This window comes from Rhododendron vialii, chromosome 8a (assembly GCF_030253575.1).
Source record: "Rhododendron vialii isolate Sample 1 chromosome 8a, ASM3025357v1".
NCBI lineage: Eukaryota > Viridiplantae > Streptophyta > Magnoliopsida > Ericales > Ericaceae > Rhododendron > Rhododendron vialii.
The window spans coordinates 6,584,037-6,803,109 of record NC_080564.1 but is presented as its reverse complement, the minus strand read 5'-3'; the positions used below and the strand labels follow the sequence as shown (position 1 = coordinate 6,803,109).

Genomic DNA, 219,073 nt, shown 5'->3' with positions numbered 1-219,073 from the left:
GACACCGGGTATTGATACCCCTAAAAGAGGTATCGATACCTCTGTCCTCTCTGGACAGCATGCTTCCTGGTATTGATACCCAGTGTTGGGGGTATTGATACCCCATGTTTCTCTGGCTGGTTTTTGCTGTTTTCTTCTTTCTTTCGGTCTTTGAGAGCCACGAACCTTCCTTTCATGCTTTGATCACTTCGTTTGAGACTCGGGGAGCAATTCCTAATGTGCCACATGTACTCGAATGCTTCTGGATTCCTCCGAGGATTATTGGGAGCCTTGGAAACGTCCTTTTCGCTCCGATTACCTACTTTTTAACAAAAACACAACTTACGCGCAAAATCAAATAGAAACAAGTATAAACCGCTTGCAAGTGCAGTAAAACGGGATAGATAAGCCCCATTATTTACACTATTTAGGGCTTATCACACCCCCCAACTTGGACTTTACTCGACCCGAGTAAACGACAAAAGAAACTATCTAAAATCCTATACAATCTTCCCAACTAAGATAAGGTACAAAACATATGCTCAATGCTTTCCGAAAAGGCAAAAGTCTAAAAATTTTCTCCCAAAAAGGGGTCACAACTCACTCTGCAAACATGCCATGCACCATGATTCTCAAACTTTATTAAAGACAGCATGTGAGTAAGTTAAACACAACGAGCCTCGGTCCCAATGCTCACGAGGGTAACGCTCAACAAAGAAATCACTAGAACGAAGTAGAATGTATCCCATGATCAAGCACAAAGGGTTTATGCAATAACCGAACAAAAAGTTACGCATATCATTCAATGGATTCGCTTGCTACGAAGTAAGAGCTTATTATGCACAGAATTCTGAAAAAGAAAAAAAACACAACGAAACATAGCTAAGTACCACAAGCTTTCGGGAATGCATAGCATGGAAAACATAGGCGTACTCGAAATCAACTAAGGACTTTAATTAGCTTTTAATGAGTGACGGGTCAAAAAGAATAGGTTAGACAAAATGGTTGCCGATCTATGCTAGCTTGGGAACAACTACCCCATGACCGGGAACCATAACCTACGTCTACCCTGCTCATCATGCTATCAACCAACATAAACAGAACTACCAAAAGAAAAACATAAAATTTGAAAAATAAAGACACTACTGAATCAACCACCGACTCGATAAATAAAAGTGAACATATTACAACTACTAGTACCACCCTCTAATACTAACTACTACTCACCACCTTGTCCACCACTTGCACCTGAACCAAAAACCATCTCCGTATCCTCCCCTCGGAACATGCCAGTTCCAATTCTTCGTCCTCCTCAACCTCGTCACTGTCCTCAGATTCCACCTCCGGTAGGGCGACATACTGTTCCCCCGTTGGGCATCGTTGAGTCAACCACTCCACTTGGTGTGCTTGTCGAGCCAGCATTTTCCGATCCACTTTCTTATCCCTTTTCATTTTCCTGTTTTCCTTCACCAACCAAACAGCCATTCAAAAGATTTTCTTGAAGTTTGGTGGAAGAAATTTGGGTTTTGGTGGAGATTTGGGTGTAAGAGTGAGAAAGGGAGTTATGGAGTTAGAGTTCTTTACTTGGAGAAAACGTGGATGAGAAAGAGAGAGTGGATGAGAGGTTTAAATAGGGGGAGCCAAAAATTTGCAGAATTTCGTGCACTGTAGCAGGGTATTGATACCCCAAATCTCGGTATTGATACCGGCTGTTTCTCTGGATTTCTGCTTCACAGGGTATTGATACCCAAATTTGAGGTATCAATCCCTCATGGTCCACTGGCCTCAGAATCTGCTTTTCCTTGTAACCTTGTTCCAACAGCTATTCCACTTAAATATTCTTCCCGAGCATGTTCCAAACTCCTCAAAATATACCCATAACCGAAAGTAAACTTCACCCCCACTCCGCACAAGCCTCCAAGCATCCGGTTTCTTAGGTTTAACAAAAAGAAAGGACTCGGACTTGGTTCAAAAATGGTGCAACGGTGACAATATGTGGTTTAATCATAAAAAGAATGTCTTGTATCATATTCCAAGCACGCCTAGGACTCCATTCAAATGCATAACCGAAATCAAAGGTACTCAAGTATGTACAAGAGAAGATATTCAACTAACTACGGGTACGATGTCCAAAAAGCTTGGGATACAACAAAAATTGAACCTCCACTCTAAGCGATTAACCGACTCAAATGCACTTAGCACAATTCAATCCTCATACTACAAGAACATGCTAATGGAATGAGTTGGTTATTTACAAAAAAATTGGTTCATACAAACCGGTGCTTTTGCCACTTACGAATACAAAACGAGCATATGCAACGTATCTTAACAGCAAATTTACTACAACATGGGAAGATTGCACAAATTTTTTTTACGCAAAATCAAAAACGCAAAGTAACTATAATTCCCTCCCCCCAACTTAAAATGAGCAGCGCCCTCGACGCAAAAAGACGGAAAATAAGAAGAGGGAGAACAAAAATGTACCGACAGGGTAGAATGTCAACCACCCGATACCTCGACCAAGTTGGAGGATTTTGCGTCATTGCCGCCGTTCGTCATCGGAACCGCTTCCACGGCCCACTCCTTTGGCCCCGCCTTCGGAACCGCAGCTAGTCGCACGAGGCCATTGCCGGAGCTTTCTTGGTCTTACAACCGCGACACTTAGTCGCACCCAAGCTTAAGGCTCCTGAATGCCTCATTCACTCCGGCTTTAGACCCAAACTACCAAGGCTGGTGCGGTAACTTGTTGCCCTGTAAAAGACTTAAGAACCAACTACCTACTAGGAGACAAATGACATTAGTACCGCCGGCTCGTGATAGCCCGGCACCAAAAATTATTATTAACAAGTATTTAAACCACCGAATCGTCACGTGATTAAACGGGTACTACTTTTCTCCCCATCTCTCACTCAAAGTGCCGTAGAACAAGTCATACAACAACTTCAAGCTCGAAACAGGTGGCTATACCAAACCATCAAGAGTGAAATAGAAGAGGAAAAAAAAATGGAAAGCCAAGTTCAAACGTCTTCAGCCAAACGTGGATTTCGAACATTGATTGTGCCATTAAGAGCTATTACCATGAGCACATCACTCCACTTTAAAATCTTGATCAAAAATTGAATTCGGCCATACCACAAAATAAGATACTTTGAGTAGCGCAATTGCCGAATTCGTTTAAGACATTTATGTTCAACCAAGTGCGCATTCCAAACTAGATTGATTTTCAGACTGTTGACAAAATCGACAATGTAAGGATGGTAAACTAAATTAAAATCATCAACACCAAGAAAATCAACTAGTTCAACTTCAACAAAATCGTGCCATGGTGTAGACTTAATGGGAGTTCGGGCAACATCTACAAGATTCTCTAGAGTAGGAGACCGACTCTTGATCTCATATGCATTGTCTGGCTCTTCTAACAAAGAGTACAAGTAATCCACCTCTATGTCCATCTCTTCAGCAGTGAAAAGTTTCTCCCCCAGATTGTCACATAGAGGGGGATTCACAGGGGGGAAACACTGGACGTCAGGCTCATCATTAGGCACATCACTCCATTCAGACTCTGATGAGCTATCAGAATCTAAACTAACTTCTTCAATAAAGTTATGTGGCTCAATTTCCTCTTCCATGGCATTTGAGTTAGGACCTTGAAAATGTTTAACATAAACCCGAGATTGTAAAATTTCAGCCAATTTATCAAAGAAATCTAAAGCTTCAGCGGGTTCTTTGTCCAAAAATTCCCCATTGCACATCATGTCTAAAAATCGTTGACTCTTTTGAGAAAGTCCTTTATAAAAATAGCCAACTATTTCGAAAATGTCATCACCATGATGCGGGATCGCTTTGAAGAAGTCCTGATATCTTTTCCAACATACATAAAACGGCTCATTCTCTCTCTCGGCAAAAGTTTGAATTTGTTGGTGGAAAGCCCTTATATAATAGATGGGAAGGAACATTTTGTAAAATTCTTTTTGCAAATCATCCCAAGTCCGCACAGATTGAGGATTCAAGGAATCGAGCCAAGTTAGGGCACTATCCCTTAAAGAGAGAGAAAAGAAATTCATTCGCGCGGTCTCTGACATCACAAGGGTACCAATTTTGGCCTCAAAAGCCCTAATATGAGAGAGAGGGTTTTCGTGATCCATGCCATAGAAGTGGGGCAGCCAATTGGAAATGCTCATTTGAATCCTAAAAATATTGGCGTCATGAGTGGCTATACTAGGAGGTGTAAACGTGTGTGCAAGATAACGTAACTCCTGCATAGTCCTAGATTCTATCTCCTCATGTGCCGAAAACATTCTATTTTAAAGCTAAAAACATGAAGTAAAAAGAAAAGATGGAATACTTACAGTGCGGTGTAAAGCAATACCTCCAAGTTAGCTACCAATTGAGTCCCCGGCAACGGCGCCAAAAATGCTTGCGACCTTAAAGTGTGTTCCAATAAAGAGCACCCCAAGCGTAGGGCTAGGTCGGTTGCAGCATAATAAACTCGGAAGTCCGAGGTCGAATCCACAGGGAGCCAATGGAGCTAGGCCGGAGGTTTGATTTACGAAGGGTTTTTAGCGTTAGGACCGCCAACCTTTAGGTTCGGCTTTGAGACGGCCAACTTTTGAGTGATTGAAATTCTCTCTACCTCCTAATTTGATTGAAAATGAAGTTTGACTAGAAATTAAAAGTGGCAAGGTCTAGGGGTTTATTCCGCCCATAACTTAGGTCGTTCAATGCTTTTCTTCGATAACTCAAGTGAGAGTCATTGTCATTTGATCTCACTCGGAAGTTTTAACCATGAAAATCAAGTTTAACTCATACAACAAGGTTTGGAGATGGACAGGAACTTATTTAGGCATTTTATCAAACACCTAGAGTGACAGAGTTCCAAGCATGCCGTGTGCCAAGGAGACTTGTCGACACGGCATCAAAGAAGTTAACAACCCTAAGTTTAGACCAAAAATTAGAGTTCAACAAGTTCTTTGAGGCATTTTGGCAAACACTTAGAGTGACATAGCTCCAAGCATTGTATGTGGCAAGAAATCAAGTCCTTGCCTACATATAATCAAAGAGGTTAACAACCCTAGGTTTTGTTACGTAAAAATGAACTTAATCCATTCACAAACCTCATTAAGTACAAGAAATGAAAGAAGCCATTAAACTACCCAAGTCACGAGATAGAAATCACCCCATGACCAAGCCTTTATCACTACTCATCCATAAAACAAGAATGAAGAACAAGCATAAAAAGATAAATACGATTCATGGATACAAACGAAAATAAACTTAAGATTACGAAAGATCTCAACTGTACCTACAACATTAATGAAGACGAAATACCTCAAAACCCAGCTCTTCAATCTCCTTTGAAGAGAGATGAAGAGTTTGAGAGGAGAGGGAGGTAGAGAGAGAAGATGCAGGTCTTCCATGCCCTGAAATCGGGCTTAAGTTGATATATATACCCCCTTTACAAAATAATTACAAAAATGCCATTAAAAAGTTCGCGCGCAGACACCGGGTATTGATACCCCTAAAAGAGGTATCGATACCTCTGTCCTCTCTGGACAGCATGCTTCCTGGTATTGATACCCAGTGTTGGGGGTATTGATACCCCATGTTTCTCTGGCTGGTTTTTGCTGTTTTCTTCTTTCTTTCGGTCTTTGAGAGCCCCGAACCTTCCTTTCATGCTTTGATCACTTCGTTTGAGACTCGGGGAGCGATTCCTAATGTGCCACATGTACTCGAATGCTTCTGGATTCCTCCGAGGATTATTGGGAGCCTTGGAAACGTCTTTTTCGCTCCGATTACCTACTTTTTAACAAAAACACAACTTGCGCGCAAAATCAAATAGAAACAAGTATAAACCGCTTGCAAGTGCAGTAAAACGGGATAGATAAGCCCCATTATTTACACTATTTAGGGCTTATCACGATCCTTCAACGATGCAAAAATGTTATTGATCTGTAAGTTTTAGTTATATCATATATAAAGTGAAGTATCTAGATGAGATTTAAAGTAGATATATATGTCATGGACCAGACTAGAATGGAGGATGTGGTTCTTACACCTAACTTTGCAAGTGTTTTTAATTTCATGGGAACGAATTTATGGGGCCATAGGACAACATGTTTCGAATTTGTCTAGGACCTAGCTAACTTTTTCTTTTCCTTCTAGCTCCCCTTTGAAATGAGAGTATCTAAACATCCACCGATGTGAAAGGAATAAAAAGGGCTAATAAATATAACCCGAACGAGTTGAGAAATAGATTACGAGCTTAGTTAAGTTAGAACTCTTAACGAGTTCAGAAGTTTTATCAAACGAGTCTACCGATCTTTAGCGGAGTCGGTCTCGAACAGCTTAAGAGTGTACACATTCAAACCAAAAAAGCAAATTCTTTTTTTTTAAAATCCCCCACATGAAACAAATGGAAGAATTTTACTATGTTCTCAAAGTCAATGCGTGGAAATTAAAGCCATATCCTTGAAGGTCAATATAATATGTACCAGAAATGAAGAAGGATAATACATTATAGTAATTGCGTCTGAGAATTAATCATGTTTTGCAGATCCCAAGTTCAATTAATTAGTGGTACTAATCTCGTTTTTTAATACTTCATTATTCGGTTGATGAGAACTATGGCAGCTGAGAAGTACTACTTCCAACCACTTGCTTTCTAACATATGAGTGAGATCTGAGGGAGGTGGTAGATTTGTTAATTAGGTTGGTTAATTTCTATACTTATTACTATGGATCAAATTAATGATTCCCAATTATCTCTTTAGAATATTCCTAATAATGATACCTTCCCTATATTTAATTTTAATTTAAGGTGGTTAGCATGAATAAGTCTTGCTAATTGAATTGTTAGTCGTCTATGATCTGCAGGATCTTCAGATTAACATTTTCTGAATCATCTAATTGATGGGGATCCGGGGGGCCCTGTAGCAAGTTCGCTCGCTACAAGGTGGTGCAGTGAGTAATCTCAGCTGTCCGAAAATGTTTTCCCTGAAAAGAGTTTATTTTAAATTCGGACTATTGAATTCTGAGTCGGACGACTGTGATTACTCACTACACCTTATAGCGAGTTTGCTCGCTACGGGGGCCCGCTTACGTTTGACGGAGTATGAAATTTATCTAATTTGGAAAGTTTGCTGTTGCAGTGTTGCTATTTGAATGATTTTGATCATTCATGACCTTATCCTCCAAATACAAAACCGCGAACAGCACCAAAATAGTACTTCAATGTTGGTATCCATAATTAAGTAGATAGATCAGATACCGAAAAGAGAGAAACTCATTCACAGAGGTTCCGTGAACAAGCTTTTCACTGAAAAATGGAGAAATCCAAAATCGAAATTGAAAGACCCCTCAATCTAAGCCTTCCGTTCAGCTAAGAAAAATTTCTTAATTTTTGAATCTTAAAGTAATATATTGTGAGAGAACGACCTGTCTCGTAAAACGGAAAATAAGTAGTTAAAAAATTAAAAAAATTACCGAAACGGGGCCTGAATCAAAAAAATACTGCTTTACTTTTCTTGCTTCGTATTGGTAATAAGATAAGAAACGACCTGCGAAAAAAAATAGGTAAGCAGTGACCTATTTGATTTCTCCCCTAGCTACCTTTTCAAAGTGATGAAATCGTCAAATGAAAATTTGTCAAAGTTCACACGTTGTATTCGGATACTGAAGTGCTGCATATTTCTCCATGTTCGGCCACCGCCTTTTTTGCTCGGTTTTCACTTTATTCTCTCTCATTATTTTCCCCAAGAAAGTTTGGAAAAGGTGAAAGTCAGTATGCGATGGACTTGAGAACCATTAGACCAGAGGGGAAGAAAACCTGGAAAAAAAAAAATGAAAAGAAAAGGGAAGAACTAAAATGCAGTGAATCAAAAAAAAAAAAAAAAGACGTCCAATTAATAACGAGAAGATAAAATGTTTAAACATTCTTCGTTAAGCGAAAAAATTCAAATTTAAAACATTGTGAATTTTGAAGCATAACTTTCAATTTTTTATTTAGAATTTAAGACCCTAAGCACTGCATGAATTTTAAAGAAAAGTTTAATAATTGTGTGCCCGGTAATGGTATCCTCGTGATTACCTATTTAGTTTTTTTTTGTATTCATATTAAGCTGAACTCTAGATATTTCTAGAGCTTATTGAGAAGAGTATTTATACAATGAAATACCTAGCAATTAATACTTCTATTTAAAATAGAGCACTGGACAAATATTTTTGATTGAGGAAGTTAAGCGCATTGATTTTTTATTTTTTATTTTTTGAACAGATAAGCGCATTGATTAAGGGGTTATATTTCATACTTTTTGAGACTTATAAGGTGACAAATTTTGTAAATGTCAGTGGGGTTCTAGTACAATTTTTGAGGGGCAAAATGAACTATATCTTAGACTAATAGGAGTAAAATTGCAAGAGTAGAAAAGTCAAGGGGGTCACGTGACCCTTGTGGGAACAACGTGGATCCGCCCCGAAACTCCTGACTGTCCAGACGAAATTCACAACAACAAAAACTTTTTCACTTTTCATTTCCAGTAACCTCCAAGGCCTCGCCGTCTTTCGGCAATCATCCAATGGCCTCTTGTAAGCTGCATTTCGATCACATCCAACGATTCACGGAACCTATAAACACATGAAGCGTTTCAACGCTCTCCAAATAATTAACAAGATGTCTCGTGCTAAACAAATGTAACTTAATGACCCGATTGGATGCATCCATAGGGAGGGGGATTATTTGTGCGCCTGGATGAGGGGGCTTAAATGGATACATATAAGGACCTATCAGCTGCTTTGGGTTCAAAGCGAAATACTACTACTTGAGAATGAAGATTTCCTCCAACGTTAACCTGCTAGCAGAAAGCTGTAGATGCAACTTTGATAAAAAAAAAAAAATTTGAATACTAGTAAAAGGTATAAATTGACAAAGTTTATATCGGAATTGATTTCGCCACACTTCTTTTATTCAGATGATTTTTTCTCATTTTCTTTACGTTTGTCTCTATCCATGTGTGAATGGGCAAAACCCATCCTTAATTCATACATATATTAACTCTCGAGTAAAATTAAAGATATCAGGGTGAGTTCACGCTATATTTTTTGTCTTCAGTATTTTAACTAAAACTTATTTTTCATAATTTTTGTTTAGCTTTTTATCATAATTTCGGGGATTAATCGTTCATCTCAACGAGAGAATTCGGAAAAGTATGAAAATGTGGACCAAAGTTTATAAAAGTACACAAAAGACAACATTGTAAACAAAAAATACTAGCTGTTTGGTATTTTTCGTTTTTAGTTAACTTTTTGGGCTTATGTTCATTTTTATTTTTATTTTTACAAAAAATGAAACATGGATTAAAAAAAAACAGAGAAGAAGAACTAAAATACCGAAATGAAAAATTATAAAAATATAGCGTGAACCCACCGTGATTAATGCAGCTAATGCGTTACGGGTACAGATTCGAATATGGGCTTCCTGACCTCGGCCTAAAGCCCAAAACAATCCTTTAAATGGGCTAATAACCACGGCCCCTTTTAGCGTGGCCTGATTGACGATGGGGATTGGCTTTACCGTCACAGTTCCCGGGCTTTCTCTCTTCTCAACCATACGGCGGAGGTATTAATTCAGAATTATTTCGGCTAAATAAGCCAAGATGACTTTTTTTTTTCTTATTCAATTTTTTTTCGCATTTGTTAGTTTTTCGTCTATTTTTTTGAAGATTATACTTTGTCATGACTAGAGGAATTTAAAAAAATTATGATCGAAATTCATTTTTTTTAATAAAGACGAAAAAATTGGTTTATTGACTTATTTTAGTCTTTATTAAAAAAAAATTAGATTTTGATCATAATTTTTTACTTTTTAGATTCCTCTCGTTATGAAAAAGCAATAATCTTCAAAAAAATGACGAAAACCTAACAAATGTGAAAAAAAATTTGAATAAAAAAAAATAAGCCACCTTGACTTATTTAGCCGAAATAAGCCTCAATTTAGGCGGGATTGACTTAACCATGTATTCTCCTGGTTGTATCGGAGGCCAAAATTGGCAAAGTTGATCATTCAGCAGTGGGGTGTTGAAGAAAATGGCTATTAGCCCCTTTCAGGCTTCAGCGTGGCCTGATTGACGATGGGGATTGGACTTACGATCCTAAACGTCGCCGTATAGTTCCCGGAGTTTCTCCCTTCTCAACCATACAAAGGAAATCTATCTCTCTCTAAAAAAAACAAACTCTCTCAACAAAGAAGCCCTAGCCGCCGCCGCTGGGAGGCCTCCGCCTCTCTCTCCCTCCTCCCCCCTTCCTGTTCGTTTTCCCCCGTTCTCCTCGCCTCGTGGTCTCCCACCGCTGGCTTTCCGTGCGCACAGTTTGGGGTTCGTTCGTTGCTTGGCCAAGCGTGGCTCCCCCGTTCGACGGCTTCGTCCGGCGTGTGGTGGTGGTCCACAGTCCGTTGTTCCACACGGCGACTCCAGATCTATCTTGCTCGGAGTCATCGGCGAGATAATAAGGTGTGCGGTTGGGTTGGGGTTTTCCCTCTTTTGGTTTCTTTTCTGTTTATCGGTTGTTTCTATCCGGGTGTTCTCCAATCTGGGTCCCCCCAAATTTGGCCTGTGCTGGTATGGGTTTCTCCTAGGTCCGGCGGTTTGGGTGGTGGGCGAAATAAATTTAGTTTGGTTTTGATGGGTGGTAGGCGGTTAGTTCAGTGGTGTTGGGGGTTCTCGTAACAGCTGTGGTTTGGTTGCTCTGGGCCGTCAACGGCAAATCGGGTGTGATGGAGGGTCTGGTCTTCGGCCGCCGTGGTCGCTTGGGCTTGTCGGGGTAGCTTTCCGACATTTGCTCGGCTCTCGCGTCCGGAGCTTCGCGTGACAACGGAGGTTTGCCATGGAGTCTCCACGGAGTTTCTCTTCTGCTAGAATGGTCTATGTTCCAGTCGGCCGGTGTGGTCTGGCCATGAGGGCTGTTTCTTCCTTTACACTTGTTTTCTTTTTGTTGTTTTTGATTACATCTGCTCCTTGTTGTGTAATAGTTTGTGCTGAGATTTCATTTGAGATCTTTCTGTCTTGTCCCGGACGGGATTCTCATATTAGCACCTAGTATTGATTTATTTTTGCAAGGTGTTCTAGATCCCAGATTAGATAGTTTGGTGCACTTCTGTATTTTGCAATGTAATCATCGCCTTCGGGTGTAATGAAATTGGACTGATTAAAAAAAAAAAAAAAACCATACAAAGGAAATATTAATTCAATTCAGGCGGCGGGCCTGGCTTACCCGTGTATTCTTTCCTGGTCGCATCAGAGGCAAAACTTGGCAAAGCTCATCATTGAGCGGTGGGGAGCTCAAAGAAAATGGTCAGGGTAAACTATAGTTAACCCCCTCTAAGGCTCTAACTAAGCCTCGCGTGCACTTTGTTCCCTCTAACTTTTTTTTTTGGTACTCAAGCCCCTCTAACTAACTGAAATTCAAACGGTCATAACTTCTTCGTCCGAAATCGAAAACATGCAAATTATATATCAATTTCGAGGTCTTGAAGTCAGCTTTTTAATGACACCAAAATCACATCACGATTCAAAGCACACAGAAAGTTATGATCAAAAGAGTAAGGGCTGGTAGACAGAAAGACCGTTTTGATCATAACTTTCTGTGTGCTTTGAATCGTGATATGATTTTGGTGTCATTAGAAAGCTGACTTCAAGAACTCGAAATCGATATACAATTTGCATGTTTTCGATTTCAGACAAAGAAGTTATGACCGTTTGAATTTCAGTTAGTTAGAGGGGGTTGAGTGTCAAAACAAAAAGTTAGAGGGGGCAAAGTGCACGTGAAGCTTAGTTAGAGGGGGTTAACTGTAGTTTACCCAAATGGTTATTAGCCCCTTTCAGCATTGACGATTTTGGGGATTGGCCTTACGGTCCTAATTAAACGTCACAGTATAGTTCCCGGTCTTTCTCCCTTCTCAACTGTACAAAAGGAGATACTAATTCAGTTCAGGCGGGCTTTGCTTGGCTTGATCATGTATTCTCTCCTGGTCGCATACTCGCATTGGAGGCGAAAATTGCAAAAGTTGATCATTCAGCGGTGGGGTGTTAGCCCAACGAGTTGCAAATTTGGATGGAGTTAATAATCCATTACACAAACCATTGTAAGAGAAATGGATTGTAGATAGAATTCATTAAACTGAAAGAAAGAAAGCAAATCCATTACACAAACCAATGACAGAAAAGAACCATAAGAACACGAACATGACACTCACAATCGGTATACCACTCAGTGATTGAATTAATACACAAGAAAACGCGACCCTTTACTCATATCACACATGCTTCATCAAATCTCAGAAGACTCGGTAAATATTCGACCATCGGCAAACCGAATCAACGTCGAGAAAGTGCAACAGCAGACATCAGGATCAACAGGATGAGAATCAGGATTCCTCCGAAGGAACCGATCAAGGAGCCTGAGATTCGCTGGCAGAAGGAGTTGAACTGCTGGCAGATTGCAAACCAGTTTGCCCTTGTGTTCCCCTTGTGGGCTAGGTACACGATGGCAGCCGCCGCGGAAGCTGCCGATGTCAAAAGCCCCAGCATTGCCTATCACCATTGTGTAAAAATTCATTTTAGTTCAATTTCCTGGAAGAGTAAATGCTATGGAGACATGCGGGAAAAAAACCGATTAGCACGATAAAGATTTGGAAGAAAATACCGTGTCGAAAAAGATCAAGATAATCCTTGAGAAATGTGCATGACTCCTCAAGATGTGGAAGATGGATAGTGCTAGGGAGAGAACCAGATAAACGCTCACAACCGAATTCGCAACCACGAAAAACCTGTTTCGACACACACACACACAAGTAACGGTTTCAGTATATTTCGAAAGAACGCGAAACATGTCATAACACAGATATTTGAGGATCGGAAGTGCACGCGAGCAAAGCGACCAGGGAGTACTACTCACGTAAACGTTGGGAAGTCCTCGTACTGAGCCCTGAACCGAATGAACTGAGTGAAGAAAGGAAGCGTCTCGTTAGTCGTTCCCATGGCGACTGCACTAGCTAAGGTGGCTACAATCGCGACGAGCCTCAGAATGAAGTCTAGTATCGCCACACCTCTGTTCACCCCACTTTTCACAGCGACAGCGGCAGCGCCGAGCTCCATACCTGCCTTCATCTTCTTGGGAAAGCAAGGAAAAAAAAAACCCAGCTAGGAAATTTTTAGGGTTTGTAAAAGTATGTGTTTCGGATTATGCTAGAGCTGATGAGTAGTGTGCTTGGTAAGAGGGGAGTGGTCTGGGGATTTATAGGCATGTGAAAGCAGAGCAAATTAATTAAGCAGGATAAGTGCTGCTACACTTGTAAAAGCACTCAAAAGTAGCATATTAGGTTTGACAATCTGATCTTGTGGCCTGGGGCCAAGGACTCTCAGGTATTATAATCTTTGTTTCCATATCTAATACACTCTCAATTGCATGATATAATGAAAAATCTCAATATATATATATAGATTATTTATATATATATATATATATATATATATATATATATATATATATATTGTAAGTACGTAGAAATCTTGTGTACGTAACCAATCATGCAGTACCATTGATCTCCCATTCGATTGTGTGATCAATTCTTTATGTGCTACTCGTCTGTTACCACCCTTTCCTAGTCATCAAACAGGTTCGATGTTTTTCATTTGGTTTCGTCCATGAGAGTCGCAACTACTCATTCAAGAAACATTTCGAGAGCATTTTCACAGTCCAATGAGTTCATGGGAAATCACTACGAAAAACAGGCATTCGCGTGGACTTAAATTTTGAGAACAGAGGATACCGCGCCCGGCGTGGGAGCCTACTCATCGGATCAAGACATGAATCCTAGCTCATGTCACGTGGGCTTAGTATATCCTGACTAAAGCCTAGCATTAAGGCTTGTTTGTTTGTTTAAGTATTATTACTACCTGCCCTTACTTGCTCATTTTAAGATTATCTACAAGTTCCCACTCCACCTGATCTATCAAAAGAAAAAAACATTCCAGTTTAGTTCATAATAATTAAGTCATATGACCCAAATAGGCAGAGCATTATTTGCATAGCTTTTGAGGGAGGTTTCTTCCATGGGAGAATGGGAGTAGTGGTCTTGTTGATATTGGGGCAGCTAAGAACAGTATGAAAATTGAGTTGGTATGATATGATTGGTTAATGGTTAATATCATTAACCGAACCACTTTGTTCCTTCATCCTCTTGAATAATAGGAAATTTGAATTTAGAACCCTTTATTGGCCCATACACATATACTCCTCTCTCTTTTTTTGGTCTTTATTCGCGTAAAATTACAAAATTCCCTTTATACATTCCTTTTTTTTCCCCACATAAAAAGGATAATCTCGTAATTTTTTCGTGAATAAAAATACCAAAGAGTGCATGTGGATAGAATTGGAGAGTGAACATAACATGGGAATTTAGAACCCTTTATTGGGACTAGTATGATACTGCAGGTGGTGACATCAGACTCCTAAATTGCTGCCAAATTTTGCATCTAGAACTTCACGGAGGAAAAATTGCGAGCACAAACAATTCAGCAGAGTTACAGATATCCATATCGATGTCTGAATTTGTATTCGGACATCAGTATCCCTACCATTACACGAAACAAATTGATTGATCACTCCTTCGTTTAAGTCTCACCGTAGGTACCCTTGGATTAGGATAGAGTAGGTTTCTTGCACGTACCCAAAAAAAAAAAAAAATAATGCTGAAGACTAGAAAAAGATTGAAGTACAAACTTTACCTGCATCACAATTCACAAAGCAAAGGCACCATAATCACTTGCCAAATTGTTTCATCACATCAACTTCACAAATGTAAATAATCATCCACACACAGATTGTGTTCTATTTATTCCTACCAAAAACTACAAAACAATTCCCATTACGTGTCTTACCTCTATCTTCCTCCTTTTCCATCATAGCAAGCAGACACCCATACAGCTTTCAGAGCAACCCAGTTGCTTCTTGCTAGCAGCATTCTTCCACCCGCTTGGAAGCTCCAGGGGCCTACTTTATCCCCCAAATTCTTCCCTCGCCAACAATTTGCCCATTCCAGGAGTCCACATCAAGGCAAAACTTCTCTTTTGTTGTGTTGTTTAGTGTACAATGTTCTGCTTAAATGCTTTCGATAATAGAAAAGTAACGCAATCAGAATTTCAAATAAAAACTTACAGGGATTAACTTGCAGCAATATCTTGAAAACAAGAGGATGCAGCACTCTTACACAGAAGCATTCAAAACAATTGATATTGTTTATCCATTTTTGAAAAATCGTGCTTTTAATCAGACAAGCAAACAGTGAGTTTACAAGCAAGATTTTTTGAAATATTTTCCAATGATCAAAAGAACCAACAGAGATCTTCCGATTGGTGGAAGAAAATTTGAAAATTCATTCACTAAAATATACTACTACTTGTTGATTCAATTAAAGACATGTCTACCTGAAAACGTACAAACAAATGGGACGGGCAGAGTATATTGTTTGTTAAAAGAGACCAAAATCATGTTACGATAATCTTGGTTTATTGCAAGGACATATCCTTTGAATGACACGACACCCAGAGAGGGACAATGTGGTAGAAGAACAAACCACCAAAAGACAGAAAACGAGTCAGTGTAAGTTTAACGCCAATCAATACCAAGAGCTAAGCTAGGCAGCTAGCACACACAAATATGCTGCAATGAAATTGGAGAGAAAATAGACATCCCTAAGTATAAGCTACTCCAATGTGTATAGAACTACAAAACTTAACATTGTAGAACAATAACACATACATATGTTAGTGAACTTTTTCAGCTTTGCTCATTATAGGTGAACTAACCTGTTTCAAATGTGGTTAGCCCCACAGAGGTTACCTGTCTCATGCACCATGGAACAAATATTCACTGAACCTGCCGGCAATGGCAAGAAAGAGCAAACTGAATGGCATCAAATGATAATACATGTCTTCCTAGCATGTAACATAAACCCACGAAGTATCAGGATTTTTGTGAACTTTCCGACAAATCTTCGATTTTACTCCAAGTAGCCTAGTAAGTAGACTAGAATCAATCAGCATAGGTCCACAACAGGGAAACTTTCAATCAGGATAAAAATACCAAACCAAACCGAGCCTTGTGTCCCAAGGCAAAACAGCATCAAAAGCAAGATTAATGCCCACTATACCTGTCCAACAACAATTATCTCTGCAGCCGATATTGACAGAACCTAGTAATCTAGCACAGGAAATAGATGGCAACAAAAAGGCCCAGTGCGAAACATACAGCAACAGGTCAGAAAGTAAGAGGCTGCAAAAATCAAAATAAACCATCACACAATATAAATGAGTAACATCTAAGAAAGACCAATTACCATGTAAGTGTGCCATTAAGATTGATGTTATGAAGGCAAACGATTCAGCTGCTCAGATGTTCACTCACCAGTTTATCCCCTGGTTTGAAAATTGAGTGCCAAATGTCTAGTGTCATAAATGGTGAACACTTCAAGGGTATTTCAGGGTGAAAGAATAGAAAAAGGTAATCCATCTCACCTTGTCTGTTCAAATTTGTTATTGAGGGGTTTGCATCCTTGCATCAAAAGAAAAATGTTCTGGGGGGAATTCTCTTACCATCCACAGTTCAGGACCTGCAACTAGGCCAACTGGTTTTTGCTCATAATTTCTTTCTTTTGCATGGAACTGAATGCAAATTCTTCAGTTGATTAATTCGACGGACCTCGCAAGAGTTTTACAAGTTCTCCTGACGGAAGAACAATTTGAACAAAAGTGCCATCTTTAACGCAGGAGTTGATGCTCAATCCAAAGTAGTATATGGTCATATCTAAATCCTCAAAGGCTCTGCTAGTAAAGTATCTAGGAGTCCCTAAATTTCTACTACACTAGGAGCTGAGGACTCCAATGACCAATCAATTGAAGGCCAAGATGTTGCAGAGGATTCAGAACAGTACAAACAAATTACTATCTTATGGGGGAAGAGTACAATTTATAATGTGGTGTCTACCTCTTCATTCTACCTTATTATGTATCCTGTGATGAGTTGCAGATTTGAAGCATTCTAATGCTATGGTGAGATAGGACCATGTCAACTCCAGAGGACTAATGAAGGACTGGAATAAGGCAATGATTATGAGGCACTTGTGGCAGTATGCAAGAAGGCTGATATTTAGGGGCTTTAATTGTTTACACATGATTAATCACCATTATATTTTGAAACATTGGGATACCTCATTACTACTTGGACTACGAGAAAAATTCTAAGCTGAAAGTGCTGGGTCACACCGCCCATGATTAAAAATTTAAGTGGGAATGGGATGTCCAAATATTTGTGGCTGCACAATTAGCATCCTTGATTCAAAAGATTTGGGGAACGTGCGGTCTTTAATCTGGGCAGGTCACTTGAGGCTAAGTTGTTGATATCATCCACGAGAATTCATGGAAATGGCCTAGAAGAGGGAAGAGGGATCATCACCCTATCACTTCTTGCCTTATGATTCAAACGGCTAATGCGACTCCACTTAATTCTGCTTGGAAGGCTGTAAGGAATGAATCTGAGAAAGTTGCTTTGTGGAATTTGCTTTGGTTTAGCCATAATGACTTGGATGCTCATTTATGTGATGGTTATACTTCAAGAACTGGAAGGCAAATACTGATGCAATATGTGTTGAGAAATTAAGGTAAGAATCTCATAGGCATCTGCTTTTCTGATGCAGTTACACTAGTTTATCTGGAGGAATGTGGAGATGAGAAACCGGAACCCTAGACGACCTCTTCTTCTGGATGGAGAAACAGAAGTCAATAAGGTCTCATGGGCTGCTCCCATTTATCACGTGTGGAATGCGACAGTTCCAGAGGGTTTAAGAACTACGGTGCGACTACTTGGAAAAAAGTAGACAATACACCAACTAACCAGCAAAGTTGTTTTTCATGGAACGTACCTACCAGAGTTCTAATTATCCATTGACTGGGTTTATTAATGGATCTGCAGTTGTTGCCTGGTCGTTGGGATATGGCTGCCATGCTTCCCTCGGATTTTGGAGTTATGTTATCTTGTGGCTAATATCATTAAGCATTACCTAGAGTGCTTATTGTGGTTTACTAGGTTCTTGCTTGTATTTTTGGGCATCCCACTGGGAACTTGAAGCTGCTTGCTTTCGGTTGAATGAAATTTTATTCAGAGGAAAAAAATAAGCAACAATATTCAGACAATTGATGTTCTGCAAATACTCACCGTAGTCGACAAGATTTCTTAAGACACCATTAATTGAACATCATAACACACAACTGAGAACAGAAAATGTCAAAGCCATTGCTCAAAATACATTTCCAAAGGAAAGAAACATCCGGGGATAAGGCAAGTTGACTGCAAAGGTTAAAAATATAGCTTGGTATAATATGGTGTTAGGACATGGCAAGTCTAAGTAGTTGAAGATCTTCAGATAATGGTCCTCCTAAACAAAGCATCAGGGTTTGGCCATCAGTTTTCCATGTTTCATCTGGTCTTCTGGTTTAGGCAGGAGGCTTCGCTAAAAGGCAGTAGGCTGGCTTCAGGCTTCAAGGATCTCAGCTGTTTTGATGGGAAGGGAAAGGAAACAAGGTTAAAACACGACCATCAGAATGTTATGTAGGGGTTAAGGCTAGGTTAGGAGACCAAACTGTCATAAACAAATACCCAGGATATTACTAAGAGCAATTGCAACTGAATCAAGTGAATGGGAAAAAAAATACCTGCAAGTCCCATCATCCAACTTTAGTAATCATAGTTTTTCCTCCGAGAAACAGGGTTCTTACCGGAAAACCTAGCAAATGTAGCCAGAAGTTAGGGAGGATAGGAGCTTTAAAACAGCAATAATGACGGAAGACAATGGATTTTTACTAGGTCTGATAGGCGCTTTGCCCACATAATAGGAATAGGCCAAAAATAAGTGACTTTCCAACTGGAATCGAATTCGAACGCTGTAATGTTCTGACTGGATAAAAGATGGATTCTGAAGTCTGAACCACGTAAAGCAAAAAACTGGAAGATCATATGATCATCACAAGAAAAATTATTGCTTCCTATGTAGTGTCAATTCAATCCCTTTCAAGAAACAAACATGTTTAACACATGGTAAGCTCGACTTTTCAGACATTGAATGAGATTTTATGTCCTGAGAGGGAGGCCTGTAAATCCAACAAAAAAAGGGCATGATTTTGAGTGTGTCCAGAATGTACAATTGACTCAAATCATTTACTATACCCACAAAAGTCCAGTATGTTGACCAAAATCTTGGTTCATTAGCATTCAATTTAAGATTTAAAACAGGTAGGCTCAAACAAATAAGATTATACCACAGTCCAGTATGTTGACCAAAATCTTGGTTCATTAGCATTCAATTTAAGATTGAAAACAGGTAGGCTCAAACAAATAAGATTATACCACTAGTATTTGTGAAACTAAACCCAAGAAACTAAAGAAGAAAAGGAATTCTTACATAGAACTATCAGTCCGGCCCGAAGAATAGCCACCATATGCTCCATAACCACCACCATTACCGCCACTCTGCAAAATCACAAGAAATATATAATCCATTTACTAGAAGTAAGCCCTTTAACCTGAATTGACTGAACAAAAACAGAACTGCAGCACTGAAATGCATGAAAAGAGCTGAACAAACACAAAACAAAATCTAATGACACTGCAACAACTTCCCAACAATCTGCGATTGTAGAAACCAAGACCCTCATTATTTCAACTTTCAAGACTTGCAAGAAGGAAAAACATTAATAACTACCTGTGAACCACCATAACTTCCATAGCCATCAACAGAAGGCAAATCACTAGCGTCACCATATCCACTGGAATAAGGTCCACGTCCATGCCTTCTACTATCTCTACTGTCATATTTCAAACCATCTGAACCATCTGCTGACATGGGAAGGTATGGAAGGACCGGGAGCATCGCAGATACAGCACCCTCTCTATCAAACAGATTTGCCCTTAACCGTGAAGTTACTTGCACAAGAGCATCTTTAGCAAGATCAGGGTCTCCAGAAATCTGATAAATACAAAACGGCAAAAATATATAAACTGTACACAAGCAATATATCAACAATAAGGAAAGCATGAAACAATACAAATGTATGAAGAATTGCATAGCTAATTGTTGTCAAATCGCAAATCAGGTACTGAATTGTTTTGACGAAACAATGAATTCATGAATTGTATCAAATCATGACTCTACCGAATCGACAATCAGAAGATTATGAGTCACTTAATTGGATATAAATCAGAGCTTTATATCGATACGATCTTTTTTTACATGCATATCCTTCTTAGAATAACATAAATACCAACATAACTAAATTGTATATCTGACAATACACAACACCATAGAAATCAGAAGAACTAATTGGTTTCTGGATTTCTCTTTGATAGAGAGGTGAAAACAATATTATTTATATGCATTATGCAAATAAACAAAAAAGAGAAACACAACTGAATCCTAGTGGATCGAAGTGCATCACAAATATTCACATCATCCATTTAATTTAGGATTCAGCAGCAAGATTTGAGTAGAATTGGTTGAAACATGTACGCAATCGTAGAATCGCATGTGAACCACACGATTTCAATAATTTAATTTGCTACGTTGAATAACACCACGTTTACCTGCACCATTTCATCATCTTCAGCTGCGACTTTCGGGAGACTTCCCTTGGAAAGTACGCGAATATTAGCTTGGGTGATTCTCCTCATCTCATTAATGATAGATCCTCCTTTGCCAATAAGGCAGCCAACCCTAGAGGTTGGGACAAGAAGACGAGTTGTAAATGAAATAAGACCCGAATCTCTTTCAACCTTTTCACTGCACCTCGATTGCAAGCGCAATGCTGCTTCAATTGTTGGAGAGAATGCGTCTTCAAAGTTCTGATAACAAAGATGGGAACACAACTAAATCATGAGATGGTATCCACATTTTAGTGCTCACAAGGAAATCCACATAAAACAACTAAATGCTTACCTCTTTCGCAGAAATAGATATCAAGCAATCATCTCCCTCTGCAGCTGAACTATCGACTTTGATAGCAGCCCCAGTCTCTTGTCTGATTTGATTGATTATGGTGCCACCCTTCCCAATTACACCACCGAGATTTACAGTAGGACAAACCAAACAAAGAGAAAACTCCTTTGAAGATGCCCCATCCCTCGAAGCTGAGTAATAAGGGCGCGACCAGTCTCCCCTGTCACCTTTATACCCTCCATAAGGACCAAGTGGAGCTAACCCTATTATTGGGCCACCTGGGCCCAGGACTGTACCACTAGAAGGATATACATTGGCCGTGGCAGAAGCAAGCAGGTGCTGGGACCGAGATGGATTGTCGTGAAGACGAGATGCAATTTGATAAAGAGCCTTCCTCACAACACGGGGTTCACCAGATATCTGAAGCAAACCAAAAGCAATAAGCTCCAAAACTGATACTACTAAACAGAACCACTCCTCGTGTGAAAGTTCAAAGCTATCACAAGCATCTAGTATGGAGGCAATGGTGACTCTAGATAATCCAGTACCCAACAGTTTTGAGGCAAGACTATTCAAACTACAACAATTGCATAATATTCATTGCAATTAAAAAAAAATTGTTAAAACATACAAGAGAGATGAATGACTTAATAATTCATCTCGGTTAACAGTAGAGTATAGTCATTACCATTTAACACAAACCCAATCAAATAACTGCAAGTCTGCTACCACTGTTACCTATCTTCAACAGATTTCCTATCAAACATTAACTGCTATGTTTTGTCATTACTCATTAAGATTCTTTAGCAGGCCTTCAGCAATGACAAAAGATTAGCAAATGTGATCGTACAACATGAAGCTGGTAACGTCCAACTTCGTATAGACAAGAAGGAATTCAAATGGGGTTCAATTCAGTACCGTCAGACAACAGTCAGCCAAACAAATGAATGCAAGTGAAAAAATAAAATAAAATAAGTCAAGTGGAACTTATCCTGTCACCTGCACAAGTTCATCGGAGCCCAATGCACAAGCAGGCAAATGGTCATCTTTCAAAATGCGAATTTGGGCACCAGTTTCACTGCGTATATTCTGAACTATCTGTCCTCCTTTCCCGATAACACCACCAATCTGATCAGACGGCACAAGAAGTTTAACAGTAACTTGTGGGGTTTCTTCCATGTTCTCATCAGCCCCCAACTCCTCAGCAACAACTCTGTCATGCACCCTGAACAGGGCATCCTGGGCTGGACAAACCATATCGTCAGAGTCATCAAACCTATTTGTTTCTTCACTTGAGCTGTAGATAGTGACAACGCGCTCCTCGCATCCTCTTACCGTCTCACCAATCCTAATTTTTGATTTACTGTCTGCCCTTAATTGCTTAACGATTTCGCCACCCCTTCCTATAATACTCCCAATCTTCTTTCCAGGACACAGGAATCGGTATACAGTATCTTCCTTCCCAATAGAAAAGGAGTCTCTATCATCACTGTGATTTCTCCTTTTATTTCCCCCATCATCCGCATAATCAGAGTGAGAATGGGTACGTTTTCCATAACTTCTCTGGCCAGCCATAGAAGAAAAACGAGCTGAGATCTGTTTCACATGTGAATGTATGACATTTAATCATCCACTATGACACTTCAAGAAGCATCAAGAGAAAGAGGAATTTCCTATCAAATAGATCAGTATGATAATCCCGCACACGCTATATTCAAAATTACCACTCTAAAAAAAGTGGCATCATTTGCATAAATTATGACTGATGACGTAATAGCCTCAAAAGCAGTTGAAGACAACACAAAATGTATAAAAAATAAACACAAGAATGAAAGGGGAAAAAAAGGAAAGGAAATCACTCACACGCTGTTTAAACTTCAAAGAGGATAAGAACAAAGAGAGTAGATATTTTCTCCTTAATATGTCTATTAGAACAATCCTCTTCATTTTGTATTTTGCGCACATTTCAAACAAAAGACTAAGGATCCTCTCTATTCTGTATTTTCCTCCATAAACTCATTTCAGGACACATCCAAAAATAACAACTGTAGCACATCATAAACTCCTCACATTTAGACATACAGAAGGATGCACTACAGACATCGTCCAAGGCCATTTATCCCAAGTAAATAAAGAGCATTCCAAAATTTGAAGGTAGTTGAAACTAAACATCGGCAAACAAAGACAACAGGGCATCGTTGCGCCAGCAATATTTGACAATGCCTTAAAACTGTGCTATAACTATTCGCAAGGATTCAAGTTTGATCTGGAGTTTAAGCACATAAAAGTGAAATAAACTCTCCAATTTCCTTGGAGAAACAAGAATCTGAAACTGATAAGAGACTATATGGCACATAAGAAGTTGGATTTTAGGGAACAGGGCCTATTACCCAAGTGGGAAGACATGGGAGTAAACAGGGGAAGAGAAGTGCTTAAAAAAAAAAAAAAGTGTCCTTGATCATCTTACTTATCAACTTAGGGCACGTTTGGCCGCCCGATCGCTTGGTTATACAATTCTCTACTTTTGGCTTCTGGGTGTTTGGAAGCTCGTTTGGTATTGATTAAAACAAATAAATTGGAAAATCCATATGAGCTTTTTCGATTCTCCTTGATTTTTTAACACTAAAAACCCTATTTTGCACATATTATCCAAATGCTTCCTTCCCTTTCTCCATTTTCTTGGACCGTGAATGAACAGGGCGAGCGAATAGGCATACCTTTTCCAATTAAGCTTTCGCGATTTTTTAAGAATTATTCTCAACTGTCTCTGCACGAGATTCAATGTCATAAACCTGACGTTACTGACCTAAGTGAAAGGGGGGCGAACACTCACCATTTGCCATACTTTTTGGGTGAAAAAATCCAAGGATTTGAATTATAATCAAAACACTTATACAGTTATACTTCACAATTCATAAACCAAAATCTACAAAATAACTGGAAGGATAATTCCCCTCACAGCTAATGCTTCCTTTACTCCGAATTTCCTCAATCCAGACGAACTGCACGAGAACTACAAATCCACGGGTACAACAGATAAACTTATCGACGAATTTACCATCTCGAATGGTTTGCTTTCTACGGAGAAACTTTTTTCGCACGAAAACAAACAGAAAAGCTGAATAGTAACATATAAGCACTAAAACGTACTATAACAAGATCTCGGCAAAACCACGTGAGGTTAAACTTACGTTTGATTGGGACGGTGAACAGAAGCAAGATAGCTGAATGTGGCCGAACGTACCTCTGATGGTTAAGGGCAGATCTTCAGAGCCGAATCGAGGGGAGAGAGAGAGAGAGAGAGAGAGAGAGATTGGAATTGCTATTTTTCCTTGTGTAGGGTTTTGACCGGACATGTACCGCTTTCTAAAATAGGCACTGCGTGCTGTGGTCACCGAAGATATTTGAGGGGGTGGAGTCGGCCCACTTGTGTAGGTATTGGTCCGAGCCGTTTTCCTCGCTGCTTATTGGGCCACTTGTGAGAATTGAGAGGAGCTACTGTGAACTCGTCGTACTATACTGTGTAGTGGAAGCCGATCCGATCGTCTATTTCGGTGCAGACGGCTTGGAGTTAATTCGAGCTCCTACAAATTCTAGTCGTTCATTATTCGGATGAAAATTCGAGTCATCCATTGTCGAGATGGATAACCGGATTAAGCGCACGTAGTGTAGGGTGCAGCTCCCCGGGTCCCACTTGTGATGCGTCTTTTCGTCGAGTGATTGACCATTTTGTACAACTACCTACTATTATTCACACCGTCCTCCAAAATGTTATATGCAAGCTCTCAATCTTCACGCTGTACTTGCACTTTTAATTATTACGCTTGCGAATTTTTTTGAAAATTATTGTACTATAATGTGTGTTAAATATGGTTTCATGTTCACGCTGGCGTTTTGACACCCACACCCGCACGTAAGTTATGTGACTATGTTGTGACTACTACTGGCTGTTTTTTTTTTCTCACTAAAATAGTAGTTGGGACGACCAGTTGACTTCCGAACGTGATCATGAGAGACCCACCTATCCTAAAAAGTTTGAATTTGAGCCATAATTAACTCGGTCGGAGGAAAATTATTTGTTTATCACCACATCGCAGACCCGTAACCTTCTACCTACCGAAATGCAAATTAGACTTGAGGCAGCCTCCGAACCATCTGGTCCCAAGTCATCAACCCGAGAGGCCGAGACCGGTGGGAGAGGGAAAGGTTCTTAGCCCGCTGCCTCATACTACCACCTCGGTTGATACTACTTCATTTGAGCTACTTGAATGCTAGTAATACATACTGTATATCGGTCTAATTTCAATTTATGGAGAACAAAAGTAATTCAGTTTATTTTATTTTTTATCGACTGTTAGAATAATCAAACTAATAGAATAGAGGAGTTCAACCCCCTTTTTATTTAATCTTCCTTACACTGGAAGTGCACTTCTAATTAGGAGTGAAAATTTCTGACATGGCACGAGAACACGATACGAAGTTAGCGGGTTAGAGTCGTTTATTTCTGATACAGAACACGAATATTATACAACACGATAACATGAAAAGTTAAACAGATCGGGTAAAGACTGAGAGAATTCTGACACAACCACGACACAACATGATATGAGAATTATGAAAGGACTTGAGAACACGAGACGACACGAAATTAACGGGTTAGAGTCGGTTTTTTCTGACACGAAACACGAATATGACACAACACGATAACACAAAAATTTAAATAGGTTGGGTTATGGTTGCGAGAATTCTGACACGAACACGAGATGACACGACATAAAACATAACACAATGCCCACCCCTACTTCTAATTTTGTTGGGCCAAGCTTAGCAACTAACTCAATGTCTTTGATGAGAGATTTTTCAGTCCCTTCCTCGTGGTGTCCGCTCGGCACTCCTGAGCCGTCCGATACACTTTTAAACGGTTCAGATTGAAACTTTCTCTCTCCTCTCACCCCTCCTCTTTCTCTGTCATTTTTATCTCTCCAAATTTAAACCATCCAAAATCGCATTGGACGGCTCGAATGTGCCAAGCGGGTACCACGTGATACCCAACGAGCAGTGAAAAATTTCTCTGTCTTTGATAAATAAAGTGTTTAACAAGTTGCGGAAAACGGCAAAGATGTTCTTATGGCGATGTTTGCATGATATTGTCCCAGTTAATATGGTCTTAACACAACGTCATTTGCCAATAGATCCGATTTGTTCTCTTTGTGGATTGGCAGAGGAAACACCTTCTCATATGTTACTTAACTGTGTTAGAGCCTCAAAAGTTTGGGTGTTGTCTCCTTTTCGACTACGACCTGAGCTAATGAGCAGTGCACAGCTAAGGGACATATGGCAAAGGGTAGGGCGTATGACCTCGGGTGAAACGAGACGGGAAGCTATGGGCCTGTTTGCAGTTATTGGTTGGCATATTTGGACATCCAGAAATCACTGGGTTTTTAAGAATGATTGGAAGCTGGAAACGAAGATTTTAGAAGAGGCGGTAGCGGAGTTTAATCTATTTTTGCAGGCTACGGAGAATGGAAATCAGAGGTCGCAAAGGGATGTCCCGACTAACAGGTGTCTTTGGAAACCGCCGGAACCTGGCTTCTTGAAAATTAATGTGGATGGGGCCTTCGCTGCTGGGACGCGTAAAGGAGGTGTGGGGGTGGTGGTTCGAGATCATGAAGGAAAGATGATGGGTGCTATGGCTGTGCCAATTCAAAACAGATCATCAGCGGAAATTGTGGAAGCCGAGGGATTTCGGATGGCTTTGGATTGCTCTATTTGCTTGCCTGACAGATCCTATGTGGTGGAGGGTGATGCACAAGCTGTGATCAATATGTTGCAAGGAAAGAGTCAAATTAAAGCTTGCCTAGAAGTTATTGTTAGGGATACTTTATCATTTATTTGTCGTTTTTCGTCATGTTCTTTTCAATTTGTTCCTCGTAATGGTAATAGGGTGGCTAATGCTATAGCTAAATATGCCCTATCTTTAGACTCCCCATTAACTTGGCAACGGAATTTTCCGAGCTGGGTTCATAGGGAAGCTACTTTTGATGTTTCATCTTTACATTAATAAAAATACCAGTATCGATTGAAAAAAAAAAAAAAAACTTGTTTTTACGATTTTTTTGATGAAGTCTTTTTTAATTGTTTTATTCTATTTTCTATAAATTCGGATCAAAATTTTTACATCGCACAAAAATAAAAAGGTCTAAAAATATAATTATTTTTATATAAATCTGTGCAGTGTCAGTGTGCACAAATTAGTTTTTTTTTTTTTTAACAGCAAAACAAAACAAAACTGCTCGTAGGAGTTGAATCCGCAGAGAGATAATCATCCGCCGCGGCAACCACCACCGCCTATCCAGTATCCACCATAAACCTATCATCATACATTCATACACGACCACCGATTTGGATCGATCCTAAAAATCCACTTTATCCAAGGGCTATAATAATCCGGTGACGATGTCGACGTCCGGGCAGCACCAGTTCCGGTACACTCAGACGCCGTCGAAGGTCCTCCACCTGCGCAACCTTCCGTGGGAGTGCATCGAAGAAGAGCTCGTCGAGCTGTGCAAGCCCTTCGGTAAGATCGTCAACACCAGGTGCAACGTCGGCGCCAATCACAACCAGGCCTTCGTCGAATTCGTGAGTTTATTTCGTTTCCATCATGCTATGGAGTATGAACTGATCCCTTTCATTTGATGTCGCTGAATTAGGGCTTTTGCACTATCTTGAGCGAAGGTTCGTTTCTAATAAGGGTGGAGAAATTGTAAACACCAAAGCTTAACTAATACTACTACATAGAATGTACAATGAGCTGTATTCCTTCCTATGATTCACGCCGGAGTGTGCTTGTTCGTGAATTACAACAAACACTTCATTTAGTGCTTAGTCACATAATCATTCAAGATGTCCAGCGGTCCCTAGGGCTGCAAACGAACCGAACTGCTTTTGGCTCGACTCGTTTAGTAAGCTTGAATTTAAGGCTCATTTACTTAACCAGCCAAACTCAACAATCAAAAGCTTGGCTCGCTTCACAAAAGCTCGGCTCGTTTTATAGGCACGGCTCGTTTAAGGAGGCTCGTTGAGTAAATAAGCCAGGCTTGGCTTGTTTACAAAGGACCCAAGCTCGAGCTTGAGTTTTTGGCTCGTTTAGTAAACGAGCTCAGCTCGAACATTACAAAGCTCGGCTCAGCTTGTTTGCACCCCTAGCGGTCCAGCTCTCAATCCTCAGTCTTGCAGATTTCAGTAGTTTGGAATGCATTTTAAAGGCTTTCACGCTCGCGCTCGCGAATTATGTTAATTAGATTTAGTGTTGGAAAGGGGCTCTACATAGAAAGGGTCATTAATTTCAATAAAGAAAAGGTGGTTCTTCAATAGTGGCCTTGGAATGTAAAGAATATTCACGAGATTACAACGGGTTTGTTGATGGTTTTGCTGACATGTGTTGAAGGTTTGAGCACATTTAGGATGTTCCGCCTACAGTGGCGGGCACAAGAAAATTATATCCCACAATTTGGTAGGTCTGAGTTTGTGTGGGTGCGTAACCATTGGTTTAGTTTTACACACGTGACCAAAAAATAGTGGGTATACGTAATTTTACACACGGGCTATTTCACTCAAGTATAAGCACTTGCCCAAGACTAATCAGGAAACCTGCCATTGGCTGTGGTAATGCTTATGGTAAATCCTTAAGGAAATGACGCAGATGGGAAGCGAGTTCTTTAATTCCCGAGTCCACGGGACTGGAATCCACCAGAAGGAGAAATAATTCTCAAGAGAAATATTATTGAAGATGGAAAAATAAGTCCCTTGGCCTTATGCCTTACAAGAATACTTAAACTACTAGGATCTTAACCAAAAAGGAAAGCAATCAAAAATCTAAATCTGCCTAAGATTATGGCAGAACATGTGACTAAAATAGAAAAGGAAAATTCCTATTACCAATCAATCACATAGATATCCAATCAATCACACATTTCTTGCGATTGAAATCACATCATTATGTCCTGCATCAGGAAAAGTGTAGGGAGTCAATTTAATATATTTATATGTTCCCTTCATTATTTGCTTATCTATCTTTTCCTTTTCCTTTTCATTTCTCTTCAAATTATTCCTTAAGCCAATCACAACCTAAGGTTGACCAATGCTCATGCTTTAACATACAAATTACCAAGTCGAATGAACTGTTATGTTTTTACGCACCTACAGATGTTATATGTATTGATAGAATGGTTTTGCTAGGCGGACGATAATCTACACATAATTCCAAACAAGTTTGGATACCAATGCATATCTCATGGATATTAAGACACTTTCACAAATAGCAACACACCTTTCTCGGATATCAATGCACCTTTTACCTATTATCCTACACCCTTTGGGTGGATGTTAGAATAATCCTTGATAGAATACTGCTATTTATACCATGTTGCAACTTGCAATTACCTTCTCCTATTTGCAATACTAGCACAAAAAGGAAAAGGGAACTTACCAAAAGGGGGAAAAAAAAAAAAAAAGGATAGAGAGAGGAGGTCATTCGAGACTCGATTGAGTCGACTATGAAATCTTCGTATCCTTGGCGCTGAATGCTATTCATTGCTAGGATCGCGACTGAAATTGGGGGATATTTAGCACAACCACGTATGATAAGATGCTTGACAGTAATGCAGTTAAGAAATCTATCTTGAGAGGGCTAGTGAAGCTAAATGTGATGCCACTGTTGGGAGTCTTGGCCTAATGCTATTCGTTGATTCTAGAAAGCATACTTTAGCCCATAAGCACGCAAAGATATATTTGACTTTTTGAGTGAGATGCTGGTGGGAAACTTAGTCCTGGACATGGTATGAGGTATAGTATTCTAATTGATATAACAGCTTCTCCGAAGCTGATTGCTTGTGAGCAGAAGTGCAAGTCCATAATGGCTACAGAGTTTCATTTTTATCCCAACCATATCTTTAGCGGGAACTCGGCTGTAACGGTAGCATAAAGTAATGGATTACATAATGTTGAAATCCAATTTCAAATCCAAATTTGTCATCATGTTGGACTTTGCATGTGGACTCTATAAGCTGCCAGTGTGGGACAGAACTCTCAGAAGAGTTTCTATATGTTTTCTGTGTTTTGTTTTTTCAGGAGCATATCCATATAATTTTCTCACTTTGTCATGTTTATGAGGATGATGCATTGCATTGATGGAAGCAATTTTTTTTCTTCTTCTGCAGGCCGACCTAAATCAGGCAATTAATATGGCTACATATTTTGCTTCATCTTCAGAGCCTGCGCAGGTTCGGGGTAAAACTGTGTATATTCAATATTCTAATAGACATGAAGTAGTGAACAACAAAGGTCCAGGAGATGTTCCTGGAAATGTCTTGCTGGCAACCATTGAGGGAGTAGAAGCTGGTGATGTCAGCATTGATGTTATTCACTTGGTAAGTGCCTGGAGGCCATGATTGTTGCCTTTGCTAGATAGATTGTTAGGAGATGTCACAGACCATTGTATTACTGTTATCGATGCCAGTTGCATGGACTTCTGGTCTGAGTTTGGGGTTTCCTTTTACATGTGAAATATTACCTTCTTATTTAATCTATGTTTTCCCTCGTAAAACAGATGTATGCATATTATAATCAGCCTTTCGAAAAAATTGCTTGGGAAGTCATTTCACTGGATATCCGCTTCTCTTTGCTACATTCAGAAACACATCTTCTTTTTACTGTTAATCTTCCATAACACATGGGGACAAATATCGTAGAGTGTTGTTTAATTTTGCAAAATAAATTCTTGATGTCATGCCTAAAATAGGTTCTACAATCAGTAAAGAGTTAGGACGAGTTAGGAGTTTTTTGAGTGTTCTGATGGATCGGATAGTCAGCAGTTTTTACTTTTCTTTATATTGAATGGAGGTGGCACCTCCTTGGTACCTTTCAGTTATATGAACCATTTTTCACGTTTAATATAGGTAAAATCAGTTAGCTTCTGTCGAATTGTTTGTTGTTTACTTTCAAAGTTTCTTCTTCTTTGTTTCCTTGTGTTAAACTCCAGGGTTACGCGTGGGTTTTCTTGTACCTTTAAAAATATACTAGAGTTTCACTTTAAGCTTCCCTGGGTCTATGAAATAGACCTAATTTAAGTTTGTGTTGATGTTGACTGAAGGTGGTTAAAGACCTAAACTGCACACAATAGCAGTTCTTATTAGATTCTTTTATTTGAGAGAGTCTGTTTTATTATCATGTACGTTGTAGTTTGTACACGTTACGGGAGTCTAACCTCGAAGTCTTCATGTTTATATATGGAGAGTCACTTTGCCCTTATCTTATCTGTGGTACTATTTTCTGATCTGTTCTGTTAATATCTGCCATGTTTTTGTTTTTTATTGCAGTCCATTTCGTTCTTCAAACTTCATCTTTTATGACAGACTTGCTTATCTCAGGTTTTCTCAGCTTTTGGTTTTGTGCACAAGGTTGCTACTTTTGAGAAGGCTGCTGGTTTTCAGGTGTGACATTTTGCATTCCGAATTTCTGCACTTGTACTTGTCATTGCGTGTTTTCCATAATTTGCTGCCTTGCTTTGCTTGTTTGTACTTGGTAGGCGTTGATCCAATTTAGTGATGTTGAGACCGCATCTGCAGCAAGGGAATCATTAGATGGAAGAAGCATACCGAGGCAAAGCCTTTCTCCCTTCTATCTTTGGAAGTAGCTTCTCTTATTTGCATCCATCTTAATTCACTTTCCCTTTTTGTATGATATCGCTTAGTTTGGGACCTTTGGGTTTAGTGGAGTTTTCAATTTGGCTGATATGTGGTGGGTATATAACAATTTTCAGGTACTTGCTTCCTGACCATGTTAGTTCATGCAACTTGCGCATCTCATATTCTGCGCATAGAGATTTGAGTATTAAGTTCCAATCTCATAGGAGCAGGTAATAAAAGATTCGTCCATCCATTTATTTTTTGGTTTCTCAATTACGTACTTTTGTATGTCCACGACTCCACGTGCTCTTTTATAATGATGCTTTAATGACTTCTATTGTGGTGTTTGTAGTCTTGCTAATTGATGTGTGTGGTTTTTGTCATCTAGGGGTTAGTGAAGCTCGGCAGCTAGAACACAGATGTGTTTTTCGTGGACTCGTAGTAATTTTCTTCATCTTATTTTAGCGGTTTAATGAATTCTTGAAATTTCACTGTGTTTGAATAAGTTTGAGTTTGTTAGTCTATTGCATGAAATGAATTCATTGAACATTCTTCTCCTGCCTTTCAGACAAGCATAGACCTTTTTGGCTACTGCAGGTGCTTTACAATCATGTTGGCCTCCATTTTCATTTTGACCTCAAGTTCCCATTGTACTCTATGCTCTTCTGTTCTTCGTAGGGTTGGTCATGTGCCTCGTAAACAAGTATATTATCTGCACCCTGTATTGAATAGGGTGAAATGTCATTCTTGGTTTTGAATCAGGTTTAGCATTTATGAGCCCTACAGTAACACGTGCGTTATTTGTTATTATGGAAAAAATCAAATTGGTCACAAGAAGTGAAGACGTAAATCTGTCTTACTTAATTGCTGTTGTTGTATTTAGCCTGTTTAGTTTCCCTTTTCCGAAGAGTAAATGTGAATACAAGCATTGCAGTAATGCAATCCTATCAAGTGACTTCTGATTGGTTAGATACCTGTATTCCGGTATGTAGCAGTATGGAGGCCTGTATGTATGTGCTATCGTCTCTCTTTTCGTGCCCACTGTATTTGAAATTCATTAGGTGGCTTTGAATGATTTTCTTTGGTTTTCTCTGTACCCTTTGAGATTGGCAATTTATTATTCCATGAATCAAACCATTGTAGCAATAAGATTTGTTGTAGGTTTTGTTTCAAAAAACTCTTCACTGTATTGCAACCTTGTTGGGTTTAAGCCTGGTCAAAGCAAAACGTGGTTGTCTCTAATTAAAGTTGAACCATTCCTCATGCCAAATCAAGATCAACATGGAAAACGGCAGATACTTCAAATTCTGTGAACAGAGTAAATGGAGTGGCATGTGCGGAGAAGAACGACCATAAATAACCAAACCATGCTATGCCTTATGTCCCCATCAGTTAGGTCGACCAAAGAACGAGCATAGCATGAATATGGCATATTTTCTCACCTTGTTTACTTTGAGATTCAGTAGTTTTTCTTGTACTCTTGCTACAATTTTAAAGTAGTTTAAGGCTTCAGTCACTTATTCAGCCCTTAGAAACACTTATGAATCTCAATTAGATCAAAACAAGGTCATATGTTTCAAGTTTAGGATAGCTTAGAGCATTTTTGTCTTGTTTTTTGTGCAACCACTTGGCTGTGCTTTGTTTATTTCTATTGGATATGTATTATTAATTAGGACAGTGTTTGTCGTGGGAGCATTCCTATGTGCGACCATACTCTCAGGAACACATTTTGGTCTTATTTCCTCTCTGTTGTGAATATTTGCAGTTTGAGATTTACTTATCCTACTTGGTTAATTTATCTAAATGGCATCCACTGCTGTCAAATTTGTTGGTTCTATGACTTCAGATTTTTTTAATAAATCCTCCCCGTGAAGTCAAGTTCCATCATTCATGCATGCGTACTCCCAGAGTCGACATATTGCACCCTGTTGGCATCCCCTCCGTGTATACACATTCATCAAAATTCTTCATCTTCCTGTTCCGGTACACAATAGCGTGTGCTGCTTTTAAAGTTCATGTTCTGAAACTTATGCGTCTTTGAAATTTGCTTTCAACTGTTATTATCTTTAAACTAGGTTGATTATGAACTACTATTGCGTGGGATTAGAAATAAAGGTCTACTGATACTTATAGCTTCTATCTTCATGTTACAGGGATTATACAAACCCGTACCTTCCTGTAAATCCTAGTGCTATTGAGGGATTTGTTCAGGTATAGTTTTTGCATTTTCAATGTTCAATGTCTTATTCAGTGTTTAAGCAAACACTAATGAATGGCAACGTGCAGCCTGCTGTAGGTCCTGATGGAAAGATAAAAGAACCTGAGAGTAATGTGCTTCTTGCATCAATTGAAAATATGCAATATGTGGTCACAGTGGATGTTCTTCACACGGTGATGAATTGTACTTATGATTACGTTGTGTGAAGTAGATTTTCTGGTTTACTTCATTATAATAATTATTTTTCTTTATTTAGGTGTTCTCTGCATTTGGTACCGTCCAAAAAATTGCAATATTTGAGAAGAATGGTGGAACACAAGCGCTAATTCAGTATCCTGGTAGGCCCTCCATTTCCCTTGAAACTAATGATTGAAAACAAGGAAAGAAAAGAGTTGTTTAATGAGTAGAATCCACTTATCTGGACATGTTAAAACTCAACTCAGAAATTTGTTCTTCTTTGGAAGTTGTACTTCCCTGGTTTAAACTAGTGATTGTTTAGTCATGCACAGGAGGCACTGAGATACATCGTAAGCTTCCTTTTGTAGATGGTTTTTTTCTCTTTGGAGTTTGGTCTTAATAACCTTTGTGCGATAGCATACTTTGACGAATATGGGTTCTAATATATGGTTGTATGTGTAATCATACATTAGAAGTATTAGTTCAACAATTCTCTGACCCTGTGGCTGCATTTGGTCTTCTAGTATAGAATTCATTGTCCTCGTCCGAAGTTTCTTTCACTACGATTGTCATAATGTGCACTATTGTTAGTGTCGTAATGTGCATGGCGTCAGGTAAAATTCCATAGGGTTAGCTGGTGATTGTTGTTAAGGTGCACCAACCTGCTATTCGCTCCTTTGTCCTTTCTTTTATTTGACTTTTTTGGTTTCCAGACATCACAACTGCAGCAGTTGCTAAAGATGCTATAGAGGGACACTGCATATATGATGGTGGCTATTGTAAGCTTCATCTATCGTACTCTCGTCATACTGATCTCAATGTGAAGGTATATATACATGTTTTTTAGTTAATCTTGATGAGGGCAAAATTTAAGAGGGGAAAATTGTGAAGACTTGTCTCCAGAGTAAAATGTTTGGATCAAAAGATATTTGGTCCTTGAATGTATGCTTCTTGACACTTTACACCCTTTTGATGTTAAGTTGCCCTGGAAGACTTTCCACATTTTGATTAGTAATTAATCTTGTTCTAGGCATTCAGTGATAAAAGTAGAGACTACACAATCCCCAACTCTACAGTCTGGCAGAATTCTCAGACCGCTTCAATGTTTCCTGGGAATGAATTTTCCGGTGGTGGTGCGGGCCCCACATGGTACCCTAACACGCAGGCAGGCAGACCACCTTTTGTTTCGGGCCCCAGCACATTTCCTGGCCAAACATATTCACAATCTTCTGTTCCAGCTTATGCTGCTGCTGCTGCTGATTTTTCAGTTATGCAACCAGGCCAAATTAGCGGAGCATCTCAGCCTCCACGTCAGCATAATATGGGACCTGGCGGTGCTTCGCATCCAGGTCAGCCTCCCTACAATGGTTAGTAAGCTGTATTGGTTTCTCTTCCTGAAAAATGGCGTGCCTTCTACTGTAATTTTTTTTGGCCCCTCAAATGTTTGTTTCAAGTGCGACGAAGGTCTTTCATGCCTGCATTTGATTTCGCCAACTTGTATTCTTGATGTTGATTTCTTAATGCGGCATTAGTATTTTTTTGATATTATTGTTCTCACCTGAAATAAGGAAACCGTATGGTTTGTCAGCGTTGGTAAAGAAATTCTCATGCTCTTTTGTTGAGTTGTTCTGACTTTTGTCAGCATTGGTGTTTGTTATGCGTTCGGACTTTCTTATGCTCGACTTTATGTCTATTACTTTCTGAACATTTGAAATTTAAACCCAGTTATAGTTTTCGGTGAAAATTGTAGATCCGGATTCTATACTGGTCTTGCTCTGCAAATTTTATCCTCTTTTTTTTCGAGAAACAAGCAATGCATTTGTATAGTAGAAACTTAAACAGTAGCAGAAGAGACGAGATCTCTTGTGTCCTACCGCTATTACATAAGCTTCTCGCACTACAGCTCGGTTAACCCTCCGAGAAGAAATTCTAACATCAAACAAACAACACAAGTCACGAATATCTATAATAACCGATTGGACATGCCACTCCATAGACTTCCCACTTCCAATTCCTGCCAAAAGCGCACTACAGTCTGTAGCAACTTTGATATGTCAAAAATTGTGTTCAAAACACCAAATGATTCATCGAAGCAAGCAAAATACCAGGCGTGAAAAGCAGATAAGGCCAGAATGTTTCTGCCTTGTTGCTGCACTAATTCATCCCCATCCTTCGTAATATCCCATCCAATTCCAGCGAGCAAATCCTGCATATCCTAAGCTCCGTCTGTGATCACAGACCCCCCATGACACCCATCAGGATTGTATGGCCGAAATGCAGTCAGGTTTGGTTAAAACGAAATGATCTTTTCCTTTTTTTCTCCGTTTTCTAGACGGTTAGAATCTGTACGTTGATCACTGTGAAAGATAACGTAAAGATAACGTCAGACCTTTGAAGTTTTCCATTCTCTCTCTTTTCTTCCCCATCTCCTTGTCCTTGCACGATTAATTGATCCAAATACAGGAAATATTATTCACTGTCCTTAGGCACCGTTATGTGGTGTTACAGGCTTCACCACTGCCATACAATTATGTGGGGCTCATGACAGAGTGTGTAGACCTCACATGATTGTGTAGTGAAAGAGGGGCTTGGGGTACTGCCATGCGGCGCCCGCCCATATGGCACTGAATAATCTCGTCCAAAGCCACAGGTGCCCTAGGACCGCCGTGTCATTTTGCCCAAAAAAACATATTGAGGACTCCCTAAGGAGTACAAGGTTCTGTTTTGTTCTTGGATTTTTTGCGAAGAAACACTTTGAGAATGATTCGTGTTTTGTATTATCTTGAACTCGAGCAAAATAAATTGTACATAATGGGTATGCAAATGGGGCTGGCTCTCTCTCGATTCCTAATGCATTTTTTGGTTATCAAAATTACTTAGGATCCAATAGTCATTGCTTTGATGCTTTTAATGGCCTTTCTAATGGCTCACACCCTTTCTTGATTAAAGAAAAAGGTTAGATAGATAAATACCCTGGGCCTAGTGTATGACCTAATTATTGGCGTAGTGTTTGAGCTAATTAACAATGAAAATTTTCTCATTGCTTTCAAATCCAAATCTTAGCATGAATGGAATACATTCTGTCCTAAAAAAGATCATTTCATGTAATGATCTCTCATGATCCTCATGTGACGCAAAATAAGATCGATTACGATTTCATTTAATGATATATGTCATTCATTTTGTTGATGTCAAGATGTAAATCATTCCTTTCAAAACTCAAGTTAGATAGGACATCGACAAAAAAAATATATACAGTATATGATAAGATCGTTGTAGTATTTAATTTTAGAGCATTGAACGGTCCGACTCTAACGGCTTAAGACCAATTTTGTTCATTCAAATCGATATTGGTGTCCGACTAATCTATTTTTTTGCATGAATGCCATGCTCATGGATACTTAAAAAATGAACGATTTGAAATGTCGAACAAGACCATGGTGTGTTTCTATTCCATTTCATTCGAAGGATCACATAAGAGCCCGTTGATTTATTTCAGTAATAATGTGATAACATTATTGCATGGAATTTTCTGTAAAATAAACAGATGTACAAGATATCCAGAAGGCATGAAAACTGTTATTTCCATGGTCCTTGTTTCAGCCTAGCTAAAATATTCAAACCTGGTTTAACCTGATTCATTCCATTTTCCCCTCCACATCACAAGACATGTCACAAAAGAAGAATTTTAGAACTTCTACTTTCAAAAGAAGTATCGCGCGATAGACAATGGAGTAAAGATACATCCAACCATCTTCTTCTCTCTAGTTAAAGTTCTCCAGAAATTCATCGGGCAAAATATGGACTGAATTAAGTTCAAGCTGGTAGAGAAGGTTGAAGTTGGAACATTTCAAATTCCAATACTTCCAAGGTCATCAGAAGCTCCAGAAATAAGTTAAATACCTAACAATTCAAAATTAAGCTAATTATCTTCCCCGATCTACCCAATCACGGCACTGTCAACTTGAGAAAGGCTTCATTTCAATTAGGTCTTACATAGATCTTAAAAAGAATGATGGGTTTACAGAAACTTCCATTAGAATGTCTTTTATGAACAAAAAGGGCCTTTACCGAAACATTTACAAGAATCAAAGTAAAGATTACTACATGTAGCACATCAACCTAATCAGTTAATGAATTGGCAATCCTTGTGCATTTGCCGAGACTGGAGGGGCAGTGGCGCTTAGGTATTGACTGAATTAAACCAATGTGTGTTTCTTTGTAAAAAAGAGGAGATCCCATTTTGTTTTCCACCAGCATTGCTACAGCAAAATAATCCTTTTATTTTTTGATAACCAAAATTAATAATCCTGTTATGTGTCAAATATAAAAGCATACATAGTGGGATGACTCAAATTTGTATGTTACAGTGAGTGTTAAGGGACATAAATCGAATTCATTGCGTTTTAGTGTTCGCTAGTTTAGTTTGTATATAAATGCTCAAAAAGACTAGTTAAAGTATGCACTAAAGGTATGTCAGTGAATGTAGGACTCGCCTAGCAGTGTTACGAGGTGACAAACAACAAGTATAAAAGCGTGTGGGGACCCTTCTCTCTAGTTTCCCCTCCATGCAGTCTCTCTCCCTTCCGCCCTCACTGAACCTTTAATGAACAAACTAGCATCTGACGGCCTTGGTGGCTGAGTTAGCAGTTCCATTGGAGAACATTTGTATGCCTCAAATGCCAAACTCACCTGTGAAAGTTAACAACCAAAGGAAACTTATGGTTATTACATCCCAATGCCCTAAAGGAGTTTGATTTTGTGCACCCAATTTAAAACTCGATAAACATTACTCACCTCTTTGATTGGTCATCTCACAAAAGTTTACTGCTTTAAGTGGACTCCAATACTTCGGTAGAACCAATCATAGAAGAGATAATATTCACCCACTTAAAAGTGAGCAGAGTCCACTCTTTCAACCGTTGATTTGAAGTGATTTTCCAGCTTGACAGGTTTAAACCACGCCATTTCAACCCACCAAGGAAAAAAGAAACCGACTAATAAACTGACTTATACTTCAACACAACCGGGTGTACATGAGACCTCAAGTACCCTAACTTATAAACTGACTTATACTTCTCTCCAAGCTATATCTAACGTGACCACTTTCCTCTGTTGTCATTGGGTTCGCAGCCTGAGCAAACAAGTGGAAGACAACAATTAATAAGGGATTCCATTTCTGTTTCATTTTTTGCTTGAGATATCCAGAATCCAAACAAAGGTGTACCATTTATAAGGTCCCAAACGCTAGTTGAGACTTGTTTGCCTGTCAGCCGTGCTGATGTTTTGCCTAGAGTCCCACTCGCACCCCTCTTTACACCCCTCCATGTATTTGCCTCAAAAGGCCTCTTCATTTTCCTCACAACTCCTTTCAAGACTTGTCATCTTATTTCATAGCTCTCTTTCAATTGTGAGTTTCACTACTACATCAAGAAAATATGCTTAGAAAGCTCTTCATTTTGTGCAGGACAATGCGGGACAAAATGGCTTCTACTGGGAACGCATTACTAGGTTTCTTCTCAATGCTCTTGTCAGTTGATGGGTATTATCGGGATAGGACTAAAGCCCATGCCACCTTCTCGGGATGTGGTACACTTTCTAGGACTGTCAACGGGTATGTTATACACTTCTCACTCGAGTATAGTTAGTTAGATAAATGGATACATGAATGTAGTAATTTGGCATTTCCTCTCATTTTTACTTATTTCTATTTTTTTTTTTTTGTAGATGGGGCTTGTGGGTAGAGAAACCGGAACGGGCAGTCGCAGCTGATAGTCCATGTTGCATTCAGACGTTAATTACATTTTTATGTAATAATGAAAATTCTGTTATTCCCGGAGAACTATTGTGCTATGTGCAAGTGGGGTATTCATGCAGTGGTTCTTGAGCCTCAACATAGCACATTGATATGCTCCTGATCAGTAAGAGCAGAATTTACGAATAGGCTGGCTGAGCTTGTGGTTGGGAGACAAAGATGGCTTAATTCATCACTTTTTGCTTGCCCTCATTGGTCTGGAGCACCACGTCCACGGAGAATATTAATTCTCTGAACACTGCCATGGTATGTGCACATGGTGCTCCAGACCAATCAAGGTACGTGAAAATGGATGAATTGTGTCAATCTTCACAAGTGATTCAGATATGCTCCACCTATCCTGCATACTCTTATTGGTTAGGTTTTGTCACAAAGCACCAAGGCATGATGAGTTGTATTTCCCTACACTCTATAGTCTAACATAAGGAACGTTTTTTATTCAACTAGTTTTTGTTTTGGTCTCGTAAGAAACAGTCCAGCCTTTTCAATGGATCAAATGGAAGAGCAACACGAGCTTAACAGGCAACGCATATCTTTCAATATTAATACAAGTGATTGCCGGAGTGTGTTTCTTACTATGTTGCCCCTCCTAGCTGGACATCTGGGCAGACTTTGTTCGGAGGACTCAAATATTCTTCTGGTTCATTAGCAGTGGCAGATTAGCTATAGTATGGTAAGTAGATATACTATAATGGGGAGTAGAACAATGAAGGTGACAATATTCCTGTGGTCCTTTTGCAGTTTGCACTATTCTTGATTTAATAATCTATTATGTTTAACCCAATAGACACAGATCCAGATTCACCGACAAGAACCGGAAATAAATGTTCTGGAGGTCAGTAAAGTTAAATGAGAATGATAGGTCCATACCAGAACCATAGAAGCTTGGTAGGGATCCCAATCCGAAATAATACAAGTTTCCTCTGCTGCATGAATTTTTACTGTGAGAGAATTCTCAAGCGAGAATGCTCAAAGGCCAAAGCTTCCTCAAGTTCCTGCTTCTCCAAAAGCCTAGTGGAGTGGACAAATCCTGCATCATCAACAATGGCATCTACATCCAAGTCTACAGGTTTCACTGCGAAATGATTTCCAACTGCTTTTACAGTCTCAGCAATAAAGACTGATCTCGTCATATAGTCCTTCATTCGACATATAAATTCCATGTGGCCTCTTGCCTGCAGATATTAAATTCAAAAGTGAAACTTTCTGGTAAATCTGAACTTTAAAAGTTGATGAACCTTCACAGCATATATTTTCAGACAGAAAGTTCCAAAACACGTTAAAATAGAGTCATTGAACTTCCATTTTCTTCTCAATGTCATGATATCTCATCCTAAGGAACTATCAGTCTAAGTTAAGGAAAGATTAAATGTACGAGCTTCCAAATGTTTCAAAGGTATAAACTACATCAAGAGCCGCTATAGTTGGACTGGACTCAAATTCCATCAAAACAAATGCAATTAGATTCATCCTAGACACTAAAACACAGCAGTTTCACAAGTGTTAATATGATCCTCCATTCAAATATGGGGTAGCTTTGGTAAAGGAGAACACAAGTGTTAAGCATGCATAACTTATATAAAAACAGATTTATTTCACACGTGCAAAACTTCAATATATATATATATATATATATATATATATATATATATTGTGTCAAGACTAAAGAGCCCTTTAAACATAATACTCACAATTGAAGTATGAAAACATGAGACTACTGAAACAAAGAATTTACTTACATACCAATCGGTACTCAGGAATTTTTTTGGGCAGCTTCAAGTACGCCATATTCCTGGATTCAAAATCCCATAAAAACGATGTGTGGTGTATCCACCGTTTTCGGGTTATGGATTGAGCATTCCCACCAAATTTGCGATTACCAAAGACATAATCTAGAGGCAAATGGGAAAAACAATTCCAATTAGTTTTCTACTTTTCTTCATACAAATGCAATGTAGAATGGATTGCACAATAATTTAGCAGCTGATGTAAACGATACAGACATGTAAAACAATTAACAATACGAATTGGAAACGATGGCAAAATTTATTTCCAGCAATAGAAACAACAAGATGAAAGATCAACCTCTCCACTATGTGCTTGTGTTCTACATGTCCTCACAGAGTTTATCTGTTCTAGCAAGAGGGGGGTCTGACACAATAATTATGAACAGGTGAAAGGCTCCTACATTATTTACCAAAAAAAAAGGCTCCTACATTGATGAAAAGCTTCTAACCTCTAAACTAAAACAACAGCAAATCCAATCTTTGATGCAATACAAAGTCAGTGTACCATTCTCACGGAGTTGGAAGTCGCCAATTCCTTGGAACACTTCATTGTACAACAAGCTGCTCCATTGCATGATGGAGCGTGGATACGGTTGCACACCAGGAACGTCATCCTTGTTGCATATAAGAGTGACAAATATTGTTCCTGGATCAACAACAACAGTGCCTCCTCCAGTAAACCTTCTGATGACGGGAATCTCATCTCGTAGCACATGCTTACTTTCAAGAAGTTCAGAAGGTTTCCTACACAGAGTAACCACAAATCACATTACTACTTCCACAAACATAGTTAATAAGTCAAACTACGAAACTAAAATTACCACATACACGAAACAACCCTAGCTTTAGTGGCATTAATTCATGCTTTATACACCAATTACAAACTCCACTAATGCAGAAAAGTTGAGCGATATCATAAATCATCAATCTCGATAACAAACAAAATTCCACCGCCAGAACATTTTTCCGATGACATGACCGTTTGAAGGAAAGTAGCAAGATTTAGTAACTTGATTCTCCCATAAAAGGCCATAACAGAACTAAGAATCACTCAAATTAACAGGATAACCGTAATAATTTCAATGTCAAGAGAAACTGAATACTCCACCAAGGCATAGATGTCAGAAAACTTGTATTTGATTTATGCCATTCTGAAAAGTTTATTTACAGCCTTGTGTTTGATTATTTTGATTTTCAAAAAGAAAACATTGCAACTTTCTCAAACCTTAGGGTGAACCCATTAGATTGGCTACTGCAAGAAGAAACCAAAATCATATTCTTCTACTCGGTCAGCATGTCTATCTAACATGCAAAAGAGTTCCACTAGAATAAAACAACAGAGAGCAATCAAACCCTAGAACACACTACTTAAAACTGCTATAAATTATTATTATTTAAAAAAAAAAACTCATTTACCCTGAGAGGCCCATGACTATATTGGGAGCATTTGTTCCATCATTTATGATACACCAATTATCAGAAGAGGTCCGAAGAAGCTGCTCCTCCAAGTGTAGTTGTTTCAAAATGGGTACTCCTTTAAACCTAACAAGATTCATCAATGGATGCCCCACTTTCCTAGCTTGAGGTACACTCATTGATCCACTAGAATATTGACAAAACCCCAGAGCTCCTTTGGATTTAAAGTTGATCAGGACCTTCCATTCCAGGAACGAAAGAGTGTCGCATGTTCGTCATGGTTGCTGGCCCAATAGAGAATTCAAGAATCAATTCGAGTTGCACTACAATACCTCAACTGAAAAATAAAACAAATGTAGAGAGAGAGAGAGAGAGAGAGAGAGAGAGACCTGATGAACCCTAGCAGCTGTTAGTCCGTTTGGTTGAATTGGGGCGAATTTTTAAGTTCATTTCGACTAAAGAAATTGAGAAAGTACCAATGGGCGAAATATGAACTGACTAGGGATTGTGCCCATGCCTGAAGGCACTTACCGCTCAAATCTAACAAAAACCTTTACTATCACTACAGTTTACTCACAATGCTCCCATGTCTTGGACACCCATGTCAAGAAAACACGGAAAAGAACTCAAATAGGTAGCAATTTTTCCTTCCAACGAAAATGCCAGTGCTTGAAGGCATGATGCAACACATTCGTAACAAATAAGCCTATGCCCGAAGGTACTTATTTTGTTTTTTTGCTCATCGTGAAGGCACTTATTCAAAAGCATTAACCTAATACAAAAGTTTAATGGACTATCCATATAAAAATTGCCTACTCCCAAAATCACAAAGCATGAACTAAGTCAATCAAAAGAGTTTCCAATATCACCTACGAGTATTAAATTCAATACATAGTGGGGGCCTTCCCATCAAAATCTGAAGCCACCATAGTTGATGCATCACTTAATAGCTACCAACAAAAAAGATAGAATGGTAGCCAACAATACAGGAAAAAAAGAGAGGACAGAATGGAAGTCATTCGGGAAATAAGGATAGAATGGAAGTCATTCGGGAAATAAGGATAGAATGGAAGTCATAAAACGATTAGAAAGAGGATAGCCAATAGTTTATGACCTCCACCACCACATTCCATCTCTGGATACCTGAATATCAAATCTAAACGTTGGTGTAACAGGATTGAATTGGATCATTTGATTTTTGTATTAAAAAAAATATGGTCAAAAATACAACAAAACACTACCAAGAATGCTCCGAGGGCTCCCTCGAAAAGCACAATCATCACCTCCTGTTAGCATAGAAACTAAAAACAATTTATCAAAAATAGAGTGGAACTATAGCCAAAGAGCTATGGAAACAATGTTGAAGATTTTACGAAATGAATGTAAACTCGCATTTCTCGAAGACTTTACACCAACACAAAGCTCTTAAAATTTATATTTCACATTGTCGTGTCCCTGGCTTGTCCCACCATTGTCTAGTGTCTTTGGAGTGTTCGATACGGATACATCAATCTTTAGGAGTGTTGGTGCTTCATAGAGTTTCACCTAACCAAATTAGGTATGTATACTAGCAAATTTCGTAACATCCCACAACCTATTCCACCAAGTTTTACCCCACAGATAACAAAACTTGGTTTTAAGCAATGTGGTTGTTATACGGATTTCCGTTTACAATGGAGCATTAATTCTCTAGAGTTAAAGCTTGTGTTCTAGGATTTTCAACACCCCCATTATGGTGTCATATCCGAAATAGGAGAGAAAATCAGTTCCTTCCGAAGGTAAACAAAATAGGAGCTCAAGTTGGACACCCCATCCCAGGAGGCTTAATGAAGTAACTAAAATTCAACTACAACATCAAAGAATCAAACAATTAAACAAAAGACCACGAAAATATTCAAACTTCTAGTGACTGTGCCCATGCCTGAAGGCACTTACCACCGAAATCCGACAAAAACCTTTTATTAATAATACAGTTTACCACCAATGCTCCCATCATCAAATAATCCGACTAATGCAAGAACACCTGGGTCTAAAAAATTGTTATTTCGACCACAAACATGGCCAACCGCTAATTAGGCCACAAACATGGCCGACTGCTATTAGAGAACATGGAAAGAACTCAAATAGGTAGCAATCTTCCAATCTAAGAAAACTCAAGCACCAAATTTCTTTTAACAAACATGAAATATTCACTTTTGGTTTGAAGAACGACGAAGGAGTTTTTCCCCCCTTTTTTTGTTGTTCCATTATACTTTAAACCTAAAAGAGTAAGATGATAATAACCAACATTTTAAAATTTAAGCACACCCGCCATCAACTATATCAATAAAAATCTAAGCACACCAACCAGTGCTCCGCAATTAACAACAATACAACATAAGAGCAAATTTAAGCACACCCGTCAATGCTCTGCATTTAACAACAATACAACATAAGAGCAAATTTAAACACACCCGTCAGTGCTCTGCATTCAACAATACAACATAAGAGCAAATTTGAGCACACCCGCTAGTGCTCTGCATTTAACAACAATACAACATAAGACCAAATTTAAGCACACCCGCCAGTGTTCTGCATTTAACAACAAAAGTACATCTAAGCACACCAACTAGTGCTTTGCATAATAAGGAAATACTAACGGATCTGAAGCGTCGCGATTCGACGTACTTGAGCGGTATTTCAGCACAAAAGTAAAAATAAATAGAAAAGTATTAAGCATCAATCAAGTCACTACTTCCAATTTAATTAAATCACAAAAAAAAAAAACATAAAATAAAATGTTGAATTTCTATTAGAAGGACCACAGTGTTAGAACGGTTTTGGGACCAAAGTGCTCTGCTATTTAGGCCACAAACATGGCCAACCGCTATTTACGCCACAAACATGGCCAACTGCTATTTAGAGAACGTGGAAAGAACTCAAACAGGTAGCAATCTTCCAATTTAAGAAGCTTGAAATTGTTTCGCCTATATTGGGGTCAATATCCATCTTCATTAGATTTACCACCTAACACTGTTCTAAATTTACACATTCCACGAAGTTTTTATCTCCAAACTTACACTGTTCAAAGTCGGGCGTTGTTATTTCTGCCCCCTTTTACGCCACCCCTGAATACTCCTATCTATGGTTGGGCAAAAGTGTTAACATGGTAAATTTTGAGCCTTGATATCTAAGGCCATATATACTTGAAGATCCCCCAAAAAGGTAAGAGACTTTACTAAAAAAGGTGAGCGAGTTTACAAAAGTAAATGACAACAACAAATGAAATTACCTTACCAGCTTGTAGAGGCATCCAGTTACACCATCAATGGCTCTCCAAATACACCATCTTTCACACACTAAAAAATCAAGGCACCACACAATCAGTTGAAAAGACTTTTAAATGTTTTGGATCAAAAGAAAAATATTTCATATCAAGAAGTTAAGAGATGAGCTACAGTTTTCTCTATTTGTTTATTACCTTAGTATATTCGTGACTTAATTAGAATGTGAAGAGAAAGCTAAGGTCCTTCAACCTCCATCCTCTATGTAAACTTGTTACTGAGAGCATGAAATGCAACCTTCAATCAAACAATGCCTGAATCAAATGCCAATAATTAAGGAGTTAGACGGACCGATAGAAACCAGACATTTTAGAGCCTTTCTTATCCCATTTTAACTCCCTCAAAAAGAAAGGATGTCCAAACCAGTACATATTGCAAAAAATGGCAATAGTAGATGTTGCTCTCACGTAAAAGGGCAACAATGGTTCGAAAAATCACTAAATGAAAATGGCAGCTTTAACAATTTTGCATTCTGTTCATATTGACGAAGTGAGACAACTCCAGATCATATCACCAGCATCGTATATGCTGATGGGGACTCTGCACAGACTGGTGGTACAAACATAAGTGATGGAGGGTGACTATGTACAACGGCGGTGCTAAATCTCTTGGCATACGTGGTCAGCTCTTACTAAAAAAGGAAGTTCAGATTCTTTTACGTGCCATAAAAAAAATAAGACAAATATCCGCCAATCTACAGTAGGCGGAGTTATGTCTTTCTTGTCACTCATTTTGCCACTCTACAGTTGGTTGTCGTGATGCTACTGTACACTCATTTAGGAAGATGGTAAAAAACTGCAAAAACTATAGCGTGACTCAGGCAACTTGAACTCTAAGTCCCCTACTCTGACTAATTTGTCAACACCATATAAATACCCAAAACCTTGCTTTCCAATCAAAAACCTAACTTGAATACAATTTTTTTTAAAGTTAAACTAAATGGAAAAACAGTAAAGAATGGAGTAGCCAAAAAATTTCCACTATGGGCACCAAAATCATTCAAAGCCGAAATAAAATTTACCACCAATCTGAGTTATGGGTTGAAGCGGTTGCAGCACAGAGACAGTTGAAGCGGTTGCAGCATGGAGACATCAATGTAGCAGGGCTGCGGGAGATGGGGGAAATCTGAAACGGAGAACAAATAGAATCCCAATAACAAAATCCATAAATTGCGTACATTAATTCAAATATTTAACGAACCCAAAAGAAGTTAATGTTCGAAATAAGCTGAGTATTATACAGTTACCTTTCCAAGCCCTCCGGATAGCCCATTATCGAACCCTAGATCAAACCCACATAAAAGAAGAACCCCGATTTACGAACCTGATCAAATTAAGAGGAAAAAATGGAATGTAAGTGAAGTAAAAACTAATGGCAACAACACTGGAATGTTTTCCCCTCACGCACGAAGGGTAAAGCTAAACAACGACGGCGGGTCCAAGGGGAACCCAGGAAACGCGCGTAGGAATGGGCGGCATCATTCAAGATGGTCATAAAAGTGGATCTGTCCATTCGTATTCGCAATCGAAGACACGATAAACTTAGCGGGAAGAGAACTTACAATCAAAATAGAGATCGCTAGGGGGCTGGAGAGAGAGAGAGAGAGAGAGAGAGAGAGTGTGTGTGCTTGTGTGTGTTCTGCTTTGGACGTTTAGAAGAGCTGAATTGCCATTAAAAAGTTAGTTTCTGAGAGGGATAAATTTAGGCCATTGGATGATGTAGAGTGGAAGGCTGAGATTGAAACAACGACAACAATTTTATATTGCAAAGAATCCGTTCCTTCTTAACGTCACTCCGCTGCAAGTGTATTTTTGCGTGTTAACAAAAAAATGGAGTGAATATCATAAATCGGGCGGTTCCAGAGACTCTTAAAAAAACCTCTAAAAAAATTCTTCAAATCTTAATCTCATAGTTCCGAATCAAATTTTGATGATCCGAGGCGTTCAATGTATTAAAACATGATTTTAAAGGTGCTCGCTAGAAATTAGCAAAAAAAATAATAACCTGGAATGGTTTGATTTGAGCAATTTTATATTAAACCGTTCAATAATGTTTAATAAAAAATTGTTCGAATGAAGCCTTTCCTGATTATTTTTTTTGTTGATTTCTCATAGTTATCCTAAAATCACATTCTGATTACATTGAGTGGCTCGAATCATCGAAATTCAATCAGGAACTGAGGGTTTAGACGTTTTTTTAGAGGTCCCTGAAACCACCTGATCATAAATAGTGTATATTTTTTCCTTTCTAAAATGCTAAAAGGTTGATTAAAATGTAAAAATATAAAGGAAGCTGAGCTTTTTTCTATAACCCCAACCAAAAAAACAAGTACAAAGTTTTTTAATAATAATAAAAGATATAAAGTGAATATCACAATTTACGAAATTTGTTGCACCACGGTAAAACAACAAGCAATACCACAAAAATATTTATGGCAAGAATGAGTGGATATCGATTGTGTTCTGCAAAAAATTAAGAATGAGTGGAGTAATTCATTGAATTATCAATAAATGGAAATTGACTTCTACACTCCCATTTTTACCACACACATTCCTTTTTTTGTCTTTATTTGATGTGAATTTACTCTATTGCCCCTTAATGTGTAAAAAAGTGAACTTATGAAAGGGTAAAAAGGTAAATTCACATGAATAAGGACAAAAAAAGGAGTGTAGGTGTAGAAATGGGGAGTGTAGAAGTCAATCTCCTAAATGTTGATAAGTTTTTTTTTTTTTTTTTTTTTTTTCAGAAACCGCAGTCAAGAATTGAACACTCTTCTTGATAGTGATGAAAGGAGAGAGGGAGACCAGGAAAAAATAGAAGCCTTTTTGCATTGACCAAAGCCCAGGCCTAAAAGGCTAAAAGGCCCACTTTTTCGCCAGCCCAAAATAAAATTAACACCTCGTTGAATATATGTTAAAAGATGTTTTTGATACTTCATTTTTAGTTTATGTCTTTTTATTTTTTGTTTTACAATTTTACATGATCAAAACACAAAATTAAGTGTCAGTGATTAAAATTAGAGTGATAAAATCAATTTACTATCTTAAACGGTTTAAATTTAAATAAATTGGAATTGACTTAGTGACCAAAGTTGAAATTTAGAGTTTACTTTCTACTAAAATTTGGCTTTATTATCAATTAAGTTATCTGTTAATGGACGGTGAAATTGGACTTTCATGATTAGCTGCACTAAAACCTTTTTGTTTTTGTTTTGATCCGTTGAAGGAAAAACGTTTAAAATCAAATAAAAACCATGTGAATTCCATGGATGGCCGCTGAACCGTCGAGAGGGATTAGTGGTTCTCCAATTCTCTGGTTTGGAGCTCCGATTTCGCAAATTCTCAACCAATCTGAACCTCATAAAAACACCTCCATGATTTGCCTTTCAGTGGGACCCGGACCCAGCACAGACATTTTTAGCAAACGTCCATGGTTCCTTCTCTTCCCACTCCAAATTTCCCGTATATATCACATTTGTGTCATCCAACTCCAAAACCGTGAATTGGGTCTGTTTATTCCTCGTTTCTCTCAACTGGGTCGGCCTCAGTCCGCTAATCCCTTGAAGTTTTACTTGTAATGGCGTCTATGGGGTCTCCTGCAATGGAGAGGTCGGTTCTTCTTTACAGTAGAAGTCATGGGCCTCCAAGGGCACCAGTCTTTGGGCATGCGAAAGTGGTGGGTGGGAATTTTGGACTGATGAGGGGATGTAGAGTGACACGGCCGCAGAGGATCAAGATTCTTAGAGCAACGGGAAAGGGCTCTGGGGAAGGAGAGGGGGATGGGGAGCAACCGGAGGATGCTTTTCAGGCCACTATTGAGAAGAGCAAGAAGGTTCTAGAAATGCAAAGAGACTTGCTACAGCAGGTAGTTTTTTTCATTCACTTTTATTTTATCATCGTTGCTCTGGCATTGGTTTCCAGGTTAATTTGTTGTTTTTAATTGATCTTGTTGCTTTTCTTGATTATTGATTTCATTCTAAAAGAACCACAGGCCATACTGCTTCCTATGAACATTTGTTAGTCGTTGTAGTTATAGCAGTTGGTTACGAAACATTTACACATTTTTTATATGTTACTGATATGCGCCTAAGAAACCAAAATGTGTTCGATTATGAATGGTTTTTTGGACCCATCTGAAAAAATGAAACGGTTATTGGAATGAGTTGGTGGCCAAATGTTATTTACAGATATTCTCTTCACTGGTGAAACCAAAAACAGGGGAACAGATCTCTTTTCTGTAGTCTTTGGTGGGGACATTACAGGATGATCCTAGGCAGCACAGAGTGGGGCTTTTAACCGTTTGCTTTTGTAACTGGAAGGGCTTTTAAGGGGTTGGGCTTGGGGCACCATAATTGTATGGCAACCCCAACTCCGGAGGCTTTCCACAACCACCTCTACCTGCAGCTAGGAATTTCTGATGAATATCGTCTTCAAGCCATCGAATGTCACTTTGGTCATTATGATGCAAACTGGATCAAACTGGTTGATTAAATGTTTAGATTGTTGTGTACCCTGTGCGATCTTGGTATAAAGTACTTATGGAACAAAATTGCCAACACAGCACACGCAGACATGGAAATAAGTAGTGAACATTTTTCCTTGCAATTGTTGTTGCCACGTCAATATACTCATTAAACTAGGAGCGCTAAGTACAAGGTTGATGTTCTGCTAGCTTGATTAATTGATTTACAATGTCTGTCGACTCTGTCCAGGTTTTATGTGCTATCTATCTCAAGATTTGGGGTGTTTCATTTTTGCAGTGGTTAAGTTTGATCCGCATCTGGTTGTTCGAATTTAGTCTAAATGCTGATTTTGTCTAAATTTCAAAGCTTTGTTAAGTAATGGATATAGGAAATGAGACAAGGTGCTAAGTGCTATAGATGCTATGTTCTTTCTGCTTAGAATGGTAACAATGCTACTCCATTTCTGTTGGTGTGGCTCTGGTCAGCTATTGGTTATCTCTTGACAATATCTTTTTCTTCCATTAGAAAGAAGCAAGAAACGATTTATTCCTTCTTCAATAAGGAATTGAAATTTTGAGTATATCAAGCATCGCTGATTTCTCATCTCACTAACTTATTCTCATGAACTGCTGGAAATGATGCTCTTATTAAGCTTCCTTGCTCATTGCAGATAGCTGAGAGAAGGAAACTAGTTTCTTCTATACTAAGTACGAATAGTGACTCAGAAGGCAACGAAGTTCCATATAATGAGAAGGACAACTCTTTTCCGGGTGTAGATCCTACTCCAAGTGGCGGTAAAGATACTAATGAAGTTTTTGATAGGGGTTTCCTATCTAGCAAGGGTGCTCCCTTGACAGTAGATAATGCAAAGGAAGCTGGAAAGGACTTAACCCGTAAAAAGACATTCTCCAAAGTAGATTCCCACACACAGTTGAAAGGTGTAACTTCTGAATCAGTATGGTCTGATGAGCTGCCATCCTTTCTTTCAAGTTCTTCCGCAACACCAAGTCTAAAAGAGGAAAAACTTGGAGATTTGAAAGAATCAAGCTTACAAGAGGTGAATGGTGAGGCAAATGTGCCTACAAGTGAAGATGTGAAACCCCCTCCTTTGGCTGGGGCCAATGTTATGAATGTCATAGTTGTATCTGCTGAATGTGCTCCTTGGTCGAAAACAGGTATTTTATCATAAGTCATTGTTTGAACGTTGAAATAGGAAACATACATAGGCATAACTTTCTTTCCCTGCTACACTTGACTGATATTGTTTCTTTATGGTGTCCAAACTGCAAGTTATAGTTGTAGTTTTCCATTTTTAACTAGCTCTTCTTCTTTCTTTTCATTTTTGAAATTTTAATCTAATTTTGTAGTCTTTCTGTGACTTTGTTACTTATAGATTTGTCATCGTGTCTACATTTCCACACTATTGGGTGTTTGAGTTAGATAGTGACTTAACAAGTTCTTTTAGGTGGGCTTGGAGATGTTGCTGGAGCTTTACCGAAGGCGTTGGCTCGGCGTGGACACCGGGTTATGGTAATTTTGTTATTTTATCATTACCTTGAATAACATGCTGTACATTGATGCACCTTGCTGAGAACTAATTTTTTCAGATGAGTAGAAATCTATATTTTGCAAATTTTAGCATTGGACATGGAGCTGGCCTGGACCGGACGATATTGTGGTTACTGTTTCATCTCTTGGAACCATTTTCATACTACTTTGGCATATTGTCGTGACAATCAGTAGTTAATGTTGACGAGGCTTTGAGTTCTTTCTTACCTAAAAAGGAAAAGGAAAGATGAAATTTTCTTTTGTTTCTCAAGATGATAGGATTCAAATGATTAAGAGCTTTAAACGTTAAAATTTAATCTGCATAAACAGAAATTGGTTCCGTTTAAACTTGCGAATTTCTGGGTTTGGTTGAGATGGCATATGGTGTAATTCCGATGTTAACCAACTCTTTTTCACTCTTAGGTTGTGGCACCTCGGTATGGTAATTATGCTGAACCTCAACATACTGATGTTAGGAAAAGGTACAAGGTTGATGGACAGGTAGCAATGTGCGACACTTACATTTAACTTCTTGTTGGTATCTGATCCATAAAAGTTTGAACTCAGTGCACCTTTTTTGTCTAACTTTGCAGGATATGGAGGTGGTCTACTTCCAAGCCTTTATTGATGGTGTTGACTTTGTCTTCATCGACAGTCCCATGTTTAGGCATATAGAAAATAACATCTATGGAGGCAACCGTATGGTAAGATTTCTTTATGTGTGATGTTAGTGACATTTAGTCTCCAAGAGCAATAATTATGCTCTGACTGGTTGCTGTACACCTTTTTAATCTTTTTTTCTGTTATAACTTGTGCTCATGTATTTCAGTCCTGGATATTAAACTCATAATTTCACACTTCGCAGTCTGTATCTCAGAAGGTTACTTATTCAACTAATTGTTTCGACCAAGTTGTCCCTATTGCTTACGGTTTCTAGCAATCTACCTCCTGCTTTCTTGTAGTATGAACCCATCACTACCATGGTGAACAGTTTTTGCAGATGAGTTCTTCCTTATATGCCACAATCTTGGCTCCGTGAGCTGCTTTTTGACATGGAGATACACAACGTACAATTATATTTTGTGCAGTTTGTATAGTTGGGACAGGGATAATGTAATCCCTCTATTGATCAATTTTTAGATTGGGCTGAGCTTTTTTGTTGAATAGTGGTGGTTTACAGGGCTTTTTGTGCAGGTGACCCTCTTTTTGTATACGAGCGGCATTCCCTTAATGCCTTCTGTTTAATACAATTGCTTACTTATCAAAAATAATAATATTCAGTGCAAAAGTGTATCTTTTCTATTTTTTGTGACTTGACTGCTTTTTTTCTCAATTGTTTTCCAGGATATTTTGAAACGCATGGTTTTATTTTGCAAAGCAGCTGTTGAGGTATTGATGTGAGACCTTTTCGTTTCTAAATATCAAACTTCAAGACGGATCCATTATATAGTTCCCTGTAACAAATGATAGCCCTCTTCAATTCCATGAATATAAGTAATTACCAGTTACTTAACTGGGTAAACAATCAATTATGGGGCTGCATTGCTGAACTCATAGCTCATTCAAAGTGCATGTGTAACTGTCACAAAAGTTGGAAGGAAAAAGGGGGAGAGAGATTCCAATAACTTAGTCTCAATGGATCTCCTTTACTCCATGGGATTGAGAGTCTCACTGCCTTCACATGGTGAAGTAGAAAAATTAAAAATATCTGTCATACTCCTTGTGTGTTTACCCAGCTACAACTTGTTTGTAGGCCTTTCTTATTTAAATTTTCCTCTATTTTAAAGTTGTGTTTGATTGTATTATGTGATATTAGTAAGAAAAGAGAAGGAATAGATAAGTGGAATGTACCTTTCTTTAAGAGGATCAGCTTGGTCATACTCGTTATTGGCAACAAGAGAGGCAAAATAAGAAAGAGGTAAAGAAGAAAGAACAAAACAAAAGGTTTGGTTAAGTCTGGACTCCTGATAATAGTGGAATGGACTACATATCTGTTGTTTTTTGTATCTTCCTTATACTTTCTGGTTGATCCAAACACTATATAATGCAGATAAATGTTGATTTTCAGGTCCCTTGGTATGTCCCCTGCGGTGGGGTCTGCTATGGAGATGGAAACTTGGTTTTCATTGCCAATGATTGGCACACTGCATTGTTGCCGGTCTATCTGAAAGCTTATTACCGTGACCATGGACTAATGCAATATACTCGGTCTGTCCTTGTGATTCATAATATGGCTCACCAGGTTTGTTCGCTATCATCAACTTTGTAAGTGCTTTCAAGATATGCCAATGCACAAAGCTGTTGGAACTTGACACCACAATTTCTCTTGATTTGCGTCAAATGACCATCTTGACCTTATTTAGCCCATCGTGTAGTCTAGCAATATAATGCATGCGGTCCTCTACCTTTTGCAGCATTAAGTTTCATGTATTGGTCATGAAAAGCTCGTTAAAGTTTCTATAAATGATTACAGATTTCAAAATGACCCCTCATACAAGCAGTGTTAATGATCTCGAACCAAAGATAGGCTTAATGTTTTTGTAATCTCCTTTTTATTCACGTCTTTACCTGTGGATGGCAATGTTGCCATCTCACATTAATAAAAAAAAAAAAAAGGAGTATCTTTGGTAAAAATAAGTGCAAAAATCAATGTTTTTGTACTCTCCTTTTTATTCACGTCTTTACCGTAGATGGCAATGTTGTCATCTCACATTTATATATATATATATATATATATATATATATATATATATAAATAAAAGGGAGTATCTTTGGTAAAAATAAGTGCAAAAATCAATTCCCATTACGTTTTGCCTACAGTATCAGATAGTTATATACTCTCTCTACATAACTCTCGTGTAACATAATCAGTTTTAGTTGCAGTCGGTTGGTTTATAAGCTTTATCTAATCACTTCAGAATCCTGTTGAAATTCTGTGTTTATATGTCGGTTTGGAAAAAGTAAATAGTAGAATAAACCACACTGTATTTGCCAAACATTGCATCCAGGGTCGTGGTCCAGTGGACGATTTCTCCTACGTGGATCTCCCACCTCATTACTTGGACTTTTTCAAAACGTACGATCCAATAGGCGGCGATCACTTCAACATCTTCGCTGCTGGTCTGAAGGCCGCTGATCGTGTGGTAACTGTAAGCCATGGATATGCTCGGGAGCTGAAAACCATTGAAGGCGGGTGGGGCCTACACAGGATAATCAACGAGAATGACTGGAAACTGAGAGGGATCGTCAACGGGATTGATACGCAAGAGTGGAACCCACAACTAGATGTTCACCTGAAATCTGACGGGTACACTAACTACTCCCTTGACACCCTTCACACAGGAAAACCACAATGCAAAGCAGCGTTACAGAAGGAGCTAGGGTTACCGATTCGTGAGAACGTGCCGTTGATTGGATTCATAGGGAGGCTCGATCAGCAAAAGGGAGTCGATATAATAGCAGAAGCAGTCCCTTGGATGATGGGCCAGGATGTCCAGCTGGTCATGTTAGGCACAGGTACGCGGTGGTCGAGACAGCTTAGGCCCGTTGGGGGGCCACTAAAATTGCACATTGATCTATAAGCAGTACAAGTCATTAGAATTATCACCTCTGAGAATTAAGATAAGATACCCACTGGAATAATTATTTGACACTTGAGTTTTTGCTTAGGATTTCAAAGGAGCCCTTGTAAGTTGCTTCCTTGGCATTATTATTTCACTTAAAAGACCGACATGTATACATAATAGAGAATGTTTAAATACATTGAGAAATATTTTTGATAGCATTGAGAATGTAACAATCAAAGCTGGTTGGGGCCTACGGTAGAATCATATATTAGGATCATTATCTTGGAACTTAATCATTTCCTTCTTCTTTCAGTGCAAATTTTCTCATTTATTTTTTAGTTGCTTATTAGGAAGATAAATTGCTAAGGTTATGTTTAATAGTTCTCCTCACTGAAAGAAATTCTTGGCTCCGCCACTGCAGGTAGGCATGACCTAGAACAGATGCTGAGGCACTTCGAGGGCCAACATCGGGACAAAGTCAGGGGATGGGTTGGATTCTCTGTGAAGACAGCCCATCGCATTACTGCGGGTGCCGACATCTTACTGATGCCGTCCAGATTCGAGCCGTGTGGATTGAACCAGCTGTATGCGATGAGCTACGGGACAGTTCCTGTAGTTCATGCTGTTGGGGGGTTACGGGATACGGTGCAGCCATTTGATCCTTTCAATGAGTCGGGGCTAGGGTGGACGTTTGATAGTGCTGAGTCGGGTAAGCTGATCCATGCGTTGGGTAACTGTTTGCTGACGTATTGGGAGTATAAGAAGAGTTGGGAGGGGCTTCAGAGACGGGGGATGATGCAGGACCTTAGTTGGGACCATGCAGCTCAGAATTACGAAGAGGTCCTTGTCACTGCCAAATACCAATGGTGAGTTTTGGTACACCAATTTGTATGGTTTTAGATTTTAGCTACTGGAGCAATCGGGAGTAGGTTGCCGAGGTTCTTTTGGGGAAGGGCTGGTTGCTGGGTGAATATTGTCAAGCTGTTATCACCGTATGGGAGTCTTATCCTCTGCTGGGGTCCTTTCTACCGTTCACTATGTCTTTTGCGACACGATTCTAGCTGCATTAACCTGAGCCTCCAATACCTTTTTTATGATCTGGGTTTGGTTAGAGGGGATGTAGCTTGAGCAAATGGATATTGTGCCCTTGTAATTTGCTATTCCCCGGAACTGCATGTCGTAATGTAATCTACTCCCAACCTGCTTTACTTGATTAACTGAGAAAAAGAGCCTAAAGCTCCCACTGGAAACAATCTTGGCAGAACAAAGGCCAATTGAATAAATGGATGATAATGGTATATGGTTTCACGAATATATAAGTTATTTCCGTGATTGTCTGGAAACGAGCGTGGGATATTCATCTTTTTTTCGTTAAATAGAATGTATTGAATTCACAGTTAGCTGTCATATGCCGAAAGTACCGAACAACACTTACTAAATTTACTGGTTTTATTGATTTCTCAATCCAAATGTGGAAACTAATACGAACACCCCAAAAAAAAGGAAAAGGAACCACAAAAACCGAAGATCCCTTAAGTGTAAGGGATAAAACAAATACAAGGCAAATAAAGAAACGCCCCATCAACCCAAAGCATTTCCATGGTGGTTATGGCAACAGCTCTATGTATAGGAGACAACCCTTTCCCTATCAAACTGCAAACAGGACCGACCTGAGAAGAGCCCCTCGAAACCCTTAGACAAGCAACCTTCGACAGCACAAGGAGACTTGGAGCAACCCAATAGACCATTGTGTTTCCCGATTTCCGAGCAGTCATCTGATGCCTTCCCATGTGGATTGCCCTCCCACTTCGCAAATCTGTGCCTTCTCTTAGAACTCGGTAGAAAATTAGAGTTAACGAATTTATCTGTGGATTCCATTTCATTTCTTTGCAAGTCCTCACAGGACTTCCTCTTCAACCCTGGAACAATTTTCAACCCTGAAATATAATCATCACGTAGTTAGGTCAAATGGAATGGTTTCTTTGCAAGATTCATTGCGATTGTCAGCTCAAACCAAAATGAGCATTTTCTGGAAGGTATGAATACCGGGGAAAGGGTCTTCAAATAGCTGGGCTTCTGAATCGCCACAGCTACAGATAAAGTTAGGGTCATTGTTGGATCCCAAGATCCTGCATTGTACACAGTAAGGCACCATGCCTAAACATCAATGTCATCGAAACAAAAAGTTAAAACACAAGGAAGAGAAAGCAGCAGTATAGTTTGTGTTGATGACAATAACTAGTTCCAGCGTAAAACCAGTCTATAACTAATAACAAAAGGTTAGATCCCAACAAGTGGAGACCAACTGCACTAAAATCGTTTCTAGACTTGCGGTGTTAGATGATTTTTTCGGAAAACCTAGTCGAGAGAAGTAAAAGGACCATATGAAAAATTCAGTGAGAAAAGGGACTTATGGAAATCAAACCTATACATATGTTCAACGAAGTCATCAATTAGAACAGGCCAAGCCCCTGCCAAAAAAAAAATGCAAATGAGCACTATTTAATTCATTCCAAATATAGCAGTAACCTCACATTTCTTTCTGTTTCATATTATGCGACATAATTTTGTGATATCATAAGATGTAACCAACTTCAACTCCCTTATTTAGCTGAAGAAAGAGAGCAACGTTCCACACCACAAAAACAAAAAAAAGGTAAATATGATAAAAGAAAGCAAACCACCGTTTCCCATCAATCAAGGAAACATAGGACAACTGATGACTTGATATCTTGCAGGAAAATAGTTAACTTCAAAAGTAATATACCCCTATATAGCAAAACCAAAGTAGTCTACCTCTATAACCACCCGGAAAGTTGGGTAACAAACAACAGAAAAAGAAATTTTTACAAAGTTAACGAATATTTGAAAAAGAACCAAAATTGAAAAATCCATGACACAGCCAAAGACAATGAGGGAGAGGCAATCATGCTTTTGTCTGCTGTCCAAGAAGAAATGAAGGGTAGCAGCCTTTTATTTCCTCCTCAATTAGACTACACAAATGAATCTTTAAAACCAGTCAAACGCAGGATTTGTGACTTGCAAGGGCCCAAATCACTTGTATTTTCACATCGACAATACAAAATATATTTTATATAAGTATATATTGCTACTCGCAAGGTCTGAAGAAGAGATGATATTATATTTATGTGCGCAACCACCGTTTAATTTTATACACGCAACCTAAAAATGATTGATAACTTGAAATTTAGGAGACTATTACCCCTCGCATATAGAAATTTTAGGAATTTTTTTTCACTAAAAGGACTTGCAGGGGCTAATCCCATAGAATTGAACTTAATTAACCTAAAAATTAGTATAATATGTGAGATAATTTGGAGTTATGCCGGGGCCGGGTCCCCCCTTGCACCCCGTTAGGACCGCCCCTGTTTAAAACTGATATAGTAAGATTCAAGAATAAACCTAAACTGAAAGAAAACATACATAAAAGTGGTTGAGTGGTTAAGGAAATACAATGCTGACAATGATTGAGAGGATAAGACGATGAGACATTACCATGACCGCCTTGTGTATGGCCTAATGTATTAGTACTTAGTAGCATACCTTCAGGATCATATCCCTCAAGGTTTTCATGTACACACCGGCTGAATGCTAAAACTTGCCTCCATGTGTCTTCAGATATGTTATGCCGCTGATTTTTCTAAGAAAAATTTGGTAAGTTAGTCAATTTAGTAGCTGATTTTTTACTTGAGGGCAACAAATCAAAAAAGCAATACAAGCAGAAAGAACATCATGATGCAAATTATGTGGTTAAATCTATTTTTCAAGTTCGTATAATTCACCAAACGGAAAGGGGAAAAAAAAAACATAATGGTTGTGTCACAGCACTTTTTTAGGGTGTCATAAATCAGACAAACGACAGGAAGCCATGTCTTTATTCTGCTAACAAACCTTTCCTGTTTTACAATCACAAGTAAGCATCAACTGATCTGAGGAATTCCTCATTCAATGAAAGCCACCAAAATTAAGACAAGAGTAGAGACAGAGGGCTAGGACTCAGAAAACGTATAGAACTAAGTAAGCAAGAGAAACATATAGTTACATAGATCTAGGACCATGTAAGAACTAAGATAGACAAACACAGAACTCCCATTGTTTCCATTGTCTCATGTAAATAGAAAAAGAAAAGAAAACAAAGACTGCTCTTGACTGCATTAATGCTGAAGTGACACTTCCAGTTTGTCTAAATATCACTCATACCTCAACAAAGTCACACCATTGATTCAGCAGTCGAAACCTTCCTGCTAATACTTGTCTCCAACTCATTACTGCCCTGCTTACAGCTGAAAGGAATATGAAAAATCAAACGCTTAGTGAGGGAGGTCCAAGTTAATATATCTATATAAGACTGTAACCCACAATTTTTTGGCGTTCTTGATGGTAGAGACAGATTACTTACAGATATTCTTTTGACCACTTTCGCGGCAAATGAAGAATACAAAATCATAGAAGCGCGAGAACTCCGAGAAGTCTACCTACAAAGAAAATTGTCAAGTCAAATCTAATACTGGAAATCAATATTCTTAAGACGACATACAAAACAAAACACAGGGTGGACAAAAGGTTGATACGCTTTAGCTGAGACCGGCAATGCTCATTTAAAATCCAAATTATTAAGCTAGTTGGTGCGCGGAGAGGGAAGGGGCTGTGCTTTCTTGCCGAAGGAAGCAAACAAAGCAAAAGAAAAAAGCCCGCCGGTGCATATTTAACGAAGATACAGTATCTCACCATCAAGTCGAGCCTTGACATGAGCTTGGAAATTTCATCACAAATCGACATCCTGCAAAAATAACATTCCTTCCATGAAACAGGTTGATATCTAAAACTTTATGAATCATTTAGCAAAAAGAGCAGCAACAGGTGTGTTTCACTTCAAGAAAATTTGAAGTTGTGGCCAGAAAATCACAAGACAAGGTTGTTTAAATGAAAAATACAACTATAACTAAAACGGCATGAGCAACCCTAGCAAGACGTCAACTTGGATCCAGCCTAATGGAAATGGACTTCCCTGGTTTGATTTTTAAATCCAGCCGGACCCACTTTAACTTAACCCTTTTTCATTTGCTGTGTGCACTTGTGGTAGGCAAAAGACTTCAACTTAAAAACCTATGGAACTCCCTCACATTAAATTTTTTTTGAGTTTCACTGTTATCTTCTTTAAAAATAAACAGCTGCAACTATCGAAGATAATCTAAGAGGATTAGGGATGGCAACGGGGCGGATCGGAGGTGGATATTGACATATCCGAACCTTTCGCCCGACCTCCGAATCTGCCCTGATCCCCGATTGGATATATTTTCGGTCCTCCATCCCTACCCCGAACAGAGAACAGAGATCCGATCGGAGATTTGGATATCTGAATTTGAAAAAAAAAACCAGATTTTTTATCAAAAATAGTATTCAGGGACAGATCGGAGGCGGATTTTTATCCAAAAAAATAGATTTTCGGATATTCGGGGACAAATCGGGGCAAATCGGGGATGGAGATCGAATCGGGGCAGGGACAGACTTACCTCTGAATCCGATCCGATCTCCGATTTTTTTTGAAAAATAAATCCGAATCCGCCCCGATCTCCGAAAAATCCAATCCGTTCGGAACGGATAACGGATCGGATACAAACGGATCGGCCGAGACGACCATCCCTAAAGAGGATGCAACAACCCGTGTACAAGAGAAGAGACAGATTCTGCCAGTACATACAAAAAGCCCGACGCAACGGGCTAGGCCAAATATAGCTCAAAAGGTAAAAGAAAACAACGACGATATCAACTATGAATGGAATCAACAAAATCAAAAATTTGATCCAAACTAGGAGATATTGACCCTGATTCTCAGTCATATAGAATAGACCAGAAACGAATCTTCAACTTTTGTAATAGTTAGTCAACTCCTTGGAAGGTCCTCTTCTCTCACCAAATTCCAAATTAACCACAGAAAACTTATAGAAGCTAACAAGAATACCTTCCTTCTATTTGTACCTATCCTTCCCCGCTGTCGCATCTTTTAGAAGAACCAATTCTTCCCAAACAAGCAAACATCAAGCTCTAAGCCTAGCTTGTCTTAAACTTTTCTTTGGATTCTCAAGCCCTGAAAGCTCTTGCAAAAGCTAACATTAACGCAAAATAGTCAAAAACTCTCCCAAAACTTTAAAGATTTGCCCCAACCACCCCTTATCCATCCTTTTCTCTCTTATTGCTGAAAAGAGACTCCAAAATTCAGTAGTCTAACCCTTGAAGTATCAGAACTAAAAATATAGCCAGGTGCCTGCTGCAAGCACTCAAAGCTTACACGGAACTTAATCTGGTCAGATCCTACACAACCTGTCCAACTCTAAATTTCGAGCTTCATCAGGATCTGTACTATCATCGGTTGCAAAACATACCTCGTATGCAGTCTTGACTCCACTAATTTTAAGAGTTGATACAATGCCTGCCTTGATAATTTGGCCTTTTGTGAATCATCATCTGGTCTGTATCCTTCTTCCCCTAATGTGCAAGTGCCAGCTGTTATTTCTGCGAAAACGGCTCATAAGTCAAATAAATGAAAAAACACACTGCTACTCACAGACTACGAACAAGAATAGGAAGTGTTCCTACTTCATAAACCCATGCAAATGCAGCATTCTGAGAATTTTTCTTTCAAGAACTTAACTTTTTTGCCTAAACAGCTAGACGTACGTATCACAGCACTCATCAGATGACTGTGCATAAAATTCTGAATTCTTAGAAAGCCAAAGAATACAAGTCCTGAATGAAGAAAGTTAAAAATTTTCAACCCCACCCTCGCACAAAATACAAGAGTGCAGGACAAAAAAGCACATGTCGCTTAGTCAAGCTTCTTCATTTGTGCTGTAGTTTCATGACCATCTTCAATCTAACAGTAATCGTTTCCCTCCAATCCCCTCTATTTCAGAGTGCTCATTTTATTACCGATCAAAAAGCACAAAATGCTTTAAGGTATAAGCACAACCGGCCTTCTTCAAGGTCATTCTTCTTAAATCATATTAGCCCGCTTTACTAAAATTCAATAAATCCTACTTACTAGCACTGTCCCTAGCCTTTCTTTATCTCAATGCAAAACTGTACCAGATGACTTGCCCATATTAGTCTTTTGGAAAATGCTAGGCACCCATCCAACTTTGCATCCATTCCTACATCCTCTCTCGTAAACAATGGTGTGACCCATTAAAAAGCGATGCGGGCGCCACCATCATGTGTGACGATGACTCAGAATAGATGTGTCTCTAGCACATTTCCAACCTGTGCCATCTCATTCAAAAAGCTAAAACCATCCCCAGCCCCCCCCCCCCCCCAAAACTTCATAAATTTTAAATCTTCGACGGCAGCAACCCTAAAAAAAAACTACTAGTAGTACATAAAACACCATCTTCCATTGATAAAGATAACACAATAGGGGCACCATGAGAAAATCATCTCCACCATTGTTCATATAATTCAAATCAAAATCAAGATTTACCAAAGATAAGCCGAGAAGCTGCATCTTAATCCAAACCCAGAAACCAAATAAAAACCCTCGATTACAAAAAAAAAAAAAAAAAACTACAATTGATCAAGAAAAAGTTTAACTAAATCAATGACAACCCGGAATTCGTACCACAGTAGCGGCGGTAAATCTCGAAGATATCGACTTGATTTGAGCAGAGCGGATTCATGGCCATGTGAATCGGAGTTTCTTGCGACCTTATGGGTTTATTAGTTCAAATCTCAAAATACATGAATACCCACAACTCTTTGGATCTTTCTTTGCATTTTCCGTGTGGGTACGATGTATGTGAATGTGTGGGTACTATGTCGTGTCGTATGCAAGATCAATCTCCAGGAAGGTGAGAGGGCCGGACCGGATGGACCGGTTCACTGTCTAACCTTGCCGGTTTTCTATGTCTCTTATTAGTGAAATTGTTTTACAATTTTCGAAACGCAATAAAACGGCTTAATAATCCATTTGGATTGTGTTTTTGTCTTTTATTTTAAAAAAATGGATTTGTCAGTTGGATGTCGATTTTTTTGATGAAAAATTACGTATCGTTTTTTGTGGTGAACTAACTTTAGAGACCTGGATGGAGGAAATACAAGGTAATGTATTTTTATACAAAGCTTGTTTGGGGTGTGACATGCACCCAGACTTTGTGTTATTATTAATTTTAATGCATGCTTACTGTTTATGCCAAAAAAAAAATTTGAGCTTGACTTTTATTTCTGTTCATCACTAGATCACAACCAAAATTTAATTTATCAAGATTTTTTGTTTTTATTTATGAGCTCTCCGTCATAGATTTATGTACAACTCATAAAAGAGTTTTTCTATCAATCAACTGCTTAGAGCTTCTCCAATGTAATAATCAAAGCTTGTCACATCAGATTTTGATTATTCATTTAAAAGTTGTTAAATTAAGTAATGTCAAGTCTCACATTATATATTTTTTCCCCATACTCAAAATGAGTTGGCAAAAATTCTAATCTAACGGTTAGTTTTTTTCTTCTCAATCTAATGGTCTACATTGAATGACATTCTAGTAAAATAAATGAAAGTAGAGAGCATTTATTAAAATTCATAAAGTGATCAATATTGTTAAATGCATAACCACTTGTCAAAGTGGAGAGTGGGTTTTACCTACCAATAAAAGCTTTATGGAGAGTGAATATCACTTCCCCATGATAGTTGTACTTGATTGAGAAGACGTGGGATCTAATAAATTTGGTTATTGGCAAAAAGTTGCTAGTTTTGATTATTCAAATGCCCAAATTTGATGAGTTGCTAAGAAATTGCTAAGTTTGATTATTACAATGTGAACAAGTTTTTGAGCATACATTGCTAACTTTAACAATTTTTTAATTTTGATTATTACATTGTGGATTCTCTTATAGCATCTCCAGCCTTGTTCCATTTTAAGACCTAAACTCAAAATTTGGATAAAATCATCAAAAACTCATCTCCAATCATAACCCAAACTCTTCCCATTTTTGGGTTTTACCCATTTTCTTCCCCAAATTAGAGACAAATCGAACTCATACCCATTTCTCTCTCTCTCTCTCTCTCTCTCTCTCTCTCTCTCTCTCTCTCTCTCTCTCTCTCTGTAGATACAGATTCATACCCACACCTCATTGTATGTTTATGTCTCAAAACCTAGTCCCACCCGAGCTCTTTCGATTCACTCCATGACGCTCTCAAGCTCAATGGTGCTGACATCTCCCCCTGCTGCGACTCATCGAAAAACGGCCCCAACGACTTCCACCTCATCTCTTCCAACTTGCACGTGAGACGTTCGGAGCTTCGCCGGAGCTGCTAATATTAGGATTCTCTCTTGTCTTATTTACATGAATGCCACTGTGTATTTAAAAAATGATAAATTTAGGACAAAATAGGGTTTTACCGGAGATGCTTCTACCCAAAATGAGTTGTAACAATCCTAATTTAAATAAATAAATAAGTAGTATATAAAAAAAATTGAAATGTTAAATTCAAATTCAATGATTAATTAAATTAATTAGTTAAAACTTATGATTATGTTAGTACATGATAATTTACACTTACTGTACATACATTCATAATTCTATTTACCTTTCTAAAAAAAAGAAAAACTCCTAACCAACTACTCTTTTCCCCCATCCCAGCGGAGAATATGGCTACCCTCACCCCATGTGCAGATTTTAACCTCCCCACTTCTCCCTTTTTTGAACCCACTACAAGTCTACAACACTCTACCCCCCACTATCTCATTCTCTTCCATTATACACACCCATATATTCCGAAAATCAAAATAAAAAAAACAAAGTTACTCATTTCCATTTTCCTACTCAGTTCAGAGAAAGAAAAAAAGAGAAAGGGAGAGAACTTGAGTTCTCATTCATGGAGTTTTAAGATAGAGAGAGAAAAAAGGGTTTCTACATAACACTACTCCATATATCAAATTCAGGTTTCCAATCAACCACGACATCACCAAGCATCCACAGCCCACCTTCCATTCATTCCGAGGCAGCCCCGAAGTCCTCCGATTCCGTCATCTTCTCAAATCGATAAAAATTGACCGAACCCATTAATCGTTTTTTTCGGCCGAATTCGAGGTAGGATAATCGCTCTCCTATTTTTCCCCTAAGTATATTTAGTCCATGTATGGTGATTTAAACGAGTTTAATAGTAGGAATCGAAATCACAGACCGAAACTGAGAAACCAGTTACGACTCTATTTTCTTTTGAAAGTCACTGTTGCATGAATGAAATGTTTTTAACATGCTAGATCAGTATTACACTTGGACCCTTGTAGGTCTTTAGTTTTCGGATTTGACCCTACACTATGTTTTGACTTGATTTATTCTCTTTCACTGTTGTGACATGATACTGTTTAGAATAATTGTATATTAATTGATCTTGCTTAATGTAAGTTTTGATACGTGTAAGTAACCATTCACTAAACTTTACTGTGGTAAAATAAAGATTTTTTTGGAATGATACCAAATAGGTTGTATTTTTATGATAAAACAAGGTACAAAATAAGTTACGGAAATAGTATTATTATTTTTATTTTTTTTGTAAAATAATTACAGTGGCAAATTACCCTAATGGATCGATAGTAAAAACATTAGGTTTGATCTTTGGTACTAGAAAAGTAGTAGTTACGAAGAACAAATAAAATAACTCTAAGAACTTAAACTAACACAAGTTCTCCTTTGAACGAACCAATGAACTAATTAAATTAGTGGAGCAATTGGTAACAATATATAGGTAAACTGTATAGTTAAAATCTCGTTAAGTAAAGTACTGATAAAGGCCTGGGATAATTAAAATGTTAAGGGTTACATAAGAAACTTACAAACTGATGCCTACAATAATTATTATTTATTATTATTATTATTATTTTATCTTAATAATATACGTTGAACGCTAAGAATTTAATAAACTACTAAGTTACCTAACTAAGGTCAGCGGAGTTAATGAAACGTAACTGGAAGCTAGTCATGAATTTTAAATAATTCGAAAGGCCTCGGGCCAATCCTAACATCTACATGTTTATGCACTTATAAATTGCTTTGCTTGTGTTCTCATTGAAATGTATCATGTTGGATTCAGTTGTTGTTGGAAATATATGATTGGACATGCTAGCCGGACTTAGGTTCACTGGGTGGTACGAGTAGTGACTCATGTAGACGATGTTAAGTAAATGGAAACTGATAAAGTGTTAAGGTGTGAGATTGTGGATTGTGATTTGAGCCATGGCTATGGCAAGAGTAACCAATGGGGCCCTGTGTTGAAATGGGTAACCAATGGGGCCCTGTATTGAGAGATGTTGTGACGCTAATGTATAATGCGTCATGGGAAAATTCACTTCTTTTGTTCAAGAGGGAATAGGTCCCATGAGACGGTTATAGTTAATGGTAGGTGATGTCCAACCCTAATGTATGATGCGTCATGGGATGACTCGATCCTCATGTTATGGTCTTAAGTGAGAACATGCTAGATATATAATTTAGGTGAACTCACCTAGGATCCTGGTACAGGACAAGCAAGAGGAAGGGTGGACCCATGAGACTGTTGTAGTTAGTGGATGTGGGAGGAAAAGGATCTCGTGAAGAGAATCCTTAGATATCATGTAAGTTGATGGATAGTAAAGAAAAAGTATGATGTGCTATTATTCTGTACTTTCTGTATGTTGTCAATTTTTATATCGTCGAACTGCTAACTGCAGAATAAGGGGTTAGTAGGGTTGGGATTATCTACTGAGTTTCAAAACTCATTATGGTGCCGTTGGGCTGGCGTTTTATGTCAGGTAATCAAGAGACCGAAGAGCAGAATCATCTTCAAGATGATCAGTATCAGGATGAGGACCTCCCAGCTGAGGAAGGGGAGTTTGTCGAGCCTTGGATGCCCTACCCTTAAAAGCTCTGTTAATTTAAAGTATTGTTATTTGAATTTTCAAAAGTGTTATCACATTTGTCAAACTCTGTTTTTATTTCATTGGGTTGTAAGACAGTTAAGTTGTTTCGAATTCGGTATTTGAGATTTTCGCTGCTAAACTCTGTTTAAAAAAAAATTTATTTCTTAAATCAGTTTTATGGATTATTAAATCAATTAGAAATGATTTAATTAACGTGTCCGAAAAATCGGGGCGTTACATGAGTTTTTCCTCAAAATTTGACCCAAATTTAAGAAAGAAAAAGGGTAAGGACCGGAGATGCTCTTAGCTCTCATTAACTTGTGCTCTCAGTTAAAATTCAAACAAATGCTATACAAACCATTAAAAATCACGCAAACTGTTTATCCTCACGAGTTCAAAGTGCATCAATGAAATTTTACAACCTCAAACACAACCCCCTTCAATACTTCTCGAATAAGTGTTACGTTGACGATGTTTTACAAGATATATTAAAGGCTTAGGGTCCGTTTGGAACTTGTGAATAAGAAAGAAAAATAAAAGAAAGTGGTCAAGGAGAAAAGTGTGAGAAAATGTATTGTGCATAAAATTCAGCTTTCTTATTTTTATCTTACTTTTCTTTCTAAACCAAATAAGGCATTTTTTTTTTCCCTTTCCTTTCTTTTCCGTAGGTTCCAAATAAATCCTTAGGCCCCGTTCCAGAAACCTTCTTAAAAAATAAGCAGTTTATTTCACATTTTCAAACTAAAAATAATGTAAATAGAAAATAAAATTTCATTTTTTTTTTGCACCGTTTAAATGATCTCAATGAGATTTATCAAATAAGATTCATAATGGTAGAAAAATTATTTTTATAAATACATGATTTTCGAATTTGAAATTACCTTATTAAAAATAAGTAATTATATCGATTTCTGGAATGGAATTAGTCCTTGAATTAATATATCTTCAATCAGTATTACTCTATCAAAACATTCACGCTACATTAAGACTAGATTACATAATTCCTCAATAGGGCTTTCCGTTGCCGTTTCCGATTATTCTCCCTCTTGCGAACATAGAGTAATTCTAAAATTATGTCTCTCAAAATTGTTTTCAAATCTGCACTCGCACTCTCGATCACACACTCGGGTTACATTGCGTGTAAGATTCACACTCACAGTCCTAACCCTACTCGAAGATCCACACTACCTACCAGATAGTACAGTATTTTGAGGAACCAGAAACATAGACTACCTACCAGATTTGAAAATCCCACTTCATTTGTCCAACTCAACACCTTCTAGATCCTTCCATGACCCAAAACAAGACAAAACAGCAACCTTCTGGATTCTTCTGTAACATTCTCCTCCCTTTATCTTCCCATCTCGATCGGCCCCCGTCTTTCCGTTCATCACTCCAATCCCCACTACCATTCCCCAAAATCTCTCTCTCTCTCAAAAACCCAGTCCATAAACAGCCAAGGATGCCGTCGTCGGAAGAAACCCCTGCCCCACCACTCTCTATAATCCTGGGGTTCTCCGCCTTTGTCCGAAACCCGACAACAGAATCTGTGTTCCTAATCGAGGGTCCGATAATTCCCGACCAGCCGATCAAAGGCGGCCCGCTGCCGGCGTCGAAGGCGTCGATCGAGGCCATGCAGACGGTGAAGGTAACGGAGTCGGGGTTCGAGTGCGCGATTTGTCTGGGGGAGTGTGGGGTTGGGGAAGAGGTGAAGGAGATGCCGTGCAAGCATAGGTACCATTCGGGTTGTGTCGGGAAGTGGTTGGGGATCCATGGGTCGTGCCCGGTTTGTAGGTATAAGATGCCCGTGGAGGAGGAGGGTGAGGGGAATAGGAAAGGAGGTGATCGGAGCGAAGGAGGAGATGAGATTTGGGTTAGTCTTTTCGTCGGAGGTGGTTGGAGAGATTCGGATAGGAACTTGGACAACGGTTCTGGAAATTCTTCGGGTGGTCACGTAATGGAAGCTTGATCGGACGCTCGGGTGGAAGTGGAATTGGATTCTCAGAAATTAGTTGAAGTCTAAACTGGTCCGAACACAGTGATACTTAAGTGATACGGGAGCTTGAGTATTGACAGTCGATAGTTTATAGTTTTTGGTTTAGGTTTTTAGTTCAAATTGTATAGGGTTGCAAATTAGTTTACAGTTTTGAGATTTGTAAGCGTGATTTTTTCTGTATCATTCCAATTTTATCGTATGTTTCTTAAAGATTTTTTTTTTTTTTATAACTCATGTGTGATCCTAGTAAAAAGATAAAACGTGCACCAAATCTTGGGTGTGGACCCAAATTTAGGTTTAGGTTTTTATAACTCATGTGTTTGATGGGTGTAGACTTTTTTATACCCGTTTCTGGCACTGCGAATCGGGTTAGCCGTGATTGGACTTTTTATTAATTCCTTAATTAATTTGGGCCGAGGCTGGGTAATTGAGCATAGAATAAGTATTGGGCCACGGGAATTTACCATTTGGGCCCAAGAAACACGCAACCCACGGTCACGGTTTGGCCCAGGAAGGCAGCCCACGGTTGGGCCCATGAAGAAAAAAGGTACAGGTTTAGCCCAAGAGGCGAAACCCATGGTTTGACCCATGGAGGAAGCATTGATTTGGTCCACCTGATGAGGTCCATGGTTTTAGGGGAGCGGTTACAATCTAGAAGCAGTTGATATTTTGAAATTCAAAGGCCAATTGACCAATTGGTCATGTGTCAAATGCATGAAAAGATGGAGTAGTGGGAAGTTACTGCAATGTCACCCATCAACCCTTAACTGCCAGAAAACTGTCAAATGTGCATGAAAAATGGAGCATCATGGGACACATGTCAGCTTGTGGAGCGAAGCAGAATTCAGATTCAGGCTTGGATCAGCTTACTGCTGTGCTTATAAATACAAGTTTACAAGATGAAAAACGGATCCAACACCAATCAAAGCTTAACGCGTACAAACACTTTCTTGCTTTCAGCAAAGTAGATTATCAAGTACTTTGTGCTCAAACCCCATTCAAACTCACTTCATCAAGTAGTTTAGATTTTTACTTTTCTTGTACAACTTTATTATCCCGGAGTAATAAAGTTCACGTTTTTACGTTCCATTTCCTATACGACAAGGAAATTTGAAGTCCACAACCGTGTGGCAAACCACGAACCTCATTGTGATCTTTAATCTTTGGGTCACACGTAATCGCTCTTACGTTAGAAGTCAGGATTCACGGGAATCTTCATCAAAAGTTAGGTGCTACAAGTCTTGGCACGCCCGCGCTTAACGTATTCACGCCTTTGCCAAAAACGAGAGTTTTCAGGACCCAAATTGCACATTGTACACGTAACATGTGGAACGTGGGTCTTAGTAAAAAAAAATGTGTTTCAAATATATGACCTTCTCGACGATGCCTAAGCAATGAAGAGTTTGTTCTTCACTACAAAAGCCCCATAATGGCCGGTGCCAACTGCACGGCGCAATCTTGAGAAACTTGCTCGGCTGTTGCTGTTTGTTTTAGCGATCAGGTCGTCTTCTTCTTCTTCTTTGCTTGTTTAGTATTGATCCTGCCTATTACTTACCTCTGCACCTGCATAACAGTGTTTGAACCTTTTGAACATTGAATAATGCTTTAGAATCAGGACCGACTGCGCCAACTATTTCACCATAGTTTGGGACACCGTGTTAGTCATTTTGCACAATTTTTCGTTTGCTGGGAGAGTGGGCCGGAAAGATGTTTACCCACATGATGATGTATGGCAATCAAATTACTCAGTCCCATTTGGTGCAGAATTGAAAGATGACAACCAAAAAATGAGAAGCTAAGTGCTAACCAAGTGGGACATGCCCCCGGCAAACCCTAGTGACAGAAACCTCAAATCAGAGTCATGGTAGAAGTCCTAAAATGAAGATACACCAGGATTGATATAGAGTCCATTATTCTACATGCATATACAAATAGAAAACTCAATCCAAATTCTGTTTACGCAATTTTCAAGGGTGTTGTTCCCACATACTTTAGAAATTTCCCCGCATTTCAATATGAAGCATGATGCCATGATCGAAAAAATTATATACTCCTACCAGGTTATACAGCACCATATGGATGAAGGAATGAAGGGTACAGGTCATTCAAGAACTCCCAAAAACAAAACCTTGCTCAATGAGAAGAAAATTCCTGGAAAGTTCATGCATGCCACTATCCTCTATTATGCAGAATCCAAACAGTTTTTTTTTTAATCCGCAATCCAAACAGATCTCAATACACAGTATTCTTCATTTGTTCCTACTTCTTACCCTTCAGAAAGTAACACACGGGCAGTGATCTATTAAAACATTTTCAGACACATGCATGGTCTTGTGAAATCTTGCGCAACAATCAAGGAACTTAGACCGGGTAGTACTAACAAACAATTACACTATATCAGTCAACATTATCATGTGGAAAGTTTAAAATCACATTGATAAAAATGGTTGCAATTTTAGATTGTGCCCTCACTGCCCTGAAACTAATTCCTCTGATATTGGCAATGATAAGATCATAATTGAGAGATGGCAAGATAAAACCACAGATGCGCAGCAAGGAGAACAACAGTCGGTACTGAGCTCACACGCATCCTAGAAGTTCAGCACAGAGAACCAGGTAATCCCCATTGATTACAAGTTCAGCACTGTGATTTATCATCACTCATCAGATCCAACGTTCAAAAACTTGAGCAGATCTAAATTCGTAAACTACAAGGGAACTAAAAAGACGCATAATATAGAGGATCTCCATGAAAGAGCATAGAACAGAAAGCAGTAAAACCGACACAGCATAAAATCAATTTCAGACCAGTAGAGGAAACAACAGGCGTATGCAATCAGGTTCTCCGTGTCCCTATAATGAGTGGATAATATCCCAAGGAACACATATACAAATCACCTACTATTCTTCTGTTTTCTTTTCAGAGTTAAATCTTCGGTTAGGCACCAAATAAGAATATCACACTTCCAATCAATTAAAGGAATCAATATGTTCCTCCAATTCTACGAGATTATAATCAGTAACTATGAAAGTGGGAGACTTGGGTGTTGAATCATCTATAGAAATATAGAAAAGCGTATTGGGCAGGGCTCCACAATTTCACATTTCAACGACCAAGCTCAGTTCAAGAATTACCGGTATGTCTTCCACTTCGAGTTACCGCCAGGATAAACAACCAAAAAGCGCAAGAACAAAACAACAAAACACGCAACACACAGGAAAGAAGTTTGGAACCTGTTTTAACCCAGATGAGATTTTTGATATCCCGAAAGTTACGTAACTGTAGCATTGCTATTACATGAATAATTTTCATAGTACTAATCAGCATCTGGAACAGGAAGAAGCAAATACCATGAAAATGTGTTGCTAACAAAATGAAGGATTTTTATACTTACTATAGCCAACTCTACAAGTATCCTTGCAGCTTATTGCCATGAGCTTATTTAAACACAATACACTAAAACGTATGCCGAAAGATCTTCCTATAAAATTAAGACACACAATACTTCTTAACCTTTCGAGGCTTCTTTGGTCCCAGAACCTCCATTCTGCCAACAGAACACCCGCACCTTGCTTTAAAATCAAGAACAGCTCTTCCATTAGGTGGTGCCATCTTCTTAAGCTCAGCTTCCAATTCCCTATGGTGATCTCTGGGCAATTCAAATAACCCTTTCTTCACACCATCTTTTGTCAAACAAACACTCGAATTCTTCACACACTCCTCCGTCTCAAGTTGGATATCGAACTCAGCCCCCTTTCGCAGCCCGCGACACCCAGGCTTTCCGCATTTCCTAATTGTACACTCAATAATTGCCAATACAGCAATCACTGCACATAAAATGCCGAGTCCTAAAAACCCATAAACCATTGGAGCCTGTAAAATCTCCTCCCCAATCACATAAACCCCTTCTTCCACTGCATAAACCCCTTCTGTACCAATCTTGATTATACTGACAGCTAAAGGGGTTACATAAGGAGATAGTAAAAACCCCAAAGCACCAATGACTGCAACACATATTACCACATCGACGGCGGCCGATCGAGATTGTTGGCAATCTGGAATACTCAAGTGATTTGGAGAATTGGGTCCCTTTCTATTGCTCCTATATCTGGAACTTAGTTCGGTTGAATTCACGAACTTAGACATGACTAGCCGTTTATCAACCGAAATTGAACTACGAAAACAGACCATTTGGATGGAACCCAGAAATTAAAAAAACTGATCTCTCTCGAAAATCCACCGAATAAACCCGTACAGATCAAGATAAAGCAACTACAGTCAAAATTGAGATCGACCCAGCTTAAAAAATCCGCTAAAAAAGATGAGGAGTTTGAGTGCACCTGAATACCGGAGCTTGTCGGTTGGCAAAAGGAAGTTTCTGAATTTCTACATGGAGAGATTGAAATCAAAGATTGAGAACGGATGGAATTTGGAGCAGAGGAGACCGTAGGTTAATGTATAGAAAAGTTGGTGTGAGAGCTCGGTTTTTCTTGGCCGGCAACAGAGGAGAGAGAGAGAGAGGACAAGAATCACAAGTCATCCATTAAGAGAGAGTCATACACGCCAAGCAAGATTTTCTTCTAGCTAGTTGTGAACTTGTGATAGAGTATTTTATGGGCTGAACGGAAATGACACGGTGGTATGGACTTCAATGATAAGGACATTATTTTCGGTAGGGTATGTATGGTTTCCGAATGGGGCCATAAATGGGCTGAACCTGCCGTGGCCCGCCAAATTTAGTTCATCAAATATTAGGAAGAGACTTGACTTATTCGGGGAGGGGCCATAATTCCAATTTTTTACGGAATCGTACAATCTCGGCTGTCCATTTTGACTTTGGAGTCTGAACATTTTGGATTTAAATAAAACTTTTTTGGGGCCGAAATGGATACGCACGATTCACCTCTGTAAATAACTATTCACGGAAGCTCCGTTAAAAAAGATATTCTCTATTCGGAATGATTTGTCAGACACAAATATATTTTTCATGGCAAAAATTAGTATTATTAGTTGGTTTTAATGAGGTTTGAACCCAGTTGAATGCAAGGGAGTAGTAGGCGATTTAAGATCGATTGCGGCCATTTTGTGTAGGAGTATTTCATAGCCATTAGAGTTGGGTGATATTTTTGAGTGAGGCTAAAAAGTGCTAGTAGGACGGCCTAGGGCATCCATGTTAAAATAAAAGGCAAAGCAACTGTAATTTTGATAATTTCAATGATTTTTTTGGGTAGTCAGCTATTGATAATGTGTTTAAATAAAATCTTAGATGGTTGGGCATTGAAATTTTTGCATAATGTCAGTTTGTTCACAAACATAAATCGTTTTTAGCGTTTTATGGAAAAACAACTATAACTCCATAAAATATTCAAAAACTGGGTAGGCAATTGTTCGGGCTCATCCGCCCTTTGGCCTGCCTTTGTTGAGAGATAAAGATCTTGAAGAAACTCCTGGACTTGGCAGCAAGAACGGAACCAAGATTTTATCCTAACAGTGGCGAAATATATACTAAAAAAAATCTAATGGTGGCGAAACTATATAAGTTGGGCATATTTTTTTTTACATATAATAATTGCATTTTCTAAAATTCTTGTCGTGGCGATCGCCGCCTCTAGACCCCCTTGATCCCATCCTTGCTTGGCGGTGGCATATGAAGACCTGAGAGTAACGTGGACCACTGGAGCTGGTGGTGGCATATTTTCAACCTATAATTCATGTGGACTTCGGGTTGGTTTTGTGCAATGAGGTGCACAACACCGTGCTGCGCATCTCTGAGCCATTGGATCATGTATCCGACGGCTCGGATCTCATCTCGGCAACCAACAATCGAGAGTCGTTCATTGTCGAAATGAAAGTCGAACCATCAGATACACGATCCGACGGCTCGGAGGTGCGCAGAAGGGTACTGAGCATACCGCTGCACAGCACCATCCCCAATTGAATTCATGCTTAGTTCCTGTTTGTCAATATTACAGTCTTTCAAAGGAACCTAGGCTCATAGTATATTTTTCAACAGAACTATCAGTACAAGTTACTAATGGTTGACCTAGAGTCCACCATTTTATAGTTATTGTACCATTGGATTGACTCCAGCAAAAGTTGTGGAAATGTAATAGGAATGCCGCACTCTGCACTCATTACTCAAAATTCCAAAATCAAAATCTCAAAACGAATATGGTTTTGAAAAGGGATTCACCTATATTTAGGGACGGATCTACACGGGGGCACGTGCCCCCACTCAAAATTAAAATGTTCTTAAAAAAATTTATGTATAAATTAGCATAATTATGAAAGTGTGCTGATATACAAGCATACACAATTGTATATATCCTGAAAATACACATATAAAATTAGTTTTATGCCTGAATTTCGTCGTATGGTGTATTTATACTTGTTACTTTACGAGTTTTTTGTTTATTTGGAGCTATTCTTTCTTGATTCTCTTTATTTTTAACCCTTTATGAGAAATATTTTAAAATAAAGGCATTAACAAAACTAGCTCGATTATTCTAAAATTTGTTGATGTTCATTTAAAACATACTTTAAAAATTTTGTCTGAGATTTTGTGCTCATTTTTACCTAATTTAAATTAAAGTATGCGTTAAATTTTTGTAATTAGTAATGCATGCTTTAATTTTGTATGATCTTACTATGGCTGACTAAAAAAATGAACTTCCCCATTATGATTAACATGTGCCTCTACTAGGGTATATTTCTAGATCTGTCCCTGCCCGTATTATTAATGAACCAAATACAGTTGATTGGGTACATATATTTCAGTTTATTGGTAAATATGAAGCTTCACATCAGATCAGATACTAGCATTCAAATACATTTTAGATCAGATACTAGCATTCAAGTTAGGCAAAAGTTCTAGTAGAATCCAAATTTAGATAGGGTTGAGATCGGGGTTGGATAGAAGGCTTTGATAACCTGAGTTCAAGTTACATATGTGGTGCCTAATACATGTCGACATTTTCAAAATTAATTGATCATATATTTGTTGTTTTCGTTTCCTAAAAAAAAAAAAAAAACTAGTTTTGAGTTACTGATAATTTGAGAGTAACAAGTATAGGAATTAATTTTTAATTTTTTTTCCAGCCAAATATAGCTTTAGCATGAGGCCTCCCACCTAGTGCCCTTAAAAAATACTCCCACTGTCCCAATTTAAAACTACTTTTGTCTCAAAATATTTGTCCGTCCGCAAAACGAGGACTCAAAATTTAATGCATTTCTTTTAATAAAAAATTCTAACTTTTTTTCATAAATTCCAAGTACTCATCAATATCTAATGAACTGTTAAAAAAAATTTGAATTTTTCTTGCAAAATTTTTATTATTTTTACATTCTCGTTTTGCGGACCGGACAAATATTATGGGATGAAAAGAGTAGTCTTTTTTGGGAGTTTGTGTGATCACTTTTCAATTGATTATATATCTTATAATTTATAATATTTTATGTGATTTTAAAACATTGTATTATAAAACTATCAAACAAAATTCATATTGGATATAAAATTCATTACCAATTTAAAAATATAAATAGTTTTTTTTTAATCTGGTTAGAATAGAACGATGGACTATTAAATTGGGACGGATGGAGCATTTAAACAAATTAAATGACTTTGATTATTTGTGTGGAATTCCGGAGTAGGTCTAACACAATCCAGTGTAAGCATTTCGAACGATTGAGTGTAATTGAAATGCATAACCAAACATCAAGCGGTTAAAAATCATTTTTTCAAACCTGGAGGGAGAATATGTACTTACAGAAAACCTTGGGGGATGTCAATATTTAGGGTGCGTTCTTTTTAACTTATAAGTCTGGAACTTATTTTAATATTTTTTATTTAATTTTTGGGATTAATTGTTTGTCTTAACGGGATGAATTGAAAAAGTATAAAGTATGGCCTGATGTTGAAATAATTCAAATAAGACGGCACTTTGGATAAATAAAATAACTATTTGATACTTTTTTTTTGTTTTTAGGGGGTGTTTGAGAGTCAACTTTTTGACTTTTTATTCTCAACTTTTTGATTTTTTGAATTATGGTCAGAATGTATTTTGAATTTGGTAGAGGGTTTGAATGATATGTGCATAATGTATTTTGCAACTTGATTAATGTTTGAGAGATATATATAGAATGTGTTCTGTATTTCTTTTTGTTAACAAAATAAAAAAAAAGTGGAAAATGAGAAGTCAAAAAGCTCCTCTCTCGGTCTCCCCCTGAAGACCGGGGAGTTTGTATCACTTTTCAATTGATTCTATATCTTATAATTTATAATATTTTATGTGATTTTAAAACATTGTATTATAAAACTATCAAACAAAATTCATATTGGATATAAAATTCATTACCAATTTAAAGATATAAATAGTTTTTTTATTTGGTTAGAATATAACAATGAACTATTAAATTAGGACGGATGGAGCATTTAAATAAATTAAATGACTTTGATTATTTGTGTGGGATTCCGGAGTGGGTCTAATACAATCCAGTGTAAGCATTTCAAACGATTGAGTGTAATTAAAATGCATAACCAAACATCAAGTGGTTAAAAATCATTTTTTCAAACCTGGAGGGAGAATATGTACTTACAGAAAACCTTGGGGGATGTCAATATTTAGGGTGCGTTCTTTTTAACTTATAAGTCTGGAACTTATTTTAATATTTTTTATTTAATTTTTGGGATTAATCGTTCGTCTTAACAGGATGAATTGAAAAAGTATAAAGTATGGACCGATGTTGAAATAATTCAAATAAGACTGCACTTTAGATAAATAAAACAACTATTTGATTCTCAACTTTTTGATTCTTTGACTTTTTGAATTATGTTCAGAATGTATTTTAAATCTGGTAGAGGGTTTGAATGATATATGCAGAATGTATTTTGTAACTTGATTAATGTTTGAGAAATATGTGTAGAATGTGTTCTGTATTTCTTTTTGTTAACAAAATTAAAAAAAATAGAAAATAAAAAGTCAAAAAGCTCCTCTCCCGATCTCCCCCTAGTCCTTACTTCTCTTCTCTAAACCCAAAAATCGAAAAGTCATTTTGCCCACACTAGCCAAACACCAAAAAGTTAAAAATGAGAGTGAGAAGTTGAAAATGAAGCGCTCAAACATGCACTTAGTGTGAACTTTTTTTTAATCTCGATAATAATTTTGTACGTTTCAAACTTTTCTCGTCAATAAGAAAATGAAGTTAAAATACACAAAACGAAGAAGAAAATGAAGTTAAAAAGCCCTTTGTTTTTAAAGTGATATTGGTAGCTTTTTTTTAGTCTTTCGAGTATTGTTTCCTCTTTTGTTTTGTGGAGAATCAAAAAGGCCAAAAAGCAGAGAAAGAGGAAAAGCGGAACATAATTTTCCAAGGCTACAAAGACAACTCAACTCGTGGCTGGAGTTGCATTTGCCGAATGACGTGGCGCCCCCAGCTCTCTCTCTCTCTCTCGCCCCCCGCCCCCCCCTTCTCTCTCCCTCTCTCTCTCTCTCTCTCTACAATATCCTCTCTCCCCGTGACGGTGTAGAAATGTCGGAACCCAAAGGAGACCCAGCGATTAAGCTCTTTGGAAAGACGATTCCGGTCATCGAGATTCTGCCGCCTCCGGCCGCAGCTCCAACCTCCTTCGGACCCGCTTCTCCTACGCCGGTTCGTCCTGATATTCCTGCCAACGAAAGTCCCGTTCAAGATCGGGTTTATTCGACCGAGGATGGCAACAACTCGAATAGACTCGGAGAAGATCAGGAACCTGATAAGGTGTGATTGGATTTTACTGAATTAGTATTATTCTTATTATGATTCTACTTTGTTTTGACGATTTTCTTGACGGCGTGGTACCTTGGTTGTGGAATCCAGTGAGTGTATAATTAGCGTTTTTGGATGTGGTTTGCGCTTAATTATGCTTGGAATTACTACGGAGTAGCTCTTTACTCTTTAAAGTATGTTTCTCTTAACTTTTTGAGTTGAGAAATGATAATGCTAAAATTATTTTTGTCTTTGTTTTTTCAAAATTCTAGTGCATAAAAACTTTGTACAGTTGCACATGGTATAAAGGTTTTATGCGCTACAGTTTTGGGACAACCAAAAATACTTTTTGCATTAGCAACACCCCCTTAGAGTTTTGTATTCATTCAAAAAAAAAATCGCATAAAGTACAAAATTATGACTTTCATCCAAAACGAGGGCGTAAAAGTAATTTTATTTCTAATTTTCAAGATAAAGCCCAAAACGAGGGTGTAAAAGTAAATTTATTTTTACTTTTCCGATTCTTCTCGTCGGGACAAATTATCTACAAAATTTTGGCGCACTAATGATCACGAATTTTTTTGAACAAGGAAAGAATGCCCAAAAAGCAGAAAAATTTAAGAGAAACAACACCTTAGTCTGGGATATTGTAATTCTGCTTCAGGATTCAAACCTAGCATATTCTTTTATAACTGGTCGTCGAGGCTAACTTACACCTACAACGACTAATCTCTGAAACCTGAAGTTAACGACGAAGTAATGGTTTTTTTTATCGGGGTTGGGAGTCGAACCTATGCGCTTGGGACTTACATGCTGCCATGCTCCCACTCGACCAACTTGAGGTTAGGATTCAAAACAAGCATGTTCATTCATTTTTTCAGAAAATTCAAGTTTATGGGTTTTAGGTCACTTTCACTAGTTTTATTTTTGTTGAGCTATATTTGATTGGTTGTACTAATGAGAGGATCTACAGAGGTAATCGGTTGAGAATTACTAGTACGTCCTTGTGGTTGGTTGCCCAATGGATGTGTAAGTAGTTCATCAATAGTTGGAGTCAAACTTGCTCTCCACATATTTTTGTAATTTGAGTGCGTTTCAAAATCCAACCAATCTAATAGGCCCTTGGATCATTGTGGATGTCTGGAAGTTTGCCTATACGCATGAATTTGCTTGTTTTATATATTTTAGGGGAATTTTGTACTGATGGCTGAGGTTAATCTGTACTGATGGTTTAGAGAGTTCCATTTTGTATCTATGAATTTGCTGGAGGTATTGATCTTGAGCAAAAGTTAGGTGGCAGTTAAACTTTTTGCTCTCTTTGTTTTGGATGAGACCTGTTTTAATAATCAGTTGCTGCATAGATCGTGCATCAACGAAGTTGAGGCTATAAGTTGTTCGTTTGACTTAAAATGTCTTATTAGATGAATTTTCTAGAACCCGTAAATGGGTTGCTAATGGCTATCACTTATAAGTCATATGGAGATTCTCTTGATGTATACTTCACCCCGTATATTCTCAGAAATATTTGACGCTTCTTCATCCTCTCCCTTTAGGCTTTAAGCTCTCTTTGATTGTTTAAGTTGTAAACAAGATAAAGAAATCCTGGATTACCACATCCAGTTGAACTAATCCTTTAGATTGTTTGGTATTAATTTGTTTTCAAACGCGTTCCTGCCAACCATGCAAAGGATTGTTTAGCTTGTATTCATACATCTCACTTACCAGAAGAGCTGTCATAAAGAAGACCTGCGGTGATGAGTAGAGATTTGCTTTTAACATATATGTCAGGAGAAGATAGCAATGACCAAATCAGTTTTTGCAACTGTTCAACCTGGTTCTAATTGTGAACAGTGAAATTTGTTCTGGTACTTGTTATGTGTTCTCACTGGAACTTTTGATCAATCCAGGCCCCGTCTGGTATCAAACTGAGTGATGCTAAACAGGAGGATGGAGCCCAGCCTATTACTTCAGAGGAAATAGCAGATCCAAATTCAAGTGCAGGGGTAAATGACAACCCAAAAACACCACCCGTTGATAATGAAGCCTCAACATCAAGGACTGAAGAAGATCAAAATGAGACTAGTAATTCACAAGAGAAGACCCTAAAGAAACCAGACAAGATACTTCCATGTCCCCGCTGTAATAGCATGGACACCAAATTCTGTTACTTCAACAACTACAACGTGAACCAGCCGCGACACTTCTGTAAAAACTGCCAGAGATACTGGACAGCTGGTGGGACCATGAGGAGCGTTCCCGTGGGTGCCGGTCGCCGGAAGAACAAGAACTCAGGCTCTCACTACCGTCAAATAGCCATACCAGAAGCTCTTCCAAATGGGATCCACCATCCGAATCTAAACCCCAATGGCAGTGTCCTCACTTTTGGCTCTGATACACCCCTCTGCGAATCAATGGCTTCAGTCTTGAACGTCGCGAACAAAACGATCCAAAATCACTCTCAAAATGGATTTTGTAACCCAGAAGAACTTAGAATTTCAGTTCCTTATGGAGCTGGAGAGAAAAGGGATGAGCACTTGAGCCAATCTTCAGTCATTGCTGTAAATTCAAAGGAAGAAATGGGTACAAATGTGCCACAAGATCCAAGAATGCAGAATTGTCATAGCTTCCCTCCTCAGATACCTTACTTCCCTGGGGCTCCATGGCCGTACCCTTGGAATTCAGCTCAATGGACGCCACCTGCTTTTTTTCCGCCAGGGTTTCCTATGCCGTTCTACCCACCGCCTTACTGGGGTTGTACCCTTCCGGGCACTTGGAATGTCCCTTGGGTAGCTCCCCTTACTTCTCCGCCCATCCAATCAGGTCCTCCTTCTGGTCCTAATTCACCAACTTTAGGGAAGCATTCTAGGGATGAGATTATGATTACAAAACCCAGCTCTGGCCAAGAGGAGTCAGAGAAAGAGGATAATAATGAGCCGTGCCTTTGGATTCCAAAAACGTTGAGAATCGATGATCCAGGTGAAGCAGCAAAGAGTTCTATATGGCAAACATTGGGAATTAAAAATGACAAAGGTGATTCAATCAGTAAGGGAAGTATGTTTAAGGCCTTCCAATCGAAGCGTGATGAGAAGAATCACATGCCAGAAACTTCTTCGGTGTTACAAGCAAATCCTGCAGCTTTGTCTCGGTCACTCAACTTCCATGAGAGCTCATAGGTGGGTAGCTTATGAAAACTTGTTTTAACTTTCCTAGTCTAGGTGAGTAATTCTACATTCACATAAACCGGCCACTGAAAGGAGGATGAAAATCAAATTCAGAAGTTGGTCCCCCTAAGGCGACTTCTTTAATTGTCTCGTGCATTTTTCTGACGCCGATTTCTGTGACCGTAGAATTACTCCTGTGCTGACAATTGAAGAGCGGATCTCTGCTAGTGCTTGGAAAATTATTGTTACTTTGTACACAATGAGGCCACGTTGATTCACCAGCCTCATTTGTCGGAATCTACTCCCAGAATTACAGTGCAATTCAGAAGACATCAGAAGGTGAAGATGGAGATTCTAGATTAGCTGTAAGTGGTGGCTGATTCCTACTCTTTACGACTGGAAGTAGAGTCTGGTGCTTTCACTTTATGTATTGTGATTTTAGTCCATATGTATTGTATAGTTGTATAAGAAACAGGGATAACAAGGAGTGAGTTTTTGTAACAAATCCCATATGTAATGAAATAAATTTGGAATTTAGTTCCATGTTGGTGCCTTGTGTGTTTACCTTTCAATATGATGTAGATATCTATGCGCTATGAATAGAACCCATGAATTGGAGCAGACACCATTGTTGTGAAATTTCAACTGTTTTCCTTGGCTTTGCCAATAGTGATGATACTATGAATCTAAGGGGATAGACGGATTGAGTATTTTCCATTGTCCAATTGTTCGGGCAACATTAGTCCCTCTTGATCGTATTTCCCCTGAGATGAAAGAAAAGACAGGACTCATGATCATATTTCCCCTGAGATGAAAGAAAAGATAGGTAATTTGTCTTTTCAAAGCTATTGTAATAGACGTCAAATGGTTGATATTATTCCTCCAGGACCAGAACTTCTTGACCCTATTTATAAGGAAGATCCAACCAAAGATGCCACCAAACCGGTGAAAGACTCATTACTTCTTGACCCTTTTGGCTATTTATGTGGTGGGTTAAATGAGTTGGGGTCAGTTACAAGTTTGCAAGGCAAAGAAGCTTCTTGTAGGCCCTTCTTTGCAGATATGCTTGAATTCTCACCACAAAAGAGGAAGCCACCTTCTTTTTCAGTACCATAGAATCCGAACAAATAGTGCCAAAAGTTGGAAAGCTGGTCATAAAGGTTTTTTTTTGTTCCTTTTCCATTCGTTCTGGTTTTTCTTTTCCCTTTCCTTTTTTCTTCTCTTTCTCTTCTGAGCATGTTCTAGTGAAAGTAGTGTGGCAATTATTAGTGATAATCCCTTCTGTTACCACTAATGGTGGCATGCCAGCAACATCTGCTTTTAGAAGTTGGGGGGGGGGGGGGGGGGGGGGGGGGGGGGGGGCGTTGGGGCCATTTTTATATTTAAGAAACCAGTATCTTATATATTTGTACCATAATTAACTAAACCATGATAGTGATAAGTGGACCTGGGCACTACATTATAGGTGCGCGATTCAAAACGTCCATCTCTACAATCATTGTTCTTAAATTTCAAAAAGTATTCTACAATATATGGACAATTCGAATCGCACACTACAGATTCCCCGAGTATTCTACAAGATATGGACAACTCGAATCACATACTACAGATTTCCTGAGTTCGTGATAAGTTTAGTAAACACAGTAGAGGAGATTTTTGTCTAATTACTGCATTTATTAGCTAATAATTATGAATCAAGACACTGTTTGCTCCCATTGGATTTCCTGTCTCTGGGATCCCAATGCGTTCGCATTAAAGATTATGGCCCACACGTGCACTCTGCTTCAGGATTAGTCACATGGGCCACAATACATTTGAATTAAAAATGCACGAAAAGTTTATGGAAAAAACAACCAAACCATAGGGATGTGGGAATTGGGGAGTCAACTTCTTCACTTTATCATAGAGTTGCTTCTTTCTCTTAAAGCAAAAGTATCTAAATTAGGAGGCAACACCCATCAGATGAGGTGATTTCCACAATTAGAGTAAGTGCATGTACACAAATAAATTTTAGAAAATTAGGAGTTTTAAGTCACACGGCAGGTTCACGGCAGTCTTTTGGTGTTTTGCGATGGCGGCTATGATGTCCGGATTCCAGATCGTCACACTCCCTCCCTAATTTGTTTAGGGTTTGGGTGTGTTTTGAGCTTTAAATATTGTGCTTTTTTCCTTGTACTTGGGCTTTTAAGCCTTCTTTGGTGTTTGGGCTGCATCCTATTTACGTTCATTGTTTTATTTGGGCATTAAGGCCTCTTAGATACTGGGCTTTGTCCCTTGGGGTGTCTTTTGGTTGGCATTTTGCCAATCAAGGGCTTGGGTCTCGGATGGATACTTGTTGTCTTTATCCTTGCTTCTTTTGGTCTTTATATTCACATTCAAAGATTAATAAAATCTTTTTTCACCGTTTAAAAAAGAGTCACAAAGGAAAAGAGGTAAAATTCATGAATTTAACCATGGGCTACCTATGTGGGCCAAGTAAAGAAAGAAGGGCTGGGTGGCCGGTGGGCACTGGGCAGGCTTGTCCATTGTCATAAAAGGAAGGATGCTAATTGGCTTTTTTGATTAAAATGATTACATTACTAACCAAGTATCCGAGTTCACAAATGTGGGGTAGTAGCATCAATACATAACTCACGAGCAATACAAGGAGGTAAAAACTCGAACGTAGCTAACAAACGAAGCCGTGTTTTCAGTTAAAACTTATTACTGAAGGAGGTTGGTGAATTGATTCGCTTTCCGGTAGATGAGTCTCATTGAAGGAGCTTTCAATATTGCAACAAGTATGCCGGTCTGAAAGAAGAGAACTAAGGTGATCTGTTTCCTGAGAGCTGTGACTAAGAAGATGGTGAACCACCATCCAATTCGCATGCTAATTGGCTTTTGGTTCTTTGCATTTGGGAGTGAAAAACTATAATCTCCAAAAGCTAATCCAGAGGCCTGAATAAAGCAAGTGAAAGTGGACTTTAGCAATAATTGAGTTCCCTTGTAGCTTTACATTAGTTTATCATTTCGAGGACAACCATGTATATGCTTCTAGGATCAATGAAAAGGTTCCTTTTGACTATTGGCATTCTCAAATATTATTTTCGTCACTGAAGTCTACTAAAATGTGTAGGTATGTCTGAATATTACACACACATCCTAGTTCAACCTACATTGTTGGGAATTTTTTTTAATTTCTCTTCTACTTAATCAAATGGCCTCTAACAACAAAACTCCAAAATTCAAAAATAGAAAATTTCTCCCTATTCCAACCCCTCCCCAACTCTACCGCCAACCATAACTCCAACCACTTTTTACGTAGCCTCCTTCACCCAGCCCAAACCTACCTTGGGACATATCCAATGGATGCATTACCACATGCATTGTTGGGTCTCACCTTATTTGTCATCTGAGTTAGTCAACATTATCTTATTTAGGAGCTCCAATGCATGTTTTAATTTTGTTAGTTAAATCATAATTAAGTGAACCCAACATCAGCTAATACAGTTAAGGGGACCTGGTTTCATACCCAATGAGGCCAAACATTTTAAATCTTGGGGTCACTGAGAGTTATGCTTGGTCGTTAAGATGGCCCGGACATCTAGTTATAAAAACAAATGCATGAAAAAAATTACAAAAAGTTAGTCCTAACTCACCGGCAGTACACATTTTTAGCACATAGTTAAGGGGACCCAGGATCCTTGCAGGGCACCCTGTAGAGCACATCACAATCATCCAAACGTGCTTTCAACAGTCAAGATTTAAAAATAAACTCTTCGCGCGAAGAGTTTATTTTAAATTTAGATCGTTGAAAACACTCTTTGTACGGCTGTGATTTCCATTGCGGCCCCTATAGTGCACCCCTGCACTACAGGGTTTCTGAGTCCCAGTTATGAGGCCATTCAAGATGTTCGTAGCCTTACATTCAGAGAATTTTTCTATGGTATACAAATCACTTTTTGGTGTATGATACCTAAAAAGTCACTTTAGTAGTAAGTACTCTACATTGAGTTGTAAGTATTTCACATTGAGTAGTAAGTATTCCAGATGTATAATATTTATCACTCATGTAAAATACTTACCACTTCATATGAAATAATTTCACACTAAGTGGTTAGTATTTCATAAGAAATGATCATACATTGAGTTGTAAGTATTTCACGTTGAGTTGGAATACTTATCACTAAAGTGACTTTTGGGTACAAAATTTTCTGTGTGTGTACCATAGATGGACTCTCATTCAGAGTATGTCTGCAAAATGACTTTTCCCAATTTTGTTGGATCCAAGAAGATTAGTACTAGTTTTTCTATGAATATTTCTAGTTTGACCAAACTGTTTTATACTATAATAAATCAAAAGTCCATTGCATGCGACGCTAATAAAAGCTTTCTCGAAAACTGCCGACCAGTGGTTTTTCAAGGTTTCTTTCATCTCTTTCGTTCCGCATCGCCCCTTATATACTCCATAATCTAAGCAGAGAGTCAGAAATCTGAGAACGACCCTTTTCCAATAATTGCCCAACAAATCATGGGTCGGTCTTCTTCTCTTCCAGTTCTCCTCATTTCAGCTCTTCTTCTTCTTTCCTTCTCTGATGGTAATGGTGTCAAGTTTCCTTTCTAATGAAGCTAATCATAAAAACTTCTAGGAACACACCCTTTAAAACATAATTCCGGACACAATTGTGTCTGGGACCGTCGGACGTATGGGAATTCACGTGCATCTAACGGTTCCGAATCACGGTTGTGTCCGGTGAATTTTAAAGGTGCGTTTGTAGCATTGCTCTTCTTCTAATTGTGTTTCTCTTTTGTCTTTTTTTCTTGTTAATTTCTGGGTCCTAAATTTGTTCCTCTGATTTCTAGGGTTAGGGAGAAAACTCATACAAACTTTTGGGAACGAGGGGGACTCTGCTGTTCTCAATTTTCATTTTCTGGTATAAGCAAAAAGTCTAGGAACACGCTTTCCGGACACAAGTGCGTCCCACCTGTTCGATGCATGTAGGCCCACATGTATTGAATGGCTCCGGATGTAGTTGTGTCCGAAGTCGTGTTTTAAAATTGTGTTTCCAGCATTGCTCTGGTATAGGAGGAATTTTGAGGGATGTCTGTTTGTTTCTCAGGAAAATGCTGGATTCTCAAGGGTACTGTTGATTGACTATACTGGCCCCGAGGCAAACACTAATGAATCCGGATATTACATCTCTCCTTCAGATCAAACTCCTGATGTTCCTTAGTCACCAGGAGGATACTACAACATGAGATCATTTTAACTTGGCAGTAAAAAAGAAAAAAGAAAAAAGAAAGAGTTTTCATTTCCTTGATATGTACTGGTTGTTTGCTGATGATGTTGTTATGGGATTGTTTCTGCGACTGTGCTGAATTTTCTTTCCCACTTTCTCGGTTGTAAACGAGACTCTACAGGTGTCTATACTTTTTTGTTCATGTGCGTGGTGGTGTGTAAGATTAATAAAATGGCTTTGTTTCACTTCCATATGGGGTATTTCTTATGTGTTTGATGGGGACCGTCCTCCCTTTTCTTGGCTAGAATTATAGTCAGTAAACACTATATCCCCTTAAGGCATATGGGTTCCCTTTCCGTCTCATGGTACCTATTCTCATTCTCTGATATATAGAGTAGATATTGTGGATCTGTGGTCCTATTATGGTCTGGTCGCGGCATATGTAAGTCTATTACTGAACCTATTTCGATGATCAATACTGTTTATTGATCTATATCTGGAAGAGTCCAAGTTGGATAATAAAGACGTGTTTGATGCTTTCATTTAAGCTTATGGCATGTTTGACACTTTTTATACCATTAAGGAAAGCACTAATTTTTGACATCAATATTTGGGACCTTTGAGAGTCTAATGAATTGCAGATAAGTACACAAAGTTACAGAACTGAACAAAATTTCAATGAAAGGGCTGTCGAAATGGTATCCCTGCAAGCCGCGTCAAAGGGAACGACAATAAATGTTTGTTAGCCAAAAAGGGCGGAGGAAGGGACAACTAGATGCAGCAGCCCTCCTCTAGGCATGATCATTTGAATTCTAGACTCACGGAGAATCCTAGAAGAGAACAGAGAGCCATCAGCCATACCAACTACCGCCTCACCCAAGGCAAGCAGCCAGTAGGAGGGAAACTGGAAGACATAGGCCAAGGGAATAACGACTATATATTAACGTGGACAATAGTTCTACATCACTGATTCTTATCCTTCACCACTATATCTCAAAGACTCTTGATTTTTTCCTTTCTGTGATTTCTTCCAAACAAAAAGCCGATTTACAAGCATCAAACTAGCTAGTAACTATTAATTGAAACAAGAACATAGCATAAATTGCCATAAGTCTAGCCCGTTACTTTTCCGGTGGTGTTATTTGCTACTACTACAGTCTTTAGAATGGAGGAAACTTGATAGACGCAGCGCACTCCCCCTTCCCCGTTGGGATCCCTGGACAGTCTATGATCCTGTTTCCAGCAAAGTCGCCACACATGACTACTTGATAGAGCTGACGGTTCCCCGATTTGTCCTCATTGCACCATAACCCTGGCATATACCCGACTGCCTTTCGTATGGTCTCCTCCACCACTGCGCCTGTCTTGTAAAACCTCCCATTTGGTTGGATTCCTATGGAGAAAGGAAAAAAAAAAGGGTTGTGGGTCTTGTGAAAAGCTAACAAGATACTAACAAGAGTAATAATCAGTCAGCTTAATTAATTACCTGCATTGTTGAGTGTTTTAAGGAGGTTGACTTGCTTCTTAAGTCTGAGAGCTGCCTCAAAGTAGTCAAGTTGGTTGAGGCCTGAGCATGTCCCATGCTGCTGCCATTCACGGGCCCACAGACTCAATCCATCACTGCTTGGGCAGGCAAGCGAGACCCAATTTACTTGCAGGCTTTTGGTTAGGTTTGAGGCCTGCCTCATAAAATTTTACATTCCAACAATGATGATTAATATTGTAGCTAGCTGGGGATAAGGACTAGAGATAATATTTACCATGCATTATCTCCAATGGAGACGCCGTTAGACCGATGGTTCAATTCTCAGGTACTGTGTACATCGTATAAATGTAGACACAAATCTTGTAAGGCGGCTTAAGGCCAAACTCCGTGTGTTCTGTGCGATGCGTGCGCGCATGAGTATCTTGTACGAATCTACCTTAGATATTCTAACAACATATGTCAATTTCGCATTACAAACTCCACCATAAACGTACAGGACAGAATTTGAAGGCGCCAGTGCGGGTGGCAAAAAAAATACTAAAATGATCAACATTGTACCATCGTCGCTCAATTAATCCTGAAAAATTGGCAATGAGAGGGTCTTATTTTGATTTCTGACAAGTTGATTAGCTATTCCTATGTTATCACGGCATAGATTTTAATTCTAGTACATCCAAATTAAGATGGTGATAAAAAATTTAAAGTACCTTGGCTAAGTTGAGCTGGCTATGAGAATTGCAGAACTGAGGGATAGTGGCATTCAAGTAGCAGGGCCACAGTCCAGCAATGGTGAAATCATTTGCAGGTTTTCCATTCTTCGGGAAGCAACAGCCATGCTTTGTGCTACAGTACGACCCCGGCCACTGCAACCCTAAAAGGCTTAGTAAAAGATTGAAGGAATGCCGCACAAACCCCCCCCCCCCGTTTGTTAAATTCAACTATGATGGAGCGTTTTCCTCTTCCCGCAACTTGGCTGCCTTTGGTTGTTTAGCGAGAGATAGTGGTGGAGTGATGCAATACTATAGAGCAGGCAGAATTGTGGCTTCTTCAGCATTGGTGACGGAAGCCTGGGCTTTGCGTATTGCCTGTGGGATGGCAATTGATTTGGGAATTGATAAAGCAGTTTTTGAATCAGATTATCGAATTGTGATTGACTGTCTTAACAAAAAGGTGGAGCAGTGCCCGTGGGAGATAGCAGTTGTGGAGGACATCAAGATCTGGGCTTCTCAAAGGACCTGGGTTTTTGTTTGGGTTTCTAGGGAGCAAAACAGTGTGGCTCACTTGTTAGCAACAAATTGTATAGATAGAGCTTCTAGTTTTAATCCAGGTTGTATTCCGTCTGGGCTCAAAATCCTCCTTATGAAGGATAGACCTGTTTAATTTCTTGTAATCAAATTTGACTTATAAAAATAAAAATAAAAATTTACGTGATATGTACCAAAACAAGGGACTGAATTGCACAGTCATTCGAAACGCAATCTTGAACACCCTTGTAATTCAAGCTAAACACACAATGGAACCTTGATTTTTTTTTTTTTTGACTTGTATGTCTTTATATTTTTTTGTTACTTTAGTGAGTGGGTAACCAAGTTTAAGGTTTTGCTTGGGCAACTCACACATCAGAGTCGGCACTGTGCATCCTAAATCCTAATCCTAGGGATTAGAAGTTCCCGTAGAACTAGGAAAGTTAATGTTCATCCGGCAGAGATATGAGGTGGTGCAAGAGAGTCCTTGCACGCTGGAGACCCCTTTAGGGCGGCGGGCTTATGCCAACCAGAAAGTCTACTAGCACAGCAAATCTGTGCACAGATTTCTACGTGGGGCCCACTAAGGGTCCCACACAAGTGATCTGAGCCGTTTATTATGTTTAAAACATTTTTTTAGGGTCACCGCAAAAAATTAGCTCAATCCAATACCTATAAGTACTTGATCTAATCGTCTAACTTTTCATTTTCTAAAAACTTGAATGAAAAATTAGACGATTAAATCAAGCACTTATAGGTATCGGATTGAACTGATATTTTCTAAAAACTTGAATGAAAAGTTAGACGATTAAATCAAGCACTTATAGGTATCGGATTGAGCTGATTTTTTCGCGGAGGCCCTTGAAAAAATGTTTTCAACATAATGAACGGCTCGAATCACTTGTGTGGGACCTGTAGTGGGCTCCACATAAAAATCTGTGCACAGATTTGCTGTGCCCAATCTGTGCACAGATTTGCTGTGCCAGTAGACTGGTTCTATGCCAACTATGACTGCCCGCGTATGGTCTGTGCAGGACAAGGTAAAGGAAAGGCAATCTAGATAGTAATATTCTAAAGACTCATAAAAATCACATACCTGTAGGACAAGGTAAAGGAAATCTCCTGCAAAACATGGAAGTGGTGAAAGGGATAGTGCAAAGATGGTCAAAATGGAGACTGTGGACATAGATTTCATGGTTTCTTTCTTTATTATCTCCTTGTGAGTTATGGGGCATATTATATATGACAAAGCACTAGTTCAGTGGTATATGTAGTTGAAGGACCTTCTCTCCGATTTACGGAAAATGATTTTCACATCCCTCTAATCTAAGAACCACTCAAAGAAAATTGCATTTGTAAAAAAGAAAATCCCAATTTGGGAAGCAAGGATATTCGTTACATAATTTTCATTTCCTACAACGATGCTTTATTCTAGGATCCGGACCTTCTATTTCGACTGTCTATTCGAGCAAATTAATGGTATGAATTTATTGATGATATCTTACTAGTAAGATTAGTCTCTTGTCACTAAGGAATTACTAGCGATTTTGTTTTATTAATTATCAAAATGAGCAACTAATATTTGGACGGACTAGTCCCAACCGAGGATTGGAGAGGATCCCGATTCTTTATTTTATTTTATTATTGGAAATTTTCAAAAACCAACCTGGACTCATATGACTGGTTCAGTGACTTCAGTCTCGACTCTCGTGATCCAGTTGCTGTTAAGAAAAAAAAAAACAGAGCCTCGTGATCCAGTCAGTCCTCTGCTATGAAGAAAAGACATGTTTATCTTTGCCCATGTGATGTTAATGCATTGGAAGAAAAGGAAAATGGTTGGTGTGTTGTGTATTGGCATTTGGCAGTAATAAATGTGAAGATCTTACAATGAAGCAGAGGGGTGTGAGGAAAATATCAAGTGTGGGTCTTTGATATTTGCATCTCACCGTTGTAATCTTCATTGTTATAGTGTAAATTGTTCTCTTTCTCCCTCCTGGGGAGTAGGTATTGGGATCGAATCACGTATATTCTTAAAAGTTTTTTTTTTGTAGTGTGATATTTTCCTTTTTGTATACTTCCGTCTGCGGATGAGATCAGAAAATTTCCCAACGTGAACTTATTGAGGAAATATCATATCACCCAACCAATAATCGTTGAATTTGAATGGGCCCACGATATCTATAACCCGGTAAGAAAAGCAAATCATCCGTGCCAAAAAAACCCATGATGATCAGATAACCCGTTACCCATAACTCTAGGGATTAATACTGCAATGATAGTCATCTGACAATCGAGAGTTGGAGAAAAAAAAACATTTATTAGTCAGGGATTAGACTTCGTTGGTGTTGGACTTCCTCCCGTGTGCTAGCCTTCCTTCATTTACTATGTTTAAAGGTCACAGACTCACATTCATGTTCAAGAAAATCAATAGAAGAGACGATCCCTTTAATTACTCTGTTTTTGTTTATTCTGTTGTAACGAATGTTATGAGTGCAAGTTAAGAGCAAGAAAAGAAAACAAAACAAGCAAGTACACGAGACACAACTTATACGTGATTTTTCAAGATGGGTACATCCAAGGGCAATGAGAGAGAGAATTTACTATCAAACGTGGGGAATAGATACAAAGAGCCGGCTATGATCAGTAATTCTAGAGAGGCCACGATATGGGAAGAGAAGCAAAGGATGAAACCCTAGAAGTCTCCCCAAACCCCTATTTATAATAGGGTTCAACAAAACAGGAACAAAGTAACAAAATGCACACAAAACTGTCCCGTTGGTTTAGATCACCGTGACTCTGGTTCGAAACAAAAAACCAAAATGTTCCGATTTTGGTTTTTGCTGCTGCTCTCGCGACAAATTCAAGGCATTCCCAATATATCCCTTAACTTTATTTATACCTTTAGCCAAATGTACTAAGCAGTTTCGTTTAATCACTGGTTTTAATTTTCCTATTTTGAAGGTATGTCCGGTACCACTCATAGTTCAAAGGCATTGAACAATTTCATCATTAACATAGAAGAATGCACCAAAACCATCAATCACCTAGATACTAGGACATATACATTATAGGTTCAAATGGCACATAATACAAAACAGACCGAAAAAAACAAGTTCAAATATAGGGCCCGTCATAAAGATGGGTAATAAAGATTCTATAAGAAAAGCCAAGTTCAAACCATAGGAGAAAAGCCCTAATTAAACTGACTATCCCCCAATAAAGGGTTGAGAAAATTCCTCAAAGAGAGAAAAAAGCCTTAATGTAGGTATAAATAATAGTAAAATAAAAAGAACAAAATGTGAAAAATTACCGTCATCTTAGTTGAACCAATCGAAGTTGCCTTCTAATTCAGTTTGTCGGGCACATAATAAGCCCTTCATCCAGGGTTCAAATTCCACCTAGGACAGAATAAATTAGAAGGTTTTTGGATCAAAAAATTCTTAGGTTTTTTAATGGAAAGTGAGGCATATCATATATTAAATAAAACGAGTACAAGAGCGAACATGAAAACTGAAAAGGACGTTATCGGTCCGACAATATAAGAAAAAAATAAATAAATACACAAAGCGGCTCTTATTTTTTTTTCGGTCAAGCGGACAAAGCGGCTCTTATGTCTAATCTAGTACTCCGCTCGTGGAGGTGGATAGATGGGGGATTTTTACTGGATCTTGCTCGTGTCGCGGTATCATCACTGAATTTGCTATCTAACATCTTTACCGTTGTCATTGGAAAGCTCAGGAAACCGTCGCCCAAATCGACTTGCTTCAAGAGCCAGTACCCAGATCTTGAACTCCAAATCGAGATCTCTGAAGCCCGAAAATAATAAGAGAGAGTCTCAACCATCTCACAATGGAAAGAGAGGAGAGAATTTGGCCGTTAGGAGACTGAGGCCCCATTTGATAACTTGATTCGCCCATGAGACTGGACTAATAGTTCATTTGGACTATTAATTCTCTGTTTTGAGACTGTTATCAATCTAATCCTAATCTCATCCTAAATAAGTATATTCATTATCAATGTCTTCATATTACCAATTTTAAAATCTCATCTTCTTATGAATCTCATTCATCTTTCATTGTTATCAAACGAGATCTGAAAGCGAGGGAAGAAAGAATAGATCGGAAAGGGGATAAAAGAAATCAATTACTACTAGACTAGTAGGCGTTTGAGAAACTCCCATCCCTGAAAGCCCATGGCATGGTTCCACTGACCAAATTAACGGCTACCCGCATTCAACCGCCAAAAATCTCCGACTGTAATACGAATTTGGTCTCCAAAAGGCTAAAATGCCTTTCTCTACTCAAGAAATGCACTTCCATGAAACAACTCTATCAAATCCACGCTCAAATCCAAATCTCAGGGCTCCAATCAGACCCACTCATTTCAAAATCCATTACCCACTTCTGCGCCTTACATCCCAACGGAAGCTTGAGCTACGTCCGTCTCGTTATCCGAAAATCCAATAACTCAATGCTCTCTTCATGGAACAATCTGATCAGAGGCTATTCCGTAAGAAACACCCCAAAACAAGCCTTGTGGGTTTTCCTTTCGATGCGAGGTCGGGGCATTAGACCCAATAGGCTAACTTACCCATTCCTATTCAAAGCGTGTGCGGCGATTGGCGCAATTAAAGTAGGGAGACAGATCCACACGGATGCTTTAAAGCGTGGTGAGGATTCGGTTATTTATGTTCAGAACACTTTGGTTCTGTTTTACGGGTCTTGTGGGAAGATTAACTATGCACGCCGGGTGTTTGATGAAATGACGATGAGAACCATTGTTTCTTGGAATTCCATTGTTTCTGCTTGCATTGAGAACGATAGAATTAAAGATTCGATGGAGCTTTTTGTGAGGATGAGAGATTGTGGGTTTGAGACGGATGAAGTCACAATGGTGGGTTTGCTTTCGGCTTGTGTGGGGTTAGGGAACTTGAGCTTGGGCAAATGGGTTCATTCTCAGGTGATTGAAAAAGGGCTTATTGTGAATTGTAAATTGGGCACTTCCCTTCTCGATATGTACGCGAAGTGTGGTGACGTATATTGTGCTGGCCGGGTTTTTGATAGGATGGATGAACGGAGTGTATGGACGTGGAGTGCTATGATTTTGGGGTTCGCACAACATGGGTGTGCCATGGAAGCCCTTGCGCTTTTCGAAAAGATGAATGGAGGTGCAATTAAGCCTAACTATGTGACATATTTAGGGGTCTTATGTGCTTGTAGTCATGTTGGACTTGTGGAGGATGGACGTCGATTCTTCCATGAAATGCAAGATTTGCACGGAATTAAACCTGTGATGGCACATTACGGTGCTATGGTGGATTGCTTTGGTCGCGCTGGCCTTCTTAGAGAAGCTTATACCTTCATTGCGAAGATGCCTGTTAAACCAGATGCAGTCGTGTGGAGGACGTTACTAAGCGCGTGCAAGATCCACGACATTAACGACTACAGTGGTGTGGGGGAGAAGGTCGGAAAGAGTTTGTTTGAACTGGAGCCAAGAAGCGGTGGGAACTTTGTGATGATCGCGAACAAGTACGCTGATGTTGGGATGTGGGAGAATGCAGAACGCGTGAGAAGAGGTATGAGAGACAGAGGGTTGAAGAAGATGACTGGGGTGAGCTGTGTTCAGGTAGGTGGCTCCATCCATAGATTCTTTTCTGGGGATGATTCGCATGAAGCTTGTGAGGGTATCCACCTCTTGGCTTTACTAAATGGACTGAATTTGCATTCCAAGATGGTTGACTATGAACAATCATTCTAGTTGTTCTTATGCTGCCTCCATCATCTATTATAAATGATCAAATGCGTATCTTCTAAAAACAATAATGCATCATTTTTTTTCTTATAACTTCAGTGTCTGAGTTTGCTTACGTGCACCTTGACTAATCCCGATGGCTCAATCCCACCGCCCAATTAAAGTCAGAGCAAAGCTCCATAGGGAATATTGGCACCTGGGAGGTTTCGAATTTGAGACCTTAAGGGGGAGCAAATCTCTAAGTCCTAGGCCTTGACTACCAGGCCAACCCCTTGGGTAGAAATATATAGAAATAAAATAATGTACCATCGAAGATGAATGAAACCCATCTGGTGAGATGAGTGAACGTAGAAAAGTTTTAAAAGGCAGTTGGTGAGGTGATTATAACTTACTTAGAAGAGTATGGTAGAGGCATAAATTTTGGTTTGGAGAGGTGACTGATTCCTATTTCAATCTTTGGGCCTCGAGTTGGTCTCGGCCTCTTGGGCTACTGGGAGCTGTAACTATTAGGTCACAAAAGCAAATGCATTTGCATTTGGATTGGGGCTGCAAAAATTGGTGGCAATAACAGCATACCCTCTTCTTGTGGGAAGCAACTATGATGGGCTACTTGTTGAGGTTGGTAGCCCTCCCTGTAGGCATAACCCCAGCCGACCGTGTGATTCACCAGTACCTTCTTTTAGTTAGAATTTAATTGCTAACCACTCCTTTGTTGTTGTTGCTGCTGGTTCCTTATGCACCATGTTCGTTTTTTAATTTTTGAATTTTGATTTTGGGTAATGAGTGGAAATAGATAGATAGAGAAATGAGAATAATAATTGAGAGAAAATTTATAGGAAACCGTGCGCAGAGAGAGAATCACAAATCCAAAATCCCCAAATGAACATGGTCCTTCTCTTCTCTTACCTTGTAGGGAAACCAAACCAAAACTAAATGCAGCTTTAAGTCCCAATCAATTGAAGTCGGTTACATGAATTTGGTCATCTATTGAGCTAGGATATCATGTTTCGTTAGATCCTTTCGAGCTACCATATATGAAATTATCTTTGATCTATCTTTCCCCTTAGTTATACTCTACTGTACTACACTTCCTAATTATTGTGTCAAACGACCTACGATGGAAATGATGCCATTGCTTAAAAGATGATTATTCAGTTGCTGTAAGCAATGTTCATACAATTTTATTTCCTCTTCCTTGCGCTTTCTCTCATGAATTAGTATCCATTAGTCATCAACTTTCATTTAGCATTGCAGATCAGTCTTATTTTGTGGCTGAGTTGTGAAAGAGTCTTGAATCTGTTGTTGGGTGCCATTTGCATGATAACATATATAGATCAGTTCAGGCTAGATTTAAAGATTATTAAGGCCTTCAATTGGTCCAACTGTCACTTAAAAACGTTGGGCTCTTAAGCTATTGCTAAAGATCTTTATAGGTCAAATATGTCTAATTATATTAGCCAATATGATCTGAAGTTTGATGGGCTCTCAAGATCATCTCGATTCGGAAGAAGACGAACACGACTTATCAAGAGCGTCTCGATTCGGATACATAAAGATCCAGTCATAGATTAGCCCCTCCCATTCTTTAAACAACAGGATGGTGTGACTGGTTACATCAGTAATTAATACTTAATAGTCATGGCTCCAAAGGAAACAACACCAAAAACACAATAAATATATGGAGTCACTACTCAATGACTCAATATCAAGTAGCTAGTTGTAATTATAAATATCTAGCTACTATTGTAAATAAGGATTTGAATGTGGATTTTCTAAGGGCACTTGGGGCCACCTTCCTTGGTCTTCCAGTTGTTGTAGCAAGGGCACACAGCTTTGTTCCCATAATACCCTGGGGGCACACACAGGCATTTGGTGCAGCATTTCTGGCAGAAAAACATGCAGGGCTTGTGGTACTGGGTCTGGCCGCACCTCCTTGAGCATTGCGATGGGCATTCTAGTCATTTAACCAAACACAGATCAAAAGCCAACATTAGAATCAAAGTTGATCATTGTACTTTTTGACCAACATCCATATTATAAATGTCCATTTCAGCTTTTTGACCACTGTCTCACTTTTTTTGTTTCACGGGCTGCGCCCAAAAATCTCCCATGTGCAGAGCGAGGGTATAAAAGGTATACAAGAAAAATCTCCCATGTGTATCCAATCGGGAAGCTCCACCCTCATGTAGCCCGAGCAATGCTAACTTCGAACATATTTGTGTTGGGAGGCGTTCGTTGCACATAAATTTTATGTGCATCGAACAACTCACGCAAATATATTCTAAGTATGTGTTTTAGAACTTCATTTGTGGACTTTTTGCTATCCACCAAATCCTTCCAAAACTCTCTAAACCTGTTCTTTACATACTTCCCGCAATGAACAATGCATGTTGAAGAAATTAATTTAGGAAATTGATTTTCGCACTCATTTTTTGTTCAAGTGCACTCTATTTTTTTGTCTTTATTCATGTAGATTTACAAAGCCATTTAGTTTGAACAAGTGCACTCAATTTGCGTTCCGAACCGTTCGATGCATGTGAACTTATGCAATTTTACATGGCTTTGAACGCAGACGAACGTATAGAAATCATATTAAGTTGTCAATTCACTTATGTATCTATTGATTTTGGATCAAGTTTATTGCTTTCAAGAAAGTTGTTCAATACAAGATGCACACAATAAACAAATTCAGATCCAGTCCAGCATTGTGGATAAGTGCACGGGGTGAGCTGCCCTCCAAGAAAACCCCCCAAGAAAATGAGAATACAAAGTGAATACTTACGGGAACTCTTCAGACTACCAGGACCATAAGGTTTCTGCAAATCACATAGAAAACAAACAGTGTGAGCATTTTCCCTTTCAAGCATTTACAATGTGGAGAGAGAGAGAGAACAGTGTGAGCATTTTCCCTTCCAAGCATTTACAATGTGGGGAGAGAGAGAGAGAGAGAGAGAGAGAGAGAGAGAGAGAGAGAGAGAGAGAGAGTACTTTGTGATGCCCACCATGGCCATGCGATGCCAAAACCTGTTAAACAAGACAGGCAACAAGAAGAAAAGGGTGAGACCTTGTTTGGGCATACACATTAAACCATTACTATGTTGTGTGTGTGTTTATGCATTTGTAAATGTGTACAAAATGCTGTCGTAATGGAAGTGAGGGGGAGGTGATCTTACGGTGGTCTGAACCATGGAAATGGCAAGCAGGGCCAACAGAATGAAAGCAACAAACTTAGCCATGGAGAAGGGCCGAAGTAACCAATAGACAAAGGGAAAAAGATGGGAGGGGCTTTAGGTACAGAGGTTTGTTAGTTGTGGTGTGGCCAATAAATAGAAGAGAAGAAAACAAACCCTTGCTCTTGTGGGGCTACCGAGAATTATTAGGAAAGTTTTTTTTTTTATACGTAAAATAGATATTCGGACAAGCTATTTTATGTACTAGTAGTTTTGTGCCTATTGCATTATATAACTTCAGCATTTATGTAACCGAGGAGTGCTACAAACACAACAACATGCACAACATTTTGCTCTCTTGTTACGAGTGCTAAATCTTATATTTAACTCCATCGAGCAATTACTATAACAGTTCGAACACTAATGATACTTAACTATTAGAGTGACCAGGGTTTCTAGCTCAGTTGGTCGTGAGTATTCAGGCGCTGTGAAATTTTGAATTCGAGTTTTGGTAGGGCCTAGGTCACGTAAATTTTCAGTAAACAGGATCATTCGTTCATGCTCTCAATCTCCGCTCCACACACCTGCTTTCAACCGTCAACACTTGCTAATTTTATTAGTTTGGGATCTTTTTTGCGATCGCGTTCTCACTCTCGCTTGCGCTCATGCACGTGAATAATGCTATCAGGGAGAGGTGGAAAAGTTATTAGGTTCTCTCTCTCTCTCTCTCTCTCTCTCTCTCTCTGCTTATTTTAGGCAGTTGAATTCGTGAAAAGGACAACAATTAGTGGAGACCAGGAAGGGATGTGTGGTGTATTTTGACTATTTTCAATAAAATGATGAAAACCGAAAAGAAAGAAAAGAAAGGACATAAAAAAAGAAAGAAAGGACATAAAAAAAAAAAAAAGAAAAAGAAAAGGAAAGGGAAAGGGTAGTTAGTAATTATTTGGTTAGTTAGGTGCATTAAAGAGGAGGGAACGTGCGTTCGTTACATGAGTTATTGGATACTGGACCCCACCCTCGAAAAAACAGGAAGAAAAATTATCAAAAATTCTACAACCACACCCAAAATCACAAATCTAAATACACATTCTTTCACAAAACACAAGGGTTCCACACACTATGTGTAGTGTGTGTGGGACCCTGCAATGTGTGTGTGACCCTTGTATTTTGTGAGAGAGTATATATTTGGATGTGTAAATTTAAATGTGATTGTAGCATCTCTCAAAAATTATTGAAGAAAAATTATTAAAGGGTAAAACGGTAGGGCCCCGGGGAGAGCCTCTGCATGTGAGTTGCTTCTGGGGAGCACGTGACTCCAGAAAACTTTTATGTATATCGGGGATACCAAGGAGTTGGTATCTCTTTCGGTTCATTTCGTATTTTTTAGCCATTTTTCGATTATGTTTGAATGATCGGTTATGTTCATTTTATAGAGTTCGGTGAGAATCATAATCATACAGAAAATGGTGTTCATTGAACTTTAATAGGTACATAATCAACACAAGTGAAAATTGAAGAAAACTAAAATTGGATCCAAAAACACACTAAATTAGAACCCAATTTTGGTTTTTTTTTTTTTTTTTTTCATTTCACGTGTGCCGATTATGTATCAAATAAAGTCTGATGAACACGATTTTTGGTATCATTAAAAGTTTTGTTGAACTCGACAAAATGAACGAAACCGATCATATATGATCAAAATATGACCAAAAGATGAGAAACGAACCAAAAAAAAATACCAAGAGAGTTGGTATCTCCGGAATACATAAAAATTTCTCGCTGGGCTCCATCTCTCTCCTTTCAAAACACAGTGCTTCACAATGTGCCCGTGGGCCCACCCACGTCTTTTCTTCCCCTCTCCCTCTCTCTCTCTCTCTCTCTGTTTTCCATTTTCGCCCAATAATCTTAATAGGAGCATAATTTTGCCACAACTTTTCTGGTAAATTACAATTTCCATACTCTATGGTGCCCTCCGGAGGTGTTTCCACTAATTAAAAAGGAGTGGACTACTGATTTTTTTTTTTGTTTTTATTCAAATTGCTTTCGCGTCTGTTAGTTTTGCATGAAACTTTTATGTATTATTGGTTCATTTCGACGAACACAGCAAGGAAAATCTAGCAGATATACCAATTTGGGCCGTCTTAAATGGAATTTTTAGTGGAACGGGCCCTTAAAGGTATGGAATGGAATGGAGAGAAGGTGGAAGGGATGATAGATGCTTGGGCTGTCGTTGTTGGGCTATCTTAACTGGGCCATTATCGTATGAGTCATATTGTGGCCCTTTGGGCCGTTCTCCTCTTTTGGAATGCTCACATTTGGGATTCAACAACGAAGCGCTCTTTCACCAATTTCGGCCCTAATTCAGCAAGGGATTGGTCTAGCGATCGTGACACTTTTTTATAAAGTAAAATGTCTGGGTTCGAGTTTTATCGGTGCAAATTGCATTGCAGCACCCTTTTTCCTATCCCATCCTATCTAATGATGGAACTGTGTATGGGCTTATGGGGGCCAAGGCCCCCACGTAGTTTCGGGGTTTTTTTTCTTTCAAATTTAAATATCAGTATTAGTTTTTTTATTTGTTAAAAACACCTAGATATTGTATTTTGTATTGACTGTTATTTATGCATTTAAATGCTTTAAGAATGTGTTCGTTTTGAGTCTCAAATCCAATTCTTGCTCTACACACGGTCTGCCATAAGTTTTTCTTTAATTATTAATCTCATTTCACTTTTTATTTTTATTTTTTTTTATCTCTCTCCATTTATTACCCAAAAAACTTCCCTCAAAATCTAAACCAAACAAACTATTAGATTTTCGAACCTTGAAATTTTCTTGTTCAAAGTTCGACCCCCGCGTTCATCAAATCCTGATTCCGTCCCTGATCCTATCGATTGACAAAACACCTCTCAATAATATTCCCCTCATGTGTGTTTAGCACTGGCTTTCAACCCATTCTACGCGCGGACAAGACTAATATGCACAAGCGAGATTAAAAATGCACGCCCAGTATATGCACATGACATAATAGGTAGCATGTGGACCCAAAATTATACATGCATAATAACATAATGTAACATCTGAGCAAGAACCCTTGACTAAAGCAGGTATCATAAAATGATATAATGACATGGGTTAGAATTTATGATTTGAATCTATCTATATATATGCTCAGGGAACAAGGGTTTGGATAGTATTAGACTTGGAACGTTTGAGCCAATGGTGGAGCCATTAAGGGGCTGGGGTGGCCAAGGCCCCCCCGGTTGGTTATTAATTAATTAATTATTTTTGAGTTTTGGATGTGAAGTTTTTATTTATTTAACATAAATCTTATTCTACTACCACTAATTTATGAGAAAGGGGATGAAGTTGGTGGGATTTGAACTCTCACATAGTGTAAGGAGCATAGTATGTTCACTAGGCTGTTACTCAATTTGCCACATGTGAAGTGGACTAACACTCCCATAGTCATTTCAAAATTTTCTTTTTGGAAAAAAAAAAACAAATAATCACATCTTATGATTTTGATGGTTAAACCCTTATTTTAGCATACTTAATTAAATTTTAAACTCTATTTTAATATACTTAATCAATCTTTATAATTTCATTTTTGTCAAAAAAAAAATTCTCCTCTTAGTTCGGCCCCTCCCGAGTGGAGATCCTGACTCCGCCACCGGTTTGAGCCATAGATAAACCAAGTGAACCCCCCGTTGACTAACATACTAACAATCCGCTAAATTCCGCTGATGTATACCGTATGACAAAAAAAGAAGAAGGTCCAAGTGAAAACAAACCCTTTCTAGCTTGAACTGCACCTTGATTGAATCAAAACCAGTTGATGTATATTTGTGGAAAACGGAAATGTTTTATTTTTTGCCCATAAAAAAATGAAATTATTTTGGAAAAGTTGCTTCACATAGAGTCACTTTTTCTTGTAAGAAATTTAGTGGTAGTGGGTTAAGGATTTGAAGGGCCGGAGCTTAAGCATTTGAACTTAATTCCTCCTAAAAAAGAAGAAGTGATGCATGGGACAATTAAAGAAGCAGAAAAAGTGAAAAACCACTTGGTATATATTCCAGTCATGGTAGTATAGTATTAGTATATTTTTTCTACCAACAAACATGGTATTAGTGGAATTAGCTCTTAATTAAAAACAAGTGGCCGGCCGGCTTATTTAAATTAATTTACTATAAGCAGATACTAGTATAATTAAGGTCTTTTCCAGTCACATTTTTCATTCTTCGAAAAGCAAAAGGCCAATTATAGCTAGGGTTTAATTAAGATATCTCAAACGGGGCCCTAAGTCCAACTTACTCTATATATAATTAACAAACCCATTAATTAATCAAATCATTCTGGAGAAATTTACTACTACTACTAGTACTAAAATGAAGACATTAATTAATTGTTTGTGTGGTCAATCCCAAGATTAATAATGCAGAGTCGATCAGTACCAAAAAGCATGCTGTCACCTTAGCATGGAAGTGGTATCCCAGAATCGACACATACCCAATTCGAAATTAACACATACCTGAATGTTTGGTCACTCATCGATCACTCCATACTCTCAATAAAAACCTAACTTCGACTCTTCTTCTTGCAGCACCGCTAGCTCTCACATGCTATATATATGTAAAGCATATATGCTAGCTGTGATGAACAGCCATAACAGTATATAGAGGAGGTCAGTCAAATGATGAATTTCCTTTGGATCTCAATTTATGTTGAGAGAGATTTTCATTTGGAAGGAGACACGAATAGGATTATACGATCATATACGACTATCAAGGAGGGGAGACGCTATGTTTTGGTTTTGTCCTTTTATTATAATCAGGTGTCGGGGCCAACTTAATCAGGCCTCGCCTAATTTCGAATTTCTGAAAACGTTCAGTAGCCCTAGGAGTTTTTTGCTGGCTGCTGGGAGGGGCAAACATGTGAGCTTTTGGGAGTAAGTGCTTTCTTACTACTACCATGCTCCCATCACACTAATCCCTTCGAATTAATTTTAGTACAGTTTGTTATCAGGTTAGAACAGCAAAACATCTCCAAAATACAAAAAAGTCATACTAATAAAGATTAGTGGGTCAGATTTATCATCCAGATGTGAATTTGAATAGTATTTACGTTTACACACTCTAAGATTAATAACAAAGGGTTTATGGAAGTTCATAACCATTAGTCCAAGGGGTTGGCCTAGTGGTTAAGACTTGAGACCTAGGATTTGTTTCGTCTTAAAGTATCAGTTTTTAAACTTAAGGCATTAGGTTTGAAACCTCTCGGGTGCTATCAACTCTTTTAGGGTTGATCAAATCGGAACATTTGCTCTGACTTCAAGTGGAGCCTCCACTAGCACACGGTGTCCAGTTTGTGGTCCCCAGAATTAGTCGAGATGCTCGTAAGCTGACCCAGACAGCTAATTATGAAAAGGAGTTCATGACCATTGATTCTATGGAGCCCATCTTATCCCATAAGTAGATTACACGCTTTAAATTCAGAAGTCTTCCCATTATGGTTCAAATCACGTTGTTGGTATTACAATCAAGAACCAAATTTCCAAAACTTCTTAATTAAGATTCCAAATTATGATTCCAAATAATCTTCTCAATTCCTTTAATTGCTTGGTTTTACAATTAAAAGTCCCTTCATGGAACCAATTAGTAAAAGAAAGGAAGCCAACAAAATTGTAGGAGTGGGTACGTGTCAGTTCAAGTTTGGCAAATTACCTTTTAAGGACATTGTTAAAGAAAATAATACACCATAACCACAAACATGATTAGGCTTATATGGGCCCAAGAGCCTTGAAAAAGTTAATTACACCATGATGAGAGCTTTCAAGATGGAGCTACACTGATCTAGGCTTCCAGCCCAATTTATGTATCGGAAGATGTGTCCGGAGGTTTTTGCATGGTTCGAGTTAATGGAACAGCCTGAAAAGCAATCTAATTTAATGACTTGCCAACGCTGCATTTGGTGAGAAAAGAAAGGCTAGGCAGACTGAATCCCAATAAGAGTCAAATTTTCCCACCTGAACTTACGAAGAGTAAAAATAAATTTGTTTCATGAAGTCCTTTTTGGTACTTCCCCAGTCTTATATTATTTGTTATTTTCTGAAAATTGTGTTATCTTTTTGAATGGAAAATAAAACACTTTTGTCCATAGTTTCGCCATTTTTGCATCAATTGAAAGAAATAATTGAGATATTTTTACTTCATAGAGGAATTCAAAGGGAAATTATTGGAAAAAAATAGGGGAAGATGAAAACAATCAAAATCAAAATAAAAATTCACATACATGAGATCCATCTTTTTTTTTCGTCTTAGTTCGTAACTTTCTCAATAGGAACTCTTAATCAAGTACCACCAATTAATTAATTCATGGAAAAAGAAGAAAAATAAAGAAAATTACAATAACTCTTTTAATTTCAAGAAGATTACATACACGCTTAATTTCTTGTTTTTTGAGACTCTATATATATAGATACTTACCATGTAGACTTTTTGGTCATGTCCTTCAACCATCAAACTTACTTCAACCATCTCATATGTATGAGAGAGAGAGAGAGAGAGAGAGAGAGAGAGAGAGAGAGAGAGAGAGAGAGAGAGAGAGAGAGTTTTCTTTCTTCTTTATAGATGAAAATTCACGATTATACCATCGAGTTTTCTTTCTTCTTTATAGATGAAAATTCACGAATATACCACCTTAGTCTTCAACTATCCTCCGGTGGAAGTTGCGGTGGCAGCCGCAGGCGGCACAAGTGAGGGCAGCTGTGGAGCCCTCCTCCCCACTTGAAGCCATGAATTCCCGGCATCCATCGACAGCATAGCCACCGATGCTTGCGGCGTGATTCTTCTGGCACTCTCCATATCTCACAATAGTCCTGACTGTTAAAGATGAAGTAGTAGACCTCACTACCGCTTCATGCTTCCTCATTTCTTCTTCTCCTGACGATTTATCCAACCTGGATGTTGGCATCAAGTGAGAGAGAGAGAGAGAGAGAGAGAGAGAGAGAGAGAGAGAGAGAGAGAGAGACGGCTAATATACTTGCTTTGTGGGTAACCCTAACCCTAGAGGACATATTTATAGACAGTAAACTTGTTCGTAATGGCTTTTTCAGATTAAGTTAAGGCCACGTTTGGCTGTTAGCCCCGAGTAATGTATGGTGTAAGGACCAAATTGCAATTAAACTGCCATTATCAATTGGTTTTATTAGTGTTTTGTCCCTTTTTCTTTATGATCCTTTGTCACTATGGACGTGTTTGGCCGCGGATATATTGCATTATGTGTTGTGCACAATTCCATTCTAAAAGCCCCCCTTTTTTTTTTGATCATTAAAAAAGGGTGGGAGGGGGCAACCAGCGTAGCAACTCCTTTGGGCTTGACCATAAGGGACTTTCTACCCGCTATAGAATGTCTGGTTCCATTCTAAAGGCCCCCTTTGGTAGCCTAATTATTTTGTATTGAGTTACTAATTTTGGATCATGATCATAACAAATTATGAATATGGTATAATGTTTGGGAGGATAGTGCTCCAAAATAGACTATGAATGAGTATTTTGAAGATAATGCTCAAAATAAATTATGAATTTGAGAAGATAATTCAAAATGCGCATGAAAAAGCTTCTCCACGGCTGATTCTTAGATTGTACCTCTAACGTGTAGTTTTCAAAACGCATTGGGAGAGAATCTATTCTCACAATATTGCAGCTCCCGAACGAAAAATGTTGGACATTAATATCAAATTATCAGGAAATAGAGAAGGTATTTATAAGCATTCATTGTGTTATATATGTGTGAACATTCCGATGAAAAGGACTTGAATGCATCAGATCAGCTACTTGGATTCCAGATCGATTCTTTCGTAGCTTATTCCATGTTTGGATAATAGAATTAGAGGGGCATAAGCATGTGTGGCCCGATTAGATGGCCAGTCCAGTCTTTTTGAGGATTGGAGACACTTTCCAAATTTCTTGTGAATGAAAATGTATATATACAACTATACTGTACCTAGAATTGAAAATCCACAATTAATACACCTCACACATTTGCCATTTGGGTATTGCCATACTAGCATCATACCTGTGCGATGCATGCACGGGACAAATTATATAAAAGCGGATGATGTAAAATTATAATTTTTTTTTATGAATCTAAATTTACATGCTTTTTTTTTTTTTCCCCATAGATTCATAAAAAGTTGATTTTCATGATTTCAAATCATCCGCTTATATACAAATTGTTCAGTGCATTGCACAGATATATATGATGCTAGTATGCACAAAAAATCATTATATCATCCCTTCATAGTACTACAATTGTGAGTTATTGTCTTGATATAATCAATTGTGTTGCACAAATGTTATGGATTCCTATTCAAACATCAAGAAAATCCAAATATTTTTATGCTATGAACTTAAGGTGAGTAACTAGAAATATATAGACTATATATGTATTGTAACATTTTCCGTATTGAATGACCATTTGTAACAAGATCAATGGCCTCGATCCTCTAATACTATGTTAAATGTTACACCATCTCCCTCTAAAAAGCTTACATGCATCATGTATGTTTCGTTTTTTGTTTTTGTTTTTATAACTCGCAGTTTTTGAATAATCCATAGGAATCCAATCTCATCGTTTTACAGCGAGGTTTGAAAGTTAATTAACTTTATCATTCTTATACTCATAATTAATCATGTCATTAGATCCTTCCTCTCCCAAACCCTAGCTAGAAGGAGGGCTATGAAGTGATTGTCCAACCTCCCAACAACTAATTGCATGGAATAATAATATCTTTCATATGTAAAACGTAGAACCCTAATATAAAAAGACAGCTTTTTCATTGTGGCCCACAATAATAGTGATTGGTGTTGTTTTAGACTCACTTAAAAGCTGGCTTCATCAAAATCAATTTCTCCGTGGGCCCCAAGACAGATTCTTAAAAGGCCGGTTGTGGGGTGTACTGAATTGATGCCAATAGCATTTGTCTGGCTTGACCTAAAAATCATGAGCTTGATAACTTAGGGCCCTTTCGTCCATTTTTTTTTCCAAACTTATTGACATGGTTTTATTGGTTTTTTTTTTCTATATTTTTATTTTATTTGGTTAAAATTTTTACGCTATCTTTTTCATCTTGTATAAACGTTTTCAAACTTTGGTTTACATTCATATACTTTTCCAATTCATATCGCTGAGATGAGATATAAATCATGATTATATACAAGAAAAAAAAAATCTACATCTTGAAATGGTTTACCTTTCTTGTAATGCAAAGTTTGTCACATGCATGTACACATATGCCTATATATTCATATATATATATATATATATATTAGCTTATTGCACAATTCTTTTTGTAATAACGAATGAAAAAGAATTTTATTAACCTCAGTGGAGATTACAACTATTAAACGGAGACTAGGAAAAATGCATCAATGATCCGAAGAGATGATCGCAACAAGATTGATACTTTTTTTTATTACCAGAAAAAGGTTTCCATTATCATTATACATAAAAAAACCTTGTAGTAATTAACACAACGGGAGGAGTACTCGTGCATTGAGGTAGCTACTCCCGGACAACTATTGCACAATCCTTGCTAATTTTCTCTTATACTCCCGTAAGCACTCATTCCTTTCCCAAGTCCCCTAAAATAGAATAGATTAAGTTGAACGGATGGCAAAAAAAAAAAGAAAAGTGAACACAACATTCACAAGAGGTGAGACCCATGATCATTTACAGGTGTTTTTTGTTTTTGTTTTTTATATCAAATGATCATTTACAGTTAACACCCATATTAATGTTTTGTCACTTTCTTGAATTGATGGGTTTCCATCACAAGCAACTCAAATCTCTATTATTTTCCACATCCACAAGTAATTGGGTGATCGTTTTCACAAAAATGGAAAATAATGCACGATCAAGATCAGCATATCTAATTCAAACAAGTACTCTAGGCTAGCTGCCAGTTTTCTTTTCGAAGCAAAACATTATCTACAAAAGCTTTTGTATAATTTGTGTAATCTCTGCATCAACACAGCTATCATGCCAATTGATCCTGATCATCTTGTTTTTTCTTTTTACAGCGAATTTTTTTTTTTATCAGTTACAAAGATTTAAGGAGCCATAGCAAAATGGCATCACATTTGATCGTTTTTTTTTATGACCGGATATCCGCGCTAGCTTGCGCACATCTCGACTAATTTCGGGACAATGAAGGTAACGATCGGGCATAACCGGCCCCCCAGTAGTCCCAAGGTTTGGAATGTTTGGTCTCTGTGGGAATGGTACCTGTGACATCACGGAGGAGCATTTATTGCTTTCTCACAACCACTTGACCAAACCCCTTGGGGTTCACATTTGATCAGTTGGTGATTAGTTTAGGGACAAGCTCAAAAACTTAGGTTTCTAAGCTGGGGCGAAGCTATGTTGGGGCTCAGGGGGCCCCGGCCCCAGCTACCCGAGCGTCCAAGTTTAAAAATTTTTATTTTGTACATACCTGATTTTGAATATTACAGATAATTATTCGTGTATAGCTACTTATAATTTTAATTTTGGTTCGATTTGATTTAAAAACCAGTTATTTTACATTTTCATATCTTAATTTCTTTCATAAATAAAAAAATAAACACGTGACAGTTTAATTAGCCTAAAGAATCATTTTAATGTACAAATATAGTGAATCGAAAAGGAAAAACCTTATGATATAATAAATATATGTTCTGATAAAAAAAAACTTTTAAGCCGGCCCTCCCGAGTCAAGATATTGGCTCCGCCATTGTTTCTAACTGCTACTTTAAAACAAGGAACACCACCTAGCTAGTGGGGTTGGTTCATTACTTTCCGTCTTAAGGGAGAGGTCTTAAGTTTGAGTCTTCATCAAGTAGGAGCTCGACTCCCGTTGCAACTACTAACTTGGTAAGTCGGTAACCCCTAATACTGTATGACCAAAAAAAAAAAAAAGAGTGCAACTTTAAATTAACAAAAGCTAATCTTATCAAAATGCTCATTAAAGAGGGTGATTGATTGAGTAGTTAATCAATCAATCTGCTCTTCCTCACCTTTCTTTTCATGCATTGATCAGAGTCATATATCCACGCAAAATAATTACTAGAGACTTAATTTGATTATTGATTTATCTAGAGATATGGATTCATAGAGGGATTAATTTCATCATGCAACTACGTTTTGTTTTCCCTTCATAGAGGAATTGAGTTAATAAGGAAAAATATAAAATTAATTTAATCAGATAGATTTGGTCTTTCAGATGACGGTTTGATCACCACTCTATTTTGTTTCGATATTTTTACACGAAGATTTTTAGAATAGTTCTTGCTTGTTTACATGAAGGCTTTTTTTTTTCTTTTCCTCTTCATAATTAGGGACAGACTTAACCTTAGGCAGCCACTAGATTAAGTATTTGTGGCCTTCCTAGGTCTGTATTATCGTTTTATTAGTATTTGCTACGCTATGTTGTGGACTTTTCTCGTTTAGTTGTACTCCCTCCGTCCCAATTTACTTGTCCCAGTTCTATTCTAACTGGATTAAAAAACTAATTATATCTTTAAATTGGTAATGAATTTTATATCCAATATGGATCTTGTTTGATAGATCTCGATTTGTTCTATAATACAATGTTTTCAAAATCACCTAAAACATTATAAATTACAAGATATAATCAATTGAAAAGTGGCACGAACTCCAAAAAGTGACAACTAAATTGGGACGGAGGGAGTATGAAATTTCCGAGGTACCAAAAATAAAAAAAAAACACCTAGGCCTGCCATTGCTACTTGCATTTATTGCTAAGCATGTAGGGTCATAGTAGGTATTTAACTTTACTATATTCACAGGGACGGAGCCAGAAATTTCATTACGCAGGAGTGACCATGTATGCGAGAAAAAAATATAAATACACATGCATAATAATGTAAATACATTAAAACTCAAAATAACATAAATGCATAAAATTGGTTTAACTAATGTGATCGATTTTGATGTATGTGTCTTATTTTTTTTTTTTTTCATTCACCACAATTGAACGAATTCAGTACATGGGCTTCCATGTTACTTGATTTTACCAGTCAAAAAACAAAGAATTAGAAGTTTAGAACAACAATTGGGGAAAGACATACTTACAACTTAGATTTCACTAAAATTACTTAATTAGGGTTTTCAAAATCTCTTCTCCTCCGTTGCTATTTTCTTGAAATTGCCTTTGAAGTCTTAACAATTGGAGATGTTTGTGCCGAGAGGGGGTGGTGTGACATTGAGATTTTAGGGAAAAAAAACTGTAAAACACTAAACCCATCTAAGGTGGAAGTTTATTACTTGAATATTCATAATATTAACCCTCTAGTTTTATGTTTTGTTATATTTTAACTCTTAGCATTTAGTAATTAATGTTGGTATCATTGTATTTCAAATGTTACTATTATATTTTTTTTTTCAAAATTCTATACAGGAGCGAGCCTATATACTTTCATATGAATTATTATTTTTTACATATAATAATAATGTTTCTTTTTTTCTTCTTGCAGGGGCGACCGCCCCTACTGATCTCTCCCTGGCTCCATCCCTGTATATTCATGAGCCAAATTAGTAATCAATTGAGCAAATGAGAACGGAGGAAATATATATGTAATCTCACCCCATAGGATTTGATCACATCCTGAGATATAGGATGTGTGGAAATATGTACTCGATCGCGTCCGTACTGAAGCACTAGTAAACGTCGAACTTCTAGGGTTTGCGGCATTATATCTCCGATACATACCATCCTCAAATCTCCCGAACAAACAAGCCCTTGAATGATAGGGGGTATCGGTGCACATGGAAATGGTACCTCATATATATGTGTTTGCAAATATGTATATAGTCAAACTAAAGACCATATCAACGGTCTATACATTTTCGTCAATTTTTTGTAAACTGTTGAAGGTTTTCAGTCTGTTTATCTATTCTATCAAATGTTCTGATATTTTTTCCTAATCGGTGGGAAAGATATAATCAATATTTTTCCCTCTTATGCAAAGATTTGTTGGCGTGACTCCTACCCAACCAACCACTAAAATTGAGATCTCAATTCCATCTACGAAAGGCCGAATTTAGCTAGGGATGCAAACGATCCGAACCGAGTTTTGTCGAGCTCGAGCTCGGCTCATTTACTTACCAAGCGAAAAACTCGTGATCGAGCAGACGAGCTGAGCTTAGTCATTTATTAAACGAGCCTCTTTAAAAGAACCGAAAACTCGGGTTCGAGCTCGTAGACGAGCCGAGCTAAAGGTTAACGAGCCGAAAACTGAGTGTTAACAAGCCGAGCCAAGCTTTCGAGCTACTCGGTTCATTTGCAGCCCCCAGGCCAAAATATGGATCCTATGTTTTGGATTTCAAGGGCGCTTGATTATGTTCTATGGAGCTACCTACTACATTCCGATAATCATTAACTGCAAGAATTTCTAGGAGGTATGATGTTTACTACTATTTCAAAATTAATTACCATATCTCTCTACTTTCTATAGAGTGGTGTAACATCTAATAGTCGATGGGTACTTCTATGCATTGCTTTTGTCATGTGAATACGCTGTGCGAGTTGACGTTATCTTTAGGCTCCGAGAATATTCGAGGTATACATAAGCACTAAGCACACCGCGTTATAAAAAAAAAATAGTAAAATAAATTGGTGAAAAATATCATTCTTTCACCGCGCATAATTAAGTACTAACTTAGGGATGGTAATAGATAGATTTGAGGGTTGTAGGGACCTAATTAAAGAAAAGTGTGATTGTGTTTATGAGGAGGAGAGTGAAAGCCCCCACAGTGCTTCTCACCAACCGAACCCCATGTCTTAGGCAAAAGATTGCTTTGGGACCTATGTAATTTAAAGGATCTTAGGCTTCCAAATTACTCCATTTCCCCCCTCTCTCTTTAATTTGAATAATGGAATTGACGTAACAAATCACCGAAAAGGGTCTCACTCACTGATCCAAGTAATTAATCATGAAGATTAATTTGGAAATGCTTGCTTACTTAGTTTGAGAAAAAACTGGGTGTTGATTGATGCCAAACGTTCCTGTCGAACAGGGTACTTGGCCTTCTGTCTTGAATCATGCAAAACATTCAGTGTATGGTCCACTTTGACAGACTTTTCTTCTCAATAGATTAATTGAGTATTGGACCACAGAATATTTACCAAATTTGACTGATAATCAAGAGTTCAAAAATGTCGGTCGTTTTTATTTTCTTACACGAATATAGTACTGTTATATTTAAGATCATGAAACAACTTTTGGTGTTTTACTGAAAAACGAGTTTGGGAATTTCTTTTGGATAGGAAGCCCTATGGCGGGCATCTCCTGCACCAAAAGCAGCATTGTTCGGCACCACTCCAAAAGCAAAAGATTTGAGAGTTGTTGTTCAGGCACTCATTAGCGGTAAAATCACGAGAGTGTAAACTCTAACTATAGCCTCTGCTACTTTGTACTCTAATGAAAATTGGAGTGTTATAGCCCAATTATAGCTACCTTGTATAAATAATTGGAGTGTTAGCCCAATTATAGCTACCTTATACTCTAATGCAAAGAACTTCGTTTCAACCCTTACTAGCTAAAACTTCGTTTCAACCCTTACTAGCTAAAACTGACACTTTTATTCTACCTACCAAGTTTTAATCTTTTTAATCACTCATTGAGGTCTTAGTCACAAATTTAAGAATGTAAGTGTAACGATCTTCAAATTGTAAATAGTTTCTTCATTGAGCTTATAAACTAGTTGAGTCCACTTTGAAGCCCACCAACCGAGGGAGCTGTTCTGCATATTTAAACAAGTTGAGGATCTTTCGCAAATTTGAACAAATTTAGGAGGCCTTTCTAACAAACTTTAAATAGTTTAGGATCTTCCACGAATTTGAACAAATTTAGGAGGCCCTTTCAACAAACTTTATAAACACTGCCATCTTTTTCCATTTACAAAGGCTTAGTAACATCTTATTCCCCTAAATTATCATATCTTTTCAAATTTTCTACTAAAATTTAAAACTTAACACCTCACTCCCTGAAACTATCCAAACTTCCCAACTTTGGCCTTTAGTAGTATCAAGCCGTATATAAAATAGTCATCCAAGAGCCCAAAATAGTCTTCAAATGGTTTTTTCTCTCCCAAAATATGAGTAGAATGACTAGAATAATAAGCATATCTAGCAAGATTAAAGACAAGACTTTTTGTTTGACTTGCGTTCTTCTACTCACCCATATCCATCAACTTCCCTCGATTTTATCCCCCAAAACGAACCTAATAGACACATATTTCTTTAATTTTGGGAGGGTACTTCGAGTAGTGGGTAGTAGGTACCTCGTAGGATCTTGACCTGCCTACTTGGGTTTTGTATGGTTATCCAGGACAAAGTACTCCAAGGTGTGTGTAAGGGTTGTGATTGCTTGCGAGAAACAATTTCCCTTCAAGTCGGTTTGGTGGAATTGGACACACTTGCTCGAATTCGGGTTACTGCTACAAGGGATTAACACCTCTCTATACCCTTGCATCATCAAAATCATTATGGTAGTTTAAGGTAATCCAGTAAAGGACTTTGTATTCTTAAAGAATATAATAAGGAATATGCTAAAATCCGCCCAAATGGGTAGGATAATAGATAAAAAGGTGCATTGATATCCGAGAAATGTATATTGATATTTGTGAAAGTGTATTAATATCCGTGAAATATGCATTGATATCCGAACTTGTTTGAAAGTATGTGTATATTATCCTTCGCCTAGTGGGCGGAGGTTAGCAAAACCGATATAATAATTTGAAAAATGTGATAGTTCAAGGGGCAAGATGTAATTACGCCTTAATCGTATATCCAAAAAAAAAACAAATCATTAATCTCATCCGTTGACGGGTTCCACAGCGGCCGTTAGATCTAGGGCATTACACACTGTAAGACCATATATATACCGCCTCTCGCTCCTAACTAACCCTTTTGCTGCCGCCTCATCTGAGAGAGAGAGAGAGAGAGCTGCAAGCACAGAAAGATGGTTCAGAGGCTCACGTATCGGAAACGGCACAGTTATGCCACCAAATCCAACCAGAACAGGGTCGTCAAAACCCCTGGTACTCTTCCAAAACCCTAATTTTTGGTTTTGTTTTTCTTAACGTATATGCATTTCATTATGTATGTATCTAGTACTCCAATTTCATATTTCTGATTCATCTTATTTTGTTGCGTTGAATGCTTTTATTGTATTGATCGGTATTTGTCTGTTCAGACAATTGTGATAATGATCGTAGTAGATTACTCAAATGAGCTAATTTTCTTGGTGGAATTTAGGAGGGAAGTTGGTATATCAGAGCACTAAGAAGAGAGCCAGTGGACCCAAGTGTCCTGTTACTGGAAAGAGAATCCAAGGGGTATGTATTTTTCTGCATTTCATTATTTAGACGATTATGAGTGCATCTTCATACTGATTTTTCTAGTATTTTGTTTGTTTCTTGTATTTGATTGGGCAACTGTTAAATCCTTCTATAATTTGTGGGAGTCCTGTTATTCAATAGATGATTTGTCTTTATGATATTATCTATATTTTCCGGAGAGGACAATGTTGGGGTGTCGCCTATTTGGCTATTTGTGCGTTCCTTGAATGTAGTCTTGCTTATGATTTCTGCGTAAGGTTCCCAAATTCACAATGCTAGAATTCTGTGTAATTCAAGGATTGCAAAACTAGAAGAAACTGGTCATTTCCTTCTGAAGTTGGGGGTGCATGTGCCTACCATCTTAGATTCACTGATGACATTTCTACTTTCTCCATCATGCTTCAGCTTTCCCCCTTAGTTAAACTACCTTTTTGAAATATCTCCATTTGTTTGGTTGCGTATTGAACAAATTAGTGCGTTGAAAGGTTTTGTTTTGAGCAATGTTCTAAATATCTAGTCGGGCAGAAAAGGGGCGCCTAGGGGCTGAGTCGGCTGACTAGTCAGCCTCCTAGCGCCCGGCAGGGACTAAGCACTGACTAGTCGGCTGCCTAATCTAGACGTTGATCGAATCATGTAATGTGTACAGTATGCACCAGTGTGCGGAAAGGTTAAACTCAGGTTCCAGTAAAAAAAAAAAATTGATTGGGGATTCAAGAGTTACTTAACTGTATTGTTGCAACTAAAGGATGTCTGAAGAGATCCAGTAATTTAGATGCATGTACATATTTAGAAACTGATACATTGTATTGCTTTGGGTATGTTTGGTAACACTGCCAATTTGCCATGTCTTATTTTCTGGTTATTGTGAACAAGTTTTCATTTTTTATTTAAGAAAACAGAAATATAAAACATGTTTGTGTCACCTTATTTTTACAAAAAGCAAAAAGAGGAGGAAGATGGCATTAACATGCCTCATTGTTACTGTTGCTTCTTCCTTCCTAGTTGCTCTAATGCTGTCACAACATCCCCTATCCTACTCTCCCTCCTCATATATGTACTACTCAAAACATTCCCAATTCTACTCTCCTCATCTCTCGACCTGCAAATCTCCTTGGCACCTTATAGGTTTTGTAGCTGCTGGAGTGAGAGAGAGATAGGGAGGGAGGGATGTCACGTTTAATCCCTTTAATATGTGATGATAAAGTTGCTGAGATTTGAACTCAGGCCCAGCTGGGGGAGGTGAGTGCCCCGGCACTGATCACATGTGGCTTTCGTGAAATTGCAGCCGGTTTTAGACTTGAAAATAATGAAAGCTACATTTTCCACCTCCTTCATTGTCAACAATTTCGAAAGTCATTTGCACTTTTTGAACATGAAAATAGGCAACCAAACATACGTTTGTTTCTAATTTTGGAAATTGTGAAGAAAAGCAGAAAACTGAAAATGAAATAGCTACCACAGCTACCCTTATGTTTCATTTTTATTGTAAATGGTTGATGGTTCTGTGTCCGTAAAAGTTCCGAGTGAAGGGAGTGGAGCTTTGTTTCCACAGAACTTTGTGGGTTTGTTGCGCTGGCCGCTGTGTGAGTAAACTCATTAGCTGGATGTAGATATGTGATAGCTAATGGAATACTGTATTTTTTTCTGGTACTCTAAATCTAAGTTATAGTAACTTGCCATTCAAGAACTCTAATCTAACTTGTCATTGTTACTTTGACTTCATATTAAGCTTAGTTACTTTCTGACCATGTTTTACCACGGTATTGGGTTTTTAGGATTGTTCTTGACATTTGAATGAGGCTGCATTTACATGCATTGTCAATTTTTTATGGTTTATCAATGGATGAGGGTTCTTTTTGTGTACTAAATTTCCTGAGCCAGTTTCCTTGTAATTAGATTCTCTTTTGTAGCAGCAAAAGTATTTGTTTGTACTTGTTTATTTTTTTTGTCACTTCTTTTGTAAACCTTCAGTGTTCTTGTGTTGTGATGAACTGAACTGGTTCACTCTGGAAAATATAGCCTTTTTTCCTCCTTGACTTCTAAAATCTTGTTTTTTTGGCCACATGTAGATTCTCTTATTGTGGATTAAGATACTATATAGGCACTCAGTTATACAATTTCCTAAATGAATGGACATGCACTGGCAGTACAAGTAAAGATGTTATAACTTCTTTTAAACAATGCTATTTGTTTGCAGATTCCTCACTTGAGACCTGCTGAATACAAGAGATCTAGATTGTCCAGGAACCGCAGAACTGTTAACCGTGCCTACGGTGGTGTTTTGTCTGGAAGTGCTGTTAGGGAGAGGTAACTCACTGGACTTGCATCAATGATGGGCTTCTTCCTTGTCCAATTTGCACTACTCAGCATTCTTGGGTAAAGTTAAGTGCTTGGGTAAAAGTCAATTGGTTTTCTAAACGTGTTATGCCCTTCTGGTTTGTGGTAGGATCATCCGTGCATTCTTGATTGAAGAGCAAAAGATTGTGAAGAAGGTTCTGAAGATCCAGAAGGCAAAGGAGAAGCAAGTCAAGAGCTGATAACTTTTTCAGGGTATAGATAATGCTTAGAAGAAGTTTCAAATGCGATAACGACAATGATGAAGAGACGTGGAAAAGTTTTTGTTTAGGTGCCCCAAAATTCTGAAAGGGTGGCATGTACTTTAAGTTTATTCAAGACTTGTTGGGAGACTCTTAAGTTTGTCGACAAATCGATCTCTTGATGTTTTGTTTTCTGTAATCCTCATCTTTTTGACAATGCATTCTTCTGGTATCTTGCAGTTCCATTTTGTTTTATTAGTGGATTTTCTTGAGTTGATTTAGTTTTTGATCTCGTGTTCATTCGCTTGAGTTGGGACTAACCGGTGCTGAAAACTGGGTTTGATCAGTTCTCCCCCCTTGAAAGATCCCAGAAGATGGGATATTCTTGATTGCATGTTGATATTCTTTAGATGAAAATATTTAGATCTGGGACTTTTGATTTCGGGGTGTAGAATTTGGCTTATAGTAACCTCATCATTTGTTTGGCTTTCATAGTAGGTTAGTAACACAATTTCCAGATATACAATCATACTGCCTGCGGGATTGAATTTTCAAGGGCAATTTGAGTAATCATCTATCATTTCTCTTCTGGAAATTGACTTGAACATGGTGATAAGAGACCAAACGGTTGATCAAGAGGATAATGGTGTTCTATTTTCGCAAGTGAGTGGTGAGACCGTGAGATTGGCTTTCCAAAATTAGTCGAGATGTCAGATGTGGGTAAAACCGTGAGATTGGCTTTTCAAAATTAGTCGAGATGTCAGATGTGGGTAAAATTTGTCCGGACGCTGAAAGGAAAACAGAATGGTTCCATCAATAACGCATATGGGGTGATTTCTGTTCGGGGTGAAATTTTTAAATTTTTATGACTAATTCCGATTGGAGTTGAGTTCGGTTCGGTTTGGGATGGGATCGGTCTGGTTGGGGATTTCGGTCTGCCAGAAATATAAAATATCTATTTAATTTAAAGTATATATATGTAACATATATATAAAAATATACTTGATCGGTTCGGTGAAAATTCCAGGAAACTAAGACCGAACCGATTTTGGTTCGGTTCGGTTCAGTCTGGTCTGAAAAAATTCTGCCATCACCCCAACCCGAAAACTGAACAGATCGATCTGTTTTTTCGGTCCATCGAGTTTAAACCGAACCGATCGGTCTGTTTTTTCGGTCCATCGAGTTTTGTAACACCCCTAATATGTACCCTACCTATATTCGGGAAAGCGAAGACATAACAATTATTGGAATAAGCTAAAAGAAAAATATTGTGTCAAGAATGGGATTCGAACCCATGCCCTTTCGGACCAGTACCTGAAACTGGCGCCTTAGACCAACTCGGCCATCTTGACTTCATGACGAAGAGTAGAAAACATAGGACTATAACGCTAAAAAGTTCTTGGTTCAACCGAACCCGCCGTAGAGAAGAAGATTACAAAAAGGTTTGCGCACAACCAAAACTTGCACGTGTTCAAGCTACTTATAGAAATGAGAAATTTTTCGGTGTCGGGTGGGTATATCCCACGTGGTATCCGCTTGGCATACTTGGGCCGTTCAATTCACTTTTAGATGGCTCGGATTGAAATCATCTCCCTCCTCTCACCCCCAACACTTTCTCTTTTCTTTTTCTATCTCCAAACAATGCCATTAAAAAGATGCATTGTTTTCGTTTAAAAATTTTACTAATGTTTTTCACAACTTAAAAGTACTCATTGATATCTATTAATTGGTCAAAAAAATTTGATTTTTTTTACACAAAAATGCATCTTTTAAAGGTCTAGATATGCGGGCCGAATATATATTTAGGGACAGAGGAGGTAGCTTCTAACGGGTCCACACAAATTGTAAGCTTTGTAAACAAAAGGAGGAGGCGGCGTCTGCGGCGGCACGAGCTCAAGTTGGTGCGGCATGTCATCTCGAGAGTTGCTCTTCTTCCCAAACCTTGCCTCTTTTCTTGGCCTCTGCACCCACCTTCATGAGTATGAGTATGATTGATGGGTCCAGGTACGGGTCCGGCGTTTGGTTCCATGCGGCTTTTTATTTTGTTTTTAGTTTGTTGTTTCTTGTATTTCTTGACCGATAGTGTCCTTTGTTGTAGTTGTATTATTTTTCGTTTTTAATATAACTAGGATGATCTTACTCTTCAAAAAAAAAAAGAGAAGGAACTTGTAGCAGTCATAATGATAAATAACCGTTGGACATGTTCATTACTTAACAAACATATGCATATTTATGAACGTGTTGGCAATATAGCTAAAACAAATATCACAATAAATGTTACAGCAACGAGCAATTGATAAGACGGTTATATGTCGGAGATGTGTAAGCAAAATGTTGACGATTAACTGCCATTGTTGTTCCACTATTAACGAAGCTTTCTATAGAGACTGGTCGATAAAACCTAATGAACAATTGCCTCATTTGTTGTTGCAAAAATATTTACGTAGCCAAATTTGGGTGTTTTCAATCACCGACACAACAAAAAATTGAGAATGTTTCCAAACGAGAAAAACCCAAAAGGATTGAAATATTCCATATGTTTCAACCACCTCCATGCACCACGGCCACCACCACAATTGCCACAAAACCGAATGATAATTTTTTCAATAAAAGAAATCGTAAATTACTGAGAATTTTCTTAGTTCTGATAAACTTTACACCAAAACCATGACAATCCCATAAGATTGGCGATTCTTTCAAGTAGAGGTGGTGGCTTTGAAGTAGTGATGAATCTTCAACCTATGAACATGAAATTCTTACATTACCGATTAGAGAATGTTTTCAACGCGTTGTGGTGGCAATGGAAGTCGTAGTTGTAATGTAGTGGCGGTAGAATATTCTCAATCTTGGCCTTTTGGGTATTCTCGATTGAAAACATTCTCAACATATTACTGTGTCAATAGTTTAAAACAACCAAATTTGGCTATGTAAATATTTAAGCCTTGCTTTGAATGAATTTCGATGATGAAACGATTTTCTGTACGCTTTGATGAAGTGTGGATGCACTATGTACTTTGTTAAACACTTAAGCAATGATGAAGAAATAGTTAAGAAAAAGAAAATTTGAGCACCCAATGAAACTTAGGATGTGTTTTAGTTTTAGTGGCTCCAACGGTTCTTATAGTGGTAAGCTTTTTATCCATTTTTTATGAACGAAACCTAAATACTTTTATACTAGGATTCAACAATCTTTTACTGTAATACTACTTTTAAAACCCTAGTTATTTATATAAAATAGGTCTTGATCCGATTTAAAACGAGAAAGATGCAAGCATTTTATCAAAATGTTATGATTCATAGAGAAAAGAGTAGACTTTGAAACGCAACGACAAAACCAAACGTTAACATATGCTGCAAAAACAGCATTTCATGAAGATTCACCACAAAGCTCAAATGCAGTTGCCAAACCAATCTTTTGACCGAAACGCGAACATATAAACATCAACGTACGTTGGTCAATCCAGTTGCCAATCCATTCTTCTGCTTTCTGTATCAGTATCGGCAATAATAACCACAAACAAGTTCTAGCCGTTTATTCGATCAAAAGAATATTCTGCTACCTATTCTCCTAGCAGGAACGCATCCCTGCTAGGAGAAATGTTTAAGATTCTGGGAAAAATGTTTAAGATTCTGGGCTCTTTCGAGGGTTGATCTAGAGTTCTTATTGGTTGTTGCTGATTCTTTTTGACAGGAATTTGAGATTTGCTGGTTTGTATGGCTATAGGACACCCCTCCCCTCCAATATATTCTTCCACTGCAGAGCAGAACTAGTAGTCGTTGAAAATGGAGAACGGCGCTAAAACAAATTCTTTAGTCTTGCGGCATAATGGATATATAATCTCGAAGCACTCGAAAAATGTACCTGCTGCATGGAGTAGTAGTACTCTTGCATCACGAATGTCTGTCATTGGAAATTTTCAATTCGACTTGCCAGACAACACCATTGGAACCTCGAGAAATATGAGGTCCCCTAGATTCTTCCCATATTCGCCTGTAACTTTTCCGAGAATCCTCTGCCAAGAACATGAAAGTAAGATGTGACATAACTGTTCAAGTAGGCAGGGCTAACTACCGGGGCAAAACACTGTTGGCACTAGGCACATGAATTACACGAAAGAGAAACTACAGCGTTTGGCTACAGAAAATGCTACTAGCAGATTTGAAATTTCATTTGAACATAGAGTCTTATGATTCATAGAAGCAAAAGTAGCTTTGATCAATGTGCTCACTATGCTTAAAATACCAGAAGTACAAGTTGTAAAATCATCAACTTTCATCGCACAGTCCGTACTATCTTGCTATGACGGAAGCAATCCCCAAAAAGTACACATGATTTACGCGGTTTGGTTCAATAGCCGACAATATAAACGCGAAAGATGAGGATCCCAGAAAGAGCCCCACTATATATGCGGAAGTCCAACTCAACACACCGGTAAACACAACCCAATTTGACAAAATGCATAGGACGCAGCGTTGGAGTCCGGACCAGCTTCTGCATTTTACAATTTGGATCAGCAAAAATCTGCTTCTTATCCCTAGGGAGCCATAGCATTACGGTACTTTCGAAATATTACGACATTCAGACGAGGTTCAATGCTCTTAATCAATTCAAAGACACAAACATCGTTCAACTTGAACCCCTACCATATCTCTGCAAAGACTGCAATGCATACTTACAGAATTGGAACCTTATGTTGTCAAATGTTAAAGGCTTCGTGTAATTTTGCATCTCCATCAACTCGAACCCCAAACCTCACCCTTAAAACCAGGGGCGAAGTTCCTTCATTGATTATTTGCACCACTAGAATCTCTTGGTCCTTAATCATCTTAAATCCCCTAAGCAATCCTCACAGCACTGCTTCAAGGTTTGAGCAGTCTTCTAACATCCTTCGGTGGCTTATCCAGCCTCTAATGGCTATATGCGTTGCTTTGTTTGTGGGTTCAGCGACTTCAGTTGTTTTATTTTCTTGGAGAAGACATATAGCCAGCCAAACAACGATTTATAGAATTTTGGGTTCCCAGTGATGAAGCCCAATTTTCTCATGCACAATTTTCCTTCATTCTGTGTGTAAATGCGCAACCTCTGTGCCCATCTGATTAGTCAACTTGGACATGTGATTGAATAGCGAATTAGAAATTGAACTTTTCGGAAATTGATTTCGAATGATAGATGGGCGCTACGAGGTATATCTTAGACAACCAATCTCACATTGGATATACGATATTGTGGGATGTGCAGCAATAGTTATACCTCACTGTTACTCCGACAGAACTATCGATCGTATATGGATTGCCTATCTTATTGTTTGTCTGTTTGTGCAAACTTGACCAAAGAAAAATACGTGGGCTAATTGAGTGTGCCTCCCCAATCTGTTGAACAAGAGTATGCTTTATTTTCTAAATACGAGTTTCATCATATTTTATATTTTTCCAATACAATTATTATATTTAGTGAGCTGACAATCAAGAAAGCTGATCGCCAGGAAAGAAAGATGTGAAAAGTCATATCTATAATGGAAAAAAAAAAAGCAAAGAAAAGAAGAGTGAATGCTTAAATCTTCAAATCTTTATTGCATTTATAATGGGCCGTGCCGGGACGGATCCAACCAATTCTACTTTTCCATTTTCTCTAATGATAGAAACAATGGTATACTCTGCTCATACCAAAAGAAGTCACTTGGATCAACTTCGGCCTTGATTTGTGCCAGCCTCTTGAAATTACTATTGAAATACTTTAGTCCCCAAACACTTGCTTGTCCATAGCTTTCATTCTCATTCCTATTAATCCCCAAGTCAAGATCTCTGTAATTAAGATAGGCGGATCTTGGATTCTTTGAAACAAAAGGTGTCATATATTCGTAAAGTCTTCTAATCCAATTCACATGCTCCTCTGTTTCCTCCTCGGCTTCCCAAGTAACCATATATTGGATTAGGTACAAATTCCCACTTCTATGAGGGAATGGGATCTCAAATTTTGAAATCTCGCTCATTCTACCACCGTAAGGGGTCCAAATCATATAACCACTTTTTTCTTCACCAAGTATTTTCCACAGCCCTTCTAATCCTTTTTCCGATATGGGTTCCTTCACGTAATCTGATTTCGCCTTGAAAGAGGACTGGTTTGGGTTAGTCCTGTTGAGCAAAACATCATATGATTCCCGGGTTGAGAAATCGGCGAAGTGAAGGACCGATTGGATCCAGCTCATCTCGGTGCAGTCCTTGCGCTCCACGCCCAGCTCAGGAAAACTCTTCTCCATCGTAGTCAGGAGTTCCTCACTTACTCCCAAAAATAAAGCCCGGAAAGAAACTGCGATCGTGTTATTTGAATTTCCTGCTATTACAACATGGAGAAATAGAGTGTCTGAGAGTTTATCTGCTACGAGTTGCCACGTTTGTAGGAGCTTTGTTGCGCCTGGTTCCAATGTCTTATGGATAGTGAACACGGTAACTATTGATGGAACAGGAACGAGCTTTATTTTCCAAGCGAAAATGATTCCAAAGCTCGCTCCTCCTCCACCTCTAATTGCCCAAAAAAGTTCTTCCCCCATCGACTTCCTATCGAATATCCTTCCGTTTACATCTACTATTCGAGCATCAATGACATTATCTGCGGCAAGGCCATATTTTCTGAAAATGGTACCGAATCCTCCGCCAGCCAAGTGCCCTCCAACGCCCATCGTGGAGCAAGAACCGGCTGGAAAACCGTAAATGTTGCTTTCTTCAGCAATTGCATGGTACAATTCACCTAGTGTTGCGCCTGATTTGACCCAAGCGGTCTTGTTTTCCACATTGATTTTAATGGACCGGAGATTGGCAAGGTCGACGATGATGAACGGGATGTTGGATGCATAATAAGAAAGGCCCTCGTAGTCGTGGCCCCCACTTCGGATTCGTATGTTAATGCTGTTTTTTCTGGAACAAATGACAACTGCTTGAATGTGGGTTAAAGCATCCAACTCCAAACCAATTGGCAAAGAGTGGAGAGGCTGCCCAGGCTCATATACTAGTATTGAAAGAGATAATTAACCAATGTGGGACAAATCCCAACACTCCCCCGCACGTGCAACGATTTGTCCCACACTCCCCCGCACGTGCAACCCCTGACTTGCACGTGGAGAGGTAAACAAAGGATCCGGAACACACGGATCACAATGAAAGAAAGTGCAACTATGACACAGACAAAGGGGAAAAGCCTTCGAAACTCTAGCTCTGATACCATGTTAAAGCATCCAACTCCAAACCAATTGGCAAAGAGTGGAGAGGCTGCCCAGGCTCATATACTAGTATTGGAAGAGATAATTAACCAATGTGGGACAAATCCCAACAGGATTCGCGAAGTGGCCGAATAATGAGTTGGGGTTTTGGTGTGGAAGCAGTCACGAACCGGAGGTTTTGAGCGGGAGATTGCAAGACGGAGGTGTACGAGGAGCTGTTTGTAGTGAAAATTACGTTAGAAGAGGAATTCGAGACGGAATGATTTGTTTGGGAGTGAAAGCAAATACGCAGATGAATTCTAGAGAGGGTAGTGATAAGAGATTAAATGGGGCGCAGGCTGCGGAGGAAAAAGCAATTTGCTTTGGGTATTTGTCCCCTTGTCCCATTGTTTTGTATACTGGTTTGCATAGGAACCAATTTCCAGCCATAGTTTAGTTAGAGGGTTAGGAAAAAGGTGTATTGTCCCACTTTTGACTGAGGTGTCTTGTTCTTATTGGTTGGGAAGAATTTGGATTGTACACGGACCTCCGTGTACAATTTTATCTCTAGTGATAATGTCAAAATTATTTTTGTTGGTGTCAAAATTCAAGTGCATAAAAGTATTGTACATTGTGCATGGTACAAGTCTTTTGTACACTTGAGTTTTAGCATTAACAAAAATAATTTTGACATTATCATTTTCCTTGGTTCAGGTAATTTGCAGGCTGAAAAGTCAAATTAAAAACGAAGCTTCTCTACTTTTTGTGGATTGGAATATTCAAAGTCTCCTGAATAAACAGTCATTCACAAATATCACAATCACTACGATTACCACCACTGTCACCGACAACATAAAAAGATTGAGAATTTCTTACTTTAATTAATAAACTTTGATAAAAATAATTTTTTGTATTTATAGGAACTTTTAAATTCATCTCACAACCACCTCAACCAAGGCCACCACCACAGTCGCCGCAATCGAATGAAGATTTTCTCAATAAAAAAATCGTCAACCATTGAGAATTTTTTCAGCTATTACAATTCTTACACCCAAAACCACCCCAACGCCCTATGAATGTGAAATTCTTACAATCTCTAATAAAGAATGTTCTCGATGTGTTGTGGTGGCGGTTGGTTGAAACATATGGAATATCCTCAATCTTTGTCGGTATTCTCGTTTGGAAACATTCTAAATTTTTTGTTGTGTCTGTGGTTGAAAACATCTAAATTTGACTGTGTAAGTATTTAAGCATTACTTTGAACGAATCTCGATGGTGAAACAATTTATCGTACTCTTCGATGAAGTGTGGATGTACTATGTACTCTGCCGAACACTTAAGCAATGAAGATATATAATTAAGAAAATGGGATAATGAAACATGAAATGTATTTTAGTCTTAGTGGCTCTGACGGTTTTTATAGTGGTATGACTTTTACCCATTTTTAATGTGTAGACACCCCAATCTGGGCTTCCAGATTAGTTTACTTACGGTTTTTGATTCTCCAATGATGAAATGGATCAAGAACACCCTGGGAATGATAGCGTGTTTGAGCTTTGAGTGTTTGCAAAACCCTTGAATCTAACCTAGCCTAAGTCACTTTAAAAACCAAAAACCCTACTGGTCTGCGCCAGGGCGCAACCATCCCGCGCCAGGGCGCACCATCGCGCGACACACTCACTCCATCGTGCGACAGTGCGCCAGGGCGCACCATCGCGCGCCTGACTCACTCCATCGCGCGACAGTGCGCCAGGGCGCACCATCGCGCGACAGACTCAAACCATCGCGCGATGGTCAAAGCTGTCCCCATCACCTTTATCAGCTGGGTTGCTTAGCCACCAAGCAAGCCTCAGCAGGCCTCGTGGACTGGTTGAGCTCCTCTCCTTTCACCAACCAGATTCACCTCCATCCTTCCCTATAAATACCCCCATTCTTCTTCCATTAAAAGGGTTCAAGAATTTCAAAGGTTAAAAAAATCTCAAGAGCATAGCTTGCTCTTTCTCCTCCATTATCAAACATCCAACCACTCAATCAATCCTCAAATCTCAAAGCTCAACACCTTTCAAACTCAAAACCGAAGGTATAGCTTACCTTTGTTCTGTTTTCTGTTCTGATCTCTGAAGGGGGCTGGCAGGGCCAAGGCTGGTAATCAATACCAGTTCTGGTCCTAAAGCTGGCAAGGTTTCAAAAACCGTCGTGGTACGAATCAGCGCGCGACGGACCCACTCACGCGCGCGACTGTTCTAGTCTGTGCTCGCTGGTCCGCGTGGGGATTGGTTCCTACTGTTTTGTGCTTTATTATGTTATAGATCACTGTTGAGCATGATAAAAATCAGTTTACTGCTTTCCTTAGTATAAACTGTTAGTCGTAGTTCAATATGAGTTTCTGCTGTTTTGGAGAACCCAGAAAAGTGTAAACCAAGCACTGGTCTGGTTGCGCCAGGGCGCGGCCATCTCGCGCCAGGGCGCACCATCGCGCGCCGGACTGGCTCCATCGCGCGACAGTGCGCCAGGGCGCACCATCGCGCGACAGAGTGACTTCATCGCGCGACAGTGCGCCAGGGCGCATCCTCGCGCGCCAATCTGAAACCATCGCGCGATAGTATGCCTCTGACCAGTGAGTGGCCTTGCACGGGTAGCTTAGTTTTAGGCCATTATTTTGTCCCCACACTGTTTATGGGGTGTTTTATTAATTTGTAGGGCTTTACAACCTTTAAACTGTATATTATACTGCCTATAAACTGCGTGGTTTGTCCTGGGTGTGCACTGGTCCTTCCAGAGCCCAGATGGTTTGAGAATAAGAGCTGTGGGTTTGAGCTTACCGGCGCGCGCTTGTCTTGGAATTGTGTGCGCAGGAGTAAGCAGCATGCAGTGACTTGCTCAGTGCATGCTGGTTTCTTCCTACGCACGTCACTCCAAAACAGGGGCCTCCCAGTTTGTTTAAACTCCCACAGCAGTCTGTTCTCATCCTATACTAACTGCTCATCCATGCTATCATTCACATCTTGCAAACTGTTACAGTTTTAATCCCCTTAAACTGTTCCCCCGCCCTAATTGGCTAAAAATTGATTAATCAAACAGAATCGCAAACAAACATCTTTCGCAAATGCCTAAGTAGAGACCGATCTCCGGATTGGGCGAGAGGGGTGCCATAAAACCCTTCCCCTCTCGTAACCTGGCTCCCGAACCCAGATATGGTTATGACGGACTGGTTCCTTAACTTTTTCAAATCGAAACAGCGCGGCAAGCGCTTCGAAATACGGTTCCTTGGGTGTCGAACCTTCAAACCCGAGTGGCGACTCTGTATTTTGCGAGCGCTTGCTTCCCCGCTCGCGCTCCCTCGATCTGGGCCCTCGCGTCTCGGAATCCGGAAGTTCCGAAGGGCACGCATGCCCACATAATGAACGAAACGTAAATATTCTTACAATTGGATCCAACCAAGTTTTAATAATTTAAAAACCCTAATTATCTATATAATATCGGTCTGTATCCGATTTAAAATGAGAGAGATGCAAGCGTTCTATGTAAATGAATTGTTCTTTGACCCACTGAGGGTAAAAATGTAACTTTTTTTGATGTATAAATTATATTAAATCTAAATCACTTGGGTTAGAAAGTAAATTCAACAAGCCTTTTAACAGTTCAAATAATGCATCAATTGGAGCTTGGGAGTGTCCGACACAAGCCCGCAAAGTTTGGCCTTTTTTGAAGGTTTAATGCGCCCTAGGCGCAATTTCATGCTCCCCGGGCGCATGACAAGCCGCCCTAGGCGCATACCCCAAATTGCTCAACAAATTAACCAAACTTCGCGCGCATGCCACAGACACTCCTGAAACCCGATTTATGCATGGTTAGAACCATTAAAAATCTTGTTGAATATAGTTTCGAACCGAAGTGGTTTTGATCCGAGATCATTTGTACATCTAATGACATGACCACCCCTTAATGAGTCGAAAACACGTTATTTAGATGAAACGCTCGTATCCCCCTCATTCTAAATTAGATCAAGACCAATTTTATGTTGACAAATACGGTTTTCAATGTAATAAAAGATTATGGAAACTGACAATGAAAATAATATAGCTTTATTTATAAAAATTTATCGAAAGCGGACCGATTCAAAGATGATTGGAGCTACGAAGGGTAAAACACATTTTTGGGCCCTTCTACACATTGTAAGTTTCCTCTTCGACACTCACTTGTCTAATTATAGGGTATTCGTTCATTCCGTAGGAGAGTTCCATAAAATTGTTAGGAATTTCCACACTACATCTAGTCAACATGATTTGCCCATGACGAGGCTTTTGAAGCTAAAGTCGGTCGTCTTAACCGCATTCAATGCCACCTGTCCACTACGAAACCTCTACGACCACTGTAATTTGAACACCCCTCCATCCCAGCAGTATGGTCGCCACCACCGCAGTCGGTATACTTCACCGCTACACTTTGCCGGTACTCCACCAACGTCACCTCGCCACCATTTCCACCATTATTTCTGTCACGCCCTCGATTTTTAATATAATTATATAATATATTTTAGTAAAAAGAGCTTCGCCTATCATACATATTACCCAAAAGAGCTTCCACCTGTCTTAAATTACAAATCAAGTCACCAAGATTAAAGTCTTACAACTTAGGCACTTCGGCCCAAAATATACTGAAATACAAGTACGAATCTGTTTAGAATATTACAAACGTTTAGTCAAAAGGATTGAAATAATAAGTTACAAATACACCTCAATCAAATAATGTTAATACAAGATGCTTAAGTAACTAAGTGAGCTTAGCTTCCAAAAAAAAGTCTTTCATTCCCAAACACACATTGCATGCAAGCTATTGTCCAGCGTTTAATCCTGCAAAGAAAGATTAGGTTGAGCTACACTAGCCCAGTAGGAAGATCTTTACCAATTTTATATGCAAATATGGTGATAAGTGCAAAGAAAAAGAAACAAAGGGATTTAGCTCAAACGACGAAATACAATCAACTCAAGAATATGCCAATCATTCAAAGCGATTGTTCTATGATATGCTATAATCACGTTATGCCATATAGTTCACATAATCACATTATGCCATATGGGTCACAGTATTCAAACAAATCAACGACTTCGATACGACTCACTAACACCAATCTCCACCGACTGTATTTCCACCCCTTGCGTTACAGCTTAACCCCACAAGGGTCACCGTATTACCACCCCTAGCGTTACGGTGTGCACCAACATCTAGGGTCTCCGTATTTCCCCCCCTTGCGTTACAAGACCATCCAAGTCTTCGTATTACCACCCCTTGCGTTACGAGACATTCTAATTCGACCACCGACCCAAACAACCATTCCCCTCACTCGATATACAAGTTAAAGCTTTTCAAAATCCACATTCATTCATGAAGTATGTCACGACAAGCCAACAATATCACAGTATGCTACAAACGTTCACAAACAATCATTCATTCGCAAGTTGCATCTTATTGGCATTTTAACCAAGTAATCTACCATTCATTCCTTACTAACGGAAGGCCAACGAGTCAAAAATAACATCTACTAATCATAGAAAGTTATAATGACAAAACAAGGATCATAGGAGTAGCCAATGGATGTTGGGAGACCGACACACCCTCACTCTAACAGTCATAACTTTTTGTATACTTATAGTTTTTAGGTGATTTTGGTGGCAATGAAAAGCTAACTTCAAGACCTTCAAATCGATATAAAGTTTGCATGAATCCGACATTGGATGAGAAAGTTATGGCCTTTTGAAGTTGGGCTGAAACCCAAAAGACGAGCAGAAATTCCAGAGAAGGGAGGGATCGATTCCCCCCATCACCAGGGATCGATCCCTGGGCTTGCTGGACCAGAAATGAAAGGGGGGATCGATCCCCCAAGTTTAGGGATCGATCCCTACGCGATTTGGGCGATTTTCTGCAGATTTCTGACAGCTTTCGAATGAACCAAGGGAGACAATCAATGACCGATTCTTGCATCAAATCAACATACAAACACATAAAAGAGGTAAAAAAATCCCTACCTCGCGACGATAACCAAGATCTACGGGATTTGAACGAGCCCTAGCCTCTTTGAACTTCAAAGCTCCGCTCCAAGCTTGACCCAAGGATTTTCGAGCTCAAGAACACGATTGAAAGGTCGAAGGGAGGTTAATCTCTAAGATTCTTGAGGTCTTGAAAGAGTTTTGAGTGAGAGGGGAAGAGAGAGAGAGATACACGGCTAGAGAGAGAGAGGACGGCGTGAGAGAGAGAGAATGGGAGATATAATTATCTCCTACACACACACACACTCCTATATATACTCCTATATCTTTAAATCACACACACACACCCTCAAGTTTTTATTCTCTCACTTCAATCCTCAATTCAAATAACCACCAAATAAAATCTTATTTTCCAAATTAGGCATTTCAATAATTAAAATTTATCCGGATCTCTACAATTTCACCATCACCGAACACACAAAATAGTTTTAAAATGTCACGCCCCGTCCCGGAACGACACCCGAAGTGGGCCCGAACCGACACGACCACGTGGCATTCCACACCAAAGAACAAAGTCTAAACGATAAACCATACACATAACAGAGCAAAACCCCAGCGGAAGACTTAACTTTAACATAAATAATGTGTCAACAATTTTACGAACTTACATAATACATAAGTTGCTGCCTCTTATCCCAACATAAGTATTTAAACATTAACAGAGTTTCCCACATAATTAAAAACTTGAAATCATAAAGTACTTGACAACCTTAGTCACAAAATGAGTTTAACAAAAATTAGAGTTTGACCCATTACAACCAACTCGACCCAAAAACACCAACACTCGATACTAATCCAAGTGTCCCCAAAATGCCGACCGGTAGTGGACCAACTCTACGACTACCTGTGACCTGGCAATCCAAAAAGGAAAACCAGAATGTGTGAGATACATAATACATTCAATAAAATACTACAATACCCGAAGGAATATCTCACTTGAACGTAATTCACACAATTTTAGCTTATGTACTCAAAAAGACAACACACATATAATCGCTATATATGCGATGACACATCTGCCATAATCCCATATACCCCAGGAATGGTGTCCCACACACCATGCTCCCAACTACTGTTAATTAGGTGGCATGGTTTATGATATGATGTGCCTCACACACAAACCTTCAGCGGTATAATCAACATCCAACAAACATGTATAACATTAGCTAAATCCCAAATAGCGTGATACACAACCACCACCATGTAATACCTTATTGAACATAACCATATTAAACACACTCACCTTTGCGTCGACTGAAGTATGCCGAACTAAGGTTTCGGCACCTCCCGAATGACCGGCTCTTTACCTAACCACAAGTTAACTCATATTAGTTACTAATTCAACGAATACTTGCCACAAGGTTATAAAGCTAATAAGAAGTTAAACAATGTCTAACGGATACAATATGTCCAAGTCAATACCTAAAAGTGTCCCACTATAAGTGTGAAACTCAAAAACTAAATTCTTCAAAAAGACAACATATTCCACAACTAATCTGTCTTAGAATGATTATAACATTTAATAGGTTTAGAACTTGTAACAACCCTGATTTTTGGTAAATAAAAATTTCGTTAAATATTTAAATTTTATTTTGATTACTTGGATTTGCTACAAAAAATTTCTTTTTAATTTTAATAATCCGTCATAATTAGATTTGAGACCTATAAAATTATATATTTTCACGCCGAGCAATCTAGTCATTTTCTAAAGACAAGTATGCTTATAAAAGCGCTTGTATATTTTCCTAACAAGTTAAATAAAATCTTTAAATTATATATCTTGGCTAGAAATTCTACTTGGCAAGTAAGGTTAGTTTTCAACCGATTAGTTGGAGGAACCGGACCACCGATTCACCTAGTTACATTACCCTAACCCTAATTGGACCTTTTAGACCATTTTTGAGCCTTATGAACCCCTCCAAACCCTATAGGACCATTAGACCATAGGAGTAATCATTTTTACTTCCACGACAAGTTATTTCAAACCCTAATTATTACCAATATTCCTTTACCCCTTGGTCCATAATTGTTAGGAGAATTTTTATCCCTTGGTTAATAGACCTTTGACTTGCCAATAAGCATGACAAGACAAGTCATACAAAGAATCCCATCATTTTGCTTCCAAAAGAAGCAAGACTAGCCTTGCCATGCATGCACACCTATGTTCTCGCCTTAAGCCTAACTATCTTAGGTTTTACTTTCCTAGATGAATATATACATGTACTTATATACCTATATATGTCTATACATAGAACGACAGAGAGAGAGAGAGAGAGAGAGAGAGAGAGAGAGAGAGAGAGAGAGAGAGAGAGAGGCCGGATGGGAGAGGGAGGTGGAGTGTGTGATTGTGTTTTGGACACTTACACAAGCAACCTTTATAGCCTTAAGCCTATTTTTGACCATGCCAACCCATTTCTAGTCTTTCAAAGTACAAAGTTAGCCAATGATTTTATTCTTTCTTGCAAGCAACCTCCCCATAGACTTGACAAGTCAAAAACCCTTCACGATCAACCTAGATTTGGCCTAGAATGGAAATGACAAGTCATGGAAGGCTATGACTTGATTGAAAGGCTTGATTGGACATGACAATGGAGCAAAATCCATGGGAGAGAGAGAGAGAGAGAGATATGGCCGGCCATATGGAGGGAGGAGGAGCTCAAGTTTTGGCTATAAATAGCACCCCATGTTTGCCATTCAACTCACACCTTCACTCCTTTGCTCTCACTTCTCTCTAGAAACCATTTTCATTTCCAGTCAGCCTACTGCCCTTCACAAATCTCTATTTTTCTCCTGCTTAAAGTAGTTTTTGGAACCAACTCCCTTCGGGAAAGTTGTAGAGCACTTCGAAACCTTCAAGTTAGACCCAAGAACCATCCCAATCGGTGAAGAAATGATAAAGATATTGGCATCCGAAGTTCAGTAAAAATCTCGAATTTCTATTTCCAGACAGCATACTGTCTCTTCCTTTATCACCATTTTTCTCCTACCTAAAGTAGTTTCTAGGATCAACTTCCTTCACGAAAGTTGTAGAGCACTTCAAGAGCTTCAGTTTCGACCCAAGAACGATCATATTCGGTCAAATATTGACCGAGTTACTGCCATCCAAAGTTTGGTCCAGATTTGCGAGTTTCACCGCCGTAGAAAACTTCCAACTAGCTTATTCGGCCCCGACTAGTTTCGGATCAAGGTAGATTTTCTCTACTCACTTCCCTAAGTATAAGTAGAGTCCCTCGTCCACTAACTCAACGTACAACATAGAATCGTATGTGAAAAAGTATATAAGGTTATCTGTTGTCTGCTAAAGTTATCTGTCATAAGAATATGAGGTTATCTGTTGCCTGAAATGTTAGAATTTCATGAAATACTTGAATGGAGTTTTCTTTAGAAAGATGAAAAGGAAGGGGAATATGTTGAATTAATCAACTTGTTACTCAAAATAAACATATGTTGCTTAGAATTCCTCAAAAGAAAGAAAGAATGGTTTTCGAAAGATAGAATTTGACACTTGAATAGAAGTATTCGTATTTTGATCTTTAGGATGGTTATGAGCATGATTATTAATATAGAATTGGATGATCTTGCTAGTTTAGTTTCAAGATCAAAATGAATGATTTATGTTTGTAAAAAGTCCTACCGCGGAGTCTTCGCATGTAACGAGACACGAGAATTGAGAAAGTAGAAACATGACACCTAGGGTGTGATTAATGAAAGGAAATGTTTTTCGAGGAAGGAAATATTTTGAAACTACATAATGACCGGTTTTGGGTGGCATTATGTGAGTTGTGTGCGTGTGCAAAAGTAAGATTTGTGAAAAACCCAATGAGAACCCGGAGCGGCGGAATCATTGTGGGGATATTCGGGAATCCGGAGCGGCGGAACCGAGGGTTTAGATTTCGAAAACCCCAAATGGGAACCCGGAGCGGCGGAACCATTGTGGGATACTCGGGAACCCGGAGCGGCGGAACCGAGGGTTTTGAATTGTGTGCGTTCCCATGGGAACCCGGAGCGGCGGAACCATGGTGAGGTATGACTTGGTTATCCGCGGTACGGAGCCAATGCAATCGTGTGCCAATGGGAACCCGGTGCGGCGGAACCATTGTGAGGATACTCGGGAGATCGGAACAGCGGAACCGAGGTTGGGTGTGTTAAAAACAGATTTTGAAAATGTTGATTTGGTTATGAAAAGTGAAAATAGAGACACGGTCTACGATGAGTCGCGTAGGAGAAACTCAGAAAATCTTGGACACCAACGATAGTTATATAGCGATTGCGAATGTGTTATTGATATTGTCTTTTGTAGCTGTGTATACATGTATCATGTGGAAATCGATGTTTTATTATAACCTGTTGTTTGTAAGTTATGGGTTAGTGGGTATGGGATTGTTCTATTGAGCGTTTGTAGCTCACGGTGTTACCTTTTGGTGACCCTGACATATTATATCGGTGGCGACGCTGGTATAATGTGTCAGACCTTGTAGATTATCAAGATGAACAGTACACCTTGGAGGCTTTTGGAGCTGAGGAGCTGGCTAGGATGGAGGAGCAGGTGGAGCTGTAGATAGGAACCCTAGTCTACCCTCCTTTTGTTGAATAAGATTACTCCTTTGAGAATATTCTGTAATATTGAGCCATACTCCATTTAGTTTTTCAATGAAATTGCCTATTTAACGTTCCTAAAATTGAGGGCGTTACAGAATTAGTTCATGAGACCAACACCGTTAGAAAGTACACTTCCAGTACATGAATTTTGATATAAATTTTGCCCAACATAGAATCCGGACGACAAAATTATGCTCGTCCGAAGTTACTCACACAACTGTCCAAAATTACAGATTTTGCATGTCCACCAACTTCAAACCAAAAACTAATTTAACCTATAACAAAACAAACCACAAACCCTACATATTCCGAAAGACATACGAGTCTAGTTTCCAAATCAAAAATCGGTGCGCAAACTCGATACCCGAGCTAAAAGATATGATTGTTTTTCCCAAGACATGTCGGAGCCACAAATACAAAATCCAACAGGATCACACCAACTTGTAAATTCCGCCAAACTTAGAATATGCATCTAATAAACCCCAAATTTGGTACACACCATTATCATTCATCAAAGTTCATCCCTGATTTTTCACAACAAAGGAACCTAGTCAAAATCACCCCCAAACTCAGAAATTCTGAGCAGAGTAACACAATTTCCAGCAGAACAGTTTGTGTTTGAAAATTCATAAAAAATCGAATACTTAATACTTTTTAATAATTCCAATGCCAAAATATCACCAATTTATCAATATTTCAAACCCAAAAGGACCTATAATCAGGAGGATCGTTTAACCATAAAAAAATTGATGAAAGACGCAGCTCTGTAAACTGTCTGTTCAAAAATAGGAATCCTATCACAGCTTGGTTTACGATTTTTATCGTTTTCCCTATTTCTCAGAAAATTCTGAAAATTTAACACAATACAATAGACACACTATTGAACCCTTAGTAAAAATACCAAAAATTAACAAGTTTTCTAGATATCTTGAATAATTTCGTGAAGAACAGACTAAGGTTTTTCTCCTCTTTCTCTTCTCCTCTTCCCAACCGTCTCTCTCTCTCTCTCTCTCTCTCTCTCTCTATACACGTACACGTACGAGAAAAGAATGGGGAGAAATATCTCCCCAGGATACTTGTAAACCTATATAAAGATTATCGTGTGCAAGCGAGACCTATTGTTAACTTATGTTTTAATCGCAAATCACCTATAAGACCCTCGCAAGTTCTATTGTTTACGGTTTTTAACCCCCAAAACATATAATTCAATTAAAAGTAATTGAAATACCGAAATATTTGGGGCGGGTATTACAGATAAGCTTGCAATGTTAGGCGTTACTTCGGAAACAGAATCTCCACTGCGAAAGGATATGTCTAAAATATGTTAAAATCTAAAAAAATTGAGAGTTTTCTTAATTTATTTCGGATTGGGAATATTTTTAGTGTTAAAACTCATCACCAACACTTCAAAACCTCTATGAAAAAAAATAACGTTAAGGATATTTTAAATTTTTAAAAAAAATATTGAGAATACTATCGATTCCAATTTCTTTTAATTCACAAATATCACAATCACTACAACTACCACCACTGCCACCGACAACAAAAAGATTGAGAATTTCTTACTTTAATTTATAAAGTTTGATAAAAATAATTATTTCCATTTGTAGAAACTTTTAAATTCTTCTTACAACCACCTCCACCAAGGCCACCACCACAGTCGCCGCAAAATCGAATGGCAATTTTCTCAATAAAAAAATCTTCAACTATTGAGAATTTTCTCAGCTCTTACAATTCTTACACCCAAAACCACAACAACGCCCTAGGAATGTGAAATTCTTACACTCTCTAATAGAGTATGTTCTCGATGTGTTGTGGTGGCGGTTGGTTGAAACATATGGAATATCCTCAATCTTCGTCGGTATTCTTGCTTGGAAAAATCCTCAATTTTATGTTGTGTCTATGGTTGAAACATGTAAATTTGACAGTGTAAATATTTAAGCGTTACTTTAAATGAATCTCAATGGTTAAACGATTTTTCATACACTTCGATGAAGTGTGGATATCCCATGTACTCTCCCGAACACTTAAGCAATGAAGATATATAATTAAGAAAAAGGGATAATGAAACTTGGAATGTATTTTAGTCTTAGTGGCTCCCACGGTTTTTATAGTGTTTTGATTTTTACCGATTTTTAATCAACGAAACCTTAATACTCTTACAGCTGGATTCAACCACGTTTCAATAATTTTAAAACCCTAATTATCTATATAATATCGGTCTATATCCGATGTAAAATGAGAGAGATGCAAGCGTTCTATCTACATGAATTGTTCTTTGACCCGTTGAGGGTAAAAATGTCACTTCGTTTGATGTATAAATTATATTAAATCCAAATCAATTGGGCTAGAAAGTAAAATCAACAAGCTTTTTAACGGTTCAAACCGCGTAGAATTGGAGCTTGGGAGTGTCCGGCACTAGCCCGCAAAGTTTGGCCTTTTTTGAAGGTTTAATGCGCCCCAGGCGCATGACAGGGCGCCCCAGGCGCATACCCAAATTGCTCAACCAATTAACCAAACTTCGCGCGCATGCCACGGACTCTCCCGAAATCTGATTTATGTGTGGTTAGAACCATTAAAAATCTTGTTGAATATAGTTTCTAACCGAAGTGATTTTGATCCAAGATCATTTGTACATCAAATCACATGACCATTTTACCCTTAGTGAGTCGAAAACACGATATTTAGATGAAATGCTCGTATCGCCCTCATTCTAAATTGGATCAAGAATAATTTTATGTTTACAAATACAATTTTCAACGTAAGAAAAGATTATGGATACTAACGATGAAAATAATAATATAGCTTTATTTATGAAAAATTTATCGAAAGCAGACCGATTCAAAGACGTTTGGAGCTACAATGGCTAAAAAATATTTTTGGGCCCTTCTACACATTGTAAGCTTTCTCTTTGACACTCACTTGTCTAATTATACGGTATTCGTTCATTCCGTAAGAGAGCTCCATAGAATTCTTAGGAATTTTCACACTACATCTAATCAACATGATTCGCCCATGACGAGGCTTTTGAAACCAAAGTCGGTCATCTGAACCACATTCACTGCTACCTGTCTACTACGAAACCGCTACGACCACCGTAATTTGACCACCCCTCCACCCCAGCAGTATGGTCGCCACCACCGCAGTCCGTATACTTCACCGTTACACTTTGCCGGTACTCCACCATCGTCACCTCACCACCACTTCCACCATTATTTCACCAGCACCGAACAAATAAAATAGTTTGAAATGCTTGCAATGTTAGCCAATACTCCGGAAATAGAATCTCCATTGCGAAAAGATATGTTTAGGATATTTTAAAATCTAAAAAAAATTGAGAATTTTCTTAATTTATTTCGGATTGGGAATATTTTTAGTGTTAAAACTCATCACCAACACTTCAAAACCTCTACGAAAAAAATAACGTTAAGGATTTTCTAAATTTTTTAAAAACAATATTGAGAATATTATTGATTCCAATTTCTTTTAATTCACAAATATCACAATCACTACGACTACCACCACTGCCACCGACAACATAAAGATTGAGAATTTCTTACTTTAATTTATAAAGTTTGATAAAAATAATTATTTGTATTTGTAGAAACTTTTAAATTCTTCTTACAATCACCTCCACCACGGCCACCACCACAGTCGCCGCAAAATCGAATGACAATTTTCTCAATAAAAAAATCGTCAACGATTGAGAATTTTCTCAGCTCTTACAATTCTTACACCCAAAACCACAACAACGCCCTAGGAATGTGAAATTCTTACACTCTCTAATAGAGAATGTTCTCGATGTGTTAGGGTGGCGGTAGGTTGAAACATATGGAATATCCTAAATAGTTGCCGATATTCTCGTTTGGAAACATTCTCAATTTTTTGTTGTGTCTGTGGTTGAAAACATGTAAATTTGACTACGTAAATATTTAAGGGCTCCTTTGAACAAATCTCGATGGTGAAACAATTTTTTGTACTCTTTGATGAAGTGTGGATATACTATGTACTCTGCCGAACACTTAAGCACTGAAGATATATAATTAAGGAAAAGGGATAATGAACTTGGAATGTATTTTAGTCTTAATGGCTCCGACGGATTTTATAGTGGTATGATTTTTACCCATTTTTAATGAAGGAAACCTAAATACTCTTACAGTTGGATTCAACCATGTTTTAATAATTTAAAAACCCTAATTATCTATATAATATCGGTCTATATCTGATTTAAAATGAGAGAGATGCAAGCATTCTATCTACATGAATTGTTCTTTGACCCACTGAGGGTAAAAATGTCACTTCCTTTGATGTATAAATTATATTAAATCCAAATCACTTGGGTTAGAAAGCCAGTTCAACAAGTTTTTTAACGGTTCAAACCACGCATAAATTGGAGCTCGGGAGTGTTCGGCACAAGCCCGCAAATTGGCCTTTAAGGTTTAATGCGCCCCAGGCGCAATTTCATGCTTTCCGGGCGCATGACAAGGCGCCCCAGGTGCATATCCCAAATTGCACAACCAATTAACCAAATTTTGCGCGCATGCCACGGACTCTCCCGAAATCCCATTTATATGTGGTTAGAACCATTAAAAATCTTGTTGAATATAGTTTCTAACCGAAGTGATTTTGATCCAAGATCATTTGTACATCAAATGAAATGACCATTTTATCCTTGGTGAGTCGAAACATGTTATTTGGATGAAATGCTCGTATCGCCCTCATTCTAAATTGGATCAAGAATAATTTTATGTTTACAAATACAGTTTTCAACGTAAGAAAAGATTATGGATACTAACGATGAAAATAATAATATAGCTTTATTTATGAAAAATTTATCGAAAGCAGACCGATTCAAAGACGTTTGGAGCTACGATGGCTAAAAAATATTTTTGGGCCCTTCTACACATTGTAAGCTTTCTCTTTGACACTCACTTGTCTAATTATATGGTATTCGTTCAATCCGTAAGAGAGCTCCATAGAATTCTTAGGAATTTTCACACTACATCTAATCAACATGATTCGCCCATGATGAGGCTTTTGAAACCAAAGTCGGTCGTCTGAACCACATTCATTGCCACCTGTCCACTACGAAACCGATACGACCACCGTAATTTGACCATCCCTCCACCCCAGCAGTATGGTCGCCACCACCGCAGTCGGTATACTTCGCCGCTACACTTTGCCGGTACTCCACCAGCGTCACCTTGCCACCACTTCCACCATTATTTCACAACCACCGAACACACAAAATAGTTTTAAATGCTTGCATTGTTAGCCAATACTTCGGAAACAGAATCTCCACTGCGAAAGATATGTTTAGGATATTTTAAAATCTAAAAATATTGAGAATTTTCTTAATTTATTTCGGATTGGGAATATTTTTAGTGTTAAACCTCATCACCAACACTTCAAAACCTCTAGGAAAAAATTAAAGTTAAGGATTTTCTAAATTTTTAAAAAACAATATTGAGAATACTATTGACTCCAATTTCTTTTAATTCACAAATGACACAATCACTACAACTGCCACCACTGCCACCGACAACATAAAGATTGGGAATTTCTTACTTTAATTTATAAAGTTTGTTAAAAATAATTATTTGTATTTGTAGAAACTTTTAAATTCTTCTTACAACCACCTCCACCAAGGCCACCACCACAGTCGCCGCAAAATCGAATGACAATTTTCTCAATAAAAAAATCGTCAACGATTGAGAATTTTGTCAGCTCGTACAATTCTTACACCCAAAACCACACCAACGCCCTAGGATTGTGAAATTCTTACACTCTCTAATAGAGAATGTTCTTGATGTGTTAGGGTGGGGGTAGGTTGAAACATATGGAATATCCTCAATATTTGCCGATATTCTCGTTTGGAAACATTCTCAATTTTTTGTTGTGTCTGTGGTTGAAAACATGTAAATTTGACTACGTAAATATTTAAGGGCTGCTTTGAACAAATCTCGATGGTGAAACGATTTTTTGTACTCTTTGATGAAGTGTGGATATACTATGTACTCTGCCGAACACTTAAGCAATGAAGATATATAATTAAGGAAAAGGGATAATGAAACTTGGAATGTATTTTAGTCTTAGTGGCTCCGACGGTTTTTTTAGTGGTATGACTTTTACCCATTTTTAATGAACGAAATACTCTTACAGTTGGATTCAACCATGTTTTAATAATTTTAAAACCCTAATTATCTATATAATATCGGTCTATATCAGATTTAAAATGAGAGAGATGCAAGCGTTCTATCTACATGAATTGTTCTTTGACCCACTGAGGGTAAAAATGTCACTTCCTTTGATGTATAAATTATATTAAATCCAAATCACTTGGGTTAGAAAGCAAGTGCAACAAGTTTTTTAACGGTTCAAACCACGAATAAATTGAAGCTCGGGAGTGTTCGGCACAAGCCCGGAAAGTTTGGCCTGTTTTGAAGGTTTAATGCGCCCCAGACGCAATTTCATGCTCCCCGGGCGCATGCCAGAGCGCCCCAGGCGCATACCCCAAATTTCTCAACCATTTAACCAAACTTCGAATGCATGCCACAGACACTCCCGAAATCCGATTTATGTGTGGTTAGAACCATTAAAAATCTTGTTGAATATAGTTTCTAACCGAAGTGGTTTTGATCCAAAATCATTTGTACATCAAAATGACATAACCATTTTATCCTTAGTGAGTCAAAAACACGTTATTTAGATGATTATCCCGCTCATTCTAAATCGGATGAAGATCAATTCTATGTTGACCAATAGGATTTTCAGCATACTTAAAGTTTATGGAAACTGACAATGAAAATAATATAGCTTTATTTACTAAATTTTTTTCGAAAGCGGACCGATTCAAAGATGATCGGAGCCACTATGGCTAAAAAACATTTTTTGCCCTTCTATACATTGTAAGTTCTATTTGACACTTACTTTCTAAAACACATTTTTGTGCCCTTGTTCACATCGTACGATTTTTTGTACTCTTCGATGAAGTGTGGATGTACTATGTACTCTGCCGAACACTTAAGCAATAAAGATATACTTAAGAAAATGGGATAATGAAACTTGGAATGTATTTTAGTCTTAGTGGCACCGACGGTTTTTATAGTGGTATGACTTTTACCCATTTTTGATTAACGAAACATAAATATTCTTACAGTTGGATTCAACCATGTTTTAATCATTTAAAAACCCTAATTATCTATATAATATCGGTCTATATCCGATTCAAAATGAAAAAGATGCGAGCGTTCTATCTACATGAATTGTTCTTTGACCCACTGAGGGTAAAAATGTCACTTCCTTTGATGTATAAATTATATTAAATCCAAATCATTTGGGTTAGAAAGTAAATTCAACAGGCTTTTTAATGGTTCAAACGATGCGTAAATTGGAGCTCGAAAGTGTCCGGCACAAGCCCGCAAAGTTTGGCCTTTTTTGATGGTTTAATTCGCCCAAGGCGCAATTTCATGCTCCCCGGGCGCATGACAGGGCGCCCCGGGCGCATACCCCAAATTTCTCAACCAATTAACCAAACTTTGCGCGCATGCCACGGACACCCCCGAAATCCGATTTATGCGTGGTTAGAACCATTAAAAATCTTGTCGAATATAGTTTCTAACCGAAGTGGTTTTGATCCAAGATCATTTGTACATCAAATGACATGACCATTTTACCCTTAGTGAGTCGAAAACACGTTATTTAGATGAAACGCTCGTATCCCCTCATTCTAAATTAGATGAAGACCAATTTTATGTTGACAAATACGGTTTTCAACGTAATAGAAGATTATGGAAACTAACAATGAAAGTAATATGGCTCTATTTATGACAAAATTTATTGAAAGCAGACCGATTCAAAGATGATTGGAGCTACGATGGCTAAACCACATTTTTGGGCCCTACTACACATTGTAAGTTTTCTCGTTGACACTACACTCACTTCTCTAATTATAGGGTATTCGTTCAGTCCGTAAGAGTTCCACAGAATTCTTAGGGATTTCCACACTACATTGAATCAACATGATTCTTCCATGACAAGGCTTTTGTAGCCAAAGTCGATCGTCTGAACCACGTCTACTGCCACCAGACTACTATGAAACCACTGCCACCACCAACGTAATTTGCCCACTCCTCCACGCCACCAGTATGGTCGCCAGCACCGCAGTCGGTATACTTCACCACTACACTTCGCCGATACTCCAGCAGCGTCACTTCGCCACCACTTCCACCATTATTTCACCACCACCGAACACACGAAATAGTTTGAAATGCTTGTCATGTTACACATTACTTCGGAAACTGAGTCTCCACTACCAAAGGATATGTTTAGGATATTTTAAAATCTAAAAAAATTGAGAATTTTCTTAATTTATTTTTGATTGAGAACATTTTTAGTGTTAAAAACTCATCTCCAACACTTCAAAACCTCTACGAAAAAAAAAAACGTTAAGGATATTCTCAATTTAAAAAAAATATTGAGAATACTATCGATTTCAATTTCTTTTAATTCACAAACATCACAATCACTACTACTACCACCACTGTCACCGACAACATAAAAAGATTGAGAATTTCTTACTTTAATTAATAAAGTTTGATAAAAATATTTTAATTTTTTGTATTCATAGAAACTTTTGAATTCTTCTCACAACCACCTCCACCATGGCCGCCACCACAGTCACCGTAAAATTGAATGACAATTTTCTCAATAAACAAATCGTCAACTATTGAGAATTTTCTCTGCTCTTACACTTCTTACACCCAAAACCACCACAACGCCCTATGAATGTGAAATTCTTACACTCTCTAGTAGAGAATGTTCTCGATGTGTTGTGGTGGCGGTACGTTGAAACATATGGAATATCCTTAATCTTTGTCGGTATTCTCGTTTGGAAACATTATCAATTTTTTGTTGTGTCTATGGTTGAAAACATCTAAATTTGACTATGTAAATATTTAAGCGTTACTTTGAATGAATCTCAATGGTAAAACGATTTTTCGTACTCTTCGATAAAGTGTGGATGTACTATGTACTTTGCCGAACACTTAAGCAATGAAGATATACTTAAGAAAATGGGATAATGAAAATTGGAATGTATTTTAGTCTTTGTGGCTCCGACGGTTTTTATAGTAGTATGACTTTTACCCATTTTTAATTAACGAAACCTAAATATTCTTACAGTTGGATTCAACCATGTTTTAATAATTTTAAAACCCTAATTATCTATATAATATCAGTCTATATCCGATTTAAAATGAGAGAGATACGAGCATTCTATCTACATGAATTGTTCTTTGACCCACTGAGGGTAAAAAGGCCACTTCATTTGATGTATAAATTATTTTAAATCCAAATTACTTGGGTTAGAAATTAAATTCAACAAGCTTTTTAACGGTTTAAACCACTCATAAATTGAAGCTCGGGAGTTACCGGGACAAGCTTGCAAAGTTTGGCCTTTTTTGAAGGTTTAATGCGCCCCAGGCGCAATTTCATGCTCCCCGGGTGCATGACAGGGCGCCCCAGGCGCATACCCCAAATTTCTCAATCAATTAACCAAACTTCGAATGCATGCCACGGACACTCCCGAAATCCGATTTATGTGTGGTTAGAACCATTAAAAATCTTGTTGAATATAGTTTCTAACCGAAGTGGTTTTGATCCAAGATCATTTGTACATCAAAATGACATAACCATTTTATCCTTAGTGAGTCAAAAACACGTTATTTAGATTCTAAATCGGCCGCTCATTCTAAATTGGATCAATATCAATTCTATGTTGACCAATAGGATTTTCAGCATGCTAAAAGTTTATGGAAACTAACAATGAAAATAATATAGCTTTATTTACTAAAAATTTGTCGAAAGCGGACCGATTCAAAGATGATCGGCGCCACTATGGCTAAAACACATTTTTTGCCCTTCTATACATTGTAAGTTCTATTTGACACTCACTTTCTACAACACATTTTTGTGCCCTTGTACACATTGTACGATTTTCTGTACTCTTTGATGAAGTTTGGATGTACTATGTACTCTGCCGAACACTTGAGCAATAAAGATATACTTAAGAAAATTTATAATGAAACTTGGAATGTATTTTAGTCTTAGTGGCACCGACGGTTTTTATAGTGGTATGACTTTTACCCATTTTTTATTATAACGCTAAAAAGTTATTGGTTCAAATTAGGAGTGGCAAATTGAACCTAGACCCATTAACAAACCCATACCCATCAACTAAAAAATAGACCCAACCCAACCCAACCCATTTATTAGTTGGGTAAGAATGGGTCCAAACCCAGCTAACCCATTATTAATTGGGTCTTAATTGGGTCAACTTAAATGACTCAATGGATAATGAAAGTAACCCACCAAATTCCTGCCTCTTTACCAATTACCAGGTTTCTGTCTCTTTTGCAATTCGGAAGCTGAGGAGTATAGCCTTCTCTCTCTCTCTCTTTCTCTCTCTCTCCCCGAGGAGTATGGCCTTCTCTCTTTCTTTTATTCAATTGTTCTACGTTAAATCACACGCGTCCAAAAATATTTTGGACGGTCCGAATTAAAAATCAATTGTGACCGGTAACAATTATTTTGACTAGTTAAAATTGAAAACACATATCATCCATTGATTGCGAGAAAAAGGCCCAAAACAGAAACCCAACAAAACCCAATCGATTCTAGAGAGAGAGAGAGAGAGAGAGTGTTATAGAGCGAGAAGCACGATACATATAGAGATAGAAAGCGAGAATTCGTGAATCAAAATTCTCTCTCGATTGATACCCTCTTTGAAAAAAAGAAAAGAAAACTACTCTAGTTTATTGTGCATTTTTACACACACACACAAACAACTCGCATATACGCAATTTCCCACACACACACAAACGTTTCTACGTTTCTTTCGATAAACAAAAAAAAAAAAATACTAGAGAGAGAGAGAGAGAGAGAGAGAGAGAGAGAGAGAGAGAGAGAGAGAGAATGGGAAGGATTAGAGAGAGAAAGACTGTTCGTTGGTTTGTTCTTTGTTGTTTCTCTTTAAATCAAAAATCGCAATCTTTTAATTTATTACTCCTCCTCTGCTCATGGTAGTTCCGCATAGGCTTTGGATTAAAAAATTGACTTATTTTTTGTCATTATTCAATTTTTTTTTTGCATTTTTTTTATTTTGTGTCAAACTTTTATGATTTATTGATTTGTTATGAGAAGAATCGAAAAAGTAAAAAAATTTGATCGAAACTTATAATTTTTTGAATAAAGTCAAAAATAAATCAATAAGACAAAAAAATTTACTTATTCTCGTCTTTTTGAAAAAATTTATGAGTTTCGATCATAATTTTTTTTTACTTTTCTGATTTTTCGATCATAAGTTTTAGTATATATGTAATCGGGTTAATGGGCGGGTCGGGTTTGCTTTAAAATAAATGGGTCGGGTCAGGTATGAGTAATTAGACTCATAGTTAATGGGTCAATATGGGTCAATGATCCATTAAAGACCCAACCTACTAATAACTTACCCAATTTGACCCAAACCCGCCCGTTTGCCACCCCTAGTTCAAACGAACCCGCCTTAGAGAAGAAGATTACAAAAGGTTTGTGCACAACCAAAACTTGCACGTGTTCAAGCTACTTATAGAAGTGAGCAATTTTCCGGTGTCGGGTGGGTATATCCCACGTGGTATCCGCTTGGCATACCTAGGCCGTCCAATTCACTTTTAGATGGCTCGGATTGAAACCATCTCTTTCCTCTCACCCCCAACACTTTCTTTTTTCTTTTTCTCTCTCCAAACAATGCCTTTAAAAAGATGCATTGTTTTCGTTTAAAAATTTACTAATTTTTTTCACAACTTAAAAGTACTCATTGATTCCTATTAACTGGTCAAAAAATTTTGATTTTTTTTACACAAAAATGCATCTTTTAAAGGTTTAGGTATGCGGGCCGAATATATATTTAGGGACGGAGGAGGTAGCTTCTAACAGGTCCACACAAATTGTAAGCTTTGTAAACAAAAGGAGGCAGCGTCTGCGGCGGCATGAGCTCAAGTTGGTGCGGTAGGTCATCTCGAGAGTTGCTCTTCTTCCCAAACCTTGCCTCTTTCCTTGGCCTCTGCACCCACCTTCATGAGTATGATTGATGGGTCCGGGTCCGGCGTTTGGTTCCATGCGGCTTTTTCTTTTGTTTTTAGTTTGTTGTTTCTTGTATTTCTAGACCGATAGTGTCCTTTGTTGTAGTTGTATTGTTTTTCGTTTTTAATGTAACTAGGATGATCTTACTCGTAAAAACAGAGAGGAACTTTTAGCAGTCATAATGATAAACAACCGTTGGACATATTCATTACTTAACAAGTTTATATGCATATTTATGAACATGTTGGCAATATAGCTAAAACAAATATCACAATAAATGTTACAGCAACGAGCAATTGATAAGACGGTTATATGTCGGAGATGTGCAAGCAAAATGTTGACGATTAACTGCCACCGTTGTTCCACTATTAACGAAGCTTCCCACAGAGATTGGTCGTTAAAATTAAACCCAATGAACAATTGCCTCATTTGTTGTTGTAAAAATATTTACGTACCCAAATTTGGGTGTTTTCAATCATCGACACAACAAAAAATTGAGAATGTTTCCAAACGAGAAAACCCAAAAGGATTGAAATATTCCATATGTTTCAACCACCTCCATGCACCACGGCCACCACCACAATTGCCACAAAACCGAATGACAATTTTTTCAATAAAAGAAATCGTAAACTACCGAGAATCCTCTGCCAAGAACATGAAAGTAAGATGTGACATAACTGTTCAAGTAGGCAGGGCTAATTACCGGGGCAAAACACTGTTGGCACTAGGCACATGAATTTCACGAAAGAGAAACTACAGCGTTTGGCTACAGAAAATGCTACAAGCAGATTTGAAATTTCATTTGAACATAGAGTCTTATGATTCATAGAAGCAAAAGTAGCTTTGATCAATGTGCTCACTATGCTTAAAATGCCAGAAGTACACGTTGTAAAATCATCAACTTTCATCGCACAGTCCGTACTATCTGTCAGAGATTTTCAAAATAAAAGAGTCGTCGTTTTTGGTTTTGTAAATTTCCTTTGTTTCCTTAGAATGCTTATTTTCCTCTTTGTGAGCTTTGTCCCACATTGGTAAACTGAGAGATGTTGTAGTGGTATATATTAGGAAACATTCCTAATGTAAGTAACTAATGATCTAGTGTGGTGCAGCCCTTTGGTGCGAAGCACCATACCGGCAGAGCCGGTACACACGCGCACGCGCGCGGGCTGTGTGGCGTGGGCTGTGGTGCATTGTGGCGCTTTAGCGGCGCACTTTGCACGTCGGCGCTAGGCGCAGGTGACGCTGACGTGGATGACACGTGTCACACGCGTGGCAAGTGAGTCACACGGAGCGGTTCCGATCGGGTGCAACTCGAGCCTACAGGTGCGTGACGTGGATGACCAAGCGTATGCTTTATTTTCTAAATACGAGTTTCATCATATTTTATATTTTTCCAATACAATTATTATGTTTAGTGAGCTGACAATCAAGAAAGCTGATCGCCAGGAAAGAAAGATGTGAAAAGTCATATCTATAAAGGAAAAAAAAAAAGCAAAGAAAAGAAGAGTGAATGCTTAAATCTTCAAATCTTTATTGCATTTATAATGGGCCGTGCCAGGACGGATCCAACCAATTCTACTTTTCCATTTTCTCTAATGATAGAAACAATGGTATACTCTGCTCATACCAAAAGAAGTCACTTGGATCAACTTCGGCCTTGATTTGTGCCAGCCTCTTGAAATTACTATTGAAATACTTTAGTCCCCAAACACTTGCTTGTCCATAGCTTTCATTCTCATTCCTATTAATCCCCAAGTCAAGATCTCTGTAATTAAGATAGGCGGACCTTGGATTCTTCGAAACAAAAGGTGTCATATATTCGTAAAGCCTTCTAATCCAATTCACATGCTCCTCTGTTTCCTCCTCGGCTTTCCAAGTAACCATATATTGGATTAGGTACAAATTCCCACTTCTATGAGGGAAAGGGATCTCAAATTCCGAAAACTCGCTCATTCTACCACCGTAAGGGGTCCAAATCATATAACCTCTTTTTTCTTCACCAAGTATTTTCCACAGCCCTTCTAATCCTTTTTCCGATATGGGTTCCTTCACGTAATCTGATTTCGCCTTGAAAGAGGACTGGTATCGGTTAGTCCTGTTGAGCAAAACATCATATGATTCCCGGGTTGAGAAATCGGCGAAGTGAAGGACCGATTGGATCCAGCTCATCTCGGTGCAGTCCTTGCGCTCCACGCCCAGCTCAGGAAAACTCTTCTCCATCGTAGTCAGGAGTTCCTCACTTACTCCCAAAAATAAAGCCCGGAAAGAAACTGCGATCTTGTTATTTGATTTTCCTGCTATTACAACATCGAGAAATAGAGTGTCTGAGAGTTTATCTGCTACGAGTTGCCACGTTTGTAGGAGCTTTGTTGCGCCTGGTTCCAATGTCTTATGGATAGTGAACACGGTAACTATTGATGGAACAGGAACGAGCTTTATTTTCCAAGCGAAAATGATTCCAAAGCTCGCTCCTCCTCCACCTCTAATAGCCCAAAAAAGTTCTTCCCCCATTGACTTCCTATCGATTATCCTTCCGTTTACATCTACTATTCGAGCATCAATGACATTATCTGCGGCAAGGCCATATTTTCTGAAAATGGTACCGAATCCTCCGCCAGCCAAGTGCCCTCCAACGCCCATCGTGGAGCAAGAACCGGCTGGAAAACCGTAAATGTTGCTTTCTTCAGCAATTGCATGGTACAATTCACCTAGTGTTGCGCCTGATTCGACCCAAGCGGTCTTGTTTTCCACATCGATTTTAATGGACCGGAGATTGGCAAGGTCGACGATGATGAACGGGATGTTGGATGCATAATAAGAAAGGCCCTCGTAGTCGTGGCCCCCACTTCGGATTCGTATGTTAATGCTGTTTTTTCTGGAACAAATGACAGCTGCTTGAATGTGGGATTCGTGAAGTGGCCGAATAATGAGTTGGGGTTTTGGTGTGGAAGCAGTCACGAACCGGAGGTTTTGAGCTGAAGATTGCAAGACGGAGGTGTACGAGGAGCTGTTTGTAGTGAAAATTACGTTAGAAGAGGAATTGGAGACGGAATGATTTGTTTGGGAGTGAAAGCATTCGAGAAAGTTATTGGGAGCTAACTCTGAAATTGCTGATTGAGTTGAGATACAGAGGAGGAAAACTAAAGTGAGAAAGCCACAATTAGAAATTCCCATATTGTTCTCTCTGCGATTGGATAATTCTACTGGCATTGGAAGGCTGATCAATTGTGTTCTCAGATATATAATTTTCACGGATTGGAAAATGGGAAGCTCAATTGATTGACCTTTGACGCAAGCAAATACGCAGATGAATTCTAGAGAGGGTAATGATAAGAGATAAATGGTGCGCAGGCTGCGGAGGAAAAAGCAATTTGCTTTGGGTAGTGGTCCCCTTTTCCCATTGTTTTGTATACTGGGTATACTGGTTTTGAATAGGGAAAGTCTTCAATACACATTTTTTTAATGTGTGTATTATATGCACTTATTGTGTGGTTCATATTGTGCCACCTCATAAAATATTACTTGCAGGACCGGTCATTCATAACATTTTATTTCGTATCGTAACTTTTATACTAAAAATTCGTAACTTTTCAACAATATGATTCGTAACTTTTTAGCAATAGATTCGTAACATTTTGGGATTCATAACATTTTGGTGTATTTTAATAAAGGTGCATATGATACACACCCAAATAAGGAATGTGTATTATAGCACTTCCCTTTGCATAGTAACCAATTTCCAGCCATAGTTTAGTTTAGAGGGTTAGGATAAAGGTGTGTTGTCCCACTTTTGACTGAGGTGTCTTATTCTTATTGGTTGAGAGGAATCTGGATTGTACAAGGGCTCTCTTTGTACAATTTTATCTTTAGTGATAATGTTAAAATTGTTTTTTTTGGTGTCAAAACTCAAGTGCATAAAAGTATTGTACATTGTGCATGGTACAAGTCTTTTGTATATTTAAATTTTAACATTAACAAAAATAATTTTGACATTATCATTTTTCTTGGTTCTGGTAATTTGCAGGCCGAAAAGTCAAATTAAAAATGAAGCTTCTCTACTTTTTGTGGATTGGAATATTCAAAGTCTCCTGAATAAACAGTCAATGGTTTTTTATTATTGAAGAAGATGACAAGATGACCACTAGAACTCCACTCAGAATATGAACCTTGGAATAGACAACTATTGAAATAATGAGGGGACGCGACAATATTGTATCCACATCACATCTCTGGAAGACGAAAACGCCACTCTATAAGTGGTTGCGGCATGAACACGATACAGGCACACAGGAATAATCACTTGGCAATGCTCTTGGAACATTGAATAATCACTCTAAACTTACAACCACATTATTTCTTCGATACTTGTTGGTCGCGGGTTAGTATCCTGTCCACGCAGGTCGTACCGTGGCACTCGTGACCTTCTACGCTTTAGTATAAGAAAATAAATATGCACATTTACCACTACCTACGAATTTGGTAAGATAATAAGCGTTTGATCCTAACACTACTGTCTCCACTTTTAATAATTACTTTGTCACAACAGTGGGGGCACCACTTGTCATACAGCTTCCGTAGCATTCGGTGATCGGTATGTTCAAGGGATTTTTCTTGAAATGAAAAACATTTTTCAACTGTTAACACTAAACACTAGAAAATAAAAATAACAAGACCAATTGAGGTGTAAAATATTTTTACGTCGAAACAAACGGAGCCTCAGAACCACATTATTACTTCGGTATTGTCTCCATTTTAATAATTACTCTATCACAATTACAAATGGTGTGGCGCTGATCACTAAAATGCACAGACGTACGGATCCCTCTGTCCCATTTAATTTGTTTGTTCATTATTTCTTTTGTTTATTTTGTGTCTGTTGTCTATATTTTTTAAGCTATGATGTTTTTCATGATTTTGACAACTACTTTGTATTATAAAACAAATTGAAATCTATCAATTGTGATCCATATTACATGTTTTCCAAAATCCACATTGAATGATATGTTTTTCATGATTTCGACACTTTACATTATAAAATTAAACAAATTGAAATCTATCAAATAAGAACCATATTGCATATTTTTCAAAATCCACATTGAAAGATATATGTAATAGACACAAAAGAAACAAAAAGAATAATTGACAAACAAAATGGGACGGAGGGAGGAGGGAATATTTATTAGCAAATATATACTACAATTCTTTTTCATAGTACAACTTATTTTTGTGAAAGTACTGTCATTTCCTTTTTGGATAAGTGGTGATAAGCGGACCAATTTACGCGTATGTTCTTGAAGGACTAATTCCACTGTCCATTAGCGGTGGCTCATTTCATATCGAGACAATATCCTCTATGAACTGGCCCATAACACATGATAACAGCTTAGAGGTTACAAACGAATTGCTTGTGTCAAATTTAAAGTTATACTCCTTGTAGTTAAAAATTATTTTAGCATGGGTTCTTTCAACTTTGCTTTGAGATGCGATTGGTGCTGCTCAAACATGATTACTAGATGGTGGTCCAAATTAAATTATGTGGAATTCACTTTCTTGTGATCACAAAATATATATGGGCCAATGTGGGTATAAGCCATATGTATATATATGGAGTACTGCTATGAGTACCGACCGGCGCCGTAGAGAAATCGTACCGACGGCCGCGCCAAGCCGTCTCCGGCCACCGGACGGTCGATCCGAGCCGTCCAAAAACTCTAAAAAGAAAAACCCGAGGAGGCTCTCGCAGGAATCAACAGCATCCGATGTGTGTAGGGTACTTGATCTAAATACCCTATTTTTCGTGTATATCTAGTGACCGGAGACTGTCCGGCACGGCCGTCGATACGATTTTCCTACGTTTTTGATCGGTATGAATATCATTTTCGATAAATATGTTTGCATTACTCTAATAATACAAGAACCTAATCTCTCTCCTGTCTGTGTCAAAAAGCTTAGTATTGGTTCTGCAAAGATAGTGCATTACATGTGTAAGTTAATAATTGGTTCTTTGTGGTAATTAAATTAATTTGTCTGCACATGTACAGTGGCGTAGCCAGGAATTTAACTTGATGGGGACACCATTAACTAACATAGTCTTAGATTTTTATCTTTCATGACAAACAACCATAATATAAAATATACGGGGCGGTTCCGGGGACACTTAAAAAAATCCTTAAAAAAACCCCCCCAAGTTCCCGATCGAATTTCGATGATCCGAGCCGCTCAATGTAATCAGAACGTAATTTTAAGGGTGTCCGCGAGAAATCAACAAAAAAAATGACTGAGAATGGCTTCATCCGAAAAGTTTTTTATTGAACTTTATTGAACGGTTCAATAAAAAATTGCTCAAATCAAGCCCTTTCCGATTAGTTTTTTTGCCAATTTCTCGCGGGCACCCTTAAAATCACGTTCTGAACACATTAAGCGGGTTTGATCATCAAAATTTGATTGGGAACTATGAGATTAAGATTTGGAAGATTTTTTAAAGTGTCTCTGGAACCGTCCCGTAAAATCGGGGGTATATATATATATATATATAAACTTAGAATGTAAAGTTTTTTATGATATACAGATGGATAATGGGTCTTTAAAAAAAAATTTACGTAAAAGAAAACTTTTTGAAACTTGATAGAGATATTAGAGAATGTAAGTGTTACAAGAGAAAAAATCTGTATAATTTTTAGATAAAATAGACATGACCTTTACCATTTTTCGGGTAAAATTGATATAATTGACAATTGTAGTGAGGGCATGAGGCTCCGCCACTCTCTGCACAATAAGAGCATCTCCAACCATGTTCCAAATTAGATATCAATGTTGAGGGGAGATTTTGTAATTTACCTCATTTTTTTTGTGCTTTATGGGAGAACTTAGAGAAGACTCATTATCCCTTTTAGAGATTTGGTCTCCAAAATGGAGGTAGTGTCGCCATTTTTGAAAATCCAAAAGTAAATTTGGAGATCAAGTCATCGAATAAGAACAATGGGTCTCTCTAAGATACTTCTATAAATACAAAAAATTGAAGAGAAGATGAAATAAATTATAAATCTCCCCTAAATATGAAGATTGCATGGTTGTGATGCCCTAACAAGTTAGTGAATTGAGAATAGGTAAAGCACGAATATTTGAAGAAATTGGACTGAAACCGCCATGACACGAACCATTTTGCGTTTTGTCGGCCTAATACCACGAATCAAGCTACTAAACTCACACTTATAGACCCAGGGCTCTAGCCTAAGTGGTCGTGAGGGGGCACTTATGTGCCAAGAGGTGAGGTTTCAAGTCTGAGTTGATGGAGCTACGTCGGTCTGTCATAGTAATCTATCTTACTAGCGTACTAACATCGTACCGTGTGGGAAAAAAAAAAAACCCCTCACACCTAACTTTTGATTCTGTTAAAAACATGTTTGGAAATATCGCAAATGAAATCGATCATCATTTACTGACATAACTGGGTGTTCCGGTTTCTTCAAAAAATATTTTTGAAAAAAAATGTAATTTCAAGCTCAAAAATCATGTGTATAAGCATATAATTTTTCCACCAATATGAATCTTATTTGATAGATCTCATCAAAATTTTTTATACGGTGTAAAAAAAATCAAAAATTTATTTTCATTTTCATTATTTTGAGTTTGAAAATTAAAAAAAAACTTTTAAAATAAGAAGGTAAACTGGAACACCCCACTGACCTAAACCTTAGTTATGTCTTGGAACTCAATTATTCATACCCAATTCCTATTCCCGGAGAAATTTTTCAGTGCCGAGCGGGCACCAGCCAAGTGGTGCCGAACACGCATCTCAGATCTGTTTGGACTTAGACTTAAGGGGGTATTTTGGTAATTTTACACTCAAAATTTACCCAAACAGATCTTCCAAAATATTTTTGGACGACCAAAATGGTGCTCGGCACCACGTGGCCGGTGCCCACCCGGCCCTGAAAAACTTCTCCGATTCCTGACTTTTCCTGTGACAATGAAACACAACCACATAATGGGAATGTTATGAATTTGCGGAACCTGCTGTTAATGGACGGCAATGGGACAGCATAACGTGTTGGTTCCATCGGCAATGTAGTGTTTCAGAATCCTTGTCCACAACATTTTAATGTGTGGTCTTCTTTACCAAATGTGTGGCCTCATTACTAATTTTGTGGCTCACATTGAAGACGCCTAGAGCACACATGGTACGTGAGCACCAAATAATCTCTCTTGACGATAGACTCATATGAGCACATCAATGACAGCAACACTAGGCTTGACTTGGTCCACAAAGAAAGCACTTTACCGGTTTTTTTAAGTAAAATTATAATAGAATTTTTTCTTTAACGGGACCTTCTGGAAATAAAGTTTACGTTCTCGGCCGTCTGAAATTGTTTTGAACGATCCTGATTAAAGACAAACTATTAACAGTAAAAAATATTTATTGCCGAAACGAATGAGTAAGATTGCATGGAGACTTGAATAAATTTCTCTCAAATTATAATCCCACATACAAGTTACCAAGAAAACCCAATTATAGGGCTGCTAGAAATTTACCTAAATCTTTTTTGACCCGCTGTTAATCTGGACCATTTCATTAATGTTGGGCTTACCGGAGGTCACCCACAAATGATTTGACAGTTAATTGATTTTATAATTAATAAAATGGCATAAATCATTTATATAAGACTTTGAAGTTGACTCCACTCACATATCGATACACTACCAGTGTCGAGGGGTCGGTAGCAGCGGCAGATCCAGAAAATTCAGACAGATGGATCAATTTTCGAGCATAAATTAATTAAAATACTCATAATCCAATACAAAGAGAACATTTGTTCAGAAAAATATAATCAGAATAAAAAATGAATGTTAGTGTTTTTTAGTTGAGTCACGTGATCCACCTGTGCCTACATTAGATGCGCCCCTGCTTAGTAGTACCACAATATTTATGCCCCAGATATTTAATACATCACCTATGAGGACTAGAGACACAGATGTGTACGAGTAAGAAAAATGATGAGAAATATATTTGTGATTAGAACTTTCATTTATGCAAAACCAGCATGATGAGAAATAAAATTGGTCTAAGATTTGCGAATACTACTTTTTGTCTTTGCTACGTAGAAGTATGATACATGAAAACGGTCTCCATATCCACGCGCCAAAATCATTCTGCATAGTTAATTTTTATTCATTTCTTGATGACATAATAACATTCGTCTTAATTTGTTGATGAATCTGGACTTATCTTTTAAAAAAACCACAAGGACTAAAATATATCTGGCACCAAACATGCATGGGGTCCTTCAATTAATACAGGGAACAGGATTACTACTTGATTACTTTGCATGTAGACATCTGTATATAGGGTTTTAAAATTATTAAAATATGGTTGAATACAACTGTAAGAAATGAAGACTTAAGCAATGAAGATATACTTAATTAGCAAAAGGGATAATGAAACTTCGAATGTATTTTAGTTTTAGTGGCTCCGACGGTTTTTATAGTGGTATGACTTTTACCCATTTTTAATGAACGAAACCTAAATATTCTTAGAGTTGGATTCAACCATATATATTGGAATAATTTTAAAACCCTAATTATCTATATAACATCGGTCTACATCCAATTTAAAATGAGAGAAATGAGAGCGTTCTATCTACATGAATTGTTCTTTGATCCACTGAGGGTAAAAAGGCCACTTCTTTCGATGTATAAATTATTTTAAATCCAAATCACTTGGGTCAGAAAATACTACTTTTATTGTAATACTACTTTTAAAATCTTAGTTATTTATATAAAATAGGTTTTGATCCAATTTAAAATGAGAAAGATGCGAACATTTTATCAAAATGTTATGATTCATAGAGAAAAGAGTGGACTTTGAAACGCAACGACAAAACCAAACGTGCACATATAACGTTAACATATGCTGCAAAAACAGCACTTCATGAAGATTCACCACAAAGCTCAACGCATTTGCCAAACCAATCTTTTGACCGAACCGCGAACATATAAACATCAACGTACGTTGGTCGATCCAGTCTTTTGCTTTCTGTATCAGTATCGGCAATAACAAAAAAAACAAGTTCTAGCCGTTTATTCGATCAAAAAATTTCTCCTAGCAGGAACGCACCGCTGCTTTTCTACTCTCGGGATAAAAGAGATGCGAGCGTTCTATCTATATGAATTGCTCTTTGACCCACGGAGGGTTAAAAAGTCACTTCTTTTGATGTATAAATTATATTAAATCCAAATCACTTGGGTTAGAAAATAAATTCAACAAGCTTTTTAATAGTTCAAACCACGCATAAATTGAAGCCTGGGAGTGTTCGGGACAAGCCCGCAAAGTTTGGCTTATTTTGAAGGTTTAATGCGCCCCAGGCGCATATCCCAAATTGCTCAACAAATTAACCAAACTTCGCGTGCATGCCACGGACACTCCTGAAATTCGATTTATGCATGGTTAGAACTGTTAGAGAAAAATCCGGTTACCTAATCAGTTTCCTAATTGATTGATTGAGGATCCATGATTGTAGTATAGGAATATTGTATATTTATTCTTTCCTAGCTTAACTTTTTTCCTAGTTTAGCTTCTCTATATGTATATAAAGAGCTTCGTATCTTTGTAAAGGATTCACTCAAGAAATACAGAAATATTCTCTCAATTTTCGCTCTCCTAAATTCAACATGGTATCAAAGCTAGGGTTCTATATCTAGCTATTTTTTTCTTTGCCCACCGTGGTTATTTTTTCTCCATCAATCCCTTTTTAGCTTTCTACAACAACCATTAAATCACCACTTTCGTATCATCAACAATCAATTGAACAATCGGTTCAATTCAAAACTGGATACAATTTTTGATTTTTCTGAAGCCTTTCATCTTCTATACAAGCCAACCATGGGATTATTTTGCAGAGATTGCAAAAAGAATACACATACTATTGAAAGTTGTTATAAGTTGCATGGATTTCCAGTTAGGCACCCACGGCATGATCCCAATTTTAAACCCAAATATGATCCCAATTTTAAACCACCAAGCACCCGTTTGGGATAGCACAATTAGCAATATGATGCTCGATCCAATCCTGTTGCTGCACATGCCGCATCTCCCAACGGTGTCATGCCGCCTCTCTTAGGACTTTCTGTCGAGCAGTATCAACAATTGACCATTGCCGTGGCAAATGCGCCACATTTATCTAAGGGTAATAATGATGGTTATGCAAATGTCGCAGGTTTGTATAATCATTCCTCTGTTAATTTTACCTCCTCAAATTGTTGGATTTTAGATAGTGGTGCTACGAACCATATTGCTTCTGATTCTTCTTTATTTTCTCATTCCCATCTCCCCCACACACCTTGTGTTGATTTACCCAATGGCTCTGCCGTACCTATTAACTCTACTGGCACACTCCTCTTCAACAAAGATGTTTTAAAAGATGTTCTTCATGTGCCTTCCTTTCGATTAAATCTTTTGTCTGCCAGTAAAGTTACCCAATCCTTAAACTGTTATGTAATCTTATTCCCGGATTTCTGTGTTTTGCAAGACTTGGCTACGGGGAGGATGATTGGCTGGGGTAAGCAAAGTGGCGGCCTCTATTACATGTCACCAGATCGCACCTCGCCAACTGCTTGCCATGCTACCCATCCCGATTCTACTTGGCACCATCGCCTTGGTCACCCATCACCTACCTGTCTACGTCTCATCTCTAAGCCCAATTCTTCCGTTTCTGTTTCTTTTGATAATTTTTGTCATGTTTGTCCTTTGGCCAAACAAACTAGATTACCATTTCCGACAAGTTCTATTTCTTCTACCTTGCCTTTTCAATTAATCCATTGTGATATTTGGGGTCCACATAGACATTAAACACATTCTGGTGCTCGTTATTTTTTAACCATTGTGGATGACTTTACTCGTTGTACGTGGTTATTTCTTATGTCTCATAAATCTAATGCTTCTTCTTTACTTAAATCATTTTTTACCTTTGTTCACAACCAATTTAACGCCCACATTAAAATCTTTCGGAGTGACAATGGTAGTGAATTTCTTTCTCTACAATCATTTTTTAAAACTAAAGGTGTTGAATTTCAAACCTCTTGCGTTTCCACTCCACAACAAAATGGAGTTGTCGAATAAGCATGGTCATATATTGCGAGTTGCTCGTGCTCTCCTTTTTCAATCTAGTATGCCCATTCGTTTTTGGGGTGAGTGTGTTATCACTGCTGTTTATTTAATCAATCGATTGCCTACTCGGCTCCTTTCTAACATTATACCTTTTGAGCGCTTGTATGGTCATCCACCAACTTATGACCACCTTCGTGTTTTTGAAAGTTTATGTTATGCTACTATTGTCAAACCTGTTTCTAAATTTGCTCCTCGTGCTAAGCGTTGTGGGCTGTCCTACAAGCCAAAAAGGTTACAAATTGTTAGATTTAGATTTCCACAAATTTTTGGTAAGTAGGGATGTCTGTTTTCATGAGCATATCTTTCCCTATAAAGGAACATCTTCTCCTGATTTTCACCCTGTTCCCACACCTGCACCCGACCTTAACTACACCACACCTTTACCCAATTCTACTACCCCACTTACCCACGATATACCAACTGATTCAACTACCCCAGTTACTCCACCCAACCCCATCGATCTGCCAATCGATTCCTCAACCGATCCGTCTACCCACATTCCCCCACCAATCACTCAATCGATTCTACCAGACCCACTACCTTCTGTTACTACTTCCACATCACCTAATGCACCTCGCCACTCAACCCGACCTCGTACCCGACCTGCATGGCATGCCGATTATCAAATGCCTTTTGCCCATACTGCTTCTCCACCATCATCCATTCCGTCGCCATGTCCAACCCGAGGTACAAGGCACCCTCTTTCTAACTCTCTCTCTTATTCTCGTATTTCTCCTTCCCATTATTCTTTTCTTGCTTCTATTTCTGGTCTTCTGTCTTCGTGAGCCCACTAACTATGATCAGGCAATTCTTGACCCCAAATGGAGGGATGTTATGCAAGCTGCACTTGATGCCCTTGCTCGCAATAATACTTGGTCTCTTGTTCCTCTACCTGCTAGTCACAAACCCATTGGCTGCAAATGGGTCTACAAAATCAAATACAATTCTGATGGGTCTATTGAACCTTACAAGGCCCGCCTTGTTGCTAAAGGTTACAATCAAATTGAAAGAGTTGATTATTTGGAGACTTTCGCTCCCACTACCAAATTGACCATTGTGCGTTGTCTCTTAGCGGTGGCTGCTTCCCGCAATTGGATCCTCCATCAGATGGATGTTCACAACGCTTTTTTGCAAGGCGATCTTGATGAGGTTGTCTATATGGACCTTCCCTCTGGTCTTCGCCGACAGGGAGAGACTATGGTATGTCGGCTCAATAAATCATTATGTGGTTTAAAGCAAGCTTCCCGTAACTGGTTTGCAAAATTTTCTTGTGCTATTCAAAAGTAGGGCTGCAAACGATCCGAGCCGCTCCCGAACGGCTCGAAGCTCGGCTCGATAACGGCTCGGCTCGGCTCGGTTCGAGACACAAACGAACGAGCTCGAGCTCGAGTCCTGGGCTCGTTTTGTAAACGAGCCGAGCTCGAGCTAGTCGAAACTCGGCTCGAATTGGCTCGCGAGCTCAACTATATTATATATATTTATATATATTTGTTTCATAAACGAGCCGAGCGAGCCGAGCTCGAGCTCTGTAAATACTTCTCGAGCTAAGCTCGAGCTCGAGTCCTGCAGCTCGTCACGAGCTCGAGCCGAGCTCGAGCCAACTAAATTTTTGGCGAGCCAAGCTCGAACACTCTAAAACTCAGCTCGGCTCGGCTCGTTTGCAGCCCTATTCAAAAGGCAGGTTTCACTCAATCAAAGGCCAATTACTCTCTATTTATCAAGTCCGAGAGCAACACATTTACTGCAGTACTTATTTATGTGGACAATATTATTGTCACCGGCAATAATGAACAGGCAATCAAGTCTCTCAAAGACTTTCTCTTGCAACAATTTCACATCAAAGATCTTGGCAATCTCAAATATTTTCTTGGCATTGAAGTCTCCCGGTCCTAAAAGGGAATTTTCATTTCTCAACGAAACTATGCATTGGATATTTTGAACGATGTGGGATTATTAGGATCTCGTCCCAATTCTTTTCCAATGGAGGCGTATTTGAAACTGAGTCCCGACGATGGCGATCCATTACATGATCCAACCAAATACAAAAGATTGGTTGGGAGAATGATCTACCTAACAGTAACAAGGCCAGACTTAGTATACTCTGTGCAAATCCTAAGTCAATTTATGAAGAATCCTAGGAAACCACATTGGGAAGCTGCTCTAAGAGTTTTGCGTTTTATTAAAGAGAATCCTGGTCAAGAATTATTCTTTCCTTCATTCAATGATTCTATGTTAAAGGCTTATTGTGATTCAGATTGGGCGGGTTGTGAAACAACTCGACGTCCAATTACAGGATTTTGCATATTTCTAGGAAATTCTTTGATTTCTTGGAAATCAAATAAACAAACCAATGTGGCTCGTTCTTCCGCTGAAGCCGAATATCGAGCCATGGCTGCAACATGCTTGGAAATTACATGGATACGACATATTTTGGAAGATCTCAAAGTTCCATAAAGCCAGCTAGCATCCTTATTTTGTGACAACCAGGCAGCTCTCCATATTGCAAAAAATCCCATTTTTTCACGAACGCACGAAACATAAAGAGATTGATTGCCACATTGTTCGGGAAAAATTGCAAGCTGGAGTAACTACCCCATCCTATGTTCAGTCCAAATCTTAACTTGCAGACATCTTAACCAAACCTTTGGGAAAGGAACAATTTTAATATTTAAGTGGCAAGTTGGGACTTCATGATATTCACTCTCCAACCTTGAGGGGGAGTGTTAGAGAAAAATCCGGTTTCCTAATCAGTTGCCTAATTGATTGATTGAAGATCCACGATTGTAGTATAGGAATATTGTATATTTATTCATTCCTAGTTTAACTTTTTTCGTAGTTTAGCTTCTTTGTATGTATATAAAGAGCTTCGTATCTTTGTAAAGGATTCACTCAAAAAATACAGAAATATTCTCTCAATTTTCGGTCTCCTAAATTCAACAAGAACCATTAAAAATCTTGTTGAATATAGTTTCTAACCGAAGTGGTTTTGATCCAAGATCATTTGTACATCAAATGACATGACCATTTTACCCTTAATGAGTCGAAAACAAGTTATTAGATGAAACGCTCGTATCCCACTCATTCTCAATTGGATCAAGACCAATTTTATGTTGACAAATACGGTTTTCAACGTAATAAAAGATTATGGAAACTGACAATGAAAATAATATAGCTTTATTTATAAAAATTTATCGAAAGCGGACCGATTCAAAGATGATTGGAGCTACCAAGGCTAAAACACATTTTTGGGCTCTTCTACACATTGTAAGTTTTCTCTTCGACACTCCTCTAATTATAGGGTATTCATTCATTCCAAAAGAGAGTTATACAGAATTCTTAGGGATTTCTAGACTACATCGAATCAACATGATTCGCCCATGACGAGGCTTTTGAAGCCAAAGTCGGTCGTCTGAACCACATCCACTGCCACCTGATCACTACAAAACCGCCACCACCACCGTAATTTGACCACCCCTCCACCCCACCAGTATGGTCACCACCACTAAACTTCACCGGTACTCCACCAACGTCATCTCGCCACCACTTCCACCATTATTCCACCACCACCGAACACACAAAATAGTTTGAAATGCTTGCAATGTTAGCCATTACTTCGGAAACAGAATCTACACTACCAAAGGATACGTTTAGGATATTTTAAAATCTAAAAAATGGAGAATTTTTTTAAATTCTTTTGGATAGAGAATATTTTTAGTATTAAAACTCATCAGAAACACTTCAAAACCTCTACGAAAAAAATAACGTTAAGAATATTCTCAATTTTAGAAAAAATATTGAGAATACAATCGATTCCAATTTCTTTTAATTCACAAATATCACAATCACTACGACTACCACCACTGTCACCGACAACATAAAAAGATTGAGAATTTCTTACTTTAATTAATAAACTTTGATAAAAATAATTTTTTGTATTTATAGGAACTTTTAAATTCATCTCACAACCACCTCAACCAAGGCCACCACCACAGTCGCCGCAAAATCGAATGAAGATTTTCTCAATAAAAAAATCGTCAACCATTGAGAAAATTTTCAGCTATTACAATTCTTACACCCAAAACCACCCCAACGCCCAATGAATGTGAAATTCTTACACTCTCTAATAAAGAATGTTCTCGATGTGTTGTGGTGGCGGTTGGTTGAAACATATGGAATATCCTCAATCTTTGTTGGTATTCTCATTTGGAAACATTCTAAATTTTTTGTTGTGTCTGTGGTTGAAAACATCTAAATTTCACTGTGTAAATATTTAAGCGTTACTTTGAACGAATGTCGATGGTGAAACAATTTATCGTACTCTTCGACGAAGTGTGGATGTACTATGTACTCTGCCGAACACTTAAGCAATGAAGATATATAATTAAGAAAAAGGGATAATGAAACATGAAATGTATTTTAGTCTTAGTGGCTCTGACAGTTTTTATAGTGGTATGACTTTTACCCATTTTTAATGAACGAAACGTAAATATTCTTACAATTGGATCCAACCAAGTTTTAATAATTTAAAAACCCTAATTATCTATATAATATCGGTCTATATCTGATTTAAAATGAGAGAGATGCAAGCGTTCTATCTAAATGAATTGTTCTTTGACCCACTGAGGGTAAAAATGTAACTTTTTTTGATGTATAAATTGTATTAAATCTAAATCACTTAGGTTACAAAGTAAATTCAACAAGCCTTTTAACGGTTCAAATAATGCATTAATTGGAGCTTGGGAGTGTCCGACACAAGCCCGCAAAGTTTGGCCTTTTTTGAAGGTTTAATGCGCCCTAGGCGCAATTTCTTGCTCCCCGGGCGCATGACAAGCCGCCCCAGGCACATACCCCAAATTGCTCAACAAATTAACCAAACTTCGCGCGCATGCCACGGACACTCCTGAAACCCAATTTATGCATGGTTAGAACCATTAAAAATCTTGTTGAATATAGTTTCTAACCGAAGTGGTTTTGATCTTAGATCATTTGTACATCTAATGACATGACCACCCCTTAATGAGTCGAAAACACGTTATTTAGATGAAACGCTCGTATCCCCCTCATTCTAAATTAGATCAAGACCAATTTTATGTTGACAAATACGGTTTTCAATGTAATAAAAGATTATGGAAACTGACAATGAAAATAATATAGCTTTATTTATAAAAATTTATCGAAAGCGGACCGATTCAAAGATGATTGGAGCTACCAAGGCTAAAACACATTTTTGGGCCCTTCTATACATTGAAAGTTTTCTCTTCGACACTCTTCTAATTATAAGGAATTCGTTCATTCCGAAAGAGAGTTCCACAGAATTCTTAGAGATTTCCACACTACATCGAATCAACATGATTCGCCCATGACGAGGCTTTTGAAGCCAAAGTCGGTCGTCTGAACCACATCCACTGCCACCTGACCACAACGAAACCGCCACCACCACCGTAATTTGACCACCCCTCCACCCAAGCAGTATGGTCACCATCACTGCAGTCGGTATACTTCACCACTACACTTCACCGGTACTCCACCAACGTCACCTCGCCACCACTTCCACCATTATTTCACCACCATCGAACACACACAATAGTTTGAAATGTTTGCAATGTTAGCCATTACTTCGGAAACAGAATCTACACTACCAAAGGATACGTTTGGGATATTTTAAAATCTAAAAATATTGAGAATTTTTTAAAATTATTTTGGACTGAGAATATTTTTAGTATTAAAACTCATCAGAAACACTTCGAAACCTCTATGAAAAAAATAACGTTAAGAATATTGTCAATTTTAAAAAAAATATTGAGAATATTATCGATTCCAATTTTATTTAATTCACAAATATCACAATCAGTACGACAACTACCACTGTCACCGACAACATAAAAAGATTGAGAATTTCTTCCTTTAATTAATAAAATTTGATAAAAATATTTTTTGTATTTATAGAAACTTTTAAATTTATCTCACAACCACCTCCACCAAGTCCACCACCACAGTCGCTGCAAAATCGAATGAAGATTTTCTCAATAAAAAAATCGTCAACTTTTGAGAATTATTTCAGCTATCACAATTTTTACACCCAAAACCACCACAATTGTCACGCCCCGCCCCGCGCACGGCGCCCTATGCGGGCTCGAGCCGGTGCGGCCACGTGCCCACGACGATCCCATCCATCTTTGTACAATATTGTCCGCTTTAGGCGCCCAAAGACCGTAGACTTCCCAGTAGGGTCACCCATCCCTAGACTACCCAGGATGAGCATGCTTAACTGTGAAGTCCCTACGTTCTTTGGCCCGCCCTCACATCCTTAAAAGGCCTTGTATAAGTAGGATGGATCATTCCTTATAAATTGTGACATGCCCCCCCTCAACCGGCGAGTAGGCTGTCACAATCTACCCCCCTTAGAGGTGTAACGTCCTCGTTACACAGTGCCCAGCAACCCTCCCCTGGGGTCCGTGGCAGCAGAGCGCATCCTACTCACCAATTTGCCCAGGGTTGAGCTTTGATACCCCCTGTCACGCCCCGCCCCGCCCCGCGCACGACGCCTTATGCGGGCCCGAGCCGGTGCAGCCACGTGCCCACGACGATCCCATCCATCTTTGTACAATATTGTCTGCTTTAGGCGCCCAAAGACCGTAGACTTCCCAGTAAGGTCACCCATCCCTAGACTATCCCAAGATGAGCACGCTTAACTGTGAAGTCCCTACATTCTTTGGCCCGCCCTCATGGCTTCAAAAGGCCTTCTACAAGTAGGATGGATCATTCCTTATAAATTGTGACATCCCCCCCTCAATCGGCGAGTAGGCTGTCACAACAATGCCCTATGAATGTGAAATTCTTACACTCTCTAATAGAGAATGTTCTCGATGTGTTGTGGTGGCGGTTGGTTGAAACATATGGAATATCCTCAATCTTGGTCGGTATTCTCATTTGGAAACATTTTAAACTTTTTGTTGTGCCTGTGGTTGAAAACATCTAAATTTGACTGTGTAAATATTTCAGCGTTACTTTAAACGAATCTCGATGGTGAAACCATTTATCGTACTCTTTGATGAAGTGTGGATGTACTATGTACTTTGCCGAACACACAAGCAATAAAGATATATAATTAAGAAAAGGGATAGTGAAACATGAAATGTATTTTAGTCTTAGTGGCTCCGACGATTTTTATAGTGGTATGACTTTTACCCATTTTTAATGAACGAAATGTAAATATTCTTACAATTGGATTTAACCAAGTTTTAATAATTTAAAAACCCTAATTATCTATATAATATTGGTCTATATCCGATTTAAAATGAGAGAGATGCAAGCCTTCTATCTACATGAATTGTTTTTTGACCCATGAGGGTAAATATGTAACTTTTTTTGATGTATAAATTATATTAAATCCAAATCACATGGGTTAGAAAGTAAATTCAACAAGCATTTTAACAGTTCAAATAATGCATAAAATGGAGCTCGGGAGTGTCCGGCACAAACCCGCAAAGTTTGGCGTTTTTTGAAGGTTTAATGCGCCCAGGTGCATACCCCAAATTGCTCAAAAAATTAACCAAACTTCGCGCGCATGCCACGGACACTCCTGAAATCCGATTTATGCATGGTTAGAACCATTAATAATCTTGTTGAATATAGCTTCTAACCGAAGTGGTTTTGATCCGAGATCATTTGTACATCAAATGACATGACCATTTTACCCTTGGTGAGTCGAAAACACGTTATTTAGATGAAATGCCCGTATCGCACTCATTTTAAATTGGATCAAGACCAATTTTATGTTTACAAATACAGTTTTCAATGTAAGAAAAGATTATGGATGCTAACGGTGAAAATAATAATATAGCTTAATTTATGAAAAATTTATTGAAAGCAGACCGATTCAAAGACGTTTGGAGCTGCGAAGGCTAAACAATATTTTTGGGCCCTTCTACACATTGTAAGTTTTCTCTTCGACACTCACTTGTCTAATTATAGGGTATTCGTTCATTCCGGTAAGAGAGCTCCATAGAATTCTTAGGAATTTCCACACTACATCTAATCAACATGATTCGCCCATGATGAGGCTTTTGAAGCCAAAGTCGGTCGTGTGAACTGCATTCACTGCCAACTGTCCACTACGAAAGCGCTACGACCACCGTAATTTGACCACCCCTCCACCCCAGCAATATGGTTGCCACCACTGGAGTCGGTATACTTCACCGCTACACTTTGCCGGTACTCCACCAACGTCACCTCGCCACCATTTCCACCATTATTTCACCACCACCGAACACACAAAATAGTTTGAAATGCTTGCAATGTAAGGCGTTACTGCAGAAACAGAACCACCACTGCGAAAGGATATGTTTAGGATATTTTAAAATCTAAAAAAATTGGAGAGTTTTCTTAATTTATTTCGGATTGGGAATATTTTTAGTGTTAAAACTCATCACCAACACTTCAAAACCTCTATGGAAAAAAAAAAACGTAAAGGATATTCTAAATTTTTTTTAAAAAATATTGAGAATACTATCGATTCCAATTTCTGTTAATTCACAAATATCACAATGACTACAACTAGCACCACTGCCACCGATAACATAAAGATTGAGAATTTCTTATTTTAATTTATAAAGTTTGATAAAAATAATTATTCCTATTTGTCGAAACTTTTAAATTCTTCTTACAACCACCTCTACCAAGGCCACCACCACAGTCGCCGCAAAATTAAATGACAATTTTCTCAATAAAAAAATCGTCAACTACGGAAAATTTTCTCAGCTCTTACAATTCTTACACCCAAAACCACCACAACGCCCTAGGAATGTGAAATTCTTACTCTCTAATAGAGAATGTTCTCAATGTGTTGTGGTGGCGGTTGGTTCAAACATATGGAATATCCTCAATCTTTGTCGCTATTCTCATTTGGAAACATTCTCAATTTTTTGTTGTGTCTGTGGTTTTAAACATGTAAATTTGACTGTATAAATATTTAAGCGCTACTTTGAACGAATCTCGATGGTGAAACGATTTATCGTACTCTTTGATGAAGTGTGGATATACTATGTACTCTGCCGAACACTTAAGCAATGAAGATATATAATTAAGAAAAAGGGATTAAGAAACTTGGAATGTATTTTAGTCATAGTGGCTCAGACGGTTTTTATAGTGGTATGAATTTTACCCATTTTTAATGAACGAAATCTAAATACTCTTACAGTTGGATTCAACCATGTTTTAATAATTTTGAAACCCTAATTATCTATATAATATCGGTCTATATCCGATTTTAAATGAGAGAGATGCAAGCATTCTATCTACGTGAATTGTTCTTTGACCAACTAAGGGTAAAAATGTCACTTCATTTGATGTATAAATTATATTAAATCAAAATAACTTGGGTTAGAAAGTAAGTTCAACGAGCTTTTTAACGGTTTAAATCATGCATAAATTGGAGCTCGGGAGTGTCCTGCACAAGCCCGCAAAATTTGGCCTTTTTTGAAGGTTTAATGCGCCCCAGGCGCAATTTCATGCTCCCCAGGCGCATATCCCAAATTGCTCAACAAATTAACCAAACTTTGCGCACATGCCATGGACTCTCTTGAAATCCGATTTTTGCGGGGTTAGAACCATTAAAAATCTTGTTGAATGTAGTTTCTAACCGAAGTGATTTTGATCCAAGATCATTTGTACATCAAATGACATGACTATTTTACCCTTAGTGAGTCGAAAACACGTTATTTAGATGAAATGCTCGTATCGCCCTCATTCTAAATTGGATCAAGAATAATTTTATGTTTACAAATACAATTTTCAACGTAAGAAAAGATTATGGATACTAACGATGAAAATAATAATATAGCTTTATTCATGAAAATTTTATCGAAAGCAGACCGATTCAAAGACATTTGGAGCTACGATGGCTAAAAATATTTTTGGGCCCTTCTACACATTGTAAGTTTTCTCTTTGACACTCACTTGTCTAATTATATGGTTTTCATTCATTCCGTAAGAGAGCTCCATATAATTCTTAGGAATTTCAACACTACATCTAATCAACATGATTCGCCCATGACGAGGCTTTTGAAACCAAAGTCGGTCTTCTGAATCACATTCACTGCCACTTGTCCACTACGAAACCGCTACGACCACCGTAATTTGACCACCCCTCCACCCCAGTAGTATGGTCGCCACCACCGCAGTCGGTATACTTTACCGCTACACTTTGCCGGTACTCTACCAGCGTCACCTCACCACCACTTCCACCATTATTTCACCCCCACCGAACACATAAAATAGTTTGAAATGCTTGCAATGTTAGCCAATACTTCGGAAACAAAATCTCCATTGCGAAAGGATCGACATGTTTAGGATATTTTAAAATCCAAAAAAATTAAGAATTTTCTTAATTTATTTCGGATTGGAAAGATTTTTAGTTTTAAAACTCATAACCAACATTTCAAAACCTCTACGAAAAAAATAACGTTAAGGATTCTCTAAATTTTTTAAAAACAATATTGAGAATACTATTGATTCCAATTTCTTTTAATTCACAAATATCACAATCTTTACGACTACCACCACTACCACCGACAACATAATGATTTAGAATTTCTTACTTTAATTTATAAAGTTTGATAAAAATAATTATTTGTATTTGTAGAAACTTTTAAATTCTTCTTACAACCACCTCCACCAAGGCCACCACCACAATCGCCGCAAAATCGAATGACAATTTTCTCATTAAAAAAATCGTCAATGATTGAGAATTTTCTCAGCTCTTACAATTCTTACACCCAAAACCACAAAGACGCCCTAGGAATGTGAAACTCTTACACTCTCTAATAGAGAATGTTCTCGATGTGTTAGGGTGGCGGTAGGTTGAAACATATGGAATATCCTCAATATTTGCCGATATTCTCGTTTGGAAACATTCTCAATTTTTTCTTATGTCTGTGGTTGAAAACATGTAAATTTGACTACATAAATATTTAAGGGGCACTTTGAACGAATCTTGATGGTGAAACTATTTTTTGTACTCTTTGATGAAGTGTGGATATACTATGTACTTTGCCGAACACTTAAGCAATGAAGATATATAATTAAGGAAAAGGGATAATGAAACTTGGAATGTATTTTAGTCTTACTGGCTCCAACGGTTTTTATAGTGGTATGACTTTTACCCATTTTTAATGAACGAAACCTAAATACTCTTACAGTTGGATTCAACCATGTTTTAATAATTTTAAAACCCTAATTATCTATATAATATCGGTCTATATCCGATTTAAAATGAGAGAGATGCAAGCGTTCTATCTACATGAATTGTTCTTTGACCCACTGAGCGTAAAAATTTCACTTCCTTTGATGTATAAATTATATTAAATCCAAATCACTTGGGTTAGAAAGCAAGTTCAACAAGTTTTTTAACGGTTCAAACCACGCATAAATTGGAGCTCGGGAGTGTCCGGCACAAGCCCGCAAAGTTTGGCCTTTTTTGAAGGTTTAATGCGCCCCAGCCGCAATTTCATGCTCCCCGGGCGCATGACAAGGCTCCCCGGGCGCATACCCCAAATTGCTCAACAAATTAACCAAACTTTGCGCGCATGCCACGGACTCTCCCGAAATCCCATTTATGTGTGGTTAGAACCATTAAAAATCTTGTTGAATAGAGTTTCTGACCAAAGTGGTTTTGATCCAATATCATTTGTATATCAAATGACATGACCATTTTATCCTTAGTGAGTCGAAAACACGTTATTTAGATGAAATGCTCGTATCGCCCTCATTCTAAATTGAATCAAGACCAATTTTATGTTTACAAATAAAGTTTTCAACGTAAGAAAAGATTATGGATACTAACGATGAAAATAATAATATAACTTATTTATGAAAAATTTATTGAAAGCAGACCGATTCAAAGACGTTTGGAGCTTCGACGGTAAAAAATATTTTTGGGCCCTTCTACACATTGTAAGTTTTCTCTTCAACACTCGTCTAATTATAGGGTATTCGTTCATTCCTTAAGAGAGCTCCATAGAATTCTTAGGAATTTCCACACTACATCTAATCGACATGATTCGCCCATGACGAGGCTTTTGGAGCCTAAGTTGGTCGTCTGAACGATATTCACTGCAACCTATCCACTTTGAAACCGCTACAACCACCGTAATTTGACCACCCCTCCACCCCAGCAGTATGGTTGCCACCACCGCAGTCGGTATACTTCACCGCTACACATTGCCGGTACTCCACCAACGTCACCTCGCCACCACTTTCATTATTATTTCACCACCACCGAACACATAAAATAGTTTGAAATACTTGCAATGTTAGCCATTACTTCGGAAACAGAACCTCCACTACGAAAGGATATGTTTAGGATATTTTAAAATCTAAAAAAATTGAGAATTTTCTTAATTTATTTTGGATTGGGAATATTTTTAGTATTAAAACTCATCTCCAAACACTTCAAAACCTCTACGAAAAAATTATCGTTAAGGATTTTCTAAATTTTTTTTAAAAAATATTGAGAATACTATTGATTCCAATTTCTTTTAATTCACAAATATCGCAATCACTACGACTACCACCGACAACAGAAAGATTGAGAATTTCTTACTTTAATTTATAAAGTTTGAAAAAAATAATTATTTGTATCTGTAGAAACTTTTAAATTCTTCTTACAACAACCTCCACCAAGGCCACCACCACAGTCACCGCAAAATCGAATGAAAATTTCTCAATAAAAAAATCGTCAACGATTGAGAATTTTCTCAGCTCTTACAATTCTTACACCCAAAACCACAACAACGCCCTAGGAATGTGAAATTCTAACACTCTCTAATAGAGAATGTTCTCGATGTGTTGGGGTGGCGGTAGGTTGAAACATATGGAATATCCTCAATCTTTGCATGTATTCTCGTTTGGAAACATTCTCAATTTTTTGTTGTGTCTGTGGTTGAAAACATGTAAATTTGACTACGTAAATATTTAAGGGCTACTTTGAACGAATCTCGATGGTGAAACGATTTTTTGTACTCTTTGATAAAGTGTGGATATACTATGTACTCTGTCGAACAGTTAAGCAATGAAGATATATAATTAAGAAAAAGGGATAATGAAACTTGGAACGTATTTTTGTCTTAGTGGCTCCGACGGTTATTATAGTGCTATGACTTTTACCCATTTTTAATGAACGAAACCTAAATACTCTTACAGTTGGATTCAACCATGTTTTAATAATTTTAAAACCCTAATTATCTACATAATAACAGTCTATATCCGTTTTAAAATGAGAGAGATGCAAGCATTCTATCTACATGAATTGTTCCTTGACCCACTGAGGGTAAAAATGTCACTTCCTTTGATGTATAAATTATATTAAATCCAAATCACTTGGGTTAGAAAGCAAGTTCAACAAGTTTTTTAACGGTTCAAGCCACGCATAAATTGGAGCTCCGGAGTGTCTGGCAAAAGCTCGCAAAATTTGGCCTTTTTTGAAGGTTTAATGCGCCACAGGTGCAATTTCATGCTCCCCGGGCGCGTACCCCAAAATACTAAACAAATTAACCAAACTTTGCGGGCATGCCACGGACTCTCCCGAAATCCCATTTATGTGTGGTTAGAACCATTAAAAATCTTGTTGAATATAGTTTCTAACCGAAGTGGTTTTGATCCAAGATCATTTGTACATCAAATGACATGACCATTTTATCCTTAGTGAGTCGAAAACACGTTATTTAGATGAAATGCTCGTATCACCCTCATTCTAAATTAAATCAAGACCAATTTAATGTTTACAAATACAATTTTCAACGTAAGAAAAGATTATGGATACAAACGATGAAAATAATAATTAGCTTTATTTGTGAAAAATTTATCGAAAGCAGACCGATTCAAAGACGTTTGGAGCTACGATGGCAAAAAAATATTTTTGGGCCCTTCTACACATTGTAAGTTTTCTCTTCGACACTCACTTGTCTAATTATAGGATATTCGTTCATTCCATAAGAGAGCTCCATAGAATTCTTAGGTTTCCACCTTACATCTAATCAACATGATTCGCCCATGACGAGGCTTTTGAAGCCAAAGTCGGTCGTCTGAACAATATTCACTGCCACCTGTCCACTATGAAACTGCTACGACCACCGTAATTTGACCACCCCTCCACCCCAGCAGTATGGTCGCCACCACCGCAGTCGGTATACTTCACCGCTACACATTGCCGGTATTCCACCAACGTCACCTCGCCACCACTTCCACCATTATTTCACCACCACCGAACACATAAAATAGTTTGAAATACTTGCAATGTTAGCCATTACTTCGGAAACAGAATCTCCACTGCGAAAGGATATGTTTAGGATATTTTAAAATCTAAAAAAAATGAGAAATTTCTTAATTTATTTCGGATTGGGAATATTTTTAGTGTTAAAACTCATTACCAAACACTTCAAAACCTCTACGAAAAAATTAACGTTAAGGATTTTCAAAATTTTTTAAAAAAAATATAGAGATTATTATTGATTCCAATTTATTTTAATTCGCAAATATCACATTCACTACGACTACCACCACTGCCACCGACAACATAAAGATTGAGAATTTATTACTTTAATTTATAAAGTTTGACAAAAATAATTATTTGTATTTGTAGAAACTTTTAAATTCTTCTTACAACCACCTCCACCAAGGCCACCACCACTGTTGCCGCAAAATCGAATGATAATTTTCTCAATAAAAAAATCGTCAACGATTGTGAATTTTCTCAGCTCATACAATTCTTACACCCAAAACCACAAAACCACAACAACGCCCTAAGAATGTGAAATTCTTACACTCTCTAATAGAGAATGTTCTCAATGTGTTGGGCTGGCAGTAGGTTGAAACATATGGAATATCCTCAATCTTTGCCCGTATTCTCGTTTGGAAACATTCTCAATTTTTTGTTGGGTCTCTGGTTGAAAACATCTAAATTTGACTACGTAAATATTTAAGGGCTACTTTGAACGAATCTCGATAGTGAAACGATTTTTTGTACTCTTTGATAAGTGTGGATATACTATGTACTCAGTTGAACACTTAAGCAATGAAGATATATAATTAAGAAAAAGGGATAATGAAACTTGGAATGTATTTTAGTCTTGGTGGCTCCAACGGTTTTTATAGTGGTATGACTTTTACCCATTTTTAATGAACGAAACCTAAATACTCTTACAGTTGGATTTAACCATGTTTTAATAATTTTAAAACCCTAATAATCTATATAATATCGGTCTATATCCGATTTAAAATGAGAGAGATGCAAGCGTTCTATCTACATGAATTGTTCTTTGACCAACTAAGGGTAAAAATGTCACTTCCTTTGATGTATAAATTATATTAAATCCAAATCACTTGGGTTAGAAAGCAAGTTCAACAAGTTTTTTAACGGTTCAAACCACGCATAAATTGGAGCTCGGGAGTGTCCGGCACAAGCCCGCAAAGTTTGGCCTTTTTGAAGGTTTAATGCGCCCCAGGCGCAATTTCATGCTCCTCGGGCGCATGGCAAGGCTCCCCAGGCGCATACCCCAAATTGCTCAACAAATTAACCAAACTTTGCGCGCATGCCACGGACTCTCCCCAAATCCCATTTATGTGTGGTTATAACCATTAAAAATCTTGTTGAATATAGTTTCTAACCGATGTGGTTTTGATCCAAGATCATTTGTACATCAAATGACATGACCATTTTATCCTTAGTGAGTCGAAAACACGTTATTTAGATGAAATGCTCGTATCCCCCACATTCTAAATTGAATCTAGACCAATTTTATGTTTAAAAATACAGCTTTCAACGTATGAAAAGATATGGATACTAACGATGAAAATAGTAATATAGCTTTATTTATGGAAAATTTATCGAAAGCAGACCGATTAAAAGACATTTGGAGCTACGATGGCTAAAAAATATTTTTGGGTCCTTCTACACATTGTAAGTTTTCTCTTCGAAACTCACTAGTCTAATTATAGGGTATTCGATCATTCCGTAAGAGAGCTCCATATAATTCTTAGGAATTTCAAAACTACATCTAATAAACATGATTCGCCCATGACGAGGCTTTTGAATCCAAAGTCAGTCGTCTAAACGATATTCACTGCCACCTGTCCACTACAAAACCGCAACGACCACCCTAATTTGACCTTCCCTCCACCCCAGCAGTATGGTCGCCTCCACCGCAGTCGGTATACTTCACCGCTACACATTGCCGGTACTCCAACAACATCACCTCGCCACCACTTCCACCATTATTTCATCACCACCGAACATATAAAATAGTTTGAAATACTTGCAATGTTAGCCATTAATTCGGAAACAGAATCTCCACTGCGAAAGGATATGTTTAGGATATTATAAAATCTAAAAAAACTAAGAATTTTCTTAATTTATTACGGATTGGGAATATTTTTAGTGTTAAAACCCATCACCAACACTTCAAAACCACTACGAAAAAAATTAACGTTAAGGATTTTCTAAATTTTTTAAAAAATTTTGAAAATACTATGGATTCCAATTTCTTTTAATTCACAAATATCACAATCACTACGACTACCACCACTGCCACACACAACATAAAGATTGAAAATTTCGTAAATCAATTTATAAAGTTTGATAAAAATAATTATTTGTATTTGTAGAAACTTTTAAATTCATCTTACAACCACCTCCACCAAGGCCACCACCACAGTCGCCGCCAAATCGAATGACCGTTTTCTCAATAAAAAATGGTCAACCATTGAGAATTTTCTCAGCTTTTAAAATTCTTACACCTAAAATCACCAAAACGCCCTAGGAATGTGAAATTCTTACACTCTCTAATAGAGAATGTTCTCGATGTGTTGGGGTGGTGGTAGGTTGAAACATATGGAATATCCTCAATCTTTGTCGATATTCTCATTTGGAAACATTCTCAATTTTTTTGTGTCTGTGGTTGAAAACATGTAAATTTGAGTGTGTAAATATTTAAGCGCTACTTTGAACGAATCTCAATGGTGAAACGATTTTTCGTACTCTTCGATGAAGTGTGGATGTACTATGTACTCTGCCGAACACTTAAGCAATGAAGATATATAATTATGGAAAAGGGATAATGAAACTTGGAATGCATTTTAGTCTTAGTGGCTCCGATGCTTTTTATAGTAGTATCACTTTTACCCATTTTTAATGAACGAAACCAAAATATTCTTACAGTTGGATTCAACCATGTTTTAATAATTTTAAAACCCTAATTATCTATATAATATCGGTCTATATCCGATTTAAAATGATAGAGATGCAAGCGTTCTATCTACATGAATTGTTCTTTGATGCACTGAGGGTAAAAATGTCACTTCCTTTGATGTATAAATAATATTAATTCCAAATCACTTGGGTTAGAAAGTAAATTCAACAAACTTTTAAACGGTTCAAACTACGCGTAAATTGGAGCTCGGGAGTGTCCGGCACAAGCCCGCAAAAGTTTTGCCTTTTTTGAAGGTTTAATGCGCCCCAGGCGCAATTTCATGCTTCCCGGGCGCATGACAGGGCGCCCCAGGCGCATACCCCAAATTTCTAAACCAATTAACCAAACTTCGCGCGCATGCCACGGACACTTCCGAAATCCGATTTATGCGTGCTTAGAACCATTAAAAATCTTGTTGAATAAAGTTTCTAACCAAAGTGGTTTTGATCCAAGATCATTTGTACATCAAATGAGATGACCATTTTACCCTTAGTGAGTTTAAAACACGTTATTTAGATGAAACGCTCGTATCCCCATCCTTCTAAATTAGATGAAGACCAATTTTCTGGTGACGAATATGGTTTTCAACGTAATAGAAGATTATGGAAACTAACAATGAAAGTAATACGGCTTTATTTATTACAAAATTTATCGAAAGCAGACCGATTCAAAGATGATTGGAGCTACGATGGCTAAACCACATTTTTGGGCCCTACTACACATTGTAAGTTTTCTCTTCGACACTACACTCACTTCTCTAATTATAGGGTATTTGTTCAGTCCATAAGAGTTCCACAGAATTCTTAGGGATTTCCACACTACATGGAATCAACATGATTCTTTCATGACAAGGCTTTTGTAGCCAAAGTCGGTCGTCTGAACCACATCTACTGCCACCAAACTACTACGAAACCACCGCCACCACCAACGTATCCAACCCACTAGTATGGTCGCCACCACCGCAGTCGGTCTACTTCACCACTATACTTCGCCGATACTCCACCAACGTCACTTCGCCACCACTTCCACCATTATTTCACCACCGCCGATCACACGAAATAGTTTGAAATGCTTGTCATGTTACCCATTACTTCGGAAACTGAGTCTCCACTACCAAAGGATCTGTTTAGGATATTGTAAAATCTAAAAAATTTGAGAATTTTCTTAATTTAGTTTTGATTGAGAACATTTTTAGTGTTAAAAACTCATCTCCAACACTTCAAAACCTCTACGAAAAAAAATAACGTTAAGGATATTCTCAATTTTAAAAAAAATATATTGCGAATACTATTGATTTCAATTTTCTTTTATTTCACAAACATCACAATCACTATGACTACCACCACTGTCACCGACAACAAAAAAAGATTGAGAATTTCTTACTTTAATTAATAAAGTTTGATAAAAATATTTTTTTGTATTTATAGAAACTTTTGAATTCATCTCACAACCACCTCCACCATGGCCACCACCACAATTCCCGCAAAATCGGATGGCAATTTTCTCAATAAACAAATCATCAACAATTGAGAATTTTCTCTACTCTTACACTTCTTACACCCAAAACCACCCCAACACCCTATTAATGTGAAATTCTTACACTCTCTAGTAGAGAATGTTTTCGATGTGTTGTGGTGGCGGTAAGTTGAAACATATGGAATATCCTTAATTTTTGTCGGTATTCTCGTTTGGAAACATTCTCAATTTTTGTTGTGTTTATGCTTGAAAACATCTAAATTTAACTATGTAAATATTTAAGCGTTACTTTGAACGAATCTCGATGGTAAAACGATTTTTCGTACTCTTGGATAAAGTGTGGATGTACTATGTACTATGCCGAACACTTAAGTAATGAAGATATACTTAAGAAAATGGGATAATGAAACTTGGAATGTATTTAAGTCATTGTGGCTCCAACGGTTTTTATAGTAGTATGACTTTTACCCATTTTTAATTAACGAAACCTAAATATTCTTACAGTTGGATTCAACCATGTTTTAATAATTTTAAGACCCTAATTATCTATATAATATCGGTCTATATCCGATTTAAAATAAAAAAGATGCGAGCGTTCTATCTACATGAATTGTTCTTTGACTCACAGAGGGTAAAAATTTCACTTCTTTTGATGTATAAATTATATTAAATACAAATCACTTGGGTTAGAAAGTATATTCAACAAACTTTTTAACGGTTCAAACCACGCGTAAGTTGGAGCTCGAAAGTGTCCGGCACAAGCCCTCAAAGTATGGCCTTTTGTGATGGTTTAATGCGCCCCAGGCGCAATTTCATGCTTCCCGGGCGCATGACAGGGCGCCCCAGGCGCATACCCCAAATTTCTCAACCAATTAACCAAACTTCGCGCGCATGCCACGAACACCCCTGAAATTCGATTTATGCGTGGTTAGAACCATTAAAATTTTTGTTGAATATAGTTTCTAACCGAAGTGGTTTTGATCCAAGATCATTTGTACATCAAATGACATGACCATTTTACCCTTAGTGAGTCGAAAACACGTTATTTAAATGAAATGCTCGTATCCCCCTCCTTCTAAATTAGATGAAGACCAATTTTATGTTGACAAATACGGTTTTCAACGTAATAGAAGATTATGGAAACTAACAACGAAAAAAATATGGCTTTATTTATGACAAAATTTATCGAAAGCAGACCGATTCAAAGATGATTGGAGCTACGATGGCTAAACCACATTTTTGGGCCATACTACACATTGTAAGTTTTCTCTTCGACACTACCCTCACTTCTCTAATTATATGGTATTCGTTCAGTCCGTAAGAGTTCCACAGAATTCTTAGGGATTTCCACACTACATCGAATAAACAGGATTCTTCCATGACAAGGCTTTTGTAGCCAAAGTCGATCGTCTGAACCACATCTACTGCCACCAGACTACTACGAAACCACTGCCACCACCAACGTAATTTGACCACCCCTCCACCCCACAAGTATGGTTGCCAGCACCGCAGTCAGTATACTTATACACTACACTTCACCGATACTCCACCAACGTCACTTCGCCACCACTTCCACCATTATTTCACCACCACCGAACACACGAAATAGTTTGAAATGCTTGTCATGTTACCCATTACTTCGGAATTTGAGTCTCCACTACCAAAGGATATGTTTAGGATATTTTAAAATCTAAAAAAATTGAGAATTTTCTTAATTTATTTTTGATTGAGAACATTTTTAGTGTTAAAAACTCATCTCCAACACATCAAAACCTCTACGAAAAAAAATAACGTTAAGGATATTCTCAATTTTAAAAAAAATATATTGAGAATACTATCGATTTCAATTTCTTTTAATTCACAAACAGCACAATCACTACAACTACCACCACTGTCACCGACAACATAAAAAGATTGAGAATTTCTTACTTGAATTAATAAAGTTTGATAAAAATATTTTTTTGTATTTATAGAAACTTTTGAATTCATCTCACAACCACCTCCACCATGGCCACCACCACAGTCACCGCAAAATCGAATGATAATTTTCACAATAAACAAATCGTCAACTATTGACAATTTTCTCTGCTCTTACACTTCTTACACCCAAAACCACCACAACGCCCTATGAATGTGAAATTCTTACACTCTCTAGTAGAGAATGTTCACGATGTGTTGTGGTGGTGGTAGGTTGAAACATATGGAATATCCTTAATCTTTTTTGGTATTTTCGTTTGGAAACATTCTTAATTTTTTGTTGTGTCTGTGGTTGAAAACATCTAAATTTGACAATGTAAATATTTAAGCGTTACTTTGAACGAATCTCGATGGTAAAACGATTTTTCATACTCTTCGATAAAGTGTGGATGTACTATGTACTTTGCCGAACGCTTAAGCAATAAAGATATACTTAAGAAAATGGTATAATGAAACTTGGAATGTATTTTAGTCTTTGTGGCTGCGACGGTTTTTATAGTAGTATGACTTTTACCCATTTTTAATTAACGAAACCAAAATATTCTTACAGTTGGATTCAACCATGTTTTAATAATTTTAAAACCCTAATTATCTATATAATATCGGTCAATATCCGATTTAAAATGAGAGAGATGCGAGCGTTCTATCTACATGAATTGTTCTTTGACCCACTGAGGGTAAAAAGGTCACTTCATTTGATGTATAAATTATTTTAAATCCAAATTATTTGGGTTTGAAAGTAAATGCAACAAGCTTTTTAACGGTTCAAACCACGCATAAATTGAAGCTCAGGAGTTACCGGGACAAGCCTGCAAAGTTTGGCATTTTTTGAAGGTTTAATGCGCCCCAGGCGCACTTTCATGCTCCCCGGGCGCATGACAGGGGGCCCCAGGCGCACACTCCAAATTTCTCAACAAATTAACCAAACTTCGAATGCATGCCACGAACACTCCCGAAATCCGATTTATGTGTGGTTAGGACCATTAAAAATCTTCTTGAATATAGTTTCTAACCAAAGTGATTTTGATCCAAGATCATTTGAACATCAAAATGACATAACCATTTTATCCTTAGTGAGTTAAAAACACGTTATTTAGATGATTATCCCACTCATTCTAAATCGGATCAAGATCAATTCTATGTTGACCAATAGGATTTTAAGCATACTAAAAGTTTATGGAAAATAACAATGAAAATAATATAGCTTTATTTACTAAAATTTGTCGAAAGCGGACCGATTCAAAGATGATCGGAGCCACTATGGCTAAAACACATTTTTTGCCCTTCTATACATTGTAAGTTCTATTTGACACTCACTTTCTAAAACAAATTTTTGTGCCCTTGTTCACATTGTAAGATTTTCTGTACACTTCGATGGAGTGTGGATGTACTACAAACTCTGCCGAACACTTAAGCAATAAAAATATACTTAAGAAAATGCGATAATGAAACTTGGAATGTATTTTAGTCTTAGTGGCACCGACGGTTTTTACAGTGATATGACTTTTACCGATTTTAAATTAACAAAACTTAAATATTCTTACAGTTGGATTCAACCATGTTTTAATAATTTTAAAACCCTAATTATCTATATAATATCGGTCTATATCCGATTTAAAATGAAAAAGATGCGAGCGTTCTATCTACATGAATTGTTTTTTGACCCACTGAGGGTAAAAATGCCACTTCCTTTGATGTATAAATTATATTAAATCCAAATCACTTGGATTAGAAAGTATATTCAACAAGTTTTTTAACGGTTCAAACCACAAGTAAATTGGAGCTCAGAAGTGTCCAGCACAAGCCCACAAAGTTTGGCCTTTTTTGATAGTTTAATGCGCCCCAGGCGCAATTTCATGCTCCCCGGGCACATGACAGAGCGCCCCAGGAGCATACCCGAAAATTCTCAACCAATTAACCAAACTTCGCGCGCATGCCACGGACACTCCCGAAATCCGATTTATGCGTGGTTAGAACCATTAAAAATCTTGTTGAATATAGTTTCTAACCGAAGTGGTTTTGATCCAAGATCATTTGTACATCAAATGACATGACCATTTTACCCTTAGTGAGTCGAAAACACGTTATTTAGATGAAACGCTCGTATCCCCATTCTTCTAAATTAGATGAAGACCAATTTTACGTTGACAAATACTGTTTTCAACGTAATAGAAGATTATGGAAACTAACAATGAAAGTAATATGGCTTTATTTATGACAAAATTTATCGAAAGCAGACCGATTCAAAGATGATTGGAGCTACGATGGCTAAACCACATTTTTGGGCACTACTACACATTTTAAGTTTTCTCTTCGACACTACACTCACTTCTCTAGTTATAGGGTATTCGTTCAGTCCGTAAGAGTTCCACAGAATTCATAGGGATTTCCACACTACATCGAATCAACATGATTCTTTCATGACAAGGCTTCAAAGTCGGTCATCTGAACCACATCTACTGCCACCAGACTACTACGAAACCACCGCCACCACCAACGTAATTTGACCACCCCTCTAACCCACTAGTATGGTCGCCACCACCGCAGTCGGTATAGTTCACAACTATACTTCGCCGATACTCCACCAACGTCACTTCGCCACCACTTCCACCACTATTTCACCACTGCCGAACACACGAAATAGTTTGAAATGCTTGTCATGTTACCCATTACTTCGGAAACTGAGTCTCCACTACCAAAGGATATGTTTAGGATATTTTAAAATCTAAAAAAATTGAGAATTTTCTTAATTTATTTTTGATTGATAACATTTTTAGTGTTAAAAACTCATCTCCAACACTTCAAAACCTCTACAAAAAAAAATAACGTTAAGGATATTCTCAATTTAAAAAAAAAATTGAGAATACTATCGATTTCAATTTCTTTTAATTCACAAACATCACAATCACTACGACTACCACCACTGTCACCGACAACATAAAAAGATTGAGAATTTCTTACTTTAATTAATAAAGTTTGACAAAAATATTTTTTTGTATTTATAGAAACTTTTTAATTCATCTCACAACCACCTCCACCATGGCCACTACCACAGTCACCGCAAAATCGAATGACAATTTTCTCAATAAACAAATCGTCAACTATTGAGAATTTTCTCTGCTCTTACACTTCTTACACCCAAAACCACCACAACGCCCTATGAATGTGAAATTCTTACACTCTCTAGTAGAGAATGTTCTCGATGTTTTGTGGTGGCGGTAGGTTGAAACATATGTAATATACTTAATCTTTGTCGGTATTCTCGTTTGGAAGCATTCTCAATTTTTTGTTGTGTCTATGGTTGAAAACATCTAAATTTGACTATGTAAATATTTAAGCTCTACTTTGAACGAATCTCGATGGTAAAATGATTTTTCGTACTCTTCGATAAAGTGTGGATGTACTATGTACTTTGCCAAACACTTAAGCAATGAAGATATACTTAAGAAAATGGGATAATAAAACTTGGAATGTATTTTAGTCTTTGTGGCTCCGACGGTTTTTATAGTAGTATGACTTTTACCCATTTTTAATTAACGAAACCTAAATATTCTTACAGTTGGATTCAACCATGTATTAATAATTTTAAAACCCTAATTATCTATATAATATCGGTCAATATCCGATTTAAAATAAGAGATATGCGAGCGTTCTACCTACATGAATTGTTGTTTGACCCACTGACGGTAAAAAGGTCACTTCATTTGATGTATAAATTATTTTAAATCCAAATTATTTGAGGTTAGAAAGTAAATTCAACAAGATTTTTAACAGTTCAAACCACGCATAAATTGAAGCTCGGGAGTTACTGGGAACAGCCTGCAAAGTTTGGCCTTTTTGAAGGTTTAATGCGCCCCAGGCGCAATTTCATGCTCCCCGGGCGCACGACAGGGCGCCCCAGGCGCATACCCCAAATTTCTCAACCAATTAACCAAACTTCGAATGCATGCCACAGACATTCCCGAAATCCGATTTATGTGTGGTTAGGACCATTAAAAATCTTGTTGAATATAGTTTCTAACCGAAGTGGTTTTGATCCAAGATCATTTGTACATCAAAATGACATAACCATTTTATCCTTAGTGAGTCAAAAACACGTTATTTAGATGATTATCCCGCTCATTCTAAATCGGATCAAGATCAATTCTATGTTGACCAATAGTATTTTCAGCATACTAAAAGTTTATGGAAACTAACAATGAAAATAATATAGCTTTATTTACTAAAAATTTGTCGAAAGCGGACCGATTCAAAGATGATCGGAGCAACTATGGCAAAAACGTATTTTTTGCCCTTCTATACATTGTAATTAAGTTCTATTTGCCACTCACTTTCTAAAACACATTTTTCTGCCCTTGTTCACATATATTGTACGATTTTCTGTACTCTTCGATGAAGTGTGGATGTACTATGTACTCTGCCGAACACTTAAGCATTAAAGATATACTTAAGAAAATGCGATAATGGAACTTCGAATGTATATTAGTCTTAGTGACACCGACGGTTTTTATAGTGGTATGACTTTTACCCATTTTTAATTAACGAAACATAAATATTCTTACAGTTGGATTCAACCATGTTTTAATAATTTTAAAACCCTAATTATCTTTATAATATCGGTGTATATCCGATTTAAAATGAAAAAGATTCGAGTGTTCTGTCTACAGTAATTGTTCTTTGACCCACTGAGGGTAAAAGTGTCACTTCCTTTGATGTATAAATTATATTAAATCCAAATCGCTTGGGTTAGAAAGTATATTCAACAAACTTTTTAACGGTTCAAACCACGCGTAAATTGGAGCTCGGAAGTGTCCGGCACAAGCCCGCAAAGTTTGGCCTTTTTTGATGTTTGAATGCGCCCCAGGCGCAATTTTGTGCTCCCCGGGCGCATGACAGGGCGCCCCAGGCGCATACCCCAAATTTCTCAACCAATTAACCAAACTTCGAATGCATGCCACAGACACTCTCGAAATCCGATTTATGTGTTGTTAGAACCATTAAAAATCTTGTTGAATATAGTTTCTAACCAAAGTGGTTTTGATCCAAGATCATTTGTACATCAAAATGACATAACCATTTTATCCTTAATGAGTCAAAAACACGTTATTTAGATGATTATCCCGCTCATTCTAAATCGGATCAAGATCAATTCTATGTTGACCAATAGGATTTTCAGCAGACTAAAAGTTTATGGAAACTAACAATGAAAATAATATAGCTTTATTTACTAAAAATTTGTCGAAAGCGGACCGATTCAAAGATGATCGGAGCCACTATGGCTAAAACGTATTTTTTGCCCTTCTATACATTGTAAGTTCTATTTGACACTCACTTTCTAAAACACATTTTTGTGCCCTTGTTCACATATATTGTACGATTTTCTGTACTCTTCGATGAAGTGTGGATGTACTATGTACTCTGCCGAACACTTAAGCATTAAAGATATACTTAAGAAAATGGGATAATGAAACTGGAAATTTATTTTAGTATTAGTGATACCGACGGTTTTTATAGTGGTATGACTTTTACCCATTTTTAATTAACGAAACCTAAATATTCTTCCAGTTGGATTCAACCATGTTTTAATAATTTTAAAACCCTAATTATCTTTATAATATCGGTCTATATCCGATTTAAAATGAAAAAGATGCGAGCGTTCTGTCTACATGAATTGTTCTTTGACCCACTGAGGGTAAAAGTGTTACTTCCTTTGATGTATAATTTATATTAAATCCAAATCACTTGGGTTCCAAAGTATATTCAACAAACTTTTTTAACGGTTCAAACCACGCGTAAATTGGAGCTCGGAAGTGTCTGGCACAAGCCCGCAAAATTTGTCCTTTTTTGATGGTTTAATGCGCCCCAGGCGCAATTTCATGCTCCCCGGGCGCATGACAGGGCGCCCCAGGCGCATACCCCAAATTTCTCAACCAATTAACCAAACTTCGCGCGCATGCCACGGACACTCCCGAAATCCGATTTATGCGTGGTTAGAACCATTAAAAATCTTACTGAATATAGTTTCTAACCGAAGTGGTTTTGATCCAAGATCATTTGTACAACAAATGACATGACCATTTTACCCTTAGTGAGTCGAAAACACGTTATTTAGATGAAACGCTCATATCCCCATCATTCTAAATTAGATTAAGACCAATTTTATGTTGACAAATACGGTTTTCAACGTAATAGAAGATTATGGAAACTAACAATGAAAGTAATATGCAATTATTTATGACTAAATTTATCGAAAGCAGACCGATTCATAGATGATTGGAGATGCGATGGCTAAACCACATTTTTGGGCCCTACTACACATTGTAAGTTTTCTCTTCGACACTACACTCACTTCTCTAATTATAGGGTATTTGTTCACTCCGTAAGAGTTCCACAGAATTGTTAGGGATTTCCACACTACATGGAATCAACATGATTCTTTCATGACAAGGCTTTTGTAGCCAAAGTAGGTAGTCTGAACCACATCTACTGCCACTAGACTACTACGAAACCACCACCACCACCAACGTAATTTGACAACCCCTCCAACCCACTAGTATGGTCGCCACCACCGCAGTCGGTAAACTTCACCACTATACTTCGCCGATACTCCACCAACGTCACTTCGCCACCACTTCCACCATTATTTCACCACTGCCGAACACACGAAATAGTTTGAAATTCTTGTCATGTTACCCATTCCTTCGGAAACTGAGTCTCCACTACCAAAGGATATGTTTAGGATATTTTAAAATCTAAAAAAAATTGAGAATTTTCTTCATTTATTTTTGATTGAGAACATTTTTAGTGTTAAAAACTCATCTCCAACACTTCAAAACCTCTACGGAAAAAAATAACGTTAAGGATATTCTGGATTTTAAAAAAAATTATTGACAATACTATCGATTTCAATTTCTTTTAATTCACAAACATCACAATCACTACGACTAGCACCACTGCCACCGACAACATAAAAAGATTGAGAATTTCTTATTTTAATTAATAAAGTTTGATAAAAATATTTTTTTGTATTTATAAAAACTTTTGAATTCATCTCACTACCACCTCCACCATGGCCACCACCACAGTCGCCGCAAAATCAAATGACAATTTTCTCAATAAAAAAATCGTCAACTACTGAGAATTTTCTCTGCTCTTACAATTCTTGCACCCAAAACCCCCACAACGCCCTAGGAATGTGAAATTCTTACTCTCTAATAGCGAATGTTCTCGATGTGTTGTGGTGGCGGTTGGTTGAAACATATGGAATATCCTCAATCTTTGTCGGTATTCTCGTTTGGAAACATTCTCAATTTTTTGTTGTGTCTGTGGTTTTAAACATGTAAATTTGACTGTATAAATATTTAAGCGCTACTTTGAACGAATCTCGATGGTGAAACGATTTATCGTACTCTTTGATGAAGTGTGGATATACTATGTACGCTGCCGAACACTTAAGCAATGAAGATATATAATTAAGAAAAAGGGATTATGAAACTTGGAATGTATTTTAGTCTTAGGGGCTCCGACGGTTTTTATAGCTGTATGACTTTTACCCATTTTTAATGAACGAAATCTAAATACTCTTACAGTTGGATTCAACCATGTTTTAATACTTTTAAAACCCTAATTATCTATATAATATCGGTCTATATATCCGATTTTAAATGCGAGAGCTGCAAGCATTCTATCTACGTGAATTGTTCTTTGACCAACTAAGGGTAAAAATGTCACTTCATTTAATGTATAAATTATATTAAATCCAAATCACTTGGGTTAGAAAGTAAGTTCAACAAGCTTTTTAACGGTTCAAATCACGCATAAATTGGAGCTCGGGAGTGTCCGGCACAAACCCGCAAAATGTGGCCTTTTTTGAAGGTTTAATGCGTCTCAGGCGCAATTTCATGCTCCTCGATCGCATGATTATCCCAAATTGCTCAACAAATTAACCAAACTTCGCGCACATGCCATGGACTCTCCCGAAATCCGATTTTTGCGTGGTTAGAACCACTAAAAATCTTGTTGAATATAGTTTCTAACCGAAGTGGTTTTCATCCAAGATCATTTGTACATAAAATGACATGACCATTTTACCCTTAGTGAGTCGGAAACACGTTATTTAGATGAAATGCTCGTATCCCCCTCATTCTAAATTGGATCGAGACCAATTTTATGTTGACAAATATAGTTTTCAACGTAATAAAAGATTATGGAAACTAACAATGAAAATAATTTAGCTTTATTTATGAAAAATTTATCTAAAGTTGACCGATTCAAAGATGATTGAAGCTACGAAGGCTAAAACACATTTTTGGGCCCTGCTACACATTGTAAGTTTCCTCTTCGACGCTCAATTGTCTAATTATAGGGTATTCATTCATTCCGTAAGAGAGTTCCATAGAATTGTTAGGAATTTCCACACTACATCTAGTCATCATGATTCGCCCATGACAAGACTTTTGAAGCCAAAGTCTGTGGTCTTAACCGCATTCAATGCCACCTGTCCACTACGAAACCTCTACGACCACCGTAATTTTACCACCTCTCCATCCCAACAGTATGGTCGCCACCACCGCAGTCGGTATACTTCACCGCTACACTTTGCCGGTACTCCACCAACGTCACCTCGCCACCATTTCCACCATTATTTCACCACCACCGAACGCACAAAATAGTTTGCAATTGTCACGCCCTGTCCCGGAACGACACCCGAAGTGGGTCCGAACCGATACGACCACGTGGCATTTCACACCAAAGAACAAAATCTAAACGATAAACCATACACATAACAGAGCAAAACCCCAGCGGAAGACTTAACTTTAACATAAATAATGTGTTAACAATTTTACGAACTTACATAATACATAAGTTGCTGCCTCTTATCCCAACATAAGTAATTAAACATTAACAGAGTTTTCCACATAATTAAAAACTTGAAATCATAAAGTACTTGACAACCTTAGTCACAAAATGAGTTTAACAAAAATTAGAGTTTGACCCATTACAACCAACTCGACCCAAAAACACCAACACTCGATACTAATCCAAGTGTCCCCAAAATGCCAACCGGTAGTGGACCAACTCTACGACCACCTGTGACCTGGCAATCCAAAAAGGAAAATCAAAGTGTGTGAGATATAGAATACATTCAATAAAATACTACAATACCTGAAGGAATATCTCACTTGAACGTAATTCACACAATTTCAGCTTATGTACTCAAAAAGACAACACACATATGATCGCTACATATGCGGTGGCACGTCTGCCATAATCCCGTATACCCCAGGAATGGTGTCCCACACACCATGCTCCCAGCTACTGTTAATTAGGCGGCATGGCTTACAACATGATGTGCCTCACACACAAACCTTTAGCGGTATAATCAACATCCAACAAACATGCATAGCATTAGCTAAATCCCAAATAGCATGATACACAACCACCACCATGTAATACCTTATTGAACATAACCATATCAAACACACTCACCTTTGCGTTGACCGAAGTATGCCAAACTAAGGTTTCGGCACCTCCCGAATGACCGGCTCTTTACCCAGCCACAAGTTAACTCATATTAGTTACTAATTCAACGAATACTTGGCACAAGGTTATAAAGCTAATAAGAAGCTAAACAATGTCTAACGGATACAAATATGTCCAAGTCAAATACCTAAAAGTGTCCCACAATAAGTGTGAAACCCAAAAACTATCCAATTCTCCAAAAAGACAATATATTCCACGACCAATCTGTCTTAGAATGATAATAACATTTAATAGGTTTAGAACTAGTTCATGAGACCAACACCGTTAGAAAGTACACTTCCGGTACATGAATTTTGATATAAATTTTTCCCAACATAGAGTCCGGACGACAAAGTTATGCTCGTCCGAAGTTACTCACACAACTGTCCAAAATTACAGATTTTGCATGTCCACCAACTTCAAACCAAAAACTGATTTAACCTATAACAAAACAAGCCACAAACCCTACATATTCCGAAAGACATACAAGTCTAGTTTCCAAATCAAAAATCGGTGCGCAAACTCGATACCCGAGCTAAAAGATATGATTGTTTTTCTCAAGACATGTCGGAGCCACAAATACAAAATCCAGCAGGATCACACCAACTTGTAAATTCCGTCAAACCTAGAATATGCATCTAATAAACCCCAAATTTGGTACACACCATAACCATTAATCAAAGTTCATCCTTGATTTTTCTCTGATTTTTCACAATAAAGGAACCTAGTCAAAATCACCCCCAAACTCAGAAATTCTGAGCAGAGCAACACAATTTCCAGCAGAACAGTTTGTGTTCGAAAATTCATAAAAAATCGAATACTTAATACTTTTTAGTAATTCCAATGCAAAAACATCACCAATTTATCAATCTTTCAAAAACAAAAGGACCCATAATCAGGGGAGGATCGTTTAACCATAAAAAAATTGATGAAAGACGCAGCTCTGAAAACTGTCTGTTCAAAAACAGGAATCCTATCACAGCTTGGTTTACGATTTTTATCTTTTCCATATTTCTCTGAAAATTCTGAAAATTTAAAACAATACAATAGACATACTATTGAACCCTTAGTAAAAATACCAAAACTTAACAAGTTTTCTAGATACCTTGAATAATTTCGTGAAGAATAGACTAGGGTTTTTCTCCTCTTTCTCTTCTCCGCTTTCTCTTCTCCTCTTCCCAACCGTCTCTCTCTACACGTACACGTACGAGAAAAGAATGGGGAGAAATATCTCCCCAGGATACTTGTAAACCTATATAAAGATTATCGTGTGTAAGCGATACCTATTGTTAACTTATGTTCTAATCGCAAATCACCTATAAAACCCTCGCAAGTTCTATTGTTTACAATTTTTAACCCTCAAAACATATAATTCAATTAAAAGTAATTGAAATACCGAAATATCCGGGGTGGGTATTACAGAAAAGCTTGCAATGTTAGGCGTTACTTCGGAAACAGAATCTCCACTGCGAAAGGATATGTTAAAATCTAAAAAAATTGAGAGTTTTCATAAATTATTTCGGATTGGGAATATTTTTAGTGTTAAAACTCATCACCAACACTTCTAAACCTCAAAGAAAAAAAATCGTTAAGGATACTTTAAATTTAAAAAAAAATATTGAGAATACCATCGTTTCCAATTTCTTTTAATTGACAAATATCACCATCACTACAACTACCACCACTGCCACCGACAACAAAAAGATTGAGAATTTCTTACTTTAATTTATAAAGTTTGATAAAAATAATTATTTCTATTTGTAGAAACTTTTAAATTCTTCTTACAACCACCTCCACCAAGGCCACCACGACAATCGCCGCAAAATCGAATGACAATTTTCTCAATAAAAAAATCTTCAACTATTTAGAATTTTCTCAGCTCTTACAATTCTTACACCCAAAACCACCACAACGCCCTAGGAATGTGAAATTCTTACACTCTCTAATAGAGAATGTTCTCGATGTGTTGTGGTGGCAGTTGGTTGAAACATATGGAATATCCTCAATCTTTGTCGGTATTCTCGTTTGGAAAAATCCTCAATTTTATGTTGTGTCTGTGGTTGAAACATGTAAATTTGACAGTGTAAATATTTAAGCGTTACTTTGAACGAATCTCGATGGTTAAACGATTTTTCATACACTTCGATGAAGTGTGGATATCCCATGTACTCTGCCGAACACTTAAGCAATGAAGATATATAATTAAGAAAAAGGGATAATGAAACTTGGAATGTATTTTAGTCTTAGTGGCTCCGACGGTTTTTATAGTGGTATGACTTCTACCGATTTTTAATGAACGAAACCTAAATACTCTTACAGCTGGATTCAACCACGTTTCAATAATTTTAAAACCCTAATTATCTATATAATATCGGTCTATATCCGATGTAAAATGAGAGAGATGCAAGCGTTCTATCTACATGAATTGTTCTTTGACCCACTGAGGGTAAAAATGTCACTTCTTTTGATGTATAAATTATATTAAATCCAAATCACTTGGGTTAGAAAGTAAAATCAACAAGCTTTTTAACGGTTCAAACCACGTAGAATTGGAGCTTGGGAGTGTCCGGCACTAGCCCGCAAAGTTTGGCCTTTTTTGAAGGTTTAATGCGCCCCAGGCGCAATTTCATGCTCTCCGGGCGCATGACAGGGCGCCCCAGGCGCATACCCAAATTGCTCAACCAATTAACCAAACTTCGCGCGCATGCCACGGACTCTCCCGAAATCCGATTTATGCGTGGTTAGAACCATTAAAAATCTTGTTGAATGTAGTTTCTAACCGAAGTGATTTTGATCCAAGATCATTTGTACATCAAATGACATGACTATTTTACCCTTAGTGAGTCGAAAACACGTTATTTAGATGAAATGCTCGTATCGCCCTCATTCTAAATTGGATCAAGAATAATTTTATGTTTACAAATACAATTTTCAACGTAAGAAAAGATTATCGATACTAACGATGAAAATAATAATATAGCTTTATTCATGAAAATTTTGTCGAAAGCAGACCGATTCAAAGATGTTTGGAGCTACGATGGCTAAAAAATATTTTTGGGCCCTTCTACACATTGTAAGTTTTCTCTTTGACACTCACTTGTCTAATTATATGGTATTCGTTCATTCCGTAAGAGAGCTCCATAGAATTCTTAGGAATTTCCACACTACATCTAATCAACATGATTTGCCCATGACGAGGCTTTTGTAACCAAAGTCGGTCATCTAAACCACATTCACTACCACCTGTCAACTACGAAACCGCTACGACCACCGTAATTTGACCACCCCTCCACCCCAGCAGTATGGTCGCCACCACCGCAGTCGGTATACTTCACCGCTACACTTTGCCGGTACTCTACCAGCGTCACCTCACCACCACTTCCACCATTATTTCACCACCACCGAACACATAAAATAGTTTGAAATGCTTGCAATGTTAGCCAATACTTCGGAAACAGAATCTCCACTGCGAAAGGACATGTTTAGGATATTTTAAAATCTAAAAAAATTGAGAATTTTCTTAATTTATTTTGGATTGGGAATATATTTAGTATTAAAACTCATCACCAAACACTTCAAAACCTCTAGGAAAAAATTAACGTTAAGGATTTTCTAAATTTTTTTTAAAAAATATTGAGAATACTATTGGTTCCAATTTCTTTTAATTCACAAATATCACAATCACTACGACTACCACCGACAACAGAAAGATTGAGAATTTCTTACTTTAATTTATAAAGTTTGACAAAAATAATTATTTGTATTTGTAGAAACTTTTAAATTCTTCTTACAACCACCTCCTCCAAGGCCACCACCACAGTCGCCGCAAAATCGAATGACAATTTTCTCAATAAAAAAATCGTCAACGATTGAGAATTTTCTCAGTTCTTACAATTCTTACACCCAAAACCACAACAACGCCCTAAGAATGTGAAATTCTTACACTCTCTAATAGAGAATGTTCTCGATGTGTTGGCGTGGCGGTAGGTTGAAACATATGGAATATCCTCAATCTTTGCGTGTATTCTCGTTTGGAAACATTCTCAATTTTTTGTTGTGTCTGTGGTTGAAAACATGTAAATTTGACTACGTAAATTTAAGGGCTACTTTGAACGAATCTCAATGGTGAAACGATTTTTTGTACTCTTTGATAAAGTGTGGATATACACTATGTACTCTGTCGAACACTTAAGCAATGAAGATAAATAATTAAGAAAAAGGGATAATGAAACTTGGAACGTATTTTTGTCTTAGTGGCTCCGACGGTTTTTAAAGTGGTATGACTTTTACCCATTTTTAATGAACGAAACCTAAATACTCTTACAGTTGGATTCAACCATGTTCTAATAATTTTAAAACCCTAATTATCTACATAATAACGGTCTATATCCGATTTAAAATGAGAGAGATGCAAGCATTCTATCTACATGAATTGTTCTTTGACCCACTGAGGGTAAAAATGTCACTTCCTTTGATGTATAAATTATATTAAATCCAAATCACTTGGGTTTGAATGCAAGTTCAACAAATTTTTTAACGGTTCAAGCCACGCATAAATTGGAGCTCCGGAGTGTCCGGCACAAACCCACAAAGTTTGGCCTTTTTTGAAGGTTTAATGCGCCCCAGGCTCAATTTCATGGTCCCCGGGCGCATACCCCAAAATACTAAACAAATTAACCAAACTTTGCGTGCATGCCACGGACTCTCCCGAAATCCCATTTATGTGTGGTTAGAACCATTAAAAATCTCGTTGAATATAGTTTCTAACCGAAGTGGTTTTGATCCAAGATCATTTGTACATCAAATGACATGACCATTTTATCCTTAGTGAGTCGAAAACATGTTATTTAGATGAAATGCTCGTATCGCCCTCGTTCTAAATTAAATCAAGACCAATTTTATGTTTACAAATACAGTTTTCAACGTAAGAAAAGATTATGGATACAAACGATGAAAATAATAATATAGCTTTATTTGTGAAAAATTTATCGAAAGCAAACCGATTTAAAGACGTTTGGAGCTACGATGGCTAAAAAATATTTTTGGGCCCTTCTACACATTGTAAGTTTTCTCTTCGACACTCACTTGTCTAATTAAAGGGTATCCGTTCATTCCGTAAGAGAGCTCCATAGAATTCTTAGGAATTTCCACACTACATCTAATCAACATACTTGTCTAATTAAAGGGTATCCGTTCATTCCGTAAGAGAGCTCCATAGAATTCTTAGGAATTTCCACACTACATCTAATCAACATGATTCACCCATGACGAGGCTTTTGAAGCCAAAGTCGGTCGTCTGAACGATATTTACTGCCACCTGTCCACTATGAAACGGCTACGACAACCGTAACTTGACCACCCCTCCACCCAGTAGTATGGTCGCCACCACCGCAGTCGGTATACTTCACCGCTACACATTGTCGGTATTCCACCAACGTCACCTCGCCACCACTTCCACCATTATTTCACCACCACCGAACACATAAAATACTTTGAAATACTTGCAATGTTAGCCGTTACTTCGGAAACAGAATCTCCACTGCGAAAGGATATGTTTAGGATATTTTAAAATCTAAAAAAATTGAGAAATTTCTTAATTTATTTCGGATTAGAAATATTTTTAGTGTTAAAACTCATCACCAAACACTTCAAAACCTCTACGAAAAAATTAACGTTAAGGATTTTCTAAATTTTTTTAAAAAAAATATTGAGAATACTATTGATTCAAATTTATTTTAATTCGCAAATATCACAATCACTACGACTGCCACCACTGCCACCGACAACATAAAGATTGAGAATTTATTACTTTAATTTATAAAGTTTGTCAAAAATAATTATTTGTATTTGTAGAAACTTTTAAATTCTTCTTACAACCACCTCCACCAAAGCCACCACCACTATTGCCGCAAAATCAAATTACAATTTTCTCAATAAAAAAATCGTCAACGATTGAGAATTTTCTCAGCTCCTACAATTCTTACACCCAAAACCACAACAACGCCCTAGGAATGTGAAATTCTTACACTCTCTAATAGAGAATGTTCTCAATGTGTTGGGCTGGTGGTAGGTTGAAACATATGGAATATCCTCAATCTTTGCCCGTATTCTCATTTGGAAACATTCTCAATTTTTTGTTGTGTTTGTGGTTGAAAACATGTAAATTTGACTACGTAAATATTTAAGGGCTACTTTGAACGAATCTCGATAGTGAAACGATTTTTTGTACTCTTTGATGAAGTGTGGATATACTATGTACTCTGTCGAACACTTAAGCAATGAAGATATATAATTAAGAAAAAGGGATAATGAAACTTGGAATGTATTTTAGTCTTAGTGGCTCCAACGGTTTTTATAGTGGTATGACTTTTACCCATTTTTAATGAACGAAACCTAAATACTCTTACAGTTGGATTCAACCATGTTTTAATAATTTTAAAACCCTAATAATCTATATAATATCGGTCTATATCCGATTTAAAATGAGAGAGATGCAAGCGTTCTATCTACATGAATTGTTCTTTGACCCACTCAGGGTAAACATGTCACTTCCTTTGATGTATAAATTATATTAAATCCAAATAACTTGGGTTAGAAAGCAAGTTCAACAAGTTTTTTAACAGTTCAAACCACGCATAAATTGGAGCTCGGGAGTGTCCGGCACAAGGCCGCAAAGTTCGGCCTTTTTTGAAGGTTTAATGCGCCCCAGGCGCAATTTCATGCTCCCCGGGCGCATGACAAGGCTCCCCAGGCGCATACCCCAAATTGCTCAACAAATTAACCAAACTTTGCGCGCATGCCACGGACTCTCCCCAAATCCCATTTATGTCTGGTTAGAACCATTAAAAATCTTGTTCAATATAGTTTCTAACCGATGTGGTTTTGATCCAAGATCGTTTGTACATCAAATAACATGACCATTTTATCCTTAGTGAGTCGAAAACACGTTATTTAGATGAAATGCTCGTATCCCCCTCATTCTATATTGAATCAAGACCAATTTTATGTTTACAAATACAGTTTTCAACGTAAGAAAAGATAATGGATACTAACGATGAAAATAGTAATATTGCTTTATTTATGGAAAATTTATCGAAAGCAGACCGATTCAAAGACATTTGGAGCTACGATGGCTAAAAAATATTTTTGGGCCCTTCTACACATTGTAAGTTTTCTCTTCGAAACTCACTAGCCTAATTATAATGTATTCGATCATTCCGTAAGAGAGCTCCATAGAATTCTTAGGAATTTCAAAACTACATCTAATCACCATGATTCGCCCATGACGAGGCTTTTGAAGCCAAAGTCAGTCGTCTAAACGATATTCACTGCCACCTATCCGCTACAAAACCGCCACGACCACCGTAATTTGACCACCCCTCCACCCCATCAGTATGGTCGCCACCACCGCAGTCGGTATACTTCACCGCTACACATTGCCGGTACTCCAACAACGTCACCTCGCCACCACTTCCACCATTATTTCACCACCACCGAACATATAAAATAGTTTGAAATACTTGCAATGTTAGCCATTACTTCGGAAACAGAATCTCCACTGCGAAAGGATATGTTTAGGATATTTTAAAATTTAAAAAAACTAAGAATTTTCTTAATTTATTTCGGATTGGGAATATTTTTAGTGTTAAAACTCAACACCAACACTTCAAAACCTCTACGAAAAAATTAACGTTAAGGATTTTCTAAATTTTTAAAAAAAATATTGAGAATACTATCGATTCCAATTTCTTTTAATTCATAAATATCACAATCACTACGACAACCATCATTGCCACCGACAACATAAAGATTGAAAATTTCGTAAATTAATTTATAAAGTTTGATAAAAATAATTATTTGTATTTGTAGAAACTTTTAAATTCATCTTACAACCACCTCCACCAAGGCCACCACCACAGTCGCCGCAAAATCGAATGACCGTTTTCTCAATAAAAAAATCGTCAACCATTGAGAATTTTGTCAGCTCTTAAAATTCTTACACCTAAAATCTCCACAACGCCCTAGGAATGTGAAATTCTTACACTCTCTAATAGAGAATGTTCTCGACGTGTTGGGGTGGTGGTAGGTTGAAACATATGGAAAATCCTCAATCTTTTTCGATATTCTCGCTTGGAAACATTCTCAATTTTTTTGTGTCTGTGGTTGAAAACATGTAAATTTGACTGTGTAAATATTTAAGCGCTACTTTGAATGAATCTCGATGGTGAAACGATTTTTAGTACTCTTCAATGAAGTGTGGATGTACTATGTACTCTGCCGAACACTTAAGCAATGAAGATATATAATTAAGAAAAAAGGATAGTGAAACTTGGAATGCATTTTAGTCTTTGTGGCTCCTACGGTTTTTATAGTGGTATCACTTTTACCCATTTTTAATGAACGAAACCTAAATATTCTTACAGTTGGATTCAACCATGTTTTAATAATTTTAAAACCCCAATTATCTATATAATATCGGTCTATATCCAATTTAAAATGATAGAGATGCAAGCGTTCTATCTACATGAATTGTTCTTTGACGCACTGAGGGTAAAAATGTCACTTCCGTTGATGTATAAATTATATTAAATCCAAATCACTTGGGTTAGAAAGTATATTCAACAATCTTTTTAACGGTTCAAACCACGCGTAAATTGGAGCTCGAAAGTGTCCGGCACAAGCCCTCAAAGTTTGGCCTTTTTTGATGGTTTAATGCGCCCCTGGCGCAATTTCATGCTCCACGGTCGCATGACAGGACGCCCCAGGCGCATACCCCAAATTTCTCAACCAATTAACCAGACTTCGAATGCACGCCACGGATACTCCCGAAATCCGATTTATGTGTGGTTAAGACCATTAAAAATCTTGTTGAATATAGTTTCTAACCGAAGTGGTTTTGATCCAAGATCATTTGTACATCAAAATGACATAACCATTTTATCCTTAGTGAGTCAAAAATTCGTTAGTTAGATGGTTATCCCGCTCATTCTAAATCGGATCAAGATCAATTCTATTTTGACCAATAGGATTTTCAGCATACTAAAAGTTTATGGAAACTAACAATGAAAATAATATATCTTTATTTACTAAAAATTTGTCGAAAGCAGACCGATTCAAAGTTGATCGGAGCCACTATGGCTAAAACACATTTTTTGCCCTTCTATACATTGTAAGTTCTATTTGACACTCACTTTCTAAAACACATTTTTGTGCCCTTGTTCACATTGAACGATTTTCTGTACTCTTCGATGAAGTGTGGATGTACTATGTACTCTGCCGAACACTTATGCAATAAAGATATACTTAAGAAAATGGGATAATGAAATTTGGAATGTATTTTAGTCTTAGTGGCACCGACGGTTTTTTATAGTGGTATGAATTTTACCCATTTTTAATTAACGAAACATAAATATTCTTACAGTTGGATTCAACCATCTTTTAATAATTTTAAAACCCTAATTATCTATATAATATCGGTCTATATCCGATTTAAAATGAAAAAGATGCGAGCGTTCTGTCTACATGAATTGTTCTTTGACCCACTGAGGGTAAAATTGTCACTTTCTTTGATGTGTAAATTATATTAAATCCAAATCACTTGGGTTAGAAAATATATTCAACAAGCTTTTTAATGGTTCAAACCACGCGTAAATTGGAGCTCGGAAGTGTCCGGCACAAGCCCGCAAAGTTTGGCCTTTTTTGATGGTTTAATGCGCCCCAGGCGCAATTTCATGCTCCCCGGGCGCATGACAGGGCGCCCCAGGCGCATACCCCAAATTTCTCAACTAATAAACGAAACTTCGCGAGCATGCCACAGACACTCCCGAAATCCGATTTATGCGTGGTTCGAACCATTAAAAATCTTGTTGAATATAGTTTGTAACCTAAGTGGTTTTGATCATAGATCATTTGTACATCAAATGACATGACCATTTTACCCTTAGTGAGTCGAAAACACGTTATTTAGATGAAACGCTCGTATCCCCCTCCTTCTAAATTAGATGAACACCAATTTTAAGTTGACGAATACGGTTTTCAATGTAATAGAAGATTATGGAAACTAACAATGAAAGTAATATGGCTTTATTTACGACAAAATTTATCGAAAGCAGACAGATTCAAAGATGATTGGAGCTACGACGGCTAAACAACATTTTTGGGCCCTACTACACATTGTAAATTTTCTCGTCGACACTACACTCACTTCTCTAATTATAGGGTATTCGTTCAGTCCGTAAGAGTTCCACAGAATTCTTAGGGATTTCCACACTACATCGAATCAACATGATTCTTCCATGACAAGGCTTTTGTAGCCAAAGTCGATCTTCTGAACCACATCTACTGCCACCAGACTACAACGAAACCACCGCCACCACAAACATAATTTGACCACCCCTCCACCCCACCAGTGTGGTCGCCAGCACCGCAGTCAGTATACTTCACCACTACACTTGCTTCGCCTTCAAACCTTGCCTTCAAATATAAGGTTGAATACCCCAAGCGTAGGGCTAGGTCGTCGGTAGCATAATATCCGGAAGTCCGGGATCGTACCCACAGAGAATTCGAATGTAGCTTAATCGGATTGTAGGTTTTATAAGGTGGATTGTGGCGTTTAAGACGGCCAACTTGATTTTGCTTTGAAACGATGAAAATTGCCAAGGCAAAAGACTAGGATAACGCTTAATAAACTAAAAGGAGGCAAGTCTAGGGATCGTCTAACCCTTGACTTTAGCCGTTACCGGTTCTCAATATAACTCAGGCGAGAGCCACGACCGCGTGCTCACGCCCGGAAGATTTAGCTTTAATGACTACGTTTATCAAAAGAGGTGATTAACCGGAATTAAATCAACCTATTTTTGCTAATGTATCTAACACGTAGGGGGCCACGAGCCCTCAATATGTCGCTTGCCAACACCGCTTGACTAAACTTCATACCAAGGAGTTAACACGCCTCGCTTAGACCGAAAAGGCTAGGTTAATGAAATTTCGAAAATCAAGATTTTAAGCCCGAAGGTTTGAGAACCAAATAACCACCTAAGTCCTCGGGAAAGATTACCCCGAGACTTGGCCTATCAACTACTCACACATAGCTAAAGCATGAAAACAAGCATAAAAACGAGACATGACTTTTAACCGATAAAAACGAAAACAAACTTGATATTATAAAAGATCTAGTCCGTAGGAACAACTTTAATAAACGAGAAATTAACAAACGAGAATTACTTACTTGAGTTCTTAAGGAATTACACTAGAAAAGCTTGAAAGAACATTAATGGAGGAAAACTTAAAGCTAATTATTAACTAGATAACAAAGGGGAGAGAGGAGACCCCTATTTATACACAATGGGTTTCTCTCTCCTCAAATATCTAAAAACATACTATAAAAGGCAAGTATTCCATAAATGAAAAGTCCAAAAAGTAGCAAAATATCTGGTCGGAAGCTCTCCGTATCGATACAGAATAAGCAAAGTATCGATACCACATCGTTAAGCTGAAAAGGCCAATCTCCCGTAACAATCCCGTATCGATACAGATTATGGCCGTATCGATACGGGACTCTCTGCTTGGAAAGATAACCAACGCGTATCGATACGGTCCAAAATCCGTATCGATACGGGGAGCTTATCTCCGGTCTTCAGGCCAGCCTCCAAAACTTGACACCCGACGACCGTTAGCTTGCCCGATGCTCCTCGCCTTCGTTCTTTGGTCACTTTGGCACAAGTTCCACCGAGCGATGAGTCTTGAATTAACTTGGGGGTTGACTTTGCACTCAAAATACGCCTTTTAAGGGCGTTTTGCCTGAAACACTAAACAAACTACCTTACGAGCAATATCGGCTAAAAACGACAATAAAAGCTAAATGCACTTCTAACTAACGGACTTAAGCACCACGATCAAGCAATCTTAGGTGCGTATCACACCCCCCCAACTTGAGCGTTGCTAGCCCCTAGCAACAAAAATAGAAACTAAAGGAAATAAAGAACGCCTGACCATCCTTCCGACAGAGCTACTTAGCACCTACTCAAATTGCAACTAATTGGCAAGAGTTAAAATAACTTAATTATTCCAAAACAACTCGCAGCCAACAATTGAGCGATCAACTAAATATTGAGCAAGTTATAATCAAGTATCCAAAACGAGCGCCAAAAAAACAAAAGACGGATACGAAGCTATAACTTAACCAAATCCAACCAATGTAACCATATCCCATAAGAAAAGTGCTCGAATTAGGCACGGGGAACAAAAATACCATGCCTTATAAGTGGAGAGCACCATTAAACAGAACTTACGACTAAACGATTGAAAACTGAATTGCCGAAAGAAAGCATGCCACAAACTAAATATACTAGCTATCAGGCAATAAATCGAAATGGAATCAAGGCATATTAAAGATCTACTAAGGGCTTCATAGCATATATTGACCTTGGTTTTAAATCAAAGAACGGTTAGCAAAATAGGATAGCGGCCATATACTAGCTTGGTTCAACTACCCTTGGCCGCCTCCAACTCCAACTACCAAGTCATAGGCCACATGCCGGCCTCAACAAAAACTTACTAAACTATTAAGTTAGAGTTAAACTAAACCAAACTAAACTAAAAACAACGAAATAAAAGATAAGAGGTGGGCTGTCAACCACCAAGCACCCCGACCAAGTTGAGGGATTTCCAACCACTCCACCGACTCTACTCGTCATCCACAAACACCGGCTCATCCCCAGCAAAATCATCGCTGTCCTCATCAGGCTCCTCGGGCGGTGGTACATATTGCTCACTGGCTTGCCTCACTCCTTGGCTCAGAACCCAGTCTAACTTATGATCAATCTTCCGCTGCCTCCTTGCATTGGCTCGGGTCTCCTTTTTCAGTTTCTTCAGGCATCCCATAGTGGCCACCCCTTGGCAAAACAGCAATTTGTTCCAAGCAGCCGACTTTGCACCCTTTGGTGGCAAAGTAGTCAAGTACTCCCCACGTGGGGCAGCAGCAGCAGTAGGTCGGGACTGAGAGATACTCCGGGTGAGTATGGAACTGTTAATATCCCCCGGATTGAGCTTTTCACGCTCCGGAAACTTGGAAGTGGGAACCTTCTGAGCCAAACACATAACGGTCACCAAACATGGAAAAGGCAACCTAGAGTTGGTTGGGGCCTTGGCTTTGAAATCAATCATCTCCTGAAATATAACCTTTGCCCAGTCACACACCACATTCGGATTCATGAACGCGTGAATCATCCCCCCTTCGTAGCTATCCGGCTTGTTCTCCGTCCCCCTCGGATTGAAATTGTGATGCACTAGCTGATTGACAAGCCGATATACCTCCTTAAACTTTCCCGGCACATGAGGGAGACTTGCCTCCCTAGGATTTTTGTACAATTCTTGAACAACGGTCTCATCCGCCACATACTCCTCATCGGGATAATTCACATCATCCGCGGGTGGTTGGCGGTAATTCAAAACCCGTGCAATAAACCCTGAAGTCACCTCGATAGTAATCTTCCCAATTTTTGATGTTACCTTGGCATCATCCTTCTTCTCATCCTCCTCAGGCGGAATTTTCATGTTTTTGTAAAATTCTACGACAAGCTCTTTGTTGTAACTAGGGTTAGGGGCAAGGTAGTAAGACAAACCTTGGTCGCGGATGCGACGAACAAACGGATTCTCGATACCAAGGTTGTCGACGTCAACATGTCGCTCATTCTTGAACCCCCGGTTCCGAATCCCTTCTTCCCATTTCTTTTGAGTTGCGGCACGAATTTCAGCCGCCGTCCTCCTCTTAGCCCGGCTTCGCTTTTGCGGGTTTGCAATCATTTCCTCCTCCTCCTCCATTTCCTGCACTATCTCCTCCGCTTGTTGCGAAGAAGAAGCCGGAGCCTTGCCCTTGGAAACCACAGTCTTTGTTCTCACCATTGCATGCAAAACCTACCAAACAGAACAATATCCCAAATCTTGAAACAAAATACTACCGAAAACAACCCAGATTGCAGCCAGGAACGTGCAAATTTCAACAAAAACAGGCGGCCAGACAGAATCCACAACACTTCTGAGTTGTACTACACAGATTCTGCTTCTAAACTTAAGTACACAAATGGTAACTTCGCCATGCAATCCCAGTCCCAAAACCAATCAAAATTTCAAAAATCTAGGAAACAGGGGTTCATGGGTGATTTCGGAAGTTGGGGTTTAGAAACATGGTAGGATGGTTCAAAATAGCAATGCATGGCAATATAGTGGGTAATCAAGGTTTGGAGTTAATATAGAGGAAGAACAATGGGAGATGATGCGCATAGAGAGAGAGAGAGAGAGGATTTACCTTGGTATAAGTAGGATTTGACTTGAAATCCTTGAAAACCTTTGGAATTCCTTGAAAGCTTGGAGTTTTGATGAAAGATTATGGAGTTTTGGGGTTGATTTTGGTGTTTTTTTGGGGTTGGGTTTCGAAGAGCTTGGGCGGTTATGGAGGGTTAGTGAGAGAGAATGGAGTTTGGGAAGATGAAGAGGCCGACCTTAATAACTGCAGATTTCGACTTTAACCCACGCGTATCGATACGGTCCAAAATTCGTATCGATACGGGTCTTTCTGATTGCCCACGAACAAACGCGTATCGATACGCCTTACGGGCTGTATCGATACGGGTGGCTTATCTCCAGAAGTTCAACTTTGCCACCCGATAGCCAATGCCGACGCCCAGAGCCACTTTTAAGATACACCCGGAGCCTGTAAACCTGAAGCCCGCCCCAGCAAAGCTTAAAACCAACTTCCATCCATCCACCCAAACATCCGGTTTCCTATGGATAAGAGTGAGACGCGGACTAGGCTTTATTTTTAAAGGACAATGAGACTCTCTTGTGGTTTTAATCAAGCGAAGATGGCCTTGTATCATTTCTTACATATGCCGTAGATTCCGAAGCGATTTAAAGTAGATAACGAACATATTTTAGGCATGACATGAGATTAAAATCTAACTAAGAATATACTGAGAACAATCAACGGGATATGGGTCAAACCTGCTCACAACACACTCAACACTTAATTTCTCGCCCTTTAGCATGCATACGAGTTGGACAGAACAAGTTTAACAAAAATATTTACACGAACTCTTGCCAATTAATGAACTATTGACCACGTGCTAAGTTGATCCATTCCACTAACTTGTAATAACGGAAGGATTGATCTACCAAAAACGAAAAATTTAAACAAAACGCATAAAACATAAATATCCGATTTATGTCCCTCCCCCCAACTTGAAATATGCTATGCCCTCATAGCATGGAGAACAACAATAGGGAAAAAGGAACAAAAGATCTTACCTACGGGGGAATGTCAACCCCCGGATACCTCGACCAAGTTGGAGGTTTTTGCGCCACCGGCTCCGTTTGTCATCCGAACGGCTTCCAAGGTCGACTCCTTCGGCTCTTCCAACGGAACCACAGCTAGTCACACAGGATCATGGCCAAAACTTTATTGGACTAACAACCGCGACACGTAATCGCACCCATGCTTAGGGCTCCTGAATGCCTCAATCACTCCGACGTTAGATTCAATCCACCAAGGCTGGTGTGGTAGCACGTACACCCTGCAAAAGACTTAAGCTCGGACTACCTACTAAGAGCCAAATGACATTAGAACCGCCCGGCTCGTGTTATCCGGGCGCCAACAAACATATATACAAAGAAAAACAAAAGACACCACCCGATTTTCACGCAATCTTACGAGTCATACTTTTCGTCCCGTGTCTCACCAAGTAGGCAAAACGCGGGTGGCTATGCTAGACCATCAAAGTTGTTACATCATGCCCGAAGTAAAATTCACCGCTTGACCCCGCCAAGCAATTAAGCCCAACGTTCCCTATGATCAAAACAAAGTGACGCAAGACAGAGCCTAGGGCCAAAGCCCGGGAATATCAAGCCGCACCCAAAGACCTAAATTGCCCCCGATAGGGACATATCTGGTGAGCATGGATCGTTAACGGCAAACTACAACAAAGAAGGACTAATTAAAGCCCGATACAATGATGCGTTGGTGAAATCTTTTGGTGAGAAAATCCCGCAACATGAGAAATAAGCAGAAAGCAGAAACGCATTATTTACAAATGTACAAATATACAGAATTTAATATCAGAACTCGGAGCGTCCAAGTCACAGCTGGACTCCGCCAAACAATGAAGTCCAGCGTCCCCTAAGATCGTAACCAGGCAGGCACAAGATAGAGCCAAGTGCGGTAATGGAGCACGGGAATATCAAGGCCTAACCTAAGATCTATACCGCCCCCGTTGGGGCTAATCTGGAAGACGTGAGTGGTTCACTGTGAATTACTCCTATCAAAAAAGCTAACGAAAGCCTTATGTCACTGATATTAAAAATTGCCCTTACTAACCGGAGCTGGGCACACGATCCTTTTTTTAGTAGCGGCGTGCGGAGCTACATATACCCAAGTCAATGGAGGGTACCCCCTACCCGGGGGCCGGGTCCGACAAACAATTAAGTTCAGCGGTTACGCTTTCGCTCCCTGTGCAAATTAGAGTAACACAAGCTAAAACGAGGGGCCATCCGTGTAAACGGGATCGGCCAAGACCTCATCGGGCTCGCGAGTTTCAAAGCCACCAAGGAAAGGCTTAAGCCGCTGACCGTTAACTTTAAAAGAGGAACCGTTACGCATGCTCTCTACTTCTATTGCCCCGTGAGGGGACACATTTTTGACAACATAAGGTCCGGCCCAACGTGAGCGCAACTTCCCGGGATGCACGTGCAATCGAGAATTATACAACAAGACTTGCTGACCGGGCGCAAAGTTTTTAATCACAATCTTATTATCATGCTTGGCTTTGAGTTTAGATTTGTAAGTGCTAGAGTGATCGTAAGCATTGTACCTCAACTCCTCGAGTTCCGTCAATTGGAGCTTGGGGCGGGCACCGGCTTGTACCATGTTGAAATTTAGTTTTTTAATGGCCCAATACGCTTTATGCTCAAGCTCGACTGGCAAGTGGCATGCTTTCCCGTAAACTAACCGATAAGGTGACATTCCCAAGATAGTCTTGTACGCTGTACGGTAAGCCCACAAAGCATCGACCAAGCGAGTTGACCAATCTTTACGGGTAGGATTAACCGTCTTCTCCAAGATATGATTAATCTCTCGATTTGCAAGCTCCGCTTGGCCATTGGTTTGCGGGTGATAAGCCGTTGAGACTTTGTGAATGATGGAATACTTCCGCAAGAGGGCCGCAATGGATCGGTTGCAAAAGTGGGACCCTTGATCACTAATGATAGCCCTGGGCATACCAAAGCGCGCCAAAATGTACTCACGAAGAAATTCAACGACCACTTGGGCATCATTAGTACGAGTGGGGATGGCTTCCACCCATTTGGAGACATAGTCAACGGCCAACAAGATGTAGAGGTACCCAAAAGATGTAGGAAATGGCCCCATGAAGTCGATACCCCAACAGTCAAACACTTCAATAATCAAAATGGGGGTAAGCGGCATCTCATTACGTCGCGTCACGCACCCCAGAAGTTGACAGCACGCACATGACCGGCAGAAAGCAAACGTATCCTTGTACAATTGTGGCCAATAGAATCCGCACTGTAAAATCTTAGCGGCGGTCTTTTTGAACGAGAAATGGCCGCCACAAGCCTCCGTGTGGCAAAACTGGATAACACTATGTTGCTCAGACTCGGGCACACAACGGCGAACAAGTTGGTCGGCGCAATACTTAAACAAATACGGGTCGTCAAAAGAGAACCGTTTCACCTCGGCCAAAAACCGACGCTGCTCCTGCAAATTCCAATGTCCAGGCATAAGACCGGTGACTAAGTAGTTCACTATATCCGCGTACCATGGAGCCGTAGTGATGGAGAACAGCTGCTCATCGGGAAAGGAGTCACCGATAGGAATGTGCGATGTATGATCTTCGAATTCTAATCGAGACAAATGATCGGCCACCACATTCTCGACACCCTTCTTGTCCTTAATAGTGAGGTCAAACTCTTGTAGGAGTAAAATCCACCGAATCAAACGCGCCTTGGCATCCTACTTCGTGAAAAGGTACTTGAGAGCCGAATGATCGGTGTACACGGTAATCGGAGCCCCCACTAGATAAGACCGGAACTTGTCCAACGCAAAGACTATGGCAAGCAACTCCTTCTCCGTAGTGGAATAGTTCAGTTGAGCCTCATTGAGCGTCTTGCTTGCATAGTAGATGACGTACGGCTCTTTCCCTTTCCTTTGGCCCAAAACAGCTCCAACGGCGTAATCACTGGCGTCACACATGAGCTCGAAGGGCAATTCCCAATCCGGCGATCGCACTATAGGTGGAGAGGTAAGACTAGACTTTAGCTTGGCAAAGGCGGCCTCGCAACCCGGCGTCCACTCGAACGGCACATCTTTGGCGAGCAAATGACATAAAGGTCGGGCAATTGCACTAAAATCGTTGATAAACCGCCGATAGAAACCAGCATGCCCCAAGAAAGAGCGGATATCCTTCAAACACTTTGGAGTCGGAAGACTCCCAATCAAATCGATTTTTGCCCGATCCACTTCGATGCCTTTCGAAGAAACAATATGGCCGAGTACAATGCCTTCGGTCACCATGAAATGACATTTCTCCCAATTCAGCACTAGGTTCTTTTCCTCGCACCGGGCCAATACTAACCCCAAGTTGGTAAGACAAGCCTCAAAGGAGTCACCAAAAACTGAGAAGTCGTCCATGAATACTTCCATAATTTTCTCCACCCTGTCACTGAATAAACCCATAATACACCGCGAGAAGGTACCAGGGGCGTTGCAAAGCCCGAACGGCATACGACGATACGCAAAGGTCCCGAAGGGGCACGTGAAAGTAGTTTTCTCTTGATCTTCCAAGGCCACCTCAATCTGATTATAACCGGAGTACCCGTCCAAAAAGCAGTAGAACTTGTGCCCAGCAACTCTCTCCAAAATTTGATCGATGAAGGGAAGGGGAAAGTGGTCCTTTCGGGTACTGGCGTTCAGCTTCCGATAATCAATGCACACCCTCCAGCCAGTCTGAACACGCATTGGAATAAGCTCATCCTTGTCATTTTTCACCACAGTCACCCCAGACTTCTTTGGCACCACTTGTATCGGGCTCACCCACTTGGAATCCGCTATCGGGTAAATAATGCCAACATCCAACAATTTAAGAACTTCTGCGCGCACCACATCCTTCATAATCGGGTTTAATCGTCGTTGAGGCTGGCGAGAGGGCTTAACATCCTCCTCCATGTAAATGTGATGGGAGCATAGAGATCCATTTATTCCTTTGATATCGGCTATGGACCATCCAATAGCCTTTGAATGTGTCCTCAACTTAGAGAGGAGTTGAGATTCCTGAAGTTCGGTGAGGGCGGAGGAGATTACTACCGGGTATGTTTGGCCGTCGCCAAGATAGGCGTACTTGAGGGTATCCGGTAGTGGTTTCAACTCAAGCACTGGGGGTTCCATGCTAGACGGAACGGCTCGCTTCTCAATAAACGGCAGCTCCTCAAATTTGGGGACCCATGGGGTTATACCACACATCTCTTCCTCATCCAACAAAGAGCACAAGTACGCAACCTCAGGGGCTTCAAGAAAATCGGCCTCGGTAGACGTCAGTGCGAGTTCCAACTGATCTTTGCAAATAAACGTAGTGATGTGGTCTTGAACAAGTGAATCGACCATGCTTACTCCGCACACATCCTCGTCATCTCCCAATTGGCTACCGATATGGAACATGTTGACTTGCATCTTCATGTTGCCAAAACTCATGTTAAGGCGGCCGTCCCGGCAATGAATGACGGCGTCGGATGTTGCCAAAAACGGCCGGCCAAGAATGATTGGGACGGACGATTGAGCTGCCGGCACCGGGCACGTATCAAGAACTACGAAGTCGACTGGGTACACGAACTGGTCAACTTGAACAAGAACATCTTCGACCACCCCTTTGGGAACTCGATTACTCCGATCGGCTAGTTGTAAGGTCACCCGAGTTGGCTTCATTTCTCCCAAACCGAGTTGTTCATAGACCGAGAACAGGAGGAGGTTTACACTTGCCCCCAAATCAAGAAGAGCCTTTTCACAAACTTTACCCCCGATGGTGATGGATATCGTAGGACAGCCCGGATCATTATACTTGGGCGGAAGGGTTGACTGGAAGAGTGAGCTCACTTGTTCAGTTAAGAACACCTTCTTCTGCACTTGGAGTTGCCGTTTGTGAGTGCACAACTCCTTCAAAAATTTGGCGTATGATGGAATCTGTTTAATAGCATCAAGCAAAGGAAGGTTAACCGTCACTTTCTTAAGAACTTCATAGATATCACTGTTCAAATTTGGCTTGGCAGGTGACTTAAGTCGGTTAGGATATGGAGCGGGAACGGTGAAAGCGGGCGGAACCTCGACTTCTTTGGCTTTTCCCTTTTCTTCTTCTGTAAGAACCGGTTTGGGAGATTCCCCATTTGGCCGGAAAAGGTAACAAGATTTGCGCAACCGGCGGCTCCACTTGAGCATTATCAACCGTCTTCCCACTTCTCAACGATATTATGGCCTTTGCTTGCTCGGGGAAAGTCACCGAAGAGCCTTGTGCAAAGTGTTGGCCTTGAGGGTTTGGTTGAGGTTGGGTGGGTAGTTTTCCTTTCTCTTGTTGCAAAACACCAATAGCCGTTGTTAATTTACCCACTTGATTCCTTATGTCGTTCATCGCTTGGGTATTTTGCTCATTAGTGGTCGTTTGCATTTGACAGAATGCATTCAGAGTATCCTCCAGAGAACGTCGTGGAGGTGGGGCTGGTTGCTGCTGAAATTGATTTTGCCCTTGGAATTGGCTCGGTGGTATGAATCCTGGCGGGCCTTGAGATTGTGCCGGAGGAAAACGTGGCTGACCCTGAAACTGAGATTGGCGCCATGTTTGATTCTGAGAAGGAGGAGGACCTTGAGAAGTTGACGAGCCGGCCTCATTCTGGTTACTCCAACGGAAAGCCGGATTAGATCTCAACCCCGGATTATAAGTGTTGGAATATGGATCCCAACGTTGATTCAGTGCACATACTTCTTCTGGGAGTTGATTATAGTGTTGCCGAAGGGTGGGGATGGTATGACAGTTGTCGGTCGAATGACCCGTAGTCTCGCAAATGACACAAACTTCTTCCACTTGGCGAACCTCTTTCACCTCTTTCACTTCTGTCGCTTCTTTCGCTGCTTTTGCTTGGACCGAATCTAGCTTCATTCTGTCCAACTTTAACGATAGCTCATCCAACCGCGTCTCAAGACCGTTCTGCTCATTCACTGAAAACTTACCGGAGCCTCCCGGTCCTTGATTTCTCATAGCTTGGTCACCCGGATCAATGTATTGCCAAGTTTGAGCTCTTTTGGCCAAAGCATCTAAGAATTCCCAAGCGGCGTCGGGGTCCTTTCCCATAAAGTCACCGCTCCCCATAGTATCCAAAAGCTGCTTAGACTCCCGATCACAACCCAAATAGAAATAGTTGATCACAAGATACATGGGAAAATTGTGGTGTGGGACAGCTGCAAGCAAATCCTTGTAACGCTCCCAATACTTGTAGAAAACCTCCCCATCTTTTTGCTTGAAATTCTGAATTTGATCCATGAGGAGCTTGGTTCGGCTGACCGGGAAGAACTTGGTGGTGAACACATCTTGCACTTCCCCCCATGTGAGCAAAGAGCGGGGCTTCAAAGAATGGAACCACTGCTTAGCCTTATCTTTGAGTGAGAAGGGGAATAACTTCAAGCGAGCTTGATCTAGCTGACCCGGCCCGGTCACAAAGGTGCTAACGATAGTTTCGAATTTCCGAATGTGGGCATAAGGATCCTCTAATTCACGCCCTCGAAACTCTGGGATAACCCGATGGTACTCTGGCTTGAAAGCAAACGCATTGGCGGCAGTGCAAGTAGGAATGGTTATGGGGGAGACATGTGGACCTCTTTCTGGCGTTAAATAATCGCGCAAAGTGCGAGCTGCTGGTTGATCTGCCATTGGGCTTAATGGAGGTGATAGCTCGCGAGACGCAGATCGATGTAGCCGATTCGATAAAGGGCTACGATAGATATTGAGCATACAACCTGCACAATCCAATAAAGCAGACTAGAGGGGCTATGCTGCCGCCTCGTTCACAAACAGTCTCGTGGGGTTATGCCACCACCACGGCTATAGAAGCAACAATAAATATAAGGTAAAAGGCAATTGATGCTCGACTTGCTTCGTTAAACCTCAAGTCGAATTGGTGGCTCGGTTAGAGGTATCCGCTAAGCCGAGCTCAAAGTACACAAATGAAAAATAAACGGAGTACTTACAATGGTTTGTCGATCCTCCAAATAAGCTATAAAAGAAATCCCCGGCAACGGCGCCAAAAATGCTTCGCCTTCAAACCTCGCCTTCAAATATAAGGTTGAATACCCCAAGCGTAGGGCTAGGTCGTCGGTAGCATAATATCCGGAAGTCCGGGATCGTACCCACAGAGAATTCGAATGTAGCTTAATCGGATTGTAGGTTTTATAAGGTGGATTGTGGCGTTTAAGACGGCCAACTTGATTTTGCTTTGAAACGATGAAAATTGCCAAGGCAAAAGACTAGGATAACGCTTAATAAACTAAAAGGAGGCAAGTCTAGGGATCGTCTAACCCTTGACTTTAGCCGTTACCGGTTCTCAATATAACTCAGGCGAGAGCCATGACCGCGTGCTCACGCCCGGAAGATTTAGCTTTAATGACTACGTTTATCAAAAGAGGTGATTAACCGGAATTAAATCAACCTATTTTTGCTAATGTATCTAACACGTAGGGGGCCACGAGCCCTCAATATGTCGCTTGCCAACACCGCTTGACTAAACTTCATACCAAGGAGTTAACACGCCTCGCTTAGACCGAAAAGGCTAGGTTAATGAAATTCCGAAAATCAAGATTTTAAGCCCGAAGGTTTGAGAACCAAATAACCACCTAAGTCCTCGGGAAAGATTACCCCGAGACTTGGCCTATCAACTACTCACACATAGCTAAAGCATGAAAGAAAGCATAAAAACGAGACATGACTTTTAACCGATAAAAACAAAAACAAACTTGATATTATAAAAGATCTAGTCCGTAGGAACAACTTTAATAAACGAGAAATTAACAAACGAGAATTACTTACTTGAGTTCTTAAGGAATTACACTAGAAAAGCTTGAAAGAACATTAATGGAGGAAAACTTAAAGCTAATTATTAACTAGATAACAAAGGGGAGAGAGGAGACCCCTATTTATACACAATGGGTTTCTCTCTCCTCAAATATCTAAAAACATACTATAAAAGGCAAGTATTCCATAAATGAAAAGTCCAAAAAGTAGCAAAATATCTGGTCGGAAGCTCTCCGTATCGATACAGAATAAGCAAAGTATCGATACCACATCGTTAAGCTGAAAAGGCCAATCTCCCGTAACAATCCCGTATCGATACAGATTATGGCCGTATCGATACGGGACTCTCTGCTTGGAAAGATAACCAACGCGTATCGATACGGTCCAAAATCCGTATCGATACGGGGAGCTTATCTCCGGTCTTCAGGCCAGCCTCCAAAACTTGACACCCGACGACCGTTAGCTTGCCCGATGCTCCTCGCCTTCGTTCTTTGGTCACTTTGGCACAAGTTCCACCGAGCGATGAGTCTTGAATTAACTTGGGGGTTGACTTTGCACTCAAAATACGCCTTTTAAGGGCGTTTTGCCTGAAACACTAAACAAACTACCTTACGAGCAATATCGGCTAAAAACGACAATAAAAGCTAAAAGCACTTCTAACTAATGGACTTAAGCACCACGATCAAGCAATCTTAGGTGCGTATCAACACTTCGCCGATACCCCACCAACGTCACTTCGCCACCACTTCCACCATTATTTCACCACCGCCGAACACACGAAATAGTTTGAAATGCTTGTCATGTTACCCATTACTTCGGAAACTGAGTCTCCACTACCAAAGGATATGTTTAGGATATTTTAAAATCTAAAAAAATTGAGAATTTTCTTTATTTATTTATGATTGAGAACATTTTTAGTGTTAAAAACTCATCTCCAACACTTCAAAACCTCTACGAAAAAAAATAACGTTAAGGATATTCACAATTTTAAAAAAAAATATTGAGAATACTATCGATTTCAATTTCTTTTAATTCACAAACATCACAATCACTACGACTACCACCACTGTCACCGACAACATAAAAAGATTGAGAATTTCTTACTTTACTTAATAAAGTTTGATAAAAAAAAAAAATTTTATTTATAGAAACTTTTGAATTCATCTCACAACCACCTTCACCATGGCCACCACCACAGTCACCGCAAAATCGAATGACAATTTTCTCAATAAACAAATCGTCAACTATTGAGAATTTTCTCGGCTCTTACACTTCTTACACCCAAAACCACCACAACGCCCTATGAATGTGAAATTCTTACACTCTCTAGTAGAGAATGTTCTCGATGTGTTGTGGTGGTGGTAGGTTGAAACATATGGAATATCCTTAATCTTTGTCAGTATTCTCGTTTGGAAACATTCTCAATTTTTTGTTGTGACTATGGTTGAAAACATCTAAATTTGACTATGTAAATATTTAAGCGTTATTTTGAACGAATCCCGATGGTAAAACTATTTTTCGTACTCTTCGATAAAGTGTGGATGTACTATGTACTGTGCCGAACACTTAAGCAATGAAGATATACTTAAGAAAATGGGATAATGAAACTTGGAATATATTTTAGTCTTTGTGGCTGCGACGGTTTTTCTAGTAGTATGACTTTTACCCATTTTTAATTAACGAAACCTAAATATTCTTACAGTTGGATTCAACCATGTTTTAATAATTTTAAAACCCTAATTATCTATAAAATATCGGTCAATATCCGATTTAAAATGAGAGAGATGCGAGCGTTCTATCTACATGAATTGTTCTTTGACCCACTGAGGGTAAAAAGGTCACTTCATTTGATGTATAAATTATTTTAAATCCAAATTACTTGGGTTAGAAAGTAAATTCAACAAGATTTTTGACGGTTTAAACCATGCATAAATTGAAGCTCGGGAGTTACCGGGACAAGCCTGCAAAGTTTGGCTTTTTTTGAAGGTTTAATGCGCCCCAATCGCAATTTCATGCTCCCCGGGCGCATGACAGGGCGCCCCAGGCGCATTCCCCAAATTTCTCAACCAATTAACCAAACTTCTAATGCATGCCACAGACACTCCCGAAATCCGATTTATGTGTGGTTAGAACCATTAAAAATCTTGTTGAATATAGTTTCTAACCGAAGTGGTTTTGATCCAAGATCATTTGTACATCAAAATGACATAACCATTTTATCCTTAGTGAGTCAAAAACACGTTATTTAGATGATTATCCCGCTCGTTCTTAATCGGATCAAGATCAATTCTATGTTGACCAATTGGATTTTCCGCATACTAAAAGTTTATGGAAACTAACAATGAAAATAATATAGCTTTATTTACTTCTTTTTTTTTGAAAGCGGACTGATTCAAAGATGATCGGAGCCATTATGGCTAAAACACATTTTTTGCCCTTCTATACATTGTAAGTTCTATTTGACACTCACTTTCTAAAACACATTTTTGTGCCCTTGTTCGCATTGTACGATTTTCTGTACTCTTCGATGAAGTGTGGATGTACTATGTACTCTGCCGAACAAACACTTAAGCATTAAAGATATACTTAAGAAAATGGGATAATGAAACTTGGAATGTATTTTAGTCTTTGTGGCACCGATGGTTTTTATAGTGGTATGCCTTTTACCCATTTTTAATTAACGAAACATAAATAATCTTATAGTTGGATTCAACCATGTTTTAATAATTTTAAACCCTAATTATCTATATAATATCGGTCTATATCCGATTTAAAATGAAAAAGATGCGGGCGTTCTATCTACATGAATTGTTCTTTGACCCACTGAGGGTAAAAATGTCACTTCCTTTGATGTATGAATTATATTAAATCCAAATAACTTGGGTTGGAAAGTAAATTCAACAAGCTTTTTAACGGTTCAAACCACGCGTAAATTGGAGCTCGGAAGTGTCCGGCACATGCCCGCAAAGTTTGGCCTTTTTTGATGGTTTAATGCGCCCCAGGCGCAATTTCATGCTCCCCGGGCGCATGACTGGGCGCCCCAGGCGCATACCCCAAATTTCTCAAACAATTAACCAAACTTCGCACGCATGCCACGTACACCTCCGAAATCCGATTTATGCGTGGTTAGAACCATTAAAAATCTTGTTGAATATAGTTTCTAACCGAAATGGTTTTGATCCAAGATCATTTGTACATCAAATGACATGACTATTTTACCCTTAGTGAGTCGAAAGCACGTTATTTAGATGAAACGCTCGTATCCCCCTCATTCCAAATTAGATGAACACCAATTTTATGTTGACAAATACGGTTTTCAACGTAATAGAAGATTGTGGAAACTAACAATGAAAGTAATATGGCTTTATTTATGACAAAATTTATCGAAAGCAGACCGATTAAAAGATGATTGGAGCTACGATGGCTAAACCACATTTTTGGGCCCTATTACACATTGTAAGTTTTCTCATCGACACTACACTCACTTCTCTAATTATAGGGTATTCGTTCAGTCCGTAAGAGTTCCACAGAATTCTTAGGGATTTCCACACTACATCGAATCAACATGATTCTTCCATGACAAGGCTTTTGTAGCCAAAGTCGATCGTCTGAACCATGTCTACTGCCACCAGACTACTACGAAACCACCGCCACCACCAACGTAATTTGACCACCCCTCCACCCCACCAGTATGGTCGCCAGCACCGCAGTCGGTATACTTCACCACTACACTTCGCCGATACTCCACCAACGTCACTTCGCCACCACTTCCACCATTATTTCACCACCACCGAACACACGAAATAGTTTGAAATGCTTGTCATGTTACCCATTACTTCGGAAACTGAGTCTCCACTACCAAAGGATATGTTTAGGATATTTTCAAATCTAAAAAAATTGAGAATTTTCTTAATTTATTTTTGATTGAGAACATTTTTAGTGTTAAAAATTCATCTCCAACACTTCAAAACCTCTACGAAAAAAAATAACGTTAAGGATATTCTAAATTTAAAAAAAAATATTGAGAATACTATCGATTTCAATTTCTTTTAATTCACAAACATCACAATTACTACGACTACCACCATTGTCACCGACAACATAAATAGATGGAGAATTTCTTACTTTAATTAATAAAGTTTGATAAAAATATTTTTTTGTATTTAAAGAAACTTTCGAATTCATCTCACAACCACCTCCACCATGGCCGCCACCACAGTCACCGCAAAATCGAATGACAATTTTCTCAATAAACAAATCGTCAACTCTTGAGAATTTTCTCTGCTCTTATACTTCTTACACCCAAAACCACCACAACGCCCTATGAATGTGAAATTCTTACACTCTCTAGTAGAGAATGTTCTCGATGTGTTGTGATGGCGGTAGGTTGAAACATATGGAATATCCTTAATCTTTATCGGTATTCTCGTTTGGAAACATTCTCAATTTTTTGTTGTGTCTATGGTTGAAAACATCTAAATTTGACTATGTAAATATTTGAGCGTTACTTTGAACGAATCTCAATGGTAAAACGATTTTTCGTACTCTTCGATAAAGTGTGGATATACTATGTACTTTGCCGAACACTTAAGCAATGAAGATATACTTAAGAAAATGGGATAATGAGACTTGGAATGTATTTTAGTCTTTGTGGCTCCGACGATTTTTATAGTAGTATGACTTTTACCCATTTTTAATTAACGAAACCTAAATATTCTTACAGTTGGATTCAACCATGTTTTAATAATTTTAAAACCCTAATTATCTATATAATAACGGTCTATATCCGATTTAAAATGAGAGACATGCGAGCGTTCTATCTACATGAATTGTTCTTTGACCCACTGAGGGTAAAAAGGCCACTTCATTTGATGTATAAATTATTTTAAATCCAAATTACTTGGGTTAGAAAGTAAATTCAACAAGCTTTTTAACAGTTCAAACCACGCATAAATTGAAGCTCGGGAGTTACCAGGACAAGCCT

At 38.4% G+C, this 219,073-nt stretch overlaps 17 protein-coding genes, 2 long non-coding RNA genes and 1 other non-coding gene across 41 annotated transcripts; 6 read left to right on the top strand and 14 right to left on the bottom strand.

The window, feature by feature from the left end:
- Positions 1–12,113: 12,113 nt before the first annotated feature.
- LOC131335100 (casparian strip membrane protein 1) lies at positions 12,114–13,417 on the bottom strand. Its single transcript, XM_058370300.1, has 3 exons — positions 12,925–13,417; positions 12,673–12,796; positions 12,114–12,560 (listed from the first exon to the last, which is right to left on the bottom strand). The coding sequence occupies exons 1-3, from the start codon at positions 13,134–13,136 to the stop codon at positions 12,345–12,347; spliced, it is 552 nt and encodes a 183-aa protein (XP_058226283.1). The 5' UTR covers positions 13,137–13,417; the 3' UTR covers positions 12,114–12,344.
- Positions 13,418–14,767: 1,350 nt separating this feature from the next.
- On the bottom strand, positions 14,768–24,467 carry LOC131335097 (RNA-binding KH domain-containing protein RCF3-like). Of its 10 annotated transcripts, none has more exons than XR_009202427.1 (11): positions 24,205–24,384; positions 22,013–22,609; positions 21,014–21,433; positions 20,662–20,919; positions 19,784–20,047; positions 19,484–19,551; positions 18,738–18,808; positions 16,367–16,654; positions 16,181–16,302; positions 15,837–15,906; positions 14,768–15,136 (listed from the first exon to the last, which is right to left on the bottom strand). XR_009202427.1 is itself a non-coding variant. In XM_058370290.1 (8 exons), exons 1-7 carry the CDS (start codon positions 24,367–24,369, stop codon positions 18,760–18,762), a joined length of 1,821 nt encoding a protein of 606 aa, XP_058226273.1. In that variant the 5' UTR covers positions 24,370–24,384; the 3' UTR covers positions 15,503–15,906; positions 18,738–18,759. The 10 variants fall into 10 exon arrangements, 2 of the variants coding, with proteins under 2 accessions (XP_058226273.1, XP_058226272.1); XR_009202428.1 differs by lacking the exon at positions 16,181–16,302 and having other exon boundaries at positions 16,367–16,445; positions 16,545–16,654; XR_009202425.1 differs by lacking the exon at positions 14,768–15,136 and having other exon boundaries at positions 15,503–16,044; positions 16,367–16,445; positions 16,545–16,654.
- Positions 24,468–27,270: 2,803 nt separating this feature from the next.
- Positions 27,271–35,728, top strand: LOC131335098 (polypyrimidine tract-binding protein homolog 1). Of its 2 annotated transcripts, none has more exons than XM_058370292.1 (10): positions 27,271–27,652; positions 30,232–30,441; positions 31,441–31,503; positions 31,599–31,672; positions 31,833–31,928; positions 33,852–33,909; positions 33,985–34,089; positions 34,173–34,254; positions 34,807–34,919; positions 35,124–35,728. In XM_058370292.1, exons 1-10 carry the CDS (start codon positions 27,470–27,472, stop codon positions 35,463–35,465), a joined length of 1,326 nt encoding a protein of 441 aa, XP_058226275.1. In that variant the 5' UTR covers positions 27,271–27,469; the 3' UTR covers positions 35,466–35,728. The 2 variants fall into 2 exon arrangements, with proteins under 2 accessions (XP_058226275.1, XP_058226276.1); XM_058370293.1 differs by having other exon boundaries at positions 27,278–27,652; positions 34,807–34,872.
- On the bottom strand, positions 35,254–48,081 carry LOC131335099 (uncharacterized). 11 transcript variants are annotated; one of them, XR_009202434.1, is made up of 10 exons: positions 47,996–48,042; positions 47,681–47,757; positions 47,456–47,559; positions 46,572–46,688; positions 46,383–46,449; positions 43,112–43,395; positions 42,201–42,439; positions 41,652–41,800; positions 40,779–41,083; positions 35,254–36,450 (listed from the first exon to the last, which is right to left on the bottom strand). XR_009202434.1 is itself a non-coding variant. In XM_058370299.1 (9 exons), the coding sequence occupies exons 6-9, from the start codon at positions 43,288–43,290 to the stop codon at positions 41,016–41,018; spliced, it is 639 nt and encodes a 212-aa protein (XP_058226282.1). In that variant the 5' UTR covers positions 43,291–43,395; positions 46,388–46,449; positions 46,572–46,688; positions 47,456–47,559; positions 47,681–47,757; positions 47,996–48,079; the 3' UTR covers positions 40,605–41,015. The 11 variants fall into 11 exon arrangements, 5 of the variants coding, with proteins under 5 accessions (XP_058226282.1, XP_058226278.1, XP_058226281.1 ...); XR_009202435.1 differs by lacking the exon at positions 35,254–36,450 and adding an exon at positions 38,357–38,785 and having other exon boundaries at positions 41,648–41,800; XR_009202431.1 differs by lacking the exon at positions 35,254–36,450 and adding an exon at positions 38,357–38,785.
- A 1,608-nt stretch (positions 48,082–49,689) lies between these two features.
- On the top strand, positions 49,690–57,353 carry LOC131335095 (granule-bound starch synthase 2, chloroplastic/amyloplastic). Its single transcript, XM_058370287.1, has 9 exons — positions 49,690–50,298; positions 51,567–52,071; positions 52,362–52,426; positions 52,868–52,945; positions 53,038–53,148; positions 53,789–53,833; positions 54,513–54,686; positions 55,453–55,960; positions 56,432–57,353. The coding sequence occupies exons 1-9, from the start codon at positions 50,011–50,013 to the stop codon at positions 56,878–56,880; spliced, it is 2,223 nt and encodes a 740-aa protein (XP_058226270.1). The 5' UTR covers positions 49,690–50,010; the 3' UTR covers positions 56,881–57,353.
- On the bottom strand, positions 56,970–63,865 carry LOC131335096 (defective in cullin neddylation protein AAR3). The gene is made up of 9 exons (XM_058370288.1): positions 63,647–63,865; positions 62,415–62,544; positions 60,760–60,811; positions 60,431–60,506; positions 60,232–60,314; positions 59,575–59,671; positions 58,436–58,481; positions 58,057–58,139; positions 56,970–57,947 (listed from the first exon to the last, which is right to left on the bottom strand). The coding sequence occupies exons 1-9, from the start codon at positions 63,708–63,710 to the stop codon at positions 57,631–57,633; spliced, it is 948 nt and encodes a 315-aa protein (XP_058226271.1). The 5' UTR covers positions 63,711–63,865; the 3' UTR covers positions 56,970–57,630.
- Positions 63,866–69,218: 5,353 nt separating this feature from the next.
- LOC131335094 (E3 ubiquitin-protein ligase MPSR1-like) lies at positions 69,219–70,128 on the top strand. Its single transcript, XM_058370286.1, has one exon. The coding sequence runs from the start codon at positions 69,385–69,387 to the stop codon at positions 69,889–69,891; it is 507 nt and encodes a 168-aa protein (XP_058226269.1). The 5' UTR covers positions 69,219–69,384; the 3' UTR covers positions 69,892–70,128.
- A 2,161-nt stretch (positions 70,129–72,289) lies between these two features.
- Positions 72,290–74,807, bottom strand: LOC131335093 (uncharacterized). The gene is made up of 2 exons (XR_009202421.1): positions 74,260–74,807; positions 72,290–72,562 (listed from the first exon to the last, which is right to left on the bottom strand). It is a non-coding gene; the product is annotated as an uncharacterized LOC131335093 (long non-coding RNA).
- LOC131335092 (uncharacterized protein At5g19025) lies at positions 73,154–74,265 on the bottom strand. Its single transcript, XM_058370284.1, has one exon. The coding sequence runs from the start codon at positions 74,108–74,110 to the stop codon at positions 73,409–73,411; it is 702 nt and encodes a 233-aa protein (XP_058226267.1). The 5' UTR covers positions 74,111–74,265; the 3' UTR covers positions 73,154–73,408.
- Positions 74,808–79,201: 4,394 nt separating the features above from the next.
- LOC131335091 (uncharacterized) lies at positions 79,202–79,535 on the bottom strand. Its single transcript, XR_009202420.1, has 2 exons — positions 79,418–79,535; positions 79,202–79,384 (listed from the first exon to the last, which is right to left on the bottom strand). It is a non-coding gene; the product is annotated as an uncharacterized LOC131335091 (long non-coding RNA).
- LOC131335090 (cyclic dof factor 2-like) lies at positions 79,270–83,365 on the top strand. Of its 2 annotated transcripts, XM_058370283.1 has the most exons (3): positions 79,329–79,675; positions 81,571–82,836; positions 83,011–83,365. In XM_058370283.1, the coding sequence occupies exons 1-2, from the start codon at positions 79,448–79,450 to the stop codon at positions 82,834–82,836; spliced, it is 1,494 nt and encodes a 497-aa protein (XP_058226266.1). In that variant the 5' UTR covers positions 79,329–79,447; the 3' UTR covers positions 83,011–83,365. The 2 variants fall into 2 exon arrangements, with proteins under 2 accessions (XP_058226265.1, XP_058226266.1); XM_058370282.1 differs by having other exon boundaries at positions 79,270–79,675; positions 81,571–83,365.
- A 5,592-nt stretch (positions 83,366–88,957) lies between these two features.
- On the bottom strand, positions 88,958–92,056 carry LOC131335089 (ribonuclease 3-like). Its single transcript, XM_058370281.1, has 4 exons — positions 91,870–92,056; positions 90,237–90,392; positions 89,530–89,722; positions 88,958–89,436 (listed from the first exon to the last, which is right to left on the bottom strand). Exons 1-4 carry the CDS (start codon positions 91,966–91,968, stop codon positions 89,204–89,206), a joined length of 681 nt encoding a protein of 226 aa, XP_058226264.1. The 5' UTR covers positions 91,969–92,056; the 3' UTR covers positions 88,958–89,203.
- Positions 92,057–94,867: 2,811 nt separating this feature from the next.
- Positions 94,868–96,589, top strand: LOC131335088 (pentatricopeptide repeat-containing protein At2g36730). The gene has a single exon (XM_058370280.1). It carries the CDS (start codon positions 94,971–94,973, stop codon positions 96,528–96,530), a length of 1,560 nt encoding a protein of 519 aa, XP_058226263.1. The 5' UTR covers positions 94,868–94,970; the 3' UTR covers positions 96,531–96,589.
- Positions 96,590–98,046: 1,457 nt separating this feature from the next.
- LOC131335087 (gibberellin-regulated protein 6-like) lies at positions 98,047–99,862 on the bottom strand. The gene is made up of 4 exons (XM_058370279.1): positions 99,698–99,862; positions 99,513–99,548; positions 99,307–99,340; positions 98,047–98,478 (listed from the first exon to the last, which is right to left on the bottom strand). Exons 1-4 carry the CDS (start codon positions 99,758–99,760, stop codon positions 98,297–98,299), a joined length of 315 nt encoding a protein of 104 aa, XP_058226262.1. The 5' UTR covers positions 99,761–99,862; the 3' UTR covers positions 98,047–98,296.
- A 6,224-nt stretch (positions 99,863–106,086) lies between these two features.
- On the bottom strand, positions 106,087–106,751 carry LOC131335086 (mini zinc finger protein 2-like). Its single transcript, XM_058370278.1, has one exon. The coding sequence runs from the start codon at positions 106,664–106,666 to the stop codon at positions 106,394–106,396; it is 273 nt and encodes a 90-aa protein (XP_058226261.1). The 5' UTR covers positions 106,667–106,751; the 3' UTR covers positions 106,087–106,393.
- An 8,868-nt stretch (positions 106,752–115,619) lies between these two features.
- Positions 115,620–118,890, top strand: LOC131335085 (large ribosomal subunit protein eL34-like). The gene is made up of 4 exons (XM_058370277.1): positions 115,620–115,798; positions 116,016–116,095; positions 118,296–118,405; positions 118,545–118,890. The coding sequence occupies exons 1-4, from the start codon at positions 115,720–115,722 to the stop codon at positions 118,633–118,635; spliced, it is 360 nt and encodes a 119-aa protein (XP_058226260.1). The 5' UTR covers positions 115,620–115,719; the 3' UTR covers positions 118,636–118,890.
- A 1,016-nt stretch (positions 118,891–119,906) lies between these two features.
- TRNAL-CAG (transfer RNA leucine (anticodon CAG)) lies at positions 119,907–119,987 on the bottom strand. Its single transcript has one exon. It is a non-coding gene; the product is annotated as a tRNA-Leu (tRNA).
- A 4,196-nt stretch (positions 119,988–124,183) lies between these two features.
- On the bottom strand, positions 124,184–139,661 carry LOC131298516 (tetrahydroberberine oxidase-like). Its single transcript, XM_058323998.1, has 7 exons — positions 139,543–139,661; positions 132,998–133,085; positions 132,720–132,726; positions 130,459–130,504; positions 130,174–130,323; positions 125,964–126,148; positions 124,184–125,578 (listed from the first exon to the last, which is right to left on the bottom strand). Exons 1-7 carry the CDS (start codon positions 139,659–139,661, stop codon positions 124,248–124,250), a joined length of 1,926 nt encoding a protein of 641 aa, XP_058179981.1. The 3' UTR covers positions 124,184–124,247.
- A 10,444-nt stretch (positions 139,662–150,105) lies between these two features.
- On the bottom strand, positions 150,106–152,046 carry LOC131335084 (berberine bridge enzyme-like 15). The gene has a single exon (XM_058370276.1). The coding sequence runs from the start codon at positions 151,802–151,804 to the stop codon at positions 150,170–150,172; it is 1,635 nt and encodes a 544-aa protein (XP_058226259.1). The 5' UTR covers positions 151,805–152,046; the 3' UTR covers positions 150,106–150,169.
- Positions 152,047–170,850: 18,804 nt separating this feature from the next.
- LOC131298515 (glycine-rich cell wall structural protein-like) lies at positions 170,851–185,026 on the bottom strand. The gene is made up of 6 exons (XM_058323997.1): positions 185,011–185,026; positions 184,352–184,376; positions 183,920–184,066; positions 174,860–174,994; positions 172,870–173,010; positions 170,851–170,995 (listed from the first exon to the last, which is right to left on the bottom strand). The coding sequence occupies exons 1-6, from the start codon at positions 185,024–185,026 to the stop codon at positions 170,851–170,853; spliced, it is 609 nt and encodes a 202-aa protein (XP_058179980.1).
- Between the last annotated feature and the right edge of the window lie 34,047 nt (positions 185,027–219,073).

Coding starts and splice junctions, on each gene's coding strand:
- LOC131335088 (XM_058370280.1), top strand. CDS start 94,971: ATGGTTCCACTGACCAAATTAACGGCTACCCGCATTCAACCGCCAAAA.
- LOC131335098 (XM_058370292.1), top strand. CDS start 27,470: ATGTCGACGTCCGGGCAGCACCAGTTCCGGTACACTCAGACGCCGTCG. Junction 33,910..33,984: donor CTATTGAGGGATTTGTTCAG/GTATAGTTTTTG, acceptor GGCAACGTGCAG/CCTGCTGTAGGTCCTGATGG. Junction 34,090..34,172: donor CAGTGGATGTTCTTCACACG/GTGATGAATTGT, acceptor TTCTTTATTTAG/GTGTTCTCTGCATTTGGTAC.
- LOC131335086 (XM_058370278.1), bottom strand. CDS start 106,666: ATGCCAACATCCAGGTTGGATAAATCGTCAGGAGAAGAAGAAATGAGG.
- LOC131335097 (XM_058370289.1), bottom strand. CDS start 24,369: ATGTCCGGTCAAAACCCTACACAAGGAAAAATAGCAATTCCAATCTCT. Junction 20,048..20,661: donor AAGATGATGAAATGGTGCAG/GTAAACGTGGTG, acceptor TGTATTTATCAG/ATTTCTGGAGACCCTGATCT. Junction 18,809..19,483: donor GGCCGGACTGATAGTTCTAT/GTAAGAATTCCT, acceptor TACATTTGCTAG/GTTTTCCGGTAAGAACCCTG.
- LOC131335085 (XM_058370277.1), top strand. CDS start 115,720: ATGGTTCAGAGGCTCACGTATCGGAAACGGCACAGTTATGCCACCAAA. Junction 115,799..116,015: donor CAGGGTCGTCAAAACCCCTG/GTACTCTTCCAA, acceptor GGTGGAATTTAG/GAGGGAAGTTGGTATATCAG. Junction 116,096..118,295: donor CTGGAAAGAGAATCCAAGGG/GTATGTATTTTT, acceptor ATTTGTTTGCAG/ATTCCTCACTTGAGACCTGC.
- LOC131335096 (XM_058370288.1), bottom strand. CDS start 63,710: ATGGCCATGAATCCGCTCTGCTCAAATCAAGTCGATATCTTCGAGATT. Junction 60,812..62,414: donor GAGTCAAGACTGCATACGAG/GTATGTTTTGCA, acceptor TTATTTTTGCAG/GATGTCGATTTGTGATGAAA. Junction 60,315..60,430: donor AAGTGGTCAAAAGAATATCT/GTAAGTAATCTG, acceptor TATTCCTTTCAG/CTGTAAGCAGGGCAGTAATG.
- LOC131335087 (XM_058370279.1), bottom strand. CDS start 99,760: ATGGCTAAGTTTGTTGCTTTCATTCTGTTGGCCCTGCTTGCCATTTCC. Junction 99,549..99,697: donor TTTCCATGGTTCAGACCACC/GTAAGATCACCT, acceptor CTTGTTTAACAG/GTTTTGGCATCGCATGGCCA. Junction 99,341..99,512: donor GCCATGGTGGGCATCACAAA/GTACTCTCTCTC, acceptor TGTGATTTGCAG/AAACCTTATGGTCCTGGTAG.
- LOC131298516 (XM_058323998.1), bottom strand. CDS start 139,661: ATGGTGGAGTACCGGCAAAGTGTAACGGTGAAGTATACGGACTGCGGT. Junction 133,086..139,542: donor AGCGGTTTCGTAGTAGACAG/GTAGCAGTGAAT, acceptor ATGTTCAATAAG/GTATTACATGGTGGTGGTTG. Junction 125,579..125,963: donor TATTCGGCCACTTCGCGAAT/CCTGTTGGGATT, acceptor TGGATGCTTTAA/CCCACATTCAAGCAGTTGTC.
- LOC131335100 (XM_058370300.1), bottom strand. CDS start 13,136: ATGAAGGCAGGTATGGAGCTCGGCGCTGCCGCTGTCGCTGTGAAAAGT. Junction 12,797..12,924: donor GAGGACTTCCCAACGTTTAC/GTGAGTAGTACT, acceptor GTGTCGAAACAG/GTTTTTCGTGGTTGCGAATT. Junction 12,561..12,672: donor TCTTGATCTTTTTCGACACG/GTATTTTCTTCC, acceptor CAATGGTGATAG/GCAATGCTGGGGCTTTTGAC.
- LOC131335092 (XM_058370284.1), bottom strand. CDS start 74,110: ATGGTCTGTTTTCGTAGTTCAATTTCGGTTGATAAACGGCTAGTCATG.
- LOC131335084 (XM_058370276.1), bottom strand. CDS start 151,804: ATGCCAGTAGAATTATCCAATCGCAGAGAGAACAATATGGGAATTTCT.
- LOC131335095 (XM_058370287.1), top strand. CDS start 50,011: ATGGCGTCTATGGGGTCTCCTGCAATGGAGAGGTCGGTTCTTCTTTAC. Junction 50,299..51,566: donor AAAGAGACTTGCTACAGCAG/GTAGTTTTTTTC, acceptor TGCTCATTGCAG/ATAGCTGAGAGAAGGAAACT. Junction 55,961..56,431: donor GCTGGTCATGTTAGGCACAG/GTACGCGGTGGT, acceptor CCGCCACTGCAG/GTAGGCATGACCTAGAACAG.
- LOC131335090 (XM_058370282.1), top strand. CDS start 79,448: ATGTCGGAACCCAAAGGAGACCCAGCGATTAAGCTCTTTGGAAAGACG. Junction 79,676..81,570: donor AAGATCAGGAACCTGATAAG/GTGTGATTGGAT, acceptor TGATCAATCCAG/GCCCCGTCTGGTATCAAACT.
- LOC131298515 (XM_058323997.1), bottom strand. Junction 174,995..183,919: donor GGTGGTTTCGTAGTAGTCTG/GTGGCAGTAGAT, acceptor TAATGGTGGAAG/TGGTGGCGAGGTGACGTTGG. Junction 170,996..172,869: donor TTCAAAGTGGATAGGTTGCA/GTGAATATCGTT, acceptor TAATGGTGGAAG/TGGTGGTGAGGTGACGCTGG.
- LOC131335094 (XM_058370286.1), top strand. CDS start 69,385: ATGCCGTCGTCGGAAGAAACCCCTGCCCCACCACTCTCTATAATCCTG.
- LOC131335089 (XM_058370281.1), bottom strand. CDS start 91,968: ATGAAATCTATGTCCACAGTCTCCATTTTGACCATCTTTGCACTATCC. Junction 89,723..90,236: donor GCCAGCTCAACTTAGCCAAG/GTACTTTAAATT, acceptor TTTATGAGGCAG/GCCTCAAACCTAACCAAAAG. Junction 89,437..89,529: donor TAAAACACTCAACAATGCAG/GTAATTAATTAA, acceptor CTTTCTCCATAG/GAATCCAACCAAATGGGAGG.
- LOC131335099 (XM_058370295.1), bottom strand. CDS start 43,290: ATGAGTGTACCTCAAGCTAGGAAAGTGGGGCATCCATTGATGAATCTT. Junction 41,801..42,200: donor CTTCCAACTCCGTGAGAATG/GTACACTGACTT, acceptor ATTTGCCTCTAG/ATTATGTCTTTGGTAATCGC. Junction 41,084..41,651: donor AAATTCCTGAGTACCGATTG/GTATGTAAGTAA, acceptor TAATATCTGCAG/GCAAGAGGCCACATGGAATT.